General features: G+C 39.5%; 11 protein-coding genes and 1 long non-coding RNA gene across 17 annotated transcripts; 6 read left to right on the top strand and 6 right to left on the bottom strand.

Annotated features, from left to right (window-relative positions):
- Nucleotides 1-3,398: 3,398 nt before the first annotated feature.
- Nucleotides 3,399-20,208, top strand: far1 (fatty acyl CoA reductase 1). Its single transcript, XM_062420541.1, has 12 exons — nucleotides 3,399-3,470; nucleotides 4,408-4,524; nucleotides 5,731-5,906; nucleotides 7,070-7,249; nucleotides 9,329-9,506; nucleotides 10,906-10,950; nucleotides 11,419-11,546; nucleotides 12,366-12,433; nucleotides 14,835-15,006; nucleotides 17,161-17,290; nucleotides 19,115-19,242; nucleotides 19,650-20,208. The coding sequence occupies exons 1-12, from the start codon at nucleotides 3,399-3,401 to the stop codon at nucleotides 19,807-19,809; spliced, it is 1,554 nt and encodes a 517-aa protein (XP_062276525.1). The 3' UTR covers nucleotides 19,810-20,208.
- Nucleotides 20,209-27,907: 7,699 nt separating this feature from the next.
- LOC133982520 (ovochymase-2) lies at nucleotides 27,908-37,125 on the top strand. The gene is given in 14 exon segments (XM_062421576.1): nucleotides 27,908-27,977; nucleotides 28,103-28,200; nucleotides 31,214-31,311; nucleotides 31,784-31,956; nucleotides 32,050-32,145; nucleotides 32,231-32,409; nucleotides 32,632-32,833; nucleotides 34,606-34,861; nucleotides 35,089-35,222; nucleotides 35,764-35,907; nucleotides 36,389-36,513; nucleotides 36,604-36,697; nucleotides 36,794-36,925; nucleotides 37,121-37,125. Coding segments are annotated over 14 exon segments (1,806 nt in total).
- Nucleotides 37,126-45,589: 8,464 nt separating this feature from the next.
- Nucleotides 45,590-52,861, top strand: LOC133982519 (NADH-cytochrome b5 reductase 2). Its single transcript, XM_062421575.1, is given in 10 exon segments — nucleotides 45,590-45,622; nucleotides 45,881-45,952; nucleotides 45,955-46,030; nucleotides 46,988-47,059; nucleotides 47,507-47,613; nucleotides 48,740-48,869; nucleotides 49,135-49,218; nucleotides 49,648-49,733; nucleotides 49,865-49,964; nucleotides 52,395-52,861. Coding segments are annotated over 10 exon segments (933 nt in total). The 3' UTR covers nucleotides 52,568-52,861.
- A 799-nt stretch (nucleotides 52,862-53,660) lies between these two features.
- poglut3 (protein O-glucosyltransferase 3) lies at nucleotides 53,661-62,978 on the top strand. The gene is made up of 6 exons (XM_062420599.1): nucleotides 53,661-53,967; nucleotides 54,737-54,934; nucleotides 55,410-55,693; nucleotides 55,807-56,023; nucleotides 60,184-60,380; nucleotides 60,547-62,978. Exons 1-6 carry the CDS (start codon nucleotides 53,730-53,732, stop codon nucleotides 60,985-60,987), a joined length of 1,575 nt encoding a protein of 524 aa, XP_062276583.1. The 5' UTR covers nucleotides 53,661-53,729; the 3' UTR covers nucleotides 60,988-62,978.
- Nucleotides 62,979-62,986: 8 nt separating this feature from the next.
- Nucleotides 62,987-64,528, bottom strand: rep15 (RAB15 effector protein). Its single transcript, XM_062420600.1, has 3 exons — nucleotides 64,483-64,528; nucleotides 63,875-64,198; nucleotides 62,987-63,707 (listed from the first exon to the last, which is right to left on the bottom strand). Exons 2-3 carry the CDS (start codon nucleotides 64,145-64,147, stop codon nucleotides 63,162-63,164), a joined length of 819 nt encoding a protein of 272 aa, XP_062276584.1. The 5' UTR covers nucleotides 64,148-64,198; nucleotides 64,483-64,528; the 3' UTR covers nucleotides 62,987-63,161.
- Nucleotides 64,529-70,748: 6,220 nt separating this feature from the next.
- Nucleotides 70,749-151,688, bottom strand: ppfibp2b (PPFIA binding protein 2b). 4 transcript variants are annotated; one of them, XM_062420595.1, is made up of 25 exons: nucleotides 147,148-147,263; nucleotides 128,851-128,955; nucleotides 124,215-124,423; nucleotides 107,197-107,283; nucleotides 105,079-105,192; nucleotides 98,645-98,794; nucleotides 88,632-88,724; nucleotides 85,163-85,274; nucleotides 82,309-82,370; nucleotides 82,132-82,207; nucleotides 81,931-82,013; nucleotides 81,733-81,800; nucleotides 81,578-81,643; nucleotides 81,430-81,490; nucleotides 81,147-81,194; nucleotides 79,651-79,816; nucleotides 76,135-76,270; nucleotides 75,919-76,038; nucleotides 75,676-75,826; nucleotides 75,227-75,338; nucleotides 75,027-75,115; nucleotides 74,685-74,807; nucleotides 73,929-74,054; nucleotides 73,656-73,844; nucleotides 70,749-72,062 (listed from the first exon to the last, which is right to left on the bottom strand). In XM_062420595.1, the coding sequence occupies exons 2-25, from the start codon at nucleotides 128,930-128,932 to the stop codon at nucleotides 71,823-71,825; spliced, it is 2,763 nt and encodes a 920-aa protein (XP_062276579.1). In that variant the 5' UTR covers nucleotides 128,933-128,955; nucleotides 147,148-147,263; the 3' UTR covers nucleotides 70,749-71,822. The 4 variants fall into 4 exon arrangements, with proteins under 4 accessions (XP_062276579.1, XP_062276578.1, XP_062276581.1 ...); XM_062420594.1 differs by lacking the exon at nucleotides 147,148-147,263 and adding an exon at nucleotides 151,497-151,688 and having other exon boundaries at nucleotides 70,750-72,062; XM_062420596.1 differs by lacking the exons at nucleotides 81,147-81,194; nucleotides 147,148-147,263 and adding an exon at nucleotides 151,497-151,688 and having other exon boundaries at nucleotides 70,751-72,062.
- Nucleotides 76,287-79,233, top strand: LOC133981754 (uncharacterized). The gene is made up of 2 exons (XR_009925312.1): nucleotides 76,287-78,765; nucleotides 78,833-79,233. It is a non-coding gene; the product is annotated as an uncharacterized LOC133981754 (long non-coding RNA).
- Nucleotides 151,689-156,222: 4,534 nt separating the features above from the next.
- Nucleotides 156,223-182,963, top strand: LOC133981765 (basic helix-loop-helix ARNT-like protein 1). The gene is made up of 20 exons (XM_062420612.1): nucleotides 156,223-156,339; nucleotides 165,760-165,948; nucleotides 168,140-168,203; nucleotides 169,142-169,289; nucleotides 169,427-169,429; nucleotides 171,057-171,089; nucleotides 172,010-172,039; nucleotides 172,719-172,876; nucleotides 173,670-173,749; nucleotides 173,937-174,029; nucleotides 174,459-174,576; nucleotides 175,029-175,178; nucleotides 177,919-178,165; nucleotides 179,473-179,579; nucleotides 179,723-179,873; nucleotides 179,965-180,044; nucleotides 180,156-180,264; nucleotides 180,963-181,056; nucleotides 182,331-182,424; nucleotides 182,515-182,963. Exons 3-20 carry the CDS (start codon nucleotides 168,158-168,160, stop codon nucleotides 182,670-182,672), a joined length of 1,899 nt encoding a protein of 632 aa, XP_062276596.1. The 5' UTR covers nucleotides 156,223-156,339; nucleotides 165,760-165,948; nucleotides 168,140-168,157; the 3' UTR covers nucleotides 182,673-182,963.
- A 6,500-nt stretch (nucleotides 182,964-189,463) lies between these two features.
- LOC133982331 (BTB/POZ domain-containing protein 10-like) lies at nucleotides 189,464-210,445 on the bottom strand. Of its 3 annotated transcripts, none has more exons than XM_062421332.1 (8): nucleotides 210,286-210,445; nucleotides 198,152-198,480; nucleotides 197,751-198,072; nucleotides 196,981-197,083; nucleotides 193,884-194,004; nucleotides 192,450-192,647; nucleotides 191,554-191,664; nucleotides 189,464-190,920 (listed from the first exon to the last, which is right to left on the bottom strand). In XM_062421332.1, exons 2-8 carry the CDS (start codon nucleotides 198,405-198,407, stop codon nucleotides 190,385-190,387), a joined length of 1,647 nt encoding a protein of 548 aa, XP_062277316.1. In that variant the 5' UTR covers nucleotides 198,408-198,480; nucleotides 210,286-210,445; the 3' UTR covers nucleotides 189,464-190,384. The 3 variants fall into 3 exon arrangements, with proteins under 3 accessions (XP_062277316.1, XP_062277315.1, XP_062277314.1); XM_062421331.1 differs by having other exon boundaries at nucleotides 198,152-198,477; XM_062421330.1 differs by lacking the exon at nucleotides 210,286-210,445 and adding an exon at nucleotides 207,209-207,336 and having other exon boundaries at nucleotides 198,179-198,477.
- Nucleotides 210,446-211,269: 824 nt separating this feature from the next.
- LOC133982518 (parathyroid hormone-like) lies at nucleotides 211,270-211,757 on the bottom strand. The gene is made up of 2 exons (XM_062421574.1): nucleotides 211,690-211,757; nucleotides 211,270-211,522 (listed from the first exon to the last, which is right to left on the bottom strand). Exons 1-2 carry the CDS (start codon nucleotides 211,755-211,757, stop codon nucleotides 211,270-211,272), a joined length of 321 nt encoding a protein of 106 aa, XP_062277558.1.
- Nucleotides 211,758-226,801: 15,044 nt separating this feature from the next.
- LOC133982036 (phosphatidylinositol N-acetylglucosaminyltransferase subunit Y-like) lies at nucleotides 226,802-227,684 on the bottom strand. The gene has a single exon (XM_062420931.1). The coding sequence runs from the start codon at nucleotides 227,668-227,670 to the stop codon at nucleotides 227,458-227,460; it is 213 nt and encodes a 70-aa protein (XP_062276915.1). The 5' UTR covers nucleotides 227,671-227,684; the 3' UTR covers nucleotides 226,802-227,457.
- Nucleotides 227,685-227,788: 104 nt separating this feature from the next.
- On the bottom strand, nucleotides 227,789-229,911 carry LOC133982035 (protein preY, mitochondrial-like). Its single transcript, XM_062420930.1, has 2 exons — nucleotides 229,665-229,911; nucleotides 227,789-227,960 (listed from the first exon to the last, which is right to left on the bottom strand). The coding sequence occupies exons 1-2, from the start codon at nucleotides 229,853-229,855 to the stop codon at nucleotides 227,816-227,818; spliced, it is 336 nt and encodes a 111-aa protein (XP_062276914.1). The 5' UTR covers nucleotides 229,856-229,911; the 3' UTR covers nucleotides 227,789-227,815.
- Between the last annotated feature and the right edge of the window lie 12,124 nt (nucleotides 229,912-242,035).

Raw genomic sequence — 242,035 nt, 5'->3', positions numbered from 1 at the left:
GTCTGTTATTCACAGAGAACTGGATGCCACTGTCTCTCAACAGTAGTGTGCTAGTTAATGGTAGCCTCAAGTAGGGACGGGCAATAAATCAATATTATATCGATATTGTGATATTTTAAAGATATTATCTTAGATTTTGAATATCACAATATGGTATTATGGAATAAGTGTCTTTTCCTGCTTTTAAAGGCTGCATTACAGTAAAAATGTCATTTTCTGAGCTTAACAGGCTGTTCTATTATCTGCCTTGATTCACTTATTCATTATATCCACATTACTGATTAAGTTGAGTATTTTGTGAAAGCACTGATAGTCATCTCTATGATATTGTCAAAATATCAATATCGAGGTATTTAGTCAAAAATATATATACAGTATTATCACTTATTAGTCTCTACACCAATTCACATTCACAAATTCCCCATCAGTCATTAATAAATATTTGACCCTATAGATCTAACCCTACTGTGAAAAAAGACATTCACAATCACAATTTTATAGTCCCGGAGAAAATGTACATGTTTGAATGAGGATTTTTGAATTTGTTTAATAAACACAAGTCAAACTTGTACATTTACATATATAAAAATGTGAATCAGCTGCACAAAAAATAAAAAATGATGCATTTTATTACCATTTTTGTATACTGTGGTTCACATTAGGAAAAGTCCAGCTAAAAGAAATGTGTATATGGTGTATGTAAAAATGGGTCAAATTTGACCCTGAGCAGTATGTAAGGGTTAATATTGGACCTGTGAACCTCTCACATCACCAGATAAAGTACTGACAAAGGTCCCAGACCAGATTTCTCCTCTGTCAGGAGGGGTGAGTCAAACTCCTGTTGTCTGAGCCCAGATTTAGTGTTACTGAGATTAACTGAACCAGTACATCCTGTGTTTTATAAATTCTTAATTGCTGCTTGGACAGTGGCGTATTGCCTGTCTGGAGCACTATAGTCTTGTACCATAGTCACATTGTCATAGAAATGCCCCCCACTTTAAAAATAAAAATGTAGGGAATAAAGTCGATCCATCTTCTATTCCCTCCCTCCCTCCCTCTCTCTCTCTCTCTCTCTCTCTTTCTTGTGTGAGCGTTGCCCACATGCAGGCTGCCTCCTGTCAGACCGCTGCTCAGCCACAGTCACAGCTGCGGTGTGACAGGCGCGCAGCCCGGAGCTGGCGACTTGGCACATGGCGCGCTGCAGCAAATGGCTACATCCGCAGCATTGGCCAGAGTATGAGCAGGCATCTACAGAGAAACGCCAACAAGCGGATGGGGACCGAGGAGTCAGTCCACAGGGGCCACCGGAGCCCACGCAGCCCCGTTGTCATAGTAGCACAAAACAGTCGTCTACTAATGTCCCCCTTTCTTTCACTCATAATCAATGCTTTTAGAGTCATTTTGGTGTTTTTATAATGTGCTGCTCAACGCTCTTCACACAAGCTGAAAAGTTGACTAGAAATGAGCACTCAAGCTGTACAAAAGGCTTAAGAATTTAACCCCAAACCCCCCCCGACCTCCAGCCTCCCATTTTGAATGGAAGACTGGTTAACACTGGTTGCAAACTAGTGACTAGTAACTGGTTCTACTGTAACTACACGAGCAGTGATGCTGCTAAAGCTTGAGCAAGTCTAATCAAAGCATCATCCATTATAACACCCGTCTGCGGTCATGGTTTTAAAATAAGTTCCACACAGTTGAGTTATCCACCTTTTCTATTTCTTTTCTTTACCTTGATAATCCCGAATGGGTGTAATTGACAGTATTTTGTCTGAATCATACAGAAGTCTGTTTCGAAAGCGTTGTGAACTCGTTGACACAGACCTGCTTACGGGAGCAGCGTTTCTGTGATGCAGAGAAATGACTCAAGACTGTACTTCACACAGATGAATGATTTCTCAGCCCCAAAGAATGATTTCAATCCCAAGTTACTGCAGCAGAAGCAGCAGCAGACAATGTCCTGTTGTTTATGATTTATCTGGCCTGCACCTGCTCCCAGACGCAGGATATTCCAGTTTTTATCTCAAACCAGTGAAAACACTGGATTTGCATGTTGTCATCTGTCAGATAAGAGGTGTGGGAAAAGATCATTTGTTTACATTTTATTGGCGGGGTTGGGTTCTGGTTTAAATGAAAATCTTCTATTGGGTTTAGCAGTTTAAGCATTGGAAGGACTCTTGTATTACTTTGATTAGCATGAGAGTTGTAATTGACTGTTAAACTGTGCTGCACTCAGTAGTTAATGTTTAGATTAGTTATCTGCTGAATGGCCTGTTATCAGCTGCACAGTGTCAATCTGTTTTAAAAAACCAATATAATGTGACTGATAAGGCCCAGTCATGCAGAGAGTCAACACATCAGTGCTTCTCTCAAACATGGGCTGAACTATTTGAGTTTGTAGATGTTATATAATACACTGGTGTTTATATTTTTCTTTAAGTCAACACATTTGAAAAGAATTGTTTTTAGACAGTTAAGGGAGCTACGTACTTCCTGTTACAAGTGTGCTATTACTGGACATGTGGAGAAAAAACTGCAGTTTTGTGAAAGTGAGTCAATTTGTTCATGTGATGTCACTTGAGTCAGCGTCAGTTTTGAGAATGACAAAAATATAGGGGGGGGCGTTGGAAAGAAGTGAGGTTACAGACGTCTAGCACAACACATCACATAATACGCTTCTCACAGCGACTCAACAGTTGAAATGGATTATGGGCAATGTAGGCAGCAGGTTTTGACGAAAAAGTGTGTGGATAACATGTGGTTTTGCTTTAGGGCTGCAACTAACAATTATATTATAAATAATGATAAATAATTAGTTGATTTACTGACCAAATGATTGGTTAGTAAAAACTTGTCAATTGTGACATCATCTTGAGTCCAAGGTGAAGTCCCCAAGTGTCTCATTTAGTCCAACCAACACCGCAAAACCCCCAAATATTCAATTTAAAGTAAAGTAGGACTAACTAAAGCAACAGCTCATTATATTTGAGAGCTTTTGAACCAGTGGACACTTGAAAAATGACTTTAATGATTATTAGATGATCGATAATTGTCTGTCGATTTGATTAATCATTGAATCCCTGCAGCTCTATTCTGCTGTGTCAGTTTTGATCCTTTTAGAAATTGGTGGACTCGTTTTAAGGCAGCTCTCAAACCATTACATTTTTTTTTAAATGCGCAACACTCTTTCTAACCCACAATCTTGACTTCTTTTTGCAGTGGATTGCCATTTCAATTCAGTTTCCCATCTTAACTCTCCTCACACTAAAAAGCCTTTCTGAATTTGGTCCCTCCATTGTAATCATCCCTTTTTTTCTTTGTCTTTTGTTGTATTTGCTGTCCTCTGTGTGCAGGTGGAGTGGTGTTGAGGAGCTCATCTGACAGCACTGCAAGACATCATGATGAACGTCCCAGAATACTATGCAGGGAAAAATGTGTTGATCACTGGAGCAACAGGCTTCATGGGCAAGGTAACGGAGAGACCTTGTGTGACTTGAACCCAGCAATGTTTTAACAAAATAAGAAGGAAACCTGTTTGGAAAGTCTTCAAGCAGATTCCTTTCACACTCCAACATGACAGCATGAAACAAGCAAATGAATGACTCTGTATTTGTCTGCACTTTATTTGAATTGATATGTTTTTGCGCACCTGAGGCTTTTTTTTCTTTTGTTAATTAGAGCATTTGTCACATAGGAAGTACAATATATACCCACCTAGTTTTCACACAGATCTGTTGATTTCACAGCATGCAGTGAAGCATGAATATTGTCTACATGTTGCAACAATTTGACACATTTGCTGTTACTGAGTAGCACAACTGCTGTAGGTATTATTTTGTGAATTTAAGCAGATACATGAATCCTTTTTTTATTGTAAAAACTTGATTGAATGTGTTTGAATTTCATGTATATGAGTGTGTTTGTTCAGATGTTGTGGAGGAAGAGACGTACTGCTCTCCACTTCCCCTTCAGCTGACAATTGATCACTATTGGTTCACTCTTCACTATTAATAGTTCGCACAATAGTTATTAGTAGGACTGGGTATTGGTACTCGATACCTTTTTAAGGTATCAACTGAAATAAATTGATACCAAGTAGCATCGAAACGTTTCCCGTCAAACAAAACCTGCAACCGATCCTTTTTGTACCCAGAGCTAGAAAATATGACTGTGCATGGACTTACTCACAGCGAATCAACACAATCATTCTTTGATTTAATGCAATGGGTATCTAATGAAGTACTCAGTCGGTATCAGTATAACTTTAAAGGTACTTGGATTGGTACTGGTATCGTAATTTTTAAAAATGATACCCAGCCCAAGTTATAAGTGATGTACAGTGCCAGTTATCCACTCAACGGTCCAAACAGAAGATAATTTGTTCCTCTTCCTCTGTGGTTATTAAAGGTGCTGCTGGAGAAGCTGCTGAGGTCCTGCCCGGGAGTCAAAGCCGCCTACGTGATGGTCCGGTCCAAAGCGGGCCAGAGCCCTCAGGCTCGCATCGCTGACATGATCAACTGCAAGGTAAGAAGCTGCGTCAGAGATGCGCAGGAGTTACACTACCACACGCACAACAATACAAGCGGCACCACCACCTCCCCCGAGCAGGCGTTAACCTTTCCTTATTAACTGTTGTCATGGTGACGCAGCTATAAAGACAGGTGAGGCTAATGATAGAAAGAGCCAGAGGACAGGTTTCTTCGATATTTTCAGAGGGAGCACATCGCCTGTGACAAAACACGTTATTTATACGGATGCTGAAGCACACACTTAGGTTAGTGTTGTGTTGCACAGTAATTACAGTTACTTAGAATAGATGAGTGGAGTGGCAGTGTGATTTGTTTTATGCTGCGTTCACTTGAGGATTTAATGCGGTCATATAAGTAGCAACACCTTTCAGGTGATTCTTTTTTCTTTCATTTTTCTTTAAAAATAGATTTTTTTCCATGTTTTTATTTTTTATATATACTCACGGCCTCTTTTATTAGGTACACCTGTGCAATTTAATGCAATATAGTACAACAGCTCTGCTATAAATTCTACTTTTATTAAGTTAATACATTTTCAGTTTTTGTTGACATTGTCAGGAAGGTGATAATTCTACTTTATATGTATTATTGAAGTCATAGTAGGTGATGGTGGTGTACTAGGGTGCATTATAGTGAATGGTGTTCCTAATATTTTGTCCACTCCATTAACATACATGAGGGGGGCAAATTATTAGGAACACGAGTGGATATAGTGCACCCCAGTACACCACCACCACTAAGTGCGACCACAGTAATAAACATAAAGTAGAATTATCACTTTTTGACAATGTTAACAAAAACTGAAAATGTATAAACTAAATAAATAATTAAATGTAGAATTTATTGGATTGCATTAGATTGCAAAGGTGTACCTAATGAAGTGGCCAGTGACTGTATATGTGATGCAGCCATCTTCACCTTAGTGAAAAAATAAATGGTTACAACAAGTTAGTTAGTTAGTTGACTTTACGCACAGAAGTGCAATCAAAAAGATGAATTCAGCTGGTGCAACAGGCTGTGAAGAGACTGTAGGTGGACACTGATTGCATCATCAGTTTCTAGGTAAAAAGAGATAAGGAGAGAAGTCCTCTAGAAGTCTGGGAGGGAGGAATGTGCACACTTCCAATAATCTATACTTTTAATATAATTATAATGAGCTGTACCTTTTTGACATCAGTTTGACTTCATTTTTTCCACTCAGTTGTTCGAGAGATTGCAAGAGGAGCAGCCGGGCTTTGCAGAGAAGATCATCGCAGTGAACAGCGACCTCACACTGCCAGAGCTGGATCTGAGTAAAGAGGATCAGAGCATCCTGGCCGAAAACATCAACATCGTCTTCCACTGCGCCGCCACCATCCGCTTCAACGAGCCTCTCAAGTGAGTCATCAGTTTGTTTTTCCACCATTTAGATGAATTTCTCTGGAATATACTTTTACTGACCTATTTCTCTCTAATGCTACTTAGAAATTAGCTGTGTTTATTGATGCGTTTTTGTGAATGTTGTTTACCCAGTCAAAGCCAAAGGAGTCAGGCTGGAGAGCGTTGTAGTGTTATGGGTTTTTGCTCGACTTGGCAGTAAAAGCATGATGGTATTGACTGATCGTGCCCGAAGTTGTTTGCTGTACACAGAGACATTTTATATCTGACGCACACGCACACGCACACGCACACACACACACACACACACACACACACACACACACACACACACACACACACACACACACACACACACACACACACACCCTTTTCCACAAATCACTTTTTTTCTGTAGGAAATGTGCACACAGTTTTTCTTTTTCCTGCTGAACTGCTTTGACATGGAAACCATGAAAGCTTCTTGACTCACAAAAGTGGGCCATTAGCCATAATCATTCAGCTTAAATCACTGCTTGCCTAACATCAGTATGCGTGCATGTTAAAACAACAGTGCTAACATATGTTTACTATATTCACAATCTTAGCTTAGCCTGCTAGCATGCTAACATTCGCCAACTAGCACTAAACACAAAGTACAACCGAGGCTGAAGGGAATGTCATTAGTTTTGGACATAAATAATACCAATGTTTACCATATTTACAATCGTAGCTTAGCCTGTTAGCATGCTAACGTTTGCCAATAGAGCTAAACACAAAGTACAACTGAGGCTGAAGGGAACGGCATGAGTTTTTGTCATAAATCAAAGTACTGGACAGAGTAATATTTTGACATAATGACAGCGATGGAAGAAAAATAGCAACTGAAACAAATAGTCGAATGACTAAACCTTAACAAACTGAACTATTTGCTCACCACCACATTATTTTTTATAACATACTGCATTATATCTTCTATATCTTGTAAGCTGTTAACGGTAAAAAAAATTCCTGCACATCAGCACTTTATGCCTAAACTGTACTCTGGTTAGATGCCAGCTGCTTCTTATGTACTTGTTCAATGACAATAAGGTTGAATCGAATTTAATTCCTTCTCAAATGAAAAAACTAATGGACTATTATGTCCTCTTTTTTTTTTTTTCTTCCTTCTTTCTCCCTCTCAGAGATGCGATGAAGCTGAACGTCCTGGCCCCACAGAAGATGGTGGCCCTGGCCCACAGGATGAAACACCTGGAGATCTTCATTCACATATCCACAGCCTACGCCAACTGTGACCGAGAGCTCATTGAGGAGGTCGTCTACCCTCCTCCCGTCGACTACCGCAGACTCATCGATACCCTGGAGTAAGTGAATCTGGAGGGTTTCCAATGAACGGCCACTGCGACATGAACCACCTCCTTTTTCCCCCCCCTAAACTTTAGTATACAGTAGCACGTTTGACGTTGGTTTTATGCAGTTTTATGTGTTTGGGGGTTTTTTTAAACCGATTTCTTCAGATCGCTAAGTGCATGAAAAGCAAGCAGGAAGGTATTATCAAGATTAATGTCAGCGATACACTCAGCACCCCAGCTTAGCCGTGGCGGTCCGGTAAATGGCTGCTCAGTAGGTCTAATGTTGTAGAGGCTGCCAGTCTCAGCTGCTGAGCTAGATTAGTAAAGCATTAGAAGGCCGTAGAGCGAGTATAGAGATTAGTGGGATGATTCTGAGGGGATTGTGTGTGTAGTAGTGTCAAGCTTTTGAGGGAACTTGGATGAAAGCAGAGAGACGCCATGCAGATGTTTTTACTTTGATTCGGTCGCAGAGTTAAACATTGAGGGGTGGCGCACGGCGTCTTTTGTTTGCACATAGAGTTCAAGCCTCAAATAGCTTTCACTGTTCAAACGATGTGCAATCATGACTCATGTCTTTTAGTTCCTATATTTCTTTTTTGTTCTTTTCAAATCCGTTGAATAGCCAGGTGAACAATACACAGCCCTCATGTGTTTCAAACAAACACTTGAAATGTTTTGAGGTTTTTCCACACTCGCCATGTCTCTGTTGATTTTTGTCATTAACTGAGCTGAACTGAACTGAGTGGCGTATCAGAGCTTTGGCAGCTTCAGATTAACCATTACCTCATCCACCCATGTGTTAGAGGAGGGCCACATGTCTAATAATACTCAATGATGTCTTGCTAAAAGCGAAGAGAAGGCCACAGCGTCAGCCCCAGCTAGAGAGAGAGAGAGAGAGAGAGAAGAGAGAGAGAGAGATTTGTGCCACTTCACCACCTGCCATACTTCATTCTGTCTCTGTGACCTTGTTACATACACACAAAAAGGTTTCATAAATCTTAGCCCAGCTTTTGTTCATACTAGGTCGCAATGAATGAATCCTATGTGGGGTTTTAAATGGACGTAATTCTGTTAATTCCACCTGGATTGACATTTGGCTCCTAACATTATAGACTTTTTGCATCTTTTTAAAAGGCTTGTTTGATCCTGGAGTGTTGTACAAATGTCTTTTTTTGTTGTTGCTTCAATCAGGCTTCAAAGACTGAAATCAACTCAAGACAGGTGTCATATTATGTAGGACATATGATAAATGATTTTATGCTTTGCTTCGCCTCAGAGAACAGACACCTGCTGGACTGCTCTTTTGCATCTGATTTTCATGTCTGTCATAACAAACAAACATGGCGGCTGTTTAAAAAAAATCCAGTCATTTCTATCCAACAAAAGATGCTTCTTCTGAATAAATGTGTAAAAAAGACACAGAACATTTAATATGTATGACAGAGCTTTGGATGGTTAGTTGAGAGTTTGAGGAGCTTTCAGATTGTTTAAATGTTTGCTGATTGACAGTTTGAACCTTAAATCTCACACTAAAGACATTTTACTGCTTTAGAGGATGAATTAAATAAGATTAATCAAGCCTTATCACTCTTTGTCGCTCTTTTGCTCTTTCACTGTTTCGCTCTTTCTTTCGCTCTTTTCCCTTTTTTACTATTGCTCTCTTTTGCTCTTTTCTTGCTGTTTTTCTCTTTCCTTCACTGTTTCTGTTGCTCTTTCACAATCACACACTTTTGTTCTTTCTCTCCCTTTTCTTTCTTTCCCCCTCTCCTTAACTCTTTATTGCTCTTTTGCTTGTTCTTTCGCTCTTTTTTGCTTTCTTTCACTCTTGCACTTTTACCCTCTCTCTCTCACTCACTCACTTTTGCTCTTTCTATCACTCTTTTGCTCTTTTTTCCCCCCTTTCAATCCGTCGCTCTTTTGCTCTTTCTTTTGCTTTTTTGCGGTTTCGCTTTTTTGCTGTTTCGCCTCTTTTTTTAACTCTTTCCCCCTCTTTCGCTTTGTCGCTCTTTTGCTGTTTCGCTCTTTCTTTCTTTCTTTCTTTATTTTTTACCCTTCTTTCACTCTTTCTTTCGCTCTTTTTCTCTCTCCCAGCTGGATGGATGATGATCTGGTGTTGGCTCTGACTCCTAAGCTGATCGGGGAGCGTCCCAACACTTACACCTACACCAAAGCTCTGGCTGAGTACCTGGTGCAGCAGGAGGCAGGAGACCTCAACGTAGCCATCATCAGACCCTCCATCGTCGGAGCCAGCTGGAAAGAACCCTTTCCAGTGAGTGCTGCCTTTTTTTTAATGAATTCCTGCTTTTAACCCCAAGACGGGAAGAAGGAAAACATTGTGTTGTGTACAAAGCTTCACTTGTGTTACTGGTTAGAATGTAGCAGGAAAGAGTGAGGCATGGGGAAGAAAAAGGAAACACAGCTCTGGGTTTTCTGGGTTTGTCCCATGTTCAAATGATGTTCCTCTGTGCTAAATAATCATTTTATAGTATAATAATATGAATTTAGACTCTATGCATTTTAAAGGGGCAGAAAAAACCTCAAATTGTTAACCATAAATGAGGTTAAGATGTACATACCCTTAATGATTGGAGGAGAATATATACTCATAATACGGATCAAACCTTATGAAATATGAAACTAGCTGATGGCACTAGAGATCAATAAAAAAAAAAAACCAGGGTCTGGAAAATGTTTTTCAAATATCAGCTGTCAGGAGACAGATCTGTCTGCGGCCAATACTCAAAACACAATACAGACTTTCTCAATCAATCCAACTTTATTTATATAGCAGCTTTCATACAGGTTAATGTAGTTCAAAGTGCTTCACTGTTGATTGACAAGCTGATAATAAGACAGAACAAGTGACGACTTTTAAAAAAACCGAATAAAAACGATGAAGGAACAAAAACAAAGAAAAAAGAGAAATTGAGACCAATGCACACGAGAGAAAATAAAGTAAGACAAAAAAAAATTTAAAAGGCAAAATAAATAAGACAAAAAAAATAAATAAACAAAAAAAAGTTTAATAAAACAAGCAAGACTAAAATTAAGTTCAAAAAGAGATTAAAAAGACTAAGAAATAAAATTGAATAAGAATATAAAACTTCCAGAACAATGATGATAGTAAAATAAAGTTGAACAAAGATTTTAAAACATCCAAAGAAATAGATTAAAAATAGAATATAGAGACTATGAACCATTCTTAATCAAAAACCAGGCTGAACAGGAAGGTTTGGAGTTTACTTTTGAAAAATGTCAGCACTTCCAGCTGTTCTCTGGCGCAGTCACTCTTCTTGTTCATCTGCTCTGAAAGCACACGACCCACCAACACTGAGGCTCTCGGAGCTGTTGAGCAGTGCCAGTGAACGTGGAGGTGGTGGGAGAAGGAATGTGAGGAATGTGGAGTAAAGAATATTTAGAGTTCTGCACTTATGCCCTTTTTTATGAGGCATTTCTCACAACTGAATCTATGGTGATTATTGTATTAAGTCAAGTATTGTATGATCTTGAAGCATGCACTTCCTCACATTTTAAAAACTTATAACTAGCAAATGTTAACTTTTTGATATTAGATAAATAGTTTCTTGTCTGTGTTTGAAAAAATAACAATAATCTGTTAGTTGATGAGCTATTCCAACAGTAATGTGAATGTGCTTCTGCTGTTTCAGGGTTGGATCGATAACTTCAATGGACCTAGTGGAATATTCATTGCGGTAAGTACTGAAAGAAGATGCTCAGGTTGTGTGTGCACAGTAATCACAGTAATAAAAGCCTTTCTGTCACAGAGTAGCTGTGATTTTTAACCGTAGCTTTTAACAGAGATTTGCAAGGCGTTGCCAGTGCAGCGAGAAATTCTGGAAACGACAAGCTGACAACTTAACCAGCTCTTTGACACCGTTACAATCATGAAACAAAGACGCATTAAACAAACCTGTTTTCAGTTTAAACAGAAAGTTCTTAATCTTTTTGTTGTTTGTTTAGCGACTGATTCACAAGCTATTTTGTTTACAAGTCAAGAAAATTACATTTTTATGGTCAGACCTAATTTGGTCTGTCAATGGTTTGAAACAGGTTAGTAATTGCAGTACAATAACTGCACTGTATCTCTGTTTGTTCTAATGAAAACATAACATTGTCTTGATCTGTAGTTTCTATTTATAGTTTTCCCTCTCTCTGTGTAGGCTGGTAAAGGGATCCTGCGTACGATGAGAGCATCTAATGACGCCGTGGCAGACCTGGTTCCAGTAGACGTGGTCATCAATGCCACACTGGCTGCTGCGTGGTACTCTGGGTCGCAGGTGGCCAACAGGTTGGATAGCCTCAAACACATACACCTGTCACAATGATTACGACTTACCGCACGATACACAGACATGTCCTCGATCATTTTTGCCGACCTCGATTGTGTTTACAAGCATAGTAACGGTTCTGAAGTCAGCAGCAGTGAACGTAGCAGTGAAATCTCTGTTCAGTTTAGTGAATAAAAGCGACGACGACTCAAGCATCGAGACAACTACCTGTGTGCTGTTTGCCACCTGCTGATTTAAAGTGAGTCCCTGAAGTTAGTGACAATGGGTTAGCCTAGTCTGGCCAGGCTCACTTAAAGTGGACCGACCTTTTAAGGTGGACCATCTGTTCTCATTGTAGTGACAATCTTTTGCCGTTGCGGTGGTCGAAAATTTGTTTTCGTCTTCTTTTTTAAGACAAACAGAAATTGACTTATGTGTATATGAACTATTTAACTCTAACTAAAATCCCCCTTTTTAGCATCACACTCGCCCCAACATATAAAAATGGCTAATCTCTAAAAACCCCAAACTCTCGTAAAACTCTTCACACTTACTATCAAACTCATGCTGGGTGTGTGGGCCACGTATGTAGGCTGCATATGGTGGAAATGATTAAGGTGAAACTAAGGGTCCATGGTATTTGAATGTAATTTAAACTGCAATTGTGGCATAGAATTATCTTAAACTGACAATAATATCGTTTACGCGATTATTTCTGGGAGAGTATATCATCCAACAAAAGTAGTTATTGTGACAGGCCTATTAACACATTATCACACATGAATCTCCTTGTCTTTTTTTTATGGTTGTACATTTCAAATATCTCCCTCTCATTACAGGTCGAAAAACATCTTGGTGTACAACTGCACGACCGGTGGGATCAACCCGTTCCACTGGGGGGAAGTCGGTATGTGTCACTTTATCTCTCCCTAAACACAGCCTGTGTAAAAAGCTGCTGACAATGGAAGCTCAGATGTTTCAATATGGTGTCTAATGACACACTTTGGTTGACATCTGATCCTCTGCCTGCCCCACCCAGACTGGCAGCTTTTGTTCACGGGTTCCTCAGGATTCCTGGTGTAAAGGCAGTCATTATGGAGTGTTATTATAGTGCATGTCACCAGTGAAACCTACATTTTGTTTTAACAGTCACACAGTAATACAGAACACACTGTAGATTTGAAGTGATTACACAATAGTGTTTAACTGATTTGTTGTTAGATTGTATGGTTTGGTTTGCAGTGATATTTCCAAATGCAGTGTATTCTGATGATTTGGTAGCTGTTCTTAGCTGACAATCACATCACATGAAGTTCCTCTACTCTTCAATGACTTTAAAAGCTGAGATTGAAACTTCATTTTTGACCTGACAAATCATCTGAAAAATGAAAATGTGATTATCTGCATATGGGTCAGTGACTTTTTTGTGTTTCCATGTGGTTTAGTCAAATTGAAAATAAATGTATGAATAACTTTCACACATTCTTTTTTTGTGGACCCACAATACAGTTTCTGCCTTTAATCCAGTTTGAGAGAATATATTAGAGGATTATGCCCAACACGTCTAAGTGGTGTAACCATTCAAACTTTGTACCAAATAATTCAACTTGCTTAAAAACGCAACATTTTTAATAAAACACCATATCAACTAGTTTGGCATGATCTTACATTATAACTTTTTATATTAAATAAAGGTAATGGAATACAATTGTTATAAATATTACATTTAATCTGAGGAATCATGTTAATCAGGATAAATCCACTTAAATAAACTGTAGGTGGATAAAACATTTAATATTTATCATTCTTTTGTGGTTACACCATTTGACATTTTCAGGAGCACTGGAAAATGCTCCTTACTTTTGGTAAATAATCGTGCAAATGTCATTTCAAATGACATAAATCCAACAAAAATACAAAATGTACATTTTAACAAACCTGATGTTGCTTTTAAAACAATTTTTTAATATAATACCCAACCCTTATTTGTCACTGACCCATATGCATGATATAGTTGAAAGCTCCAGAACAACTAATAATGGACCATGTTTGTGAATAATTTTGCTAAAAATGTATTGCCTTTTTGTGCAGCTCCAGCTCTTTGTGGAGACATCAGAAGAACTCATTTTAACTGAAAATCCGTTTTAAACTGCAGTTTTATGTCAAGTCTTTAATTGGATTGCACCATGTCGTAAGTTGTTAATTCTGTTCATGTCTTGTGAAGAAGATAAGGACTTGTTGGAGTGCCTTTTGATCAACTTGACCACTCAAGGAAAAGTAATCAAATTAAAAATATCTGAGTTGGCTGCAGTAAATTTAAACATTTGTTTTTACCAGAAGCAGGAATAAACCTTTCAATTAGGCATAGACATCTGAACAAGGCATCATAAATCTCACACTGCTTGTTGATGACTTCTGTTTCTTAGAGTACCATGTAATATCCACATTCAAGAGGAACCCCCTCGAGCAGGCTTTCCGCCGGCCCAATGTTAATCTCACAACCAATCACCTAATCAATCAGTACTGGATAGCCGTGAGCCACAAAGCTCCGGCCTTCCTCTATGATCTGTACCTCAGGCTGATTGGACGAGAGCCCAGGTAACCTCATCATCGCCGAATCGGACGCACAGCCCCTCTGCTGTTTTCATTTATTTATTTTAACGCCAAAACCCCTCGCACACCCACACACACCTCTGCTGCTTTACTCCTCTCCCTTTTTTTTCCCTTTCTTTTTTTTGTCCTCCGTAGCCTAACGTCTTACTGTAGCTGCGACGCTAATGTGTTACATGACGCTTGTGTGCAGTTTTGTCGTGAGTTGAAGAATGCATAACCCAGCCCCTCTCCTACAAATAACAGGAGATAACCGATGGGTTCTGCACTCTTCACAAATTGCTACTTGCAATGTTTAGTATTCTTAGTTGGTTTTCCAAAAATATAAAAAGAAAATCAGAACTGAGGTCATCTTAGTTCAGCTGATAAATGGACTAAGGTGGACTTATAGTCTGAACATGTCTTTGGAAACCCAACCCAGGTGTCTGCCCTTTTTTGAAAAGCTTCTGCTAGCTGCTGATTGTGATAACGGTGAGTTAAGAGAACCGGATCCGTCGCTGCCGCCTCCTTCTTTTTTTTCTTCTTTCTTTTTAAAATCAATCCTGATCCCTTCAGGTGTCCCGAATCTAACAGGGTAGTCACACAGGGCCTGAATCTAGCCTGCTATGAACAGGAGGAAGGGGAAACGCACATTCTTCCTTCATCTTGTGCTCTCTGTGTCCTCCCTGTCCTGTCGTATGTGTATCTCTCTCCTACAGAGTACTGTATAAACATGACCTTCAAGACCAATCCCTTAGAGCAGGCCTTCAGAAGGCCCAATGTCAATCTGCGCTCCAACCCCTTTACTAATCAGTACTGGACCACAGTCAGCCACACGCTGCCAGCCCTGCTCTATGACGGCTATCTCAGGCTGACAGGTCGCAAACCCCGGTAAGGTTACAAGAGCCCCTCCCACCCCCACCCTCTCTCTCCTCTCTCCCCTCTCCTACCAGTCAGCCCCTACCTACCCCACAACACCCACCTTCCCCTCCCACTGTCTTGTTTTTTTTTTGACTGGTTGTGTGGGAACGAGGAAGGATCGGGGCAGAAGGAAACAAAGTTTGCTGTGTCTTCATTCGACCTCACAGCATCAGCTGAAACCAAATTGTGCATGTTTTCAGCTTTGCTCTATTTTTGGGGATTTTTTTTTGATACACCTTTTTTTCTTTTTCCTTTTTTTTTTTCGTTAAAAAGAAGAGTGCACCACTTATTTACCTTTTTTTTTTTTTTTGTGTGTGTGTGAAAGAGCCATGCTGTGAACATGACATCCATTACTTTCATCCTCCACCAATCATAGAATAAATCCTGAGGCACTGTTAGACCCTTTTTTTTTTTTTTAAAGCCAATTCAGGAAGTTGTGTTTGGAGCGGAGACAGTTTGTCCCCACCGAATACAACCCACCTTTTTACATTTTTTTTATTTGCATGTTAAATTAATGGTACCCTCCATTAATATGTTCTCCTCACTCACTGTTTTACTACAAGCCAGAGGTATTTCAGACCTGAAATGTTTCTCGGTTTGGTCACAATCCAAAATTTCACATGGTGTTTGGCAATCTGGAATGAATTTGGTTTGGGAAGCTAACTCGCATTCAAGAGGGTGTGGTTTGATCCTAATGGGGTATGTCATCAGCTGTAAGTAATGATTATCTTTGCCTCTATGTGCCGATCGACCATGCATGTTTGTCACATCGTCTGAATCACCCGCCTTCACAGGAGGAATCTGAGTCATCTCAATCTGCCTATGTTAGTGTAAACGTTTAAAACAATACTTCATCTCAAAAATCTTGACTATTGGATCAAAATCCTTCTATAAGAAAATGGAAGACGTCGACTTTAAATCACATAATTAAAGCTGTGCAGTTTGAAGGCTCAGAGACCCATCCGTAAGCCTCACAATACAACACCGCTGCTGTTTGACTCTCATCCTAACAACCACAACGACACCAATCACCTGAATCTGAACTAACCCCGAAATCAAGTAACTGGATTGACCGGTGTTGACAGGAGGACAGTTTCTATCTAAACCGTGCTGCCCCAAGCCGTAAAGCAGATTTCATCCATTTATCTGTGAGTTTAAGTGATTTGGGGTTTAATATTAAATCAGGTCACACAGTTCATATGTGTCTGTCCTCCTGGCCTGCACACAGAGGAAATCCAGTTAGTCCTCAGCTGATTTGTATCAACCACCGTTCCCGTGCAGGGGAAAGATGATCCCAGCTACTTACAGCACTCTGAAAAAGTTTGGAGGCCTTGCTATTGGCTGATTTTCTTATTCTTTTTGCTCATGAATTACCCAAAATTCCTGACCCAAATCAGAGTAATCTTCATGTTCTTTATTAACTCTTTATTGGCTGCCTTTTAAAAGCTCACTCTATTGTTGCTGTCAAGTGAAAACCATGTACAGTATCTCCCTATTTAGTTATTTTTTTAATATAAACTGAACATGAACCTTTTTTTAAAGATTCTAATGTTCAATAAAACATTAAATTAAATTAGATTTTCTTCTTAAAAAAGCAAAGAAAAGACAGTTTTTCTTGGCTCAAAAATATGCAACAAAAATGTGATAATATTTATATAAATGATATTTTGGAGATCTGTGGTTTTCACAGGACAATGATAATCTAAGTCATAGGTACAAGTTGAGATCATGCAAGAGGTTTACAAACACATAGCGCTGTATAGCTCATGATCATCTGCACATGTCAAAATAATTACAAACAAAACCTGCTTAATCAAATCATATAGATGATCTGATGTTAAATAGTACATTTGGAGAGTAAATTAGACTATGTTGGTTAAATAACTGTCAACTTATCTGCCTCTACTCTCCCCACCTCCAACACTGCGGTACCCCTTCCTCAACCTTTATTCCTCCTATGTTTACATCCACAACCCCAATCCACCACCCCTCTACCTCACATCCCTATCCTTATCTCTGTCTCTCTCTGTCCTGCCATCACCTTTAAAAAAAAAAAAAAAAAAAAAAATCTATTCCTGTACTTTCCCTCCTCACCTCCTCCTCCACCTGCTTTCTAATCTTAAGGATGATGAAGACAATCACTCGCCTCCACAAAGCAATGATGGTGCTGGAGTATTTCACCAGTCACTCCTGGGCTTGGAACACAGACAATGTCTCCATGCTGATATCCCAGATGAGCCCCGAGGACAAGAAGGTAAAATAATAAAGGAATAAATAAATAAATGAACTGCGACGACACTTGTATGCTCTCCACATCATTCACACTTTGTCCCCTCTGTCGCCCCCCACACACACACACACACACACACACACACACACACACACACACACACACACACACACACCAGGCATTTACACTCTGCGGTGATGGCAGACAGATTTACCACTCAGTGCGTTAATGTCTGATAGTAGGCCGGACACAATGGAATGAGTCATTCATTCACTGCTGACCTCAGTTTGTAGTGAAAGGGACGTTGTTCAGGAAAAAGCGAAATACTTTTTTATTTTTTTAATGTCCTTTAACACACAAGACCCTATTTTTCCTGTAATATGAGACACTGACATTTTGTCCTTGTCCTCTTGACGTCAGCACATCTGATGATAGAATAATCCCAAGTCTTCATAGTGGGGTTTTTTTTTTCATCTTGAAAATATTTCTCTTGAAATAGAGGGTTTTAAGTCTGTGGTGTTATTATCCCACACAAAGGCTACAGGCTGGTTTGGAGGATCAGGGACTTTAATTCCCTGAAGGGCAGCCACAGCCTGTGAAACTGCCAACTATGACCCCCCCCCCCCCCCCCCCCCCCCTCCCCCACCACTACCACCACCACCTCACTGTTAAATGAACCAACCACAAGCCATGCACCACTCTGCCTTCCTCATCTCTCAGCCAATCATCAGCTTTCTTCTCCCCTCCCTTCAAGTCTCTCTTATGAGACAGATACTCAAGCAAACATCCATTAAAACCATTATTTATTTATTTAGTTATAACAAACACCTTTATTTCTAGCCCATGCTCCACCTACTCAAAGCAGAACTTAGGTGGAAATGTATCACTGTCACGTTACCAGGATACATTAAAAGCCTATATGTGTTAGAGCATACAGTTCATCATCACGCTGATTATTATTCTACCGTTATTGGCTCATCACTGTTTAAACTGTATGTCTCTATCAAATGTTGTCAGATATACAAATAAAAAGCACCACACATATGTTTACAGCTGTGGTTCTCTAATTTTTTCAAATCAACGATTTTCTAAACCAGGTATGTCCAGGTATGCCTGCAGATTTTTGTTCCAACCAATCAAGAGCACACATGATTCGACCACCAATCAACCTTCTAAAGACTGAGATCAGCTGATTAAAGGAGTGAAGCCTGGTGTGTTCCTGCTTGGATGGAATAAAAACCTACAGCCACATGAGCCCTTTATGGAATAGTTTAGACATCCCTGCCCTAAATTGACACAACATAGATTTAGTGTCAGGTCTACCATTTCACTTTTTACATTTAGATGTTTTATTGCAGAAAGTTTACAAAAGCCATGACCAGAATATTCATACATGCATTCATAGCTATTGTGTTACTTATGGGTGGAATTATGGTGAGAATAAATGATTCCCCTTTTTGCTGGGAAGCCCTGCAAGGACCCCTGGACCCTACTTTGAGAATCAAAGGCTTACAGGTTGTGTTTTTAACCATATGAACACCTAAAAATACAAACACTTGTTAGTTAAAAACTTTAAACTCTCATTGTGTGTGGGTTGTTGTTGTTTTTTTCCAGGTGGTTCCACATGTTTCTTACTTGCAAACCTTTTTACTGAAAAAGATTTATGACCAAAAATTATTCAGTGCATTGGAATTAGACAGTCGTGGCATGCACATCTTCCTTTGAAGATACACAACACATGCTCTTATCAACCAGAAACACTACATATATGCTCTCATATTTGAAGCTTCTGCAGCACACTGACTGTACATCTCGTTTTTGTTTTGTTTGTTTTTTATATTCTCACAGGTGTTTAATTTCGACGTGCGCCAGCTGCACTGGGCAGAGTACATGGAAAGTTACTGCATGGGCACCAAGAAATACGTCCTGAACGAAGAGCTGTCAGGGCTGCCCGCCGCACGCAAACACCTCAACAAGTAAGAGTCTGTTGACTCAAACACGCACACACAGAAAGCACTGTATGCGAACACTGTAGGCGCTCACAGATGCCTGCCATTTTCTGTCAGAAGTGGGCGGCTTTTGTTTCAAGATAATTCTTTCGCATCGGCACTTTAATATCCTCCAGGGTTTTCAAGTACTTTGTTTATCCTTCCATTAACTGCTGATATGTTGCATTTTCCAGGAGTAAACTACTTCAGATTATCATTCCTAGTGGATAGTACAGTTACAGTATCAGTAATCCTCTCTGCTTTAAGCTTGTGAGTCATTTAAGCATGCAGGAAATTTCAATAGAAAATTAAAAGGACAGTTTAACTTGAATATAATTTGTGTGTGTACATAGAATAAACAGACCCATGTACTCAAGTGTGTATCTGTGTTCCAGGCTGAGGAACATCCGCTACACCTTCAACACCGTCTTAGTGGTGCTCATCTGGCGCGTTTTCATCGCCCGATCCCAGATGGCCAGGAACATCTGGTACTTCGTGGTGAGCCTCTGCTTCAAATTTCTCTCCTACTTCCGAGCCTCTTCCACCATGAGATAATGACCCCCCCCCCAGTCACGGCGGAGGGAAGGTGGCAAGGCGGCTGGTGGGTGAAGAAATGGAAGAAAAAACAGTGGATGGCTGTGGATGGGTGTTTTGTTTTTTTTGAGAGGTGCCTGAGCTCAAAGCTCTTAAAAATGGCACCATGCTGTCCGTCTCCGGCTCCCGTGTCCACCCCCCTCCACCTCGACACTCGAGGATCTGATGGAACCATAAAACCCGGCTACACATCATGAACACAGACAGAGCTACCGGACCAGGCTGGAGGCAATGCAGTCTAAATGTCCCATATTTCGGATCTTTCTCACCTGATCTCTTGCATTTCATAAAAATCAAAGGGTATGGATTAATATCGCAACATACAACACTCTTTGACTAGTTGGGTGGGGGGGGGGGGAAGCAGGACCACATGCTCTCATTCTGTTCATTTCCAGGCTTTACTCCCGCTTGTCTCTAAGCTCCAGAGCTCCGTAACCCTGCTCCATCTTTTTCCGTCTGCTCGCTTGCCTGCAAAACAAAGCTACGCGCTGGATGATGCACCTCTGCAAAAATCCTCAGCTGGTTTTAAATCAGTCCAGGCTCTGTTCCCGAAGAGTCTCTGCTGTATATGTCATTTTTCATTGAAGAATAACTACTCCAAGTGCTGTGTACGTTTCTTTATCTGCTGTCACCTGAAAACAAAACTTTTTTCCTCTTCTTTTCTCTCCTATTAAGTTAATGTGTGGTCCTCGTCAGTTTAATAGTAGTAGGGACTGTGGAAATGTGTTAAAACGCTGTTTCAAAAATGTATAAAAAGGTTTGTTTTGGATTTTTTTTTCATGTGGCAGCAGCATGTGGCAAGCAAAGCATAAACTAGACTCCCCTCCTTGAGGCATCTGAGCTTTGTTTTGCACATCTAGTTGAAGTAGGATTCTGTATTGACTTAGGTCATTTTCAGAAAGGCTTTTTTTTTTTTCTTCAAGGACATGTCTAAGAATCATCGCGCTCCCAACCCCGACTCCCAAAGACCAAAGCCATGTCAAGCAATGTTTATCACAGTTGCACCGACAACTTAGCGGAAAGGGTTGTTGGACTACTGCAAGAGAAAGTTGACATTGCAGGGTTAGGGTTGGGGGGGGGGGGGGGGGGGGTTAGGTCAGCTTATATGCACATCCCTCTCAAAGAGTCGTCATTAGTCGCCTTCTTCCTTCTTGGCAAAGACAGGCGCTCAACTATAATGGACTTAGGCACATCCCCAGGTGGACTGCCGTGGCTAGTTCCCCTAATTACGACCAAGCACAATGTAGATTGTAAGATGATGGCTTTACCCAGTGCCTACAAAGTCCTCGCATCAGCAGATCTTGCAAATCAAGCTTCTTTCTTCTTCTCGTTCTTCTTCTACAGGTTCCTTTTGTGTCATGCGTGAAAGTCTTAAAAGCAATTTTTGCCAAAAATACCTCTTAGCTAACAGACTCGTAGCTCAGTAGAGGATGAGATGGATGTAGTTGAGAGGAGAAATGTCATCACCCTTTTTTTTTTTTTGGCTTCTTTTCTCCAGTATGCTTGAGAATTTAATCACGTTCATCAGTAGTTAGCGACTTGAGTCATAAACAAATGCAGACTCATTCATTCTTTCTTTTTTAGCGCTCTACTTTTCAGGTAGGTCTAAGTGTAGCTTGCCGTCTCCACGAAAGGTTTTATTACTGTAGTTATTGTCCTCTTTTGTGTGTTAAAGTAACTACGGGTCCTAGTTTATCATGTTACTGGTCTATTTACCACCTAAGTTGCTGCTGTAAATACAGGTGTACAGGATTTGTCTTTTGCTGTTACACATCTGGACCATTCTGTTGCCTTCATCACTCTCCGTGTTGCTAAATGGGATATTTGCCTTTTCAGACAGGAAATGATGTAGGCTTGTTTCAGAATTGGCAACATAAGCTGAAATTGCATTTTCTTACACCAGATTTTTTTAAGGAATTCACCCTCAGTACCATAGTAAGTCTTCAGCTATCACACCTGAGGTTTACCTTGGTAACTGTGTGCACTTTGTTGTACTTTCTTTTTTGTTCCCTCCCCCCCTAATTCTCAAGCACACTACAATGTTTGAAGAAGCGGGGTGTGTGTGATGATCTTCGGTTGTGCTTGCATGCGTCTCCTCAGTGTCTTAGGTCAAACACCTACATGTACGTCCTGCGAATGTCCTGGAGTCATTAAAATAATGTGATTTCGGTCTTTTTCACTCTCGAAGCATGAGCCGTTTTTACACAAGATCATGCGACTTTTTTGTTGTTGTTGTTGTTGGAAAGTGTGAATCGTGCCTGAACTTTTTGTCAATATTATAACAATGTGAAAAGAGAGCAATCAGATCTATGTTTTCTAATTATTTTGCAAACAGCTCTATTTAGGTAGACTTCCAATTATAACAAAACAGATGTATTTTTATGCTAATGACATGGCGTGGCTATTTTACTGACACAAAGCTTACAGAACCAACTTCAGCTGCTGTAAATAATACTTTCAAATCAATATGTAAACTGAATTGCAGTATGTTCAGAGCTGAATTTGTTATAAGTTGCTTGACATTTGACTATACTGTATGTGTATGTACCTTTTTTTTTTTTTTTTTTGTTTCTCTCTGAATGTAATAGAATAACAGCCTGACTTCTTTGCACAGACAGAATCTTCCTCTGACTCCTGAAACAAGAAATTAACAATACTGTAATTGCCTGTAATTTTAATATAAAGCAAATGTTTGTTTATGGGAGGGGGGGTGCTATAAATTCTTGCTGTTGTAACTCTGTCATGTGACGGTGTGAGTGAGTAGGTCAGTCATGCCGTGGTGAACGGCCGTTGTAATGCTCTTGTGTAGTGTTGTGGATGGAAAATGGCGACGGCATGTCTAATTCAGAGTTCCTCTTCACCTTCTCAGTTTTGATGTCAGGAACTCCGACTACTGAATCATACCAATGGTTTGTTAATCAAACAGGGCATTGCACACAAGTAACATCAGCATCAATTCCACTTGGAGCAAATCCTAAATGGCTACACAACGATCCATTATTCAAGTAACTTAAAGCCCCTGAAGTTGTGGTCTGTTTAACATCTAATATTTGTTACTAAATACACAAAAAAGTAATAATTTGACATTTTGGTTTATCCGCTGATTTGCGTTCTTGACGAGAGTTTGATAAAATTGACAAAGCTCATGTCTGTATGCTAAATATGAGGCTACAGTTAGTTAACCTGGCTATCTGAAGGTTGAATCAAATGAACCTACCAGCACGTCTGAAGTTCACAAATGAACGGACTATTCTGATGGCTTTTCAGGACCTTTTTTAAGGAAACTTGTCAACTTGAAAAATGGATCAGAGTTCTTGAAACCCATTTGGAATTTGCACTCACACTGGTTTATGTATATAATGCTTTATTTTCTTTTGATTTCCCACTAGGCTTTTGTTCACTAAATTCTGTTCGGGTTTAAAAAAAAAAAAAGTTTTGTTCTGCGAAAACATCATGTATTCTTCAACCTTTTTACAGGTTTTTGATGCACTGTTTTTCTCATGAAGTAAAATGTTATCAGTCTGTTTTTCCTTCTGCATGTTTTAAATTGGTATCGACTGTGCATCAAAGTAAGAGTTTTGATTTTATTTTTTGATATTCCTGGCTTTATGTTTCCAAAAGTGTTTTACGGCTGCTCCTTTTGACATGGCCAACACAACCATGGGTCCATAGGATTACACTCTACTAGGATAAGAATGCAAATTGTAGGTGAGCTTTCCTCTGCAGTAGAGAAAATTCACATGGTTAAATGGTAACTGTGTAAATGTCTTTTGTGTGGGTCTTGAGGTGGCTTGTTTACCTCTCCTACCTTGGGCACTGTGACAAGCAGATACCACTGTGTCCACTTTCAGAAGGCGAAAAGAGTTCTTGCCACAGTCATTGTCAATGTGAAACTTCAAGGAAAAACACATCAACAAAAAAAACAAATCAATGGGTGCCTTTTTTGTTTGTAAACCAAAAAGATGGAATAAACCGTGTTTAATCCTCTCCCTGATTCACACGTCTTTCCTATAGATGTCTTGACTCTGTAGTATGTGTTGTAGCATCTTTCCCTTCTGAGACATGACCATGGAGTGATGGAATGATTGACAGTGAAACAAATGAACCATTAGTCTCAATCTGTCCAGCTGATCTGTTTCCTGTTGTGCATGACAGATCTGTTCTCCACCTCACTCACTGTATCTGGAAGCCTGATTAAAGTGGAGGCTATTGAACAGCTCCATTAAGATTTAATGCTGCCATTCAGGATTATACTCTTACTGTATGAATGGAAGGATGGGCCTGTCCTCCTTTTTGGATGGCTCAGTTTTCATCTTCTAGAAACCGCTTCTTGGGGCCTTGTGTGAAAGAGCCTTATTATAATCAAATACCATGTCACACACTTACTCCATTTCATCAATGCCCTGCCGTGTTATATTCTTTGGCCCACTTTCATATTTAGTGTCAAGTTTAAAAGTCTATGATTGGGTTAATTGAGTTTAGGTTGTTGCACATAAAAGCTATGAAAGTGCGGCCGGTGTCCGTTACTGTTTAAACTCATACAGGGACACCAGTAACACGATTACTGTTCCACATAAACGCTGTTGAGTCTGATCTGTTCCCCTCAATTGACTCTGGTTGCTAGGCAAGCTGACGCTGGAGATGGTGTCTGGATATTGTTGCACACTGGAGAGTTTTTGTTTTTCATCAGTAGAGATGAGGTTGAGGCAAACAGTCATCAAACCCCATTTAAGAGGGGTTTAAAAAAAAAAAAAAAAAAAAAGTCTAAAACTGCCTTTAGTTAAAAGAAAATAGAAATAGCAAATTAACTAATAATCATCCAAATCCTAACTTTTAGACATTTACTGTCTAAAAGTGTGCAGTTGCAGTCTCGTTTAATCTTTTTTTCATCATCTTTGAAAAATCGATGCATGCTCCTCAGGTTCACTTTCTATATTTTAAGACAGATTGGTATCCACTTCAGCACTCACTTTGAGAAGTTTAACCTATGCTTTTTTTCCAAAACTAAAGCTACTAAATGAACTAGCACAGCATTGCTGATACATGTGTCATCATAACTTGTTTAGGGATAATCATGATATTCCTAAACACATCTAAAGTCAGTCAGTCTTTAGCTGTAATCTCTGCTGTCTAAAAACCTCCACACCGTTTAGTCTTCTCTCTCCTGCTCCCTAGATGGTTTAGGGCTTATGGGAAAACAGGGATTTGTCAAAGGCAAGTAAAAAATAAACATATTAAACTACACACTATCTTCACAGAACTTTGCTTCTGTATAAAGTTGGTGTTCCAGCAACATGACTTTGATGAATGTATGTTTTTTCAGCATTTACTTAAATATTTTTAAAATTGAACATTTTTGCTGGCACCTCCTTATCTAGGAGGTGGGTCAGCATTAAATCAAGAAGTCTTAATGCTGTGCTATCTATAATCAGGATTATGTCTAAAAATGACACTGATAAAGCTGGAATAAAGGCAGTATAAAGATGGAGATAAAAGGTTGTAGATACAAATTAGTGCAATGGATAAAGTGCTAACTGTGAACGAATAGGAAGAAGTAGCCTGATTTTCTTAGTACATAAAATGGCCAAGAGTAATATAAAACTAAGTACATTCTAAGTGCACAGCCTTGTTTGCCCAACTAAGGTTGTTGTTGGCCTCTTACCATCTCAAGTAAATTGCCTTTAACAGTGAAACATTATCATAAAATGCCTCTGTTGCATCCGGCTTTCCATAAAAAATTCATGAACATTAAATGCCTTCATAACTCTCTTGCTCTGGAGTAAAGCCAGAGACAAATGCCCTGACACTGATCTGAGTTGATCTGTGTGGTAGTAATGGTTTTAATCCTTTTGACAGTACACAAACAGAAACATAACAAACACACGATAGGCAGTGACTCACTTTTCTCTTCGCGTTTCCCTCTATTGTGTGGCTCGTCATATGCTGAAAACAGTCCTACAGGTATTTAATGCTCCTCTCTGGAACACCTGACAACAGCCGCCTGGCAACAGTGACCCAGCAACCATGCCAGGCACTGAGTCACAACCAGCCGAGCTCACCCAGTGGGACCTGGGCTGCTGGGCTGCATAAACAGGAACTAGGGGCTTACAAGGCTTAGAGTGGGAGCCCTGAGGCAGAAAATACACACGCTGAATTTCTATACCAATGAATGTTAATGTGTGTGCCTGTCAGCAATTAAAGTAATAACTTTGGTTGTTTTTGTATTGGTAGCTGTTCACTTTGCTAGTTAATGGTCATTTAATCTGTACATTTCTGAAAGTTTTTAGATTTGCTGTTGTAAACACTTGTGTAATGAGTCTGTAATGGGAAGAATCCTCTGCCACACAGGAAGTGGTATAAATACATTGGTGGGTAGAGTCAGATAGAACTGAGAAGTATGTATGAGCAAAGATAACCAGCAGATTAAAAGCATGTATACCTAAAGCTGCACTTACGAATATTTTCCTTATTATCTATATTCTGAATGTTAATATTAGCTACAACAACTTTATAATGTGAGTGTTTGTGTCTGTGTTGTATTTACAGCTTGTTATGCTGCCCCCACATGGTCAAGAAATGTATTGATGCTACCAAGTGTATTCATGATGATTCATTTTCTTTCTCTAGATTCTCATGAAGACTGGGGAAGCATTACTCCATTTATTGTAGATGAAAAGCTAAATGACAACATTTGATTGCCCATACTGGATGCTATTTGATCCAATCCGTTGTTAAAGAGGATATTTCATCATTTCAAATGTACACCAAAGATTGACTGACATTTAAGAAAAAAATGTTCACTTTACCCATCTAAAATGTTGTCACTTAACACGTGTAGTCATGCAAATAGCCTGGGTTTTATATTTCAAGGTTTAAGGTATCTTTCTTTGAGATTTCTGCTGTCCCCCAATAAATGGATGTAAAAGGAATTGTGACAAAAAAGTGACATTTCAAAAATCCAACAGCAGCATCCAGGATTATCCTCAAACAATATCCTGCTTTCACACGATTACTCACAGACGTCACTGTTAACAATTTTCACTGGAACTGCTCTACTGAAAAAAGTCCCAATTTTTTCTTTTCTTGTTCCCACAAAACAGACACACAGTTTCAGGAGCTTATCTATTTTTTGGCATTGAAAGAGAAGAACAAACTACACTGGCTCCTCTGCCTATTCTTGAATGCTTGCATGTGTGACTGGTTGACAAATCTCGCTGTCTGAGGCTTTATTTGTAGATGCATATATAAAAAGTGACATCCTCCTGGCACGAACACCACATGCAGCTTCACACGGAGTCGCTGTCTGGTAAGTAAAAAGGACTTTTTAACTTTGTTTGGTCAGATCTGTTACGTCCTTGCTTTTGTCACATGTCCGAGTCATGCTGCTCTTTTGACACCGATACGGAGCAGTTCAATCATCACGAAGTGAAAGTGGTGTGGCTCTGTTTCCTGTATCCACTCTTATAAAGCTTTGCCTCAAAGGTCACACTGACCATCACGGATTGTTTGGTATTCTCAGGCTTTCACAGTGAGCCCTCTGACTCAGGGACACAGTAACAGCTGTAAACCTCATACATGAAAGCAAAAAGCATGAAAAATGGAATTCTTCTCTGGAATGGAAATTGAATTTTCTCCATTAAAAAGGAAAGTGTGTTTCTCAAAGTTGTGCAAAAAGTCTTCTCTTCTTGTATCTACGTCAGCATGAACGGCTTGCTTTCCCTTGGATCTTTGTCTGCGTTTTATGACTGCCTCTCCTCTTTGAATGCTTCGCAGTATCTGGACGGTTTATGTCTTTTGGTGTTTTGCAGTAGAAAAATGATACTCTAGACACCGCACCACGGCTGACCTTGAGAGTACAAACTATTTCACTGAGTAGATTATTGCAGTTCATTTAGTGTTTTGTTGTGACGTTTGAACTCACCAACCACCCGCTGCCAGCTTTTACTGGCTTTTTAATGAGTATATCCTCACATACACGCACACACACACACACACACACACAGGTCTATAAACCATTTTGTCTTCCCAGTAGAACCCAGTCTGGATGTGTGTGTTAATGATGAAGACCACTGCCGCTCTGCTCTTTTTCTGTTTTTGGGTAAACACCGGCATCTATGTTGCTCAGTCAGGTGAGTGATAAGATGGACACCAAACAACATGACTTGACTTTCATTGATATTTGTATACAGACAAGGCGATGCAACTCAACAGAATGAATTTGAAAGGTCTGATAAGTTGTGTTCCTCTTTGCCAGGTTCAAAATGCGGAGTTCCTCAGGTGAGGAGCCCAATGGTTCCCTCTCTGAGGGTGGTTGGAGGGTCCGAAGCCACATATGGATCACACCCATGGCTGGTCAGTGGCCTACCTTAATTTTTTTTGTCTTGCTTTTTTTGTTTTTGCTGAGCAGTCATTAGGTGTGGACATAATCGTCTGTGAGAATACTTGTGAAGTGACGTATTTTGCTCTTGTAACATATCTTCTCTTTGTCTGTACAGCCCTGATGGATATCACTACTAATGCAAACTACTTCTTCTTTTTAACCACAAACAAACCAATTGTTATTTCCTGTGAAAAAGACAATCCAGTAGCAAGGTTTTAAGAAAGATGCTGATAAACTACTGCTTTTACACTATCAAAAAAATCAAATAATTAGGTCTACCAACTCTCTGCAGTAATAGGAACTCGTAATAGAAATGTAGCTGTAGTTAGTTGCTCCCATTTTTGACACTAAGGCTACACAGTTAATATAATATCCAAAATATAATACATATTTTGATATGTCACCTCAACATCTAACATATTTTCAGCTACTTTGGGCTTTAAAATTTTAGAAATGTGTCTATCGTTTATGATACACATTTTTATGATTAATCTACACAACTATTTGCGCAAGTAGGATATGTAAGGCTAGTGTAGCAAGAGGAAGTGTAGAAAATGGCAAGAGAAAAGGGTAAACAAATATAACTCTTAATCATGCTAGCACTTTTACCATAGAATGTAAAAAAAAAAGAAGAAGGATGTAGCCACCGTGACATCATCCGTTGATTTGTGGAGTCAGAAGTGACCATATTTGAATGAGAGGGTGGAGGTATCACTAATACTGCTAGCTGCTAGCTTGGTTAGTATGATGCAAGACATCTGTAAAACTGTTGAAAGTATACCTTGAACTGCAAACAAGGTCTTTGTATTATGAATTTTTGGGGCCAAGCAGGAATTTGTTGGGTGGGGCCAACAGGTGAAAGGGCCACATAATTTGGAAGAAAATGCAGATGGTACAAACTGTCTTAGCGCATGTGCCTGGGAAGCAGTTCTTATTGGTCTAAAAAGAGAAGAGTTTTAGTCCAGTAACTAGTTCTTACAATAAAAACCATTAAAACAAAATGCACTTACGGGAAAAGCTAAACATACGTTTCCTTAGAGGGTTTCTCAGTTGCTGCCGGACCATAAACAGTGGATCATAAAAAAGCAAAGGTGGCCTGATGGTGGATCTTTACGGCTATAATGTGGGATCTCTGTATAAAAAAGCCTATAGACTTCGGAGCCAGTGGGGTCGCCCCCAGCTGGCCATTAGAGAGACAAGAACAATGCGCCCCTTGGGCACTGCAGCATGTTTACTTGCCAAAAGACACACGCTCATAGATTAAAGCAGTGAGAAGAATGCATATTTGTATATGAAGGTCACAGTAAGTATGTGTCCCAAACACACTTGTGCCCTGGCAACCCCCCCCCCCCCCCCCCCCCCCCGAGAATGTTGTCTGAAATTATATATACATAACCAGGGGCCACATGTCGGTTACGGGCAAATGTTTGAAAGGATTAATTGGAAAGTATGAGTACCTGTAGCTGCAGGTGTCACCAATGATCTCTTCAGTCTCATTTGCTGCTGACTGTCCTCACTGTGCTCAGCTGAAAAGTAAATATTTCAAATGGGGCTTTTATGCAGTTGACTAAATTATAAACCATGAGTGTAGGTGAGTCAGTTAGTTGTTTAAAATGAGATCCACACAACCAAGCTTAGTTAGGCCATGCGTGAATAAGATTGTGTATGTAAAGCAGAATGTATGAGTACCTGTAACCTGAGGTGGCTCCAATGTCTTCTTCAGTCTCTTTCGTGGCGATCCTTCTCACATTGCTCAGCTGAAAAGTAAATATTTCAAATGCGTTTTTTATGCTGTTGAGTAAATTATAATCCATGAGTGTAGTTGTGTCAGATAGTTGTTTGAAATGAGATCCACATAACCAAGGACATGTTAGGCCATGTGTGCATGAGATGGTGTATGTAAATGATAATTGTTAATGTTGTTGCTGTGGGATGAATTAGTTACATAGGTAGGTATTTTATTAGCATGGTAATGCTAGCAGGTAGGTAAGAAAGTTGGAAGGCTGTATGGGTGAGTAGTTAACAAACTGTTGCTTTAGCATTAGCATTAGCTACTGTGTGGATTGTGTTTTGTGGTTTCTTACCTGAATTCTCTAGAGTTTCGCCACCTTGCGTTAATGTCATGTGGCGTTTGGCGGCATCGCGAGTATTTTCCAACAGTGATTTGCTCTTGTTAGGCATGTTGAAAATGTCCGTGACCGTGGATAAATGTCTCCTCTCGTTGTCTCTTTTCATCCCGTCGTTCACGCTCCTACGTACGGGGTCTCTACGCATTTACGTCACAGGCTGAAAAAATAATCCCAGGTGGCTGTAGTTCCGGAGTATCAAATAAAAAGTATAACTGCAGACTATTTATTTAACATTGAAATAGAAATTGAAGTTGACATGAAATGAAATGCGAAAAAAATGCCATATGCAATGGCTGGCTCCCTAAAGCTTTCAGGGGATAGAGGGGGTTGGAGAAAGGTGGACGGACGGACGGAACGACAAACATCCTGCTCTCCAATTATAGTATTAAGATGCAGGTTTAAGTCACTTCCACATTGGTTCACTTCTCAGACCTGGAACTACCCTCTTCACCTTTATGTAACAGATATGTCTGTTGTTGGTACAGAGCCAACATGCTAAATGCTAAGTGCTAATAAGTTTCTGCTTCTCCTGTGAGCATGTTGACTTGCTAATCAACAAACTTCATTAGCTGACATTTCAGAGATAATGCACAATAAAGTACACTTTGTAGTTGATTATAATACATGCGGATATTACAGCTAATGAAAAGTTTCATTAGACTGAATAAATTATGAGGACTTGTGTAATTATGTAGTGTAATTATTTCCAGTGGTGCTTAAAAGACAGGATTACACTTGTTCCAAATGATAAAACAATTACATCCAGACACTTCTCTTGCATCAGGCTCACATCTGGATGAATCATTTTTCAGCTTTGTAAATGTTGAATTTCAATCAAGCTTGTATCTGTGCTCAGGTGTCTCTGCGGAATAAGGGCTCTCATTTCTGTGGAGGGGCCATCCTGACGGGCCGCTGGATAATGACAGCTGCACATTGCTTTGCATCAACCTCAAAGTACGGTTCTTACTTGTGCACCACCATTCTGTCTTCCCTTTTTTCACATTTTACTGGTTGTTCTTTGTGCAACAAGCACACATGCTCTTTCCTTATCTGCACGCTGTCATTTCACATCAAGTAACACTTTATTTAACAGGTCCTTTAATTTTATACTAATTTCCTCAAAATGTAAGAGTGGTTGATGTTTTAGGTCATTTACAGAAAGATTTGTATAGTTTGGTACCAAAAAAGTGTTCAGTTGGTTTAGTTGGGAAGTACACAATCATTACATTTGGGTTAATATGTAGTTGTTTATTTGCAGAAAACTCTTAATAAATTAGATTATTTATTTCTTATCAAACAGGAAGCGCTTAGTTTTAGTGTGTAGTTGTGTGTGTGTGTGGAACTACATATTAGCTTATTGGGTTATTTCTTAAGAACTCCTGTATACCACAAAGTTACATAATCCTTACTTTACTTCTCTGTCTAGAGAGTTTCTCAGTGGTGTAACAGTAGCAGTGGGAGAGTTTGACCAGAGAGTACATGATGAAGAGGAACAGGTCTTTCTCATCAAGTCTGTCTCAATCCATGAGAAATACCATCATGCTTCACCTATGAGCTATGACATAGCACTGGTAGAGCTGGATCAACACATTCGACTAGGCAAGTTTCCACACTGATGATTAGTTTAACTTTAACAAATGAGCCCTGAGCACTGACCTCATTTTGTTAATCATTATCTGACCTTTTCAACAGGCGCCCATGTCCAGCCAATATGTCTACCTTTACCTGATGAGAACATCTTACCTGAAACCAGTTGCATTGTGGGTGGATGGGGCAGGATAAAGGAAAGTGAGTCAATGTCTTCATCCAGCTTTGAGACTATTGTTGAAGCAGATTGGAGATTCTGTTCTGCTCTATTTTATTTGTCTTTTAGGGGGTCGCCTCCCTGCTGTACTGAGAGAGGTCCAGTTGGACTTGGTTGATCCAGCCAAGTGTAAATATGTCCTCCAGACTGTCAAAAAGGCTTCTCTGAACCAGGGACCAGTGTGGCCTCAGGCAGCCCTGACAGTTCTTTGTGCAGGGCCAGAGAGAGGAGGGAGAGATGCCTGCCAGGTAGCTGCTACATCTCCCTGTCTATCCATTAGACTACACTTTGTTCAAGAGCCCAATTCAACCTGAGCCAATGATGAGAGTGATGCTTCAGCAGTGATACCTGGGAGCTATGAATCATCAAACCATTGTACAACTTTATTATGTAGCTTTAAATAGTTTTTGCTGAGTATTTATTCATCAACTACCAATCTCTCTCTACTCCACCCTTTAACCTCTCTCCAGGGGGACTCTGGGGGTCCTCTGGTATGTCCGGCAAGGTCAGGCAGTGGTCATTGGGAGGCACTGGGCATAACTTCCTGGGGTAAGGGATGTGGTCGTAGCTGGGGAAACAACAGCAGCCGCCCCCCTTCTAGGAGAGGATCTCCAGGGGTTTTCACTGATGTGAGGCTGCTGCTGCCCTGGATCAAACGCAAGCTGAGAGAGGGTATGTCAAGATAGTCATCATAACTTGACCCAGATTTCTTATCTCTCAGAGTTTTGTATGAAGCACATTACAAAATGATGTCTGTTTGTATCTATTTGTTTTTAACCATTACTGACTATACGAAACATACACTGGATCATGATTAAAGTTTATTTGGATAATCTAATGCTGGTACAAACTGGCTATCAAGTGACTATTATATGCCAACTGGATTTCAGATGACCTGTGAAAAGTATTGGATGTCTGGGTTGCATTGGGGTTAGGGTTACATAGTCTGTTGACATGTAACACTTAGACAAGTGACACTTTGCTGAACTTCTATTTGACAGCTGATCAACCAAAGTGTTCTTTTAAATCTTAAACCTGCATTGGTGGACTTTTGAACCAATAGGGAACAGCAGAAAAAAACATATTGACCCCACTTGTCATCTTAATTTGTTAGAAAACAATTGTCTGGCCAATTCTGGCCAACTACTAAATTGAAGTCCAATATTCTCATACTTTCATTTTAGCTCTTTTTTAGTCTCCACCAACTCCTGGAAAAAAGAAATCTGGGTCTTTAACTGCTAAGTGGTCCATTATGTTCACCAGCTAGTCATTAACTTTGCGGGTAGCATTCAGTGGGTTTTTAGACCTTTTAAAGCTGATAAGAGCTGCTCACTGTGGCTAAAATCCAGATTGGTGAAAGCAGTGACAGTAAATCAAAACAGTGAAGTTTCAGGCTATAAAACCGAAACAAGAAGCTAAAAGGCTCCAAAGAGCTGAAGGGAACTGCAGAGTCAGATGATCAATTCTCAGTGATTTTGTCACTACATGCAACATTTTTCACATTGCACGTCTTCATTTGATCCATTGTTACTGTTAAAAATGTGATTAGAGCAGCTTAAATGTACACCCACTACTCCTGGAGCAGTCAGAGATTCCGTTTCTTGTTCAAAGATACATAAACTGTGACTAAAGAAGTAGAACAGGTCAGGCAATAAATCACCTTTTTCCCCGCCCACTTATCCAGGCAGTTCAAAGCCGACTTTTTTAACCTTTACAGGATTGCCAACCTATTCATAATGTGATATAATATGTTTATGATGCAGACAATGTGTACATCATGGTACACCTCTGTATGACTAATGAAAACAGTGTCTGTTTCAGTCAAGAATTGTGCAGTAAAATATCTCAAGCCCTTAAATGTTCACAACAATCTGAGTGAGTTACTTCAACCATCAAGTACTGGTTTACTGTCATCTTAAAGTCAGCAGTCATGGGGGAGTTCTAGATCAGATAAGGAATGGTCTGTGATGTGCATTATGGGTAATGTAGGCTCTAGTGGTTTTGGAGACTAACTCATACTAAGTAGCTAAAGTCATTTTATTGCAATTTTTTTTAAACCTGTCATTTGCACATCCCACTTTATGGAAGTGGAACATTCAATTTCTGCAATGCTCCTTCAAGCTTAGACGTTTGGATATTAAGGATACTATTATTATTATAACACTATTAAAAATTTCCCATGATGAAGTTTCAGTTTATCGTCAAAAATACAGTTGAGTGAAACATCAATTCTGTTAGGCCTGTGATATAAAAACTCACAAAACAAGAATATTTAATGGAGGAGTTCATATCATTTAGAATACTTTTGGTAATTGCTCCTAAAAATTAGGTTGATTACAAGTATGTAGAGTTGTGAATACACAGTTCTACCATGAGATTATTTATGTAAATAAATTTGATTTCTTGTTTATTGCCTCTTTTCCATCTGTCTTTGTTTCCTTTAGCTGATGAGCAGCAGCGGGGCGCGACTTTATCGAGTGAGTTGTTTTTCCTTTCATCACAGCAACTCTAATTCATCTATATTTCATAATGTGCACATGACTCTTTGATGTTACGCAGCACTGTGTGTAATATGTGTGTGTGTGTGTGTGTGTGTGTGTGTAATTCAGGACTCTGCGGTGTGAGAGATGGGCCTGTAACTGACAGTGAGGGGATGATTAGAAACCCCGCCCTCCCTGGTGATCACTATGAAGACAACGAGTGAGTGACACTTCAAGAGAGGAAAAAAGTAGCTAATGAATCATTCTGTGACCCAGGACCATAAATCATACCTAGATTGATACTCAACTCAGTTGTTTTTTAATCAATCTGAATAATTCTGTTTTTAAATGTCAAGATCAGAAAACCTTTTCCACTAAATGAACCAAAAAGCATGTGTGTTCATATGTGCTGCCCTGGATATTCTCTCTGTCTCTGTGTCTCCTCAGACTGTGTGCGTGGAGCATCGCTGTTCCTCCAGGTTATAGTATTCTGTTGGAGTTTCATCATTTAAATTTGGAAAATGACTCATACTGTCGCTACGATCGACTAACTGTTTCAGTAGGGAGCCGAAAGCCTGTTGGTTAGTTTCACACACACACACAAACACACACATACAACCACACTGAGAATTAGAGTTTTAATCACCTAAACCTTTATCAGACCCTTCAAGAGTGAGATTAGAAGATTGATATCAATCTCATGCTTGTGCTTTTCAGTAAGTACAGAGCTCAAGTGAGGATGACTCTCTCGAAAGTGGGCAAAAAAGCCTAAAAACACCTCTAAAGTTGACAGTTTTACACAATGCATTTTGTTTCCTAACCCCATATGTAAACTAATTAGATTTTAATAGGAGCTACAAGTGCCCAGTGCTTTTGTGCAGCATCTACGGTTGTAACACGGATTGTCAAATATAGATTTCGGCTTTGTCCTCTGCACAGGCACAATGATCCCAAACCTGCCTCGCTAACTGCAAAAGTATTTCCCAAAAGGTTGAACTATCTCTTTAAACTCCCAATGGACTGAACCAAAGGACCATTTTTAGGCTGCAGCACAGATCCAATTTCACTGTAGATTATTTTATATCTTTTGCTCATCTCCTCTTCTCCTCTCTCTTTTCACAGGCATATTCTGTGGAAGCGTCCTCCCCGGCCCAGTGCTTCTGAATAATTCCCTGAATGCAACACTTCTCTTCTCCTCTGACATTAGCGGCACAGGAAGCGGCTTTGTCGTCGAGCATCGTGCTGTAAAGGGACACTCTGATCCTGGTGTGAAACCCAACATAAAATACAAACACGCATGCATGGTACACGAGCACATATACATACTGTACCTGCATGTGCTGAACATTGTAGTGACATGATACACACACACACTCATGCTCTGTGTCCATCACTTAGCTTTCATTGTATACACACTATGTATACAGAGTACATACACAGTTTCATCCTCTGTTGATTCAGGATCTCGTAGCAACCTGGGAGCAGTGCATACAGACGTCCCATGACTCGATAATGAGCTGCACAAGACACACACACACACACACACTTGTGCTGAGAGGCTGTGGAGAGGATGAACCCAGCTGCTGATAATGTGCCTTTTGTTTTGAGTGTGCAGATGAGTGTGTATTTGCATTAAACTTGGCTTTCTTGTTGTGCCTGCATTTTCTCCTCCCGTGTGCGTGTGTGTGTGCGCATGTGTGTGTGTTTGTGTGTGTGTGTGTGTGTGTGTGTGTGTACATGCAATCAGGATGTGGGACAGTTGTTCTGCTTGAGGATCAGGCTGCTGTCCATAGCCCAAATCACCCACAATTCTACAGTAATGACTGTGTCCTCCGCTGGGTGGTGTATGCTCCTGCGGGTCATGTTATTAAGGTGATGCAGATGATCTTCCAACTGAAACGAAATGCTTTAAAATGCAGCAAATCCGAAAAACCAAAGGTTGATTCTCATGTCGTCTTTCAGCTGGACTTTGCTGATTTCAACTTGGAGGAGTCAGACAGATGTTTGTACGATTCCCTCACTGTCCTGGCAGATGTGGAGGGAACAGAGGAGCTAGGTAGGTGTGGTTAACCTGATTGGCGGAACTCAACTGAAAACACAGCCGGATCACTGAATTGGAAACAAGAGGCTCACTCTCTCCTGTTTTGTGTAGCCGTGCTGTGCGGTGGCAGTGTTCCTCCCCCTGTCCTGTCCTACCACAACATCATGGTGCTGCAGTTCAGCTCAGACAGCAGCATCACACACAGAGGCTTCAGGGCGACTCTAGCATTCATTAGCCATACAGGTATGTGTGTTTGATGCATGTGAGCTACATTTTTCCCAACTAGTAAACCCAGTGTGCTAAATGTAAAATCTGGATTGTAGCAAGTAACATAATTATAATAAAAATGTGAAAGAAAACCCTGCAGTTGAACCCTGTATGGAAAACTGTAGAAAATAAAATAAAATAGAGAGAATTTTGCCTTTTGTTTATTTTCAGGGTAAAAGTAAATATTTTTTGGTTAGACTTAGTTTAAAATTGTATTAAACATATTTTACAAACATATAGTATAACCTCTTGAGTCCCCGAGATTTTGTTTGGTATGCATTTTTAATTCCTCCTAGGTATTTGGGATTAGTAGGACCTGATAAGTACAAAACTAAGCATCGTCTTTGAGCAGGAAGTAGTTTTTGAAAAAAAGGGACAATGAGTTTATTTTAATGTATAACAATTAATCCACCAGTGTATAAAACTATTTATTTCTTTACATTTACACCTTCCCTTTGCACCAACAATAATAAAGTCCCAATGTCCTCAAACGAGTACTTCCTGATAAGCAGTGTTGTAGCTTGTTGCTATTGCTAAAATGAGTCAAATTTGTATAGCATATCAAAATACAAAGGTTATTAAGCATAAATAAACAAGCTTCAACCATAAAATTTGATATGGTTTTATACCTGGTCCACTTTTGACTGGGGTTCAGCTGTTGATTGATTTAGCTAAGATGCCCACCATCTCGCATTTTATACTCATTAATGTATTGTGCTTTTGCTACCACTAGGTGGCACGAAAAAGTGTGTATGCTAATTAGCACTTAACACAATGTGCAGCTAATGCGGGAATGTCATTAGTTTTGGTTATAAGACAAAATTAAAAGGTTTGACCCGATGATGGCACTAAAAAAAAAGTTAAGGGATCACCAAAGTTTTTACAATTAATTCTAATTACCAACTTTCATGACAATTTATCCAATAGTTATCAAGACATTTCCTCCTCTACACAAACATTTTTTTCCTTTTTTTTCGCAGATCTTCATGATCATGACAGAAGAGGTGTGGAGGGTCAAAGAGACGGTCGACGAAGGCACCGAGATGATTTGACAACCAACCAGGAACATGTACCATCATATGGTTGGTGGTTTGTCTTCTGACTTTCTTGCATGTTAGTGTGTCGTTTAAAGGAGTCCTATAACTGGAAGGGAACGTGTGTGACTGTGGAGAAAGAGGTAGTCCTTGAGCAAGGCATTCAGCTGCTGCAGTGGAGCTTTAGTGGTCAACAGAAGAACTGAGCGTGAGGCTCATTTGACTTGCTGAAAAAGTTAAGGTTAGATCGAAGCAGCCATACTTTCCACCGGTGGTGTTATGGGTGCAACAAAGCAGCGAGCATCAGTGGCATTTAGAACGGCAATGGTACATTTAACACCAGAGTTCCAACTGAGACATGAGAAGCACAATGGCACACATGCTCCTGCAAACACACAGACACAAACCCCAAAATATAGTGATTTAAACATACCTGTCTTTGTATCTTATTATCAATTATTTAGTTTAAACCTCCTTTGAAGTGGCAAGTTCTGCATATTAGAGTGACACTCATTTGGCTTTCTTAATACAGATTTGGCCTCTTCTGTCTACCTTTATCTTGTGTTTTCTGAGAAACAAGTCCCACAAACTAAATATTGAAGCACACGCTGTCCCAAAATTGATACAGAAGTATAACGAAGTCCATCTGCATGTGGGGGGAAACTAAATCTCACTATTGTCACTGAACTAACACGTTGTAGAGCTGTGAGGTTTTGTTGTCTGCTCCCTTTTCAGCTACTTTAAAGGAGAATAAGAGCTCTAGTATTAAAACAAGAACAATAGAATGCAGTTCAGTATTCCCCTGACTGCCTGTGAGAAGTCTTTAACTTTACTTACTTTACAATTTAATAATTACTAAATAACTACTATAATCCTATAAATAAATGTAAGATTGTGGTAGTAGTAGTCTGGTTACAGCACTGGTATACACATGCATTATAAGTAGTTCATTCTAGATTTTAGTACAGAGTTTTGATGTTAATCTGTAAGTCTGGGGATCACTGAATATTTCAAAATTTCTGGAATTTACTGGTATAAAAATGTATAAATTTAAAGGTAAAGATTTCAAGATTTCAACCTCTTTGGTTGAAAGATGTCAGCTGAAAGTTGTGGCAGTGAGGAAAAGGGTTAAACATACACCTTCTCCTGGATACCAAGCTCCTCCACTCATCAACCAACAACTGCACCTCTATTACTGTGAGTACACATACGCACACACGCACACACGCGCACACACACACACACACACACACACACACACACACACACACACACACACACACACACACACACACACACACACACACACACACACACAGAACTCATACACTAATCCTTCACTACAGATTTTTCTGTTCAGATACTGCACTCTGTGTTCATTGTGTTACTGTTCACCCTGATCTCTTCCAGAGAGAACAGCCAATGATAACACAAAACCTGAGAAACAGGAAGTGTTTATGTGTGCATGTGTGTGTGTGTGTGTGTTTGTCTGTGTGTGTCTCCTCTTTTATTCCCTGTCATTTGCCGTGAGAACTTCTCCCTCTCACTCTCCTCTCTTATTTTTTATTTGGCACTTCTTTTATTTTGGCCCTTTACTGTTCCTGACTGATTTAATATTAATCTGGGTTTCTTTATATTCTGGATAGTCACACTTTGAATTAGGACTCAAACTAGGTTATATACTCTGGCGGGTTTCCACATGACAAGAGTGGCAGTATTTTTTTCATGAGAAGGCAAAATTTTCATGAAACGTAACTGAAAAAGTCTGTTTTTTAACCCCCCTGATACTTTATTCTCCTCTCTGCTGTCAGCAGCTCTGTCTCTGCTGCCTTCAACAGACTTTCTTTTCTTTTTTTAATCATATTCTTTCTTTCTCCTGCCATGTTTATTGGCACTCCCTTTTGTCATAAACCTGTCAGCTCGCTGTGCTTCTTCTTGTCTTTGTGTGTGTGTGTGTGTGTGTGTGTGTGTGTGTGTGTGTGTGTGTGTGTGTGTTTGTGTGTGTGTGTGTGTGTGTGTGTGTGTGTGTGTGTGTGTGTGTGTGTGTGTGTGTGTGTGTTTATTCCAATATTTCACCTGTAAGTATGTCTGAGGTCATTCAGACAGGTTGTTGTTGTTTTTTTCAGATACAGATATCAGAGAAATCAGAGACTCATTACATACACACAATTCCAGGGGATGAGTTAGCAGTGGCATTGAGGACCTTTATTACAAGGGCCGAAAATATGACAAATCTAGGAGGTTAAATTTGTGAGTTTTACATACCTTTAAATACCAAAATACCTTTAAATTGCTCTGACTCCAAACCTGATGTTCAGTACTATCTATACTATCTCCTACTATCTAATTTTAAGACAATGTTTTAACAAGCAATTTCTATGTAGGGAAGGTCTCGATGTCAGTGAGTGAATTTTGTCTTTAGTAGTGATGAAGAGTCTCAGACTGTACATACACTTGACTTCACTCACATGCAGAACTGCCTTGTGCAACTTAAAAACCACCAGTGATGTTGCAAACTGGACTTGCTTTAAAAGTTAACTTAGTTACCAGCATTTGTTTTTTCAAAGTATTGCAACACTGCTGCAAGAAGAACTTAATACAAATATTCAAAATTGCACAAGCTTATGTTTGCATATGTATCAACTTATTTAGTTTACTTAACAAAAAACAAGGCTTATAATGAAAAGTAGTTCTTTGTTTAACTAGCCTGTCAGCGTGCCAGTGAACGCAACACACTGGATATCCACCAAGCACAGATGAATTTTACATGATTAGGCATAACACATGCAGTGTTATGGCCTCGTAGCTCATGTATTTCCCACTACAGCATTATAAATTCTTTCATATCACAGTATTCAACTCTAGATAAGTCTGTTTGATTTTCTTTTAATGTATTTTTTAAGTTATTGAGATTGGATAGATAGATAAAAGAATCAAAAGAGACACCCTTCATTGTTATGGACTATGATCCCTTTAATACAAAACCATGACTAAGTCCCACTCCTCTTTACAGGTTGCATGTGAGTATGAAATATAAACGCTAATTAATCACTTATTAACAAAAAAAGAAAGAAGCCTAGATTAGCAAAAAGTGTGAACAATTCAAACATATTTTGTGCAGCAAAAATGTTTTTTGTTCCTGCTTTCCTATCTTTATCATTTCACCACCTCTTAGTTATCATGTAACCCCTAAAAGGGGTGCCAAGCCCTACAGTAGGTTGGGAACCACTTCTCCAAAACATATGTGATAATCTCAGAGATAGATATTTACTATATGCTTGTAGTTTTTAATGTTACTGTCCCATTAACATGTCTAATTTTTAGTGTAATATTTTCTCACACTAGAGGAATCATTTCAGGAATCATTTGTGGTTGTTGAAGACATGTTATTATTACATTATTGTAGCACAGAATAATATAATTATTTCCTAGAATTAAAATCTCGCCTGAAAAATAAAAATAATTGCACTTAACTTGATTGAAAATGTTATAAAATGTCCTGACTGGTAATATCATAGCAATCTTACCAATAATGTAATACCTTTTAGGTGGGCCTTTTTTTTTCAAAACTAATGATCATTTTGACGAATAATGTTATGATGTTAAAGTTTATGTTTTTTTCTGAGGAATGTAAAGTGTGCAGGTACACAAAATGTATAATACTGTCAGTGTTATGTTAGCCTACTGAAAAAACTAACATCTGACACTGATTTCATGTTTGGAAATGAAAACTCTGGACTTATGTAGAATTTGAAATGTACAACAGATGGTGGAAGTGGTGCATTGCCAGGCAAAGATGCATTAAACTAAAATCCCTATCAATTAAGAATGAACCCATTCATCCCAATTCTGATTAGTCATTGTAGGATTGTCCATTAGACCAGAGTGGATCTTAGATTAGACATCATTAGAAAATTACTAAAGCTGCAGAAGATGGTTAACGTTACATAATGAGCGATGAAGGCAAAACAGCCGATGTAATGAAATGCTCTTTTTCAAGGCAACAGTGATTCGTATTGAATCCTCACCTGATCTCATGAAATGCATTCAAAAATGGTCACAAATCAAATTTCATATTAATACTTATATACATTTAAAAGTAGAAACTTTTTGACTTTTAATCAATTGCACCCCACAGATTATGATGGAGGATCCAATCACAGTTTTTCTGGTTTTAAAGGGGGCCTGACCAAATAAAGTTTGAGAACCACTGCTATAACTTAATTTCTGGGCAGTTGTTAACAGACCTGGTGATTTATTTATACATTATTTGGTCAAGTTATTACATTATTGGGTTTTATTACATTTTCGATCAAGTAAAGTGCAAATAGAATGTTCAGGAAAGTATTACATTATTGAGTGCTATGGTCCTCTTTAAATAAACCACCATCCATAACACAGAGCAAGAAGGGCCAGTTATGATATAAACATTGATTTCATGTCACAGGAGGTGTTCTTCCATCTACACAGATGGCTCAAAATGTTGCTTCAATTAGAGTGTTTGGAAATTACCTCAGTAATTACACGGAAACGGAAAAACATCTTTGCACAGTAGGTAAAGGTTGCCCTCTAGTGGCCGGGGTTGGAAGTTTTTTTGAAAGAGCTTTAAAATATTCATGTCAAAACTTCTCTTTACAGGGTTTAAGGGTGTCCAAGATTATGCTGAAGACTTTGAATGTGGCATCATTTAAAGCAGCGTCCATTTTATGATGAAGCTTTTTTAAATTCTTTGTAGAGTTCATCTGAATACGGTGTGTTTTTGCATGCTCCTCATTTATTAGTATCAGACAGATATATTAGATAATTATATGCTGGACAGCAGCACCAGAGTCAGACTGACATTAGGAAAAGATCAACGTGACATTTTTACTTGCAGGAAAAGTACAGGTGGAACTAATAACACTAACGATGCTTGCTCCGTTGACAGTGAACCAGTAGGTGCACCACAAGACCAACACGCACATGTACATCATTATCGTTATTGATTACACGTGTTCATTTCTTGCTTTTACAAGTCAAAATATCAGGTGTGAAACAGGCCTGTTGCTTCTGCCTCTGTTTATTTTATTTTTTTAAAACTTTGATTTCTCCATGAAAATTTATTTTTGCTTTTCATTCACACGGGTTACGTGCTCATGCTAGGAGATGAACTACAGAGTGACCAGAACCATTGACTGTTCACCACTGAGCAGCTCCACAACAGCAGCTTGGGACTGATGTTTTGCTCAAGGGCATTTTGACAATAGCTGCAAGAGAGTGGCACTGATAAATGTGTTGGACCTAAGATCTATAACTTAGACTTCAGTATTCCTGACATAATTCTCTTTACGTTTTAGTGAATTTGGATACAACAGATGCAGGTGTGAAGCAGTCCAACAGCAGAGTCCTGTTCCAGGAGGGTGATGTGGACCTTGAGACCCCAGAGGAGCCCAGAGTACATGTGGACACGGGCTTAGACGATGAGGACTATAGCAAAGAAGCCTCAGGAATGGATCACTGACCAGTTGGAGGGAAAATACCAACACATTTCCAAATGTGTCATATGTGGAAATGACACTAATGGTACAACAGTGTGTTAAGCTCAGATGAGGATACTGGAGAGTTGATGAAGGCAGCTGAAGGATTCTTTTATGCATTCAATAAAATCTTTTTATTTAATGGAAGAAAGAGATGGCCCTTTAGTTGGTTTTAACACATTTAAATGATGACACCATTAATTATATAAAAGTTCACTTTTGAATTGTCTATGTTTAGGCTCAGTGCTTTTTTCAGTCAGGTCAGACTCTCTAAATTGCAGCAGGTGGTGTTCAGGTGATACAGCTGACTCAGCATAGTGGGAGGTGTGTTCCCCAGTCAGCACACTGTAGTTTATTGGTTATTACAATAAATAAAGATTAGCACCCTGATTTGTCATTCTATTTTTGTTCAGCTTCTCAACTTTTTTATATACAAAAATATTTTGTGTGATGACCACAGACCCCCATCAGCTGTGATTACTGCTATTCAGCAAATATTAGAATGCTAACACGCAAAGCTGAAGTAGTGAACATGTAATAGTTATATTTGGTAAACATCAGCATGTTAGCATTATCATTGTGAGCATGTTAGCATGCTGATATTTTTGCCTCACAGAGCTGCTGGCATTGGCTATAGATTAGTTAATTTGTAGTTCAAATTAGCTTCTCTGTGCTGCATTCTGTTAGCCTACTGGTGAAAACACCTTATTTTCCCCCACCCATAGTCCATGAAGACCTGTTTGACCTATGATTGGCTGGTACCAAGCGGGTTGTTCCAAGTCTGAAAAGTTATGTCAATGCAGAAGTTCCTTAAATCTGGATTCTCTCTAATGGTCAGTAGGGGGTGACTTCACTGGTTCCAAAAATGTGCCTACTTCTCATTTGATTTATTATCTCAGTAAACTGTTTCCCAATGGGTTTATGGTCTCAATCACTAGTTTCAAGTCTTCTGTAGTAACCATAATGTAATGCATGATGTTCATTGTGTGAATTATGGTCCCATTTAATTTAAATTTGAAAAAAATCTGGGTATACTTTGGGGCGTGCCAGGGTTAGGGTTAGGGTTAGGCTTGTTCTCACACTAGTAAAGTAGAAGAGAAACAGCTATAGTCGGAATGTGAAAGCAAATTTGCCTAAAGGTTATTCCAGACATGGACCTTTGTGTTCCCTAATTTCTTATCATCTCTCTACTGCTGCTATAATAACCTCTGGTTGGAAAACATGGCTCTACTTTAGAGCTGTTAAACATAACTGTTATATTATTTTAAAGCACCTATAAAACATACTGTTATCATTGGTTTGGCTTCATTATTTTACATTATGACTGTCTTAGTTTTTGTTTTTTCGTGTTTGTTCGCATCATTTATGTAGAGCACTTTTTTACTGTATCTGTTATAACGTCATTAAAGGTAATCAACTTTGAGATTTTTATCGTACCTCTTTTAGACTTTGCACTCAAACATTGTTCAGAGCTTTTAAAGTTAACTTGAGGACAGACTTCAGTACCAGTTAAACTCATGTATTAAGATTTTAATTGTTTAAGAAGTGCATTGCATGTTTTATGCACAGCCACTAAAAATCTAATCAAATGTATTACAAGTACGTGCCATTTCTTCTGGGTAATAAATGAGCGATTATCTCTGTCCCAGCCAGTCTCAGCAGCTACATTGTGTTACGTAATCTGTCTCGAATTCTCCTCCCCTCTCTCAGTGGTGTGATTTCATGGCTCACGCTCCTCACTGCCTGTACACCACCTCTGTACTATGTAGTGTCATGATGAGATCTGTGCTCCTATTGGTGCTTTGAACAAAGTGTCATCTTTCCCCCAGTGGGAAACCACGCCCCTTGGGAGGCCCCATTTACATGTGTATGTATGTATGTGTTGTGTGTGTGTGTTGTGTGTGTGTGAGAGAGAGAGAGAGAGAGAGAGAGAGAGAGGAGAGAGAGAGAGAGAGAGAGAGAGAGAGAGAGAGAGAGAGAGAGAAGAGAGAGAGAGAGAGAGAGAGAGATGAGAGAGAGAGAGGAGAGAGAGAGGAAGGAGGAACTATGAGGCGAGAGGGAGAGAGCTGAGGCTATGAGGCTATGAGGCTATGGCTAACCCCGTGGACTGGTCTTCAGGCTGTGTGAGGTGAAAGAAGCTCTGGACACACTTTTGTAACACAACTATAGACATGGTGAGAATCAACTTATTTTATTTGATTAATCTTCTTCAACATGTCTCATTATTTTCACTATGTTCTCAACAGTGTCACGGTACTGGGTGTAATTGATAAAGTATGTTGAAATCTCAAAATGAAATACACTAATGGAGAACTGTTTTCTCTACTAAACTTTTAGTTATGTGCATTTTGTCCACATCTTATGTGATATCTGTCCTACAGATCTTACCTGTGGTGGTGGCTGTGTCTGTGGTGGCAGTGACGGTGCTGTACTTCCTACTACGAGGCTCTGCAGGAGAGAAGAGAAAAAGCTACCTGTCACTCTGCAGGATTCAACGGTCAAATATCCTCTCCAGCTTATAGAAAAACAGGTAGGACCAGACATACACGCACATACACCCTCTTAACAAAGGATCAGACTTCCGGTGTATGTCCAGTTTTAAGACCTTAATTCCTGTGAACACACTTACATTTAACACATGGAGTTCAGTTACTCATCCTGAGCAGGTACTACTCCATCTATAAAAACAGTCTGTAGCTCTTGAGGGAGCTGTGATAAGCTTGTACAAATAACCCTGATGACACTCCTTGGATTTTGACCATGAGTTTCCTAACACTATGGAAGTGCAATACTAATTGCTTGGTACTCCTTTAACACATATTCACTTGCAATGATCTGAACTTACATTATAGTCTAGTTTGTGTTTTCTGCAAAACACATGGTTTACCAACAAAAAGTATCAACCCACATGGAATTGATGAAACCCTGAGGTTAAACATTGTCATGTTTAGTTAGTCAACCACAATTTTTGCTTTAATGACAGAGTATAACAGACAAATATAAGATGTTAGTTAATCTATTATTTTGGAAAATATAATGCCCCATTTAGAGGAATAGTTGTTGTATATGTTGAATGAATTGTTAACTACCAAAATTGAAACAAAATCAAATGAATAAATACATAAAATACCATTAACACAGTTTCCTGATTAAGTCACTTTAAAGTTGGAAATAAATCATCTAATTCTACACAGTCCTGACAGGATCATACAGCTGCATTCTGTATATGTCTGTATAACTAAATGATGATTTCAATGAGTAAAACATTCAAAACCTCCAAGTTTTTTATGGCTGCACGTCTTAATACACTTTTATCACAGGGAACTCTGAGATCTCCAAAGAATCCAAGATGAAGTTTGCATGAGTTTGTAATGACTGACCCGCCAACAGGACAGGAGTGTAATGGGTTTTAAGCCTGGGGATCCAGGATAGAAAGGTTATGTGCTATCATGTTGATTTTGCTGTGTGTGTGTGTGTCCCTTGCAGGAAAATCAGCCATGACACAAAGAAATTTCGGTTTGGCCTTCCCTCTGCAGCTCATATCCTTGGACTGCCAGTAGGTACGGAAAACACTCTTCTTCTCTCTGCTGATGACTTTATAGCAGTGCTTTACTGTAAGACTGTGTTCAATATTAATGTAAGCTTTCAGTCAGTCCTCAGTGTACTGCTTATGAAGTTTTAGCACTTCGGCCGTATACTTGCTGAGGATTGGTCCGTCCTTGATCTATGACTCCACCGATCCATGAATCCACCAGTTGAAGTGCCACACATCAGAGGATAGTAGGTTACATTCAGGGACAAAGATGAGATTAGAAAAAGTCTTTCAAGAAAAAAAGCATATGCTGGTGTATCAGATCTTCATTGTGTCCCAAATTTTAATGAAACATACTGTAGTATTAGCCATTGAAGATAGAGCTGTGGAGGAGCATGAAGAACCCCAATATAGATTTGGAGATTCCTATCCTTACTCCTCTCTGCTTCTGTTCCTACTCTGTCTTCTGCACCAGGTCAGCATGTGTACCTGTCAGCTAAGGTGAATGGCAGTCTGGTGGTGAGAGCCTACACTCCAGTCTCCAGTGATGCAGATCAGGGACATGTCGACCTTGTGGTGAAGGTAATTAAACTCACTGATATATGACACATATACAATGACACAAGAGAAAACACCCTGAAATGGCCCAAAGGATCTACTTCATTGACTTTTTTGATATCTTATGTCAGTAGTACTTTTTATGAGTAAGTCATCCTTTATTAAGTGTAGATTGTAACTCATGGCTTTAGTAATGACTGTCGTTGTTCAAGCCATTCAGGCCATATTAATATAGTTGTCAAGTTGTTAGGAAGTCATTATGAAGAGTCATGAGAATAATCTACTAAGTGTGCTGTCAAAAAAGTTACAAGCTTCAAAGTATCTGCAGACCGAAAAGTAGTTGATGGTGAACCATTGTTGTTATGTCCTACTGGCTCACACCACTGTATTTAAGTGGCACACAGCAGCAACAGATGGCAGTAAAGATTCATCTTACACCAGCAACATACAGACTTTGTGTGCCATATGCCAGTTGAACAGCAGCAATTTACCACAAGTCAAAAATATGATACTATACACACTATATGCAACACAGCAGCAAAATGTCATGATCAACAGTATCATATGTCAATAAGAATCAGTTGGAAATGGTGTATGCCAGTGGAACATAACTGAACTGAAACATAACACTTGCTGGAGCCATGCTGGAGCAGTATAATGGCTTATACTACAAATTGCTAAATAATTAATACCAGTGTTAAAGCTATCAGTCACAGCTTTCGAACACTTTACACAGAGTAGCGTATTAGAAGTTGTACCCTTGGTACATTGGCAGGACCTACAAAAAGGTAAAAATCTAAGAAACATCAAATTCATTTAAATATATAATGTTTAAAAAGGGATGCTTGAATGCTAATCTGCTGGAAGTCAAATCAATGATGATATCCAAAATTATGTTCCCCAAATCAACTTTATAAGGTGGTAATACAGTGTTGAGTTTACAGCATGTTACATTGAGGCTAACTCGCCAAAATAATCCGTTAATACGTTTTAGTGGATGTTTTGATATTTTGGATGCAGTTTATCTACATTGTGACCATTTAGATAGACTAATTTAACTAACAGAAAAAAGAGAAAAACTGAATGCCCTAAAGAGCCAGTGACAGACAGTAACAGATCAAAGACTAAAACTGTGTTGTCATTCCTCCAGGTGTACTATAAGAACACTCATCCATCCTTTCCAGATGGAGGGAAACTGTCTCAATACCTGGACAACATGGCTGTTGGAGACACCATTGACTTCAGAGGACCCAATGGACTGCTGGTCTACAAGGGGAACGGTACGATGTTTGTGTGTGTGTGTGTGTGTGTGTGTGTGTGTGTGTGTGTGTGTGTGTGTGTGTGTGTGTGTGTGTGTGTGTGTGTGTGTGTGTGTGTGTGTGTGTGTGTGTGTGTGTCTTTGAAAAGAAAGATTTAGAAATGATGAATACACTACTATGTATATCCTGTGTGTATATCCCCAGCAGATGTCACTGTGGTACTATCTAAGACTGTGTCTGCGCAGCTTGGCCAAACTAACATTGAGTCTTCCTCTCCTCTGTTCAGGTCAGTTTTCCATCCGACCCGATAAGAAGTCAGAGCCGACGGTTCGGAAGTTTAAGCACGTTGGCATGATCGCTGGTGGAACAGGTTCATTTACATTTCTTATGAATTATTGATTCAGAGGAACATCATAGATTCTCAGCAGGTTAAAAATCTCTGCAGAATGAAATATTCTCCTCTCTAAGAAAAAAAGAAGTGATTCCTGTAATTGTACTTATTGCCTGTTGTTAACTAGATAGAATTTGTGTTGTAGATAAAGGGATTGTTACTGTATAAAGGTAAAGAGTGAACAGTTCTACAAATTCTGTGGTGTTTCTCTCTTTTTTTAGAACACTTACAGCTGTCATAGAGTTTAACTTACAGGTTCATTTGATGATATTTTCTTTGTAGTCCCACTGTTGACAATTCCATTTTAGTGGAAAAAATGAGAAAAGGCAACATTTTTCCTCTTCGCCATCCCCTCAGATACACTTATACATCCTCTGAGACTAACTTTGATGCCTTTTTCAATCACAGGTGTAACTCCCATGCTGCAGTTAATTCGCAGGATCACAGAAGACCCCAACGACAACACCAAATGCTCTCTCATATTTGCCAATCAGGTCAGCTCAGTGTCAATACTGTATATTGTTTTGAGAAGTCTTTCCTCATATCCCAATGGTGAATAGTATTACAGTAGATAAATGAAAAAAATTCACTGGAGAAATAACATCTCTGACTTGATGTCTCTCAGACTGAGAAAGATATCCTACTGAGGGAAGAGCTGGAGGAGGCCAAGAAGAATCATCCTGACAAAGTGAATGTCTGGTTCACACTGGACAAACCTCCACAGGGTAAGGCAGTATTCCTTTAAATGTGGACCTAAAAAAGGGGTGTCTGGTGGGCCTTCATTTCACTGTGTTTCTTACAATGACTGATGCTACAGGCGGTGGAGAAATCTTACCTCTGACCAAAGAAGCAATAGTATTTATGTGTGATATGAACCTAATTTTGCACACATGCACTACAAAACATTTGTTGCACAATGCAAAGTTGCACTAATCAATATTTTTATATTAATATATTGATCAATTCACTATGTGCAAGGTGAAAGGGGATGCTTGTAACAAACTCACAGAGTTATCGCCTGATTCCGTAGTTCTCTTAGTTCTGCGGAGTGTTTTATCTTCTTTCAGTTTGCTGTTTTGTGTTGCTGTATTATGGTTTCTAACTTTACTGTTTCGGTTCAGTCTCATCAGCCACTTCAGTTTCATTTCCAGCTGTAGCAGGCTGAAGTTTCCTGTGTCGAAACCCCACTGAACACTACATGCCCACCACCTAAATGCAGATAAAGTTACTAGCTGGTGAACACAGTGGAGCATTTAGCACATTCATAAGGTGGCCAGCGGCATGACTTTACATGAATGCTAATGTTGTTTTGTATCTGCTGGATGTGTTAACAGGTGGTAGTTTGCGATACCAACTTTACTAATTTGTGCGAACCACCAGTGTCAGTGGTTGCACTAGTACAAGAAACTGCTCTTAAACTGCACTGTATAGAGATAAAATAATCTTACCTCATCTTTTTAACTAAGGCAACTCACTGAATGACTTTCTAAACAGACTTTTAGCCATGGCTCTGGAGATAGCAATGTTAGTGCGTCACCACCACCAGACTGAAATATTTCATATTAACATAACATTATGAAGGTGGCCTTTGTGGCTCCAAGTAAAATGTCTACTCTGAATTAATTAAGATAAAAAATTTGGTACAGACATGAATTGTGGTCCAATGACTTTTGCTCTAGCACCATCATCAAGTCAAATTTCATGACTAAACAACACCAAAACTAAAGACATGTTCTTTATCCTCAGCTATACTTTATCTTTAGTGCTAATTAGTAAATGTTAGCCTGCTAACAGGCTTCACTGATGTTGTTATCATTGTAAATGTTAGCACTGTGAGCATGTTAGCATGCTAACATTAGGATTGTTTGAAGTAGCCTACTGCTTGCTCGGAGCTGCTAGCGTGACTGTAGACTTGTTTGCAGTCCAATTTTATAAAAGTATAACAGTTGAATTTGATTAAAGTGACAATTATACTTAATATCAATGTTTAAAAGTGCTGCACCTTTATTTAGCAATAATTAGCATGTGACCAAAACTCTCAAATGTGTCCTCTGGGACCTATGCAAGGCACTTACATAACACTAACAACTCTTAAGCAAAATACAAAAATATAATAAAAATAACACGTTTGATGTTATACTTTACTATACTTTATACTCACACTGTCCTTTGAACGGTCATTTCAAAATTAAAAATGTTACTGAATTAAACATTGCACGTTATTTCTTATCATGTACGACCTAATGGAACACTTTATATGACTAGCTTTATCATGTAACTATACAGGAGATACATGTGGGTATTAGTGCAGTGGCTATAAGGATAGGCTAAATAAATGAGCCTGGTCTTTTAGTTTCACTGTTGAATATTCAGAGCGGGTAACTGAACAAAGACTCCTCAGCTGAAGAAAATCTCTGCAGGCCGAGAAGGGAGATAGCTCCAACAAGGTGTTACAGTAGCTTAGCAAAACTCTCATGTCTTCATTTGCATAATCCTTAAAGCGAACAGAAATTAATTAGCATAATATTGTTACATAATCTCTGTTGTCAAGGCTTTGAAAGCTGCTCGTATTCTGTCTTGTTGCGTCTTCATTAGTTCCACACAGAATAGAAATTGGCCCTTCATTATTATTCATTAGAAAAGATTTGCTTGCTGTTCCTTAGTAGTGTCATCATTTGCTTGCGTTGGAAGGAGATGAACAAACCTCATGTGTTTCTTCTTATCAATGACTTAATTGAAACGATGAGCAGTGATCTTAATCGACACCTAAAGAAGAGTAAAAACTAGGCAGATCATTTTTTATCACAGATTTAATTCTTTTTTTTAAATGTCCCATATCTAATCTATGAGAAGAAGAGATCACTGCTGCTGCTGAGGCACAAAGGAAAGAGAGATGAAGTAAAAATCATAGAAAGCAAAAGTGTTTAATATTTAATATTCTCTGGAGACTAAACCATAGATGTGACAACTTGGTAAATCCTGCCACATTATGCTCACACAGAAGCTGGATGGAGGCCCTCTTTAGTATTTTGGCCATAAATATTCATAACTGTGTCAAAAGTTGGAACTCCAACTCAGAGATTCCATCGGATATTAGCTTTGCAGCAATAAAAATCAAGTTATCTGTGTCTTTCTGTCTCTGTTGTCTTCTCTAGATTGGCGCTACAGTTCAGGGTTTGTGAACGCTGACATGATCAAAGACCACCTCCCGGCTCCATCCAGCGATGTCCTGCTCGTCCTGTGTGGTCCTCCTCCGATGATCCAGTACGCCTGTCTGCCAAATCTAGACAAGCTTGGACACAAAACAGAAAACATCTTTGCATACTAATTTTGTATTTTACCACAAAGCTGGTTTATTCTCTGTAATCATCCAGTCACAAAACACAAACCACTGTGTGAACACTGTTGACGGTCTAACACTATCCAAAAATCACAGGGGTATTATGTATGCCAAATGCTGATCAGATTCTTCTCTACTCAGGCTCTATTCTTGTCATTTAAGCATGTTATTTTTGATGTCACTGACACAATGACACATGGTGACTACATGTACCATAAATTGTGTATGTATCAAAATGACTCAGCAACATAAAGCTTTCTATAAACTCAGGTGTACCACAAAGTCTCAAACTGCCTCATTGTGATGACCATCGAAACAAGACAACTGTCATTTATTTTCTTACTTTTTTTGTGAAATAAAGACAAAAAAAAAAAATGTTTTACACTACATGCACTGACATCAGACCACAAATCCACTGCAATTCTACAGCGGAATCATTTTACTTGTATTGCAAATGTTCTGACTATTCTATCTGATAAACCCAAATCAAACAGCTGTACCTAACATGAACTTAAATGTTTCACTTTAACAGGAAACATACTGTCCTTGACCAACTGAAAATGTTTAGACATATCACGTCAGCTGTGATACTTTGACACACTGCAGATAAGAACCTGTCACTTCTCTTTTACAAGGAAGGCTGTATGCATCATCTAAACTGTAACTATATATATATACATGAAGATCTGTGCTGAGTGACAGTGGCAGTCTTAAAATAGTCTGTTACACCGCTTGGTTAATTTATGGTGAGCTATTATATTGAGATTATTCTATGCAGCCACTAAACAGAAATAGACAACAACAGTAACTCCAGATTTAGACATACCTAGTTGATATAAATAATAATATTACAACAATCTAAATCATAGAGCAGTGTGCATTAGTTAGTGTGTATATTATTCATTAGTTTGTTAATTGATTTGGTACAGTCAATTGAAAGGTCCAAAACATGCGAATATATAAACCAACATATACAGTATTTAAGGCTTTGGTGGTGCGTTCAAGGTCCGCATTCCACATTTTCAACGTCCCGTGAAGGCAGCAGCGGGCAATGGGCGTGTTTCTTCACCAACATGTCGGCGGAGGAGTAAAACTTTACCGTCAATATTTAATAAGTTTAACCGGTGTAGCTACCACTCTGTGGGATAATATGGTGTGCATGCGAGACGTAGGTTTAGTCAAACCTTTGCAGAGTGGTTTACTCTGCAGGTTTGTAGTTTTAGTCGTTTTTATAAGCGTTAACCTGCCTGTTTCTGAGAGTGTAGGAATCAGTCCAGAGAGATGTCTCATCTGGGGTCCAGGTCTGAACCCAGACATAGTTCTACCCGTCCGCTACTTCTTCATTCAGGCAGTCAACTCTAAAGGAGAAAACCTGACTCTATCTCCAGGTAAAGCTTTTATAAACACGGTGTGAGCTCATAATGTCGTTCTGTTCAAAGCAGCATCAGTGAAACGCTAGTAGAGCAGCTAATGCCAAGCTAATGTTCTACTGCATCAGTTTAAAGCTAGAAAGGAACATGTTGGAGTTTTAAGGCTACAGACGTGATTTGCTATCATAATAATTGTTTATTTCAATGAATGTCGACAAGGCAAGGTAGCTTTATTTATATACTGCATTTCAAACCCAGGGCAACTCAATGTGCTTTACATAAAAACAAACATTTAACAGCAAGAATTGGAAACAAAAAACATAAAAACATGCAATTTGAGAAATAAAAATCAAACCCAATAATGGTAAAAATGGGAAAACATTTCAAAATACAATTAAAAACCAAAACCCCCACTAATCAAAATTTAAAAAAACTAGACTAGAATAGAGCATTAAATATAAGTTTGCAGCATAAAATAATGATTTGATTTAAAATCATTAAAAGGACATACAGAGCAAATGAAAGATTAAAATTTAAAGTGCGTTAAAAGGAACTCAATCATAAGCACAGGAAAGCTTTTAAATAGTCTCGTTTTGAGCTGACAAAACTTATTTAGTGTTCATCATTCATCTTGGATGCCCTCTAGCCTTGATACAAAACCAAAACAACCAAATATAGGCCTATGAAAATAGTGTGTCTCTGTAATGAAGCTACAGCAGCTCTGTTGTTGCAGGATGAACCAGAGTCAACAGGTCTGTTTTCAATGCTCTCCACTTGTGTCTTTCAGGTAAAGACACATTTAAAGTGAAGATAACCTCCCAGGACAAGAATGAACACCTCCGTGTCCATGTCCCTCCACCTCTGGACAGAGGAGACGGCTCCTTCTTGATGAGGTACCGGCTGTATGGGACTGCGCTCAGAGGCCTCACAGTCCAGGTCCTCCACCAAGATGCTGCTGTTGCCAAGTCACCCTACACTGTGCCAGGTCCGTGCTGTGCCATGCATTATAAACACAGGCACATTCACTGAAGGGCTGAGGGAAGAACACATGAACACTGCATCACCAAAGTGACCACACATATATGCACAATAGGAACTTACTGTAGGAGGAAGTCTCTTTGAGCCTGTCACTGTTAATTAAATGGCCATCCTGTTACTTTACCCCCATTTGTTGGAGTTGTGTTGCAAATGTGCCTCCAGCACAAACATGTGGCATCATGCTTAGAGAAACTGTGAGGAAGTTGTTCAACATGCAAATTCATCCTTTCTCAGAAATTAGGCTCAACTACAACTTGTGAAACACATTTGTACTAAAGTGCAACAATGCCAGTGATTTGCTAAAGACAAAATGGATCTCACTGTTGCAGCCTTCTTCTTGTCCAGATGGAGCAATTGTCACCTTCCTTTGAGTTCAGTGGTTTCTCTCTTGTCTAACCCTGATTTTGATCTTTGATGCTCAGGTCCAGTCTATCATGAATACTGTGACTGTCCTGAAGCGGACGCCTCCGTCTGGCAGAGCGTCATGCAGTGTCCCGCCGAGGAGCCTCAGATGCTGGCCGACTTTAAATCTTTTCCGGTGGTCGACCTGCAGCAGCTCAGACAGGAAGTGGCTCCGAGATTCGCCAATAGAGGAGGTATCATTCACTACGCCATCATCGACAACCAGCTGTACCGCCGCACGCTGGGAAAATACACCGACTTCAAGATGTTCTCGGATGAAATACTGCAGTCTCTGACCAGGAAGGTAAGGAATAAACTCGTGTTTTTGCAGCATTATGAAAGAGACTGATATGATCTTATTTGGCCAGAGATGCACTTCCTGTCACTTGATTACTGATCTTTAATGTGCTGTTGAAGGTGAGGGTGCCCGATGTGGAGTTTTACGTCAATGTTGGTGACTGGCCATTAGAGACCAGGAGAGCAGATTCTAGTCCCGGGCCTGTTCCAATCTTTTCCTGGTGTGGCTCTACAGAGACACGAGATATTGTCCTCCCCACCTATGAGGTCACACACTCTACTCTGGAGACCATGAGAGGTGTCACTAATGATCTGCTGTCTATCCAAGGCAATACAGGTAACACACACACACACACACACACACACACACACACACACACACACACACACACACACACTCCCGAGCCACTGCAAGGCTTGATGTAGCCTCATTATGTGATTCTTTGACTGTAAATTTTGTTTATGGGGACAAAGTTCATACATTTGTCATTGCACTGCCTTGAATACAGGTACTTAGCATTCCTCTTTAAATCCAATTCCTGGTAATTAAACCGACAAAGTATATATATATATACCGTAAAAACCGGTGCATAAGTCTCACCAGTGTATAAGACGCAGTCTATTTTGTGAGGTTTCATGCAGTGAAAAATGCTTTTCTATTAAAGATTACTATTACAAGTTACTCCAAAACCTTTTCAGTCTGCTTTTATTTGAAACATAATCAAAACACACATATTACACCTGAAACAGTGTGCCGGGTTAATGGTTAATTCAAGATTCAAGATTCAAGACAACTTTATTAATCCCTTGAAGGGCAATTCATATGACAGCTCGCACCACAACATACATAAATAATAAGATAAAACACAGAAAAAAGAAGAAGAGTAAGCAGCTGTGTGCAAAAGTGCAAAGTCAGAAGGCCCTAGTCCAATAAATAGTTAATTAAGAGGTAGCCTATACAAGCTCTAAATGATAAAAAATGCACTACAGTATCCAACTGCACAGTGTAATAACATACAGATACAACTGGACCTCAGCAGTCGGACAGCAGAGGGGATAAAGGACTTGGAAAAACGGTTACCCTTACATGCGGGTTGGGCATAGCGACGCCTGAAGGCAATAATGAAAAAATAATTTCCTAAGATATGCCCGGAAGTACTCAAAATATTGTGTGACTTCCTCATGACCTGTAGTTCCCATAAGGAACTTAGGTCTCTCTGCTTAAATCTGATGATCTTGGAGCAGGTTCTCACGATACTGCTGAGACTGTTTCTGTCCTTGAGTGACAGATTATTAAACCAACAGATAAAAGAGTAAGTTAAAAGGCTTTCAATGAATGACTGATAGAAACGACAGAGAATCACTGGACTGACAGAAAAGGAATTCAACATCCGAATGAGATGAATCCTCTGCTGTCCACGTTTGACCAACACTTCAGTGTTAGTATCCCATTAAAGCTGGTTGTCAAAAACAGTGCCAAGATATTTGTAGGAGCTGACAGTTTCAATCTTCTCTCCATCTATGACACTTTCAGTGAAGGCCTTCTTGTCATGTCTAAAATCAATCAGGATTTCTTTATTTTTGGATGCATTTAACTCTAAAAAGTTGTCTTTGCACCAATCTACAAATGCAGGGAGAACTGCACCATGGTTCTGTTGGGTACCCTGAAGGAGGGACATCCGAAAACTTAACAAGGAAGCTACTGTCACAAGTTGATCTAATATAGAGAAGAGGTGATAGTATACATCCTTGTGGTGAGCCTGTGTTAGTGACAACAATGTCAGACAAATGACCCTCTGCTGTCTATTGGAAAAAAAGTTTAAAATCAATAGAACAAGTTGATGTGAAAGTTTAAAATCAGAGATCAATGTCTCACTTAAAAGACAAGGTAGCATGTGGTTAAAAGCAGAGGAGAAATCTGCAAACAACAGTCTAGCGTGGGCATTAGGTTTCTCCAAATGTTTGTACAAGGTGTTAAGCCTGGTGGGCAAATTGTAGAGGGTCAAGTTTACCCTCGATAGCAGTGAGAATCTCATTTTAAATAATTTTCTCCAGGATTTTCATTGACAATGAAGTGAGGGCAATTGGCATAAAGTCCTTACTGTTATTTGGCTATTAATGGTCCGGTAATGATTTGCTTAACTGTACTTTAACTCAGGCCTGGTTCGGGTTAGGCTATGAGTTTCAATTAAACCTTTTCAAAGATTACGGTAACTTTACATATTTGATACAGTGTGTAGCTGTGTGCTCACTCGGGTCCCAAAAACTCCTCATCAGAGCTGTCGCTGTGCGCACATATTGCACCCAAGTCGCTGTAAGGCTCACCAAGCACCCTGTCCTCTGACTCTGTGTCAGTCCCAGAGACAAACAAAGCATCATCCTCTGTTCCATCCAGAGGAAAAACAACACAGTGAGTGAATATTTTAGGCTTCAGATGTGTGCTTATACTGTGTGTCTCTGCCAGTGTGCAATAAAAGCTGCTTATCCATGTGTTTTTGCACATTGCGCTTCAACATCAGTTTGGTCTGTAAATACTGAAACATCACAACTAGTGTCTGAAATACTTCTGATCAACACCCTGAATCACCACCTGCCTTTCAACCGTTCTTGATTTGTTTTAAATTTCTCTGTACAACATACAGCAGTAACGGGTCTATTTTCTTTAGCTGCCAAAACAGCTGGAATTCGCAGTGAGTGCCTGACACAAGTGTGGATGCTCACATTATTGTATCACAGTTATTGTTTCGTTATCTCTTTTAGTATGGACAGACCTTTACACACCTATAACCATATCCAGATCCAAACTCTCTGCATTTTACTGGTGTATAAGACACACCCCACTTTTAAATGAAAAAAAAAATCATATCAAAAGTGCGTCTTATTTACCAGTTTTTACAGTATATATTTTTTTTCTTACAGTCAGATATGTTAAAATTCCCCACAAATGTAGAAAACTACTACAGTTATCACCTAGAACCAGAGCTGCTCAACGTCAACACTTCAAACACTGATGAAAGTCATATTCTCAGTCTGAATTTCATAGAAAACATTGTGAGGACAGGTAGATTTATTGAAAGTTTTTTATACTGAACTGATGTGTAATAGTGGTACCTGCCTACACAGTAGCAGGAACTAAGGAGGCTGCTTTTCATGTTCTGGAAACACCCCTCACTACCTTGATCGATGCTAACGCTAGCTTACTGAGAACACCAAGAGCCGCACACTTGGGCTGCTACTTTAGCTAAATTGTGCTAACAGGGCAGGTATCATTATCAAACATTAAACTTAATGAAATCAGTGTGAGTCCTGGAGCAGGAGAGAGCAGCAGGGCCAACTGTCAATTACAATTGTCAATCAACGCCCACACAGCAGACGTCAAAGCTATTGTAAGGTTTCAAATGTTATTAACGGAGCAATAATTTACAAAATGATCACCAGCACACTCATTAGAGGGCCTGAATTAAGTGATTGAGAACAAAATGACTCGTTGAAAAAAATGGATTGACTTTGTATTTCTAAAGAGAAGTTGACGCTTTTTGAATGAGAGTGTATTGACTGAGGCTGTGCAATCTTCATTTTATAGTTGACACTTGGTTCGGATTGACCAGGTGTTTATATGTCCACCAGGGGGTGCTACAGGTTGTTTTGGTTGTCTAGAAAGAAAGTGATGTACCTCACCACATTTATGCTTGCTCAAACTTACTAGCTTAATTTTGATTACTATTAATATATCTTTTAAAGTGTCTTGGATCCATGCTGAACATGAGTCTATCTTTCTAATTGTTGCAGTACCTCTGCAAAAATGTGTTGATTAATCGATAAGTCGATCAAGAGAAAATTAACCGGGGACTATTTCGATAACTGATTTATGGTTTTGGTAATTCTTTAAACTCGAAGTTTATTTTAAAATAGGTCCTGTTTTATATTTGAAACTACAAAACAGTTGTAATAGGTTTCTTACCTTTATTACTGTGGAGCCTGAAGATTTACCATTGACATTAATCATTACACTCAACAGAGTGTTTTGTATGAGAAAGTGTGCTGAACAGTCCTTAACAATTTGGGAGACAAATCCACTGGTAGCCCAGGACTCTTGAGATTAAATCAAGAGTCCATCCTGATTAAATAAATATAAATTATCTTATTAGTGCGTAGATGTCTCTCAGGTTCTCCCACAGCTGTATTTGCAGTCGTCCCTTGTGTAAGTGGTTTTGCGTTTTAATCAGACTCGTGTTAGAGAAAGTGACAGTTGACAAATGTAAACAAGTGAGGAGAAGTAGCCACCCTCACTTCAGGCTTATCTTATCTTTATAGTGCATGTGAACACAACTCATCAACAATAAGTAGACAACGTTTTAAGCACCAGTGCAGGTGGAATATTCAGTCATGTATTGTGTGTGTAATTATTTATGAAAGTCAATGACTTTGGAGCTCTTTGGACGTCATAGCTTCTCGGTTCCTGCCAGCTTTGATAACATTTGCGACGCTTCTTTCCAGGGCCTCCTTGGGCCACCAAAACAGATCGGGCATTTTTTCGTGGTCGGGACAGTCGAGAGGAGCGTCTTCAGCTTGTCTCTATGTCCAAGAAAAACCCTGAGCTGCTGGATGCCGGAATCACCGGATGGTTCTTTTTCCGAGACAGGGAGAAACATATCGGCAAGACACCGCTTGTTGGATTCTTTGACTTCTTTAAGGTGAGGAAAACATTTAGAAATAAATACTTGTATTCTTATTTACTATACATCATTTCCATCCTTTTGGCCAAATTCTTGCCCCACATGATGACTACGCTGTTCATACTTAGAAGCACGTACGGACACTTATACATTTAAACATTTTTACTTTTTCCTCTCTCTTCAGTACAAGTACCAAGTGAATGTGGATGGAACGGTGGCAGCGTATCGGTTTCCTTACTTGATGCTCGGGAACAGTTTGGTTCTGAAGCAGGACTCTCAGTATTATGAACATTTCTATAGCCATCTCAAAGCTGGCACTCATTACATACCTGTGAAGAGAAACCTGTCAGACCTGATGGAGAAAATCAAATGGGCCAAAGAGAACGACGCCGAGGCACACGAGATTGCCAGAGCGGGTCAGGCGGCAGCCAGAGAACTGATGCAGCCCAGCAGACTCTACTGTTACTACTACAAAGTGCTGCACATGTACTCAGAGCGGCAGACAGGACAGCCAACACGACATGAAGACATGGTGCCGGTGCCTCAGCCGGACGACAACACTGCTGTGTGCACATGTGAGCGTAAAAGCCACAAAGAAGAAACGGTTGTGAAGGATGAACTATGATGGACAGTCTTTAGTCTTTAATGAATGTCATTTCTTTCTCAAACATTCCTGACATGGAAGGAAAATGTGAATTTCACTGATAACCATGTTACACTGCTTTCATCTTGGACAGTAGAGATACTTTCAGGATGTCTCTGAAATTGTAATTCACATTATAAAAAAATCGTACAGTATTTTGTGTTGTTTTTGTACCCTTTGTAAAGTTCTCGTTAGTCATGCAAGAAACTGCAGATACAATTACTGTTTTGTAAATGTGCCTTGGATATTTTTTAATGCAATTTTATCTTAAAATAAATACATGTGAAATAAATCTTATTTTTGGTAGTTTACTGGGAAGTCCTTATTGAACATAAGAGAACCTTCATTTTGGGTTTTTCCTGCAATCACTTAGCCAATGTGACATGAATAGCATCTTACCTGCTAATGTGAAGTGTGGCAATATTGATGTCAAATTTATCAAGCACATGTCCATGTATCATACGATAAGTCCATTTTATAGCCCTCTTACAAACGTTTAGTTTAGTTGTAGTTTGGTATTCAGATCGGATCAAAAAGTCAGTCAGGAACAATTTACCTCCTTCATTTTTACGCGCAGGAAAAATATTTTTTCAATTCAAATCTTTTATCAAAATCAAAACACAACACCACAGTAATCCACATAAGAACAACTATGTTAATATTCAAATTACCTAAATATTGTGACAGTAGTTGCAATTTACATTCAAATATTTAGATGTATTTCACTGGTGCTTTTGTTAATGAATGATAAAAACAAATATATCTTCTTTGTGTACTTTCGTTCCCCCTCTCTGTATTTGGGAACATTTACACTTAATTTAAGAAGACAGCAAATTACTGGTGTCACTAATGAAACTGAGCAGCAAAAGTTTTGTAACCCTCTCCAAGTTTAAAAAAAAAATATCTATATCATAGATTTCCATCCAATTATGTCTGTTAGCCTCGGTGTAAATAAAATGGTTTGTTTCTTAGCTACTGTACCCCAAACGTAACATGCCACCCACTTTCCTTACAGAAACAGTACATTCATTGTAATTTTTAAAAGTAAAGCAGTCAAAAGTATTCATTTTGGACAAGTGTTTGCCCTCCTCCCAACTGTAGAATAGTCTATGCTAAAGTGTTGCTGAAGCTACTCAGTGTTAGTTAATATGCACCACATCACTGAGAACGAAGCACCAACTCAGATCACATTTACATGTTGTTTAGGCACAGGGAGACTTACATGTAAATGTTTGCACTGAAATGTGTCAAGTCATTCTTTGGTTTGGTCTCTGAAGAACACCTCTTCTTTCACCTGGGGTTTGTTTGATATGCAGATAAATACAGTGACCTATTATCATCAGGTGAACTCTTCCTTTAAGGTTTACATCTTGGATTAAAGCACAATGGTTTGTACAGTTCAGTTCTGTCCTCCATGAAACTGTAAAAGGATGCTGAATTTTGCTATAAATCACATTTAATAGACCTTTTTTCATATTTGACGTATCGTACCTGGAAAAGCACAGGTGTAACTAATGTCATTCACAATGACTCCGTTCTATTTACATGCAGCAGTAAGTTGTACAAGCAAGCAGCCTTGAAAAAAAGTGCAGACATAATTTATTAGTTACCTGTGTTTGGCTAAATGTCCACTATGAGAAGGTTTTGTTAAGAAAAATTTGGATAAACTGATTTTAAAGGGAATCCTTGTCCATATATCTATTTGAAGGGTGTTTACTTGAACATACTTAAAAGATAATTACACGTATTTTAACTGTATAACTTCCCTTGTTTTTTTGCCATCATGTTGTTCAGAGTAAAATACCCATGGTCAAATTCACACTGTAGAACACAATGTCTAACAGTCAAATCCAAACCCCACTAAAACTCTTTATCTTTGAAATGGACCAACCCAAACAGTGTAAAACCCTGCAGGTCTGTGTGTTGGTTTTTATCTGTTCATAACCTTTTGAAAAACAGGATTTTAAGTAAACAGCAGAGTTGTACACAATTGGCCTTAATGATGGCAAAAAACTGGGGAAAAAATGGCCAGGATATTCTTTTAAATAATTCCTACTTTATCAAATTTAGCATCCTGGCAGGTCGGAGGCTGTTTGTCAAGAAATGAATCAACTGCCTCCTCATTGTATTTGCCGTTAAATATTAGTCCCTTTGGTTCAGCTGAATTTAATCATGAGAGTGAGAGCGTCCCCTTCTTTCTTGGTGACTATGGCCTGCATCATTCCTGTAGGTGTATGGAGATACCTCGAGCCTTTGAAGAAGTTCTCAATTAAAGCTCTGTCAATCTTGTTGCACTTCCCGATGGCCGCCTCGAAGTTGTTGCTGAGTACACCGTAGATATTTCCCGTGTCATTTTTCTTCCCGAAGAACAAGAACAGGGCGTAGCAGTCCTTGCCGATGGAGGTGCAGAAATCTATTATCCTCTCACACATGTTCCTATTGCTGGACGCCATCTGAGCCATCTGGACTGACTCGCTGCAGGCCTCAGGCTTGATGATATCCTCCTTGGCGCCCTCACTCTCGGGCAGGTGCAGGACCTGCACGGCAATCTGGATCCGTGGGTTCTTGGTGGGCTTCTCTAGCAGGGCCCACACCCAGTCAGCCCCCAGGAGGATGCGTTGCTCGGGCGTCATGGCTGTGCAGTTGAAGGTGTCCGTCATGTTAAGGTTGACGCTCTGGGTGATGTAGGTCATCAGGAAAACCTATGTGAAGATGGCAAACATATATGAAACAATTTGATCCCTCCAGATGGACAACAATCAAAGTATGTACATTACCGAGTGAAATGTTTGGACATACTTTCTCATTCAAGTGAATTGGAAGGTTTGTCATTTCACAGGGACTGTATACCAAAGTTCAAAGTAGTTACCTCAGTGAGAACCTCAGGTCTGGGATGGAACTTGTTCTCTGGGTCCTGGAAGAGAAGGTACTCCTGGGTTCTAGATGAGGCGGCTGAGATGCAGTCGTTGAAGAGTGGTATGAAGTCGTTCGGCTTGGCGGCGGGGGTCCTCCTCAGCGTTGAGAAGATGCCTGGTCGAGGGGATGTGTCTTGATAGTAGGGGGGGCGGCCGGGGGTGTCACGCTTGAAGTAGGAGACGTTCTGGAAGGACCTAGGAGAGTGTTTTCTGATGGTCTGCCCCATGATGGACTGATGACAGACGGTGGGAGATCAGAGGGTGGTCTCCCTAATACACTGGAAAGTAGAGTTGAGGAGTTATAATCTCAAATAAAATGTAATCTCAAATGAACATATGGTTGGTAAAAGCTGAGTTTAGTGGTTTGATAGCTGTGTTGCTGAGGTACGAAGAACCACCATTTGTTCAGTTTTTTTTTTTTTACACCATATGGCAACATCCCTCTGTCATTTCTCTCATTTAACAGTTAACAAAAGTCAATGCTGCACATACAAAATCAACCACTTTTCTTTGCACCAATTCAATAGGAGTACTAGCTGTACAAATGAATACAGGTACTCACCAGGATGGGTCTGGAAGTTTCTGCAGTTCCAACTCCACTACCTGCCCTCTGCTCCTCTCCCCTGCCCTGCTAAGATACACAGTGTGTTCGTGTGTGTGTTGGTATATGTATATGGAGCTATCCCACACTTGAAGTTTTAGAGAGGAGTTGCTTCTAACAGTGTTAGCAAAGGTGTGGTGTTTATAACTAAGTCAAATTTTAGATAAGTCAACAAAAGACTCATCTTACCAGTTAACCGGGAGTAGCGGTTTGTAAATTGGGTTAAGCCTGAAGGGTTTGACTGTTAAACAAACGCATAACTGTTTTAAGAAGGAAGCTCAAATGAGGACATGTAGGTTGCGTCAACTTTTCATTTAATGTAATGCCACATTAGCCACAAATTGGTTAGGAGGGTCTTTCCACGTCTAGTATCACATTATATCCCAGCATAAAATCTGGTATTTATGTTTCAGATGATTGACTTTACTCTGTCAGTATGTGCATGCATAATTGTACACACATATATATAGTGACTGTGCTTACATTAACATAATTTGATTTCCTTTCACATTACATGCTCAGTATTTTCAAAAGCAGAGGAGCCAGTGTGTCAAAGTGTTTTTTATTTTATCAGTCATATATCACAATCTACTGCCATGTGGAACCATTTTGTTGTCATTTTTGCAGTTAAACATACTTTTTCTAAAAGTATAGGTTTTATTTCTTCCCTAAGTGGTCAGGGTGAGTTACACTAATACAGACCTAAAAATCAGTGCTGTACCAGAGATTATAGGGGAGAACAGGGTAAATGTAACCCTAATTTGTGCTTATATTAGACAAAATATTCTCAGGATGTTGAATTCGTTTGGCATCCATGCAAATGAAAGCCCCAACAATAAGTTCTTTTGTAGCCAATTTAAGAGTTTACAATCATCCAATATTCATTTTTTAATATAAACACACAACAAAAAACATTTTTCATCATAACTACACATTAAAGCAGCATTGAGTGTTAGGCAGCAACTTGGGGGCAGCAGAACAAGCTGAAAACACAACATTGACTTACTGTCACCCTATACAGTTGATGCATAAGTGTTGACTAATCATACATGCAGCAAATACAGTGCAGCATTTATCTTTCATGTGGTGTCGGGTTTCTCTCCACCTGACAAATTTAAGTTGAGTATTCACTCTCCTTTTAGTTCCATTTTAGTATCTTTCTCCTGAGAGAAATAAATGGTTTTTGACCTTCTAAATGTTCCACCACATTCACTGGATGCTTAAAAACAATTGCTTGCTTCAGCTGGAAATGAGGTTGATGACAGTGCTGAGACTGAACCAGAGCAGTAAAATTGAAGGCCGTAAAACCAAAACAATAAGTTGAAAGAAACTTTTTGTCTAGTTTGTGCTTTTTACAATATGTTTATGAAGCATATCTTAACAAAATAACTTGTTTTCATATAAAATAATGGTCATTTTTCTTATTGTAAAAATGGAAAGCTGAGCAAATTTACTTGACACTGTTGTCATTGTGTATGTGTGTGTGCGTTATCGTGTCATTGACCAAATTGCTTTTCAATCTGGCTTCCATTTCTTACACACAGCACAGATTCCAGGAAAAAGCTAACATATATAACTGCCATTAAACAGGGACGGTTCAATTGACCCTGTTCTCCCCTTTGATATTTCAGCACAGTATATACACTACACAGTGGTCAGTGTGATCATTAGAGAGTAAATTGCATAGGGAAACAGAAAGCAGTAAAAAAATGACTACACAGAACAATAGTGCTGGGCAATATATTATGTCAATATCATGATATGTTACTAGGTATCATCTTTCTGGATATCATAATATGGTGATATGGCATAATGTTGTCTTTACCTGGTTTTAAGGGCTGCATTACAGTAAAGTGATGTAATTGTCTGAACTTGCCAGACTGGTCTAGCTGTTCTATTATTTGCCTCTACCACTCAGTTGTAATATCCATATTACTGATTATTATTTATCAAAAACCTCATTCTGTAAATATTTTGTTAAAGCACCCATAGTCATCTCTACAATATTTTAGCAACATTGATATTGAGGTATTTGATTTTGTCCATATCACCCAGCCCAAGAATGACTTATGAAATTCACTTTATTATAATAGAAATAAAGAAACTAAAAAGTTATTTGACCTTCCTGTAAGCAACACTTGACCTTTTTTCCCCCCACATCTACAGTGTGACTGCAAGTGTTATATGAGGTATCAGCGGCTATTAGAAGTACAGTACACAAAATTAAAAAGGTATTCAGACCCTTTTACTTTTTTCACACTTTGTTATGTTGCTAAAATTGTTCAAATGAATTTCCCCCCTCATCAACCAACACAACATCCTGTGCAAATTTATTAAAAAGGAAAAACTGAAATATCACATTAAGTTCTTATACCCTTTGCTGTGATGCTTGAAATTTAGCTCAGCTGCCTTTCATTCTTGATCATTTTTGAGATGTTTCTACGCCTTGATTGGAGTCCACTTTTAATAAATTCAATTATTTGGACATGATTTGGAAAGGCACACACCTGTCCAAATGAACAGGTGGATCGGTCTTACAGCTGACAATACATATCAGCAAGACCAAGGGCCATGAGGTCGAAGGAACCGCCTGCAGAGCTCAGAGACAGGATTGTGTTGAGTCACAGATCTGCTGTATTGAAGGTTCCAAAGAGCACAGTGGACAAGAACCTGATGTTCACTCTGACTGAATTTCAGAGATCCTGTGTGGAGATGAAAGAAACATCCACAAGGACAACCATTACTGCAGCACTCCACCAATATGGGAAAAGTGGCCAGACATAAGCCTCTCCTCAATAAAAGACACATGAAAGCCCAGTTGGAGTTTGCAAAGCACCTAAAGGACTCTCAGACTGTGAGAACAAGATTCTCTGGTCTGATTAAAACCAAGATTTAACAGTTTGGTCTCAATTCTAAGTGTTATGTCTGGGGGGAAACCAGGCAACGCTCATCATCTGCTCAACATCATCCCAACGGTGAAGCATGATGGTGACAGGGACTGGAAAACTGGTCACAGAGCAAAATTCAGAGATATCTTAAATGAAAATCTGGTCCTGAGTGCTCAGGACCTCAGACTGGGCCGAAAGTTAACCTTCCAACAGGACAATGACCCTAAGCACACAGCCAAGACAACACAGGAGAGGCTTAGGGAAAACTCTGTGAATGTCCTTGGGTGGTCCAGCCAGAGCCCTGACTTTACCCCAATCCAACATCTCTGGAGAGACCTGAAAATGGCCATCCACCAACGGTTACCATCAAACCTGACAAAACTTAAGAAGATCTGCGGAGAATAATGGCAGAAAATCCCCAAATCTAGGTGTTCAAAACTTGTAGCGTCATACCTAAGAAGACTGGAGGCTGTAATCACTGCCAAAAGTGCTTCAAGTACTGAGTAAAGGCCCTGAGTACCTACATCAATGTGAGTTTTTTCTTTTTAATACATTTGCAAAAAATGTCTAAAATCTTGTTTCTGCTTTGCCATTATTGGTTATTGAGTATAGATTGATGAGGGGGGAAATTAATTTAAACAATTTTAACGTGAGGCTGCAACATAACAAAATGTGAAAGAAGTGAAGGGGTCTGAATACTTTCTGAATGCACTGTAGATGTAACCCGCTGCACACTGCAGTGTTAAGCCAGGGCTTGAGGTACAGTTCAGGTATGCACTTGCTGCTACAGGTTTCTGTCTTGATTGACAGCGTTAGTGAGCCGACAGCATCACGCCATTGTCCTTCAAACTAGCGCCGTCTGAGACCGCCTCAGCTCCTTCCGTAGCTCGTCTTGGCTGAGCAGATACTGGAAGCAAAGCATCAATGAGTTAGAGTGGCAATGAGTTAGAGAGCTTGGTAGTTGGTCTTTATCATTGACCTAGGATCAGTTAACACATTTAGTTTGGGTAAATTTGGTATTGGCATTGGCTCTAAGAATAAGTTAGACCAGGAGAATTTATATCAAGTCTTTGACTTAAGTGGCAACATCAGGTTCATGACAAGGACTTGTGGAAAATTTGTCCTGACAGGCCTAATTTGTTAACGGAAATGATACTGCTTATGTTTAAATATGCTACATACTGTATAACATACAACAAGTATGAGGAGAACTGATCCCAAGTCAGAGTCAAACCAGCTTCACTGCAGAATAAGCAACAATGGACATTTGTCACAGCAGATATTTTGACTTGTCATAGCAGGAAAAGAACAGGTGGAACTAATAACATAAATGATGATGCACATTTACTCAATTATTCTACTTAAATACAAGCATTTCTATTTTCTGCAGCTTAACATTGTACTCCATTACATTTTGACTCCATACTCTACATTTAACAACTATAGTTACTTTGATGCTTAAGATTTTCCATGTAAAGCGTATTGGCATTATACATATCCACTATACATATTCAGTTACCCAATGTTAATCATTTAATGTAATATATACAGTATAAAGTAACACCTAGTCTGGGCCAGTCTGTATAATGAGTACTTCATTTAATACGTTTTAGTACATTTCGCCAACATTTTTTCTGTACTTCTGAAAATTTAAATGGATTACCTTTTGATAATACAACTAATACATTTAAATTGTTACGGTACTACTTTGATTTAAAAGGATATTTGGAAAATGTGCATATTTGTACTACTCTACTCTCGCAGAGTTAGATGGGAAGATCGGTACCACTCTCATGTCACTGGGTTAAATATGAAGCAACAGCCAGCAGCTGGTTAGCTTAGCTTAGCATAAAATATGCCTAACAGCGACTGTAAAGCTCACTAATAACTCCTAATATCTCTTTTGTTTAATTTATACGAAAACTGAAATGTAAAAGTATCACATTGTGGTTTTAGGAGGGGTTGTGTATTGGATTAATTCTTGGCCTGGCACGGACATTTTAGTACCTTTGGTCAGAGTCATGCTACCAGTTTCCAACTTTTTTCAGTCTTTATGATAAACTAAGCTAAGCTAAGAGTCTCCTTAATCTTCTCATCTAGTTAGCAAGAAATCGAAAAGGTGACTTTCCCAAAATGTCAAACCACGCTTTTAGGTAAAAGATCTCAGTACTTCTTTCACTACTTTGGTCAGTAAGCCATGATCCAGCATTCACAATGCACGACATCCCTACATGGAATGCGGCCATCATTTGTTTTATTAATCACATTCATTTTGCTTTTCATGCTATAACTTTTCAGAAAGTCTTTTATTTCATTATTTAACAGTTTGACAGTCAGACTAGAAGCATTTTTAGCACCATTGGAAGCACAATGTCATTGTTTCAACAATAATTCCACAATGTCACGTATTCCTTATGAAAAAAAAAAGTCTGAAACAATAATTTAAAAGTCAAGTTAATTTCTTCAGTTAGACTTGGAAAATATTTCACTTTGAAATGAAAATCTTAAAAGTGTAATGAAACGGAGGTGATATTTTAGTTTGATGTTTATTGTACATTTCTCCACTTGAAATGTTGCTCTAGGCTACTACTGAGAAGTGCTTTTATACATTTATTATGTGGTGCCTTTGGGCTGAATTTCTAAGACAACTTCACAACAGGAGCTGCAATCTGCCTGATAACAGCAAGTAGTAAAATACCAGCGAGCATGTTTCACACTGGAAGTCGTGTTGTTTTCAAATTTGCACTTAGACCTGCAACGCTTTAATGTTTTTTTCTGCCTCAGGTTAAATCCAGAGTTTTCCATCTGAGTGACTCAAACGGCTGCTGCAGCCAATGAGGAGCAGTTATTTTGTGAGTGAATCAGCTGCACAGGCTGTTAATCAGCAGCTTGTGTGTGTGTTTGTGCTTACTGTGAGGTTGTTGATGCTTTCAGACAGAGCCTCTATTTGCAACACAGTGCCCTCTGTGATCACCATCTGCAACAGACACACACACACACACACACACACACACACACACACACACACACACACACACACACACACACACACACACACACAGGTCTCATGAACTCGTGACGAGTCACAATTTCAAGTATTTTCAGTGAAACAATGATAGGTTTCTCAGGCTTTAGTATAAATTACTGACTGAAGGGATGTATGAGGCTTGTACCTGCAGCTGCATGCTGAGCCATACTCAAACATGGGTTACCATGGTGATGGTCAGCAGCCATCTAAGGGGAAGCTGGTGTCATAAAAAGCCATGACAGCTGCCATGATAGCTGCCATGATGGTGAGGGTGATGATAATGGAAGCAGGTTAGTGGTTGATGCAGGTTATTGAGGCATGTGGCCAGCCATGGCTCTGGATAGCAGCACAGAAACACAGAATGTACAAAAGCCACATTTCAAGTGCCTCAATCCCATCTGCTTCTCTTTATCTTCATAGTGGGGATTCATTTAATAAGAGAAATCATTAAGAGTTGCCTATCCTTAATATTGTTTTACATCCACAGAAAAAAGTAAATTACACGCACTGCTTCTTGTGATTAAATAAGGAATCAACTTTTACACACGTATGATTTTGTTTATTAAATGATTTGAATCAATTTTTTTACACTTACAGGACCACCGTTAGGTTTTCTTTCACGGAGCAGGATTCTCTTTACTATAAAAATACTATTACAGTCAAATATGAAAATAACAGTACAAAATCACCACCTCAGGTTCCAAACAAAATGTATAGATTACTACTACTTTAGAATTTGCTCTGCTATAACATAAATATTAAATAAAATCCCTCCATAATAAAATTATGCAAATATTGCACAAGTTCATCTCAACCATGCGACAGAACTCTATTCAAACTGCAAAATCAAAAGTGTAAATGGTGCGATAGCCGACTCACACATATATAAAATCATCTAATGGTGGCGCACAAATGTTAGAACAATGGCTTAATACTGTACAACAAGAGATGTCCATGTATACTGTGTGGATTACAGGAAGTGATGTCACAGGAAGTGGAGTCCAAAGAGAGGCAGTGTTCTCTCGCGATGAGTTAGATGGCACAGGTTTGAGGCTGAGGTCGGGTTAGTGAGGCATCTGACTGGAAATGAAATTACTTCAAGTGTGCAAGATTCATTGCGTCAGTACACCCTTCATGACAAGCAGCTAGCGACTGTGGCACAGTCAGGCAGGTTTATCTGGGCGTCTGTGAGATCTCTTCACTTGTAAGGCACAGGGTTGGGCTGATGGGCGGGGTTTAAAGGAGCAGGGAGGAAGCGGGCTGAGGTGTGATGGGCCGCAAGCAAAGGAAGCAGTAGTGATAACCGATTGGCTGATGGAAAAGCGTGACAACATAGTTGTCCATGGCGTTGACATAGTATCGCCATGTTGCTGTCACAGCTGTTGTCATGGAGATGGGTCAGATCTGTCGTCGTTGAGCCCCACCTGGTCCCTGGAGCGGTCGGGCTCTCGGTCCAGGATGGGGCTCAGTCCTCTGAAGCCGACGTAGGAGCGCATCTGTACCCCGTTTACCGCAGTCTGTCCTGACTGAGGGGAGGACGACTCCATGGGACAAATGTAGTCTGTGGATTCGTCCGGCCGCCTCCTCCTGAGATGAGTCAAGTTAGAGAAGCCCAACTTCTTTGGCTGCAATGAAACAAGAGAAGACGATTTGACTGTTATGTTGTCTTTTTAATCTCCTCTGCAGCTGCTGCCATCAGTCTGATTCATAGGTGACTAGACTGAAATTAGTTGGTGTGCATCACATATGATCATCTGCACATGTTCACGTATTGTTACCTACAACACCAAGGGTTAGGGTTAGTATAATGAAGGGGGGATTTAAAAAAAAAAAGCTGCAGTAATAACAATTTGTCAAATGACTGTGTGCTATTGTGAAAGACAGTAATCACCCCACTGTTCGTTGCTTGTTTTAATTGAAAAGGCTCTGAAAAATTCCACTTCACAGCTTTATAAGGTGATAATAATACGTCAATGTTTTGTTTTCAGTTTGTTACATTGCCCCAAAGAAAAATCACACAACTTTTAATTGTATACTTGAGATGCATTTTAATGTCCTGACTACAAATAATACAGATATCAGTACTGATACATACACTTAAGATATGATACGATGATATGATACGATAAGATAAGATAATATGATACGATACGATAAGGTATGATACAATAAGATGATATGATGCGATATAATGCGATGACACGATACAAATTGATACGATAGGATAAGATGATACGATATAATTAGATGATAGGATACAATACGATGATACAATACAATAAAGTTTGTCCCAAGTGAAATTTGTCTTGCAGAGGTGGACTAGTGCAAACAGTGCTGCACACAACTGCAAACACTTCTGATTAGTTAGATTAAAAACGTTTAGCCTACTGAAAGAGGTCTTATGTTCTGTGCCTTAACATCACATCTGTACTCAGTGTTTTATATACTCACACTTTCTTCTTTCACTACATGTGAGCAGTAAATGTACCACACACAGCAGCTTCTATAAATGTGTCCTTTGAGCTTACTCTTGCTGACTAAAGCTGCTGTGATATTATCACAAAGCACCATAGGATATCACATGGCATGTGGCTGGACTTCAGGGAGGAAATCCACACACAAGTAAATCTCTTTTAGTGTTTTTAAAACCCCACAGTCTATTACATTACATTTGTCCTAAAAACCATCCATATAAATATGGAGCAGCTTAAGAAAATTAAGATTTAAGTGTCCGAGGTCATACATGGGTCAACAGTAAGTGTGAGTTGTGGGGTTTTTTTGTGCCTGCGTGGAGCACAGGGGGACTTAGAGAGGAGTCTTAAAGCTGTGAGGAGGAGCAGAGCAGTGCTGGGTTTACTCTGCTCTCGCAGGCTTAAACACACTGAAGGGCTCAGAGCTTAAACTGAGCTGACGCCACAAATTTAAGTGCTTTCTCTCACGCTTGTAGAAAATGAGGTGTGTGCTCACTTATTGCATTATAATGATTATTATGCTGCCTCTGAGTACTTCAGGCTGTATAATAGTACCTGTGCTTTTATTTTCTCACCTTGACTTTAATGGTGGTGTTGAGTGGTGTGTAGTGCTACACCACCTCAGTGTACTCTCTCTTCTCCTTCTGGGCATGTGCTCCCACCAGCCACATATCAATACTGATATATTCACTCACGATACGATACGAAACTGTAAGATAATGGTGCCTGTGCTTTTTATTTCCTCACCTTGACTTTAGCAGTGATGTTGAGCGGTGTGTAGCCCACCGCCTCAGTGTACTCTCTCTTCTCCTGCTGGGCCTGTACTCCCACCAGGTTGTTGAAGTTGGTGGCTAAGTGGCGTCTCAGCAGCGTTTTCTGAGGAGGGATGTTCAGCAGCATGGCCAGCGTGTCCGAGCTAAACCGAGGCTCCAGCATCTGTGAGATAAGAGATGAGTTTAACACGCTTTGTGTAGCTTTGTTTATTTTGCCTCATTAACTGTGTGATTATATGTTACTTACTACCAGCCCTCCGTGCACTCCGCTGCCCCTCAGGTTGGGGGCGTACTCTGCCAGGTCGGCCGACCTCAGCCACTCCATGACCCTGTGGTTGGACCACTGGACCACCTCATTGGGAGTGAATTGGTTCTGAAACGCGCGCACACACACACACACACACACACACACACACGGATCAATATGTCATGTGTACTATACATCCTACATTTGCACCATGTTTCAAACATTAAAAACATGTTTTAGGGCACTTTTGAAATTGAGAATTTGGAAAATTTTCTATTTTGCCTTTTTCCGATTTTCAAAAGTCTAAAAACAGATGTTAAAATTTGAATCTGGAATTAAGGCAACTTTATAAAGTAAAGCAAGGCAATTCAAAATGCCTTAGACGACATAGAAAGACATTCAGATAAAACATAAAAGAAACACAAGATGAAATAGCAACAGTGCAGTGCAAGATATACATGAATAATCTATTATTTATTTTAATTGAAGGCAATAGCAAAAGTTTTAAGCAACAGTTAAGTTTAGACTCTGATGTCGTAAGAAGCTAAAACTCAAAAATACACCTTTAAATAACATATAAGAGAAAGCTGCATTATCTTCAATTCTAGACATCAACATTTTGCCACTCCTTGTTGAACATACAAAATTACATTAATTCTCCTTCCTTTCTATGTTGTTGTTTCTGTTGGAGTGATGACATCACTAGGATAGATGAGCATTTTACTTTGAACAGTACAGTTACACACTGTGACTCACCTCATTGCTGGGCCTGCGTTTGAGGCAGTGAGGGTTGAACTTGTTGACATGTAGAACATGGATGGCACACTTGATGCTGAGGTGATGCAGCTGGCTGGTCACTTTTAGGAATAGCAAGTCATTCTGAGATAGAGATAAGAAGGAGGAGAGGAGTGGATATAACACAGGAGAAAGAAAACGCCAAAGCAGCCAAGGTTTTGGTACTTTTAAAATCGAAGAAGCCAAAACTTGCCAGAAATGTACAACATGATTTCACTTATCTGGAATTCCATAGACATTGGTTTAACTTTACACCGGTGTAAAGCTGTCATTAAACTTCACATCATTAACTATAAAACTCACCACAGTGAGGTACTGCAGCATCTGTCCATCCACTCTTCCTTCATTAAACTGGTCTTTGTACTGAGGAAGGCCGATGTCATCCAACCAGCCTTTGGAGCACAAAATATCACTGTTTTCAACAAGATGAACGTCAGAATAAAGTTCTGTCAGTGTGTTTGTGTGTGTCAAAGTGTGTGTGTGTGTGAGATTTCAGTACTTACGAGTGACCCAGACGTAATCGAGCTCTGCAGATTTCTCGACATGCTTGCTGCTGAACGTCTTGATGGCCAGCTGGAGCTTCTTCCTGTGCAGCGGATTCTTTAACGCTAGTTCCTGGAGACACAAAGAGAGGAAAATCACATTTCTTGTCACGGTTACATTATTCATGAGTCATTTCATTAAAAGGAAAAAAAGAAAAAAAAAAGATGCATCCTGGTGGGAGAGGTAGAGAATATGACAGTGTTGAAGGCGAAACTAAATAGCAGCTTGAAAAGCAGAGGCAGGCGTTACTAAATGCTGACTAAACAGACAGACAGCAACAACAATTGGACAGGTGAATGTAAAAAAAAATAAAAAATTGACAGGTTGGATGGAAGATTATTTTGTCAGGTAAACTAAGGAACGTTTTGGTGCGTCAGACGGATGGATGTGTGTGTGTGTGTGTGTTTACCTTCTCTAGGTCTTGTGGGGTAGCCGACAGTAGAGACTGACCGCTGGTGACCCAGTGGCGAGCGAGGATGCTGTACTGACCGAGACCGATGTCCTCGAGCCAGTCACACACCTGCTCTGCGCTCCACTTAGAAAAAGGTATCTTCAGGTCTCTGACGTGGTGGAAAGAGAAAAAAAGAGTTTTTCAATGAGATTCATGGCTAAAATAGTGTCAACAAAAACTGAACATAGTGTGTTTTTGTACCGCGTGTTCCCTGAACGGGCCAGTCGTGGTCCAGCTGTGGCTCTGAAGCCTCCCCTCTTGAACTCTCCCAGCTCTGGGTCATGCACCTGAACAGGACTACCTGACTGACTGCGACGAATCCTGGGGACGACAAAAATGTGCGTGAGTGTGTGAAGGAAATAAGTTAAAGACTGAGAGATTGAAAAACGAGGTGAGGAATGTGACAGCAAAACGTACTTCCCCCAGAGTTTCTTAATGCCTCTGTGACTCTTCCTGTTGTCTGGTGAGACAGGGGACTGCTGTCCAGAGTCCACTCCGGAAGACAGAGGGGACTGGTCTGATAGGACACACTCCTCCAGCTTTTCTGAATGCCCTGACGAACAAAAACACAGCGACAAGGAACATTTTTAACTTCAGCATCAGCCTCTCTGGTCACTTACTATCACTTAACATGCAGCAGATAGTGATAGTCTACTGGGAACACATGGATACATTTGGTGTTTATGGCCTTATAATTTAATTGTAAATTTGATGCTGAAGCCAATTTTCCAAAAGATGCTTGTACACAGTTTTCCAGAATTTTCCCACAACAATAAACCAAAGACAAAAGCTAAAACAGACATTTGAATAATATAAAAAGCAATCCATCTCTGGTCATTCACTGCCTGAACAATAGAACTACCACGTAAACAGTCATACATCCAACAAATGCAGCGACTACTAAAATAACTACTGTACACACTAAGGTTGTGATGCAGTACCCACCAACATCATAGAGGTCATGTTTTCCAGGAGATCCTGAGGCAGAGGAGGTTAGTAAAGTGAGAAAAAAGCAAGTAGAAGCGAGCATTAGTCACACCCTCTTTATCTTCAGAATAAATGTTCATGCACTCAGTTCATGTTAAGTGTGTGAAGTGGAAACATGCAAATCCATGAGCCTTAGGCAGGTGCCAAACTCCGACCAGATGAAGTCTTCTTGTTGACATGAAACGCATATTTATCCTACAGATAGAGTGAGTGTGGTTGAATATTGTTGGTGTGCAAGATGTAAACATTATGAAAGGGTGAGCTACGGACTGATGAGGTCATGTCACAACCGCAGGGTGATGGGTTTGTTTGTCTTTTCTTAGTGTAAGACTCTTTATCTGCAGCATTGTCCTCAAAACTCTGACCAGACTGAAAAGATAATTCCCTCCTTCAGGACTTTAACAAAGGTGGTGCTAAAATAAACTCACACTAGTGGAGCTTTCATTCAGCACATGTATACAGTGGTGGAAGAAGTATTCAGATCCTTTACTTAAGTTGAAGTATTAATCCAGCAATGTAACAATACTACATTACAACTAAAAGTCCTGCATGTAAAGTCTCACTACAGTAAAAGTACTGCAGTATTATGAGTGATGTAGTATGCAGTATTACAGTAAAAGTACTGCAGTATTATGAGTGATGTAGTATGCAGTATCACAGTAAAAGTACTGCAGTATTATGAGTGATGTAGTATGCAGTATTACAGTAAAAGTACTGCAGTATTATGAGTGATGTAGTATGCAGTATTACAGTAAAAGTAGTGGTTTGGTCCCTCTGACTGATATATTATTATATATGACATCATTAGATTATTAATAGTGAAGCATCAGTGTTAGAGCAGCATGTTACTATTGTAGCTGCTGGAGGTGGAGCTAGTTTACACTACTTAATATACAGATAGCTAGTTTAGTCCAGTGGTTCCCAAACTAGGGGTCGGGCCCCTCCAGAGGGTCGGCAGATAAAATTCTGATACACAAATGTGTTTTCACATTTGTGTATCAGAGATTTATTGAAATGAAACCATGTGAGAAGTTTAGAGGGAAAAATCAGTATTTGGTGTAGCTGTTAACAACTCATAGACATCTGAAATGTGAGCCTGACTACACACTGCTTTTTGTAAGAAACCACTGGTTTCATCTTTAACACTGTGTTGTATTTTAAAAGCCTATTATATTATCCAGTATGTCAAATCATCATCTCAAAAGTAACTAAAGCTGTCAGATAAATGCAGTGGAGTAGAAAGTACAATATTTTATAATTATACTTTGTACGGTAATTTATATTATCACCATCACTACCTTCTTCTAGACAAGCTCCATGCTATTGGTCTTTCCCAACATGCATTGCTGTGCATTAATTTGTATTTTCACAACAGAATGCAATGTGTTGCTTTCAGAGTGTGAATCAGCTTTACTTACTTTACAAAGTTCTACTTGAGGCACACCTATTTATTAATGATCTCCACTCTTTCTTTCTGATTGACCTACACATATCTGCTCTATCATCATTTTGCTTAGATTGCTCATGTTTTCAGTATTGCTATTACTATTCCTTTATTTCCTTTATTTATAGATTGATCTTAGTTTTTTAAAGGTCGTATTTAGTTGTTTGGTTGGTTGCGTGTTGTATGCTGTGTCATTGTTTAGTTATATATCATTATGTCTTATACTATATCTGTTATCCCTTTGTTGTGAGAGTTTTTTTTGGGACCCCCCTTGAAGGCTAGATGATACATCTCAAGGGGCTTATCCCGACATAACAAATGTCTACACAATTTCCCTTTGAAATTTAGTGGAGTGGAAGTATAAAGTAGCACAAAATGGAAATACTCAAGTAAAGTACAAGTACCTCAAAATTGTGATGAAGTACAGCTACTTTCCACCACTGTGTATATGTATATAACAGGAGAGATGATCTGTTTTATTTGTCTCTTGTTTGCTTTGAGCCCTTTCTCGACGTGCTCTGTCTCAGCAACATCCTGATCCAGACAGTCAGTGAAAGCGTGCTGGGTGAATCAGTGAGAGAGTGTGTGTGTGTGTGTGTGTGTGTGTGTGTGTGTGTGTGTGTGTGTGTGTGTGTGCGCGTGTGTGTGTGTGTGTGCGTGTGTGTGTGGGGAGGAAAGGGGCAGAGGGGAGTGGGATAGGATGTCAGGTTGCATCCTTATTTGTTTACTTTGGATGTCTAAGCTAAGTTGAACTGCACACATCCTTAAGCATGCACCCCTCGCCCTCTCAAAGCCCTCTGATTACCCTCCTGCTTTAAGCTCTGCCTCTGTGTGGGCGGATACATGGGTGGCTGTGTCTATTAGCTTAAATGTGTGTGTGTGTGTGTGTGTGTTTCAGTGAATGCTGATGCGAGAGAGCTGAGCATTATCTTCAACAAGCTGTGAGTCATGAGGGAAGCCTAATAATCCCGACCCTAAAGCTGCTTGATCTTCACTCACTCAGCCAGAGTCTGCTCACCTCTGAGCTGTGACTGTGACAGACAATCTTGTTTTCTTCACAAGATAATGACCATGAATTTAGTTTGTTTGTATGATTTCAGAATCAGAGCAACAACATTAGAGAATACTGAAAGTATATTTCCGATTTTTGAATTTCCGTGTGAGCATACGGTACCTAAAGCCGGAGCACTGGCGCTCCTGCAGCGAACTGCAGCCAGAAAACAAACAGAGGAAAAACAGCAATCCGACAGCAAAGCAGGAGAGGAGGAGGAGGAGGAGGAGGAGGAGGAGGAGGAGGAGGAGGAGGAGGAGAAGGAGAAAGGGCAAAGAGAAAGGAAGCAGTTGGAGCAAAGTTAGTTGACAAAGAGTTATTCAACATTTACAGTTTCTAGTCATGCATGCTTTTCTGTTTTTATCGCAAAAGTTGCAGATAGACGATACAAGAAAATGAGCATCTTTCAGAGTTAAAACACTAGAGCGGTTTCAAACGTGTAGATACTCACTCAGACTGTAGTCCTGGTCGTGGTCGTGGTCGTGGTCGTGGTTGTGGACAGGAGATAAATACTCTCCGTTTATTTCTCTGTCGCCGTTCAACTCGGCACGCAGCTCGCTCTTTTTACTCATCTTCCCCGGCAGCGTCTGGTACTTGTTCAGCTCCATGTGAGGATTCTGTACAACACACACACACACAAACACACACAATATGTCAGCTTTTTTTGTTTGGTGTAGTGTAGCACCATTTTGGATTGAAATGTACAATCTTCTTTGCAATAGATACACTGATGATGAAAAGTGGGCACATCATTTTCTGATATAATATGATATTCAGATCAGTCGTAGCTAAAATACTTTAAAACTCAGTGACTTTCGCTATGAGTTTCAGCGCATTATACAACCGATTCCCTCTACATCTGTATACAAGCTGGACAGTCCCGTGTAAATATCTTTCATAGGATAACGTTGGAATCATGATTTGATTTTGCTCCTTGGCTCTGTTGCGTAACACTGTGTCCTTTGGAGGGTGAATGTCTGATGCTGCTGCTGCTATCTGACCAGCATCAAAGTCAGCGAGGCTCTGAAGGAGTAAGAGGAGAAAGGCCAGCAGTAAGAAACAGCTGGGAGGCAGCCGTGACGCCGAGCACTACTGACAGCCACTTCAGGTGGGTCGTGGCCCTTTGTGTGTGTGTGTGTGTGTGAATGAATACGTGTGTAGTGTATATATATGTGTTGGAGGAGTGTGCTCACATAGGAGGTTTTATTTTATTTTCCTCAAAGGGAAAACGTGATGTGAACTTTGCTTGTCATGCTGGGAACAAGAGGTCAAAGGGCAACTGGAGCGTTACATCACAGTCAGTATTACCCACTTAATCTCTCTTTATGAAGGGATTTCAAGCAAAGGTAGAGGCAGAGAGGTAGAGTTTTTATACTCTGAACTGTCTGATCAGTACTTCACTTGTTACTGTCACACCTGCAGTCCTCTTAAGCATTTCAACTACTTAAAAAAAATCTATTTAAGCAAAATGAAAATGGTCAACTTTTAAGTACTTACTGGTGCTACTGTTTGCCACTGGTTCCTTATAAGAAGACTGCACACATCTGCTCATAAATGGTAATTTACAGCCCATACAATGTCATGTTTGCCTCTCTGTGGCTTCATTTCAGAGATATGCAGCTTTCTCAGGGTGGCATCCAAAAGATCAGGTGAATAATTTAATAACTCAGAATAATACAAGGTGAATAAGCAACAGAAACAAGCACCCTATGTGGTTATCATCAACAATAAATATGCAGAAATGTCTTGACTTCTCATGCACTTACATAACAGGAATGTGTCTAACTCACTTTCAGTGTAAGTCCAGCTGATCTGATCGCTGTCAGATCAGGTGGACTTCATCCCTATTATTTATGAGCTGTAGTGTCTAAATGTACATAATGTGTGTCTCTTTATGAAGCTGCGTGCCACAGTTAGGTTGTGTTACATCATGCAGCAGATCAGTACCTCTGCCCCTACATCTGATTCCCTTTCAGCTGGCTGGATCTCTACAGCCTACAGCCAAAACACACACATACACAGGAGAGAGAAAAGGGGCACACACACACACACATAGAGAGAAACAAACCCAGAGTTAGCAGGTTAGTAATCAAAAAGTCAGATTAAAGAAACATTCATTTTCAGAGTTAGCAGAAGCAAATGTAGCAGGTTAGATTAGCTATATATAGATTAGTTAGATTAGATTTTAATCAGCAGCAGTAAAAAGAGTGATTGAAATGCAGTGATAAACCTTTAGTAAGGATCCGCTCTGCAGCTCTTCGAGACTGCTGGACAGCAACCTGCCCTGATGCCTGGTGAAAAACACATCATTTCTATTTGATGAACTGCTTTTCCTTTGAATTTCCTGTGAATGAAAGTGACACACAGCTTCTACTCACCACGATCCATTAAAGAAGCTTGTATCTGCAGTGGATACCAGAGAAGTGTCCATTGAGTTCTGAATACTAGAACAAATAGCACACAAGAGTTTGGATTAAATCTTAAGATGTGAGATGTGTAATGTGTGTGTGTGTTTATGTGTTTATGCTTGTACCTTGAATCCAGTTCTCTCTGGTAGGGGGATGAGGATAACATAAGTGGAGAGGACCCTCTAGATGACATCTGTGCAGAGACAAAACAGAATTTACTTACTTCTCCAGGCGAAACGTGAATGTCTATTTGTGTAGTTTTTCTTTTATTACTACGGGTTGTGGCGGTGGACAAAAAAACTGCATACACTGCGTGACCTTACCTCTGACCTGAGCATGTCAGAGTGAGCTTTGTGTGTGATGGCTCTGAGTTTTAAACTGCCGCTCAGCTCCTCTTCGCTGCTCCCTTGTTGGTGTAAACACAGATGATAGACAAGAGAGGAGAGAAGAAAAGAGGAGTGTTTATCCACAAAAATACGACCTAATAAAGGGTAATGTAAGAAAGAAAAAGATCTAATTTGTACCCTGTGTTAGTGCCATGACCTCCCTCATCTTTCTGTACTGGCCGAGCAAAATGGTCAGCTCCTCTATACGACGGTCCTGTTGATAACAAATAACCACATGGGACCAAAAATCATCAAATGTATAATATATAAGGGTTTAAGTACAATTTTTGTGGTATTAGACAAAAATTGATTTACCTTTTCATCATTTGAAGCTAACAAAGACTCCATCCCCACTTTCAATCTCTGGTATTCCTGGTCTAACAAAGAAAAAAAACAAAAAACAAGGCATTAAAATCACGTAACCTCGAGTCTAGTTTATTCAGATCTAGTTAACGAGTTGTGACGGGCGACAGACAATGACAGCCATGCTAACGAGAACCAACAAGCAAAACAAATACACACTGACAGCACGACTGCCCCGTGCACCATCACCTGAGACAAACACTGCAGCTTCTCATAATGATGGAACTGCTGATGATGATGGTGCCTGTATCAAGAGAAAACCCTGAAATGTTGTTTTTTTTTAATAAAAAAAAAGCTTTTTTTATCAGCGACAATATATAAACACACACACACACACATACCTGGTGCCAAATGTCACTTAACATCCTTTCAAATATGGACATTTATCTTAAAAGGGGAACGCCACCAATTTTATATATTAAGGGGTCAGTTTTCAATGGTTCAGCCTGTTAAACCAGATGTATAATGTGGTGTGAATGCGAAATTTATAAAAGAAAGCCTGCGTCATAAACTGGGACATAAACTGAGGGTAGGCGGACACACCTCTTCTACCCTCATCCTTAACAACGGAGCATCCCAGGATTGCGTTCTGAGCCCCCTGTTGTACTCCCTGTACACACGAGACTGTGTAGCTACTTTTGACTCCACCATCGTCAATGTTTGCTGATGACACAGCTGTGGTGGGCCTGATCATAGATAACAATGAAAAGGGCTTCTTTTCATTGTTATCAGGACCCGATCTGCTAATGTCAGGACAACAATCTACTCCTGAACACCAGCAAGATTAAGCAGCTGATAGTGGACTTTGGGAAGAAGCATGGAAGAAACTACACCCCCTTAATATCAACAGTTGGTGGAAAAGGTTCAGATTTAGACAGAGGTTTAGACAGCTTCAAGTATCTTGGTGTCCACATCATAAACTGCATAAACTTGGTGGGGAGAAAGGCAAGGCAGAGAATGTTTCTCCTCAGATACAGTACTTGAGGAAATTCCAGATAACATCTCAAATACTGAAGAATTTCTACTCCTGCACTACGAGAGTGTTCTGACAGGGAACATCACTGCCTGGTACGGAAACAGCACCTAACAGGACTGCAAAGCCCTGCATAGAGTGATTTGTTCAGCTGACAATAGGCGGTTCTCCACCCTGCCTAAAGGATATTTATACAAGGCACTACGAGAATAATGCCAGGAGAATCATTAAGGATCCCAACAACCTGGATAATGACCCTTTGCTACCTGGAGCAGTCAGGAAGAAGGTGCTAGAAACACCCGGCCAGCACTGAGAGGTTCAGGATGAGCTTCTACCCTCAGGCCAGTAGGATCCTAAATGAGACCACTAGCTAAGACTGCCCACCCTCCAAATTATGCAAATACACATACATTACTCATGGGATTGTGCCTGAATGAGCTTATTTGCCCAATACACTTAATTGATTTATTGATAAGAGTCAGGATATCTTGGCCCCTATTGCTTCAGTTCTCACCATTCTAACCTGTCTCTGGTGAGACCCCCAACTTAATGTGGAAGAGCAAGGCTAAATTGCTGGAGTGCCCCTTTAAATTAACTAGTTGGCTTCAGTAGAGAATGGACAACCTAAAATCAGACTTGTTAAATTACACGGATGTACATAGAGTTTTATACACGCTTATGTCATGGCCACTGTGAATTCTCCACTTTGATTGGCTGGATGGTGTTGATTAACTTTAACTTAAGTGTTCAGGTGGTGTTATTTGTGTAGCCAAAACAAAAACAACAAAAAAGAAAGAGAGAGAGAGACAATATCGTAGCTTCTCAGTGAGAACTACACATTTTTTTGTTTAAAATCATATTTGCATGAATCTGAACATCCAAGTCAACTAACAATAGAGGGATGAAAGAAAGCACCTTTATAATAACATTAGCTACAGTGAAGCTGCAGCTTGAGGATCTGAGGGTCGACTGCAACCACAACAGAAGAGAAAAGAAAGACTGGTCCTGCTTTTACTGTAGGCTTAGGAAGAACAAATCAAATTTTTTTTAAACAGAAAATCAAGATCGAAATGAGTTATATGAGTATATATACAACTGGTATTTTTAATTTGAAGACGTGGCATTTTGTTGTCAAGTGGCCATCGTATAAGCATGATAAAACCCTCCAAGTCTTGTGTTGTGCTGCTCACTGCTCTTTCAGAGAAGCTTTCTGAAGATCACGCCAGCCAGAAGATTTGAGAGGATGTAGTGTCATTGCACTTTGGTTCAGTGAAGCTGGACTGTTTAACTACGAATGACACAAACTGAAGCTCGGCTGTGGTTCGATCTCAAACCAAAACACTCTGCCGCCAGACACTTGATTAAAAGACTGCTTAGCTTCAACATTCAAATTGGACACTTACTGCTGTCAAATATTTAAAATTTGAGCCATTCCCTTTTCCTCTTTGTCTGAAGAGAGCAAACCAGTGAAAAAGCTGCAGTTTCTGAGGCTTTATGAGAAAATCACTGCAGCACTTGACTGTACACTTGAAATAAACAAACCAAAGACAGAAATCTGTTGATGCAGGCAGAGGAGTTTGGCTTGAAATGAGACCCGTTACGGACACACACCATGCCTTACATTTGTTAATCAGCTGCTTGATATACACCTCCTCTACAGCAGAGGGCAGCAGAGAGTCAAGAACAAGTCAAGTGTACAGCAGAGGAGAGAGGTTGATTAGATGTTACAGTAATCAGAGTTGACAGACACGCATATCGCTGGCTCTCACACACGCATCTGCAACTGACAGATCTAGATCTGATGTGACTGGTCGGACCGTCAGCTGTGTGTACCTCTCTCTGCGTTGTCATTGGCCGAGCCGCCTCTGGCCAGCAGCTGAGTCTGCAGGCATTCGATCTCGGCGTCTTTAGATGCCAGGAGGTGCTGCAGATCTGAGATTTCTGTCTGTGGAGGAAGACAGAGTGCATGTCTATGAACAGTGTCAGTCTTCCAGGTCATTGGGTAGCTAGGAGTCATAAGTCCACTGGATTTCATTTGAATAAGAGTATTTTTTTCATCAGGTTTGTTGACTGCTGGGATATCAAGAATTTACATTTTGTGCCTGTCCTGAGAATTATTCAAGTCTCATGGCAGCTGCTGGAATCACATAACGAGGTGCTAATTGTCATCAGATCACTCGAGTAATGATATGAATGTGAGCGCATCTCTCAAAGGCACACACCTACACACTGGGGAGACAAATCAGGCAATGAGTAAGTCCATCACTAGGCTAGCTGAGCCAGATGTGACAGATGTGTGTGATGAGAATTGGTTGTAAATTGAGAATTAGTCTTCAAAACTTGACCAGGGACACTCCTGAGGACACCAGAGTATGGACAGTATCAGAGTTTATCTGAGTCAGGTTAGACCCACACTGTCCCAAATTAGTTCGCATATCTTACTAAAGTTACTCTGATGACTCTCACATGACTGACATGACTGTTTTATGACTTGAACACCTACATGGTGCCTGAAAATACTTGTTCCATCCATCATTCACTTACAACTTACAAATCCAAAACTAACACATCTGCAAAATTTTGTTAGTCGCACCCATGTGTGCTTGTGGCCCCAATTTATACTTGTATATTTTGCTGGTGTCTTTGTTATATAAAATCAGAGGCAAACATGGCAAAAGCTGCTGGAGGGAGACGACAGGTGTCAGAAAACAGGTGTGTACACAGACTAGCATGTTTTACAATGGTGATAAGCTATAAATGTAAACTTAACGCCTCCTGCAGCTGCTTTACAATAGAAGCCTAACAGAGTGACTACAGGGATATGTTCAGACCATTAGTTGGAAACGTTTTGTGTATCCCTACATCACATTTGTTCCCACCAGTTTGACATTTTGAACTTAACACGACAGAGCCTGTGAAGTTTATGTTTGCTAGGGCTGGGCAATAAATCAATATTATATTGATATTGTGATATTTTATAGATATCGTTTTAGATTTGAATATCGTAAATATTAATATTTACAGCTTTTAGGTGTCTGACAATGAAAGAAGTATTTGGGTAATAAACAAAGTGAACATGAATTCAGTGTGATCACACAAACACATACAAATGATGAATGCACCGATGCAATATCACATCAAAAACTGACAGAGAGGAAGCTTCTTTTTTTTTTCATGGTCCCTCTAACGTTAAGCCATCACAGGAAGGACAAAAAGCAACATAAGGAAGATCAGAGGAGAAGGTGAGCTGCAAATGCAAAATTAGGAAGAAGAGGAGGAAATGGAGAGGCGTAAGTGCAAAAGAAGAACAGAAAAAGTGGAAAAGGGGGATCATTAGGAGTATTGGGGGGGGGGGGGGGGGGGGGGGGGGGGGGGAGAAAAAAATAACAGCAACAAGAGGAGGAAGAGGAGGCACCTGTGCGCTGCGCCAGCGCTCCTCCCAGTGCTGCTTCTCCAGCTGTGTGTGCTCCACAGTCAGCTTGAGGCTGGACAGCTGGGTCATGAGCGACTGGTAACACACATGAAGAGAGTAAGAGATCGAGAGCTAGAGAAGAAAGAAAGAGAGAGAGAGAGAGAGAAGAGGGGTAATGATGGGAGGGAGGTGATTTAGAGATGTAGAGAGAAAGAGAAAGGAAGAGTGGAAAAATAGTGAAGAGAGCAAGCCGCAGAGAGGGGTTAGAGAAGAAGAAGAGAGGATGCAGAGAGTGAAGGAGGGAGAAGAAGAGAGGAGGAAGGAAGCACTGTAAGCACAGAGGAAGCAACAGCAGTTTGACCTCCACTAAATTAACCAATAACAAACAAATAGGTGCATCTCAATTCCCTTCATTGATATTTCCCCGTTCCTCCATCTTTGCGTTTACCAGCTAACACGCCCTATTACTAGAGAGCAGTCATTGATTGGACGCTGCAGCAGATCAATCAAAACTTCCCTGCAGTTTTATACTGGAGTGAAGACAGATAACAGAGTAAACTCAGGTGTGCCGCTCCCAAGTTTTATATTTGATTTATTTTCTGGTTCACCATCTAGCTAAACATCTGTGTTAATTGTAGGTGAACAGAAGAACCACAAGCAGCTGTTATTATGGATCAAATTAAAGTAAAGGAGAGTCTTTTTTATATTTGACATACTTTATCGTTGTTACCATTCAGTCACATGTGAGGCTGCAAAGCTCTGAGTGTGACATTTAGCCTCATAGATTATTTTCGGTGTTCAAAGGAAACTCTGATCATATTCTGAGTTATTAAATAATAACTTCACAATCAGAATATCAATAAATACAGACACAAATAATGAATCAATAATATAAATGCATTCTACCAATAGAAACGATATCCATGTGCAGGTGTTTGTTAAACTGGTAACAGGCTGCAGAGAGACAAGAGCTGCTCTGTCACTGTTCATTTAGTGTTAACACAGTGAACATGTGTGCAGGCGCAAAAGTCCATCAAACGTCGTTCCAGCTGTTAAAGCTGACAGCTGATCCAGCTGTGATCGGCCGCTGCCGTCATCGGAAACGGACGTAGCTTTACATGACGCTTCAGAGGAAAAGGAGACGTCTCATTTCTCTAAAAACACATTTCCTCATGCAATTAAAGGGAATTGAGATGCATCCCGTGTGTTAGAAGAGAGATGCTGCTTTCAGGAAGTTAACCTCTTAAATTCTGTTGGTCAATCATTCTTAAGTCATGTTGTGCAACCAGACACTTCAAAGTAATCCAAAAATACTTGTTGCACCTCTGACCACAGCCAGAACCACTGATGTATGCTCTGCTGCACCTGTAACCCCACCCATCGGTGATGTCACAAGGCATTGGAGGACACTATTGCATCATAGCAGCAAAATGAGAAGTTAAATCACTAGAGGTTAGCAACAAAACAAAACAAAAATCTGGTAATTTTAAATTGCTCTTTGAAGGGAAACGTGTGAAGTTTAAGAGGTTAAATCCATAAGCCAGGCAAGAGAAGCATCATTCAGTTATTTTGCATATTTCTCCTCAATAGATTTTCTCTCACTTTTAGAGATTCTTGCCAAAGAAGGAAAAGCCCAGATGAAAGTTCTTATTCATAATACAATTTGCAGCTTTACTTATTGACATGTTTCTTCCAAAGCTCTGTACCTTACTTACCAACTCTGTCATTCCAGACTGTTGGAATCTGTAACAGTATTTTTATCTACAGCTGTTACTAGTAAAACATGTAACATATGAACTATATATACTGTCAAAATATTATATGCAACTGGTCCAGATTGGCTGACCACAGAGATATATGACAGAGGCTACATTTGTGTGTAATTTGTACCTTGGTGGCTCTCAGTTTCCTCTCATACTGGCTCTTCTCTCCCTCCAGCTCATCCACTTTGTTTTTGAGATGCCTCACTTCTTGTAGCAAATCCTGCAGAAAGCAGAAAAACCAAAACACAGCATCTGTTAGTTCATCAATATCTCTGTAAAGTCCAGCTTCAGTTCAAACAGTCATTCAGATGAATTCACCTACATGTGCACAATTATTCTGAAAGTTCAAATGTCTTAAAAATTCTTCCAAACTTCAGAATCAGCAGGATGTTTGTCTGCGTTACTGAACTGTGCACATGCACCACATGTAACATGGGAGGGTATTCAAACATGAGCTTCACATTCAGTGCAGTTATAAAGGTCTCCAGGGCTGGATAGTGGTTAATATAGGAAACATGATCCTCCTGAAACAGACACCACAGCGTGCAGTTATCCACAACCAGGAAAAGGATGAACCTGAGGACCCACAACAGGACTGAAAGCCGCCCAGGCTTCACATGTGCCTGAATGGACATCTACAAAGCCGCCCCTTCTATTGCATCCCCTAAAGTTAACCATGCCATTCTGAAAAAACTGCCTTTTGGCAATATGACGTATTACAGGAACTGTTACATGACCCATCCACCTCGTCAGTGTAGGAGGAAACAGACATGTAAAATGTTGTTAGTAGAGGGAGGACCCGCTGTCATGCAAGCAAACCACATCAAATGAAATAAAACCACAACGCCTGCTACAAAACCCAATTTGACAGGATTTATGAAGACAGTCCAGATCGAGGCTTAAATGTGATTTTCCAAATGCCTCATACACTTGAGGAGCTACTGAAGACTGAGAAAGGTGCATGTTTCAAACTACTGCAGTAAGGTAGTGCAGGAAGAGTTACTTATTTTATTTATTGTTGTACATTAAGCTTAAAAAACCTCAATACACCTCAAATGTATGGAAGCATTTGGAAAGTCAAATAAAAAGGTCTCCATATATCTGCAAGAACCAGTAGAGTAGAGCTTGAGCCCAACATCCTGCAGTACACACACAGACACACTACAAGAGAGGCTGTTAGTTTGATTCTGTGGAAATGTCCAAATACCGGGTGGCGTGTGTGCACTGGTTAAAAGGGGGAGAGGAGAAGAAGAGAAGAAATGATGGGGGAGGAGGGGAAGATGAGTTCATCCATCAAGTCTCCCTACGTGTACAGTCTGTCCTCCATTGTGCGTCCGGGCGTCACATACGCACAGGCTCAGGTTTGAGCCGCCTAGCCCGACCTGAGGGCTGTGGCCCTGGGCTGAGCTGCCTCTGGGCTCTCCTTGGTGGGCCTCCCTCTCCTCCAGGGCCCGTTTCTCCTGGATACGAGTGCTGATCTCCTCCTGAAACTTGCACATCTGCTCCTGGAGCTCACTGATGAGATTTACCACACACTGGGAGAGATGGGGAGCGACGGGAGGATGGCAGACAAATGAAGGGCGGTAGAAGAGGTAAAAAAAAATAAAAAATTGGTGAGATGAGGAGAAAGAAAAGAGGATTGAGTGAAAGTCAGTTGCGAGGAGAGAGGAGAGGAGAGTCAGACATGATTTAATTTAATTTAATCTTGTCAGTACTTGGGAACGCCTGTTTCCATATATCCATCACAGTCGACTGTTACTGAGGAAAATATTACAGAAATGCCAAAAAAATAAAATCAAATTGACAAACTGAAAATCAAATGACATTAATTACAAAACAGTGCAGAGGAAGACACAGGTAACTGTGTGATGAAGAAGAGGAATCCTTTAAGGAATCCTTAAAACAGTTGCTGATTAAGGAAAGAAAATATTCACATACACAAATGACCCACAGGCAAACTGTATGACACCGCTGAGGATCCCCGCGGTCACTTATACATACATATATAAATATTGTTTTCATGAGACATAAGACGACTGTTTTATTCTGCTTGTATAAAATGAGTCACTGGCGAGGCAGTGAGAGTGTGTAAGACAGATGCAGCCTCGGGACAGATGCAGACGAGGCATCGTGCCTCAGTGTCTCACACTGTAGAGATGGTGTGAGAAACAGATATGTGTTTAAAGATTCAACTGAACACACACCCACACACCCACACACACACACACACACACACACACACACACAGACACAGACACACACACACACACACACACACACACACACACACACACACAGACACAGACACACACACACACACACACACACACACACACACACACACACACACACACACACACACACACACACACACACACACACAGTCTTTCTGCCCCACTTTTTTTGGATGCCATGTGAGGACTAATAGGAAAATAGCCATGTGTTAACTTCCAGGTGATTCTGAGGTCAGTGGAGAAAGTGGACAGTCCAGCAGAGTTAGGTATAAGGACTATTATTTAGTGGTTAAACTTGGTTATAGAAACAAAGAAAGGAAAAAAGTATTTGCATTTTTTTCTACTGCGAAATTTAATAAAAAAGAAAGAAACAAAAACATTGTTATTTAACGTGTGGGTTGAAGTATTAGAGTCGGGTCAGGTTATTTGGACTAACTGCACTCTTAAGAGGGCTCTATGAGTAAACTGAGTGAGTTGGAGAAAAAAACATTCTCATTTTTCTAAAGGTTAAAGTCAAAAAGTCAAACACTGAAAGGCAAACAACAAGGAATCCAGTTCCTATCAATGACATCTTCTTCTGATATAACTGAATACATCTGCTGCATTGTTAGATTAATGCAGTCATAATCAACATCCCAGAGATCACCTTCCAAATATTAAACATGATACATATGTAGTTGCTTTGATGCTTGCTATTGAGTGGAAGGCGGTGTCACACCTGAAATCACACCTTTATTCATGCATTGGACAATACTTTTTTCGTTCCATGGTGGAATATTTGAGGGCTCCATATAGTAGAGGTATTCACACACTCAGCATTCAGACACTCAAATAAAATGGCGAAGAGTAAATGTAGTGGACTGTATAATAAATAGGGAATGATTTCGGACACAGCCTAAGTCCTTTGAGCTCTGTTTTGGTCTCCACCAGTTCTGACTCTACAGCTGTTCAAAGGCCTTATCTCATACCTTGTTTTCATTGACTGCAAAAGGTTTTAACTTCAGTGTAATTTATTTATGTTTTTCTTCTTCTATATACCTACCTAATATTGTTTTGCATTCTTCTTCTTGTTTAGCTACTAAATATGGCCCCCAGCTAATTGCTATCTTTGTGTGTCTGTTCTTTACTGTTGAGGTTGGCTTTATCAGCTTATAGCTAAATACAGCTTCCTGCCATAGCTGAGGACAGTTCTGAGTGGAGCTGTGAGAGCAAATTATCACGTTTTGCTGACAGACACATAGTCACTTAATTCATAACAAATATTATACAAACCATATTTATAGTATAGCAGCTTTTATGTAAAAATAACAGCAGGAAAATGAAGTTTTTCTTCAAAGCTTTCTGCCATTTTTTCGTTGTTGTTTCTTCATTACCTGCTGCTTTATACTTCAAATCCTGATTATTTCTCCCGATGAGCTTCATTTAGTTCATGTGCTTAATTGCATCTTGTGGATGTTTGACGTTAATTTCTGAGAATGTGCACGACCAACACTCAAAAATGCAGCATATGAATGAGTAGTTAAAAGCGATTATATCAGTGATCTAACAGGCACATGTTTTTTATTAGATTTTCTGCAGATTACGTTTGACTTCATGAGGAATGCTCTTTTTTATTTTCATCTGAAGTATCCTTAAAATAACGTTTTTAAGAAGAAGACATGTTCATTTTATAACAGGACAAATCTTCCAGTCACAGAGTAGCTCATAAATTTACTGTTGTGATTTCTTAATTAATAAACTCGACTTTGTTAAAAGTCCAGCACGCGTTATCTAACAGATGGTAGATGTGATCCGTCTTTCAGCACACCATTACAGGCTTTTAAACCTCTATGTAACAGCTCAACCCTGAACATCGGGGTTATTATAAGAATCCTGAACTCAAGCCAAGTCTGGTCCCAGTAGAAATAGGGCCATGACCCAGAATTTAGACCTGTCAGAGCTAGACAGGAAGAGGGAGAGAAGATTAGAGTCGCTGCAGACAGACGAGAAGGATCAACAACAGAACACTGTCTGTAATTTCAACCTTTTCACATAAAAAAAAGCAAAAGCGTGGTTATCAAACTACAAACCCTTTTTCCTGAAGAGTTGATGTTTTAGTAATTCAAGGTCTTCCTGTGACAGCAGTGAGATTGTGTTTGGTGCTCCTGTGGTTTCCTGAGGTGAAAGTGTTTGGCCCCCAGGAATGCTTAGAACGGATGCCTACCATTCCTTTTGCCAACCAACCGGAGCCTTGCAGCTGTTACTAACCCCACACACACACACACACATACACATACACACACACTTTCCTGACAAAAATGAAAGGCCGGCGTCCGTTACCATCGTGACGTCACATGAAAAGCAAAACACCGGCACTGTACATCGGATACGTTGGATATGGGTGTGTCATCTCATTACTGTGCTAACGAAGCATCGACTTGTCAATGTTAAAACACTCTATCAGACGACACAGACGCAGATCTGATGGGAACATCTCAGCAGTGGAGCCATAAGCTCAGAGATTCAGCCCTGTGAGCCCAGCATGCCACTGTGAATATACTTAATATCTGTCACAGTCTGACAAAAACACAAGACAGACTGATGATTGTGAGATGAGTGAATGTTCAGCAAACCACACGCTCTCAATTTAGCTTTTCTTGCAACACAAACTAGAGCTGAAGGGTAATACACTGTATGTGATAAGTATTAATTGATTCAGCAGCCTGAGTCAGGACAGTAGACAGAGAAAGATGACTGTCTGTAGATGTTTTAAAGGATAATTACAGTTCATAACAACATGGGCCTTACTTTTGTAGTTTTGATCATTCCTGTAGGTAATGGCAGTGAAGTTAATTGCTGAGATGTAGGAACTTGTCTATGCTGTCTGAGGTTTTACACAAACATCTAGGTTAGTCAAACTAATTGAAAGATAAATAAAGTCAGCCTTAATCATCCATCACATTTTTCACACCAAGGATCCTGGTTCAATCCTGGTTGGTTTGTCTCTTCTGGCCTGCTGTAAAAACTCTGTGGACCCACCCCCTATGTAGATATAAAGGCTGATTCTAGGCTAAGGAAAACATAATGATTCTTATTTCAGGTGATTATACACTAATTAAAACACACTTAGGAATATTATATTTAATTTCTGCCTTGTCTGTTCAACTAGATGCCATTAAATTCTACACACTGCACCTTTAATTTAGCTAATAACCATGCTAACATTTGCTAATAAGCACAAAACAAAAATATACCTGAGGACATAATACATTTTTAACCTGATGATGATACTAGATGAAAAATTAATGGATCACTGTAGTTATTACAATTCATCCTGAGGAGAACATCTGATCCTAATGTTATTCAAATCCATCCAATAGAAGTTGATACATTTCAACCTGGAACAATTTAATAAACTGGAACTATCTTTAATCAGCCACTGTTATCCTTGTGCTTCAGTAGTGATTTATTGGAAACACAATGTACTGTTTAAAAATATGGCTTCCTGCGGGGGGCAAAGATATTCCATGTGAGTTTTGTACAAGAGACAGAAATGTTATGAGAAGAGTCAGATCACATGGTGGTTTTTCTCACAAAGGCAGACATCGCTGACAGTTACGTCCTGCAGGATTTGTGGTGTGAATGTCCCGCATGTTCACTTTGTGTGTGTGAACCTTCCAGGACACAAACCAATATTTCCACAGTCCACCCTGTCATTTTTCATTTCAATGTCTGTCTGTCATTGTCTCTCATCTTGTCCCTCTGTTGCTTTTCTTCCTTTTCTCTCCACTTTCTGTCCTCTCTGACACACACACATTTACACAGCCAAACCACAAGAGCAGCTTCAGTATCTTGCGGTGCCATGGGCAGCATCTGGGTGTCACAATGAACAAAGTCTACACAAAGAAACTAGTGAAGACAAGCAAAAAACTGCTCAGCTAGACTTGGGTAATGTGTCTTTGTTTCGACATACAAACATCCAAATACAAAAAGTGATGTTTACTTCAACTGGTGAAATAATATGGTATAAACCTAGGACTGTAAACCTAGACCCTACCCAAGTTTTAATGGTGGACAGACAGGGGTCAAGACTTTTAGGACTTATTCATTTCACTTGTTTCTGATGTTTCATCTGCAATGTTCACTTATAGTTTGTTTTCAGTCATCTGCAGAGTGTTGTTGAAACCGTCTGCGGAGACTATTTTGATGTGTTGTGGCTTGTTTCAGAGACTCAAACTGAAGTTTGTTCTGCATCCAGACACATTTAATTATTACCTCTGCCAGTGAAGTTGGATGGTGGACGGGGGGGGGGGGGGGGGGGGGGGGGGGGGGGGGGGGGGGGGCTTGTTTTCAACGTTTGTCTCTTTAGTATCTGCGTGACAGATTTGGCTGAAATATCGTGTTTGGGGACAACCACTTTTTCAACTGATTGGACGATACTGGATCATTTGAACTTCAGCCATGAAAAACAAAATGAGCTGGTGGGAAAGCCCAACGTCTCGTTGATTTAGTGGGAAAACAAAAAACCTGAAAGACAACAAATGAACCGTTTAGGACTGTAGCATTGGAGTATGGAGAATGGTTTGGAGTTGGCAGAGGTTTTACCAACACCAGAGTCTGTAGTGCAAGATGAAACTTTCTTGGTGAAACACTGAACTAAAAGTATGAATTTGTTCATATAGTAAACTGAATAAGGAGTTGTGAGAAGCTACTGTTTTATGGATGGCAATGTGGGTCTGTCGGACAGTCCATCACATCAGTTGGTCCATCACTCTTGTCCAGACTGAAATAGTATGACAACCGTTAGATGGATTGGTTTGAAGTTTTGTGCAGACTTTCATGGTCCCCAGAAGATGACTTGTCATATCTTTGATATCTTCATTTTTCATCTACTTTCCATAATCAGCTCACAATTTCATTTTGTCCAAAACTTTGGATTCTGATTAAATACCTCCCTGTGCCTCCATGCCTATCTGTTTGACTTGATGTCACATGACCATATAATGTGTTTTATGACTACCCTGAAGAAGAACACAAGCCAAAATGCATTGGTCTATTAATGGCGTTGTTCTATACTAAGATAAGTATTGCCGGATCTTTGACTTTTTAAAATATTAGTATGCTAACATGCCAAACCAACACAGTGAATATGGTCATCGTTATACCTACTTAACACCAACATGCTGGCATTATTATTGTTAGCATCTTAGCATATTCAAGTGAGCATTTAACTCAATTATAACCCCACAGAGCTGCTAGCATGGCTGTAGACTCTAGATCTTGTTTTAATTGCAGTGGATATTAGTTTTTGTTCACCTCTGTGGTGGTAACGATGGTCAGTTGCTTGGTTAGTTAGCTGGGTGGTTTGTTTGGGTCGGTCCATCCAACGCTTTGTTCCAGATCAATTTAGCACATTAACTTACAGGCAGCTGCTATGGATACTCAGCCTCCAGCTGCCAGTGAGGCTGTAGAGTTTAAGTCATGTTTCCCTGTAATAATAGGACCCATGTATTTTCACAAAGCTCTTTACACTACAAGTCTGAGCTAAGAAAGCTTTAATAAAATGTTCAGTTTTCCATCAGTCTAGTATTATTCGGATTGTGTTGATAGTTAAATGCAATCCATTCTTGTTGCTAAGTGTTTCGACACAGTCCATGCCGCGGGTGAATTAGCCGTCACCTCCACACTGACCAGCTGACAACTCTGAAGCTGATGACAGATCTGTGAGCAAACCGGGTTCACGTCAAACACACATTCCACTCCCATAAGTGGGATCTGTCAGCAGCTAACAGGTGACATCACAAAAACATGAATTAAGGGGAATTGAGTAGTATGAGTGAAAGCAGGTTTGTTGGCATGAGCCATTACTTGATGATTGAAACAAAAGAGCAGAACCTTGAGAAACTCAAACTTTATCTACACACAATACTAAGAAGTGTTTCATTTTCAAGTGACTTCTGGAAAGCACAGTGCAATAACACCATGGCAAGACAAGACAAGAAGTGAAAAAACTAAAAAAGTTTGAAAGTAGATGTAGCAGATAGATACTTTAAGCCAGGAAAATCTAGGTATTTTGTGTACCACACAATCATCTCAATCTGTGTCCACTTCCCAAACGCTTAAAGGGGAAAGTTCCATGTCTGAGAAACCATCTATTTTGGCCGGAGTTGTGGCGGATTATTGTGACCACAGCAGTCAGTGGTGAAAGTTTTAACTATTCCCTTTAGCTGAGAAACAGTGAAAACATTGAAAACGGATAAACAACTGACATACATCCTTATACAGCATGTCTGAGAGTCGGCCTCATGCGTCCCTAAATAAACCCTGATGGTAATGGAATGTGATTGTTTTCCTTTAGCTTGCAGACAATGAAGACAAGAGAAATATGCCAATAGTCTCTTTTTTTGCATGTGTGTCATTTTATGTTTGGTATGCAGTGTTTCCTCTAGGTTGACTGCTTTGGGGGGTGGAGGTGGGGGGTACAGGGGGTGCGCTGCTGCAGAAGGGGGAAATAGGGAAAACATATGGTGTGAATATAATTGGCTTGTTTCAACAATAATGACAAAAACATGGTCATTGTAACTTTTATACTGTACACTGTGTACATTATGTACTTCCTTGTGTAGTGTGCATATTTCGACAGGACAGTGTTGTCTCAAATCAAACACGGCCATTGCGCTTACCGGAAATGACGATTAGCAAGTTAGCATTTGCATTATCGTTCGTGGCACCAAATCATTACAGCCTGCTAAATTAAACCAAGAAACCTACTGATGGCTTATCTGTCAACAGTATAGTGGTGCTTAGTGCAATAAACACATGTATAATGCATTTATATAATGCAGTGATGTTCACAATGTTACAACGTCCTTGGCCACCATTTCCAGTTTGAAAAGTGATCCCTTCTCTTCTGCTACGTAGCCAAGATGGTGACCATTGAGGGTGTGAAGTGTCCATAGTTCCACACTCAACTTTTTGACCGTTTTGAGTGCACCATCCGGGTACTCATAGTGCACTGCATGTTTCCATACTTCTCAGTGTGAATGCACTAAAGCACTCATAATATGAAGTAGAAGTACAGAAGTAAGCTATTTGACACACAGCATTTGATAGATACGTGACAGTGTTAGCGGTAGTTTTACCCACTGAGAGAACAGGAACAAAGACTTCAGCAGTGTATTAATATCTGTGTCTATTGCATGTGTAAGTTTAGTTTATATTTCTTGACTGTGACTGATAAATGTTCCAAGACATATGATCATACAACAAACTAACATCAAGAACACAACACAGCATTAGGGCTGGGCCATGTACAGTACAGTATGTAACATTAATTCATTATTATTAATGTTATATAATGTGATACAGAACATTTTCTATGAAGTTAACTGGGAAAACCTTGAAATAATGACAAATAATAAAATAACCAGACAGGAATGTTTGTTTTTGGCCAGGTTACATACCGGATGAATCAAGATATGATATATTAACGTTAAAATCTTGTATATCCGATATTGCAATTGAGCTGTCGTGTTCATTGATTTGCAACACTGCCCACAGAGGTCTAAATAAACTGTATAAAAATCTCTATTCTATCGTCACATGTTAGATATGGTTAAACTGCCAAACCCTACGCAGCATTAAACTAATGTGTGTTGGATGATAATCTGGAACATTTTTAGATGTATTTTTGGTAGCATCAATGGCACATACTGTATGCATACATATTTAGTGGAGACTTTTCATTCAGACAAATGCAGCGGGGATCTTTTCCTGTAGCACATTAACTATGAGAGCGATTCAAGCTGTTAATCCCTGGATCAAAAACGCAGCACTTCTGCTCTTGTTGAATGTGTCGAACAGCGTTAGCTCAATGAAACACACAACCGCACACACACACACACACAGGTCTGTTGACTCTCAATACCTCGGCTTTGTTCTGCTTTGTTTCCATGGGATCTTGCGGGTGCGTGATGTCGTGCGTATCCTCCATGCTGACCAGCTTCAGTTTGAGGTAAGAAACCTCGTCCATCAGATCCAACTTCTGGGTCTCGAGAGAGGTCCTGCTCATCAGCTCCTGAGAAACAAACACACACATATACGCTGTAGGTGACACGCAGAAAAAATTAAATAAACAAATACACACACAAGTGAATGAAATCACATACAGCTATGAGAGAGCAGGATAGTGAGAGTTCAGCATGTTACTCCACTCAGTACAATGTTCTTCCCACACTGAGAGACCAGGCTAGGCTGGGGGCCCAGACCCCACAAAGCTAAATATACACACTTACACACACACACACACTCACACTGACTCTATTAATATATCCCTGTGCTTCTTTGGTATGGGAGAGAGAAAAAGAAAGTGCGTCTAAAAAAGAAAGAGAGGACATGCAGGCCACAGGACATGAAGAAGTGTGAGTGTTTTCTCTCAGTCACACAAAAACACCCTCTCTGTCTTTGCCAGCAGTCAGTGTGTCTGTTGCTTTCGTTTCCTTAACTAAACTACTTCTAATCCCACTTCCTCTTTTCTACGGTAAAGTCAAACTTGCCTGAGTTTGTTTCTTTAAGCCTCTGACATCCATCATCTCGCTCCGCACTAGTTGAGATAAAATATTTCAGGGGCAAATGGAAAAGAAAACAGTTCGCCCACTAGTTTGATAAACCAGGTTTGAAAGCTTTGGGCTCAACCGTTCCCTCTCGGTTGTCATTTTATACCATAAAATACTCAAGGTCCATTAATCCAACTAAAGAAAACAGACACATAAACTCATGTTGATGGAAAGACATTTTTAAAAGTAAGTCAAGTTCTTGTCAATGAAATCAAGGAGAGTAGCTGACCAGGTTGATCTTTAATGGATGTTTTGATCTCAATGTTTTTAAAGAAAATTGAACATTTATGACACAGAATGTCTTTTTAAGGTTGCAGAATAACTCTGAATAATACCGAGCTGTTGTGCAATACATTTTGAGATGTTGCAATGTCTTTGAGACAGAGAGAAACTAAGGTCAGTGACTTCTCATGCAAACCTAAACTGGAACAAATGAAAACATAAAGAAGTTCATTAGTGCTTTTGTATGTCAAACTTTCAGGCTGCATTTTCATGTGTGCTTAGAGTTTAATATTGCACTTAGACGAGAAAGAGATCTATCATAAATTTGTAGTTTCAAAGTCTGAGTCACTTGAGTGGTTTTCTCAGACATGACAAAGGCACAGAGGACAACATGCAACAGTTTTTTAAGAGCAGATCTCCTAATGATGACTAAATTGACTTGTAAAATTAGTCGAGTTGCCCTTACGGTAAAATAATAAAAAGGTAAAATAATAAAAAGTAATAAAAAGTGTTCCTTCATTGAAGTCTGACCTAGGCCTGTCACGATAATTACGTTATTGACTTATCGTAATAATAATGTAATTATCAACATCATCATGTCTATATATGGACTTATCATATGATACATAGACATGACCTTGATCATTTTTTTGACTTCAATATTGCCACAATTCACATTAGCAGCTAAGAGGCTATTCATGTCACATTGGCTAGGGAAGTAGTGTCCTCCATTCCTCACTGTGTACGTCCTGAGTGGAGACTGCAGAAGTGAGCAGCGCCGCTTATATGGAATTAAAGGTAAATAACTCTTTCCTGACCCATAATGACAGTCTGTGTTTTTACAGAATTTTACAGATTTCAGAAAAATGTAATATCTTTTTCTTTTAATAAATAATTAATCAAATAACTATGTGTAATGTGAAACAGGTCACCTGTATCGATGAGAATTATCACCTGACTGTCAAACAGACAAAGTTAGTGACCAGCTGGTGAACATAGTGGAGCATTTAGCAGATAAATGAGATATTTCTCTCAGGAGTTTGTGGACACCAGAGCTAAAGCATTCATCAAGTTGAAAAATGAATGTTTCTCTGCACCTGCTAGATGTGTAAATAGGCACCAAACACTTAAAACAACATCAGCTTTATAAAGTGATACTGTAATATGTCAGTGTTGTGTTTACAGCTAGCTGTGCTGCCACCGAGTAGCTAGAAAGTGTAATTAATTCATACTGCTTTAGGAAAAAAGACACCAATGAATTTAAAGGTCATGGACTTGAAATATCAAGCACAACATTACAGATTAATTAATATTTGTATATGCTTATATTTGTTCAAATGTATTATTAATACATTTAAAGTCTTTAACCATATATAATTTTCACCTGTGGATACCTACAATAAACACATTAGAGATGACTGTATTTGACCGCAGCGGGATACCGTACCCTCTGAATGGAAAGATCACATGGTAAACAAATTATGTCAACACCACAGCCACAGACAGACAGCTAAAACCCCATAATCACTCCGAGCTCAGTGCATGAACACACACACACACACACACACACACACACACACACACACACACACACACACACACACACACACACACACACACACACACACACACACACACACACACATAGAAAATCTGCTTAGTTATGGCAGCTGACTGTCCGTTTGCAATCTAACACCAGTGTCACTTACAGCGGGATAAGCTGCAGTCTTTAGAGGTAATTTATCAGAACTGTGTGGTCGTGGCCTCACAGTTCAGCTGCCTGACATTTGTTTTAGTTTAATGACGAGGAGCAGCACGTGACAAATTATCATCCTCTCTGCAGCATTTATAGATCTCTTTCAAGACTCGAACTCAGCTGTTTTGGCTGTGGACTGTGTTAAATATGAGTTATGTTGCAGAGCTCCGATCCTGACTTTGAATATATTGTATACACATTTGATTGTAATGCATTTGTGTGTGAGCATATTACAGCACTACTGAATCATTTCTCTAATTTATGAAGTGTCGTTCTTTTTATTGTAATGCAATCTTGTGTTATGTTTTTCTATAGATCATTGTGTGATGAGTTGATACAGTTGTGTATGGTTACGGTTGCATTTGGTTCACTTTGGAGATGAACTGTTGTAGTGAACTTCATGTAGGTAAAGAGATCTGAGTGAAAAATTTCTAAAAAAGGGAACTCAGTATCGAGAAACTAACCCGAACCCTAACAGCCACTGGGGGGGACATAATTTAATTGTACTGTTAAGCAATGTCAATAAAAGCACTGAATTGAATTGATATCTATACATCAGAAAAATATGATGAAGTTGACTAGAAATCCATATGTGTGTTTCTCTGTGAGCTCTGTTGTGCACATTATATTATATTATGTGCTAAGAACATTATGTAACCACAGTACTCTAAAACATTTACACTAAAATGTCTGATACAGTAACGTCTGTGTCTGAATTAAGGCGCACTAGGACATCCAGTCACAGTATGACTACATGTGTGGGAGGATCCCCTCGAGCATGAGAACATTGTACTGTGTGTGTGTGTGTGTGCGTGCGTGTGCGTGTGTGCTGACTAAGGACGATTTCTTATTAGATTAGTTGAGGTTCCCACAGCAAGTAGCAGCCCTGAGGCACTGACAAATAATGTTACATGGCTGGATGGACTCTCTCTGTGTCTTTATCTCTCTCTGTCTTTCTCCTTCTCTACTTCCAACGCACTAATACACACACACACACAAGTTTGCGCATCTATCCTTGTCAGGACTTTGCACTTGTGGACAGCCTAAATTCTACCCTTAACCTAACCTGAATTCACACCTTACCCTCTAACCTTAATGAGGACCTCATGAATGAGGTATACTTGTCACAATAAGGTCACTCTTTATAAAAAGGTAACAAAAACACACACACACACACACACACACACACACACACACACACACACACCAAAGTGAGAGGTACATAGACAAACAGCATCCTACAGGTGGAGCAGTCATCGTTTAAATCCATCAGATTTGCTCTCTAATTGTATGTTGAGGAGATCTCAGAGGTGACACAGTTTTGGGAGATGAAAAACACTCAACAGAACAGACTCAATACGACGCAAACAGACACACAAACCCAAAGAACTGTTATCTACCTTCACACTCCACCTTTATCTCTCTAGGAAAACACCTCGTATCACATTAGCTGTTTGACCAGCAACTCGTTAACAGGGAAACGGGATCATGTCACAAGACACAACAGCACACACACACACACACACACCCACACACCAACCAGGGCAACAGCCAAAAATCAATGCAGCTGTGTCCAATAAAACATCCTAAACACAATCAGCAGTCATGAGGTATTGTAAAGAATATCTAGAGCAGCAGCAGATATGTTGCATACTGTTAAAACAATTGTAGCTGCTTAACTTTAAAGTAAAGTGCTTACATTGCACAAATTCTGTTAAATACAACTGACAGAGATGAAGAAAAGCTGAGGATGAGGAAAACTCCCTGCCCAAGAAAGAAAAAGAAAGAGCTCTTTTAGCTTCCTTTAATTATCATTTGATTATTTAGCGATTGGATTGTGGTTGAAGATCATAAACGTCAGAGCCCCTAGTGGGGTATTTATTTTGAGGCTGTGGCCTTTTTACCCTCGGTGTTGACGACACAGAGGACAAAGAGCCTGTTGATGCGTCTACACAGAGGGTTCTGTGATGCGGAGTAGTCTTGTCTTGTTGTGTCCAGCCTGGCAGCGCTCATGAGTTTGCTTCATTTGTGTGATGTTGAGTGCAACAACTGGAACAACTTGAAGAGAGTGAATGTTTTCACGCTGAATTCTTCATACTAATGAATAGCAATGTGACCTGCAGTCTGATTTATTAATGGTAAAAAGAAAGGCTCTCCAAGACAATCTAAATGCAACCGCTACAGATTCAGCTTTTCAGCTACAAGAAGCTGAGTGGGTTAAACAAAGAACATTTGTGTGTTTGTGTGTGTGTGTTTGTGTGTTACATTCTCATGGTGAAGCAACGTTACAGTATAGAGGACAGTTAAATCAGCTATAATCTACATTGGTAGATTCATAATCATTTAAATCTCTACAGTAGTATGCGTGAATAAATCAGGTGACCAGACACATAACTTCAAATGAATGTTGCTCAATGTGGAAATAGGCAGCAGTTTGCTAACACACGTTGACCATATCAACTTTATAGGGTGATAATCTGTCAGTGCTATGTTGACAGCTTGTATGTTGACATTAAAAAATTGATGTTTCTTTATATATATATATATATATATATATATATATATATATATATATATAAATCTTATTTGAATTTGACCTTTTAAAAGTGTCATTGCAGGTTTAAAGATTTAAATTTCATATATAATCACAATGACAAACAGCTTTGTTCACCCACCTGCAACATAGACACGCCTTCTAACAATGATCTACCTATCAGTCGTCAAAGTGAATTATCCCTCAATTATCTGTTAATGTGTTCAGTTTTTGGAATTGGGCTTTCACCAGATGTTGTTAATTAGTCTGACAAGTGGGTTAGCCAGCTCACACTCTTATGCTAAAAGGCTACAGATGTAAGCAAACCTGATGTGACCAGCAGGGCTCGCTTAACTTTTCATCAAATGTTATCTTTGCTCGATTCATGTAGTCTCATATATCAGCTTCTGTGTCATATTTTAAGGGACTGTTTCTTTGCTCTGATGGAAGCAAATCTCTGCGTATACAGTAGACTTTTTACTTCGGGTCCAACAACAACTTACCGAATCCAAGACAGACCATTTTACAACTCAGTCTAATACAAAGCAAATATTAGTGTTTCAAAGCGACTGAGCATTAGATAACAGTGGCGGCAGCGCGGCCAGAAAAGGTCACCTCCAAACTCGGCTTGTTACAAGAGTAAACTTTGTCTAATCTCATAACATCAGAGGAAACACAGTAAAGTGCTTTGACCTGTAAAGTCCGCTTGCTCTTGTTGCTTTGCGTTAAAGCCACCACATAACTGAACTGGTGATGAGTCAGAGGAGGTCAACAGTATAAAGTCAAGCAGGAGTGCTCTCCATGTAACACTGCGCCACTCCTTTATTTATTCTTTTATACTTACCAACCTCACGTCAGCTGCTATTCAACCAATCTTTTATGTGTTCATCATGTCTGACAGCTGGCAAATTTGCTTTTTAAAAATGTTTTAAATGAAATTAACAAGTAATTAATATAGTTAAGCTGTTAAAATATTGACTCAATTAGACAAATTCAACTTAACTGGAGACTCACTGGCAGAATAGTCACAATACTGGACCCTGATTGGGCAATACGCGCTAATCACGTCTATTGGAACATTACAATGCTGTGTGTAATCAAATATTGAGTTTTCCACCTGGACGCTTGTGAATGATTTCTCAACCATTTGATTACACAGAACTGTTTGTATCAGAGTCAGTTTTGTGTGTGTGTGTGTGTGTGTGTGTGTGTGTGTGTGTGTGTGTGTGTGTTACCTGTTGTAGCATCTCCTCAGTGGAGGCCAGTTTCTGTCGGTGTTCCTCCAGAGAGCTTTCTAGGTCTCTGATCTTCTCTCCCTGAGCCTCCACCTGGTCGGTCAGAACGCTCACCTAATGGGTGACACATTCGTGTTATGTTCATGTTATGACGCACAGTGAGAGTGATGATTGAACAGATCCAGAAAGAAACCTAAAGTAAGATGTGATGTCAGATACACTAACACAAATATTCATACAAAAACCGAGAAAAATAGATAAAAGACTATACAAACACCCCCATGTCTCTTTCTCATTCTTCATTCAACACACACAAACACACAGACACAGACCCAGACACACACACAATCCAACCTGGCATACCTCGAATCCAACAACACACATCTACTCAGCAGTCTGTCACTCGGGAATGCGTTGCACATTTACTATAATCTCCCTGACAACACGCTCACCTCCTGCCACACACACACACACACACACACACACACACACACACACACACACACACACACACACACACACACACACACACACACACACACACACACACACACACACACACACACACACACACACACACACACACAGTTCTCCTAAACTATGCCAAATCCCTCTGACAGCAGCTGATTCTCTGTCACTTCAGCTTCTCTGATTTTTTGCCCCTGCAGCCATGTCTTGTCTCACAAAACTCTGAATCTCCTGCAGAGTTTGTGGCTCAGGATGCATCAAAGTCCACTTTATAAAGAAACAAAGAAAGCTGTTTTCAAAGAGGAGTGGTCTATAGATGTTGCTATGCTTCCTTTATTGACCAGGTGTACAATGAGTAAGCAGTCGAGTGAATGAACGAGTATGTGAATGAGTTACATGTACAATCTTTAGCAGCTGAAAACATCCACATAACACTGTAACATACTTATCGTCAAAAGTTTACAATTTGATATCAGCAAGTAAAAGTAAGCAACTAAAACTAAACTGATGGCTTTTAATGTAACTGTATAAACTCCTAATTATGAAGACAAACACTGAAAGTTGTTACAAACCCAGTCTTACCTTTGCTATGCTCTGCTGCTGAGCCTTACACATACACAAATGGAGGTGAAAGTTTCCTTGTAGGCTACGCGCATGCTAACACAGACACACACACACACACACACACACACACACACACACACACTCACACTGAAGCGAGACGACACTTCACACAAACAGTTCTGAAGGAGACGCAGGTGAAAGGAAAGTAAACCGAAGAGCCACGGAGCAGCCCACCTGTCAACAAGCATAAGCCCCGGTCACCTTTGATATCGACCAATCGCAGCCGACGTCAGAGGAAGAATGTGTAACGAGAAGGTGTGTGTGTGAGAGAAATGAACTTTATGAACCACAGCCGTCCGGGTGGGTGGTGCACTTTAACACGACATTAAAAAAAGATATACTAAACAAACACACACATACATACAGGTGAGGAGAGCCTGAGGAGCAGTTCCAAAGCTGCGATTAAAGCAGGAGGAATGTAAAAACAGATTGTAGAGATCACAGCTGTATGAACCGGCTATTAAAGTAGAGAAGCTGCTGACGTCACACTGCGCAGTGATATATAATCTTCTGCTTTACCACGGTAGCACTGATGTTGATAGTTACTGTAAAAGTCAGTAATCACATGCTCAGACAGCTGAAGCTCAAAGGTGTCCGGGCATGTTTGTTATGAAATAACATGAAATATCTAAAGAATCAGGATTACAGAGCACAAGTTAAGATGTTTTTCCAGTGTGGCACCAATCCTTCCAGACAAATACATGGATCATTTACTCATGGTAGAGATTTAAATGATTATTTCAAAACAAACACAAGTGAACTACAGTTATAATTTAGCATTTTAATAAAGGTAGGATGGTTTGAATGTCATGCGGACAACGTGATATATAAGCATAAATCAATTTCGCACCTGTATGTTTAGGAAGTGGTTAAAAATAGTATGTTGATGTACCTTAAACACACACGTGCACACACACACACACACACACACACACACACACACACACACACACACACACACACACACACACACACACACACACACACACACACACACACACACACACACACACATAGGGTTCTCACCTGTAGCACCAGAGACTCTTTGTCTCCCTCTAGGCGGAGCAGACGTTCTTGGTAGGTTTCATTGTTGGCTGGAGAACACAGGTTCACCTGGTCAAACACACAGAGCACAGACACAAATAGGTTAACAAGCAGGTTAAGGATGAAGGGCGGTTTCTGTGGTAACCTGCTTTCAACATGTCCATGAATATCACTCAGGCCTGTCACAATAACTACTTTTGTTGGACGATATATCGCCTCAGAAATAATCGCGACAAACGATATTATTGTCATTTGAAGATCATTTTATACCACTGATATAATGATGATAAAATAGTATAATAATGCAAGGGGGGCGGGGGTTGGCTTGTAGAGTGGGTGCCAAATCTTTCCATAAAAACACAGACTGCCATCATGTGCCAGGAAAGAGTTATTCACCTTTAATTCCATATAAGCGGTGCCGCTTGCTTCTACAGTCTCCACTCAGGACGTGCACAGTGAGGAATGGAGGACACTACTTGCTTGCCAATGTGACATGAATAGCCTCTTAGCTGCTAATGTGAAGTGTGGCAATACTGAGGTCAAAAAATGATCAAGGACATGTCCATGTATCATATGATAAGTCCATATATAGACATGATGATGTTCATAATTATTGTACCATAAGTCAATAATGTAATTATTGTGACAGGTCTAATATCATTATTTTCCTCTGAGCCTTGTTCACGTAGGTGGATAAATGATTTGGCTTGACTGAACTGCTGATGATTTAACGCAACCCGATTTATCTGTTTTTCACGCTGGATTTAAAGCAACAGTCACAGTTAACCTCTAAATGTTGTCACAGCAACAAGTACTTAACATGCAGAAGTGTAGCCTCATCCACAGTTAAAGACAACTTTCAACTCCTTTTAGTATAGACATCAAGTTTATTCGTTGATTGCCAAATTTATTGGTGTCATTTTAGTGCTTTCATGTCCTCAAAAAGATAATAACAAACTAAACTAAATTAGTTCAATTAAAAAAACAGTAAATCTAGATTTAGTTTAAGATGCTCTGAGCAAAATAAATAAATCCAACTGAACATTTCTGACTGTTATTAGACTAATGAAACCACAGAACATGGTAGTTAATCATGTGATGAGAATACATTCTACTCAGTTACATGAATAGTAAGGAAACAATTCTGCTGTAATCTTCTCAAGACAACATCTGTCATTTTGATGATACTTTACTTTTTTTTTGTTTGTTTTTTTGTTTTTACGTCTTGTGCCTGTGGCTAAAAAGTTGCGCTGTCACAGATTTCCCCCAAACTCAGCAAAAACTGCTGTAAACTAAGTCTGTCAGGTTACATGAATCACACACACACACTGTCGAACATAAAGTAAATACGCTGTTATTGTATATGTAACATAAATAAACGAGAGTTGAGGCATTGCAGATTTCAGTGTTGCATTGAAGGCATGTTAAGAATTTCTTCTAAAGTAAAAAAAAGTGAAGTGGCACCGCTTCATGTCCAGGATTGGTCGGGGCATGACTACTAAAAAGGGTTGTTACTGCTCAAATTTATCTCTCACAAAGCACATGATACACAGTTATGAGAGATCATCTGACTCATCTGACTCTCATATATCTAGAAATAGCACAGGATCTTAAATAAACAGATAGGAATATTTTTTTCCTTTCAGTCGTCACAGCCAAGCAGGAGAAAAAAAATAAAAGTGGTGTAGAACTTTCTAATGTGGATTTAAGCAAGCATGTCAAATGGATTTTGTCCCCCCTTTTGGTCAGTTTTGTAGTCCCCTAGCTATTAAGGTTACGGCTGAATCATGTGTTCCACAACTCAGAAAGTCAAAATGACAATCAAGCAAAAGCTATTTTAAATGATGTAAGGCTTAAATTCCTTTCTAAAGAGTCAGATTATCCTGCCTTTGAGCGTCTGTATCCAGGGCTGCTGACATCTTGACTTCTCAGCCTGCAGCTGCTGTTAACAGGGGAAATTCAGAAAGAAAGGAAAACATTACCATGCTATAAACATGGACGTGATAAGGTGATGGTTTGTGCTTCTCTCAGCTTCGGATTGGTCGCCTCGTATACAACTGCAGCAGCTAGTAGAGCTCGGATTCATTATAACTCGCATTATCAAGGTGACAAGATTCTGTAGGTGTTTAAATACTACAAGCAAGCTGGGGACATGATACAATTAATAATACAATATAATAATAAGACAAATATGAAATTTAAAGCTGCACCAATCAATATTTTCTATTAATGGATAAAATGACAAATGTATATATATAATAGAATGTATTATCATCAAAATCTGCAGTTTCCCTGTTTTAGCATTTTTTAGATTACTGTTGGATCACTTTCACCACTTTATATCAACCTTGTTTCTACTCTCTGTATGTTAGCTGTAAGCAACTATTTTGTGATCATAGTGGAGCATTTAGTCCCTAAACAACTGTAAGGAGCACTAAAGGCTGGACCAAAAACAGAGCTAAAACGATACTGGACTTAAACACAACCTCAAATAAATGCTAATGCTGTTTGCTATAATGTGTTATCGGCGGGCCCCCAAGCAGCCAAAAATAAAGCACTACTGCTTTAAATTCTTTTGTAAAGATGCAGCAGGATTTACGGGAGATACAGCTTTTAAGGAAAACTAGTACTAACGACACAGATGGTGTAAAACGGCACTTACCAATCATCTCAACTATTACTTATTTAGATTAATCAGAACTATAAACTACAGCAACATGAATTCCTATAGTCTACTAACTACGCCCAAATGACACTGCCTAAATAGCCACATGGCCCGGAAAGGATACAAAAATGAGGCTAAAATATGTCGGAGTGAGTAAGAAGAAGTGTGATGTAATTGTTTCTTTCCAGTAAGTGGCCCTTCCTGCCATTACACTGATGACCCAGTTTCGAGAAGGGGAATATAAACATCTACGTGTTCGGCGTATAGCTCAAACCGTTATCTGGAGCTAACGCTGTACACTGACTTCAATGGAATTAGCTTTAGCTCCTAGACCACCAACAGCCCCCCCCCCCCCCCCCCCAAAAAAAAAAAAAAGACAGTCAAGATGATTCCTAAGCTTTACAACATGTCCAAGTGAAACATGTGCGTCCACGAAATGTAAGACACATCAAGTATTAACCTTGTAGAACCCCAAACAAAAGACTCAAGAATCAGTGTATAATCCTTGATGATCTGTCTGCAGCTGAGGTCGCTCAGTTCAGAGAATGTATACAGACTGAGCCACCAGACGATGACCATATGGAGACATTAAACCTATTAGCATACTGTAAACTGAGCAGACAGACGAAGAAGCAGAGGGGGGGAAGCAAGAGAGAGAGAAAGAAAGAATGTGTGAGATCTACAGAGAGTAAAATGACACTAGAGCCATATTTGGACTAACTGCCATCACAGGTACCACTAACAGGAAGTACAAGGTCATGCTGCAGCATGACTTTTGCTTTGTCACTCTGGCGGGAGAAATCAGGAACTATTTACTGTAATCACAGATATTCCCATCGGACTTGGAGAGGAACAAGGCCATTTTTAGGGAGCTGACTCAGTGCTTCAAGGAACTGATGAAGTAGAACCAGGCAATTGTGTTTCTATCCGTCTGTCATCACCATGTTGGGGTTGTGTGTGTATAGTCAGGCTGCTCACGTTATCGCTTTTGTGGACATTCCAGTCAAGATCAGAGTTAAACACATGTAGCTCATCCTACATTTCATCTTTGCAGCAAAACCAAATATGAAGGGTTGTATATAAGAAGAGGAACAATAGTACTGTTGTATACTAGTAGTTTATTGCAAGTAAAGCCATCTGTATGAATGTGGCAGCTGGGTTACATTTTTGCTATTTGTACGTCTCTTAAAAGCTGTGCAGTGTTCTGGGCATTTATGATAAAAGCAGTGCCAAGGTGCTGGGTGGGACTCTTAATGACAAAGTTTATGATGCTAGTGTCCAAAAATGCATGACAACATGCAGGACACCACCTACTTTTAATGATTCACCCCCAAAAAAAGTGCTCACTGTACTGTAAAAACACAAAAGTCTGGTTTTAATTTAAGTTAAAGGACAAGTTTGTAAAAAGTCTTTCTCAAAACAACAGTCAGGTGCCCAAATGAACATTGACACATGTTTTTCTTGCTGTAATCACTCATCCTGTTCATACTGACCATTAGAAGATCTTTTCATAATGGGACAAATTCCACAGTCCCCCTTCTATCAAAAAATGTAATGTTAATGTGGAGCTTCAGCTGTCCAATTTAGTCAAATCTATTCAATATATTTCAATGTTACGGTCTATTTAGTGCCAAATTCCCTCTTTTTGTTACTTCCACTGCAGCTAAACAGGAAAACACTGTCCATCGAGACACGAAGAGGGAATTCTTATAAAAAAAGACTGGAGCTGTGGAAGATATCCACTTTATTTAACCGCCTCCCACTGCTGAAGCCTCATATTTGCTTCTGATATACTTTTAAACACATTTTTGCTCAAAACGAGGACTGCGACATTGTAAGCCCAATTGGGAGGATAGTCTACAGTAATACAATTGCTCTGCTTGCAAAACCTAATTTTCTTATTTTGAGTGATAAAAACAACATAGACCGAGCTGCCTCTCAGCACAGAAAAACATCGTTCCCTTGTTGCTCTTAAATTCATTGTCCCGTGTTGATTAGATTTGGTCCTGGAGCATGTGTAACACATTAGCTTAGGTAGTCTCTTGTCACACTGCTGCGTTTTCTAAATCCAATTTAGAAAGGCTGGTCCGATTCAATTTGATGTCTGCACAGCTTGACAATCAACAATCCCGGCAAGTGTGGGAGTGTATGTAAAGGTGAATCCTTAGCTATGTATTTTCATTTAACTGTATGTGCAATCTGAGGTTCCATTTAATTATACTTCACTTTGATGGCATTAAGCAGAGACTAAATACACTTAATCATGGTACACGTAGTAAGAAACACCAATAAAAATAATTGTTTATTGTTATGTAATACACCAAACCATCATGTGAACCACAGGATAAACATGGCAGTTTTGTTTGCTAGCTAGTTTTAGCATGTTAGTGTAATAACTGGGCCTTCATTCTGGCAGGAAGTAAAGGTGTAACCACTGCTGTCACACACTGTTTTTCCAGCTAATATAACATTTCCCTGAATAGATCATTTGGTGTATCTGAGGTTAGATTTGGATTCCCCTTTTATCGCAGATTGGAATCATTTTGCAATTCTGAGACCCTGTTACAAGATTAATCAACTATTCTAATGCAATGTTTAAACAGTGCAACTGACCCCTGAACTAGAGTTCATAGACCTTTTCACAGCAGACATTGATTTGTGATAGCAGAACAGGTGTTACCAATAATGATGACTCTGCTCCTTTCTGGTGTCCCCTTAAAACATGACGGTGTGAAACTGAAGCAGCTGAATGGAACTTAGCCTTCATTCATTTTATTATTTACACCTGTGATTTTCCCTTAACTGTCAGTGTAGCCGTAGAAAAGGTCCCAGTGTCAAATCGTTTCAGTGAAAAAGTCCTTTAGCATTCAACATCAATTTGTTTATGTGGCCTTTAAAACATTAGTTATTTTGCTGAAAATTAAAAAAAAAACTTGTATCACCTAAACCTACAGCACATGATATCTCTCAAACTCCTTTAACATGTGCACTGCAACCCTGACATTTTCTGGACGTTATCCATTATCCGGACATTTCTGTGAACGTAAATGTCCGAATCAGTTGTACCGGATATTAAACGGACTTTATGCTGCCAGCTCCCTGATACAAACTCTGTGTAATGTCTGATTAAGCCTATGTGTGAATACAGCAGTGAATTCTACAACCGTAGCAGACTTTGTCCTGCCTCTTTCCCGCTTTACCCAGGTGCCACCTCTCGCCTAAACCAAATGGACTATTTCTACGTGTTACATGTGTGAAAGGGCGACTCCGGAAAAATGTCCAGACCTGATTCTTCAAACATTTTCCAGAGTTCATATGTGAAAATGGCTTCAGACATACAGCTTATAAACACACACAATTCATTTCTCAAGTGTCACATGATAAAAAAGTATCCTAAGATTAAAGATGAACAATAAATGACACATTGAGAAGATGAGAACTTAAAGGCTTATATTTAATGCAGCGTTATCACTTTAAAAAATGAACTAGCCCTTTTTCCCTTAACTGTCAGTGTAGCACTAGAACAGGTCCCAGTGTTAAAAGACCTCAGATTCAAACCTGTCTTTATCAACTTTGGAAAAAATAGGATGTGTTGCTTTCCAAGCTTGATTGATTAGCTATAAAAAGAAACACAAAAAATTAGCAGAGTAACTACCCACAATGCAGCATGACTGACGATAAACAAAAAAGGAAGAATGTCTATAACTTGGATGTAGACGTTATTACTCTGTGACTGAAAGAAACCAATTAAAAAAGACAAAGAGCGCCACCTGCAGAAATTAAGACTATCTGCAGAAAAAAGATGTGAGTATTTACACAATGTGTGTAAATTCATAGGATGAGTCAAACATAAAACGTTTTTAAAATATTAGATTTTGGGGTTAATAGTTCATTTAAAAAAAATGTAAATTACAAATAATCTCTTTTATGTGTAGCAGAATTTAGGATCTTCCCCACATTGCTCAGTGTGAGCAAGAGTGTTAATGGCCTGAACAGTTGCTGGAGGTACCTCTGTGAATGGTCTGTGAAGGTCAGTTTAAAAAAGGTCACTGTGCACTGCTACAAGACACAAACACAAATAGAATCAGCATCTGTTTTAAAGGGATTTAAAGCGAAATATTTCAAGCCCGATATGAAGGCATCTGCAAACTTGACAGGGCGCTGATTTATATCAACAATAATCTGCTTATATGACTCGAAGACAAAACATCAAAAACACAGCTGGAACTCTAGACTCTTGTTGTTGAAAACTTTGTGTCTTAACAACTGCGCAGATCTCGCGTGGCAAAGTCTTCCTCTGATTGAATCCAGCGGTTATCAGGCGCTGCTTTGTCAACAGCAATCAGCTGATGGATAATGCTTGCTAATCTGATAACAAAGTCCTTGTGATGCATGCCTACACACACACACACACACACACACACACAAACCATGACAACTTGAGATGCAGCCCCGCTCTCGAGTTGAGTTGAGGGAAATTACATGAGAAAACAGTCGGTCGCCGGAAAATAACACAATAAGAACGCGCATCTGAGCTGAGCTGGAACGATAATTATCTGACAGGGACAGACGAGCTTCCTCTTTACTCAGTTTTCCATAGAAAACTCCTCCGAGGCACCGATCAAGCAGAAGGAATGTGAAACGAGGGAAGACGCGAAAGTAGAAAAAGAGACAAAAATGAATCGCCAAAGTCGAGAAAACTCACCTTTTTGAGCCAGGAGAAGTGCTTGTAGAAGTCAATGGGAGCCTCCATGCTCCCAGCCCATCGCTGCCCTGCCTATTCCCTGTGTGTTTTGGTCTGTTTTTATCTGATTGTGTGTGTTTGTGTGTGTGTGTGTGAGTGTATAAGCACGGCCCACAGGACAAAGTAAGAGTGGATTCTTTAGTTTGCAGAGTGCTGCAGCATGTGAGTACTGTCATGTGTGAATGTAAGTGTGTGTGTGTGTGTGTGTGTGTGTGTGTGTGTGTGTGTGCGTGTGCGTGTGCGTGTGCGTGCGCTCGATGTTCACAGCTGTGGAGGATGGTTGTTTTACGATCTCTGCCTTCTGAGTGGGACAACCCCCCCACCACCACCACTCCCCCTGCTCGTACTCCTCTCTTTCCTCTCCTTCTTTAGTACCACGGCTTCCTTCCTCTCTCTTTCTGCCTCTTCCTTTTCCCCGATCTGGTTGGACTTTTTCTGGTTGTTGCTCCTTTTCCTTTCCTCTTTCACCTCCAGTCACTCCTTGCCTGCAACTGCTGTTGCTCAATTTTTTTCCCCCTTTTCTTTACTTCTGCCTCGCTCCCCCCTCTGTTCTTCTCTCTCCCCGCCGAGGTCTGTCTGACGGCCAAATGGCCAAGCTAAGAAAGAGGGGAGGAGGTGGTGGAGGGAGGGTTTGTCGTTTTTCTTTTCTCTCTGTCATCTGTTTGTGTCTTGGCCCATGTTCGCGCTCTCCCTCTCTCTCACACTCTCTCTCTCTCATATGCACACACACACACACACACACACACACACAAAACCAGCAGCATCTAACATCCAACACGTGAATGAAGCAGCAACAGGCTGTAATGTCAGCGCAAACATGAACCATGCCAGGTCTCCCCTTGCTTTGCTCGTGCTCTCTTTTAATTAAGTTACACTCACCCAACAGAGGGACTTCAAAACGCTCTCTCTCTCTTTCTCTCATCCCATCTGTCCGTCTCTCTGCGTCTTATCAACTTCACTTTTAAACCCGTTAGCTCAGATATCCATTTCCTGTATATTTTACAGAAGCGTGCAAGGAAACACACACACACACGTCATGTCATGTCAAAAATATATGGGGTATATTTTGGGCTGTGTGTACATCTACGCAGACCCTACACTGTGTGGTGTGTACACAGCTACTTGTGTCAGTTAGAGTATAGCAGCACTACAGGAGGACCTTATAACTAATAGTATGGGCAATAAATCAATATTATATTGATATTGTGATATTTTATAGATATCGTCTTCGATTTTGAATATCGTCATATCATGATATGGAATAAGTGTCTTTTTCCTGCTTTTAAAGGCTGCATTAATGTAAAAGTGTACTTTTCTGAGATTAACAGACTGTTTTATTATCTGTCTTTATCCACTTAGTCATTATATCCACATTACTGATGATTATTTATCAAAAATCTCATTACGTAAATATTTTATGAAAGCAGCAATAATTGTCCCTACAATATTGTCAAAATATCAATATAGAGGTTTTTGGTCTATATTGTGTCTATATCAAATATTGTGATATTTGATTCTGCCCATATCACCTAGTCCTAACTAATAGTTATGACAGATGACACGTAGGGTTTGGACTTAAAGGCTTTCTATTAAATTTCTATCAGTGCTGAATCTGCTTATCGAATTTGAATCCTTTTGACTCTATTTAGGTTTAACTTTCAATATTTGTATGCAACTCAAGTCATACATAACTTTAAATTCTGTGTTTAAAGTTGCACTGATCCACATTTTTAAAACCAATCTAAAGACTATATTTTATGTGAAAGGTGTCACTTGTAGTGACAAAGTGCATGGAAAATTGTCACTCGACATCCACAGTTTTCTTCAGCTCTACTGAGCGTTTTAGCCTCTTTCAGCTGACTGTTTCATTTTGCAGTGTTTAACTTTACTGTTTGGGTTCGCTCACTCATCAATCCGGTTTTCCAGACATACCAGGCAGATGTTTTTTAGCACAACATTTTTATTAAAACTGCTGGACACTACACGTCCTGCACAGCTTCAATAAATGAATAGTATTTATTGTCATTATACGATGTATAACGACATTTTCAAAAAAACTGATTACATTTAACCAGATATCTACCTGAAATCTAACATTGTATAAATAAATAAAATGAATATAAGTTGTAATGTTGTTCTATATCTTCCAAATTAGCTCAATAAGGTGTTAATATGTCAATGTTGTGTTTACAGCTCACTGTACTGCCCCCAAGTGGCCAAAAAATATCACTTAATACTCCTTTAAATAATAGAGAATGTGTTATTCCAATGATATTTCATTCATATTTTTACTTTATTTTGAAGCTTCAATTAAGATGAACTTAAGGATTCAATTAGGAACTGCAATCACTGTCTGTTGACTTGTTCATTATATATAGAACCATTTACGTTGAAGCCACCATGTGTAGTATTTAGAAATGTTTTTGTTGATCCCTGTGCTAGTATATCAAAAACATTTCAGCAAGCTGGTTCCTGTAAAAAGATACTGAACAATCCTGTCTCTTCTGGCACAAACACACACATCCTCCTGAAGAGTTTTGGGAATGCTCCAATCTTATAAATCTACACATCTGAAGACATGTGAAACGTCTTGCTGGGTCAGCAGTAATAAGCGGCAGACGCAGGGGTATCACGACTTCCTGCCAATAACATACTTATGATGCTTCCTGTGTTTACATGTGTGTATCTGTAAGTGTGTGTGGGCGTGTGTGGAGTATCTATCCCCCTGGAGAGAAGTCCACAGGGTGCAGACTAATTGTGGAGCACCGGCGTCTTTGATCCTGTTTCTTGAGGTCAGCGGGGAGGAGCAGGAAGGGGAGGGGGGGGGCGGGGGGAGAGAAGGTGGACAGGATGAGGACAAGAGGGAGCAGCCACCCTTACATACTAGCTGCCTTGATAATCTGCCAGGCTTTTGTTCATCTGCTATTGAAAACCAGTGGTCAAAAAGAACTGCTTTCACTTGAACTACTTTCCAGCGATGACATAGTCCCTTTTGGAAAGGTTGATGATTATCCATAGCAACAGGGGAACTGTCTTTTTTTTTTAAATGCTGTTGTACAGTTATAAGAAGCTCTAACAAAATGACATTCACATCCATTGTCAATTGTACGTCCAGCATGAGATGAATGAACGGGCTTTTTAAAAACTAGGCAAAAACACAGCCCAGTATCTCAAGGAAGTAAGTTGATTGGGGACGATTCCGAAAATATCAATCAACACAACAAAGTCATCTCAAGGCACTTTACACATAGAGCAGGTTCTAAACCGTACTCTTCAGGTTTTAATTTTAAAGAGACCCAACATTCCCACATGAGCAAGCACTTGGCGACAATGGAAAGAAAAAACTCCCTTTTAACAGGAAGAAACCTCAGGCAGAACCAGGCTCAAAGTGGGCGGCCATCTGCCTCGACCGGTTGGGGTAGAGGGGAGAGAGAGGAAAGATAGGAGCGAGAGAATACAATGATTTACGTCCAGTGTCAACTAGGGCTGTCACTTTTTCAAGAAAATCCGGTTTGACCAGAATCGAACTGACCCGCAATTCGTTCAAATTCAGTCAGTCGAGGTTATACATTTGGTGCATCCATCTCCACTGGTTCAGTGGGGTGGTAAGCTAACAGGTGAGCCCGCAGGTTTGTTGTAATTGAAGACAGCTGCCTTTACGAAGTCGACAAACAGCCTTATCTTTGTTCCTGACTTTGTGTTGAACCCAAAATACTTCAACACACGGCTTCTCAGATGTTTTTAGTGTCGTGATTAACGGTTCAGGACGGCTTTGTTCCCTATCGTCCTCCATTTTCACAAACCACTACATTAACTTTAGGTTAGTTTACTGATAGCTCAATAGGGCATGCAACAGGTTGAGCTAGTGAAGTTTTAGAGCGCCTTCTGCTGAATCACAAGGAAAACTACTTCAAATGGTCTGATGCGCTTATAGAGACTGCAGCTTACATTTCAAACAGGTTGTTACAACATGAATAGGAACTTTTCACCCCATGTTTGTACGGATGTTTGAATTTCGAATAAAGTGTAGGAGGTAGTGTACCCTTTATGTAACCAGGTGGAGAATAAGGGTGGTGGATGAATGTATAAATGTATATTAACCGTAAACGTAGGTTTTTTAGTTGTCTAATCCTAACCATACTGAACTTATAATAATCACAACCATTCCCTAAAAATACTGTAGATGTGCACTGATTTTGAAGTGAGTGAGAATCTGAAAAATGGCACTGGACATACACCAATTGAGTCCCCTAACATGATCCAGGATTTCATAGGGCTGAAACTAATGATTATTTTCATTATCGATTAATCTGTTGATTTATTTCTCAGTTTATTGATTGGTCCATAAAATGTCAGAAAATGTCCATAAATAATGGCCCCAAATGTCTTGTTTTGTCCACAACCCAAAAGATATTCAGTTTACTGTCATAATGGTTTAAAGAAACGAGAAAATATTCCCAACAGAGACGCTAGAATCCCAGAGATTTTCTTCCTTAAAAAATGACTCAAAGTGATTAATTAATTATCAAAATAGCTGGCGGTTAATTTAAGAGCTGGCAACTAATTGATTCATCGTTGCAGTTTGTCTTTACTGCATGAGACAAAACTGGACAGGGCACTCTGGTGGATTTAACCACAAACCACAACATTCCCAGTCTAAACCGAAACACTGTAAAACTGGATTGGTGACAGAAACACTGTAGCAAACACTCTCAGAAAATTGTTTGTTGATACTTTCACGCAGTTTTCTTTTTTTTGGTATTTCCACAAGCAGATACCTTATACACTGTAAACTGTGGTGTACAAGTGTCAACAAGCGTGCAGCAGGAACCACACGACAACATTTGCATGTATGAGGACATTTAAATCAGCCTGAAAATGTACTGTAAACTCCGTTAAAAACATCTGCAGATTTTTTTGGGGGGGTAAAAATGGTAAAAAATGAAAGAGCTTTCATTTGCATGAAATATCGCCTCGGGTGAAACAAAACTAAAGCACTCAAGATGATTAATGGCCTCTAGACAGTTGCTGAATTCAACCTGTTGACATTCAAACCACAGCAGCTTTTTCTACATAAAATTCCTTCAATTTATCACAGTAACTGCACTGTTCTCCACTATATCTGTTTAAATAAAATAAGTTAATAGATTAATAACGACGCCTTTGTATCACAAGAAAGCACAGGAAACAGCTTGGAGGGAGAAAGTGGGGCAGTATAAAGGAAGGAGGGAGGTGTATGTGCGAGGGGAGGAATAAAAGTAAGGAAAAAAAAGAAAGGCGCAGGGACAGAGGAGGGGTCCAGCAAACTGTGAGCAGCATGTGAGACATCTGCTGTCGAAACAATATAGGAGCTCAAATAGCCGCTGAACTGCATCCAAGATCCACTTTTCCCTTTCCAGCCTCGACCGTCTCAATCAGCGAGCGCAGATCTGAAAGTGCTTTGCGAGCAGAAAACAGCAGCCTCTGCAGGACAACACTTCACTACAGCGGCAAACAGCCTCGCACTGCTGCATCTGACAACAGCTTTGTTTCTGTGAGTTCAGCAGGAACACAAAGGAGCCTTGCAGAAATTCAAAGCATCACATTTTCCATTTACACAAAATAGAAAAAAGTCCTCAAATGAGTCATGATGTTTCTAACAGCTAAAAAAAAAACCTACAAACATTTAAAATCACCTTACCTCACAGTCCTGAGTAAGTCAATCCTCATGCCAGAGACCAGAGTGCCTTAATACTACTACTACACTAAGTCCCTCATTTACAAACAGGCTCACGTCAGAAGTAGAGGGATGGTGTCCAAACATGCAGAAAGGGGGGTGAGAGTAGCAATGTGCAGTGAAACAGAAAGAGAATGAAGGAAAAAAAGGGGGGGAAAGAGAGAGAGAGAGAGAGAGAGAGAGAGAGAGAGCGAGAGATAGAGATAGAGAGAGAAAGAGAGACAGACAGAGAGAGAGAGAGAGAGAGAGAGAGAGAGAGAGAGAGAGAGAGAGAGAGAGAGAGAGAGAGAGGAGCAGTAAAATAAGTGAGATATTGTAAACAAAAGACTGCAGCTGAGAGGCCATACAGGACAGACATGAGGAGGGGAGGGCGTGTGTGTGAGGGAGGGAGAGCTCGATGCAGGAAGTTGATAATAGCCCCAGTTGTAATAGTGTCTCCGAGGAAAAAGTTTATGGAATGCATCCCAAACCTCTCCGGTTCTTCCCTTCCCTCCTTCTCTTACTGTAAAGTGTGGTGTGTAGTGGTAAATATCCTGAATTGTGATAAGACAATGATGGTGAGAGACAATATGGAAAAACTTTGTCAAATTTTGAGTAGTAAATGAAAAGTCTGTTGTGTTTTCTGTACCTCAACTTTCAGGAATGATTTATGACAAATGTATAAATGAACTTTTTTACAGCTATTGGTGTAGAATCAGAGTCTACATACATCTCAACTCTTACTGAGGCTATTACTAATTGTCCAAAAACAGTCTGGCAAAATTACCCAAATCTTACCATGCAGCAGGATTGTCATACACCAAGCCACAGAGGTGTTGTGTAATAATAAACTTCATATCCACACCTGCTATAGCTACTGTTTTCGGTACTTTATTGTTTTAATTCAGAAATTAGCTGCATTTTATCAGGATGCAGAAGAATTTTTACGTGATATTTTATGTTGGCTAACTTGTAATGACTGGTGAGAGCTCCACTTCCTCTTTTTATATTAGAGTTACTCATTATGGATCAATAATACTGAGTGTAGTAATAGTGGTGGATACTAATAGTAAACATTAATGTAGTGAAATCAAAGCTTTGTGAGGATTCTATGGGAAAAGTCAAGGAAATAAATGTGGATTTAAAACTATGCATATAAGTGTGTTTAATATTTACACTTAAGCTGATAGTAGTGATGTTTGGGTTGCATGAGTCCAGTTAAAAAGAGGCAATGCAATGTAACTTCATCAGTTCAACTGGTCGCAGGAGCATCTTAACCCTTACATACTGTTCATATTCTGACTAATAATTAGTCTCTACACCAATTCACATTCATAAATGCCCCCATCAGTGATTGATTGACTAATTCTATAGAAAAAAGACATTCACAATCACTATTTTATGGTCCAGTAGAACATTTTACAGAATAAGGTGACTACAACATGTTTGAATGCTGGTTTTGGAGTTTTTTTGTACATTTGCATATATAAAAATACATATCATCTGCACAAGAATAAAACAAATTGTGCATTTTATTTATATTTTTGTATATTGTTGGTCACATTAGGAAAAGTGTGGTTAAAATAAAATGTTTATAGGGTGTTTTTTCAGCTCTCAAATGTTAAAAAAGGGTGAAATTTGACCCTGAACAGTATGTAAGGGTAAAGCCAAAAGTGAAAATTAACCACGGCACACTGAACTGATTTTACTGTGACTTTTTTTTTAAACATAAGAAGGTCAATGAAAATTTTTGAGGGGTGTATATTGTGTAGTAGATTATTGGTGTTGTGCCCTTAGTGATATGTTCTGTTTTGATTGTGATGGTGGGTCATGTATCCTGAATTGAACCTGAGGAAGCTGCAGGGGAAACGCGTTGTCCCTTCAAAATAAAGTCACAGTAAAGAATCAACTCCATTGAAAAAGCCACATTTTTACGACATAAATTATTCTGAATTATTTTTCATTCTTGTGTCAGCCTGATATAAAAGATAAGACAGAAAGAAAGAGAGGAACAAAGCATGCAGAGGAACAGACTGAGAGCCCAGAGTTCATCCTCACAGAGATGTGCCAACCTCATGCAGCAGAGAATAGCTGTTCTGTAGCACAGCATCTAAATTCCTCTCCTCCTCCCTCTCTGACCCTTCGGCTGACCCCGTCTGACCCCCGCTGTAACTGTCCCTCCGCTGTGAAAACACTAGATGATAGTTTAGTAGTGCATGTTAGTTTTTCCTTCGCTGCTAGAATGATTCAACTTTCTCATATTCCACTTTAAAAGCTAAACAAGTTCAACATAAGTGATATTTAAACCCTGGGTTAAGCAACAACATCAGCTTTTTCCACTGTTGTACAAACACTTTCATTAAATGACCAGATGAATCCAGCCTCTCTTTGCTAATGTGTTATGAAGAACTCGGCCCTCAAAAGAAGAGCAAAAAAAGAGAAGAAAAACACAGTCCGCCGTAAACATAAATATTCCCCGCTGAAAGGGGGCCTTTCATCACAAAACAGCTGGTTCTTTGGGTTAGCATATTAGCACACATCTGACTTCATTTCTCACAGACCGTCTCCTTTCTGAAACATCACAATCAATCTACTGATAGAACTCGTGCATGGTCAAGAGATTTGTCTTGTCCCGAGTGCAAGTGAACACAACATTTACTCACAGAGACATGAACACAGAGAATACAGTATGATTTCTAACCCAGATGTGTTATTTTCACTACAAAGTTAAAACCAACAACTTTATATATGGATATTGAAGTTCTTTGCATTGATGCATTTGTATAATAAGATATAATAATACAGTTGCTTGTTGTTGAAGTCCTTGCAGACTTCAAATCATGGCATCCAAAGGTGGTTATTTAATTAGTTACAACATATCATGGTGATGCCACACTTCACATTAGCAGCTAAGAGGCTATTCATGACACATTGGCTAAGCAAATAGTTGAGACTAGAGTTGAGACTGTAGAAGTGACCAGAGCCGCTTATATAGAATTAATGGTAAATAACTCTTTCCTGGCCAATGATGGCAGTCTGTGTTTTTACAGAAGTGTAGCTCCCACTCTCCAATCCCAGCCCCCACACCCTTTGCATTATTATGCCAGTTTGTTATCATTATATCAGTGGTATAAAATGATCTTCAAATGACAATAATATCGTTTATTGCGATTATTTCTGAGACAATATATCTTGCAACAAAAGCAGTTATTGACAGACCTAGACTGACCAACTATCTAGAAAACTTTTTTTTTTTATAAATAATTGATCAAATGAATGAGTGTGATGTGAAACAGGTCACTTGCATCGATGAACAAACTGAGATTTATCACCTGACTCTCAAACAGACAAAGTGAGTGACTATGCTGGTGAACACAGTGGAGCATTTAGCAGCTGTGATAGGCCTAGTTAGGCTCTGGAATGAGTTGCCTCTTTGAGTTTGGCTGGCCCCACAATGCCTGTTTTTAAATCCCATCTTAAAACACATTTTTATTCTTTGGCTTTTAACTCAATATGAAAGTTGTCCTTTCTATGTTTTTTTGTCTACTGTCTTTGCATTTTTGCTGGTAGCTTGTGAAAGCTACTTCTTCAACTGTTTTTAACAGGAAGGAAAATCAAAGTCAAGTCAAGGTCAAACATGGCACAAAACACTCAACTCCACCATGTTGAAATAATCTCACACAATATGGAATCACATTCATTTTGACTGCTCAGTAAACAGACTGCATCATGATGCAGCTTGATATGATTATGATTATAATGATTTCCTGCTGACATGGCCTGCAATTATGATTTTGAACACAGCACTGAAGAAAACAAACATTAGACAAGATATCATGTTGTGAGTGAAGTTTAGAAATGAAGCCGATTTGAAGTATAGCCCATAGTGTACTCACAGTTCCCCTCTGTAGCCAGTCTATGAGAGCTTGTGCTGTTTCTGTAGGTAGCTGTGCCCTAAGGATGTCTCTTTCCTCCTGGTTGGGATGGAGCGCCAAAGCCAGTTTGAGGTCCTCTGCTATCTGGACGACCTGCAGCGGTACGGCGCTGACTGGTGAACCCAGGTCATACATGCTGTTAGAAAAATCCACGGCTGCTGCTTTTGAACCTGGAGAGTTTTATGACAAGGAGGAGGAGTAGGAGGAGTGTTATTAAACATGAGTGAATTATTATTGCATGAAGCACTAGAATAAAAACTCTGAACATGGGGAACAACTGAATGTAATCAGAGCTGCCGCGCATCCTCCCGGATATTTTCCCAAAAAATGTCCATGTGTCACCTGGATCATTTCCCTGGAACACACACGAACTGTAAGGATCGACACACACACAGAGACATCTGGATGCACTCAAATAATTGTGGCTCTAAAAAACAGCCACGCAATAAAAGAGCCTCTATACAGTATATGGAGTCCAAAATGATTAAACAGCACATAATAAAAAACAAACCTTTGCTTGAGTTTCTTGAAGCAGCTTGTGTGCAGCAATTGAAATATTATATGGCTATTTACCCTGATATGCATATGCTGTATTTATTATGAACATATGCTCCTTTTTATTTCATTCTTAATTTCAATTTTAATTACTTTTTTAAATTATTAATTGTTTATTATTATTATTATTTTTCTATTTTATTATAATTACTTATTTTATTATTATTATTTTATTTTTATTTTTTAAATTTTGGTACAATATTTGAGGATATGAAAAAAAAAACCTAATATTTAAGATATCTGTGGAGAAGTGAACATTAAGCATGCGCGATATGAATATAGAAATAAACCGAATATGAACCCATTCTCCCACTCATCTCTGCGTCCATCCATGCAGACTTCAATGTATCTGGGCCAGCGTGTACGCACGCACACACACACACACGCAACCACACACACACACACAACCACACACACAACCACAACCACACACACAACCACACACACACCCACACAGAGGAAACCATTATGCACGCACTGTCAACTCAGTCTAGATACAAACTACGACAACTCCAAAACAACTGGAAGAGGAACACTCCGGCTTTTGATTTTGCTGTAAATCTGGCGTTCTGCTTCGGTGATTGCTTTGAAATGTCTTCTATTCACTTTTGGCCAAATCAAACATTTTATTAGCTTTGGCTCAACTTCAGAACACTTTTTTTTCTGCACTGGAACAAAAGGGCTCTGGATTTAGTTGATTTCTTAATGTGTGCTCAGACAGAAAACAAAGCTAATTATACTGTCTGTACAAACATTAATGGGGCTTTTCCCCCCACAATCCTTTATTTATTCGAGAGCGTGATTTATTGATTTCATGTGCAGATTTTGAAATGTTTCCCTCACACTCAAATAGCTCCTGCTCTCAAATATCGGCTCTGCTCTCAAATTTCGGCTCTGCTCTCTGATTTTTTATGCAGCAACCCTGTCAATGTGTTGACCAATGAAATGATCTTTACCTTCTTAGAGCGCCCCGTATGGATGGGCATTATTTAACATTCACTCCTGCCCTCCAGGGCTTTATTAAATGTACAGTTATTGTATATTCCAGTGCTTGTACACTTTCTTTTACTAAAATAGCTACACAGAATAGTAGCCATATAGCACACCAGTCTACCATCGATGTGCTGGAGGAGAAAACACCATAACCTTCATGACTCAGGTTCGGGAGTCTAGCAGATCGCCAAAATAAGTGTGTTTATTTTAATGCTGCAAAATGTAACTAATAAAGTTTGCGGCACTAGAAAACATACATTGATTATTTGCTTGGAAAACAACAAATTGAATGCTGCTTTGTGTTGTTTTTTTTCTTCTGTATTTTAGTTTTAAGGAATTTATTTTTTTAATACAATCTCAGTTAATGCCAGAGATTAAGATACACATTTAGCTACTTGTAACTTCTTTGGATTTGACTGTCCTGCTAGTCGTTAGGCGACAGTTAATAATATCTGTGATGGGACACATCAGTCATTTCTCATGTGTCTCCTTCCCCACCTAACAACCAGATGAAGCCAGCATGGTAAACAAAGCTGCATGAAAGCAATTATATAGATTCATGCAAGATTTTCTATTTTATATCATAATCTTTTTCCCCTTTTTTTATTCTTCTCTTGGTATGTTCACCAAGCCAAATTCCTTGTATGTGAAAACATACTTGGCAATAAACTGATTCTGAGATGACTTGTAGGAAATGGCATCCCTGTCTGATCCCAGAGGCCACCGTCAGTAATGAAAGAGAGAGAGAGAGAGAGAGAGAGAGAGAGAGAGAGAGAGAGAGAGAGAGAGAGAGAGAGAGAGAGAGAGAGAGAGAGAGAGAGAGAGAGAGAGAGAGAGAGAAAGTGAGAGAGATCATTTTGACATTTATTCAACATGAATGGATGTAATCTACATCCCTCATGGGTTGAAGATTTATGTTTTGAAAAGACAACCGCAAAAGTTGTTCAAAAGAGGTTCATTCCCTCTGAGCGATGGCGTATGTAAAGCCAAAATTGATATCTGCAGACATCTGTGATAGTTCACCAACAGGATATGTGGTTATGTCCAGTTTAAGTCCCTGCTAGACATCTGTGGACATCCTCTACTGGTCATTGGACTGACGGCTTCCTTTAACATTATTTCTATTTTTGTTGATTTCTATAATAGGTCAACAAGAGATGGACAGAACATTAAATCAGACATCAGAGGACATCAGCTGTTCACTGGATCATACAAACTCAAATGAGCCTGAAGTCTAAACTATTTCAGTTATTCTGCACCTTGGTCCTGTCCCACTTGACTCTCTTGAGCTCTGAATGTAGTGAAAGTTGTTGAAAATGATTTACTTATTTACAATACGTGAGACCATTCAGATAGAACAGACTTGGACACAGCGATGGTAAACATCATCTGAGGAGCTTTATTGCCTTTGCTTGCTAACATTACCTGAGCTGCAGCTATTACTTGGTGCACCTCACTACAGTCATTTTCTGGGAACACGTTTTATATTCCTCTGTTTGCTTGTGATCATTTTCAAAAATCTTATTCCATAGTTAGTTATTTCAAGATATTTTAAAAGCTGCTTTTTTTGATAGACACTCCATTTCAAGGGTGGCCTTTTAGAAATCACAATTGATGAAACTTTACATTGAAACAAACCTTAACGTTTTAAAGATATCGATACTAAAATTGAGTTTTTCCTTTAGGAACAAATCTTGTTTTTCATTTAATGCTAGGAAAAACCTCATTGCTGCCAACTTCTTGCTTCTTCTTGATTATGGAGGTGTTATGTATATGAATGCCTCTGCTGACTCTCTTCATTTGCTAGACGCTGTTAATCACGCAGCACTAAGATTCATAACAGGCTGTAAACCCCTCAAACATCTTTGTAGTCATTGGTCAACTGGTCATCATTGCCCATGCGCAGACTTTTGTATTGACTGTATTTGACTTTTGTATTGTTATGTTGTCCCAGGACAGGTCTCTCTTGAAAAATGAGCCCCCAAGTCTCAATGAGATTACCTGTATAAATAAAGGTCAAAAGAAAAACAAAAAAAGTTGGGAGCCGCTGTCACCGCTGTGCTCTGTCTGCAACCAATAAATGGCAGCACTGTTGCAATCACAACAACATTAACCAGTGGAGTGCTTTTCACTTGTATTCCCACAAGATACTTAACCAGAGAGAAAAAGAAATCAACTCTTGTTCATGGAATGCAATATGAGCAACATATCAACATTTCTTTTGATAAGTGGCCCTAATTTCCTGATTGGCCGATGTTATCGCTAATGGGCTTTTTAATGCATTTCTATTTGCGGTCACTTAGAGCTGGAAAGGCAAACTCGGAGCACTCGATGAGGTCAGCGGGTTTTTGGTGAACTAGCTGAGCGTCTGAAGTGACAGAGGTACCTATGAACTGCTACATGACAGAATGTGGTGTGTTGATGCTGAGGGTGAAATGACACAGGGTCGGGCTAAAAATGTTGCCATGGTAGCAACGGCATTATTGTCCTCTTAGTCCTTTTTTAAAACATAATAATAATAATGTAAGGTTGTCAGTATAGACAAAAAAATGGGAGTTTGTCTCCCCCCTAGTGGCTGGAAAGGTTTTTTTTGTTTTTTGTTTTGTAAAAACAACAAAATATGAATAAATTAAATGAACTAACTCTGGGATATTTAATTACTACTATCAATTATACAATATGAATATAAATGTGCAAGATTCACTATGGCTTGAAGTCTCTCTCGTTCTCGCTCTCTCTCTCTCTCTCTCTCTCATCCTCTGTGATTGAAGTGTTACCTTTGCTTGTTTTTCCCACATAATGCTGTTGGTGCACATTAACCATTTACCTCCACTGTTAGTTAAACCTTGTTGGCCAAGGCTGTGCTGGTCCCTGGTTTACCACTTATTAACCCTCTGCTGTCAGAAAAAGGTCAAACTGGTTCCACTCACACATATAAACATAGAGCGTGTCTCATAACTGACACCAAAGGTTCCAAAATTTAAAAAAACAAAAAACCCTCATACTTCCTGTAACAAAGATGACACGACTATGGCTCCATAGCTCTTACCTGCAATGATGTCATCCATCTGCTCCAGAGCTGCCTCCAGCATGTGACTGGCCTCCGTTTCCATGGTGATGGCGGGAAGCATCAGATCTCAGCTTTTCTGATGTTCTGCACAATAGGGGAAAAAGAGACACTGAATTCATTATCAGCTTAATATATTGTTATTTTATATATAATACAGTGAGTAAAGAATACACAAAACATCTGGAAAGTAACCAACCAAACATCTGGAAAGCATCGGAATGGCTCGAAGTAAACGTGACTTTTTCTAAAACTAAGCAGGACATGCATGGAGGGGTGGATACTCCAGCCAACTGTAATCCATGGATCTCGTTTGTTTGCCAAATTTTCTTTAGGCAAATACCTGAATAAGCCTCTTATTATATATTTACACACACACACACACACACACACACACACACACACACACACACACACACACACACACACACACACACACACACACACACACACACACACACACACACACACGAGGAAGTACATATTTGTTGTGCAAAGCAGAGACATTTGTTACATTAGGATATCTTTCACATCTGCAGTGTAACATTCTCTGCAGCTGGAAAATAGAAGCCAATTAATAGATTGTGCATTAAATAACATGATAATGCTTAATGGATGGTGTTTATCGTATATATGATATAGATAATAATCGTTTTTAATGTTTTCACTTAGGCAGTCCTAATTAAAATGGACATTTTTTTAAATGTAAATTCTGCTGATGTTGGAGTTTCTACTGATCACCAACAGAGGTCCAAAAAGTTCACAGATTTCCAAACTGTCCTGAATGCAACACGTTTTTTTTTGTTTTTTTTTCTTTGCAAAGTTTTGAGGATTTTCTCACTTATCATGTACATAACAGTGTTTGTGTTTTTTATACATATGCATGTAACCCATGTATGAGCCACCACTGCAGGCAAGCATAAAGTCACACACAGCCTCACTAAACAAGGTCACACACACACTTTTTTTTTTTCATTTCTCAAAGCAGGATTGACTATCCATCCATCATCTCTGCCTCTGGTTCTGCCCTCTCCATCTCCTGCCCCCCTTGTTTCCTGCTTTTCCCACCCCGCCGGTCCTCCCTCCTGTCATCCCTTCTTTGCCCACTGCTCATCCCTCTTCTGTCATCTCTCCTTCAAGGCTCTCGTCCCTCCCTGCTGCGCTGTCGTGCCGACTTACGGGCGAACAGGCGTCAACATGTGGAAATCGTGGAGGAAGAGCGGTGATGTAATCTACTGACTGCCTTGGGAGAATCAACCCCCCACCCCCCTACTGAGCAGCCTGATGCTCCTCTACATTAGCAGCAACTTTAACAGATACAACCCACACACGATATGCATCAAACGTCCAATGAAACTACAGTAACATGCTGTCATTAAGACTGTGGTGTGTGTGTGTGTGTGTGTGTGTGTGTGTGTGTGTGTGTGTGTGTGTGTGTGTGTGTGTGTGTGTGTGTACAGAAGTACATTATAAATATATTAATGGGAGCAGAGGGTGATGGCACCATTCACACAATACTGACAGTGACTCTGTTCAACAGTATTGTGATTGTTGACCTCGACAGGACAACCACGCCTTTGTCTGTGTGTGTGTGAGAAAAAAGAGAGAAAATTGTGGTTTTACATGATTCTGTGTGTTTCTTTGTGTATGAGGAGGTGCTGATGTAGAGATTACCGTCCTGACGCAGAGCTGACGAGACACAACCGCTAAAAGGGGAACAAATCCTCGCCTCTGTCTCTCATATTGCTCAATCTGTGTTAACTATTGTGTGAGTGTGTCGAAATGAGTTAAATGTGTGTGTTTGTTTGGAAAGGAAAGGAAAGACCGTGAGAGCGAGGAGAGAGTGAATGGGCAAAGGGTGTGTCTGTGTGTGTGGGAACTTCTCCGGATCTCCTCGTGATTTTATGTTACTCCTTACTGCTGAAAAGCCTCGAATAAATGGAGACGTTCACATCTGAATCCTGCAGCAAAATGTTTATAATATTCACTTCAATGTTTTTATGCTTCTTTATATTTTACCTGAGAGTCAAGCTTGTTCTGTCTTTTGTGTAAAGACTAAAAGACACAACAAAATGACATGATACACATTGCTGCTGATTCTATATCACACTATTCCACTGATTGACAGCTGATAGCGATGACCTACTGTGGGGCTGTGTCATCAAAGCTACGGAAGATAAAGAGTGCCATTAAGTAAACACAAATAACAACAATGTAGGTTTAAAATCTTACAAAAATCAGCTCTGCAGGTGTTTTATGAGAAAAGTAATGCATTCCTGCACATTAATTAAGCCTTACGTTTTAATGAAGGATAACGAATGTAAACATTATTTTTTTTTTTTTTTTTTTTACAAAAAACTCCACCAGCCAGGTAACTTACATTTTGCAATCTGCTGTTTTGCTTTATTTTATTTTGCAATGTTTTTACATAATATTAAATAGGTTAATGATATTTATGTTTATTTGGCATCATGTTTTATCTCCTATAGGTGAGGTTTTAAGATAAACTCATAGTGGTTTTCTACCTTACCCACATGTGTGTTTTATTTCTTAATTACTATTTTTATCTTACTTTTATTTTACAAATGTGCAAATAAACCAATAAAAAAATAAAAAATTGCATAGCTGAGTGAAATACAAAACATACACAACATTGAGAGTTCAATTAAGATAATATGAACTATTACATTACATGTTGCTATAGATTCAAGGATTAACAAGCAAATTAAAGATGTGAAAACTATATTAGTACACCAGTGCTACCTTTTTTTAAATTAATATTACACTGCAGATAACAATCAGATGCTAAATAAGCCGCTAGCTTGTTTGCATAGAAAATCCCCTGTTAGAGTGAACGGCAGGATGATCTAACACTTCTCGTTCATGTCTCGGGTTGATGTAGAAACACAGACACACCTTTTCCCAGGAAGACTGACGCACTCCAGAAAAACGAGTTAGTCCGACACTGTGCGGTTACACCTGCTCTGGCTCCTCAGTCAAAAGAAACTCTGTAGACTTTTCTGACAGTGAAAAAGTGTTCAGGTGCTGACAAAGTATAGCTTCTTTTGGACAGTTTCTCTTTTTACAACAGACTTTAACATTACTTAAAAGTACTGGCATACAACTACAAATCTGCCCTTTTCTTAGCTAATCAACACTGATAAATAACCACTTTTACACAATACTGAGGATTGAGAAAGTGACCCGAGAGCTGTGATTGCAAGATTTTTTTAAAAACTTTACTCCCTCCATCCTATCTCATACTGGATGATAGGTCAACCAGATTTCCTGTCTGACGGGGGAGTTTACTGACAAACGACGCATGACAGGTCAGCACCTTTCTGCAAAGCCTTTCGCACATACACACACACACCCTAATACAAACACCTGCTGCAACCCTCTTCCCCCTGCTGTGAGTAAGATAAGCTATTAAGAACTTCAAATCCAGCACCCTGCAGTCCAAGCACATTTCGTGCAGGAAACAGCAGCTTTCAGAATGTCTTCCACTCACACACACAAACAATAAAACACAATAAACTGTAGTTGTAGATGCTTGATGATGCTTCCTGCCTTCGTGTTATGTTGAGAGTCAAAAAACCTACATTAAACACATAGATCACCATAATACAGAAGCACCTATTTTATATCATGTAATCCAGCCTGGTTATCGCTGTGATAAAAAGTAAAAACATCTGCTACAGCTGCCTGCATGCAAACAATCATATCAAAAGATATTTTCCATGTGCTGCACCTGTGTGTGTGTGTGAAAGAGAAAGAAAACAAAGCAGTCTGTGTCAGCTGCTCTGCTTCAATCTCGCTCCTCCTTATCACCTCCAGCCTCGCTTCGACTCAAGAGAGAGATGAGTACAGAGGGTAGTGTGTGTGTGTGTGTGTGTGTGTGTGTGTGTGTGTGTGTGTGTGTATGTGTGTGTGTGTGTGTTTATGTTGCTTAACTGCCCACAGCTGACAGCAACTTTCCATCCAGAAACTGTGGCCATCAGTCTGTTAGCACTATCATGACTGTCAGCCAGCACCACTCTTCATTACTGCTCTGCAACTTTTTTATTTATTTATTTTTTTTAACAAACTTACTAACTTCTGAAGGGTATTAGGTGATGAACACAAGCGATTTAGTAAACAGCTCTTCTTTTCATGACACTTTTACTGCACAGCCCGCTGTTATCTTTAATGATTTGCCCATTCCTATCAGTGCTGAAGGCAGCTGGAATCTGCACCCGCTTTGCTTTCCCAGTCAAAACAAAAAGGACAGAAGACAGAATCAAAATCAGTTATTAAACGGGCTATGAAAAATCTATGGGAGATTTTTCCCATATTATATTATATATTGACTTATTCAATACCATATCAGGCTGGAGCTGCTGGTCCATTTAAAGTCAGTGAAAAACGGCAAAAAGGTAAAGCAGACTTGTCTTGTGTTGTGTTGCTAATGTCACTTTCTTAAGTAGTCTTCCACTACAACAGTGCAGAAGATTTTACACATACTTTTCCAATTTTATCACTGCCACGATTATTAATCTTATGTGGTGGTGGGTAGAGGAAAGATGTAAGAAGGCTGGGGAAGGGGAGTGTGTATGTTTTAAGTGTGATCCTGAATTTGAAAAAAAAAAAACGAGATGAAAAAATAAGACTAACATAAAACATCAGCTGTTCTGCTTTTCTTCTATGTTACTAGTGTGTTCGATGAGAGCCGTGACAGTCAACCTAAAAGATCAGCAAATGTTTCAAAGAGATGAGAGGATTATCATCTGTGCTGTGTCTCAAATCTCATACTTCTCTACTTCCACTTCATAATTAGAGTGCATAAGTGCATTCACACTTAGAAGTATGGAGCACTACGAGTACCTGGATGGAGTGTGTAACTATGGACACTATCGACATTTTAGCACTATGCAAGTAGGTACATATTGTATGTACACAGTGTACTACAAAGAAGTGTGCTAATGAAAGTATGTGATTTGAGTAACTGCTAGATTTGGGTGATGATTTTCTTTATAGCTTTGTCATTGTGAGCGGCCCATTTTACATTACGCAGCATCATTTGATCAACTGTAAATATGAAAATATTGAATATTGAAGTGCTGCTTTAACTTTGAAATGGATATTATTGCTTAAAGGCTGAGTTGCTGGTTAGATATTCTTATTATGTGAACAGTTAAAAAAACAAAGCAAGTTTTAACAGAGTTGAACTGTATAAAGTTTTACAGTTAAGCATCAATGTGACAGTAGAAGGCTACGCTGTGTTTGCAGCTGAGTCAGTCAATTGTGGTTGCGTGTGTGTTGCCTGCAATAGTGATTCTGCATACAGCTTTATATAGTAAGTACAGCAAGGTAATAACATTACCAGAGTTTCAATTTCTAACCATGCTAAAGATACACACACTCATTTTAAAGCAAAGTGCTTTGATACTTTGGACTCTTATACCCAAAATGCATTTAGGCTCTACTACCTAGACATCCTTTTAAGACACATAAAGGATAGTCTGGTATCGAACCATTATATTAATACTGTGTCACATCTTCCTTCACTGTTAGAAGACACCACTGAGACACACACACGCACACACACGCGCGCTGCAGTATTTGCTTTGACAAGACAGTAAGAAGTAAGATTATTTCTCAATAAGTGGGCTTGTTTGTCCTCGGACCCACATACAGACACAGAGAGGAGAGAGCAAAGCTATAAAAAGTATCATCCCAGAGTTAAGTCTGTGGGCTTGAATACTGTTTATCTTTTCCAGTGTGTGGCTGTGGGTAGTGTGTGATCTGGTGAACCGTGTCTGATGCGTGGCTGCTGGGGGGTTGCAGGAACATACAGTTTACAGTGACTCCCAGCATCACACCGATGTGTACTGTCCTGTGTTGATCTGCTCTGCTCTTTATTGTCCTATTTAGTCCTGCTGAAGTGCTTTTTGATTCAACTCTGCTCTGCTTTGCTCACTTCTCTCAAGGAAATGTGGCTCTGTTTTACGCTCCCTCTTACTCTCACTCTCTCTCTCTATATATATATTATCTGATTATTCTCTCCTCTACTGTGCGCTGTGTTATATTCTGGTCAGTCCAGTCGACTTCTGCTCTCATTTCTTTGCTGTAATCTATTTTGCCCTCAGAGTGAAGGTAATGAACCATAACACAAAACAACACATGACTTCCAGTCAACGATCATCATGAGGAAAACAAACTGCAATGTGAACATGCAAACACTGAATATTTCCCCTCATCACGTCATTCACTATAATGTAAAGAAAAAAGGTAAATATACAGATGAAAAGTACTGTTAAGACGCTAAATAAGATACACATGAAGGTGGAGATACAATAAACTAATCTGGAACTGTATCATATCGTATCTCAGCGCTGTTCAATGTGCTTTCAAATAACACCAAGCAAGCAGCTAGGCTCGGAGCTACTTTTAGCTAAACGCTAACGCAAGCATGATAACGTGCTCACAATGGAGCTAACATGCAGATTTTTTTAAAGCAAGTATAATGTTTATCATCTTAGGCTAGCAAGTAAGCACGCTAACATTTGCTAATATCACTGAAACACAAAGTGCAGTTGAGTCAAAGGTCACGACACGGCTTTGCAGGTTGTATGATGGCGTTAATTGTAAGGTCGAGGAACCATCAAACTTATTACAATTCACCCTAACTTCTGGCTGAAGGTCTGTGTCAGATTTCGTGACCACTTCATCTAAAAGTTGTTGAGATATTTCACTCAGAACGACAAATGTCAACCTCATGGTAGTGCTAGAGGAAAAGTCAGAAGATCGCCAAAATCATTAGGATAGATTGTTTGGGTATTCCTCCAATAGTTGTTTAGCTATTTCAATCTGCACCGACAGGTGCACATGCTGTAATGTGCTGACCTAATGCAGCCAAGAACCAGTTCTGCCTATAATTTTGTTCCAGGAAGCTTAAGTCTAGTGTTTTATCCCTGCAATGAATGCTGTGCATGAGGAGATAATAACAGTGTTTGTGTGACACCTTTACTTTAACCTATAATGATTCATTGGGGTTTCATTTCTAACTGAAAGGGAACTTGTCAGAGTACCAATTCAATTCATTCAATTCATTTCACCTGGTTATAAGTTACCATAAAAGATCCCAGCTATGTTAAATGAATTATCACCTAGATTAAGAAGCACGCATTGTAATATGGGCCATAGTGTAGAGTTTACACATCTACTTTTGTTACAGTATACACACACTGACACCTAGCAGGCACCCAGCACTACCACATTCTTTTAATGTCGGTGGTGGAGCAGTTTGACTATAGTAATCCTCAGTTGAACAATTTGCCCGAGGGCACCAACAGCTAAGATCAATAGATTAAACCTGTGAAAAAGAAATTGTGCAAATTTTTAATGCTGACAGTTGACAAAAGCCAAAAGTCTACTGAATGACTTCCAGTTTAACCCATTACTCTATTAAGTAGCACACACAGACAAAATGATGACAATAGAATGTACAGTGAGAAACAAACAGATACACAGTGATGCAAACATAAAGCAGCAGAGATGAAGTGAAGAAGAGATGAACTATGAAGAGACAGTGGTAAAAAGATTTCACCCACAAGGCAGAGCTCCTCCAACAAAGGCAAACAGCAGAGCTGATATGAGATGACAGTGAGCGGATTGATGTACGACACTTAGCCTCTGGACCATTATCATAAGCACAGCTTATTATTAATCATCAAGCTGCCTTACTGTAATCAGAGGAGGATGGAGACATACAGGCACACACAGCTGGGCTGTACATCAATGAAACACACTCACTTTCACATTCATTTCCCTGGTGTCAGCCCACCATTCATTCAGTTAGAGAAGAAGCTGCACAGAATCGCTTTAAAGATAATGTTGTGACAGCTAATTCAGTACAGATTGTAGTTTTTGTTCTGCACATATCTGACAGAGGAAGAGCAGCTCTGAAGGCAGAAATAAAACAATGAATCAATGAAAATAATATGGCATGATTTATCCATTTATTAATGATGGTAAATTGTTTGGTAGAAGACCATCTAGAGCTCTCCACACTGAAAATATAGATAGATATATAATGTAAACAACTAGCCTAGCTCTTGTTTGAGTTTAGCCTTGTTAACATGTGAACGTCACATTTTTTATCAACAGACACAACAATGTTCAATAGGTACCGCACACTAAAAACTTGCTTTTTGAGCTGGTAAAATCAAGATCATTAAGATCAGCAGCTGATAATTACAGGAACAGACAACTGGAGAAGTTAAAGAGCTGCAGGGAGAGATGCAAAGAGGATTTCTGTTGTCTTTGTGGCTGACTTGTGGCTCGTTTAAATGTCATTGCAACTGTTTTTTATTAGATGTCACTGAACAACTCCCGCCTCACACCGCCACACTCCTCTCCTCAGCCCCTCCCACGCCCTTTTTCAATCACTTGAAATCACATGAAGCACTTCAGTAAACGGGTCTACTACATCTCTATGTTTTGAGCTTGACTAATCTCTACCAAAGTCTGAGGCCTCTCTTGCTTCTCTTCCAGGTATTCAAAGGCTGAGCTGGCTTTGTACATGTTGATTTATTAGTGGGTGTTCACACCAAAAACAGCTGTGCCTTTAAAAAAAAAAAAAAAAAACACAAAGGAAGAAAATAAATCCAGAAACATTTTTGCTTCATAAATGACTCACACTGATTAATTGATTATGTGTGTATATAATTGGGTGGGTGATGATAATATAATACCTGTGATGACAACTGAATGTGATTGTATGGAAGTTAGTAGCTGCCCAATTAAAAGCAGACAAAATGTATGCAATTTAATTTCAAGGGCTAGGGATAGCACTGTCACTGTCATGTGAAAAAGTGATATATTTTGCATTTATTTTGTAAAATATTTTCCAGCATTATGAACTAATTATGAACAGTAAATATAAACTCTCCTCGTCTTATAGTTCATCAAACACTAACTTAGTATAATTACATTAGTCATATGATCTCCTAGGAGATCAATAATGTTCACCTCAATCTTGAACTAATAATAATAATAAATAATAATAAAAAATACCATATTTTAAATATAATAAATGAACTGAAGTAATTTCTGTAAGCCCATCTTGACATGGATTCTTTATTTTTTTAATTATTTTTTTCCACTTTTAGCCTCAGACTACCTCTGGTGCTTAAGTGTGTCTTCAAAACAAAAGACGCTCGTGTGATTTTATCCATCCATAATAAAGAATGTATAATAATTCCCCCAGACTATAATTTTACCATAAATATCTATAATCATTGCATGCCTAATTAAAATGTGGGGATGTTTTTTTTCTTTAAAAAAAAAATATATTTGCAAGTATAAAATGTGGGATTACACATGATTGCATATCTGATTATGACACAAAGGGAATTTTTTTAGAAAAGTGAGGCAGTGAAGCAATAAGAGATTCATGAGGATAAAATGTTTCGTTTGTTTTTTAACCTGCCTGACAAGAAGAGAACAGAGAGTTAGGGAGGATTATTCCTGCTTGTTCACATATGTAAAGAATTTGGCCGATACATTCACATGTGCATTATGTATGTATGCCAATGATTACATCTCCTCGAATAACAACAGTATTTACAATGACGCAACAGCAGAACGTTCACCCTTGATGGGATGATGAAAGGTCGCGATGCAAACGGAGCAGAGAGTCAGAGATTTTTACATGTTCAATATGAAGTGAGCCTACCTGTCAGTCATCTACAGAAAGCTGCCATTGTTCTGCAAAGTGGGGAAAACCTCCACATTCAAAATTCCAGTATCACTACAAACCTTCATGAGTAGCAATTTGTGAGAACAGGAAATGCCAGAATGCATGTGAACCTGTAGGGTTGAGAAGAAGGGTTAAACATTAACGTGGAGGAACACAAAAGAGACACACACACAGAGGAGTGTGTTTTGTGTGTGTGTGAGTTTACCGTTCCTCCTCATTTGGCTTAGCCTGTTTGGATTAGTGTCACCAACAAGAGGCCAGACCTAAGTCCCCCAGGCCCTCCTGTCACACAGGGTAAATACAACTGTGTGTGTGTGTGTGTGTGTGTGTGTGTGTGTGTGTGTGTGTGTGTGTGTGTGTGTGTGTGTGTGTGTGTGTGTGTGTGTGTGTGTGTGTGTGTGTCTGTGAGTGAAGCCGAGCCAACGAGAAACACCAGATTCTTCGCCAATTAACATCAATGCGACGGGACCACTGACATTTAAGACGGGGATGTTCCCTCTTCTGTCCTTGAGCTCAGCCTGAAAATCTATCACTATCTCCCTCTCTCTCTCTCACACACACACACACACAAACACACACACACACACGGTTTTTGAAACAATGTATTCTAACATTATTTCAACACTTTCTATGTGGTTGGATCCCTAACTCCACCAGTCCACATGTGTCCTTGGGTAAGATACTGAACCGGAAGGTGTGTGAGTGATGAGCAACTTGACATCTTTGCATTGCAGCCTCTGACATCAGTGTGTGAATGTATGTGTATGCGTGTGTGTGTGTGTGTGTGTGTGTGTGTGTGTGTGTGTGTGTGTGTGTGTGTGTGTGTGTGTGTGTGTGTGTGTGTGTGTGTGTGTGAATGTTGGCCCGCAGAGTAGAAGCGCTTTGAGTGGAAGACCAGAAAGGCGCCATATGAACGCAGTCCATTTACTAGAGTTAATTGTGTAAATATAATACAACTGTAATATACAGTATATTAATAGTCTACTGAATGCTTGAATTGCCACACATGAGAAACACTGAACAAGACACACACACAAGGTAAGATCCACAAAAACAAGACTTTTTTTAATATCTTATTTTGAGTAATATAAACTTTTTTTTTCATTTGACTACAGAAGACAAAGTTCTCAACTGTCAGCCTAAAAAGATGCCTCAAATTGGCTAAATCTGGACAAAAAATTATGATTTATCGAGATCAAAAAAACTACAGAAATTCCATACCCAGCCCCAAAACCTGTGAACTTTTTAGTTAACTTCATTCTGAATCAACTTCATCAGCATTTCACGTCAGCTATTAACGCGTCAATGCAGCTTTCTGTTGTCCCTCTTCTCTGCAGTGTATATGACTCCACTCAAAATCAGTCATGGTTAAAATTAGATGGAAGCAACTGCATTCAATATTCTATAATTGCAACAATAATTGCAATTCTCAATTAGATTCAGAGCTCCTCTCTGCTGGAACTGATTACCAGATCTACTAGAAAGTCCACCAGTCTGAAATCATATAAGAAATTAACCATACGCTTCTTTCTGGATCAATTAAGTAATGCAACATCATAACTGCCCTTAAGCAATATTCCATGCATCGTTCAACTGTCACCTTTTTTTGATACACTTGTAACCAGTGGTTCCCATTAATTGTATCGAATTTGTGCTGCCACACCAGAACATCCTGTAAACTCTCCAAAACGTTACATTGTTTTGACCACTACTCTGCCCCCTTCCCCATTGCTTTTGCCGTAGTCATTTTGAACCAAAATGTATGAATACGCATGAAAGCAATGAGAGCACTATACGCTCTAATATCTTTGCTGGTTATGCAATTTAAATGGCGGAAATATATATAAGCTGATATTTAGGCTATGCCTGCACAAAAGAAAGGCTAACATGACTATCTTCTCTTCATTACGGATGAAATTGGACTGTTCATTTTATTTTGTTTTTTATTTTATTTTTGTTTGATACATTTATGAATTGGTAAAATTTCTTTCCCATGCTTTGCAGGTGTGACCTTTTAGCTGTGTCATCACCATGCGTACCTATAGCCTACAACCAGTAGTTACATCACTTAAGCACAAAATTGTTTAGAACACAAAATAGATATTCTCTTCTCTTAATTTTACTCTCAAAGTGCACCATAATGATGCATTTGACTTAAAAATTTACGAAATCTTCTTCTGGAGGGTCAGACTGACGTTCGATCACCATACTCTCAAAATTGTGTTGGAAACACTGCTTGTAACACCATAGGTTTTTATGTTTTTGTTTAGCTTTAGTCTGAATTTCTTTAGTTTTAAGTTTTTATGTTGTTTGCCTCACCATAGTAGGGCCACCCACCAAGACATTTATTTGCTCCTCTTGCACATTTCTCTTTTGTTAGTTATTGTTTTCTTTTCCTAATCCCAAAAAAATTATATTTATTGTCTTGTATTTTTTTTCTTTTATGTGCAATAAATTAAATCTAAATCTAATATTGCCTGCTTTCTATTAAAAAAAAACAAAAAAAAACCTCTGACTTGTAATTTCAACGTTTTTTTTTTTATAGTGGCATGTCAAGCAGACCACTTTATAACAACACTTCTTCTCACAAGGTGAATTTTTTAGGAGTACACGCTTTTGACGGGGGGGATTACAAACGGTCTGATGAAACACAAGCCATGATCTGTTGATCTGTACACAAACTCAAAACAAACCTCCAGGACTATATTTAGCTGTTCCAGCTCATCACACCAGTTTGCTAGCAAATGATTGTCAGTAATGTCTCGTAGTTGGCAGTGTGTGTGTGTGTGTGTGTGTGTGTGTGTGTGTGTGTGTGTGTGTGTGTGTGTGTGTGTGTGTGTGTGTGTGTGTGTATATGAGTCTGTGTGTGATAACCGGATTGAAATGATTTTGACAAGAGATGTTGCATGGCCTTGTCACACACATTCACACACACATGCAGAGCTCCGTGTGCAGTGGCGGGCGAGAGCCGATTTGTCAGGCAGAACACAATAACAGCCTCTGTGTACATGCTGCTTCTCACAGACTCAGGGTTAGTCTTAGTTTCTTGTTATAATTTTTGTAAGAAATGTGTGTTGCGGCTGTCCTGTCAGCAAGAAGTGATTCAAAATGACTGTAAAGTGACATCAGTTCACATGGCTGATGCGTGATGCTGCGTGAGTGGTGATTTTCAGTATTTAGTCTCTCTTTATGGGTTAAATGATGAACACAATAATTGCCAGATTAAAGAGCCGTCCACACTGAGAACGACAACTATAACAATAACTATAAATGTATAGTTTTAAATGTCGTTCTGATTTGAGTGGATGGCGGAGTCCACACCACAACTAATAACGACAACGATAGAGGAGAACGATATCGTTGGAATCGCTTTCAGAGCGATTTGATGAACCCTAGAAACGCTGACTGTCAATCAAAATCCTTATCTATTTATTTGAATGCGGCTTTGCTCCTCTCTCACCACAGACTCACGTGCTGTAAGTTGGAGAAGGATGACAGAGGTGATTTCTTTAGATAGGTCTTTATCATTACAAAGATGCTGGAACTTTGTTCTCTATTATAATGTAAAAAAAAAACAGGTTAGCGGTTCTTTGAAAGCGGATCTGTGCTCATACTGTGTGTCACTGCTGCAGCGGTGCACTTTGACACACAGCGCTTCAACATCTGCTGCGGCTCAGTTTGGTCTGTAAATACTGAAACATCACAGCAACTAGTGCCTGAAATACTTCTGATCAACACACTGAATCAGCACCCACCTCTGGGGGGGGGGGGGGGGGGGGGGGGGGGTTGTGTTTCAGTTGTCAACTGCTGATCTATCCAATAGCACAACGGCACACTCTCATCTGTTTGCTGTCTTTTTAACCACTAGTGTCTGGACTCCATGGGGAGTAAATATCATAGCCACTATTACATACATCTGTCACAAGTGTTTGATAACCACATTTGAGGGATCGTTGCCAAAAGATTTACGTATATGAGATTACCAATTATCCTTTTTTTTTATCAGTATCGGTAATCAAAAATCCAGTATTGGTCAGGCCCTAAAACAAATTCACACCCAACGCTCTAAACCTCATCTAAACGACTTCAGTTAACCCTTACATACTGTTCACATTCAGGCATTTTACAACTCATAATTAGTCTCTATACATAATTTCGGAAGCACAAATCATTAATCAATACTTCATCAGTCATTAATAAGATAATGTTCCAACGTTACATAACACTGGAGAACATGATGCTTTCAGTCAGTAATATTAAACGTGAATAAACTGTATTTCTGAATGGTGGTTTTTAAACAAATATGAGTCAGCTCACAACAAAAATGTGTCAGCTGCACATAAACATTTTTAGAAAGTTGGAATGTTTCAGTTTTTGTATAATCTGGGTCACATGAGGATAAGTCATCACATTTCTGGCTAAAAGAAATGTTTTTTAAGGTGTTTTGTCTTCTCTTGAATGTAAAAAATAGGTCAAATTAGACCCTGAGCAGTATGTAAAGGGTTAAAAGTTTTTTGTTTCTGCTCATGGCAAACAGATATATTGTCTCCAGCTTGAGTCCAAATCAATAGGGAGTTTCTTTTGACATGTTAAATGTTTGAATTTGTTACAGCTCTTCTGGGTCCTGTAAGTTTTTATTTTTTATTTTAAAAATGTAGTCTGGAGCAGCTGCAGTGGAGAGTCATCAGCTCCATATGAGTATTTTGTTTTAAGCAGACTTTAGAAAAACAGACCATATAGTTGAAAAAACAAGAGTTGAAGTTTCTGGAAGCATTTTCTGTGTGAGCTCCAAGAAGAATAAACAGTCCTGCAATAACTGGACTTTTGATCGTTACAAACACTGTGGTGTATTTGTTTCATCTGCCTCAAAAACACACTGAAAAAACACATCATACAAGCGGCTATAAAGCAATTCATTATCATACATGCATATGCCATTTTAAAGAGGGGACAGGGCAGATGCCTACTCATGCAAGAGCTGTCATACTAACTATTCATCTCATGCTATCCTACAGATTACACTAGGAGGACATGCAGACTTTTTATAATGTCTCAGGACTTTCGCTATTATCAATGTGGTGTTCAAGGATGTTCATGATGTATATCACAGGCAGGTGTCCAGGTTACATAAGTTCCTTGCCTGAAGATTAAAAACATAATAGTGCTTCATTAGCCTGATAACAACAGAACAACTGAAACAGGCTTTTCAAATGCCTCTTTTATGTGTCTTCTTTCTTTCTCCCCTGCAACTTTAAGCCAGAGGGGGAAAAAAAGAAGCATGGGTTGATTTTGAGCAACACCTGGCAGAACAGCTGTACAGAGGACACAGAGTTATGCGTTTCCAAAAGCAGATGCACATTTGATTTTCCTGCTCGTTTTGAAGCCCTGACATGGCCTTGGGCGTGCAAACCAGCGGTGGACTCAAAGACCAGTGTCAGCAAGCCAGCGCTGTAAAAACAACATGTCAACACCGCTTAATACATACACATTAAAGTCAGCCGCAACTTCATGTGACAGCTGGGACTAACCAATCAGCACTTAGCTGGGAATGGAAAAAAAAAACAACAAAACCAAAAGAAAACAATGGGAGCCACTCTGAGTAATGAAACGGACAGTTACAGAGCCGCCATGTGTTTAAGCTGATGAGATGACGCTGCAAAAGCATCGTGGGAGGAAAAGACATGTGCTATCGGGGTAGTTGAGAAGCGTTTGCGCTCCCACAAGTGGAACATGCAAAGTGCAAATCAAGCCAATAAAGGGTGTGTATGATTACAAGCTCCGTCATTTTCAGTGTCTACATTTTGTGATGTGCAGAGTCTGACACTGGAAGTCATTCACAAGCTAAAAGTGGAGTTTCTCTGCGCTCACCAAAAAAAAAAAAAACGACATGATTTGTGACATCACAACTAATTTGGAGCCAATTGGGGTCCAATATTCAACCACGAATGTATTGTAAGAGCTGGATAGGATGCCACGCAGCTCAGCCTTGCAGGCGGATTTTTTTCCCAGTGGTCACTCGTGAAAAAACATTTTCCCCACTGACCACCACTGTAAAAGAAATGTCTGTAAAACTGTTGACAGGACACTTTGAAAAGCACACAATTATGACTCTTTGTTTTATGAATTTATGATCCATGGATGTTTTATATTTGTGAAACTTCCCTCGGGCCAATGGAATGTCTATGGGCTGCGGGGGAAACACTACAGCACATATTCAGTGGAACACAACTCCTTTTTTTTGGCAGAGAGATTAAACTACAGTATTTCTGCTTAGGCTACATGTTATTCAATCTATCATTTATTGGGTTTTCTCAAGCGGCAACTACCACAGCTTGAGACTGGAGCCGGTGCAGATGTAACTTCAAGTGCAATGTCGCAGATGGCCGTGAGATACTGGCTCCAAATTGTCCCTGTGTCAAATTGACTCCCATTCAAAAAGCATCAACTTCTCTATAGAAATACTAAGTCAATCATTTGTTTCAATCATTACAGTCATTAATCAGTATCAACTACAACATTCAGGCCCACTAGTAAGTATGCTGGTGGTCATTTGGATATTATTGCTCTGTTAATATGATTTGAAGACGTATAGAAGCTTTGATGTCTAGCATGTGGGCGTTGACTGACAGCCGTGATTGACAGTTGGCTCCGGGACACTATTGGTTTTGTGCAACATATGACAGTTAGAGACACCCCGCCTTATTTATCTACATCAGAAGAAATGATCACGTTTAGGTGATACGATATAGTGAGGATTGAACTGTTTAGACTGTGACTGCAACTAAACATTAGTTTGCTTGAAATTGACATAAATGCTTATTCTATTATTATATAAAAAATACTTGTGGTTCATTTTTTCTCTCGATTGTCTAATAGCTCAGTTGTGGATGAGATTAAATGAGATGTGTCACGATCTGTCTGACTGTGATTGATTAATTGATCACATTGTACATCTGTGTCATGGTCATTTTTACAGGTGGTAAAAGTAAAAACCACATCTGCTAACCAGTGTCCAGTTTGAAATGTTGCTGGTAATACTTCAAACAAATTTTTACTTGTAATTACTGTTGTTATTTTGAGGCTAATGGCTTCATTTCGCATTTCATATGAAGGTGCCAAGTGTGAAGCCATATGTCTTGGTCATGTGATCATCTTAAAGAGATACGATAAATATGCGATACACCTGCTAGAGCATCACATGTTTGTCTGCCAGCTGATTCGATATAGCTAACGGAGCTGTCAGAGGGTTGCGAGTGTATAGTCGACTAGCATCTGCAAGTTCTGTACACCACCTGAAGAAAAATACTCAACACAGTGCAGCAGTTTGGGTAAAACTTCTACCTGCTTCAATGACTGCCGGCCACGTGGAGTATAGGACGACTAAGAGGCTGGCACCTTGACTACAAGAGACTAAAGTTACACAGAGCGCTAACACACTACCTGGACAAGAACAGAGACGGATCATGTTACAAGATAATGTTACAGTCACATAAGCACAGGCTGTGTGGGTGTGTGTGTGTGTGTGTGTGTGTGTGTGTGTGTATGTGTGTGTGTGTGTGTATTTTGAAAGGGTCAAAATCTCTTTTTGGAAAACACTCCATCACTGGTGTCCTGCTGCTCCACAGACGAGAGGAAGTGTTGACGCAGTCACGCAGGATGCAGGGTTAAAAAACAAACACTGTCTGTTTTAAGAACAAACTCATTACAGGCGGATTTGAAGAAAAATGTTCTCACGTCCTCAGACTTAAGTGAAACCAGAAAAGCAAGTGACTGAGATAGACATGAGAAGTTTCGGAACATTTCTGATCATTCTGGGAAAGAATTACTCAAATTCTAGAGGAGATATTACGCTACAAAACACCCAGAGCCCCCCGGATTATGTACCTGTGTCTGACACCATTATTAAAATGAAGGACATGTATCTTTTTAAAATCTGAATTTTTGGCATTAAAAATGGTTGAAATGTGACCCTCCAAGCCCAAGATAGTGCTCGAACATTGTAGAGGAATGAAGAATTTTTCTACTTTTGATATTAACACTTTTGTGCTTTGGACTTTTGTAAGCATACTTGGGAAAATAAATAAATGAAAAGGTTGAAAAAAGACACTTCCCATCTCACTCCTTCCTCTTAATTCACATATTTTGTGTGTGTGTGAGACCCTTATAAATAAAGAGGTGAAACCACGACGCCAGACCTCCAGATTCCTGAAAAAACCACTGAGCTATCAGAGAAGTAAACACGTTTAAAATTCTTGCAAAAGAGTGTAAAGTTTAGACAAATAATATCCAGGAATCAGATCCAGATCAAATATTGACATGTCCTGGACTGATTATTGTTACTGGTCCAAGCTGAATTATGACAAGGAGAACGGGAGCGGGAATTAAAAACACAAAAAAACACACATTTATGGCCAGTAAGTGAAATATTCAAATAATGAAGCTTATTTCACACAAACTCACATGCAGCCTGCTAGTTAAAACAAATCCACTCATAGACTCCATCATATTCAAGCCTGTTTTCCATCTACTCAACTAACCATCATTTAGCTGGAGCTGTTTTCCTTCAAAACATCATCGTCTGAGAACTTCATCCACGCCCTGCCTCCTTCTCCTCTCTTCCTCCCTCCATTCCTCTTGTTTTTACCGTCCTGATTGGTTTACTCCACCCTCACCTCCTCACTCTCTCCTCAGCTGGACTGTTGGATATTGCTTCTGACAAGTTAAACAGAGATAGATTTGTCTCCAGCGATGCTCACATGCTACTTTTTTTTAGGTCTATGTGTCCAATGCAAGAATGAACTGCTATATTCTGTATGTTGAAACCTGGTTTTTAACAAAAAAGGGTGACGTCATTAACAAATTGGCTCTGCTCCCAAAGTGCTGCATCATCCAATAGTCTCACGAGCAAAGAAAGTGCTGATGAAAGCAAAATTTAATAATACAAGCCTTTATCCTCCTATTCATTTGTTAACAACACAGCTACATCCCCCATCTTTACTTTGGAATTTAACACTCCCTGTCCTCACCCATTCAAGCATTCTGTCTCTCACACTACCATCCACCCTTTTCTGTCCAGTCTGTCCATCTTTTGTATGGGTTACATTTTTGTCACAAAGCTTCTATCGCACTTACGGTGTGCAAAACACACACACACACACACACAGAGGGCTAAAGGCCTTTACTGTTATGTTCGTCATGAATACTTTCACACTGAACGCCAATATTACACGAAGAAATGTGGTGTAATATTTTTTGGAACAAGGTTGATTTTTTCGGAATAAGGTCAATTTTTCATGCAGCGAATAAAAGCATCAACCAATCACGAAGCATAATCTGCTCACGCGGCTGTTCAGCATCTCCATCCACAGGAGCAGCCAAAGCAGAAGAAGCTGCTGCAAATTTGTGTTCCTGTGCTTCTGTCGCAAATTCACAGCTAGGCAATATTATCCTTATTTGGATATGAAATGACCTTTATCGGGATATGAACTTTGGCTATATCACAGACTCCTACTTTCAACACTCCTGGATTATGTTAAGTGTCATTTTTTGTGTGTTGCAAAGGTTTTAGTGTCATAGACATCCTGGTGTGTTAATGGAAGTCTAGTAGAGTCCATTCTGAACACAGTATGTGTATGGTGTATGCCAAACAAAGAACAGGATATGCCTGAGAAAATGGCCTGCAAACTGTGATTTACATTTGACAGGAAACAACAGCTGGGCTACTCAACATACTGGAAGATGCACAGTTTCGACTAAAGCTGCACATACTTATGCTGTTCAGGGTCTTTGTGAGTTCAGAAAGTGTTGAACTGTAAATGACAAACAAACCATACTGAATGGGAAAAAAAGCTCCAGAAAGGCCACATTTTGGTGCTTTGAGAGACTCAAAATTCACGGCAACACATGTCAAATTTCAGCAAAGCTTTGATTCCCGAACACCATCACTGACTCATCCTTAACCTTCTTCCCTCACAGAACAAGAGGCTTTCATTTTCTATAAGAGTGCACCAAACATCCACTCGCTGCACAATGTCTGTACTCCAAAAAAAGGGGATTAAAGTTGTTGTGTATTTCCCAGACGTTCCAATACATTATACTTGCATATTTTTCTACCTCTATGTTTCATAATGCTTTATCGAGCGTTTCCACCAACACAGTGCTCAGTACCCTGAATGTTTTGGGTCACGTGGAACTCGAATAAATAAAGAACTATAACAGAAACCTAATCCGTTCCTTCACCTTTACTCTGTTCTGCTTCCCCCCCTCACAAATTTAAGGACAGCCAAGAATTTACCATTTTAATTCTTCTTTTCTTGCTGTCTTTTCTTCCCTTAGTTTCTCTTTGGCAGGAATACAGCGCACTGGGTGGCATCTACCCATGTTTTCCCCTTTTCCTCTTGCCTTGTACTTCCTCTTCATCTGCTCTTCTCTTATTCTCTCTTATTTCACTCTCTTTTCCCTCCCTCGACGGCAAAGTAGATAACCTCTTACAAACTACAGCCGTTCCATTTGCTGTTTCTTTCCCCCTTCTTTCTTCCTATCTTTCCTTTCACTCCCCAGCAGCAAGCAGAGGATTATTCCTTGTAGATTAACAGCCTGACTTTGTCTCTCCTCTTTTTTTTCTTTGCTCTTCCTCTCTCACCCGTTCCTCTGCGTTAATCTCGCCCGTATATCTCTCCTCCTTCTCTTATTCATCTCTCTTTCTTCTCCTCCTCGCCATCAGGGAACAGTGGATTACCTCCAGTGAACTACAGCAGTGGCAGTAGCAGTGGTGGTGGTGGTGGTGATTAGCAGCAGTAGTTAAGATGACAGAGCAATCATCTGAACCTATACGGCTGCAGAAGAGAAAAAAAAACCCAACCCAGCCGCTTTCAGTATTACACGAGCGGCTTTGATCACAGGGATGAGTGCCAGCGTCCACTGATCCAGCTCTGGAAAACACACTCCAGGAGTAGGCTATGAAAACAACACTGTTTTTTTCCCCATAAGTGTTAAACTCATAAATGTGTTTCAAACTTCAGGGCTTTTATCTGTCACTACTTCACGTTAACTCCTGTTTTTATTTGGCCTGTTGTTCCTGAGTGCTAATGCTCACACAAGTGCCCACCAAAGCAGTCTTAATCAATTCACTGTTGTCAGCGGCAATGATGCCTTTCAACTCTCCCTCTCTCTCCCCCCTTTCAAAATGAGATTTGCAATAGAAAAGAGGCGCCGGCCTTGCTGTATGTATTCAATGGCAGGAGACTCCTTCAGCTCTTTCAAGTCGCCTGTTTGTGATGTCGGTGCGTGTGCTGCGCGTGCACACCCCTCTCTGTGTCTGTGTGTGTGTGTGATTGTATATGTGTGTATCTCCTCCTCAGTGTTACATGCAGCAGATGCTTCAGCAGAGGGGTGCCACACATCAGCCTGATGATATTCTTCCATTAGCATATCAGCCACCCCCCTACCACCTCCTCCACGCCCCACCACTACCACCACCACCCACTTACTCACGCTGTCAGAAATTGATGATCTGCAATTACACAGCATGTGTCAGTGCAACTAAACATCATTTAATAGCTCCCAGCTGACAGAGCATGACAGCAAGAGGAGAGAGGCGCCAGTGTCACAAGGAAAAGTAGGCCTACCATGTTTTCTATCCCGGAGCATGTTGCTCCAGGTTGTGGGAGGGAGGGAGGGAAGGGGGGAAGTAAAAGTGAAGTATGAATGTATGCAGTATTCCCTGGTTTAGCTATCCTCTATGGTTGCATGACTGTTATAGGAATGCTTTATTAATAAAATCATCAATATTAAAAAAAAAAGTTTAGTTAGAGATGCATAAACTCACTATTGAGTGCTATATCCTTATAACATTATCACAGGAATATTCTAGAAGAGTATCTAATCAGATATTCTAGTAAAGAGGATGAAAGGTAGGCTAAAGTCACTATAAACTCCCTATTGGGCACCAAAGCCACGTTTTTAAGTCAAAATATGAGTATTCAAAGTGTATTATTATTATTTTCCCCTTAGGAAAAATAGCCAACAGATCATAAAAGTGTTACTAAAAAACACACACGGAGAAAAAAAGAGAAAGTAGGGTGGATTAGGGTAATGTGGGACCCTTTTTGCAATTCTGACTTGTTTACCTTATCTACATATGAATCCACTGCATTATACCAACAACTAATATCATTATGTAATCCCTGAGATGATTCCTTGTTAAATCAGAAGACAATTTTTAGATATTGTACTCAAAAGGGAAAATGGCACATATATTAATGTCCCTCGTTTCAGAATTTGTAGATTTTGTAATCTGGGACATTACTTTTTAGGTTTAGAAATATTTTGATTTATACAAAGCTGCCAAAACTTTCTGAAATGTGCGTACCCATATTTGGTCATATAATTTTGTCGGCCTAGATGTTTTTTTGCTTTATGCATCAGACACGTAAAAAAAAACTAGTAGCCTGTATTTCACATGTTTAATGTTAAACAATATAATTTACACAGTTTGCATGTACTAGTTAGCTTTAAAATAATTTAATGAATAGAAAAATGCATTGGAGCGTAGTTGTCCCACATTAGTCAATGTCCCACATTACCCTAATCCACCCTGAGTACGTTAAACAGGTTCTTGATATTCAAACCGAACAATTAATCTAGTTGGACATTCGAACAAATCATGATAGTCACTTCAATCAGGATGTGGGTGACTTGCGTACTGTCTGTTGCACTTAAACTCTAAGTTTATAATAAAGTTATTGTTGTTTTAGCTGATACATGATATACATATTGCATATATAAAATTCCAATAGGAACTACAGGACATTTCCTTAAAGCAAGCCAACCCCAAACAGTATGACAGAAGCGGACAACTGACAGTAATTAGCTTAATTTTACTTACGGTGCGCGTCTCCTCTCAGTCTTTCTCGAACTAAATCCCTTTCATTTGGTTTGTGGGGAGACACTTGGAGATAAAGTGAGCACATAAACATACACACACGCACACACACGTAAAAACACACTCACACACGCAAGGTGCTCTTAAAGTGCGGACTGGAGCCGTCTCTCTCCCCGCTCTCTGCGCCGCACTGTAGCGCGAGCTCTCCCCCCCAACTGTCACCTGCCATGTGATAGGCACGATGCGTTCATGAGCTCCTCGTAACTTGTAAACTCGTTTTTTGCCGCTTGTTCCAATGGCCCTCATCGTCTAATGTGATTTGTAATATTACTTTAAAATACCTTCTTTCTTTTTTTTCAAGTATTGCAGCAATTTCAGCCATGTTGATAATTTAAGATTAAAAGTAACCATTCTACCAGCTGACTTCATGATAATGATATTGCCCTCATGTCTATCAGCCTTAAATACAGGGCTGTTTCTGGACATTTAAGGGCATTTAAACCAAACATCCATTAGATGTTGACAGCAGTGGCCTTATAGACAACTTTCTCATACTCATTTATACTCATGCGTGCCATTTCGATGTTCCCCCGCCCCAAGTCAACCACATCCAATCCAATCCACTTTATTTACATAGCACAATTTTAACAAACACAAGGTTTTCCAAAGTGCTGCACAACAAGATAAAACCCAATAAACCGATAACACAATAGAGGCACAATAAAAAGATAAAGTACACAATAAAAAGATAAAAGCAATAAAATAAAATACATCCGACCGTAAACGAAGGCATCACAATTGAAATGGAAGTTAATTGCAATTTGATTAATGTGCTGGTTGATGTGAATTTAGAGACAAGATAAACTTCATAAAGTTCTGCAGTTTGCTTGTTTGGACAACAATCTCGAATATTCTTTACTGCACCAGCAGGAAAAACGTAAGGAAAACAAATTATTATAAAAAGTTACAAGTATAGCAACAGTATGCATGTATCTTCTCATAAATATTGTGGTAATGTTAATATAATATTTTTTTAATGCACTTTATATAACGTCACAGACACGTGATGCTTAAAAAAACTTACAAATCAGCAAAAACAAGAATGCAGCAAACATACAGCCTTAACAGCCTATAATAGTAATAATCAAACATGGAAATTCAAACTGTCTTATTTTAATGAGACTCAACACTGCCATCTAGTGACAGAATATATGTTTGCAACATCCAACATTTGTTTCTGATATAACTGATTTAAATACGTTTGCCCACTCATGTAAAAAAGTATGTGTGAGAAAAATAGAATTAATTGCTAGACAGACACAACTTTTTGTGTGGGTATTAATAAGAATGAGCAGTTTAACTTTTGTGTGTTGCAATCACTCTTATCTCTTAACATGCCATGTGGTGAACAAATCACTGTGGTTCTAATAAAGTTTATCTTGACCTTTACCAAACGCTCAACCTGTGCGTTTCTGATAAGTCTAATTAATAAGTCTAAAGAGGAGTTTTGATTTATGGCTGAGGACTGCGCACTTCTGTACAGCAGACAAACTGTTTCTTGTTGAACTCGTACACTTGTGACAATTTATTCATTCAATGAGAGATCCACAGAAATGTTAGCTAAATCAGGGTCAGCTGCTCTTGTATAACAAGTGCGATATAAGATGCGCTTAAGGGCACAACAGAGAAAGTATGGAGTCAGTGCAGACTTGCATACACTTACAGATTAGCTGGTTTTTCCCCTGATTTAGTACACCATCTTCCATGTTATGGAAACTTAAGTAAAAGGAGACTTTTGTTGCCACAATCTGAACTGTTACAATACTTTGATCCCACAAGCTAAAAAAGGCTTGATGCAACATTGTTTTGCAATGTTGCATCAAATACAAACTTAGATTTTCATTGTCTGCCTTCTTTTTAAGAAGCTGTATATGGCATTTGGTAAAATAATGAAATGTAACCCAAAGATACAATGAACAAAAATATTATAAAACTATGACCACAGAGATTATGATGTGTTATTTTGAGTGTTCTGAAAATGTACCTTTCTATTTGCGAATTAAAAATCTGGTGAAACAAGAAGGAACAGTCTGGAACAACATCAAAACGTAGCCTGGTGGTTAGGCACCAAAACAAATGGGAACATGGACAATTTTGTCAAACTGCATTTGACAGACAAACAAAATCATTAGTGAGATAATGGTCCTTAAAATATGTAGTACCATCATTCTAACAAACAACGGAACAACACTTCTACATTGTTTCATTGTCTGGAGTCCAACAGTGCATGGAACAATTACTGGCAAAACAATTCTCTGTCGCTCCCCACTGTGAACTGTTCAATAAAGACAAAATACCCCAAAATTCCAATTTATCTTTGAAACTTGCTTATAATCAACACGACAACAAGAAAACAAAAGCACAGAATACAAATAACTAAACCCATCCAAAATAAGATACATAGGTAAAATATACATTATATTACATACTAAACATTTAATGCATATACTCTATTACTCTACATTATATTTATATTATATTGACTGTACATTGGTACACAAGATTTACAGTAAATGCAACAGATGTTGATTAGCTACAACCAGTATCAGACAAATCCAGTAGAATACAACCTTTGTGTTAAATAGTGTATGAACTGTGTGTATATTTCCCACTGGTGCCTTACTCTGAATTTAACTGTTACATCAGCTTCATTCCAGTTTAATGTCAGTTCTAAAAAGTTCAAATGATATGGACTGGGAGGATAGATGCAACAGACATTATTTTTAAGAAAGAAAAGCACTCTTTTTCTATGAATATTCAATACATTCCTGCTTTTTATTGCCTTGTAACAAAGAAACTAAGAATTATGCATTAGGTCAGAGCTTTCCTTAATATGTATTCAATGAGGCTCCAGGGAGATGTCAAAAAGTCAGATGTCCCATATATAAAAAATAAGAAAAAACAAATGTTTAGAATTGTTGTTACTACTCCTGCAAACTGGAGTAATTAAAGGTGCTGCATCTGGATGTGTTAGGTTGGTTATTTTATCCTTTATTATCAGTATAAATGTTCTAATGCAGCTACTCTATGCAAGGCAAGCAAATTCCTGACCCAGTTAAACTTAACAGGAATGCATATAAGACAATTTCTTTCTTTGGACTAGAGACTGAAAAATTGCCAACGTTTGAGGGCAATTCTCCGGGGCCCTAGATGTATTAGTCTATGTGTCAGTTGGTTTGCTGTTGTTGGATTATTTGCTTATTTTGTTTGGATTGCAGATATTTTTGGTTTACAACCCCTTAACGTAAAGCAATGGCAGTTTGTGATCCCTTGTCATTGGTTTTATCTTTGGTTATGACAAAGCTAAACCAAAGAAAGATTTTGTTCCCTTTTTGTTTTGGAGATCAATTAATCTATAAGTAACCAGTTAAAATGTAAATATTAGAATGCCTTAATCAAAAATATATAATTATTTAACACCACTGCCGGTGTTTTTAGTGTCAGTGTCATTTTGTTAATAATCTTGCAACTCCTCAGATATATTTTGTCACCCCCTTGAGGGTTTCCACCGCTGTCCACCGGTCAGGAACTACGGCTCTAAAGCACAACTCAAAGGACAATGAGGCGAGTCCTTTCTACTTCTTGCAGAGGGATGCTGTGTCAGACTTGACAATAAATGAGAGTTTAACCAATTAACAAAAACAAGGGGTCACAAGAGGCCAGCAGTAAATTTTTACCCTGGGGCCCTCTACTGGGAAAACAGAAGCATGAATGGCTGTATAGTGTAGTCTGTCTCTGTTCCTCTTCTGCCACTTCCTGACCATCTGAGGGCAGCACAGACCATAGTCTCTGTTTAAAAAGGCCTGAATGCCATTCTATTCAGAAAGGCTTTAAATGTTAACACTTGTTGTTATCATTTTCAGTATGTTGTTGTATGTGTTCCTAATATTTATGTTATGTTATTAATACTGTAGCAATGTGAGTCTCACTGTGGAAGAAAAGTGTGTAATGAATTATATGTATTAATTAATGTATCATTAATATTACTTATTGCCTAAAATATAACACCTATCACCAATACTAATCATTGGATAAAACATTGTTTGGGATGACATGTATATTGTTAACAAAGCAGTAAAATCTTAAAAATCTCTTTTTCAAAGAGCAATATTACTTCACCAGTTTTACATTCAGACAGGTGACAAATCCTACTAAAAGTGCAATAACCGCTCTTTTCCTCAAAACGTTACACTAAAATTCAAATTTTTCATATTTTGTATAGTTCATTGTCCACAGTCAGTATAAATACACAGACACACACATGTTTACCTAAGTCACTTTTGAGGTATTTACATAAACTTACATTCATTTCCTGGAGACTTACCCCAACCTTACCCTAACCCTAACCTGACATACCTACCTAACCTAACACTGACCCCAAAATCTCCGTTTTACCGCACAGCAAGTCTCCTCCAATCAACCTGTCTTAAATCTCGTGGGTCTGTTATGTGTCCCTGAAAGTGACTTAAATCACACGCACACACGGACGCACATTCACAAACACACAAGTAGCCGCTGCATTCCGTTCTACCCGGGCCGTGATTGGTTGAACAACACGCCTGTCATATTTTTACAGCCTTAACTCGTGTATGATTGGCTAGAGGGGGGCCTACGGCGGTAGCACAAACGCCATTGGTTGAAAAACTAGGTTAGTGGTCCGACAGGCATGACGGTGAAGAGAAACTGGGTCACCGATTGAAAAATCGTTTATGTCACAGTTCTGTGGGTTGGTATTACACAGAACACAGCGGCGTTCAATGGATAGACCAGCCTCATTGGACCAGTTGTAAGTATGGAATTATAACAAGCCTACGGGTTTTTGATATAGCACCTCGGTTGACTTTGCTGGGGTTTAATCCATGGTGGAAATCGTCGATGTTTTTCCCGGTGCTGTGGTCATGTCAGTGTGGGTTTCTACAGCAGGAGGAGGGACGTTAGCTCGCTGGCCAAGTCTTGACAGTTAGCGTCCCTCGGCTAGCAGCTGTATGCTAATATTAGTCTACGGGTTAAATTCTATGTGATGGATATAAGGTCGGAAAAACACATATAGCCTGATGGGTTAGCTTGAACTGTTTATGTCAGTCATTGCCGCGGCTCATAGGAAGCTCGTATGTAGGTAAGTGCCGGTCTGGAGGGGCTGTTAAATGTTAACTGAACGTGACGAAGTGAACAATGCTAACACGCTAGCAATGTAAACAGGCCTTGGTGGGCATCTGGCACACGGTTTCTTCGACAGCAGGCATTCCGCTGCCTTAACTACAAAGCCCCCATCTGTATATCTCTTCACATAACAGCACAGTGATGAGTGGTTGAAGCCAGTAAGGAGACCATTGCTGTTTTGAAACCGTGGATTCACATTTGGTTATGAAATATCTTGACACAGTGACAGTGGAAATGTGGCGACCGCTCACTTTCTGCAGTCTCCGCAGTGGCTGCCAAAGGATGGTCATGATTGTGGGCATTGGGATATGATGACATGATGCACCAGGTATAATCATGTACTGTTTGGTGTATGATTTTGGGGCGAGAGGGGTGGGGGGATCCCAATCCCCAATCCTTGGGTTGAAGGAACAACGGGTCCATGTGGAGGTCTCCATCAAGATGAGGAATAGTTGCTTTTCAGTGTTATTTAATCTTCTGAGTCATACTCACCAGCATGAATCCTGGATGATTGGATTTTTAATGACATAGTCTTATCCACCGGGGGTTCCTGCTCTGTTGTGCATCTAAGTTAATTGGAAATCCTTGATGTGAAAAAAACTGGCAGGTGTTGATTAAAAGTCTACATGATGTTTATTTTGAGTGGTTTTAGATTGAATGTACATGCTGGATTTTTGATAGTCAAACTTTCTTTGAAATGAATTCTTTCTAATCCCTGTAGAAATTATTCTCATCATATATACCTGGGCAGTAGTGTTATCAGCAGTTTAAGTATTAACCTTTTCGTGACAGGAAGAAACACAGGCTGTGAACTTCAGACTTGGACTGACAAGTGTTGTTTTTGCTCACACATTAATACTTATCAGTGTCAGTATGTTGCCAGGAAGGAATTGTGATAACAGCAGTTTGTTGTGATGATTCAGCAGAACCGTGACAATTGTTAGGATTATTTGTTCGGCTGTAGGTCAAAACAGACGAGACAACAAACAAGTCATTTCTGTAATGAAGTGGTGATGATATTGAGATTAAAAATTAGGTTGACTTATGACTTAATTCAATTATTTGTTAAGCAACTTCTATCCTGTGATTTGTAATGTATACTAATTCGATTTTTCACATTATGGGAACTCAGGGGATGCATTTTTGTCAGTAGCAGTAGGCGGTATTCCTCTCTGCTAACAATATATGGCTACAATATTTTTTTGCCATAATGACTCAATACAGAAACAACCTACAATCTTCAGAACCGATTAGACCCTTTTTTTTAGTTCAGTGAAAGGAAATCAAAGCAATTGTAATCTATCTGTTACTAATAATTGTAGTACCTGTAGGACCTGTTACTCTACTTTATTCAATTATTAGACATGGGCTGTTTGTGGAGAACAATCCAAGTTATATTGAGTCATAAATCAATTAAAGACAAGTGATAAATTGGGCCTTAAATTAAAAGCCATGCATTCCCACGCAGATGCTTTCAATTATTCAGGCTGATTAGTGGGGTCTGCTCTCCCAGTGGTCCTAAAGCAGGTTCCAGGGGGTCACCAGCAAAAAGGGAAATAATACATTTTCACTATAATTCCATCCATAAGTAACACAATGACAGAATGTGTGACTATTACGGTCATGTGTTTCATACGCTTTTTGGTAATAAAACATTTAAAAGCAAAAACCTGGGACAAAATCTTATCAAATTGAGGTCTGTGGTCTATCTCATGTAAGTTTACGGGACCTTGACGTGAATAAGTTTGAGAACCACTGGATTAGACCACTTCCCCCGGTTGCAGTTAGGGCTTGGGGGGGGTCTACTAGGATTTCCATGAGGTCAGCAAAGCCAAATGACCAACAGTCAAAGATCAGACCAGCGAGACAAAATGTATTTGTGTGCTGTGGGGATAAGCAGAGGGAGACAGCAATTGGCACAAGCAGTGTTTAATCTTAAACTGTGGTAGTTAGCATGGCTAGTTGGTAAACAACAGCTTTCCACAAATCTGCTTCCGTCTGGCTTCTATTGAACTTGCATAATTTCCTCACTGAAATAAACGAGGAGCAAATTTCAAGTCACCCCTGACCTCACCTTCAGGAATAATAGCGTCCCTTTATACCTTACATTAAAATGCGTCTTCATTCCAGATTATATGTCGATATGATTCAACTTGATTGCATATACACCTGATATTAAATTGTCTCTGATGTCCACATTGAGATCGAATTGCATGTCTAACTCAAACAGTTGAACGTCACACCCTCCTATTGTTTGTGCGGATCCAAAAATCAACAACAACAAGGAAAACTGTATGCTGTGTGTTTAATTTTTCATTGACATTGGAGCCAGGACCAATGGTAGCTATTCTCCACAATTTGCTTCATAAATGGTTCAGTTGCAACATGTTTTGCTTGTATACGCCGGACCAAACTGAAAGCAGACACTTGGTTTCGTTTAGACTCTACTCACGACTCTTGAATATCCATAGTTCTCTTGTTAGTAGCTTAGCTCACTAACTAGCAAATGGCTGCTACCTTGTGGGTTTGGAACAGTTACACACGATTGAGTATTTCCACCCACATAGTTGTTGTATGTGGACTGACATCAAAAAGGTGTCCCTGACCACCTCCGGAGGTGGTTTGGCCGATCATATCACAATCCATCCTCAATGCATCTTAGGTGCATTTACACCTGTACTTTCATGTGATCAAGCACTTTCCAATTGCAATCCTATTACCCAAAATGCATTATAATGCAAGATGTAAAGGGGGATGTGATGTTGTTATATCTCTGCTACAACCGCAGAATCAGACACATCAATCAGGCACCATCTGCGAACACCCACGCAGTTCTGAAAAGATGTCAAATCAAGCAACATAAGTGGAAACCCATGTGGTGGTGTGTCATGGGTGATTTGGACCTTTTTTTTAAAAAAAAAGAAGAAAAAAAAAAGGATTCTCTGCAATTGGTAGACCAGTCTTGCAAGGGTCTGCAAGAACGCACAAAAGCAGTAGCCATTGTGAGTTTCTTGGATAAAGTGCCAGAGCCAATATGCTTACCTCAATTCAGTTTGGATGAACTCAAACTTCCAACACATCATCACGAAAAATAACACCTTCTACAGTGCCATCGCTGGCATATGGAAAACCACCGGCGCTGTGCCCGCTTCACAGGCTCCGATCACAGTTATCCAAGCTGTATGGAAATTTTGCAAAAACTGTTCTACAGGGATGCACAGATCATTTTGTGCCCAGTCTGCCTATTGTTTATGTTTTTTTTTTAATTTAAATATGTTAATAAGCAAGCTTTGATTTGGTCAAAGATTAATCAAAGTGCTTCACTTGTAGAGCACTGCTGTGATATTTGTCCCACCCTCCACTTCAGTAGACACTTGGACTTATCCCATGAACACACCATCATAAAAATACTAAATCCAGATCTTCATCCAGGAAAGTGGTTCAAATTGCCGGCAGTGAACACCCATGACCAAAGACACCTGCCAACTTAAACAAGTCAGGATACTGGCACAGTGTCTAATTTCATACCTGATAAGAGGCGTCTGGAGCTACAGTTACTGCTCACATGCTGTGTTTCAGCAGATCAAACGCATCCTGAAGACTTATTAACACAGAGATGTGTTGCTCTGGGACTTTTAGGAGAAACTCTTTGATAATCCGTGTATTTCATTGAAAAAAGGTGACCCCTAGTGTTGAAGATGGAGCATGTACAGGTGTTTGACTTTTGAGTGATGGTAGTCCTTTTCATGTTGTGCTACCTGCTCTTATGTTTTCTTCATGGTCCAACTGAACTATAGGATTATCATACATGAGTTTTAGACTATGTTTTCCTTGAGGATCACTAAGGACTTGAAGCAAGCTCTGAATAGTCGCTGGTGTTTGGAGGTGTAGTGGAAACCTGTGAAAGCAGTCTCCCATCAGAACAGGACCAGGCCTCTGTGTTTTGGGGTACGATACAATTGTGTTTATTTTCCCTTGTCAAGGCCCAGCACAGCCTTGACACATCCACACAGCTACAACACTTTCAACTGTGTATTTCCTGCATTCCTTAAATGGGAATCACATTCAACCGGGTAGAGGTCCGATCAGAGAGGTGAAAGCACCTGTGTGGGTGTGCTGGTAGACATAAGGATGTTTCAGAGATGACTTATCTAGCTAAATGTTGCATATAACAGAATAGCTTGTACTTGTATTTTGACCCTGTTGTTCTGTGATTCCCAACCAAAGCTGCAGTTTCTTGGCAGTGACCTTGTTCTAAGTATTAGTGCTGGAGAAAATGAATGAGGAATGAGCTGATATAAACTGTGTAATATAAATATGTGTAAATGTGACTGCTGTTGTGGTTCCTTCTCTTTTTAATGGCCCTTAAAGTAATCTGCTATGGGCTGTTTTCAATTTTAATCTCAGTGTTTTATTCATATTTGGCACTGAAATGTATACTGGTTGGTCACGTCACAGGTGGACAGCTATAACCAGGTATGAATGACAGCCAGGCTGCACCCAGGTTTCACTCGGACCTTTGATTGTGGCAGGTGCTCCGGGGTCATGTGACCACATATAGTTTGACTTGTTAGTCACTTCCAGGTCACAGGTCATAGTTTGTGTCAGAGGGTGATTGGGCCCCAATACTATGACACCAATCAGACACGCTCAGTCTCTGCCTTGTTTAACAGCCTTTCTTTGTGAAAGCTTTTGAGAATGTTTGATTTGTTCTCTTATTCTTTTACTGATTTTAGTTTTGTGCATTCTATTATTTTATGATTATATATTTTATACATCATGTACTGTTAACTTCTGTGCCTCTGTCTTTACCTCTGTGCTCCTTGTTTGGTTTTACTTTCTTTTGTAAAGCACTTGTCCTCGGGTCAATTTTGACCTGGGAGGACAACTCAACAATGAGGTATATTTTCATTTAAATGAGGCCAATTGACCATCATTTCCAAAAAAAAAGTGTAATACTTGTGTTAATAAGTTAGAATGAAGTTGGCTAAAAAGATCTAACACAGATTTGGGTGATAATTTAAACCTTAAGCTTTATAAACAGTCAAACCAAACCACAAAATTTGTACAGTTGACGGGAAGACAACTGGAGGGTTAATAAAGGAGATATAAATACAGTTTATTGAATCTTGAAATACATTTTGGCATGATGTATAAAATATGTACATAGTTGAAGTACTTATTTCATCATGCACAAATTGTAAATTATGAGTCAAAAAGTGCCGTAGATGATAGATTTATGTGACTGCCCTGAAGAATGTGTCTCTTTTGGCTGTTGGCGTTTGTTCATGAGATAGTTGCTGAAAATGAAGTCGTGGATTCTACTTTTGTTTAGCCTGGGGAGCTAATGCTAGCTAGCCAGCTATCTGCAGGGTTTAGGATCATGTTTTGTTTTGTTTTGTTTAAAAAAAAAAAAAAAAGGACAACCGGCACCACTTTAGCTTTCATTTGTTCGATTTTTCGTTTCGGTTTCTGGCAGATCACAGGTCACATACGATGTGTTCATCAGAAAAAACTAAAAACTACTGCCTCCCACTGCTGGAAACAAAGGCTGACGAGAGTAGCGAAACCGCATTTAACCGTCAAATTTAAGGTTGAAAAAAACCAAACCAATGTGCTGAATTATGCTAAAATACGACACCTTTCACATTACAGCATTATTATTAGAGCAGCTGTGAAAGCGGCTGAGCATCACACCAATTTCATGGAGATGCAACAAGGTGAGGAATCATTAGCTTGTATGTTTGATTATTATTAAATGTAATTAACATATTGAAACGCCTTTTCTGATTCTTTCAACACAAAACAAACATTTGGATTTGAATTCGAACACCTTTTTGAAGGTAAATGTTGTTCAAACAGCAAACGCAAAAAAGGCTGCTGTAATACAAAAACTCCACACACTCCATTTCCTACCCTCATTGTTTTGTACTCATCAAACACTCGCAGCTCTCGGTAGTGGTTGTGTCAGTATTAAAACCTTCAATGAAGTGTGGTCACCTTTAGTGAGTCACACAAAGACAAAAAAGCTAATGCAAGCAAGAAAGTTATACAGAGCCAATCTAGCATGACTAAATATGTGTACTCACTACTAACAGTGTAATCTGGCTCAGCTGCAAAGCCTTCTAAAATCCCTTTGCAGTAATATTAAGGAATTTCATTTACAATATTCCTATTTATATACAGAGTGTTTCTGTAAGTGTGTTTTCATGGTCTAGGGTTGTATGTTAGTCTGATGAAGTTGGTTGTGATTGATGAAATAACCATTTTTAGAGGTGGTGCATTAAAATCAAAAATGTAAGTAACCCCTAAATGATTTCACAAAAAGCATTTCTTACTTATTTGCAGCTTTGGTATCAACAAAATCCCAACAACTTCCATCCTTATTGTAGAGCAGTTAGTGTGATTTGGGAGATCGGGCAGCTGACTCACTGCTTGGATGTTACCGTGGTTTTATGAACAGGCTTGCCGATGCTTTCCGACGGTCTGAGTGGGTGTCGAGTGTAGAACACGGAAATTAAACTGAATGGCTTGCTGACTCACTGACGAAGTACAAGTAGGTGGTGGATGGAAATTGAGGCTGGCTGGTTTGAGACCATAGAGACTGACTGACCCAGTTTCCACTCCAGCACCAGTTCCTTTTCAGTGTTCAATCATGACAGAGTGGTTTTCCCCTTCTAGCCCAGAGCTTTGTCCCAGTAAAAAAGGCTCACCGAACCTCTCCTGACCTAGAACTGTGCCGCCTGCTACTTCAACAGCGCTTCTTGAGCTTTGCATTTTTTGTCATCACTGCAGATAGAAAAATGTAGGTGACCCACCAAAGTGTTTTTTTTCCTGATCTCTTCCAGGAATCAGTAGCAGTGTGAGATTGAATTTTATTGTGTCGTCATTTTCTTACTAAAGGTTGTTCAGTTTTACATCATGTAGAAGGCAAGATTGTTTGCTTGTGCTTTTGAATGATTTTTTTATCAGGCAGCCTATAACAATGGCTACAATAAATAAAATAGATGGTGTGGTATGTACCCCGGTTTTGGGGTCACTGTTCGGTACAATTTCGACACAGCAGGCAAAAAAAGAATGGTAGAAAATAATGATGATCTATTTTTGCACAGTTCTTAGTCCACTGAAATACAATATGAAACATAACTACCAGATAAGATAAACAGCCTTTTTATCTGGAAAAAAGTAACTGCATTTGACTGAATAAATTTGAAAGCATCTTACAGTCTCCTGCCTGTATGGGAATAACTAACATCATGTCTCCAGCAGAGGTTGACTTGCTTGCATTGCCGTTCGTAATCTCAAAATGGCCTTCCTTTGTTCACAGTTGTGTTGTAATAGTATTGTCATTTTCTCCAACTGGGCCATCTTCAGGCTGGTGATTTTCCCTCTACTACTTGTCTTACCTGTATGTGACATTTGTATGAATCGTGGTCTTTATGGCTTTCAATGTTTTAGTTTTTAGTCCAAAAAACAAAACTATTAGTTATTTCATTGGCATGCAAAGCATGTTGACGACATACCAAGCAGAACTGGCTTTTCTTCTTGTAAACCGAACATTCACAGGACTCTCCATTGTTGGTTTTTCCTCCACTATTCATTGAAAACAAAGTTGTATGCCCTTTGCCTTTATTTGGCCCGTGTCTCCTCCTGTGAGGTTTTCTCTGCAGACCTCTTAACCCTTGTGATGTAACGCCAAATTGATTTTCTGAGATGACGATGTTGCCTCAGACATCCAGCTCTAACCTCCGTCTCCTAGCATGAGATCATCATGTATGTAGTCATCAATCCCATATTTAAGACCTTTTTTTTTTTTTTAATCAATATTTTCACTTGAAATGAAAATCAGATATTTTTCCCAAGACAAAATTCCCTTTGCGGCATTAAAGTTGATCTTATCTTATCATAGAAGTCAGCTGAAGACTGTGTTTCCTAGATATAAGAAGCCTGTTTTTGTCTAACTTTGTCTGAAATCAAGGAGCCATTGTTTTTAAGGGCGGCTGTGGCTCAGGAGGTAGAGCGGTCGTCCTCCAATTGGAAGATGAATGTGTGTAAATGGTTAGCTTCCCCTGATGAGCAGGTTGGCACCCTGCGTGGTACAGTAGCTCCTGCCATCAGTGTGTGAATGGGGTGAATGAGATGTAGTGTAAAGTGCTTTGAGTGGTCGTAAAGACTAGAAAGACGCTATATAAGTACAGTCCATTTACCATTTGTTTTAAAAAAAGGTGCTGAAGATTTCTGCGAGAAATTTCGGGAGGTGTAGCAGGACTATGGGAGGAACTGGGCCGAACACTCAGTTCACACCAACCCCCGACCTCAGTTATGTTCTCAGAAGCAGCGCTGAGCTGTCAGGGGTAGTTATGACATGGTAGTGTTCATGAACAGCAGGGATAGTGTCTTAATACCCACAAGCAAGCATCAAATATTTACAATAAAGGAGCAGCTATGCAAACTCAGGTTTGCCAACTGCTTCAAACATAAATGGATAAAATCTGCTTTTAGTTTTCACCTGGACATTAAACCTGCAGTTTGGAACTTTTACACATAAATGAACATCTGTTACATTCAAGCTTTCACAAAACAAGTTCACACAATGTTGATTTAGCCAATCACCGCCAGATAAATCTCCCTGTACTTCACAGAATAGCGGAGTTTAATTTGATGTTGGCGTCTTCTAGACTTTCCAAATGTTATTGGACTGAATTTTGATATTAAAATAAGTCATTTTGAGAGTTTTGATGCTCAAAACAGTTAATCCACTGTTTTACAGCCCCAACAGTAGCGCTGGAGTAGGCTACGGTGGAGCAAGTGCTGTTAGCAAATGTCAACAGAGTATTTGTAGTTTCTCTCAGTGCCAGAAGGGGGAGACAAAAGTCCTGTACTTCACCTTCAATCTAGCTTCAGTAAACGATCCAATTAGACCAGATTCAGTTTTTTTCAGGTCAGCAATAATGAAGTGTTCCATAGATTGTGAGTTTTGTTTTGGTTTTGTTTATGTTTTCTGTTCTACTTTACCTTACACGACCGTCTTTCTATCTCTTTCTAGCGGTACATGGTTTGCACCAGTTTCCTAAGGATTAGATCACATCAAGGCAGACAGACAGACCACATCAAAGCGGATGAAACTAGGTCAGACTGAATCAAACCCGACTCAGACCAGAACAGAACGAGCAGACCAGACTGATCCAGACGATACCAGGCCCGTTCAGGAGGCTTGTTCCAGTTTCCTATCCAGGTAACTGAAGCAGCTCTGTACTCTGCGTTCAGGGTGTTCCCACTCATATTTCACAGAGCTACATTTGAACTGAGGAAGGCTGCCCACTGATCTTATGCATCAGTGTGACTCATTTGAGATCTGCCAGAGAGTTAAATACACTAACAGAAAAATGTAGAGACTCACTTTTCTGGCACACACTCATCCTGCCGTCCCCACTCCTACTTTAGTGAGTAATATTGATGTATAATAATAGCTGGCCTTCACTGAAAACATGTTGGGCAAACTCAGGAGAGACCCAGCAGCCATTTATCAGTTGAGGAGAGGCTGAGTTGGTCACAAAATTGAGAATAGTTGGTCCACCTTAAAGGTCAGCCCACCTTAAATGAGCATTATTATGGCTTTATGCAATACAGTTGAAGTTATGCAGGTCTAACTTGACCTATATATACATTTTAGAGAAGAAAAAAACACCTTAAAAACTTAAACATAAAACCAGAAATTTGATGACTTACCCTCATGTGACCCAAAATATACAAGGAGCTGCATAAATAATCATTATAAGATAAATAAGGAGTTTTTTTACACTCTAAATCATGCAAAGCTGCTCTAATAGAGTCCAAAAATACAATATAGAGCTGGAAATGAGCATAATAGGTTGCCTTTAAGTCGTTAGCTTTGAGCCAATCCTGGTCCAGGATGCAACTTACACAAGAAATTTGAAGTCTGCAGTGCACACAGACAACAACACTGACAATGGACGTTTTTAAGGTAATTGAAATGTCTTGTGAAAAAGAAAACACATTGGACACAAACTATTATTCAAAGCAGAAAGTTTTTATGTTACAATTCAGCTTCATGTTTTCATGTTGGCCAGTGGGTGGTGGAAGCGATATTCAGATTCTCAACTCTTGTAAAAATGATATATACTACTGTACTCTACAGTGAAAGCATTTCTCAGCATACTCCAGTCTAAATAATAAATTTGGGTCCAGCCGTGTGAGTCACGGAGTTCTAAACCCCACAATTCTACACAAACTCACTTAAGCTCTGACGCTTAACAATCTGTCATCAAATCTTTTGTCTCGACCTCTCTCTTTCTTACTGGCAAAGATCACAAAAAAACTTCAGGTATTCACTTTTAGCCAGCGCTGCTCCCTCTCACCAGTTTAAAAGAACAAACATGGCCCATGTTAGGTCATATCCACAGCCTCTAATGAATGTTTATTCCAGCAGTAACTCAATGACAGGGCCAAAATTCAACTGTGCTGTTGTTGGATAAAAGCACTCTCTGCAAGCTCGCGTCTGAGATCATTCGTGAGGCAAAAAATACTTTCACACCACTGTGCAATCACCAGTTTTTTTTCTACTTCCAACAAATCCAACAGAGTGATACATTTTCTCTGTGGCTGGTTTGTGTCATGTCTGTATGAGGACTTTCATTCTTTCCAGCCAAAACTTTAAATCATATCAGTCATCATCATCTAAAATGAAGTGCACCATATTCAGCAGATATTGTGTCACTTATAATCAACATCGCACATCTTCTGCTGCTATGTCTATTTAATACATATGCTGATCATCTTTTGCACAAAAAAAAGATCCCAGGATGAATCAAATTCTCATTTAATCAACTCATCTCAGTCTCCAGACTGATTGGTCCAATCGTGTGTGCTCTTGATTGGTTGGAACAAAAACCTGCAGGCACATGGCCCTTTTATGGAATAGTTTGGACGAGCAAAATAGGACAATCATGATTAGGATGTCCTTGGGCTGAATTTAATCAATTAGTAAATGATCTTAAGTACATTTAAAAATCAAAATTAACAGTTAAACCACGTAGATAAGTCTACACTCAAAGTGCTTACACTGCATAAAAGCTGGATCTGGGATAAGTGAGGTAGTGGAGAACGCACATGACACATCACTACCACATAGATTAATATCACTCATGCAACTGATACGGTGTGACCTATTTCTGCATAGGGAAATAATAATTCTGACACACAGTATTTCTACACATGCATCCACTGACACAATAGTCACTTCCTGTTCATTCTGCCTCCACATTTGACCTAGATAATGTGATATTTGCCGCATGTGTCCACAGCAACTCACTGTTTTTTTGTTGTTGTTGTTGTTTTTTGTTTTTTTGTTCCTGCTAGTTCTCGTCATAAAATAGGATGTTTTTTTGTTGTGTGTGTGTTCGCAGTTGAGGGCTCCAGAGTGGATGGAAGGAGATGATTTTAACACAGAGGCTGTGATGAACATCTGTGGTGAGTGTGACTTCAATAACACCCATCCCTTTTTAAACAGAGACACTCCCTGTCACAATGACAAATATTTTTTGACCCATCCCGAGGAAGATCCACCATCTTTATTATTTTCCTTCTGTCCATGTGTCTGCTCAATGATTTGTGAAATGGAAACGTTGAGTTTTTGAATATTTCCTTACCCCCAGATATTGTTGTGCACTCAGTCATCCCCGCTGCGTGCACGCCACAGAGGCCCGCTTTCATCTTGACTTTGTTTAACCATTATAGAGGTTTTTTGTTACCAGCTAATACAGTCCATAAACATTAAATGCACACACTGTGGTTATTAGTTGGTCGTTGAAGTCCTATTATGTTGTGAGTGGGTGTCTTATCTGTTACTGCACTGAGCGTGTGTAACCTCATTTGTAGCCATGTCAACAATAGTGACATCCAGAGCTGTGTCTGAGCTTTTATTTCCACTCTAAATGCTTTTACAGTATGAATATAATCATCAGTCATTACATAATAATTGTCTTTAATCAGCTCCATTCAGAAAAAAGGTTGTGTGGTCCTAGTCTCTGGAACAGCCTTTTATTTTACGTTTTTCTACTCGGACTATCCTTTTTTATTCTATTTTAATTCCTTATTGTTTTCCTCTTTGTAACCCACCTTTTTATGTCTGGTTTTACTTCATCACATTTCCTCTTTTATTGTTTTTTATTTTATTTTATTTTCTTCTTTTCTTTGTTTTCCTTTTTAATATCACACCTCTCATTTTTGGTTTGACCCACTTTTTAAAAATCATTTATTTATTATGTTTCCTTTTCTTTTATTTGAGTACTCTGAATGTTTACATATTTTATATCGTACTTCTGGTGTTTCTTTACGATTGATTGATTGTTTGATTGATTGTTTGAGGAGTTTGGGCTGAATGACAGGTGTGGGGTTATTTTCTGCAGATGACCTGATGGCAGACCAAAGGATGGACATCTCGTCTACAATGACTGACTTCATGTCCCCTGGTTCCACCGACCTCATCTCCAGCTCCATCAGCACGCCTGGCATGGACTACACCCGCAAGAGGAAGGGCAGCACCACCGACTACCAGTAAGGACACTGGGAAAGAGAAGGGAGGAAGAGAAGGGGGAGATTGAGGAAAGAAATGAAATATTGACAAGGAAATGAGTATGAAAAGAAAAAGTGGCACAAAAGAAAGAAAAGGGGCACAGTGGAGAGACAGAAAGGGAGTGGAAGACAATGGAAAAAGAAAAAAAAAAGTAGTAAAGTTTTAAGAAAAATTACAAGGAAACTTAAAGATGGTATTTTTAAGTCATTATAACAAGACTAGGTCAAAATCTAGTATATGGCTTTTTATTTAAATGTAACACAAGATGGTAACTTCTTCAAGAATTTCATTTTATACATGTAAAATTAGGCTAAATTTAAAAATAGCAAATTAATAACATTGTTAATTACCAGAGAAATAAGGATTTTTTTTAAAATATTGGTAACAAATTAATTTTCCAAGATCCAACTGAAAATGAGCCCAAAACACTCAAATGTGAGGAGTATAGTTGTGCTTATATAGAATCAACACATAAGAGCTATGAGCTAAGAGCCTTTGAAAGTTGGAGGGTTCTATAGCAAGTTTAATAACATCATGAGGCCACATTAATAGAAAATGAAGACCACATGATATCTGGATCTTTCAGAAATCTTTTGATCCAGTTAACTTTGATCGTACATTTTGATAATGTGGTTGTAGGAGGAAAAGTCGAAAACAGTAAGACCTCCCTCTGTTAGAGATATAGACACAACCTCCTTTTTTTAACCTTGTGTGGCTCTCCGAATAAAGTTAAAAAGCCCATCTAAACAAGAGGTTTAATGTTTGGTGATATCAAGGGTGGAAAAGACACAAGAGGTTCTTGTTTTTTGTGTAATGAGTAGCTCAAGTAGCCCATGTAGCAACTGGTCCTGATGGCCAGTCTGACTCTGTATGTTGACCAGCAGGTCATCTCAGGAGCAAATGAGATGGCTGGCTGACATTTGACCAGCTGCTCCTCACATGCCCAACAACGTCAGTGTTATTTGGATAAACTGACCACATATTTGCAATCTAAATGGTTACTTTCTCTCCTGAAATAATATTACAACCTAATAAAGCAGGCATGTCCAAACCATTCCATAAAGGGCCGTGTCCCTGCAGGTTTTTGTTCCAACCAATCAAGATCACGCACGATTTAACCAATAAGCTGTCTGAAGACTGAGATCAGCTGATTAAATGAGTCAAGCCTGGTGTTCTCCTGCCTGCAGCCACATGCCCCTTAATGGAATAGTTTGGACATGCGTAATAAGTTGACATTAACAATCCTACGCCAACATTTACTACAACTTTTGGCATTTGGTGTGAAATGCATTCTGGGATACTGCACAGAACCAACCAATGGTGTAACTTCATCACTCAGCTCATGACTCAGTGAGTCATGGATAATTGTAGTTATAGAACTGTTTTTAAAGTTGCTGTCCAACCAAAAATCTATTACATGTATTATTAAACACTGTCATTAATTGTTGCTGTTTACACTTTACAAATAATTACATTTCTCAATACCTCAATGGCACAAACTGATCAATACATTTGTGTTTCTTTGCAGAATTGATGGCTTCTCATTTGAGTAAGTTCAAACACGACATGATGTAGATGTAGTACACAGTTTCAATGATCTCAGTTTGATTTAACACCACAGCATAATGAAGAGAGTGAGAACTGCTGAACTCAGTGAACCCTCACTGCGTTCAGCTTTTCTCTGCTCGTCTAAATGCTCTCCAGTGTTCTTCTCCAAACTAATTAGTCCTGTCTTTTCCTCCTTTTAGTGACATGGACCCAGACAAAGATAAACTAGGAGGGTAAGGTGCCACCGTTACCTTGGCAACAAAGCTGCTGCTTTCATCTTTTGCTTGCTGTGTTTCTTCCCCATTCACTGCTTGCTGCATTGATCCAGTTTCTGTTTGAAATAAGTTAAACTTGACTCTCAGGCTTATTTCCAAATCACTAAACTATAACTTAGATTGACAAATAGAAATATCATTTGCATATAAATTACACAATAATAAGCCCAAAGTAAAAAAAGAATAATTAAAGAGTATGGTCTAGAACTGCTCTATGTGTAAAGTGCCTTGACATGACTTTTGTTGTGATTTGGCGCTATATGAATAAAGATTGATTGTTATATATGTTTAAGGGTTAGGGTTAGGGTTAGGGTTAGGGTTAGAGTCACACCAGCTCTGAAATTGGGCCTACAGCTTCATAGGCTTTTCTACAGCCTATAAAGCTGTAGAAAAGAAGCAAACTCATGACTTATCTGTGCTCTAAATGTCATAAGTAATCATCTCTATCAGGATAATGAAAAAATATTTCAGTCTGTGCCTGAAAGGAAACATATTTTTTTATGCCAAAGGGCGCGGTGTGAATTCTCTTCATTGTTACACTGTTTACATAAGCCAACATGTGACGCAGAATACGGAGAGGTTTTATTCAGCATTTCATCATATCTGCATTACATCAGTCATCTGACCGTACAAGTCAAATATTACAGCAGAGCATTACCCTTGTTGCATAAGCTATTTGATGCAGTTTAAACCAACAAATGAGGTTGGAAGCGGTGAGGTCAGCTGTGGCCCCATTCCCTCCCTCCCCTGCCTCTTCAAAATACCTTCTGTCTCATAAATTTCAACTAAGCCCTCAACGTCAAATCCTGAAGAATATTTTCCCCCCTCTGCCAGTTTCCCCCCCCCTTCTAATATTTCTCTTCTCTTTGTCTTTCCAGCGACCAACAGGGCCGGATTAAGAATGCCAGGTATAAAAACTCTTTTCCATTCTGTCTCTTGCCCCCCCCCCCCCCCTCTTTCTTTTTTCTCTCTCCTAATCTCCCTTTCATGAATTAAATGTCACTCTGTCCTATTGGAGACAGGGAGAGCTTTGTGTGTACGTTGATAATGGGAAACTTTATACGTTGAAGTGTATAGATCAGAGCTTTATGTGGAACTGAGAGCTTACCTAATGGCGACAGGCTTTCTTTCTCTTGCGTGGAAAGAAGAAACACCCACTGTAGCTGTAGCTGTAGCTGTAGCCCAAGAAGAAGTGAAGGTGGAACAGACGGGCTGTGTAGACCCCCAGGATGTGTTCTTACACTCCTAACTAATAGACTCCTATCCAAAAATGGCATTTTACATCTCATCTTGGAGAGTAGTGTTTTCTCAGAGCAGGCAGAGCTGATTTATATCATGTTGGATAAGACTATGAGGTGATGTATAATCCGGAGTGGAAGAATGCAACCCACTTAGAAGGATAGCTTGCCTGATCTTGCATTCCTACCGCATGCAGTTTTAGGAATTTGTCTTTTTATGTAACAGGTAGATCACAGGAATCATTACTGTATGTATTTACTTTGGATTTTCATTTGGGAGGGGAGGGGGGGGCAAAAGAAGTTTAATCTGTACGATCGGTCTGTTAACTTCTCCCCTGTATCTCCGCAGAGAGGCTCACAGCCAGATCGAGAAGCGGCGCAGGGACAAGATGAACAGCTTCATCGACGAGCTAGCGTCGCTGGTGCCCACCTGTAACGCCATGTCCCGCAAGCTGGACAAGCTGACTGTCCTGCGCATGGCTGTCCAGCACATGAAGACACTCAGAGGTTAGGATGAGTCAGCACAACCGCAGAGAACTGTCTGAGTGTATAGACGGATAGGTGAGCTGGGGTTGGTAGTTAGCATTAGGTGGAGGATGTCTCTCATGGTTCCTGGATGTATGGAGACAACCAACTAAAGGATGTAGGATCAAATAAGGGAGTGAAAATTCATTTTTGTGAAGTGGGAAAAAAAAACCTTACATTTGTTCATTTTAATGCAGAAATTCACATTAATAGATCTCTCAAGTACTAAACTGGTGTTGATTATGTGAGTTTTTCATCATTTTCGTAAGAGAAATGGTACGAAAATATGTGTCTGTGTGTACAAACAGGATCATCTTACACAAAAATTAGGACTCACAAAAGCAGTTTTTTTTACTTGAGAGATACAGAGTGAATTTGTGCTTTAAAATGTACAAATGGGAGTTTAGGTTGTTGTGCACAAACATTCAGATACAAGATTTTTTTTTTCTCATCACAAATCTTTAAAATCTTTAAAAGGTGATGGTCTGTATAATAATACTGCGATAATATTCATTTATTAAGACTATGAAATGTGCTAAATGTAAAGTTCATTATTATTATTTTTTATCATGGCCTAATGACCATCTACAAATGTGGAACAAAAAAATAAAATAGGGATCTGGCTTCATGGCATACTTCAATTAGATGTTAAAAGAAAAAAAAAAAGCTGCTTATAACTTTCACTCAAAGAAGGATAAAAAGTGTGTGAGCTGTGATGTGTACAGTGCATTTAGATTAGTACATGTGTGAATCGTGTGTTTACTGCTGTTTGCAGGTGCAGCCAACCCATACACAGAGGCCAACTACAAGCCTTCCTTCCTCTCAGATGATGAACTAAAGCACTTGATACTAAGGGTGAGTACAGCTAAGCTGATGAGCAATATAGTGCAATACTTTCTTCACCTCGAAGTCTTTAATACTATGTCCTGTACAATTTAAAAAGGATATATTTGTATATTTAAATATCTTTTTCTGCTGTTAAGATATATTATTTGAAATCTCTATATATTTATTCCAGTATATTCTGTGGTTAATAATGCAGGCTTCTGATGGTTTCCTGTTTGTGGTCGGGTGCGATCGCGGAAAGATCCTCTTTGTTTCCGAATCAGTCTACAAGATTCTCAACTACAGCCAGGTATGCAACACAGTGTTTGAGCAGCACAGAAGAAAAGCAGCTGTTGATATGATGATTTTTTTTTTTTTGGACTACCTATTAAAGTCTCTCAACCTCAAAGAGCTTGCAGGATGTTTCATCAATAACATTTTCTCTGTCATTTGTCCCTCAATTACAAAATAAGCAGCTCGCAGTTCTGACCTTGTATTAAATGAAAAGAAGAAAGAAAGCTTTTTATATTTAAAAAATATATTTAAACTTTCACAAATCAGCAGAATTTCATCACCATGAATAATCCAAGACTTTTAATAAGACGACTTTTTACCCGAAATTCTGCACATCTCAGCAGTTCACTTTTTAAAGGAAAACTTTAAGTGGCCTTGAAGTTTCCCTAAAAATCCACTCTGCCAAATAATTAATGTTTCCTCTGTTCCTTCTTTGCGTCTCCAGAACGACCTGATAGGTCAGAGCCTCTTTGACTACCTTCACCCCAAGGACATCGCCAAGGTCAAAGAGCAGCTGTCCTCTTCCGATACGGCTCCTCGCGAGAGGCTCATTGACGCAAAAAGTAAGCGAGCACTGTCTCACATTGTCTGGTTTTTCTTTTCCTTTTTTTTTGTTGTATATGATGTAGCTTTCTTCCTTTCACTCTGAGGACACATCTTAATCTGTAATAACCTCATGTGTTCTAGTTAAACCAGTCTATTAAGATAGCATGTAAAACTGTGGCTGTGAGCTGTGTCAAGGCTGGTTTCTGATGCTGGTGATGATATCTATTTTGAATTTTACCACATGGTTGTGTTGTTTTTTAAATGTCAAATCCTGTTGCAACAGCTTTGTAGAAGGGTTTTTTTCAAAGCATTTTTCTTTTGAGCGGTCATTTAAAACTTTTTGACTGTTGGTATTTTTGCATACATTTAACAGAATGTTTCTAGATTTTAAGAAAACAATTATATTGAGGCTGAAATGACACTTAATCTGTTGCTGTGTTAACTGTTGGCCTGTTTTGTATTTTTGCAGCGGGTCTTCCAGTGAAGACAGACATCACTCCTGGTCCATCTAGACTCTGTTCTGGAGCCAGACGGTCGTTTTTCTGTAGGATGAAGTGCAACAGGCCTTCAGTCAAAGTAGAGGATAAAGACTTTCCCTCCACCTGCTCTAAGAAAAAAGGTACTGCTCTCTTAAATGGACTCCACACTTCACTACCATATATTATTATTAGGTCTATTACTGAATTTTGAGCCAGGTCCTACTTGGAATGTCGGCTGGAATTTTTCTTTTGCTGGCGTAACACTATGACGTTTCTGCGATACACAATATATCAAGATATCTGTGACTGAAGAAGAAAGAAAAAATGTTTTAAAGAGAAAGAAACAGGTCATTTATTAACAGTACATGTATTAACAGTACATTAGTTTCTTATCAAACCAAGCTTGATAAGAAACACAAAGAGGCTTCGTCGTACTAATAATGCAAAGACTAATATATTGCGATATGTTGTACATCGCGATATATTAAAGAAATAATCTATGATATATCACGATATCTGTAACTGAAGAAGAAAGAAAAAATATTTCAGAGGAGGAAATAATCAGATAACGTATAATGTTTATTAACAGTACGTTAGTTTAACAGAAAAGAAATGCAACCAAGTATAAATATTACAACACTGATAATTATAGCCTTAATTTGTGCCTGTTACACAGAGTTACTCGTAGTGTTAACAAGTCTGATAAGAGATGAGATGAAGTTATGCTAATAACACAAAGATTTAATACTTTTCTGTGGCAGTAAACACAACACACAACCCACCGATAACTAACTGGGCTCTTTTCTTCAATCCTCCGTTTTTTTTCACACCCTCAGCTGCCTCCTTATGAAAGCAAAAGTCCTTGTTGTCCTGGTGTTCCGTTTTTTCTATTTTTAAGGCTACATCCTTATTAAAACCAGGAATCACACCTCAGTTGGCATGACAGCATCCCAGTTACACAACCAATGAAGGTGGCCTCCTTCTGTGCGTGTACTTATTTAACCAAACAGGTCCAGTAAAGAGGAACAACAACCCTTTTTAATGACAGAAAAAAAAAATGATTATGACATATCATCCTGAATAAACTTTGCACATAATGATTTCAGCTGTAGTGATTTGGGGTTGGGACATAGTGCAGGAACTTTAAATATTCAAATTCTAGATGCCAAAAAAAAACTGGCTTTTAGTCACTCTTGCTGTGTCCTGGAACAGTGTGACAGTCAGGGAACTGAATTAAAGAACAGGAAACAAACATTATTTCAAATGGCTTTCCTCTTCTGCATCATTGCATTGTTTTATAATCTTTTGAAATACTTTGGGAGTCAGATTCGGGAGTCAGTTTGTTCATGACAATGTTGGCGATTCTAGATCATTCAAATCAACAAAAAGTCCTTACCTCGTCACACTTGAAGAAGCTTTTAGAGCACTTCCGCTTTCTGTCCGGCTTCATTACGTCATCAGCACCACAGTGGCCTGAGAGCAGATGAGGCATATGGCTGGCTGCGTGTCGCCCTGCTGCTTAGCTGCTGATGGGGAGAAGTGGAGTGTAAGCAGAGCGTCTTTTATACTCAGAATAACATTCGCAGGCCGTCCGAGTCACGCAACTCAGATGGGCTGCATCACTGTTCATGTTGAATTTTTTAGCGTTTAGCTGAATATTTTATACAGACAGACTTAATTCACCCTCTGATGTAGTGCTTTGTGGTTCACAATAGAGTTCAGTCATGTTTTGAGCTGGCTAAAATCCTCATTGGCTGCTCTTTTTATATTTGCTTAGAGTATCATAGCCTTGGTTAAGCAGTAAAGGTATATTGCAGATTTATGGTAGATGTTTTACCGGCTATTCAAAAATCTTTACAGCTGCATGATTTTTCTTCTTTTTTTTGCTACGAGGGGGCTACAGGGTGGAATATTATAAAAAATAATTTTTGCAAACTTTTTTCCTATTTACACATCGGACAAACAGAGCTAGTTTTCATTTGGAGTTGTGTTTCTGGTGATCCGACCAACGTTGAGCCCAGTGTTCACACCATTTGTTACTATTTCTGGCACTTTTTTCACATCAAGTATTTTTTTTATTATTTATTTCATATACATATATATTTGTTTTATTAGTACAATTTGGGGTATTTTTTTGTCATTTTTTAAAAAACTTTTTTTCCATTGTATAGTTAAAGATGTGTTTTTATGTTATATGGTAAGTTATCTTTATTGATCCCCCGAGGGAGAAATTCAAAAACTGGCACAACAGTAGGCGCATAATGGTGAAAGTGATTTAAAAAAAAAAGAATAAAATAAAATACTATATACAATAAACAACCTCTGTGTGAAATAATATTCAATTATATAAATCTGTAATATAAATAAATTCCTGTGTGCAGAGTTTCTGGGATTTACAAAGTAAAGTTCAATGTTACGTGTGGCTGTAGCTGCTGTAACCAAGCTTCCTCCTCCTGTGAGGGATCAATAAAGTATCTATCTGCGTAAAATATAGCAAGCACACAAATATCAAGTCAGTGACATATAGTATAATATGCAGTTTGACTGTAGGTTTTCAAATAGTGTTCTGTCCTGTTTCATATATAGGTTTTTTAAAATTCATTGTTACATAACTTCCTCGGTTGGGTTCATTTTATTAACTGTAAAATTAAATGAATCTCCAGACAGCATTAAAACCCATAATTGCAGCTTCTTCCAGTTTTGCAACAACATATGATAAACCAATCAGAGCTGGGTGTGTCATCTAAACTCTGATCCCTGTCTGATTCAGCTCACTGAACTGTAAACATCTCCCTCACAGCACGGGACGGCATCCCGCTAAGATGATCCTTGTGTATTTGCTTTTATAACCTCTCTTTACCTCTCATCCTCTCATTACAGCAGACCGTAAGAGCTTCTGCACCATCCACAGCACGGGCTACCTGAAGAGCTGGCCGCCCACCAAGATGGGTCTCGACGAGGACAACGAGCCCGACAACGAGGGCTGCAACCTGAGCTGCCTGGTGGCCATCGGCCGGCTGCACCCGCACATCGTCCCCCAGCCCAGCATGGCGGACATCAGGGTGAAGCCCACAGAGTACGTCTCCCGGCACGCCATCGACGGCAAATTCGTCTTCGTCGACCAGAGGTGAGACACAGAAGCATCAGGCGCACGTACCTCCATTCACCTCTGTTGTCATATTGAAAACCTGTAGTGAGTGGTGTTGTTCAAAACATCCAAAATGTTCTGAAGTGATCTTTTTAAAAGTGCATGAGTAGAGCGGCCACAAGAGGATCTGGCTCTATTATTTATAAGTACATTCAATTACAGTGAAAAATGCCACTGCTTCTTGTTTGTAACAGCCGTGTCTCAAATTAAAACTCTCCAAAAAAATCACATGGGCACATCTTAAAATATTAATGAAAAATCACCAATTAGTGCAAAAGTCAGGAACAGAAACGAGCTGATCCATCATCTGTTTCTTCCTCCTGATGGAATGAAAATATACTGTGAATGTGCAAATTGTGTTACTGTTCTTAATTAGGACATCTTCCATTCAGGTTGCACTCTTAACTGGCCTTATTAAATAGATTCTAAAAGGCTTTAGTGCAAAATCCCCCAAGAAAGAGAATCTTTAACATCAGAACAAACAGAAAATTCAAAGATGTTTAAATGAAGAGAAATCATCCTGCATACTTGATTGGAGGAACGTAGTCTAAATACAATCCAAATCTAAATCTGATTTTACAAATAATCTAAAATCTAGCTATTAGAGGAAATACTAAAGCACATAGAAAAGACAGTGATGTAACACATTTGGTTAGTTCCTATAAAGCCCCGACCTCACACCCTGTATGCTGCTATTGTCCGGGAGCTACACACCCACTGCCCAAAGGTTAATGCCCAGAAACGTCTTGAACAAAGTAAAATAATAAGAAAGTCCAGGCAGAGGGCAGAGTCTCTATAGATACGTACAGCCACACATACCTCTAGTGAGAGGGGTTACTTTTGTACCAGTCTATACATTGGTTTTTTTTTTTAAGGAAAATCATACACAATATACCATTAAAGTCACACATCCTTTAAAAAAAAAATACAGTTTGTATTATATTTTAAGCAAACAAAACTTTAGGGAAAAGTCAAGAAAGAAAGGTTGTCCCACCTATTTTAATTCTATCTATTGTCTTTTACTGCCTACATTATTTCATAAGATGAGATCTTAATTAAGGATTCTATCCACTACTTAAAAGAGGATCTTTCAGAGCACTTCTAGTACTTGAGGACTAATCTGAACATTGGAACGATCCCCACGCATACACTTTTAAAGTCAACCTGAAAAGTCAACACATCCTCATATAGGAGAAACTAGCTGGAAGTACTTTAGCTTTAATACTGGTCTAGAACAGAACTGTTGAAACATGTTGGAAAACCTTTTTTTGTTTTTTCTTCCTCAGAGCCACAGCCATCCTTGCCTACCTGCCCCAGGAGCTCCTGGGAACCTCCTTCTATGAGTATTTCCACCAGGACGACATCGGCCACCTGGCAGAGTGCCACAGACAAGGTACCTGCTGACACACTGATAAAAAAAACAAAAAACTTAATGGAGTTTTTTTTTAAAAGAAAAGAAAAAAAGCTTAATGGCAACTGAATGAAGCCATCATGAATGAGTCAGACCTCTAATGCCTCGTGTGCTTGTGTGCGCAGTGCTGCAGATGAGAGAGAAGATCAACACCAACTGTTACAAATTTAAGATCAAAGACGGCTCCTTCATCACGCTGAGGAGCCGATGGTTCAGCTTCATGAACCCCTGGACCAAGGACGTGGAGTACATCGTCTCCACCAACACCGTCGTCTCGTAAGTACCGGGAAACAGAACGCCGGTGCCGGAAACACTCGGTTTCAAAATATCTGAACATTATCCAAATGTGTGTTGTTTATCTCTCCAGGTGTCCCATGATGGAGGGATCAGACTACCCTCAATCTGCCGTCTCGCCACAGAGTATGGACAGTGTTCTCACTTCAGAGGGTAAAACATACTTAAACACTTCCTGCAACTGCTGTCAATCATCCTCAAGTGTGAGTTATATATATTCATTACAGTCATTTAATTCTTTTCCTGATCGCTTTCGGTTTGTAGGCGGAGGACGACGGGCGCTGCAGACGGTGCCCGGCATCCCCGGCGGCACGAGAGCGGGAGCAGGCAAAATCGGCCGCATGATCGCAGAGGAAGTGATGGAGATCCAGAGGTAAGATAGAACGAAACCTCCCCGTGGCTTAATTTTTTTTAAACGTAAATGACGGCGATAGAAGACAAGTGACGCAGAAAGATGTTATCAAAGTATAAGTTATAAAGATAGCGCTAGAGCTCGGCTGCACACGATTGGATGACAGGAAATGCCTGAAATAGCGTGTAGGATTTCACTGTGTTACAACCATCACTCTGCACTCAGCTGAATAATTAAAGAGTCTTGTGTTGATTTCACAGAATGACAGTTGTCAGCAGTTTCAGCTTCAGTGTGACGATTTGAAAAACAAAACAAATCACAGTGTTTGTTTACAGTGACTTCCGGGTAGAAGAGAAAATGTTGTGTTGTGTATAGAGGCGCCAGATAAATGGATCCAGTCCATAAAAAGATGGTCATGGTGATTCAGTGTAGAGAAGAACCAGCAGTTCTTGTAAAATAGGACAGTGGGATATCCACGCATTGTCATGGCAACACTGGCACATTTCAGCACAAGTGTTAAAAATAAAGTTGCATATAGGTCACATGTCTTCAGATCTGGATATTTGTAGCACTTCCATCCAAGTTTGAAGCGAAGAATTCTGATTCAGTGCAGGTTTTTAGTCCACGGTGATGAACAGGAAATGAAATGTATAAGATGTGAGTGTGAAGTGTGTTTCAGAAGCGCTACAGCCATCTGTGTGTGTGTGTCTCTCTATCAGGATTCGAGGTTCTTCTCCCTCCAGCTGTGGCTCCAGCCCTCTGAACATCACCAGCACCCCTCCACCAGACACCTGTTCTCCAGGGGGCAAGAAGGTAACACACACACACACACACACACACACACACACACACACACACACACACACACACACACACACACACACACACACGGGTCGATGGCATTTTATCAAATCTAATCCAGTGCTGAATCTTCTTATTTGATCTAAAACTTTATTTAAACTGAAAGCAAAACAACCACCAGACAACAGCCAAGTTTCATTACTTTTTCAACTATAATACTTAATTATCATCAGGTTGTCATTTTAAGAGGTGAAAGTGATGTAACTCTGCATTAATGCTGACCTGCAGCTTCAATCCTCCATCTGTTTCTACACAAGATACGTTCAGGCACACTACTGAGTGTAGCTGTGTCACCTGTGTTTTGGCAGCGCTGAGACACTAATACTTAATTACTGTAGTTGCGCATTTTAAACCAAAGAAAATAGACTCAAGGCTTAAAAATAATACACGACATTGCAAGTAAAACATGAGTGTTCCAGCTCTAACAAACAGGAAATAAGAGTGTAGACATTGAATGCCTTCCAACACTGACGCTAAGTTCAAAATCGCTCCGTTTACTTTATAGTGCACCATATTTACTTTCTTCTGAGTGTGAAATTTATATTATACGGTGGTCTCAAAATGAAACTCCACCACGAGGCAATTTAATGTAATAAATGAGAAAATAGAAGCTGTCAGAGTCTACAGCTGTCAGTGATGACTCAAAGTGTCTGCTGTACAGTGAGCTGTCAGTGAGATAGCAAACTGAGTGTGTATTATACTGTATGGGCGGTAGTCAAGGAGTGGAGAGCCTCAATGATTTGCACATTGCTTTTTGCTAATAAAGTGAGGATCAGTGATTTGATATTTTTCTTATAAAGTATACCGTACTATATACAGTATATACTGTACATGTCACTGCTATATATTAAACATAACTTTTTAAATGGATGTTAATTGAATTTATTATGACTACTCATATTCGTATAGACATGTATATTCTGTATAGCACATACACCTGTTTCAACTGCACTACTTTTTTACACATTAATTGCACAGATCATGTATTTAATTTCTTTAAATGTATTGTTGTATGTCCTATTAATAACTACTTAATCTTTATTATTTAAAAAGTGACCTATGGATTAGTCATGTGGCAGAACTTTTCTCCCATGAGCCTCAGCATCCTCTTTGTCTGCAAACAAAGATGTTTGAGGACAGAACGGACACATTTTCAGCTCCGACTGAAACCGATCCGTCTTCGCTGTAAACTGACCCGCTCCTGTATGTGTGTCACGTCTATTCAGATTCAGAACGGAGGGACACCCGATCTGCCGAGCACAGGGATCATTCCTGGACCTGATTCTGTAGGCTACCCCTACTCCAACCAGTCCATAATGAGTAAGTCACGCACACTAAACTCTTTCTTTCTTTCTTTACTCTGTGTGGCTGTGAGTTTAGCCTAAATCTCCCTCTTTTCTTCTCATCCAGGCGACAACTCCCACCTGAGTATAGACATTATGGAAGAGCCTGGTTCCAGCAGCCCCAGCAACGACGAGGCAGCCATGGCGGTCATCATGTCCCTGCTGGAAGCGGACGCCGGCCTGGGCGGCCCCGTCGACTTTAGCGACCTGCCTTGGCCTTTGTGAGGAAGCTGGAAGGGAAGAAGAGAGCGAAAGACACTCTCCAGAGGCACTGATGGAGAGAGTTCAGTCAGGATGAATTCTAGCTGCCAGTTTCCTGCACTCTATAGACAACGACACTGCAAAAAAACTAAACATCTTTCATCTGATTCAGAGTCCTACAAGTACTACAAACGATTTCTGTTTCATCAAGGCTTTAAAGGTAGAGTCAGTCATTGTGAACTAAACACCCAAAGGTAAAACTCCCCTTAGAGTCACTTCTGTTCCTCTCAAATTTGGTGTCATGTGAGCGCAACACTCCACCCACACTCTCCCCACCCACAAAAGCAGCATCCCTGTCCACAGAAGCAGGGTTTCTGTCAACAGCAGCTCCTGGTGAGCTGAGAGGAAGGCAGACATTTATTGAAAGAAAGTAGTTTTTATGTCAGCTACATGGGAAGAAATCGACAGTGTTTGTTTTTATAGATTAATTGATACGGTTAACAAATTAAAATCTCACATTCGGCAGGATATTTGTGTGATTAAAACAGCTATCTGCTCAGATTACACCTAAATAAACGCGACAAACAGACTCAGAGCATATAAAAACAGCAGGTCACAGCAAAAAAAAAATCTTTCTCCACAATCGCTGACTCTACCTTTTTAAACTTAAAAAAGAAGTTGAAAGGACTTCTTGAGATGATTTTTTTTGCAGTATTCATTGCCTGAAGACGAGACGTTCCCTTACATTGCCACGGTGAGAGAGCATGACGCTAAAACAAACAAACAGTCCAGCTAATGGAATCAGGATTGTGGTACTGGCTGCGCTTCCACAGAGGAACTGAACTCTGTCTAGAAGCGGCTCTGCTCCCTGTCACGCACAGGTCAACAGCCAACCCACAACCTACACAACAGGAGTCCAACAGACATTCAGCGGTTTGTGACTCTGATTAAGGAGGGGGAGGGAGGGGGGGGGGGCAGGCAGGCATAGGATGTGAAACACCCCGCCCACTCCCCTCCTACTCCTCCTCTTCCTCCTTTACAGAAATGGCCATTTTTTGCCACGTGATCTCCGACACAGGATACAAACTCACAACGGTAAATCCTCTGGAGTTTTCGCGGAAGATATTTAAAGGGTCCTTCACTCCCCCCCCCCCCCCAGAAAAAAATTCCACACGCCGGTGTATTTCAGTTCATTTAAGAAGAGGGAAAACCACCCAGCTGCTGTTTGAAATATCACAAACATCTTTTTTGTTTTTCTCCAAGTTGCTCCCACGGAACTCTATTTTCCACCAACAGGATGTCTGATTATGTGTTTTTTTTTTTTTTTTTTTGTTTTTTTTAACTTTGGACAACAACATGAAGTACTTCTAAGAATTAAGTGTGATGATGCTATCCAGTAATAATACTTGTTAAAGAAAAAGGTCCTGCTGCTTCGTATGGGTCTTCATGAACTTCCTCCCCCTCAGCCCAGAGCGCATAAATAAGTCCGACCAATCAGAGTAGACCTGAGCCCGCATTTATCAAACCACCCAAGAATGACTGTTAAGGATGCTGTTAAAGAGCTGACATGAGAGTAAAGGAAAAGACGCATTCATCACGTGACCTTTCAAAGCGAGGTGTCACGTGACTGATCAAATATTTGCAAAATCAGCCAATCAGACACAAGAAAAAACACATTTTCTTGCATTATTCTGCAAAAACAAATGATTTTATTCATTCTATTTGTTTGAAATCTTGAATAGCTCCAGTAGTAATTCACACATATTAACAATCTAATCTATTAATGTAATACATCAGAGACACAGTGACAGTAGAAGATGTGTGGATGTGTGTCGGCTTTAGGTCTTCACTTTTTTTTTTACAGTCACTACAAAACATCCTGTCATCTAGATTCTACTCTAAACCAATCAAGCAACATTTTAAAAGATGTGTAAGCCCAGAAAAATTTGCCGAATTTACTTTTTTTTTAACCTTCTACAGTTTGCTTTTTCTTTTCTCGTCCACTGAAGTGGAAAATTAGCCTTTGTGTTGGTTTGATGAATGCAGGCCCTTGAGAGAGAGAAAGAGAGAGAGAACACCAACATGGGCACTGAACAGGCCGCTGTGCTCCAAAACAACAGCACTACTACAATGTTCTTCCCATAATTCACAGCTCACCCCCCTCCCCTCCCAAAAAACCCACATTTTCTTCTTCTTCTTATACGCACCAGGGCCCAGTTAGACTCAGCAGCATGTGGACACACAGAAAGAGCGACTCACGGTCCCTGGTGGCGTATCGGTGACTAGAAATTGACCCATGAACACCCCCCACCCCCCTCCCTCCTCCATACTGCTTTGTTCTCTCTCCAGTGTTCTCATGCACAGTTGAGCTGCAGCAAGTCCTCACAGAGGTGCTGACAGCCAACAGCTGGAGTGAAGCTCTGACGACTGTTACAACAGCCAATCAGACGACGACGCTGATGATGGTTAATTGAGTCCGGTGGGAGCAGCGTTGGCTCGTCTCTCTCTCTCCTCTCCAGACATTTTTTTTTTCCAGTCTCAGAAGAGAGAGCGGCGCACCTCGCAAATCCCCCCGAAGCCGCTCTACACTGCCGTTTACACGCTGCTCTGACAGGCTGATCAGCATCCAACCCGCTATAACACGTTAGACCTCGGAGCGGTCTGGTTCACAGGGTCTCCACCTGCTCATCTTCCCTCAACGGACACATTGAAGCACTTACACACCTGGACTGTGTTTTTGGGTCCTCGCTCACTAAACTGATTCTCCTCAACAGGAGGGCTGACTCTGGATCAGTGCTCTGATTCAGCAAAGTATCTCTCTGCCTTTGTGATATGAATATTTAAAAAACAAAAAAAACAAAAAACGGAACTGCAACATGTCCTCCATCAGTAAATGGGCTTGATTTGATTTAGCTCTCCCCTCTCTCCCCTCTCTCGCCCACCCTAAAAAATAGGAACAGGCCCCCTTCTAACTTTAACTAGAGTGGTAGAAGTAAAAATAAAATACCTCTGTTTAATTCTACTGCAAATTGGTATGTGGATTTTAAAAAATCTGCAGTTATTTGTGAATTTGGTCCATCTAGCACTTATAATAATGATGCAGATGTACTACAGCTACACATAACTGTCAATGCAAAAGTACCTTGTTAGTAGAGAGGGCTATAATGTAGATGTAGGGGGGGAGGGGGGGGGTATAGAAACAGATAAACGTCCTAGAGACGGAAACAACAGTAATCCAGCAGAGTAGGACTTTGTAACGGGGACAGATCTAATCCACATCTTCTCATCACGTCCTGTGACAGTTCACGGGGGGTCAGGAGGGACGGCCACCAGCGTCTGAATGGAGTTCCTCATTTCAGCGTCCCCCCCCCCCCCCTTCTCTCCCTCCGATAATGAATATCCTCAACATGACCTCTTCAACTCGCTGGCTCGCTGCTGCTCACAGAACTTCTTTTTTTTTTTTTTGAGTTTGATGAGAGGTGGACGAGTCAGGAGGAGCGTCATCTGTCTCACTGTCTGTCTGTATGGAAGAAACATGATGTGGAATATAATGCATTGAAAATATACTGTAAGTGAAGTATTATAGGAAAGGATTAAACCTGAGAAGCACTTAAAGAAACATTATGAACAGTTTTATATGATGTCCAACTGATATAGTTTTTTTGGGGCTGATGCTGATCACGATGTCAGGGATTTTTAGAAAAAAATATGATATCAATATATCGGCCGATAATCGTAGATTTGGAGAATATATACTTTTTTTTCCAGTGATCCCTCAAAGATATGAAATGAAAGCAGTTAAACAATACATTTATTGTAGAAAATAACATCATAGCACTGAAACAGAGAATTTTACTGGAAATTTAATGATTATAACGCATGTACGTATATTATATTAAAGTCAAATTAAGAAAAAGGATTAAAAATACATTAAATGCTGCCTATGTTACTTTAAGAAATACACAAAAAACATACTGCAGCCGATACCGATATATGATATCGATTAATATCGGCTGATCAATATATCAGTCGGGTTCTAGTCTAAATTGAATTCAAAGTAATGCTTTTGTGTTGATCCCAGGTGGACTAGCAATCACTTAGTGGAGGAGTCTAGGGATCCAAATGAAGAATCAATATTGAAATTGAAAGAAGAAAAAAAAGCTTAAAATTGAAGTTGCATTTCTGAACAGTGCTTGATAAAGGTCAACACTGCATTTTGGAAGCAAGAAACACAATTGGGCATCCCAAAATCTACAGGGAATGCATTCATATATAAGTATACAAGAAAAAGAAAGAATTGTGGCCAAATTGTGTGTTTTGTGTGTGTGTGTGTGTGTGTGTGTGTGTGTTGAAATGTGTACTGCATTGTAAATGCAACTGTAGCCCCAGTTTGTGCCTCTCATGTATTATTATGTTTGAGTCACAGAAGCAAAGCATCCAGTTATTTCTGAAAGATAAACAACGAGCAATGTTTGTAAAAGACTTTTTTAAAACCAGAACGTCTACAAGCTTCAGTCTCCTCTAAACATCTGGATCATTTTTCTTTTGTTTTGATAGGAAAAAAATGTTTAACTCGTTCCTGTAACAGCAGCTGTAAAATGCTTGGCTCAGAGACTTGAATGTGTTTTAATACACCAGAGGCACAAACTAAGTTAATATCAGTCAAATATGTTTGTTTTTTTCACCATACGGGCAGCAAGTTTTTATCACTTAATTTCTTGACATCAACCTGTAGTAGCTGAACATTTGGCATCCCCTTTTTAAAATGAGATTCTGTTGAGTAGGGATGCAAAATGTTGCGAGTCAGAGAGTCACATCTGTATAAATCCCCTGGTCAATGCACACAGCTGGACCGTAATCTGAAACCAGACTGTTCACATTAAAACACCTGCCAAGCTCAAGCTCCACCCCTCTCGTCGTCCTCCTCCAATCAGGCAGCAGCTGGCGAGGTCCCCCGCCCCCCCGTATCTGTTCTAGTGGTTTTTCTGTTTCAATGTTTTTACGCTACACACTACAATAAAGTGTTCCCCTTGTTGATATACCCCTCCCCACCTGACAATAATGTATCAAATCTTTAAATATTATCATGTTAAGAGTATACTTTATGCAAATATATATGAGTATGATGTGTATTGTATGTATCAGCAGTGAAATATTTTTAAAATAAAATTATTTGTTTCTGTCATCTTCTTTTTTGTTTTTTCCTTATTTTCCATTCATATCCAAACCTGCTCCACACTGTTTTCCTCAGTGGGTGAAGGTCTGCTCTTCCTCTTCCTCTGCCTCCCTAACACCTGATCTGCTCCTCCAGCCAATCAGAGCAGCCCGGTGGTATTTTTAAATGATGTTGCCATCCAGCTGCAGGAGCTGAAGGAAAATTTTGGCTCCGCTGCACATCCGCGAGTCTGTATATTAACACATTAACACACCAGACGCCTAACTGCAGGTTAGCAACAAAGATCTACACAAGTGGGGGGAAAAAACCCTTTCATTAATAGGTGCTGATCTTTCTAATAATTGATGATGTGGCCTTCATATATTATTTACCTTACAGAAATGGAGAATGGGGTTAAAAGATGTCTAAATGTATTATTCATTTTTGTAATGGAGCATCTCAGAAAGCATGGGCGCATACTTTGAACTCATGCCTGTCACAATAACTACTTTTATTGGATGATATATTGTCTCAGAAAAAAATTGCGATAAACAATATTATTGTCATTTGAAGATCATTTTATACCACTGGTGTAAAGATAATATAATAACATAATAATAATGCAAGGGGGTGTGGGGGCTGGGATTGGAGAGTGGGAGCTACACTTCTGTAAAAACACAGACTGTCATTATGGGCCAGGAAAGAGTTATTCACCTTTAATTCCATATAAGCGGTGCTGCTCACTTCTACAGTCTCCACTCAGGACGTACACAGTGAGGAATGGAGGACACTACTTGATTAGCCAATGTGACACGAATAGCCTCTTAGCTGCTAATGTGAAGTGTGGCAATACTGAGGTAAAAAAATGATCAAGGACATGTCCATATATAGACATGATGTTGATAATTACGTTATTCTATAAGTCGATAATGTTATTATTGTGACAGGCCTAGCATTAAATAATAGAGTGGAATACACAGCTGAACTTTATAGTCAGGCAGCAAATACAAGCTCTGACTTAATCGCCTTCTAGACTCAAAGGAATCCTTCTATCATGATTTCTGTGATGTGATGATAGAGCAGTGATGCGTGTAAAGCTGCGTCAGTCGGGATGCAAAATATCTGAGCTGAGTCACTCCTATCAGATCAGATCAGATCAGCCATCCATCAGCCATTTCACTGCTAATCACTGCTCGCAGATGTGTGATCGGTAAGTACTGTGATGCCTGATGAACTACAAGCTGTCACTCTTGAAATGAGAAATTAAAAACACACATTTCAGTTAAATATAGGAGTTATACAGCAAAATAACTGCCAAAGTGAATCCAATCGACACTAACTGAAAGTGTCAGACTGTCAAAAACTGAGTGCTGAGTCATCTTTAGTTATTTAATCTGACTGTCATTTAAATGATGATTTTGCAAATACTCATAAGGCAGCGTTCATGTCTGGCTGCTTGTAGTTAAGCAATTAAGTTTGCAAAATGTTGATTTCTTCATTCTTTAAAGGTATTCAGAAGCTTTTTTTTCATGGCTAAACAAATTAATTCTCCACTTTATTGGTCAATTGTTGGCGGAAAAGTTGCTTCTCTCGGCTCTCATGCAAACAACAGGATTTCAATAAGGTAGGGATCTGGAATCAGGAAGGTGTTGTGAATAATATTTATTTAAAAAAACAAAACAAAAAAATGTGTTCAGCATCTCTTCTGACATCCTGTGTTCTCGCAGCAGCAGCAGTGATAGACCTGTGCGGTGTCGAGTCAGGACTCAAAACAAGACGTGGAAACATGGGAGTCAACGGTAAACTGAAAAATGGGAAATAAAATCAAACAGGAGGAGTGAAACATTTTCTTTATAAACTCATTTTCATAAGGTTTGCTGGAAAAAAATCCTTAAATTCTCTTACTGGCCCTTTGAATATATAGAATAGACTCCAGCAGCAACACACACACACACACACACACACACACACACACACACACACACACACACACACACACACACACACACACACACACACACACACACACACACACACACACACACACACACACACACACACACACACACACTCTCACACGTAACGCACACTTCTTTCTAATATGATTCTTACTTTCCTCTATACAGACACACTGAGCTCTGCTTTGGTCGGATAAATAAAGACTAAAGTGAACAGAGGAGGGTGAGGAGGCCTGACGATGTGCTTTGTCCGTTCTTCTCTGCTCCGCGCTTCTCGTTCACTGGGGCGCTGCAGCAGAGGTGCAACAAAAAGGCAAAGTGGTGTTTTGCCACACGGGAGGAGGAGGAGGAGGAGGAGGAGGAGGGGACTGTGGGGGATGAGGAGGGAGGAGGAAGTCTGCGTTTACACTGACCGCAACAAGTGTTTGAATTTGAGCTGAAAGGTTTGTGTGCTTATTGGCTGTTAGAGGCCAATCATGTCTGTGCTTCACTGTCACTGAATTTAGCTCCATGTAATGATGTACAGGAAGGTGCTTGTTGCTGGCAGTGTGGACGCAGCTTCTTTTTTCTTTTCTTTTTTTATAGTGGGGAGGGGGAGGGAGGGTTTAAGTGTGCAGCCAGTCTCATGCAGAGGGGGACGGTGTGTCAGGGTCCGGCTCATAGTGGTAGGTGGCCTGAGTGTAGCTGCTGCTGCCGTGCTGCTGCTGCTGCTGGTTGTTGTGGACCAGGCTGTGTGCAGCCTGACTCTGGAGGTCCTGAGCCTGCTGGATGCTGACGGCGTCGTGTGCCTGCTGAGCCTGCTGGTTCAGGCCCTCGTAGGCCTGCACCAGCTGGAGAGCCGCGCTCTCTGGACTCGCTCCCGCTACTCCCGGCCCCGGCTGGTGAGGGTCGACGGCGCCGGACTGCGGCGGAGTGTCCAACTCGTCCACCTGCGGCCCCGAAGGGTGCATGTCCACCAGCTGGTCCTGGGGGATGTCCGCAGCGGCCGCTGCCAGGTTGGTCGTGGACTTGGACTTGACGCACTGGAAGTCCACGTGGCGGCTCTTCCCCTCCTCCTTCTCCCAGGACATGCGGATGAAAGGACGCTGCACGTAGTTGTAGATGACTTCTGGGCGACCTCCAGGACGCCGCTTCACCTTCTCTTTATAAGTGGGATATCCTGCAGAGGGAGAGAGTTCAACATCAGCACAAACACACAGGAAACGCTGCTCAGATTTAATATTTCATTAAAAACATCTTCTGAGCAGACAGTGTTCCATAGAAGCTTTTTGAGGTTCAGCCATTAAGACTTTTACAGGCTTTTGACATCAGTGTGTGTGTGTGTGTGTGTGTGTGTGTGTGTGTGTGTGTGTGTGTGTGTGTGTGTGTGTGTGTGTGTGTGTGTGTGTGTGTGTGTGTGTGTGTGTGTGGAACTGTAACCATGCCAAATCTTATTTAACAGCTCGCTGCAGGTTTCACACTGAGGCCCTGAGGGGAATTTCCAGTATTTTTCCAAACAAGTGAAGCTGCTTCCATGACCTAAAGTGTTCCTCCTCCTTCTTCTGTTTATTGTGTTTGCAGCTCAGAGAGACTCTCACAGGCCAGCTCTGTTTTCTTTAAAGTCGGGGCTACTGTGGAGTTGAACAGCTGGACACAAACATCTATAAAAAGTTGTGAAATAATTGAGCTCCGAGCTATATTCTTGTAAAACGATCCATTTATAAAGATAACTACACCCCCCCCCAGCCAGAGAATATATCAAACCTCCTGACTTCAGAGATTCAAGGAGCGGGGCAGCTTTTGGTTTTCGTACCTTCTATTCCCAGCCGGATCTTTTTCAGTCCTCTGTCCTTCAGCACTGATTTGGCCACGTCTCTGTTCTCGATGTACTTGAAGAAGCGGTACAGCTTTGTGCTGTAGATGACTGTTGAGGCAAAAAAGACGCACATTTAAAAAGTTAACCCATCGCCTGACCTTTAAAAAGTGAGCCTTAAAGGATAAAGCTGATAGTATTCTACAATTATGTGGTTGAACACTTCACAAATAAATAGCTTCTTTTTTTAAATTTAACTAAATCATTTAATCTCAAACAGCTAGGCGCTATACTTTACAGAAAACATCACTCTAACATGAGGAAAGGGTACATTTGTTGAAGGACTATTTTCAATGGTGGATGAACACATATTAGCTTAGCTGTAGGCTACATACACACATCATTTAGTATGAAAGAGTTAACACATGGTTTATGACACACTATAATGGAGTTAAGCAGTGTTAAGCACTGTAGCTTCACACTCCAGCTTCCTCCCACAGGCTGTTAACATGTAGCTGAGGTTAACTGGTGACTAAATTGCCTGTAAGTGTGATTGTGTGTGTGAACGGTTGCTCTCTCTACATTTATTATTTATATACAAATACACATTCTACACCTTCACAAACTTGAATTTCTCATGATTTTTTCCCCAGGTTGTGAACATCACTTTACAAAACTCAAATCCTTATTTACCCTCATTTAATCCAATACTCCAGCGTCGAAAGTGAGTATAATCTATAAATAGTTGTTCTTGTGATGTGAGGACTTGGCAAGTGTGAAGCGTTCAGAAGTGGTCATGTCACAGTAACCTGTTTCCACCTGCTTTCTGCTAACTGGAGCGTGTATGATGATGAGTATCGGGTTATTGTGTCAATTCAAAAACAGCTGCTTCTTACTCTGCGAGTACTCCTCTCCCATCTGCGGAGGGTACTCTTCGTCCCAGTCCACCACGTCGTCGTCGGTCAGCACCACCACGTGACACTCCCTCTCCCCGCTCTGAGCGCTGGCCACCATCAGCGGCAGCACCATCTCCTCCAGGTAACACTCGAACTGACGCCGCGCCCCGTCGTTGGACAGCTCGTGCATCAGGGCGCCTGAGGAGGAACAAAAGAAGAACTGTTCTCATCCTCTCCTTCAACTGTTACACTTCAAACAAGTTCAAACTAGGAAAAAATACATCATCATTATTATTATTATTATTGTCTAGAGAGTTAAACTAAATTACTGCAGCAGAAAATACTTTAAAACTATACTGAACTTAAACTAACACCAGTACAGCTGTTGTGACATTGTGTGTCTTGACAATGTTAAATGAACCAAATATACAATGCAAACCATTCATTAATGAACCCTGACATCAATGCTGGTTCTGTTGTTTTTTCCACAGTTAAATACTGATTACTGTGACTCAGAGAAGCTGAGAGGTGCAGTTGAGTTTCCTGTAAACAGTAACACCAGCAGTTTACCTCCATTATAATATAATGAAACGTCTTCTTCTGCTTCTGCACACAGCTCTGAATCTAAAACTAATACTTAAGCAGTTATTCAGAGCACCTGTGTCGAGCTGCTTTTACATAATGCATGTGTTTAGGCTGTAATCCTGAACAGACAACATGGTTCACACATGCTGCTATACTGTGGCTCTATTCTGAACAGACACACTTTTAAAATAAAGGTCAAACTAAAAACACAAAAACCACACGAAAAGCAGGAAGCAACCCTTAAACAAGAAACCACATCCCTTTGGTACCACAGTGAGAAAAAAAAAGGCTTTGCTGGTTTTGTGCCTACATAACAAGCATTAATTCTCACAGCCAATCATGACCTACTTAGAGTCCCACACACACACACACACAGAGAGAGAGAGTGACAGTGAGCCTGCTCCTCCCACACACACTCAGACACACAAACAAGTAGCATCAGCACACATGGTTATATATATAATGCAACACAAACACACACACACGTGCATACAGGTGACAAAGTGACACAATGTGATGTCACAAGCAAACAGGCTACGCCACACTTCCTCAATAAGCCAATCAGGTTGTTTACAGTAATAATGTAAAGAGTTGTGTGTATACTCACGGTACGCAGTGATGTCAGCGCTCTCTAATAAATAATAAAACAAGTGGACTCTATTCCCCCCCTCTCTCTCTCTCTCTCTCTCTTTCTGTAGTGCAGCTATACAGTTACAATGAGACGGTCTGTGCTCGCCACTCACCGCGCTCAGCGTGTCAACAAAAGCGGGAACTCCATCGGCCAGCAGCTCGGTAACTGGACAGAGCTGCCGAGTGTATGTGTGTGTGTGTGTCTGTGTGTGTACTCACTGAGGTCTCTGCACTTGATGGTGCTGTAGTTGAAGGAGATGCAGAGGTAGTCACATGCCTCCCTCAGCTCGGGAATGGAAACGCCGTCAGGGCAGCGGATTATCCCCGACTTGTAGTAATCCTGCCATTTTCAGCGGCGCGCACATGCACACCCGCGCACACACACGCACACACACAACACACAACACACAGATGAATAAACAGGCAGAACAGGCAGGCAGTCACACACAAGCACAGGAGGAAAAACGAGACGCCATTATTGATGCTGCTTCTCTTGCTCAGGCGGCACATACACACACACACGGAGAGAGAGAGAGAGAGAGAGAGAGAGAGAGAGAGAGAGAGAGAGAGAGAGAGAGAGAGAGAGAGAGAGAGAGAGAGAGAAAGTGGGAGATGGATGAGGAAGAAGTGGAGGAGGAGGAGGAGGAGGAGTGGAGGGGAGGGAATGAAGAGTGAGCAGAGCATAGAAAGCTAAATCCGGCGACATCACAGGCGAGAGAGTCTGAGAGCAGGAGCAGGAGGGGGAAGAGGAAGGGGAGGGAGGGAGGGAGGGGGTGATGAAAGCAAAAGCTAACAAACGTCACTTTCCCTCCACTGCTCCACTTTCTGTCCCCTCACTGTCTCTGTGCAGAAACACGTCCGATGAGACGCACGCTCTGGCTGCACTTCCTCATCGGTCCTTCCACTCTCCTCTCACTCTCCTGTATAACTGAGTTTAATTAATGTTCGCTCAAAGCCAAAGACCATTATGTCATAACCACAATAGAGCAAGAACCAGTTTGGGGGCCACATAACAGTAAAAACTCACTTTCAGGAATATATTGTTCCCTCGCTGGTGGACAAGTTTTTGTTTTCCTGTAAACAACACCTGATGCTGCTGTTTGGTCACTTCCTGTCAGCGCTAATGAGCGAACACCTTCATAAACAGTCTGTGTAGCTGTTACATCCAAACACTTTCAGTTTAAACTAAACACAATTTGACAGATTAGATCAATGATTTGCATCCAGACTGGTTGTAAACGTTCTCAACCTTGGCCACATGGTTACGTTTGAGTGTTTCCATAGCAACCACGCATTGGCATACCCCACTACTTCTGCGCCTACACATTAAGTCCAGTTCTGTTCAAAACTACTTGCAACGCGTCGGTCTACAAAAAACTTGCGAAGATGCGGTGTCGTTTCCATGGAAACGGGATTTCTGTACTTCCGTTTTAGTTGATTGGCTTTTAGGGCTTTTTTTGTAGTTAGATGTAATTTGTAGCATTTAAACACATGATTGAGGATAGTGATCATTAAGTTACTTACTACAGTTTCATTTCTAGTATTGATGAAATGGAGAAAACAAAAACAAAAACGCTGCTGTTTAGATAAGCTGATAGTTTGCTGACTTGGTCGACTGTTTTTGCTGTGAGCTGATTGGCTGTTAAAACACTGCTGCAGCTTCTTCTTGTGTGATTAGAAAAGAAAAACAGTAAGTGAGCAAAACTATAAAAACATCTGACGCAACACTGGAAATGTTCTGTCATGTTTACACTAACACTTCAGTTAAAGTTCAAATGTCATTCTTTGAGATAAAAATCTCGTCATGAGGTCGTTCTGGAGCTTTCAATCTTATCACATGATCTTCATCAGCAGATTGATTTTGCTTTGATGAGCACTTTAAGGACTTCCGTGTCCGTGTCGCCGTGGACGGGCGCAACAATTGAAGTGCGACTGCATCATGTGATGCGATGGAAAGCACCAGAACAGCTGCTTAATGGATCATGTGGTTTCCAACTCCTCTTCTGAAGGTCAGGAAGTAACTTTGATCTTAAACTGTTTAAGCCAACATGGAAGAGAAGTTCTTAAAGTGGCCAGAAAAATAGAGATCTGAACATCTACAGTTCCGTGACAACTGGGCAAACTGTCTGTTGGTGAAGATCATGTGATGTGTTCGAAAGCTCCAGAACAGCCACTACATCAGGGGTGTCAAACTCATTTTAGTTCAGGGGCCACATAGTACCCAATTTGATCTTGAGTGGGCTGGACCAATAAAAAACATTGCATAATAACATACAAATATACCTTAGAGTTCTAGGGTTACCCTGGTTAGAGATATTGATTAAATGTGTCCAAGCACATACAAAGAAAAAATGTGTCCTTCAAATCTGAATCACATTGCAAGTCAATTATCTAATGTTGAAGTCTTTACTGAGAATAGCGAGAGACAATAATTGAGAATAGCAGTATTAAAAAACTGGAATTACTTTTCTGCAATTTTCACACTTTGCCAAGTTATCCAGTGGGCCGAATTGGACCCTTTGGTGGGCCGGTTCAGGCCTGCAGGCCATGTGTTTGACACCCCTGCACTAAATGGATGATATGCCATTTTCCATTATGACAGAGAAAATCACATCATCCTAATTATACAACTAGTTTCTGATTCTAAATGTAAAAACTACATCAACTTAGGATGTTTTATGATAGAAATGGTTTTGTATCTAGTCACATGCTGCCAAGGTTCATCCCAAAGCTTAAAACCTCATATCAGTTCATTGTAAAGTAAATGTCGAAAAATGTTGGACTTTGTCATGTATTCATCAAAATATCATCAAAGGCTGTACTTTTTTTTTTAAAGACTCTTTCGGACAGAGACATTCTACAGATGCTGCTGAAGAATCCAAAATGCAGGAGTACTGAGCTGACTCTCCCTGTCAACAAAAGCTGCAGGAGAACAACGAACCAATCAAACCGCAAGAGAAGAAGGTGGAAGAGAAGACTGGCAAGAAGGAGGAGGAAGAATGACACAGATAGAGAGACAGATCATGAGTATTACAATAACAGGAATGAAAGAAGAAACTGGCAGAGAGAGACGAGAACTCTGGAGAGATATGATCTACATTTCAGAAGGTTTCTGAGAGGGGGAGGAAAAGGAGGACAGAAAGATGACAGAGACAAGAAGGAAGACCGGGAAGAAGAAAAAAATAGAAAGGGTAAAAGAGTGGGTGGAGGAGCTGAGAGAACATAGGGTTAGATAGAGAGGAAAGGGAGCAAATAAGAGTGCAACACTGGAAACAAGTGAAAAACATGTGAGGTGCAGCTGGAGGCCTGGACTCACCAGGATGGCTCTGAAGACGGTGGAGCTAATGCCGTCGGCCACCTCAAACTCTCCTTTTTCATTGGGTCGTGTGAAGTTGTTGTCCCGCCCAGAACCAAACATCCTGAAAACAAACGACAGATGAAGAAAAATCATAAATCATAAATCAGGTGATCCCAATAAAATAATGCCTAATTGGCTGTTATTAAAAGCTGATGGAGACATACAGATATCAGGCTGTTGTTCTGATGTTATTAAAAAAAGGATTTGAGTCATTCAGTGTAATAAAACTTTATAGACAAACTCTTGACTGGACCTCTTGTAGAACGGATTAACAGCCCCGCAGCTGCATTTTACAGGATGACGATCAGGTCGGCTTTAACAGGAAATCTGATGAATGCTTTGGGACGTTTTAAAAAAGAGGGACGCTCTTCTTTCAGCACAAATACAGCTCAAGCATTTAGTTTCTGGGCACCTCAGATGGTGGGATGGAATGAAAGGTGACAAGCAAGAAAAAAAAACATCCCAAGAGGAGGAAATCTTTCAATAAATAATACTTTAAAATAGTTGAAATGAAAACTGTGCCATTCAGATTACGATTGGAAGCCAGTAATTTGGATCATTTCATTAAATTACAGATATTAAACCCAATGACATGATGGAGCCTCTCAGGGTTTCTGGCTCCGTAACAGTGCATCTATGAGGAACTGTAAGGTGCTCTTTAATGAACCCTCTGTATCAATATGTGGGACAATCTGTGTGAAGAGGGGACCCCATCAGTGAATCATTACCTGCCCAGCATGGTGTTGGGTTGAGCTGTGAAGATGGCGGGATCCACCACGAATCTGGTGTTGTCAACGATAAGCGTCACTCTCTCTCCCACTCGCTGCCCACCGCGGTGAGCCTCTTTGCTGCTGAGGTCGTACACGTAGATCATGTCGCACGGCCCCTGGCCCAGGATCTTGGGGTGGTGGTCCCCTCCGAAAGGACCCAGGGACCGAGGTATGTGTCCCCCAATAAGAGCTCCTCCGACGTGGGGGTAGGGCAGAGAGACCCTGGGAGGTCGCGGGCTGGAGGACCTGGAGGACGAGCCTCCGTCGCCGCGTTCACGGTCTGTGGGAGAGAAGAGGATTGTGTAACTCTTGCGTTCTGCCCCCCCCCCCCCAAATAACAACTGACCATTATCACTTACTTATTACTAGTGAAGTGAATTCTTTACCATATTGCCGAGTGGGGGACGTGACGTTCCTGATGCAGGGGGTCAGCTGGCTCTCTCCTCTTTCGTGGGAGGAGTCGCGGGAGCGGTCGCTGGAGCGCCGCCGTTGCTCCCGGTGATGTTCTGCTCCTGCTCCTCCTCTCGTCCCACCGTTGGCACCACCACCGCCGCAGGCACCACCACCACCGCTGGCACCACCACCGCCGCTGGCACCAGCTCCGTACAGACTCATGGTGCCGACCTGCTGCTGCTTCTGCTGGTGGTGGTTGCAGTCCAACACTGACAAACCACACTGCTGCTCACTGCTGGACAAATTAAAAGGACACACAGAGAGTCAAATGAAGTGATGAGGATTATTTTATTAAAAATAATAATAATGTAAATAATAAGTGATATTTCTATGCTAAAATGTGCACAAATACAGTACTTAATGGAACGGAGAACACAGAAAAAAGGGGTGTGATTGGATTAAGAGCTGCAACTCACAATTATTTTCATTATCGATCAATGTGTGATCAATATTTTCTCAATTAATCGCTTCATTGTTTGGTCTTTAAAATATCAGAAAATAAATCAAATGCCATGTTTAGTCTTGACCAATAAGTCCATAGCCCAAAAATATTTAGTTTATTATCAGGGAAGACTTAAGACAGCAGAAAACTTTCACATTTGGGACAATTCTGATATATTTTTCTTAAAAGATGACTCAAAATGATGAATGGACAATCACAAATGTTTGCAGATTAATTTAACAGCTGGAAAATAACTGATGAATCGTTATTTAATTGCTCTACTCTGGATTGCGAAGATTTCAAGCTTGCCGCTGTTCCTCCTGCGGTAGAATCTTCTCGCTTTTCTGACTACGGATCAAATCTTGAGCTTTCTTTGTGTGACTGATAATGTGAGATGATAAAGTGTAGACACAAAGGGTGAACATTACGAGATGAGGAGTCATAACAAGCTAATGTGAGCCATTTAATTGCCTAAACGAGCCAGTGGAGATAGCAGGACCCCCCTTCCTCCATCTATTATGGTCGAAATAAAGACAACTACTGCTGGACACAGAGATAATCATTTCAAAGCTTTCAGACCAAGACTGTGCCAAGATAGACTAACATAATCAGACAAATAAACATCACAGTGATATTTTAGTGGTTTACAGTGTTATTGCTTCAGTAAGGCAGTTTCATATGTTCACAACTTTAAATCTGAGTGAGATGAGACTACTAATAATCTTATGATGAGATAACTTGGTGCATCCACACACACACTGCTCAGGGGGCAAAGGGTTCGTTTTTTGGGTGCTGAGCTGCAGAACGAGAAAGAGAGGTAGCACAAAGTCTCTGCAGTCACCTCATGTGAACTCCTCCTGGAAGCTCAGTGCTGCAGAAACCGTGCTCACACACACACACACTCACACTCACACACACACACACACACACACACACACACACACACACACACACACACACACACACACACACACACAAGCGACTCAACATCCATTAGAGAATGTATCCATGTGAAACGTCCTGAGTGAGCAGAACTGCCTTTAAAGTACAGGACGACGTACACAAGTGACCTCAGCTGTTTACTTGTTTTCCAGGCAGCTATTTTTTTCTTTTTTAGATGTTTTTTCTGACTGATGGGTAAAGAAGTGCTCCATCTCGCCTCGGAGCGGCTTCGGCTGTAATTTAGTGGGGGGTTTTTTTCCAATCCCTGAGAGAGCTGTTGTTATTATATCTGAGGACTTAAACACATAAACACTAACACTACTCTGTGCATGCACTAATGCACTGGAACCATGCACGCACACATGATGAATTATGGACTAAAATTTTCACACTTTCTGTTCTGTTACTCTTTATTAAATACTATATTTTAAATAAAATAAGAGTAACTCAATTGCCTATGTGGCCACAGACAAGGTTGTAATTCATTAACATAAGTAATGTGTCCAGTCTGAAATATGCTAATAAGAGTAATGATATATAGAGATGAGGAGGATGAGATGAAGATGTGTGGCTGAATGTCTTATATTTCTATGGTTTTAAAAGGTATACTATAGCTAAAACTAACACAAAACCACATGAAATATCTATAACAGAATTTGAAGTAGGAGTACTGATTTGATACTTGGTATCAACACTGGTCTCATATCGGACACTGGCCAAAACACTGGACTTAATTGTAAAAAAAAAAAAAAAAAAAAAAAAAAAACTATACTGACATGTTACTGCCTTTTAAATTGACATGCAGATTCACACATCCAGCAGATACAGAGCAGCATTAGCATTCATTCTGTGTCTGTCCACCAGATCCACTCCACTTTTGACAGTCATTGGCCTGACACTTGAGAGAAATGTCAGGCTCTTTAGCTGCTACATGCTGCACTGTGTTCAGCTAGTTGATAACTTTGTCTGCTATTTTGGTTCTGGTTTATAAAGCATGGGCAGAGGTGGAGAGTAACAAATTACATTTACTCACGTTACTGTAATTGAGTAGTTTTTTAAAGTGAATGGGATCGTAAAGAAGCGTTAACTAGCATGATACAATGACTTTAAATTCATAAAGTATTGCAGCCTATGACAAACTTGACCTGTTTTGATGTATAGATTTGCAGTATGACTGTTGGTGAAGAAAAGGATGGTTTACAGAATCCATAATTTATGCCACCTTCAATTCAATAGTTGTATTGTTTGAAAATGTTTTATGGGATGGTCTGCACTAAGTGGCACCAGTTAAAAAAGTAACTAAGTAACTCTAAGTACTCTTACTCTGAGTAAAGCTACTTTTTACTTTTACTTGAGTACATTCTTAGAGCAGTAATTTTCCTTGTACTCAAGTACAATTTCATCAGAGTAGTGGTACTTTTACTTGAGTAGAATATTGCTGTACTCTTTCCACCTCTGCTAACAACAATGTATTTATTTCCCAGTGAATTTCAGTGCAACTACAATTAAGATCATTGTTCTGTGTTAATATTATAATGTCAGCTTTTATATAAACGTGTGGAACTTGTTATTCAAACCTGTCAACTCTCAATAACCTGCTAAGAGACTTTTTATAACAGAGATGATGTCTCCAAACTTCTGTGTCGATATACTTCAATCTGAGCAACATGACAATCAACAAAAAACAGCCCGCGTCTTTATGTTGAGAGCACCCTTCCTGGAGTTCACTTCAAGTACGGACATTGCAGAGCTTCAGTCATACGCACCATGAAGACTTTTACCTTGATAACAGCTTTAAGTCTCTGCAGCATTAGTGAGCATTGACTCTGATTAACTCTCAACTTCATTCAACATTGTGTTATTCTTTGTTTCACTGACACAATTCAAACTTATATAATCACTGTTAAATTCATTAAGAGGTATCATTTATCTTCCTGTAACAATGTGTCTCTGCTGTGTGTTTCAGGCTGGATCTTTGTCTCAGCTTCTGCCTGGTGAAGATGTTACACTGCAGTGCGAAAATATACCCACATCTGTGACTGACATTTTCTGGTCCAGACTTGTCAACAGAACCAAGATCGTCTGTATTTCTGCTATTACTGGTTACAAGAGCGAAGTTAAGTACTGTGATGGTTTTTCAAGTGGAAAATTTAACATGAGTACCAACTTCTCTACTGTTTCTCTCAAAATCAAACAAGTGGAGTTATCTGACTCTGGACTGTATTTCTGTGGAATCTACATAAGAGGACTTGCAGTTTTCCGTGAGATACGTATAGATGTTGAAAGTAAGATTATTGTTAAGTCTTGTATTTTGTTTGGTACACACTATTTACTCATTTATGTTTATACTGTTAATATATTTCATAATTATCTAACTACATAATGCAACAAAGTGGAAATTTAAACATTACCAAACAAATCTGTCAAAACTAAATCAAGATTAAATGTATCTTCATCATTCCATTAACCCTGTAAAACCTGAACCATCAAATAATAGCCAGAAAATTCTAATTCTTTAAAACAGTGTTTATTTGACCTTCTGACAAGCAGTTTATTTCTTGTTTTTTTAAACAAACAATAATATGACTACAGTGTTTTTTTAAAGCCTTTACGGGTCCTGCATAAAGATGTACAGATGAATGACCTTCTATACCTGCTGTATCTCATTTGATACACACATTTGTAACATGAATTAATATAATAAAATAAACTACAAAATATTTAGTAATTCAAAATTGAATTGGTTAATCTGTGTACTACATGTATCTGATCTTATACATCAGGTTTTTCAGGACAAATATGATCACACTGATGATGTAGAGCTCTCTAAAACTCACTTGGTGTTACAGGGTTAGACCGCATCAAGGAATCACCTGCTGCTGTGGACGACACATCTAAAGGTAAGATTTGCAGATGTGGAAATGCAGCTTGTCAAACATTTGAAAATGAAACATTTCTAACATATTTTTTTTTCCATTTCAAGCCACTTATGGTAAAGTTTAGACTGATTTAATGATCTTTCTTGTAGAAAAGTCTGATGGAATAACAAAGCTGACGAGTGTGATCCTGGGCGGACTGACTGTTGTTCTTATAATGGTCATCATTGGTCTGCTGGTTAAAATCAGGAAACTTAAGACAGGTATTTTATGAGCATTATTCAATCTACTTATATTAATGTTAATTGTATCATTGTGATGAAACAGCAAACTTTCTACTGACTGACCAAAGAGGGCACACGTCACTCCACTGCTAATCGAGCTCCACTGGTTACCTGTAACTGCTCGCATCAAGTTCAAGTCTCTTATGCTTGCCTACAGAGTGATTGTTGGGAATGCTCCCACCTACTTGAATGATCTTGTAAGAGCACATGTTACCACCCGGATGCTGCGTTCATCAAATGAGCGTCGCCTGGCTCTGCCGGCCGTACAACCACGGCAATCGAGGTTATTCTCATTTGTAGTTTCACGTTGGTGGAACGAGCTGCCAAAAACCACCAGAGCAGGGGCCTCCCTCTCTGTCTTTAAGAAGCACTTGAAGACCCAGCTCTTCAGAGAGTACCTCCTCTCCTAACTTACAATTACTTAGCACTACTTAGCAGTATTTATTTATTTATTGTTACACTAATGTCTCTGTTGAATTGTAGCTTGAATGTTATTCTCCCTTGTAAGTCGCTTTGGATAAATGTTAATGTATTGTAAATAATCATATGTATTGTACTGTCACTTAGCAACGACTGATGGGCAGTTTTGTGTAGAATCATGACAAGTGAATATTGTTTTTCTCACAAACTCAGCTGTTTGACATGTAGCTGGACTGTGATCTGCACTGACTTTGCATTCAACAACATTAAGAAGCGGGAAGCCTACATCAGAGAGAGAAGAGGAAACTCATGTTTTTTATTCTGCCAGCAGATAAACAACAGCAAGAAGCAACCGCATCAACCACTCACAGTCAAACTAATGCTTCTTTAATCTTCTGTTGGACTGTTGTGTGGGGAGCAATACACGCCATCAACTTATCAAAATATCAAATCATCTATACAAATTTTATTCAGACTAAATTGTGTTGTGTTGTTGAGTTAACCACCTGATGAAATTCCTTTTTAATTCTTCCATGTATTGTTATTACCTGTTATTACCTGTGCAAATAAATAAAAGAAGCTAAATGCTGTAAATACATTTATTGATATACTTATTAATAAAGCTGATGCATGCTTTTAAAACCAATTTTAATTTTTGACCCATGAATGTGTAACCAGTACATTACTCAAGTGAAATGAACCTAACAACCAGAAGTGGAAAGTAACAAATTACATTTACTCACATTACTGTAATTGAGTAGTTTTTTTGTGTACTTTTTTGTGTACCAGTTTTGAAGTATTGTACTTCGCTACATTTTAAATCACATAGCTAGCATGATACAATAAGCCTCTGACAACCTGGCAGCTAGTAAGCGGCATTTATATGTCGCCATGAGAGAGCAGGTGTGATACAGTGAGCTTTTGGAGCTCTTTCGATGTGTCTGAAAACAGTGCAGTGCAATTGTGAGCTGAAAAGGCGACTGTGCAACTTTTGTCCTCCCAGGTCAAAATGAATCAATTTTGGTTTGACTGTTTATAAAGCATGAGCAGAGGTGGAGAGTAACAAATTAAATTTACTCACGTTACTGTAATTGAGTATTTTTTGTATGTACTTGTACTTTTTAAAGTAGTTTTAAACATCTGTAAATTTGTACATTTACTTTTGTTTGAAGTATTGTACTTTGCTACATTTAAAATCACATCCGTTACTGAGTAAAAAAAATTGTTTAAAAAAAAAAGTTTAAAAAGCAAAGGGGATCGTACAGAAGCGTTAACTAGCATGATACAACACCTTAACATTCATAAACTACTGCAGCCTATGACAACCTGGCAGCTAGCTCTCATAGCGACATATAAACTGTAACAGTACATTTTTAACAAGCTACTTTTTAATTTTACTTCCATCAGAGTAGTGGTACTTTTACTTGAGTAGAATATTTCAGTAATCTTTCCACCTCTGAGCATGAGGTCAATTATGGTCAATAAGCTGTATTTACATTAGCTGTTTGCTAATACTATGGGTTCTTCATAGCACCTCTTTTAACATACTAGCAGTCATGTGATGCATTGCTTGTATAAAATATTGATTCCACCGTTTGTTTAAGAGAGAAAAATCATCAAATACTAAAAGGTTGTGCTGCTGATATAAGAAAGAAAAATAATACCAAGCCATTATTATTTCATCACATTGTGATAAATGACATTATGTCACTGTGCTGATTAAAGAATCCATTTCACCTCCACTGCGACAATGTGGCAGACTATCTGATCAATAGCGTTGAGCTCGTAAGGCAGAAAGACATCCAGGTCTCAGTAATGAAGAGAGCCGTGCACTCCTGAGAGGAGCTGTTATAAAATATGATGATGACCAGCTACTGTAGGCGATGGCACGGGAGAGATGGGAAATGGGAGCAAGGAGGGGTGGAGGGACGATATGAGAGAGAGAGAGAGAGAGAGAGAGACACAGAGAGTGAGTGAGTGAGTGAGTGAGTGAGAGAGACTTTCTTTTATTATTTTATAAAAAGGGAGTTGGTGATGTGCAAAGAGACCGAGTGCTGCTTTCTACCCCGCACAGCACTGACCTAGCTCACTGATGCAGCTTTTATACACTGTTATACCATAAATACATCAGAACACTTCTTAAACGTCTGAGCTGTTGAGTATTTAATAAGAAATCTTTGGTCATGTGTTTCCAGGCTGCCTCCCCAGACACTTGCTGACATGACACCAGGCTGGACGTCCAACTAGCTGCTGGGAGGAGTGACTGACTGACCGGCTGACTAACAGACTGATTGAGGGGCTAATTGGCTCACTGTCTGGTTGGGTAAACCCAGACAGAGCAGACCGAGATGTAGCAGGGACAGCTAACTGATGACAATAAAATAATCAACACCACAGCGGGAGGACTGCGTACCGCCTTGAATTACGCCCCAAGCTTCACCCACTCAAGGTCACATATTTGTTTTTGTTTGACAGCGTCCCGTCTTCTACACCAGACATTCACACTAACCTTTATATGAACACAAAGGGAAAAAACATGTTTACAAAAGGACATAATGGTGTCAAATGTAAAAACAATGCATTTACATTGCTAGTGTTACTCTAAAGAGTAACATTTCAGATGAAGCCTTGAGCATTTCCTTTTTTCTGTTTATAACATGTCATCTGCACTGGAAAGCTGCAGGATGTGGAAATGTCCTTGAAGACGGGGTCACCATAGTAGCCGGGGGGGGGGGGGGGGGGGGCACACACACACACACTTTTCCTCCTGTGTGTTCAGATGAACCTTCTGACACGAACAAGAAAACCTCCCTCAGCCTGCTTTACAGACCCTGCCTGTGACTGAAAATGTGGAAAAACTGCATTCAAGGCTTTGTACAGAAAGGCAGAAAACATCAGTGAGAGCTGCTACAGTGCAGCATGCATGGTTATATAGTGTCTTACTGTCTCATCTTTCCAACTGCTACAATTAAGTGATCTACAGATGATAGATTACAATAAGTTGTGTGTATTCACACTTGTGTCTATCGTGGACTGGAGCCTGACATAGCATAAATCCATGTTTCATCTCCAATGAGATTTTAATGCTTGGCAGGAATGAGATCATAAAAAACAAAAGCCAGGTTTTCCAGCCAAACAGGCAGGCAGCCAGTGGCCTGAGCAGCAGTGTGAAGGGAACAAAGGAACTGAGGAGACGATATTTCACTCAGGGCAAGCAGCTTCTCTCATCTTTCACACGGCTATGCAAATCTTCAGCAGCCAAGATTTTACACTGGTAGGCCAGGAAGAAAAAGAGAAGGAGGGGGGCTGAGGGTAACATTTCATTTGCCCAATTTCCTGTTACCAGGACCACCCCCTTCATATCATGATTTGTCTTTTCTTGTACTGAATGGGTCAACAGACCACAACACTTCCTGAAGCCCTGGATGTAGCTTTAATCTGTTAAATACAAGTCCAAGTTCACCATCACCCATCAGAGACACCATAACTCAAACAAAGATGCAAGGTGCTTTGGCAGTCTATTAAAAGCATGAGGTGCAGAGCCCCAAGGGGTGAGGGTCCCATCTATTATTTAGGGGCTGCTGACACGGACACACTGATGGGGACAGGCAGTGAAGCTGCTCTGTGCGGCAGCCTGGGCTGAAATCCAGCAAAGGCACGCTGAAAAAGCAGCATAAGAAGGGGAAATACCTCTCTATGATGATTAAATGAATAGTCAAAGAAATAGTGTGAATCAAAGAAAACATGGAAAATGCTCTCTGTGAATAAAATATTAATTTCTCATCACGATTGAAATAAGATCACTATTTACTCCCTGCTGGAGTCAGAATCAGAGTTCCATCACGGATAATACAGTCAGTGATTTTCTTTATGGGCTACTACAATAAAGCTTTTTAATGACAGGAAATGATACCAAGAGCTAGATGTCTCATACAATGACCGAGCTAAAAAATAAAATAAAAACCTTCGGCGCTTTTGATAAGCTTTACGTGCACCTACCGGTCGGTATCGGCGGGCCAAGTGAAGACAAAGCAGCAGGGGATGAGCTGCGGGATGACAGTGGCACAAAAGCCTTGCGCTCCTCCGAACAAAGCGGGCTTGCCGGCAGCTTCAGCATCCTCGCTCATTACTTTCCAACTTCATCAGCATCGTTTCACACACTCAACCTCCGGACCTCAACTCGCTAGTAAAAATAAATTAAAAATCCACCGTCACGAACCCAAAAAGCTTCTTTAAAAAAAAAAGGTGTCTATAAGGCGATGGGGGGATCTGCACACCGGCTAGCTATTCAGAGTCACCGGAGGGACCTTAAACTGTGAATGGCCGCGTGCTTGACTGAATCAGAACGATGCTGCCTTCACGAGCTTCTCGTAAACTCCCACTTCTGAGTACTTCGTGTACTGTAAGTGCGTGACGTTAGCCGTTAATTAAATTACATATATAGTATATTAAAAAAAACAGATAGTTATATCATGAGCTACAAGATATACACAGCGTCATTTATCCCAGCACCAGTTTAAAACGTTGAGGCTTTGAAATTAACTGCAGTCCATAACCTTGTTACATATCCTCAGAACGACGGGGGGAAAGGGGAGTATTTTGTGCCAGGGCAATGGTGTTACACACACACACACACACACACACACACACACACACACACACACACACACACACACACACACACACACACACACACACCACTCTTCCAAAGATATAATAGCGCTCTCATTTTCACACACTCAATTTCAAGATTTCCCACCTCACATGAAGGCAGCATCAAACAGGCACTCCACTGCTCAGTCTACATAACCTCCTGGGTCAATTTAATCCATCTAGTTGAACAACAAGTATATAAAAAAAACTGCTAAGACTATATTTTGGTTATATATATATTTTTATATGCGCGTGTGTGACAAAATAGATCCACATGGCTACCCACGTGTCTTTTAGAAGATTAAAATATTAGTAGGTGGTGTGACTGCTAATCAGAGACGAGCTAGAAATCCCTTCAGGAATATCATTCATCTCTCAAATGTTCAAGACTGCAGTTGTAAAATGCAATTTGTCATAATTTTATAACATAACTGAATAGTTGCAGGACAAACTATACGAAGCAATTGAAGGCCTCTAGTGTTTCCTTCCTCTCTTTTACACAAGATGAGACACTATAACTGTACAAGGCCGAGACATAACAGGTGTTTAAATAACTAAATAAATACTGCTATCATGCAAGGATAAGATTACATTCAGTAACGTTTTAAGAGTACAGCAGAGATCAAGACATTACACAGATAGACACCATCAAAGCATAATTACCCATTTTTTCCAAAGGTCAACTCTGAACTACATTTCATGCCTCAAATGCAATCATGTATAGGTCTCCACCGGCTTTACCATAGTTTTAACATTAGGGGTAAGGGTCACCAGGCAGTCCAATAATGCACATGAAGCAGGATTAAGGATAGGAGCATCTGTCTGTACCATACACTAACCTCCTGACTACTACTTGTCCCCTGGACCACAGAGGCTGTAGTTTTATTCTATATCTATATATCATCTGAAGTTCTTTTCTGAATCTTGCTAATTGATTAAAAGTAAGTCAGATCCATTCATCGATTAATATTCAAATGATATTTTTTAAAAGTCACAGCAAGAACATCAAATGACTAATTTAAGAAAAATGACAACTGTAGGCATCAACATGTCCCAATGTTTTGTAAAATATAAAGTCACTTATCATGTTCCTACAGAATTAAAACATATACAATTATATATATGCAAGGGTGTAACTTTGGGGGGACACAAAATAAGGTTGTTTTTTTATTTTATTTGAATCCCATACAAAATCCAGGAAACAATTAACTTGGTCATAATGAAAGTATAGTAGCACCTACCTAGACTGGTAAAATCTGGACTGAATTATTTCAGAAAGGCCAGAGTCTCTTAAAAACACAGTTTCAGAAAGCTTGTGAAAGCTTTATTATATTTGTGAAAATGCAAGTAAGGAAGATTTCACTGTTTTTTTCATATGTAGACCAATTTAGACCATGCATGAATAGATGAAAAACAGTGATCATCTGTGGAGATGACACCGTACGGTTAAACAATAATAATAAACGAATTTGAAAGTAGGGGGGACACAAACAGGATTTTGAAAAGTAGGGGAGACATGCCCCCCTGTCCCCAGTGGAAATTACGCCCCAGTATGTAACAAAAAAAAGACCATAGTCCCAAAATACAGAATCGAATAATTCATTCACCATTATGTTCATAGCTCAGTTTTATATTCCTTTACAGTCATTTAAAAAAACTAAACAAGTATACTACACCTCTACTTTCCTGTCAGTCATTCCATCAATTAACCTTTTTAGCAATTAAACATCTATTCTTTATATTTGTTGTAGCCCTTGTTCTTTTTTTTAAACATACATATTACTCTAAGTGCAAACTAACTGATTTTCAACATGTAGTCAGTCAGGAAGGAAGTAGGAAGGCTAACATGTCCAGACATGCCAAACTGTGACCAAATATAGTCACCAAGCTGTTACTGTATTTAAGTTAATATCTACATCTATACATCTATCATTACGTTAGTTAGCTACATACGGTGGAAAATAAAATAAACGTATTTCTCTCTCTCTCTCTCTCTCTCTGGTTTCTCATACTAGACAAACCAACTTTACAGCCACATTAGAAGACTCCAGTCAGTGTAACAATATTAACTTCCACTTACTTTTTAAACATAACCTAAATAATGTTGTTTTAATGCTGGTGAGAACACGCCAAGAACTATACTGACACATGTAACCTCAACTCTTATCTCTGCTACTGTTAAATGCATTACTGCAACAGTAGCTTTTACAATAAGTGTTGTGTATTAACTCGGTAAATGTGTTAAAAGCAGGAGGTCACTGGACATTTAGCTTTACAGAGACTTTAAAGCGACTTAAGAGGATGTGAGACTTTTTGGCCACCCTGTTAAATTAGACCGCTAAACACCTCGACAGCCGTTAACGTTAGGCGGCTAACGTTAGCTTAGTTGGCTCCATAAACGAGAGTTGGATTTTTTTATTTACCTCTTCGTGTTACATTCCTACTTCTTGTTCGGCTGCTGAAACGGGGCAGTGGTACAATCAACCTGGACACGTAGAAGGCAAAAAACGACCAGAGTTTCCCTGGAAACACTGTAGCTGCTACATGGACTCCTTTGTTTTGGTTGGGAAAGCGGAGGTCACGTGAAACATATCGCGAGAGAAGCTCATATTCCGCGTGCACAATCATACACACACAGACACGCGCGCACACACACGTTGACACCATAGACTGTATATGGTTGACACACATCTACTTCTGTTTTCACAGGTGAAAGAACAAACCAATATAACCAAATTTAATTTTTTAAATTTTTAATTCATTTTTTAATTCATTGATAGTATACATGCCGAGCCTGCTTATAAAAATATAACGGTAGCCTATGTTTTAAACATACATATACAAATATACAGCTTACTTTTATGTTGTTGAAGTGCATAGCCTACTATTAAGCCTAACTATAAATATCTTTTTTTGACGTAAAACAGTCAAACTTCAAGTAAAATAATTAGCTTTATGTGTATATATAACCTATAACCTACTGTATAAAATGAGAGGCCTATTTGAAGTACAGTAGTGCCAGTTAATGAGGGCATTTTCCGATTATAAACAACATTGTTGGTCCAACTCATTATCTTCTTCGGTTTATTGAAGAAAATAGCTTAACAAGTGGTTTACAACACCACCTTTTAAATAAAAGTGCTAACACTACAGGGAAACACGATTTCCCTTATCCGCTTCATAAATATCATTAACATTTCATAAATAATACGAAATAAATAAAACGAACAAATCAATTCATAAAATGAAAGTACAGTCTAGTAAAATACACATTCGGGAATCTAGACACGCTTAAAACAAACATATACAAATAGAAAGTAGCCTAAAGTTCTATTTAAAAAAAAAAAAAAAAAAGATGTTGGAAATGTTGCCGGACAGCTGCGATTGTCAAGTGCGATCAATCATAATCAAGACTGTTTAGAGCTGAGGAGCTTCTCCAGCAGGTTTAAGGCGTACTGGATCTCCTCCGGTGTCAGGTCGCTCAGGTCGGGTAAGTCCTCGGGAAGCAGTCTCCTCCTCGTCCGGCCCGCTTCCCCACTAGCCCGGGCCGGGGCGGTGTGGATGCCCCGGAGCCTCATCTGCAGCCACTCCCGACGCTCCTGCATCTGCTTGTGCTGCCCCAGGTTGTGCATGAGCTGGACCTCACTCACCGTCCTTTTTCTATACACGGAAGAACCATGATATACATTTATTAAAGAACTATATCATTTATGTATAAGATGTTATATCATTATTCAAGATTAAAAAAAACAGGATGTGGTGATTACATGAAGAGTTATACACAATAAAGGTGATCTTAATTGTTGTGAAATAGGACGGGGATTTACCTCAGAGGACGCCCTTCACAGAGAGTAGAGAGGTGTAGGCCCAAAATGCAGAGTGCCATGAACACCATTGTACAATCCTGACTTCGCATGATGACCTTGATGACCTGTTAAAATGTAAATGATGTTTTCTTGTCAATTGTAAAACAGCTTAATCTATTGCAAAAACAAAGGCTTTAAAAAATTCATCACTGAATTTAAAAGTCTTACTTATTGACTATTTGACGATTTATGACCAAAATCTATTCATTTTTTGGTAAGTCTTAACTGTGTGTGTGTTAGCTTTTTCTTAAAAATCCATATAATATCTTTATCCAAAACACACATACCTTTCAATATCATCCAAAAAGTATTTAATTAAAATAAATTAAAGGAATAAACTTGAGTTGAGGTGTGTTTTAGCCTAATCTACATCCCTAACTATATAAGGTAGAATGAGATACGGTGAGAACATACCTCTGGTGGTGTCTCATCCACAGTCTGATAAAAGTAAAAGTTTTTGGAGCAGCTTTATAGAGTAAAGTCTGGTTTGGTGGACTGCTCCTATCAGTTATGATAAGCACTGGACTCCAAGTCCCTTTTATAGCCCTTGGGCCCAGCCATTGATGAGCTGCCTTCATTATTGCTGTTGATGTCACACCTCCAGCCACTGGTGGGGGGCAGGACAGGAATGACAACACCTCCTCTGAGCTTCAGGCTTTCACCATCGTCATACCAGACCAAACTAATGGCTTTGCATGCTGAACCCAAATACCTTGACACCCACCCCACAGGCAAAAACACACACGTACACACACACACACACACACAGATACACATACATGCGGCAAACCTTTGTAAGGACACCTGCATTTCACTAACTAAATCTATCTGTTCTTGAATATTTCTGTCTAGTCTATTAGTGTTTAGTGACATCTTGTTTCACCTGTGGTACAATGTTTCAACAGATGAGCACTGAGCAACCCTATTTCTTGACCCCAAAACTTCACTTTCCCAAGGACTTCTTTTTTTTCTTCAGAACTTCCCCTTCACATTTTCAATTTTACATGCTTCTCTTTTCTTTTTTCCCCCTTTATCTCCATGGACTGGCCAAATCTATTAGTCCACATCTGATGTGACCTTTTTTTTATCTGACTCCCAGCCGGCCTCACAACAATAGCGCCAACATTTGGATGGATTTATGACTCTCATTGACCATCAGCAAGTCTCCCTGGTTACATAGGCACTTTGCTCAAGAATTAACATGTTTTAATGAGTTTGCCTCCCAAAAAAGATCTTTTACATGGACATGACGTCAGAGAAAACATCCTGAATTAAAGAGTAATTGGGAGTTCAAGAGGTGAGTCAGTGGGTGATGCCGTTGCCGTCATAGTCGTCATCATGAGGGGTGTGTGTGCGTGTCAGAACATCTGGACACTACTTGGATATATTTCTTAATTTAAGTACATTGCTCGTTGCAGTGAGAAAGAAGAAAGTTTAATTCCACACAAGAACACATTTACCTCTTATCCATTGTAGTAACCAGACATTAGAGTTTGACCAAGACAATTTTTTTAAGGCCAATACCAATATCAATATTTTTGAGAGTTTTGAAAACATGGTAATAATGTATCAGCAGATAGTCTTTTTTCATATAAACCTAATGAACATTTTAATGAGGTTAAGATATGTTAAAAAAAAGAATTGTAAGTGCTCCCCGGAGGACACACGGTTATTAGTATATTGGTGTGTAAGTATGTTATCTGCAATAAGCTAATATTGGTATTTCCCAGGCTCACTGGTACAGCTCGTACTAGTACTAGGTATGCAGATACTTTGTTTTTTCTCACAGTTTTTTATATATACATTTGAAAAAAAAACAATGTCTAATTTATTCAGGATAGTCCATAGCCCTTGTTGTGGACTATTTCCTCAATGATAACTGTTACTGTTGGGTATTCAAATTGAATTTTAAATGCTTAGAGCACCCCAATTTTATTCTGATGGTGATGTGTTTAGGGGTAAATAAAACCCAAGATATTTGCCAGGTTCCATACACAAGTGGAAAGTGAAAAAAAAAAAAGTTTTTGGGATGCATGATTCAAGTAAAGTAACAATTTATGTTTTTAGCGAAAAAACATAATATTAATTACGTTCAATTCAATAAGACACATTTAAACAATTTTAACTGGTGAAAGTGGTTTCTGCTACTTTTAAAACTACAAAGAGACAACACTTTTAGAAAACATCCTGGAGCATGTGACTGTCTTGTATTATGTACTTTCTTTACAGGTGTATGAATGATTTTTTTTTAGGTCTCTGGCCTCTCATCCACAATCTATGTTGTAATCTTTAAAGAGGTGATGTGTGGCATATAACACTGCGTGTCTCTCATGGAGGATACTAACTGCTTAACTAACCACATGTTGATAAAAGCCTCCTGCGAGTATTCCTGGTCATCTTACACAAAACTGGAATAAGTACATAAACTATTGGTTAACCACCACCCGAGTTTTCAGCTGCAGGTGTCTCAAGGGTGATGGCTCCATGAGACCAAACAGCTCATGTTGGAGAGAAGCTACTACTTATTATGGTCGCACACGCCACACATTAGGTAACCACGAGGGTATGAGTTTTCTAAATGTAGCAGGAGCTGGGAATGGCTATGTCATGACACGAAGGCTCTGTTAACACCAGACCCCTTAATCAGTAACCAATTACAAGTTTATAGTTGTTGAAAATGAGCCGCAGTTGTGGAATGATGTATCTCATCGTGACGACCACTGGGGAGACACACGTGTTATTTTATCTAAGAAAATTAGTTAAACTTGACCTTCTCTGTAGTGTGTATTCCTGACAGGTCCAAACATATTGATCATCACCCTCGTGGGCTCAGCGGTAAGGTTTTCTCCTCCCACAAGCTTAAAAAGAGCATGACGGCATCAGTGGAAAGGGTAGAGTATGACGCTTTGCTGAGCCGCTCAAAGATTTATGAGTAACTTTTTGTTTCATCTAAGCGGAGAGGATAACAGAAGCTCCTCTGACATTTTAGTAGGATATGAAAATAGTGATACATTTTTAAAAAAATGAAGAGTTGGCACTTGTGAAATCTCAATCAATCAATCAATCAATCTTTATTTGTATAGCGCCAAATCACAACAAAGTCATCTCAAGGCACTTTGCACATAGAGCAGGTCTAAACCGTACTCTTCAGGTTTAATTTTAAAGAGACCCAACATTCCCACATGAGCAAGCACTTGGCGACAGTGGCAAAAAATCTTTCAATTTTAGCATTTTGAAGCTATGAATCAGCCATCAAAGGTTTTATGACAGGAAAGCATCAACGTGATCGAACGCCAATATTGATTATCCTCTAAAGTCACATTGCACCTGTTAATACATAAACAGATGGCTCAAGTGGACAGCAATTAAAGTTGTTTACATACCAGCTTTACAAGATTTACAGCGATCGCTGGGGCCTTTTAGAGACACTTGCTTTCCCTGTGATACTATTACAGACTACAGTGGCCGCGGCCTGTTGAGATGACACCCGCTGAACATATCGACCTCTGACCTTAGGTTAAACCTTGTAATCTTCATTACCTCATGCTGTCTCAATGTGTAGCATGTTACCTATGGCATGCAAAGGCAACAAGGTGCGTGGGAATACAACAAGTCCACAACAACACAGAAAGACGGCCCAATTACCAGAAAGGCAACACACAAGACTCTATAATTTTTTTTAATAAAGATTCATCTTCATACCTAGAGCCACTGCGCTGAGTGCAGCCGTAAACAAAGGAATGCTGACCGTTAACCTCACATTCACATTTATTGCAAGTCAGGTGCATCAGTAAGTCAAGCTGCTCCCCAAAACTTAAGAATAGTCACAGGGGAGAAAATAAGGAGAAGGGGACTACTATTTCAGGTTAGGCTTTGACTTTTATAGAGGGTGACGGCATGTCCTGAGACGGGTGACAGAGGAGATGAATAACATTGCACACATGCTGCTCATCTCATGTCACTCGAAAGAAAGTATGGTGAAACAAGAGAGCACTAGCGCTGTTCTTGACAGATGTAGGTCAGGATTCAGGGTTTTCTTTCAGGATATGATGAAACATTTTAGAGGAAAATTACACATGAAGATTTAAATATACTGATATTATCACCTTATGAAGTTGTTGTGGTAAGCATGTTAGCAAACATTGTATATCTACACATCTATCAGACACAGGTAGGAACATTAGCATTCATTTGCAATTGTGTTTCTGGCAACCTGATGACCGTAAGTCCAGTTTTCCCTTTCAGCTCTGTTTTTAATCTCCTGAGAAACTTATCTGGCTCTTTTGGTCCTAAATTCTCTAGTAATGGCATGTAGCGCACAGTGAGTTTATCAGAGCTTTTTTGCTGACTGAATGAGGTTGATAGGGATGGTGTTAGAAGGACAGAAATCCAAAACAAAGACCTAAAAGAGGATAAAACTCTGTAGAGCTGAGGAGAACTGCAGAGTTAGGTGATAATGATCTGTGGGTTTGTTGGCATCTGCTCTATTGTCAGTATAAAACTAATGGTCAGTGCAGGTTGAAGTATGATGGGAGAAATACATCTTGAAACACATCTGCACACCTGTATACCTTAACTGCATTCACATCTGAAATGCTTCTTAAAAACTGAGAATAACTTGAGCAAATACATATTTAACAAAATCACAGTTCACATAAATGTAGATTTTCCCACAACATACTTAACAATACTTAAATATGACAATCAGTAGGAATCCCTTACAACCCATTGTGATTGGCAGGATTTACAATGTGGGGCAAAGGGTCAACTTTAACAAGTGAGTGAGCTCATGTGCGTTACAAGAAGTTCATTCTTCCCTCCTGACCCTCTTTTCCCAGAACTACAGAGAGGCTTGCCCTGCCTCCTAAGGTACTAAGGCACTCATCATTTAACTGCCACCAGACACCACACCAGACCATTACCGCTGCATGAATTCCTCCCACTCAGCTGTACTGATTGCTTTGATCGGGCATTTGCACATTCTACCAATTCAACTGATTTCACCAGAGTGGATCATCAAATGCAAAGAGACACATGGCTTATATAGCAATTTGAGGGGCTAAGTGCTGAAATGTAGGTTGCTACAAGCCATCAAACTCTCTTCTGGGCTTCACACAGCTACTTTTTAAGTATTAACTCTACCAGGAGGCTAAAATGCATAAACCATCCATCTCAGTAGTTTTGTTCAATTTGCAAACATGCTGTCTGAATGACAAAATGACCAAAAAAAGTCGAATAAGATTAATCCACCATTTACCTCAAGATTACCAACTACTAGATGGATGAAATTTGGTACAGACATTTATATTCTCTAGATTATGTTTCCCTCTAGCGCCACTATAAGATTGGCATTTTTGGTTTTGAAAGAAATGTTTGAATCATGGATGTATCATAAAAGCTGGATACTGCACCAAAAATGGCATCCATTCAGTCTTATGAGAACTACTTGGTTGGCGCATATGCCAAAAAAAGTTTCCAGTTTCTGGGTTTACCTCTACATTATGCGGCTCACTGCAGCATTATGCGGCAGTTGTGTTTCTCCCACTGGCCCAACCCACAAGTTCCTGCTCAGCTCCTGACTTTACATTGTGATGACATCACAGATTTTTAAATAGCTTTTCTCGGCTCTACACACATATAAAACCTCCCTGGATCAAAAATTCATAACAAAAGGTGTTGCAGAAAAAACCTTCAGCTTGGCCAGTTGAAACTTAGGGTTCTTCTCAACATGTATTTTCAATTAAAACAAAAGAACATCAAGAGTCAAAATGACACTGAGTTTGGCAGAGTTCAATGCAGTGATAGATTTACATTGCATAATACAAGTACACCGGGGCTAGTCCACCGACCAGGCAACAAATGACTATCTGTGAATTGCATCCTTTTATACACATCTGAGTTTCATCTAAGGTGGAGCATATTTTCTCTAACCCTGGACCTTTTCCCACATGATGTCATGATGGCCTTGAGTCATGGATGTATTACTAGAGCTCTAATACATCCATGGCTTGAGCGTGCTGCCAAAAAATGAACCATTATCTGCCATGATGGCCCTTATAACTGCAATGCCATCATTTTTTTTGTTGAGTTTTTATGCCTTTGTGTCAGCAGTGGTCTCCTAACAGTGTCAAATAGTGCCAATATTTTTGGCCATGACTGTACCAGATTCATTCCCATAGTGAATGATTACATAACTTGATCAATACTATATTGATAATATCTGAACAGATGAAAAAAAATGAAAAAACGTCTATGGAGCAACAGGTTTTTTCCCTCCGTTGCAATACTACTAGTGACCACAGGGAAAATCGTCTGATAAATTGAGCGGCAGTGCCCTATACAATTCTTATAATACATCCATGATTTGAAGTCATATTTAGTACAGACATTAACATTTCCATAGAATGAAATATGATACATGTTTGAGCCATAAAGTATGCTAACGTTTGCTAATCTAACATGTTGAATATGGTAAACATTTTACTGGCTAAACGTCAGGATGTTAGCATTGGCATTGTGAGCATGTCTGCATCATGATGTTTGCATTTAGTTCAAAGCCCTGCTGTGCTTAAAAGTCCAGTCTCAAAGAATGGTTGGGATATTGCTAGCATAGTTGCTTTAGCTATTTGATTATCACTTGTTGTATTTTATCACATTTTTATTAGATTTTTTCATATTATAATAAAATCTTACACAAATGAAAAGTTGACTTCATTAGCAAACACACTTCCTCTCCCTCCCTCCTCTAGCTCTCTCTCTGAGCTTTCATTGTTTTGTTACCTAGCTATCGTTCCATGATCACCATAGCGACGGAGAACTACCCACATACGGAAATGAAATGCTCCCAACAGGGTGCATTCATATGAGGGACTTTGAAAACAGTGAGATGAGGGGTTTACAGAGATCTCATTACTGTTCCAAACAAGATAATGGTTTTTGGAGATAATACAATATCTCTCTGATAGTCCTCAAATGAGCAGCTTTGAGATCATAATGGGGCATGTGTGTATTGTCTCCACATTACCTCTGCTTGTTTGTTTGGTAAAATACCAGTGTGCAGCCAGCTTTCTTCCCCAAAACACAGTGCTGGCTTGACAAGTGAGTTGAAGGGGTCGAATGTTCAGCCCCTGGCAAAGTAGTTCCTGAGTCATATGTACTAATCACTCTATCAACCCCCATGATGTTTTATGGTCATTTGGTGCTGCGGGGCAACAAAGTCTTACTCATAACCTCCTTAAACTCCCAGTGATACCAAAAATAGCCAAGAATTCTGAGCCTCCACAAAACAATGTCTTTCTACAGTATGGGAAAGATTTTAGGTTTGTTTGTTGCTATGGTTGCCCTTTTCTATTTCTATACAGAGCCAAGGCTAAGAATGTCTACACACAAATACATTTTTTGTCTTTTAAGTTTTATCTGTTTCACATCTTACTGAACATTTAGACTTGAACCTGAATAACTTGACCAGCTAGTCGCTCACTAGCTGGGATAGGGAGCCTACAGTGGCCGCAAAACTTGCGAAAAAAACACAAAAGGCCATCTCTTGAGAAGGTATTTAGTTTGTCTGTTCTTGGCTACTGTAGAAACATGGTGGTGTAACATGGTGGACTCTGTGGAAGGGGACCCGCTCCCTATATAGTTATATTGGGCTCATTCTAAACTGACAAACACACTATAATTCTTATTTTCAGGTGATTATACACTAATTAAAACATACTTATGAATGCGATATTCCATTTCTGCAATTCCACTAAATTTTACACCCTGCACCTTTAAAATCAGCACTCAGAAAGCAAAGCTGGGGTAAGTTACAACCACTGCTCATACTGCTACATGACATCAGGATTGTATGTCACTTTCATTTCATTCACTTTATCATAGCAAGACCAAGAGAAGTCCAAACACTTGCGAGTGGAACCCAGACGCTGCAACACACAACTCAGTGTCAAAAAGGGGTAAAGGGGTTTATCCTCTCTGGCAGCTCTCAGCAGATTTCATCCAAGTTCATTCCTCTGTTTTAGCAGTCAGTGAGATATTCTGCTGTGAATTAAAAACAATGAAAATACTCCCTGAATTGACGGGATAAAAATTGGACAGTCTACTACTCAGGTAGACAAACACTGCTCACCAGTTCAGCATCATTTAAGCTTGCACGTGTTTAGTCATGTCTAATAAAGAGCTGAGTTACAATGTGAGTCTCTGTCTACCAGCTTCTGGGCAGGGCAGTGTCTACCTTAGCTTAACCTGACCTCTGACCTCACAATTCAAAGACCTAAGACTATAAACTCAACACAGGCATCACTACAAAAGCTCTAAAATTTAAAGACCCCCTTAAGACATTTGTATGACTCATGCTCTGCTTGGAATGATATGAAATAAATGTGTGTCAGATTTGGTTTTACACAAAAAGTTCAGTACACTAGTTAAAATCAAGTCCGTTTTCAATTTATGTTCAGTGGAGACTTAAAGTTTCCATATCACCTGTCTAAGTTTCATACTGGATCAGGATTGACTTTGAGACTAGTTTTGATGTCACAAGTCATGCTTAAAGATTTTGGGTGAGCACAGAGAAACGCCTTCATGCAAATGAATGGGAAAACAGCCTTCAAGTATCAAACTCTGCACATACTGTACATCATTCTGCACAATGAACAGGTGGAGGGGGACTTGATTGCTTCATGATTGCTTCTCAGAATGTGAAATCTTTGAGGATTTCACCGTTGGACTTCTGCAGGCAGGAAAAATGTATAACCCTGGATGAATGAAGTGTCAAAAGAAGGAGGAAACAGATAAAAACGGTACCAATCTGCAAGTCACACAATGTCACTCAACACCTGAATTATATGTGTGGACTGACTAACACTGACTTCATGTTTCTAATACATCCTTTTCTCAGCAACAATCAGCCTCAGTGCTGACAAAGACCTCTGAACTGAATGAAAATATGTCCGATAACTGACTTGTACTTGCTTAGATTAATTTAAAATAAACAAACAAACCAAAACACTGATTAAAACACATTTAAAAAGAGCATGTTTTATATGCTTTCTGGGAAGAGATGATGTCCCGGAGTTGGATGGCTCAATCAGGTTATTTAAGATACAGTTAGTACTGCAGGTTTGGGAAAAGAAAACATCCCTCATAGAATTTCATTGTGTAAATACATTAATGAAACGGGCGTTTATTAAAATCCAGCTTCCAGGAATCCTGCACACCTTAAAAACCCATCTCATTGTCTATAAAAAACACAAGACTCCTCAAACTAATAAGGATAGAGGACATTCTTGTAATGAATAAGGTGGTACAGGTGCAGCACAGGACTGTTTTTTGACAAACTAATGGGACAGTTGGACAGAAATGGGTCACAGCATTGCTTAGAATAAATTGCCGGTCAGTCCCTGTTATGAAGATGCTGGTCTGTGATGTGAGGTACATTTATACCTTAGTTCTCTGTGGCCTTCATAATAACCCTAAAAATATTAGGTTAGTGTGGACAAAAAAGACTTTAAAAATGCTGTTCTTCTGGCAAAAATGTTTGGAGTATGGTTGTGATACTTTCAAAAAACGATACTACTGATTTACAAGTATCCATTTACTACATGAAACACGGACTTATGCTCTCATTTAAAAGGAAACACCTTCTGGACAAAAATTCGATGAATATTCAGTAAAAGTGAGCTTTATGGTTCGTTAATCCATTTATGTTTTCCTGATGCCTTCAGCCAAATCTCATGACCTTCATCAGCATTTTTCAGTTGTCATGGAGATCATCACACAGCCAAAGTATTGAGTATTTATTCAGAATTATTTCAAAATAAGTATCTGCCTGCCAGCTTGTATGATTTAAAAAAAAATATAGAGGCTTTCTCTGTTGGAAAGAAAGTAAGGCATAAGACTGACTGAGCAAAAGATGTATCAGATGTCTTTATTTTTGGTATTTTTACTTTTAAAGTCAGTTACTTTGTATCTTCATATGTTAGTCAACTTTACTGACTGTAATCTTATGAATGCTATAAGGTCTATTGTTTGTCCTCATTCATGATCCCATTCAGAGTTCTGGCAGGAGCTGATGGTATAGTGCGACATCCTGTGGTCAGCGTGTGAATAGTTGTTGAAACATGAACTTTTTATTATTATTATTTTTTGTATTATTTTTCTTCTGTATAAAATCTTAATGGCAAAATAGACCGCCAAAGGGTTTGCTTATTTTCACTCAAATGTCTAGGTAGTCTCTCTGCTCTTTGTAGTTGTCAAGAATCGGACCTTTCGAGAAGCAGTGAATGCAACATGAACTCGAGGCGGCACTGGCGGTCTCTTTGAAGCTGACTTTGCTGGCTGAACCAACTTTTTGAGGTAATTATTCAGTTATTGCATAAAATGTTTTGTACAAAGATATATCATATTATAGCTTATAAATGGGTCAAAACAAGGTGTTCTGTATAACGTTGTAGTCGCCTTTATCAACCGCGGCAAAGTAAGTTAAGCTAAACCTTTCATGTTTTGCTATCATTCACATGAGTACTAAAAGCGGGTTTCAGCAAAGATTAGCTCGGCTGGATAAAACAGTAAAAAGCTACACAATGTTATAAAAATGCACAGAATTGTAAATCCATGCAGCTAATAGCGCTGCTTTAACTTGATACATTTTTGCACTTCATATGTATTTAACCTAAATCGAAATGTTGCCATTTTTCTGCTAGAAAAGAGAAGGTTTTCACCATTTTACTGTCAAATTCTACACTTAATGACAGGTAAGTGTAATTAAAATCATATTACAGCTATCAAACATGAACTTTTAATAAGTAGACTAAAAAGCACATTTTATGAGGCTATGCTGCTGTTGCATGTAGGAATAGTAGTCTACTTTAGTCTTTGAAACCTGCATATGCGCACATTGGATTTAATCTGCAATTTATACAGAATGTGTTATCATAGATATCAATACTATTTTAAAGTCAGTAGAGCTGTAAAGGCTATTTTGCACATGAGCCTTGGGGAGTATGTCATCCCATAGTCTTTACCTCACTGAGCTTGTCTGTACAGAGGCAGTGCACATTCACCATGTCTGGCTTTGATGTGAAACCATTAAAATGATCAACAAAATCAGTTTAAAACTACGACTAAATTGTTTCCAAATACAGAAAACAGAGCGAAATGATACTTCAAGTAATAAAATACATATAAATAGATACTATGGATGGATATTGAAGCATTTATATAAACAGACGAGTGACAAATCAAAAGTAAAGCCTGACTAAAGTAGAGGGGAAACATTGAATGTAGATTTTTTTCCATTCAGGACACGAGTGATGTGAATCAGGTGCAACGGCCTTCACAGTCACCAGGTCTTAACTCAGTTGTACATCTATGGGAGATTTTGGAGCAAAGTGTAAGACAGCGCTCTCTACCACCATCATTGTCAAAACACCAAATTAGGGAATATCTTTAAGAAGAATGACGCTCATCCCTCCTGTTCCAGAGACTTTTTAGTATAGTCTAAGCTAAGCTAAGCTACTAACACACTTTCTGTGGGTTTTTATTTTTCTTATAGACATGAAAATATAAGTTTGAAGCAAGACAGGTAGGCCACTATTAAAAAGAAATGAAAGCTGTACAAAAAAAAGCATTTATTAAAAATAAAAAAAATCCCCAATAAGACAGTTGAAAGTAGAAGTTCCCGGCGCAACTTCACCTACTTCCAAGGTGCATGGAAAAGGAAAAAAGTCTAAAAAGGTCAAAGCTCCAGCAACACTTGTAAAATACAGAACAACTTTACTGTTAGACCAACATTTCAGTAGTGTAGTTTGTAAGGTATGTATACCATATTAAAAGGGCACAGTTTAGATTTAAGCTACTTCTGTACTAACTCAAGTATCACCTCTTAAGTTGCACTTTTCTGATGTCACCCATGTCACCCTGCCTGTCTAGGATAATGATTGGTCTGAAGTCACATGAACATAAACACAACCCATTTTGATAGATACTCCATTGGCTGACACATCTGGATATATATTTAATTGGTTATTTTTTCAACCTTTTTGAAATAGTTTTCTACTTTTTAACTACCCTATGTAAATGCTGTTTGTAATGTGTTTTTTGATGACCCTGATGAAGGCCGCAAGCTGAAACGCATTACAGGACATTTTAAGAAAGTGACAGCTTACAAAAAAAACCCAACATAAGTTAGTACATGATCGCTTTCAACAGTTTTTATTTATTTGTATTTATTTATTTGTTTATAAAGTTACAATACGTTGTATATATAAGTTAGAACTTATGACACATTAACATTTTGCTTTGGCCTCATTGTTTGTTGGTCTGCTACATATAAGTTTACTGTGAGAACAACATTAAAGGAATAGTTCATTGTTGAGGTTTCCAGGCAACTGGTGGAGACTCCAGCAAGTTACTGAACCTGGCCAAGAAATAGTCTGGCACATAATCCTGAGTGTAAAACTACAAAGTCACAACAAAATATATCATGTTAATTTGTGAGTTTTAGACGTTACCTTTTTCGACAGAGCCAGACTAGCTGTTTCCAGTACTGTATGTATGTAGCGCGTAAAAACTATGCCCCCTCTTCTCTTGGTTGCATAGACTCATGAGTGACTGTGAGGAAGCCGACTTCTGGGAGTCTTGGATTTCGCCTGTGAAAACAAAAAGAAAAAAGGAAGCAAAGAAGAACAATAGCGGCCAAAAATGTAAAAAGACAAATGACATCGTCCGGAAGAAGAAGAAGAAAAAGAAAAAATTCAAAGAAGCGATGCAGAGACGGAAAGAGAAGAAGAAAGAGAAGAAAAAGAAAATGGCTCTGGATTTAGATGACAGCTTTGTATCCGAAGGTGGCAGTACCGCAGCCTTACAAGCAAAACCTGAAGCGTTGAATCTGAGAAGCAGCGCTGAGAAGCTAAAACCTGATCCGCTGACTCCAGACTCCAAGAAGAAAACCAAAAGAAAAAAGAAAGTGATGTTTGATTTATCACCTGGCTACATCGTCCCTTCATCTCTGCAGTCATCCATTGAAAGCGTTCTCTTGGAGAACGAGTTTGTGAAAGACGTCGGGAGGTGTTCGCCGATCGCAGAGACAGGACAGAACCAGGGTCCGCCACAAGACCCCAACTCTCAGTGCAGCGTTGACAATATGAACAGCCAGGACCTGTTTATCACCCAGAAGACCTTCAGAGGATCCCCCTCCGACTCTTCTAGCGGTGAACCGGACTATAAAGCCGTTATTTGGACTCCGCAAATGCTCATGCTGACGGAGGGGTCGCAGAACGAAAATGGGAGTCCCAAAGAGAAGAGAGAGTTAAACACGAATCTCACTGAGGAGAAAGACGTTCCATGTCCTTCTCCTTCAAGGCCCTACGTGGAGCCGATTGTGGTGACGTCGTCCCCTGATGTGAAATCCAAGAAGCAGGCGTTTTCATGCCCTTCGTATACACACGAGCGCCCCCCGCTTCCCTTAACATCCACAACGATTGCTTCCACCCAGACGGAAAACTTCTTCACCACAGAGCTGTCCTCCTACCTTAATTTCCAGCAGAAAAGCACATCGACTCTAATCTCTGACGACGTGAAACCTTTGGACCTGAGCCTGCCGAAGAGGGCGAAAAAGGACCTGAAGATCTCAGCTACCAAGCTCAAAGGTGACGAAGAGAAGAGTGTTGGCTGGAAACAGTCGTGTCTGCTGAAGGAAGTGAAAAGTGACAGAGGTGCGCGGCCGTCCTGTTCTTCGGAGGCGAGGAAGGAGCCTTGCGGTCGACAGCGACGGTCCATCAGTGCCAAGAGTAAAGGTGAAAGCACCCCGAGCCCAGAGTCGGAGTCCAAGTCTACTGACACCACAACTTCCAGCGAGGACTACGAGCACCCTTGCAGAGGCAACAAGGTGGACCTGACCCAGGTGACACCACACAACATCTCCATTTCTTTTTTTTCTTTCTGGAAATTTGGACGTTTGAGCCAAGGCTTGTTAACAAACTAATGCATGGTTGGCTGATATTAATATTTCAGCATTTCTTCCCCTGACTTTTTGACCCTGTTGATCTTATAGAGGCAAAAATACACATTTGCTTCAACTCGTCTTTTTTCCCCTCTCAAACCTTTCTTATATATCTCAATTGAATTCCATGTCTTAGTGATGTGAGCATAATCTTGACATGAAGGTAATTAAAGGAAAGATTCAGATTCTTACATTTGTCCTAAAACAACAGCCAAGAGCCCAAATGAACATTTAAACAGGTTTTTCTTACTTTTTAGTGGCATAGTCCCTCTTTTTGTTACTATACTTCCACCACAGCTCAACAGGGAAACACTGTCCAAAGAAACACAAAGAGGGAATTTGGTGCTAAAAAGACTTTAAATGTGGCAGATATCCATTTGATATGACTAACTCAGACATGCTTGAAAAATGTCACATCATGGTTCAGTAAGAAAATGACTTCTGGTTTGTCTTTAGGTCAGAGCGGTCCAGATGAGGCTCAACGAGTCCTTCTTTTTCAAGACAAAGGGAGAAGGATCGTCGCCCAGAGCGGAGTCCCCACTCATGAAACTGGCTCAGGGCAGAGACGTGAAAAGCAGGAAGAGACACTAACCTGCAGTTACCATAAGGCGACCACATTCTTAATTTCCCCCCTCGCTACACCATTTAAATATGTGTAGCATGAGTTCAGTATTTTAGTAACTCCTGCTGAAGAACAGCAGGTACGAGATGAGCAAGTTAATATAATTCCACCCCATAATGCCGAAGCTCAATGTGAAGTTCGTATTTGAGAGTTGAAGGTTTGATGTTCAGTCCATGTATGATACACAGTGGACAGCTGCAGCTCTCATGATGGACGTCATCTTTCACTACGAACTCTGCTTCGCCAAAATCAACTTCATTGCAATTGAAAAGCACATTCCTTACTGTATGAATGGCTTTCTATATTTGTTTGAATTTTCCAAGTTTGACTTTTGTCATGTTATTAGAATAAGGTTCACTTGTACACAGTTTTGTGTTTGATTTACTCATTTTAATTTAAGTTTCAGATGTTTTGTTGTACGTTATCATAAACTATATGACATCAAATTGTAGTCAGTTTCTAATAAAGTTTATTTATTATAAAGGGAGAGTGGTTGAGTTATTGCACCATTATATATAGCACATTTTTAATAAATGAGATGTTACATTTTCAGTTGTTCACCCTTATATTTCATTTCCAGGTGACATTTCCCATGTGACAGAGTAAATATTCCACCTGAAGCATCTCACTGTATTTATATAACTTGCCAATTTGTACAGTAGCCAACTGTAACTCAGTCATTTGCTTTTAAGCTTGTTGAGTACAACTGAAATGGGAAATATTTATACATAGCTGCTACTTACCATGCAGATTAGTCATCCTCAAGCTGAAAAACTAACAACCACTAAAACATGTATTATATTAAAATCCAACCACATTCTTAATGAATAAAGTTGACTTATTTTAGTCCTGCCTGGTTTAGCAATTTCGTGCATTTCTCTTTTGATCATTCAGAGAGAGAAAGCACTCTCACACACACCAGCACATTTATGAGGATTAATCTGATATATTTAAAAAAACATGGAGAAAAAGCTTCTATTAAATTAAACTGTCAATGTAAATAACAGAACGGGCCACCAGAAACACAATACAGTGTGTCACCAATAGATGATTTAATGGTATCAAAGTGTTTCCATGTATTTTGCTTGAGCAGAAGCGTCGGGATGACCTAGTTGTGCCTGAAGAGCTTGATCCCCATCCAGCTCCAGAGGTGGAAGAAGACGTAGACGGGGATGGTGACGGGCAGCAGCAGGCTGTAGAAACACAGACTGTTGCTGCTGGTGCAGCCTTGAGGGAAGTTATCGTCCACCGCCGCAGAGTAGAACAAACCGAAGAGAGACACTATGGGGACCAGTCCCACCATCACAGACAGGGAGAACATACCTGCAGGTGCTACTGTGTTAAATAAATATCAGGTTACGTGTGGCTAAAACGCAGTACAGCTTTTTTTCTCTGTTGCAACACAAGCAGGACGTGTTTGCTTCTGTCTTGCTCAGTCCGACAGCATTTAAACACCACAGGGGTTTCTAGTCTTCTGTAGGTTTGGTTGAGGTATTTGCGTCTTTGTGTAGGAGTCTGGCTTCCTGAGGGATCATGTTGGGGATGCCGTCGAGGATGGGGTACGCGATGCCAAGCTCCTCGTTGATCAGCTCATTGGTCTTGGCCTCGTACCTGGAGGAGGACGAGGACAACAGCAGCACAGCTCTTTACATCTCTATAATTAAAAGCCATTTTCCCCACTGTGTAATGTTTATTAAATAAAAACTCAGGTTTTAATTTTTTCTATGATACCTGAATACAACAATTGAGAATTGTTGAGACAATTTCAGCCATGTAATGTAATTTAATATCGGTTATCAAAAGTGGTGTCTGGTCCAATAAACTTGAAGCCTGCAGCACTCATACACTGAGAATTAAAATTTAATTTACATATTCAGAGTCTAGAATTTTTAATTAGGGAGAGAGATTAGATTATTTTAATAATTTTAAAGTAGTAATTATGTTTTTCTTGTCGAATAAAAAACACACCAGACCCACATTACTGTTCCGAAGCAGAGTAATTTCATATGTCTTAATACATTTCTGGAGGGGATCTTTAACTTCCTGTTGTCTGAATCTGCAGTCACAAATATTTGTGTAACACCAGTTGAGTTTTTGTAGCAAAGTCGTGTTTAAAATGCAGCTAAATTTGTTTGAAATTCATTTCAGTGACTATTTTTGAACCTGATTTTTACACTCTGCCTCAATTTTTGTACTGTTGTAGAAACTGCAGTCATCTAACTTCTAGTAAAACAACAGTTAAATGTGAATAACCCTAACCCATATATATAATGCAGTTAGCTTCTGATTCAGGGTTGAGGGGAATGGTAAAGGGGAAACATAAATTATGATATTTAGTGACTGATTCTCTGTTCTGTTTTTCACCACTTACACTTACTAAGTCTGGACTACTGTAATTCACTATTCACATCTGAATGATGCAGCAGTGTCCCATCTACAGTTATTACAGAATACAGCAGCAAGGGTTCTTACAAACACTCAATGCAGAGAACACATCACTCCTGTCCTGGCTGAATTACACTGGCTTTTCATCCATTACAGAATTCAATTTAACATTTTACTAATAACTTTCAGATGTCAGCTGAGTCGGTGCCTCATTTGAAAATGATTTAAAAAAACCCATTGGTACAGACATTTCTGTAATATTGTATAATTGCAGATTTTTGTTGTTTTGTTTATTGTTTAATGTTTCATCTATTTATGCTTGATTATTGTTTTTATTGTGTTTTGTGTATGTTATTCTGTCAATGTTGTATTGTATGAAGCACCTTGTAACTTCGGTTTTAAAGGTGCAATAGAAATAAAGTTTAAAAGACACCTTAGCAAAGCCTTAACCCTTACATACTGTTCATATTCTACACCCTGGCAGTATGTTTGGTATATACCAAATTTTGAAACCACAAATCTGTTTAGAAAGCACCAATAGTGGATCTGACTGATCAATAAATGTGTGATTAAACCTTAATTGATATTTCAGAGAGCAGAGAGTGTTTTTTGTTTGTTTGTTTTTTACACCCATCGTTTTTGGATTAGTTCATGTCCTATTTTACCTAAGACATGGAAATATGAATGGAATCCGGATCATAAAAAGAAATCCTCACAACTACTATCTTATTAAAACTATTGACTATCAATTTAACCACAATACATGTCAATAGATGTGGGTCAAATTAGACCCAGAACAGCTTCAATGGACAAAAAATGTGTAGCACCATTACAAAAGTATAACATTTTAAAATATTTTCATTTCTGTGCATTTGGGACCAATTTAGAAAAAGTCATCAGATTTCAGGGTAGAGGACATTTGGGGTTTACCTAAGCGGCTTCTTAGACAGCGGACACACCAGGAAGTCCAACAGGGCGGCGTCAAAAGGCGGCTGCGCTTCGTCCTTCACGTCCACAAAGCTCCGCACGGACACGGAGGAAGCTGCCGGAGGAGCACACTTCACACTGCGGTGAACACCAACTGTCTGTGTCAGCAGGCGACCCACAACACCCCGAAACATGACCGAACCGGTTCAATCAGCTAGCCCAAACTCTCCGACAGAACAGGAAGCGCCTGTGTCTGTGCAACACGAATACAGGTCCCCTTCCGGTGAAGTGGGAACGGCTGTCATTAGTTCCGCATGTTGACTTCTTTAGCGCCTTTACTCATTTGACTAATTCGACGCCGTTTTAATTGCTTACTGCTGAATTTAAAAAAAAGCTGTTATATAGTATTCGTTATAGTCATAAATGTCAATTAGAAGGTTGTTTCAACAGTTTCCTCATTTGTCCGCATGGTGGCAGCGTTGCACCGCATCTCAGTAAAGGTCTGCGGACCAGGATATGAAACCAGACTGTAACAAAGACTTTTTAAAAAATTGCATTAATTTCATGCAGCAGTCTTTAAAAGACTCTTCAACCCATTGCTTTCATTAATAGATTACACCTTTTAAACAAGGATTATAGAATATTTTGGTCCATCTTCTCAATAATACAATGAGATACCATATTAATAGTATGAAGAGGAAGAAACTATTAAAGTTTAATTTTGGGGGGAATTTCACAAAAGCCACTGTTTGAACTGTGGTTTCATTTAAGCCCCATAGACGTCTTGAACATGATTTCCCAGCAGGTTATATCTATACAATATTAAATATTTTCAGAGAGCCCAGTGCCAGCTCCAACAGAATGCATTCCCCCATCCATATGGCTGAAGATATTGCTCTGAGACTTTGTTGGCAGGGCCCCAACTTGTTTTAAAACTGCTTCTAGCTGTAATATATCCCACTGCTTGGTACATGACAGACCTGCTAATATAGTTTGTTTTCCTTTGTGTTCTTTCTCTTGCTGCCATGCCTTGAATACAACAGTGTAGCACAATAGCTGTGTACCTTTTTTTTTGTTGGGTCTGTTTACTCATGAGAGTTATCCATCATCTTTTACCGAGCACTGAGGCTGAAATAATACTGAAAGAGGACATGTGCAAGAGTTATGCTTTCGACTTTCTAAAGACATTTCAGATTATATGGTGCAGACTTAGACATTTTCCCAGTACAAGTTAGACAACGTTAAGAAATCTCTTCATTAAAGTGACAAGTGCAGGGAATAAAAGAGCTGTCTGATGCATTCTGAGGAACATCTGGACATAATCAGCCAACCATTGCAAGTCCTCATGCTCTGATCTAATTTAACACAACAGTGGTCTTGGAGTGCTGGTAAAGTTTCATGGTGGTGAAGGGAAAGATGTTAGAAAGGAACATTATTAATACAAAGAAAGCAGAGGCTGTTAGATGCAACTCTGATTTTTGAGTTGATTTTCAATACTGAGAGCTGAAGTGAAACATTAACTTTCGTTGGCTTAAAAGGTCTAACAGAATTGGGTGATAAGTTGTACCTTATGCTTTATTAACAGTCAAACCAAACCACATGGTCAATGGGAAGACAACAGGAGGGTTAAAACAGCCCTCACTTGACACAAAGAACTGCAAGAAAACATTGGCAAAATGACTACAAAGCCACCATGTTTGATATAGTTTAATATATTTGAATATGAATGTATGTTTCAATACATCTAGCAAATAAAAAAGAGCTATAAAGATCTCTTCATTTGTTGCAGTGGTAAAACACATTTGTAACACAACTAAAGTAGCTCATAGTATTTGACTTAATTAAAAGGTAAAAGGCTCATAGTAGACGAAACTAAGTCAGAACTTTCATTGTTCTTATTTTTAAGGCAGAAGTAAGTTTGAGAAACAAACTGTTGCAATAATGTATGTAACGCATTGCCATGCTTATTAAAACGTCAAGCTGTTGGGAGCTGTTGAGTAAAGAAATTGTTGTGCAACTTTGTTAAAACTTTTACGATCATTCATTTAAACAATAATTTTTGTACTTGATGCTCGTAGTTACAAACCTTCAGTTGTATGTAGTGGAGGAGCGTTAATCAGATAAATAGCACAAACATGAAAATGAAAATCTCTCCAAATGAACACTAATGCTACTCTGTATTTTCTGGATGTGTAAATAAGCGTCTTTTTGTTTCCAAGTTCGCCATCTCAGGAGATAATGTATCATTGTATTGTTGCCCCCAAGTGGCCAAAATCAGTAAATGCAAGTTTAAAATCCCCAAGATTTGAAACTCTAATAGGAAGTGTTATAGTTCATGCTCATTTAACAGATATGAATAGCCCAGTAGCATGAAATGTTCCACAAGAAACTTTCAAGGACAGACTGTTAAGAGTTATAAAAGCTTGTGGACTGGAGGCTAACTTGAAGGTAACAGACGGAGGGTAACAGGTGTCAGAACTGTGCGGCTTGCACATTCCTTATTATAAGTCGTGCTCTCTCTATGATAACCTCCAGCGGTTCTGTATTAGACCAATGAATGAAATGGAAATTGGGTCTATGTAGTACACAGTGTGAGGCTGCCGGAATCATGCTGCTGCACATGTTTGATGGATGCTGACTCAAAGATGACTGTGTGAATCACTGCTTTGGTCTGATTGATTGACGTCAATGACACATAGCAGGACGCAGTAACTGAGGACGGTCCTGGTTGGTCGCAGTGTCCTGAGTCATGCGTTTTAAAAGAAAACTTGACTCGGAGTCCGAGCCAAAAAGGCCTCACGCTTCCCCAAGCGACAGCACAGCCCCCTCAACAACAGGCGGCTCGTACTTGGCAGGGAAGTAAGCGGATCCCTGCCAGGGTTGTTACAACACTAATAACTTCGAAGATTTCTGGGCAGGGAAAAGGATCTCTCATAATCTGTCTGCCATCAACACAAATGCTGCTCAGTGCTTCCCCAGCAATGCTTTAAACTTCCTCGGGGCTTCAAGGTTGTATGCACAAGGCCTCTTTTCCCAGTTTGGGAGCTTGCGTTATATTTTTCAACCATGATGTGGTTTCTGTATGCATGAAGATCCTCAGAGACAAGTGAGATGATACGCAATTCACAGCAACTTCTTTTTTCATGCTTCTCTATAGTTCCCTCCATGTGGGAGAAAGAGGCGTGCTTGGAAAGCAGCAGCGCGGGCGGGTGGGTGTTGTGCGCCAAGCAACCAAACCGAGGGGCTTTCTCCTAGCACACATTGGTGTTTCCTGACAGGTTTTTCATCAAGCCACCTCCTCACCAGTGATATCCGACAGAGGTTTCATCAATCCCAACACCTCTGCTGGCCTTTTCAGAGTCATTCACCTGTACGCTGAGAACCCGCCCGCTGACAGCGACGCCCACAGGAACAGCAAGAGTTCTCTGTGATGACTTCTTTCATTGCTTCAGGCTGGCTGTGTTTGTCAGGGTTCGCCCCCCTGAGTTTGTATTGAGGAGACGCCTTCTCGAGTCAAGAAACAGTGACAGACTCGACAGTATTTCAACTGCATGGTGGTGATATGTGATGCTTCTTTTATTCCCCCCCACGCAGCTGTCACGGTGCACAGACAGGATCCTATATGTTCTGTAATGATAGAGTAAACTCCTCACACCTTTGTACCAGCTTCCCTGCATAATAGAATATTCTAACTCATTAGTCTAATTACTACTGACCCATATACTGAGTTTATGATAATGTCTAATTATCCCTCCTCAGTTTCCGCCATATTAACAAAGTAAAAAACCTTCATTTCCTCATTTTATTATCTCATCTTGTTTGTAGGAATCCACTTACAAGTCCATTTCACACCTGCCTGAGGACTCAGCCAGCTGAAGTTATGTTTGCCTAAGTGCAATGATACTACTTAAAATTTCATCTCTTCTCTACACACAGAATAAGAATAAAACATTTTAATATGATGTACTCTTGAGTTCCCTCCATACGGCCGCAGGACAAAATGAAGAGTTTTTTTTGTGTGAAATTGAATGGCGAGTGTGAATTCAATGTCATTCCATTCGGAGTTGAGTTCTGATGGTTTCCTCGCTGAGCGTAGGTTTTTATCCAATTAGAAACAGGAGATTAGGCTTTTTTTTCCTGCCAGGAGAGCTTTCATTTCCATGCTGAAATATTGCTGATGCAGCATTTGCTGCTTAATCTGATAATCAAATCCCTGAGGACTTCCTTCTGCAGCTTTTTCTGTCTCTCATGCATCCTTAATCCTCCTCTGTCTTGCCCTTTCCTTCTCTTTCTGCACCCCTTATCTTCTCCCCCGTTTCCCCTTTTTCTGCCACCCCCCTCTCTCTTCCTTGCACACTTCCGCCCTCTTCCAGTCAACATATTCCCCTGCCAACAAAGATTAAAAAAAAAAAAAAGCGAAGCTCTCTGCTAATACACCTGATTGATGGACAGGCACAGATCCAATGAAGCGTTGCCCTTCAATTAGGCCTCTGTCGTCACCTGGCAACAGTGTTAACGAAGTGTACCCTTCAATTAAGTCTCAGCGGTTACTCAGCAGAAGCACGAGCCAATGAGACGTGAGCAAAGGTTGACACTGCATCATTACCGCTCCCTTCAAGGCCCCCAGAGTGCCTCGCTGGCTCTAATCACTCATTCGCTCTTTAGGGCTACGTTGTTGCGTGTATGTGTGTTTGTGTGTGTGTGTGTGTTTATTATCGTGCATGCTCACGGCTCATTTAATGTGCAAGGTTTACAATGACTTTGATGTTATGAGTGTCTCAGAGACTTGTTTATGAGGTGTTCATGGTAACTCCCCCCCAACAATGTAGGTGCAGGGTTAAAGCTTTTATTACAAGTCATCCATGGAAATGCTTTATTGCATTTAGAGACAAAGTGTAAAGCTGTTTTGATGTCCGGGCATATTCATGCATCATCATAATCCTTTAAAAGAAAAGGATGGATTCCTCTTTAGTGAAGACGCACTCTCTCCATAATGGTATCTATTAAAAGAGGAGGAGGCAGTGGAGGAAAAGTGAATTAGAGAGAGGGAAGGGAAAGAGGAGTGAGAGAGGAGGAGGGAGGGGACAGTAGAGAGGATAATGACTAAGTGAAGGAGGGAATGAGTGGGACTGAGAGAACAAGAGAGTCCAGCCAGCTCTCAAGTGGACTAACGAGATAGTAGGACGTTGCCTTGAGGGTGATAATTAGTGTATCGTCAAAGGCTGCGAGGCTGCAGAGGCCCACACATCTGCCCTCAGTCTCACTGAGCTACAGAGCACAAACTGCACCAGTATGGGTTGATTTTTTTTCTTTGGTCTGCAGTATTTTCACCAGTGTTACACTCATCAGGGTGGAAGATATTCAGGAGCATTCAGAGCGTCACGAATAGCTTGAACCCCGCACTGAAATCAAGACGAGTGACTACGTTTTTAGGGTTTTCACCTTTATTTTTATTTTTTTTAATTCAAACGCCATCAAGTAAGACAGTTTCTATATCTTTTGGTATGAGTCCAAGTCAGTTCCCAAGGAAAGTCTCAAATGATATGAAACAAGTCCAAGCTGAAAGCCATATCAATGTAAGCCTCATGTCAAGTCTCCAGTCACTTGAAACATTTTCTCTTTTTAAAAATATATATATATATTTTAAATTGAATTGAGTCAGGATCTGGGCACAGTGCATACAACCTTTCAACATAGTTATCATTCCTTCTAGAAATTAAATTACATGAATTGGATCTGCCACAAAGTTCCGTACAATCACATTCGGTTATCATCACAGCCCAAGTATAGACACACACTTTATACATATCCCTAAACCCTCAGATACAAACACATAGCCACACATACCAGCAAAGAAACACTCACGTAGACGCACACACACACACACACACACACACACACACACACACACACACACACACACACACACACACACACACACACACACACACACACACACACACACACACACGCATGCAAGCAAACGCTGGCACGCACACACACAACAAGACAAAGCTAAGCTGTTCAAGTCTTGTTACAGTTAGTCTCAAGTCAATTGAGACTAGCTGAGTCTTTCTCAAGTCAAGGCTCAAGTCAAAGCCAAAGGTCAAGTGAAGTTTCAAGTCAGTAGAAGTCTTGTCAAGGTAAGTCTCAGCTGAGACACGTCAAAGTCCCAATCTAGTAAAAGCAAGTCTCAAGTCAACTTTTAAAAAATGTTTTCATGTGTTTTTTTATTATCATTTTATAAATTTACTCTCTTATCGATTTTTATTCGTCTGTTTCTTTTAGTCTTCTTACTCTATTTGAACCTAGTTCTCAGTCTAGCCTTTATGAAACTCTACCTCTTCTGTTATTGCATTTGATTTTTTCTTTGTTTTTTTAACATTTTTTCTCTCATTTCATTTTATTTCATTATTGATTTTTATATATATTACGTTTTTATGATTCTTATTTTCTCTTGCGTGCATTGGTCTTTGTTTTTGTTCCTTTTTTTAATGTTGTTCTCGGCCTACACTTGTTCTATCTTATTATCAGCTTGTCAATCAACCATGAAGCACTTTGAACTACACTAACCTGTATGAAAGGTGCTATATAAATACATTGAGTCCTTGTCAAATAAGACAACTCAAAGTCACGTCACAAATCAAGTCACACATCAATTAAGACAAGTCGAAGCCGAGTCAAGTTTTCTGAAAGTTAGATCAAAGTTTATTCGCAGGTCTTCATAAGCAAATTAAAAACAGCTCTCATTTTTTTCAGGTCTCTGAATGCCATCAAGATGACACAACATTTTTCCTTTTAAACAGTGTTGTTTTTTTTTTACATTGCTGTGACCAGATCCTTCTAATGCATTGATGAGTCCTGGTCTGTCTCGTTCTCTCCTTTATATTTGATTCTTTCTGGGATTTTTACCAGTTCAAAACTCGAGACCTGAATAGTATCAAGTCTAAACTAGAATCCAAGTAAAGGCTCAATTCTTCAGTTTTGTGAAGCTCTATAAACTTTTTCTAAAGGTCTGTTATGGCAGGAATCTCAACGATATGAGCAGTGAACCACATCAATGGTCAATTAATTATTAATAAAAGCCCAATATTCTTCCCATATCTGAAAACTGACATTACAAGTTTATGAATCAGAAAATGTACCTACAAGAAAAATAAAACACTATAAGGCATATATATTTAAACAGCCAAAAATCAAATGAATGAACATGAATTAACATCAATTTCCTCATTTGTTTTTACTGCCCCAAGATATAATACTGATAAAATGATGAATTCTACTATTAACAGTGATCTGAATATGTGCAGTTTAATCTGTAACATGGTGGAACACATTCACCTTTTATAATGAGATCACCATAAATCCATTACATGGAATAGTTTGCCCCCAACAGTGCCTTACCGCCTCTGATCTCATGAATCATACTCAGCATCCACTTCCGTCTCATTCCCATGTTGTAAAATGGCAAAATAAAAATGCACAATGTGTATGTATGTGTGTGTGTGTGTGTGTGTCTGTGTTTGTGTGTGTATGCAAATGACGCCTTTTATGAGACAGTGGGAGAGTAAACAGCAGCATTACTGGGATTGATGTTGAGTGCCATCTCATCCATGTTTCATGACGCCAGGATTCAAGTTCAGCAGAGACCCAAACACTCAGGAAAATGCCTCTGCTCTTATTTAGCGACCTACATCTCATAAGCAAATACATATAAATAAATAAATACAGTTAAAAAAAACTAAAAACAGATGCAGGCAAACAAGCGTGTAAGGACGCAGGTTGATTCAGTATTGATTCGATTGACTGCACAGCGTTTTTGTTCTCTTCACTCGCTCCAAAACATGTGTGTAATGAGAGTTACTTGCTCAGTGGTAAGGTGGTGAGACTGTGGGACAACAAGGTGGTTGTAGTAGCACTTATGTAATCTGTCTTTTATTAATAGATGTTGACAGTTTTTACAGTGGAGATTTTAGAAAACAGAAGAAGGGAAAATACTTTGTCTACTGTGATTTTAATTTACTAAAATGCATCAACTGTGTTTTCCCTCATTACTTTAACATTACAGAATCTATTAGTAGGCTGTGCAGTCTTAAGTACATTTGCTCAATACTGATATTTCTGTACACATTTGTGGTACTTGTGAGTAGTTTCAGCTCTTTCAATCTAGCTACTTCACTACATTTAACCTTCCTGTTGTCTTCCTGCTACTTTTATCCTCCTGGGTCAATTTTGACTAGTTTGACTGTTAATAAAGTGTAAGTATAAATTATCACCCAAATCTGTGTTAGACGTTTTAGGCAACTTCATTCCAGCTTATTAACGCAAGTTTAGTAAATTATGGTAAATAGACCTCACTTAGACAAAACTATACCTCATTTATGAGTTTTTAAAAAAGCACAAATTATGAATTATTTTAATTAAATTTAAAATCAGAGGAAAATATGTTGATGGATTATGGATTATAACAACCTGGTGTGGTTTGACTGTTTATAAAGCATAAAGTGCAAATTATCAATATTATATTATTATACTTGCATGTATGTAGTATGGAATGGTTCATGTGATTTCAAGGCAATTAGACGAAATAAATCCATATTTCTGACATAAAAACATAAAGCAAAATGGACCAAATTTGACCCGAGGACAACAGAAGGGTTAAGTAGGAAATGCTGTACATTTGACCGTACCACGTCTTTGTCAGCTGTAGCCTTTATTATTACTTTGCAGTTTAAGATTACACATACAAACCATGTGATCAGTGTATAAAATATGATGCACTTTTATAGAATACACTGCCCAACATTTTAATTAGTTAAAATTCACTCCACCTTGATGATAAATTGGTACTGACACATTAAAACATTCATTAGAATAATCTAATAATGTACTATGATGATGTGATGTTTACTTTTAAAAGCGGCACCAGCCACTATTTTCACATAATTGATCAGATTATTCATGTGTAAGGCTCAGAGTGATGAAGCCAAAGAGACATATCACCCAGCTCTGCAGTTCTTCTCAGCTCAGTGTTTTAGCATCTTCAGCTGATCGTTTTGGTTTTAACGGCCAATTTTACTGTGTTTGCTTCACACTCACTCCCCTCCAGCTGCAGCAGGCAGCTGTTTTCAGCTAAACCGTCCTGATAAAGCCATTCTGCACTCTACCTGCCCAGCACCGAACAGCAAAAACTGACGTTAGGGACCATCTGCTGAAGAAAGCTGAGCATCTATCAGTTATTTCCATCAGTTCACTTGATCATGTTTGCTAACAATGCAGACTTCATAAAGTGATGATACAGTATGTCAGTATTGTGTTTACAGCTTGTCGTGCTTCCCCAAAGTGGCCAAAAAACACTAAAAATAAATGCAGTTTCACACTTTTCTAACAATGTGTACTTTTACTGGTTGAATGCAAAAGCTTTAATAATAATAGAGTATTTTAAATGTGTAGAATTCTTAATTTCACCCAGAGAATATTCTTTGTATGCAACATTATATATCTTTATAATCCATAATGTGGGTTTAGAGGATGTGTTTTAGCCTGTTGACCACTGGCTGGACATTCATTATTGGCAGAGGTAAAAAAGAGACATGGGACACATTTTTGCCATGATCTGTTTTTACTGTTGGTTCTTATAAATATCAAGTTTTAAATACACTAATAAAATAGCTTGGACATTTTCAGCTTCCCATAAATTGAGATACTTGTAAAATTTCAGGATCTACAAACCTGAGCCACAAAAAGAACAGAAGATCAACAGAAGGTTTGGTAACAGATGCTACACAGTAGCTGATAGGAGACACACAGTTCCAGTCCTCCACAAGTCACCACTGCATTATCACTATGTTATGTATACCTCAGTGGGCTGCGATTTGAAAAAAGGCAAACTTTTGAATACATAACAGCCGGATTAATAATGAATAGGTTCATCCTGTTTTTGTGTTGAATTATTGATAGAGATTGTTGAAAGCTGGGACTTTGAATAATTGGGAGATTGATTGCAAAGCAGTTATATTTAATTAAAAGCGTTATGAGTGCGTAACTTTTGGAGACCTGTAAATGTAGGGCACGTTATTTAGCAGTACTATATATGCAAATGTCAAATCAGCAAAAAGCAAAGTTTACTCACACGGCAAACATACATCCAGACACTCCAACATCTCAGCCGCAAACACCCAGTCTGTATTCATGTAATTATGTGCATGCAAAACAGAGGAATCTGGCACCCGAGGACATGTAATTAATCAATATGGGACGTTTTAAGCACAGAAAAAGATGTGAGCAACATAAATAATATTTTGCAGAGAAATTATCATCATGCAAAGTAATTATTTCTCCGCAAAATTATCTTTTTTTGGGCTAAAATTGTCTCAAAATTGAGGTCCAAATGTAACTCCATAAATCAAACCCACACACATGTCGAATATTGATTAATTACACGTCTTTCTGTGCCAAAGTCCCTCTACTTTACATGCACATAAATTATATTGTGTAGAGAAATCATTACACAAATATATTACTCTTTGCCTGATAATGATTTTCTCACAAAGTATCTTTTTCCGTGCTGAGATTGTCTGATTGCGCTCAAAATCGAGGTACGAAAATGACTCCATAACTCAGACTCATGTGTAATCTTGATTAATTACAAAACTTTGGGTGTCAAAATTCCTCCCGGGTTGATCCGAGTGAGTAAGAGAGAATGTCTGCACGCTCCCCGTGGTTAGCTGTAGAATGGAAATGTGCAGAAATGCCAGTTTACCCTCTCACAATACCCCCCCCCCCCTTTTTTATTGAATTTGTGCAAGTTATTACCCAGTGATTTAGAGTTTTAAGGGAACTCAGAATTTAAAGGTACAAAGCAAAGTAATAGGGCACACGCACATATTCACACACACACACACACACACACACACACACACACACACACACACACACACACACACACACACACACACACACACACACACACACACACACACACACACACACACACACACACACACACACACACACACACACACCAGTGTATATACTGGCTTTCCCGCTCAAGGACACAGCAGCACATTTTTTTAAAGCAAAAATCCATTGGTTGCTTGTCCATTATTAGATCCCATCCATCTGCTATGGATGATAGAATATCCATCTATCATGTTCAATTCATTCTCGTTATGTAACTCATCATCTGATTCTACTTTTTGCACAATTCAGTAGTAACGTCCTACGTTTTCTCTGAATAGCATTTAAATCCCACACAGGAGGGGCTCGACCTTGCTGCAGATGCGTAGGTGGAGAATGGCAAGCTGTGTCCCATTTGAGGGGCCGCCTCCGATGTGAGATGTGTCCTTTAGAGCATTGAAGGCTGGTCTGTATCTGCACCTCCTCCCAAAAATGAGACAACAGAGGATTCATCATAGTGTCACTGGGAGATCTGCCCCCTAGCTATTGGTGCATTGGTGCTGTCATAAAGTCAGTAGTATGGAGTTTACCAGCGAGAAGTTGCACTCAGACAGCCCGAAAGCAGTAAACAGCAGCTGCAAACTCTGGCACTTTGCATGATACAAGAGGTTTATGAGCTGTGATGCTTTAAGGATAGTTTTCTGTATTACAACTTGGGCTTTACTTTAGTAGTTTTGGCCAACATTTCCTACGGGAACAAGCTGACAAAGCTTAAAAGGACTCTGGTTATGGAGCTGTTTGCAAGAAGTTTACCCAGATGATCTAATGTGTGTGCACATAGATCAAGCACATTGCAGACTCCCTCTGGCTGAGCTGTCTATCTGCACTTTTTGAGACTTTTAAAATGTTTATTGGACTAAATGGATCAAATTTTGATCCTAAAGAGTGTCACTTTGGGGTGTTATTGGCAGAAATATGTATTCATTGTTTTACTTATGCTCCTTCTCTAATGATTCTGTCCAAGAAAACCTCTTTTGGAGCCAGTGGACACCATGTGACCTGCAATTCTGACTGTGGCCACTAGGTCAATGAAAAACTAAACTGGATTAACTTGGTGCTTTGTTTCTTGCCCTGTCTTATCACTATGATCCCATTTTTCATCAGTTAACTCGATTGTTACAATTTCTGCTAGAAATTATGACCCAATCTACAAAAACAATAATCTGATTAAATCAGACTCAGTTTTGAACTTAATTGGTAACGAGTATTGCTGGTTCATGGTAAACACGTGTACTGTGAATACTCGTAACTTAAATTTTTCTATCATATTATGTGTATTGATTGGAACAGTGAGGAAGAACATATAGAAGAACATATTCAAGGACATACAGCTGTATTTCTGTTTGACTGTCAAACACTTTGCCATGACCTTTTTTACATCTTAGTAAACACAACTTCGTTACGTGATCATTATC

Source organism: Scomber scombrus, chromosome 6 (genome assembly GCF_963691925.1).
Source record: "Scomber scombrus chromosome 6, fScoSco1.1, whole genome shotgun sequence".
NCBI lineage: Eukaryota > Metazoa > Chordata > Actinopteri > Scombriformes > Scombridae > Scomber > Scomber scombrus.
The sequence above is the reverse complement of the archived record's forward strand: the minus strand, read 5'-3'. Positions and strand labels throughout refer to the sequence as shown.

Excerpts from the sequence above, each read along its gene's own strand:
- far1 (XM_062420541.1), top strand. The coding sequence starts at position 3,399 with ATGATGAACGTCCCAGAATACTATGCAGGGAAAAATGTGTTGATCACT. Across the intron at positions 10,951-11,418 it reads CTAGTGGAATATTCATTGCG|GCTGGTAAAGGGATCCTGCG; the intron begins GTAAGTACTGAA and ends CTCTCTGTGTAG. Across the intron at positions 17,291-19,114 it reads TGAGCCCCGAGGACAAGAAG|GTGTTTAATTTCGACGTGCG; the intron begins GTAAAATAATAA and ends ATATTCTCACAG.
- poglut3 (XM_062420599.1), top strand. The coding sequence starts at position 53,730 with ATGGTGTGCATGCGAGACGTAGGTTTAGTCAAACCTTTGCAGAGTGGT. Across the intron at positions 54,935-55,409 it reads GTCACCCTACACTGTGCCAG|GTCCAGTCTATCATGAATAC; the intron begins GTCCGTGCTGTG and ends TTTGATGCTCAG. Across the intron at positions 56,024-60,183 it reads GTCTATCCAAGGCAATACAG|GGCCTCCTTGGGCCACCAAA; the intron begins GTAACACACACA and ends GCTTCTTTCCAG.
- rep15 (XM_062420600.1), bottom strand. The coding sequence starts at position 64,147 with ATGGGGCAGACCATCAGAAAACACTCTCCTAGGTCCTTCCAGAACGTC. Across the intron at positions 63,708-63,874 it reads GACCTGAGGTTCTCACTGAG|GTTTTCCTGATGACCTACAT; the intron begins GTAACTACTTTG and ends ATCTTCACATAG.
- ppfibp2b (XM_062420594.1), bottom strand. The coding sequence starts at position 128,932 with ATGCTTCCCGCCATCACCATGGAAACGGAGGCCAGTCACATGCTGGAG. Across the intron at positions 82,014-82,131 it reads GGTCATGGCACTAACACAGG|GGAGCAGCGAAGAGGAGCTG; the intron begins GTACAAATTAGA and ends TACACCAACAAG. Across the intron at positions 81,644-81,732 it reads CAGAGAGAACTGGATTCAAG|TATTCAGAACTCAATGGACA; the intron begins GTACAAGCATAA and ends TATTTGTTCTAG.
- LOC133981765 (XM_062420612.1), top strand. The coding sequence starts at position 168,158 with ATGGAAGGAGATGATTTTAACACAGAGGCTGTGATGAACATCTGTG. Across the intron at positions 172,040-172,718 it reads GGCCGGATTAAGAATGCCAG|AGAGGCTCACAGCCAGATCG; the intron begins GTATAAAAACTC and ends GTATCTCCGCAG. Across the intron at positions 175,179-177,918 it reads CACCTGCTCTAAGAAAAAAG|CAGACCGTAAGAGCTTCTGC; the intron begins GTACTGCTCTCT and ends CTCTCATTACAG.
- LOC133982331 (XM_062421330.1), bottom strand. The coding sequence starts at position 207,336 with ATGAGCGAGGATGCTGAAGCTGCCGGCAAGCCCGCTTTGTTCGGAGGA. Across the intron at positions 198,478-207,208 it reads TGGCCCGCCGATACCGACCG|TGAGCAGCAGTGTGGTTTGT; the intron begins GTAGGTGCACGT and ends TTTGTCCAGCAG. Across the intron at positions 192,648-193,883 it reads CATCAAGTGCAGAGACCTCA|GCGCCCTGATGCACGAGCTG; the intron begins GTGAGTACACAC and ends GTTCCTCCTCAG.
- LOC133982518 (XM_062421574.1), bottom strand. The coding sequence starts at position 211,757 with ATGGTGTTCATGGCACTCTGCATTTTGGGCCTACACCTCTCTACTCTC. Across the intron at positions 211,523-211,689 it reads TGTGAAGGGCGTCCTCTGAG|AAAAAGGACGGTGAGTGAGG; the intron begins GTAAATCCCCGT and ends TTCCGTGTATAG.
- LOC133982036 (XM_062420931.1), bottom strand. The coding sequence starts at position 227,670 with ATGTTCTCCCTGTCTGTGATGGTGGGACTGGTCCCCATAGTGTCTCTC.
- LOC133982035 (XM_062420930.1), bottom strand. The coding sequence starts at position 229,855 with ATGTTTCGGGGTGTTGTGGGTCGCCTGCTGACACAGACAGTTGGTGTT. Across the intron at positions 227,961-229,664 it reads CTGTCTAAGAAGCCGCTTAG|GTACGAGGCCAAGACCAATG; the intron begins GTAAACCCCAAA and ends GTCCTCCTCCAG.